The 275159-nt window shown below is 51.7% G+C and overlaps 8 protein-coding genes across 19 annotated transcripts; 5 read left to right on the top strand and 3 right to left on the bottom strand.

Moving 5' to 3' along the window:
* The first annotated feature begins 10674 nt into the window (after positions 1-10674).
* Positions 10675-25809, top strand: SFPQ (splicing factor proline and glutamine rich). Of its 4 annotated transcripts, none has more exons than XR_013926869.1 (12): positions 10675-11437; positions 11769-11957; positions 12053-12354; positions 12469-12564; positions 13949-14145; positions 14419-14503; positions 14807-14924; positions 15146-15194; positions 15274-15395; positions 18054-24457; positions 24731-24805; positions 25728-25809. XR_013926869.1 is itself a non-coding variant. In XM_080379814.1 (11 exons), the coding sequence occupies exons 1-10, from the start codon at positions 10790-10792 to the stop codon at positions 24431-24433; spliced, it is 1827 nt and encodes a 608-aa protein (XP_080235940.1). In that variant the 5' UTR covers positions 10676-10789; the 3' UTR covers positions 24434-24457; positions 24731-25809. The 4 variants fall into 4 exon arrangements, 1 of the variants encoding a protein (XP_080235940.1); XR_013926871.1 differs by having other exon boundaries at positions 10676-11437; positions 24413-24457; XR_013926870.1 differs by having other exon boundaries at positions 24731-25809.
* A 3176-nt stretch (positions 25810-28985) lies between these two features.
* On the top strand, positions 28986-30621 carry TMEM35B (transmembrane protein 35B). The gene is made up of 3 exons (XM_080379818.1): positions 28986-29134; positions 29884-30064; positions 30156-30621. The coding sequence occupies exons 1-3, from the start codon at positions 29027-29029 to the stop codon at positions 30284-30286; spliced, it is 420 nt and encodes a 139-aa protein (XP_080235944.1). The 5' UTR covers positions 28986-29026; the 3' UTR covers positions 30287-30621.
* An 88-nt stretch (positions 30622-30709) lies between these two features.
* Positions 30710-34365, top strand: LOC308060733 (platelet-activating factor receptor-like). Its single transcript, XM_080379816.1, has 2 exons — positions 30710-31737; positions 32710-34365. The coding sequence occupies exon 2, from the start codon at positions 32719-32721 to the stop codon at positions 33721-33723; it is 1005 nt and encodes a 334-aa protein (XP_080235942.1). The 5' UTR covers positions 30710-31737; positions 32710-32718; the 3' UTR covers positions 33724-34365.
* A 2610-nt stretch (positions 34366-36975) lies between these two features.
* On the top strand, positions 36976-65712 carry DLGAP3 (DLG associated protein 3). 6 transcript variants are annotated; one of them, XM_080378504.1, is made up of 11 exons: positions 36976-37712; positions 54266-54346; positions 57080-58160; positions 59207-59412; positions 59936-60414; positions 61075-61415; positions 61543-61628; positions 62305-62729; positions 63034-63125; positions 63335-63478; positions 63976-65712. In XM_080378504.1, exons 3-11 carry the CDS (start codon positions 57138-57140, stop codon positions 64192-64194), a joined length of 3015 nt encoding a protein of 1004 aa, XP_080234630.1. In that variant the 5' UTR covers positions 36976-37712; positions 54266-54346; positions 57080-57137; the 3' UTR covers positions 64195-65712. The 6 variants fall into 6 exon arrangements, with proteins under 6 accessions (XP_080234630.1, XP_080234632.1, XP_080234635.1 ...); XM_080378506.1 differs by having other exon boundaries at positions 36976-43240; XM_080378509.1 differs by lacking the exon at positions 36976-37712 and having other exon boundaries at positions 44696-54346; positions 59984-60050; positions 60180-60414.
* Positions 65713-66535: 823 nt separating this feature from the next.
* Positions 66536-67899, top strand: SMIM12 (small integral membrane protein 12). Its single transcript, XM_080378515.1, has 2 exons — positions 66536-66590; positions 66825-67899. Exon 2 carries the CDS (start codon positions 66842-66844, stop codon positions 67118-67120), a length of 279 nt encoding a protein of 92 aa, XP_080234641.1. The 5' UTR covers positions 66536-66590; positions 66825-66841; the 3' UTR covers positions 67121-67899.
* Positions 67900-73979: 6080 nt separating this feature from the next.
* On the bottom strand, positions 73980-77195 carry GJA4 (gap junction protein alpha 4). 3 transcript variants are annotated; one of them, XM_080378510.1, is made up of 2 exons: positions 77050-77195; positions 73980-76093 (listed from the first exon to the last, which is right to left on the bottom strand). In XM_080378510.1, the coding sequence occupies exon 2, from the start codon at positions 76070-76072 to the stop codon at positions 75050-75052; it is 1023 nt and encodes a 340-aa protein (XP_080234636.1). In that variant the 5' UTR covers positions 76073-76093; positions 77050-77195; the 3' UTR covers positions 73980-75049. The 3 variants fall into 3 exon arrangements, with proteins under 3 accessions (XP_080234636.1, XP_080234637.1, XP_080234638.1); XM_080378511.1 differs by lacking the exon at positions 77050-77195 and adding an exon at positions 76730-77040; XM_080378512.1 differs by lacking the exon at positions 77050-77195 and adding an exon at positions 76741-77040.
* Positions 77196-77346: 151 nt separating this feature from the next.
* Positions 77347-89683, bottom strand: GJB3 (gap junction protein beta 3). 2 transcript variants are annotated; one of them, XM_080378514.1, is made up of 2 exons: positions 80220-89683; positions 77347-79915 (listed from the first exon to the last, which is right to left on the bottom strand). In XM_080378514.1, the coding sequence occupies exons 1-2, from the start codon at positions 80972-80974 to the stop codon at positions 79900-79902; spliced, it is 771 nt and encodes a 256-aa protein (XP_080234640.1). In that variant the 5' UTR covers positions 80975-89683; the 3' UTR covers positions 77347-79899. The 2 variants fall into 2 exon arrangements, with proteins under 2 accessions (XP_080234640.1, XP_080234639.1); XM_080378513.1 differs by having other exon boundaries at positions 77347-81004; positions 83301-89683.
* Positions 89630-240979, bottom strand: LOC308061137 (gap junction beta-5 protein-like; the record flags this gene model as incomplete). Its single annotated transcript, XM_080380687.1, has 4 exons — positions 174240-240979; positions 164701-173008; positions 91889-105510; positions 89630-90535 (listed from the first exon to the last, which is right to left on the bottom strand). Exon 4 carries the CDS (start codon positions 90509-90511, stop codon positions 89630-89632), a length of 882 nt encoding a protein of 293 aa, XP_080236813.1. The 5' UTR covers positions 90512-90535; positions 91889-105510; positions 164701-173008; positions 174240-240979.
* Positions 240980-275159: the final 34180 nt, after the last annotated feature.

The raw sequence follows: 275159 nt of genomic DNA, 5'->3' as shown, positions 1-275159 counted from the left end.
AACAATGTGTTCCCCTCTCCTTACTACTTAAATAATCTTAACTGCTAATTAAAACTTTGTCTTTAAGAGAAATCTCCCCTTCCTAGGTTTATCTGATTTGCACAATTAAAGGATTTTATTAAGCAGCAGCTGCATTTCAATGGTGAATGAAGTGATCCTTACATAAACACTGTCCTTCATCTGGCCTAAAATGCTAGATACATAATACTGGGATTCATTTAGGAAATCCTGTCAAGCCTCTCTTTAGAAATTACTGCATTCCAAGGACAGTGAAATAATTAATGTAATAATTTAATAAGTTATGAATAATGCTTCTCACTTACGCAATAATCCTCATCCTCAAGTATAAAATAATTCTAGTTGATGAGTCATGCGGTGAAATTTCTTAAAGAATTTGGGATTTTTTTATGACAAAAGATGCTATATGTAAACTGCGAGCTTGATGTGAAACTTAATAATTATTCAAAAATTACTTTTATCCATAGATAGCTACAGATGAAGAGAATTAATATTTTAATCTTTTTAAATGGGCCCAAAATATAGTAACCGTAAAATATTTAAATATGACTTAATGTCTGTATTGGTATCGGTTTTTGAATAGTTAGAAATTCTAATGTAGTCTAAATATAGGGCTGCCACATGTCAAGGTTGCCTCAGACATGTCCACTCGTGCCTTGAGCAGATGGCATGACGTGTGGATGTTGTGCATAAAAGGCCACTGTGCGCACACAGATTCTCCAGAAGCATGTGTGTAACAGCACAGATGTGCTGTACATGTGCAGATCATCTGAACATTCTGAATGGGATTTTCTGGGAAGGTAGAAAATACAAAGAAAGAAAAAAAGTCAATAAAGTCAATAGCCCTCTTAGAATATAAATATTTATACATTATCTAAACAATTCATAACAATGTTGAGAAATCCAATTATTCAGAAGTCAGGAGGAAGACTGTAAAAGATGAGGCTGGTTTATGAATTAAGATCTTAAGGATAACAAAGTTGCTTTTTCTTTTTGACCTTGGGCTTCTGAGGCATTATAGTGCATTGCTTTCACATTTTCAGGCTGAAGTTTAGAAAGTGTGTGTGGGTCGAGTTGTTTGTTTTAATTAAACCTATATTTTCATGTAATCACAACTCCAAATGCTCAGACATTCAGAATAACTTAAAATGCCATGAGAATTCCAGTAGCGTCACAAGACTCGAAAAAGCTGTTATAACTTCTTGGGGCTACATTGTAAATCTCCATAGTATTTTATAAAATGAAAATTTAATATAACTTGTTCAAGCATGCTAACGGGAATGAACATCTTTATTTCATTCCATGGTTCTCATAAGTAAATTAGGGAGTTGATGGAAATATTTGAACTTTCAACATGCATGTGAAAATGCTTTTAGACCAGTAAAAAAAATATTTTGTTAGAAATAGATCCTGTCATTAAAATAGACCATAATACAACCATATGCTGTTGAAATTTATGTCTGATGGAAGGTTTGCTTGAGCTGATACTGTGGACAGATGAGAGGGTGACAGTAAGCATGGACCATTTAAAACTAGATCAACCCTGGTGTATTCTGCAGACATCTCTCAGCTCGTTCCCTGAATAGGGCATTTGAACTAGAGCAGGATGTTTTCCAGCTTGTTCAGACCTGACTTGCTTTCGACTCTGAATGAACTGTATATGTACTAATGTGGCTAAAAAAGACACTGTATAATATGTAGATAATGTGGTGATAACTAGTGCAGAACAGACCTAGATAAACGCCTGGATAAGGCAGGGAAAAGATAAGATTGTTCCACAGTATTGTTTTTGAATTGCTTTTTAATTTACCCCTGGAGTGCCTGTATTATAATCTGCTGCACAATTCTGCGTGAGACTATTCGTCTTTAAAACAGTGACATTTAAAAAAGAAACCATGAAACTCCTTTCACATGCAGGCTGCAGTTCAATGAACTGGATGAATGATCTTTCCCCATACCCACGGGCATGCACAGCTGAATATAGATCACCCAGAAAACCTGCCAGCTGTACATATTGAGATCTAAGCACTCCTTCCTCTGTTCCAGCTCAGGTTCTCTTCAGAGAATTGCGGTTGCAGGTGCTTACAGTAGTGCTGTGTACTTTCAGGCCAAACACAAATTAATAACAATGAATGATCCTGTTTTCAATGAGCTCAATGAGCGTCCAAATAGGACAGACTTTGTGAGGTGGGCTTAGAAACACGGCTATTGCGTATGTTGTACCTGCATCTGGGGTCCAAGGAGAAGCTCAGAAGAACAATGTAGGATGTCCTGTATAAAAAGATGGGACTGCAGAGTTAGCAAAGCCTTACCTCGCCGAACTCCTAGGACACTGCATTAGGAAAGGTTGAACCAGCGTAGGTCAGACCAGTATAGCTATACTGGCAAGTCACTCCTGTACAAACAAGCTTTGCACCACTTAGAACGTGCTAACGCCAATGGAGTCTTCTGAGCAAAACCCAGAGATTCTTTCAGGTTGTACTCAATCCCTCTGCAAATGCCACCTTTTGCCAGGATGGAGACAGTGTTTGGCCTCCCATGGACACTGTGACACAAGGACAAGCATCTAGTCCAGCCAACGGGCATGAGACTTGTTAAGAGCAGCATATGCACCCATTCACTTGGCACGTGATACCAGGGATGGACCCAGCACAGTGCTGTGTGGTTGTGGCATAGGATGGCCTGAGAGCAGGGACAGACTGATGAGAAAACTGAGGAAACGGAACTTGGAGAATTGAGGGAACATGAAAGATGAAGGAAAGGAAGGCTTGGAGTTAAAATGTGGTGCTTTGGGCACTTCTTTGTCCCCGTCATTGTAGGGGACTGGGACTGGATGTGACGAGAGGCCAATTCTGCATCAGGTGTGGAGAGATGCACTGGGCTCATGGCAGCAGGAGCTACAGCCTCCCTCAGTCCCGGCCCACAGCACATCTGGCTTGGGTGCGGTACACAGAGAAGACTCTGTTTAAAGCTTAGAGGAGGCTTTGTTGGGGAATGAGGTTGAGTCTGGTCTAGGCAAGACAAACTGGAGCCTGGCATCTCTATTTCCTGCTCTCTGTACTGGCCTCTTGAACCCAGAGGCACCTTCCCAGCCGAGTAGTAGTGACAATGCCGGAGATGAGCAGCCAGCAGCTTTTTTTGTCCCAGAGATGGGCAGAACTGCCAAAAGCTCTTAGTTCTTAGTGGCCCTGTACTGCAGACACTTCCAAGGCAGGGCTGGAATGACGTAAGCAAAAGCCATGAATGTTTCAGTGGAAAAACAACTGGTAGTGGAGTCTCTCCTTGGTGCCTGAGCAGGCTCGCGGGGGGGGGGGGGGGGGGGGGGGGGGCGGGGCAGGCAGTCCCAGCGAGGTAGGTTTGTCTCCCAGCTCTGGAGCTGCTCTGGCTTTGTCCCCCAGCACATGCTGGCTGGCTCGCCAGGCGGGATTTGCATTTCTCTGGCACTGGTGATGTCAGGGACCTGCCTCTGCGAGATCCCCCGGGCCTGCGAGGACAAAGGGGAGCAGGCGGCTTGGAAACCACACAGATCAAGGAAAGAGAAAAGCCAAGTTTAAAAGCAATGCATTCAGCGTGCTTAGTCATAGATACACAAATGCAGAAGGGCTGGCAGGGGCCTATTTTCATCCTGAAACACCCCCTCACGTCCCAGACTTGCCGGGCTGTGTTTGCTGTAGAGATAACGTCCCCTTCCCCCAATACTCACAGATTACTGAAGAAGCAGCCGTTGCAAAAGGGGGGAAAAAAATAGCAGTTGCCTTGCTCTGCCTGCAGGAGAAATGTCAAGAAGTGTCTGGTGGTGGGTGGGATGAAAGGAGGAAGCTGAACTCTAAAGAGAATATTCTAGCTCTGCTCGTGCTAACAAATGCCCCTCTGTATTTTGCTTGATAAGAACATCCAGGAGCAGGTCATCTTGTGTGCAGGCAGGACGAGAGCGGAGTAGTCACTTACATCTGAGGCATTTATTTGTACACGCTGCATTATCCAGAGCACTCCATGAACTGGAGGGTGAAAAGATGTAAACAGCTAGGAAGAAATACAAGCGTCATCCATAATTAATAGTGTCTTTTTGTAATGGGAGTGATCCACTATTAATTATGAAGTTAATTTCTATTTGGATAGATTTGTGGGTGTATATGAAATTTGGACCAGGATTTAAGTTCAGTGCAATCACGCTTTTATTCTAATTACAATCATTATAAATCTATTCTGCATCTTCTTTTAAAGTCTAAATCAGACAGGCTTTTGTTTCCAAACATGCCAGACATAAGTTTTCACACACCAAATATGGCAGTTCTCAGATCCCCAAAGTGAATCTGGTTATAGATACAAAGGAAATTGTTTTCATTCATTGTCACTGTGCAACCCTGTGGAAATGAGAAAATAAGCCCAGAACATAGATAATGGTAAGTACACTGGATTTCTAAAATCACAGAGTCAACAGTGATGAAGGAACTTAATTGCATACATCATGAAATATTTAAACAGACAGTGACCAATGTGTACAAATGCAGATCTATACTTTTACATCTAATTCTGTATTATAAACAGCTGATGCTACTCTGTGTCAGTGACTATCAATCTCTTTTACTCTGTAGCCTTAAAAATTGTCGTATGCCATCCACAAGTCACTGTTTCTTGTAGTGCTTTTGAAGCTTATTTTTTGGTGCTTTATTGTGAAAAGGTCTGTGGTAGAAGCCCAAAACTCAGAGGGAGAAGAGAACCAAATTTCTTATTTAACTATAGCCCATCAGCTAGATATATCCTTGAGACATCGATGCATCTAGTCCATAGCAGATTGCGGCTGGAGGTTAGCATAGAAAGCAAGCAGAAAACTCATCTTTGTTGCAGTTGATATTCTTACATGGTCATTAACTGTTTTCCAGCTATATTCATGCCTTGCTTGTGCTACAAATAGAGATTTATAGGCAAGTTTTTCTAATGGAGACGAGGCTTTTAGTAACAGAAGTTTTGTACCAGGCTCCTAGCAGATTCTTCTGTCAAGGCACAAGAGAGGAAATAGGAATTTTCTCTTTGCTTTTGTGTCTTTGCTTATTTTTTTTTTTCATCAGCTCTTCTTGCTGAAAATCTGAACTCCCACCCTGTGTAAACTTCCTTCCTGTGACATAGCCCTGTGCTTCTTTGATCAGCCCTGGAAGAGTTAGTGTTGGCAACAAGCTGTCATCACTGAGCACCCAGAGAAAAATAGGGTGAGATTAGTAAGACCTCAATGAGCCATTGTTCCAGACAGCTTGCAGGCTCTGTGAGGCTTTGTGATACCATGATGTTTAGAGAGTATTATTTGCCATAATAAGACGCCAAAGCTAATTAAAAAAAAAAAAAAGTCAGCTGAGACTTTTGCAAAATCTGAGCTCAAGTTCACAAATTTTGCCTGGGATAGGTCAGATTTATAATCCTCTGCGGAGTCTATTCAACTGTCTGATGCTACAGCAGTATTAATTTTATCTTTGTCTTCTGAGAGTTACTGAAAAATGACATGAATAATCTATGGAGTTGTTTGGCCATTTCTGTTGTTTGGAGACCTGCTCTTGGTTCTTTGTTGTAAGTTATGCAGGAGCACCCACTGACAAACTCTGGTTGCTGCTTTCTAACATGATCCTGAATTTCATGCTGTAAGTACATCACTTGTTCCAAATGCAGAATAAAACTGTTTATTTCAATATTTCTGCCATTTTCATGTTATGAAAAAAAGGTTTTCTAGTTTTCTTATGGTTAACTCCTGTATGTTTCCAATGTCTCCCCTTTTGAGTGAGTTTATGCTTTGGAAATAACAGTGGATTAAAAAAAAATACACAGAGAAGACATTGCTGGTCTTTAAATTTTTAGGAAAGTCATGGCAGTCTGATGAAATACAGCATTGTGAATATACTCACTGTTTCTGCCCCACTTACATTCTTTGCATAGCCAAACATTAACCAGAACTGCAGCTCAGAGCTGCTGGTATTTTTGCAGAGCTGATGTATCTGTTTTCTGTTGAGCTCTTGTCTCGTCTGTAAGAATGAAGAACAGGATTCTCTTTAACAGCTACCTTCCATTCTTGTCACATATTTATTGTCAGTGACAAAATTTTCAATTATTTTCATAGAAGGAATGGAAGCTGTTAACTTTAGGGCAGTAGGAAAAAATTTAGTTATGCGTATCTTGTTTCTCTCCACAGCTCAAGGAAATGTGTAGATTCATGGCTTTGTTGTACAACTGTGCTAAGTGCTTCTGCAAGCCAGTAAGCATCCTTAACTCCAATTGACTTCATTGGAAACGGAGGGCTCTTGGAGCCTCTTGGAAGACAGACTTGGCATGCTCAAGTGTGCCTTCAGCAGATACGCACACTGTATACAAGCATCATTCTGCCCACTGGCAGAACACAGCTACTGCTGAGAGAGGAGAAGACAGGTGGCCAGGGGAGGGGAAAAAACAGTTATTCCCATGCTCAAGACACCAGATTCCTCTTCTCGCCTTTCTGTGGGTTGTGTGATCTTGGACAAGTGACAGAACTTTCCAGTCTCAGAGATCTCTATTTTTAAGCCAGGTTATGAAGTTAAATATGTTAAAGGTAGTGAGGTGGTCAGATACAGTGGCAGTGGGAACTGCATGAGTATGAATGATTACTTGCACTTCTTAGATTATAACAGCGGCATATAACACTTCTCAGGTCATATAAAATAGCAGTGTAAAACATTTCCTTCTTTGGTGCAATGATTCCATGGACTTTTTTTTTCAGGCCCAGTGCTTGTCTTACCTGTCAAGTATCACCAACTATGCCCTCCCTCATGACGACTAGAGCACAAAGCAGTGTCAGAAAAACCACTGAGGGGTAGAGCAGTGTCCTTGGATCTGTGAAGTAGTGCAGAGTATTTGTAAACAGCCTAGAGTTTTCCACCTGTGGCCTTCCACACCAGCTGCATTGCCCATCACGGGAAGCGTAGAGAGAGGAGGAAAAGGGAAAGGGAAAAGAGGGGACATGACCGTGGAAGTTTGCACTTCCTCACCAGTCTGCTGAATGCTTCTTTCACAGAAAGAAGTCTCTTTTGTGACTCTGATGCTAGTTTGGATTTTGGCAGAGGACTCAAAACTACTGCTACTTAAGACATTTCAAGACCTTAATTTAGTTCAGAGAAATTATACATGAACTTTAACCCTTCCATGTTGAAAGAATGGTCTCCAGCAGAACTGTGAATGTGTGGTGTCAGTAGTGTTCAGATAGCAGACCCTCCTTGCACATCCAATATTATCTTTTTTGTAGACTCTTGAGCCTGATTTGGATCTCTTTTGTTCCACGAGGAATCAAGATTATATCCACTGAAATCAATGATGTTACTGTGCAAAGACAATCAACCCCTCCTTTCCTTCTTTCAGTCTCTATAAATTTGCTTGACGTTCACTGTAATCTCTCATATGACCCTGCTTTCACTCATCTGGGTTAAAAAATGGCCTATGGGCATATTTGTCATGGTATACAAGAAAAACCTCTTGGACAGCAGGCTTAATCCATGCTCAAGGAGGGAGTGAAAACAATGCAGGAGGGAGAGAACTCTCATCGTCAAGTGACACAGGAAAGTTGCTGAGAACTGGTGTGGCTGGGTAGCCGTTACAACAGCTACTAGCCACTCCTTCCGTCCTGCCTCTCAGCTTTATGTGCCAAATGTTGCTGCAGGCATTTTACTTCCTGCTTTATTCTATAAAAGGTGAAACTATCGTTCATGAGACTGTGTTGAGCCCTGGAATAATGAAACCATTCTGCAGAAACCCCTGCTGTTCCAGACAGGTTTATCCAAGCGCTGCACCACAGACTTGACTAGCAGAAACTGCAGCAGGGTGAGGACGCTACCTTGCACCTTCTGGGTGCCTCACTGCTCTGATCTCCATCCACTCCTCTTGTGCTTCCTGATTTTTAAAATTCCTGAGCATATCTAGTTTTGTGATATACCTGAATTTGTGCCAACAGCCATTAAACTGTTCCCTTGTTGGTCAGAAATGCCCAGGGAATCCCCAGAAAATGGGACACATTTCCTCACAACATTTAATTGCTTCTTTAGTGGTGGTACATGTTACTGTGATTCATGCAGTTTTATTGTTTGTACGTAGGACACTTACCAGAACCTCATGGGGTAATTATTCTTAATTAGGAGGTTGGACACATGCTGCTCTTTCCCCCTGCAATCTGCAATTAATAATATAGAGATAATGCAGATTTCTTCTTGTCAGTCTTTTGTTTATGTTTGTAGGAGGAGGGAACAGTTTGGGGAAAAAATTATCTAAATCAACCACCTGCTGAGATCCATGCCTTTCTTACCTGAAGATTACCCTGTGCTGGATGGCAGCTGAAACATTCATAACTGCAGACACCTCACTGTCAGCCTAATTCCTCTTTCATATATTCCTCTAAGGCCTGCTACAGGTCTTTTTCTCCTCAGTCCACTTCTTACCATGGCTTAATTAAGTTTTGTAAATCAGTTGTACAGTATGAAAAAAATCTTTAGAAATAGTAACATTGGTGTTATAAGTATTAAGATTTTGAGTGAGGGAAGGGTCTCAAGTTCTCCCTCCTTTTTCACTTCTCCCAACAGCCCCTATTAAACTAAACTAATGTATGTATGCATGAAACATCCAAATAACTAGTTTAATATGAAGCATGGAGAAATACTACAGAACCACTTCAAATGTTATCGCAGTAGTCATAAAATGCGTTTCCAGTCTCAGACGCAATGTTTATTTAGAGTGGAACATACTGGGGAGAAAATCTCAAGCTTTCTTCTGCGTGTTTGTTTTTGTATGAAAACAGCAAGCTGCCTAGTGCGAATATTTACAAAATAGGTGATTGTTACCAGAGGTCATTTTTCTTTCAAGTCCTTATAGCGACATCAATGTTTCTTTGATTTCAAACCCAGGGTAAATATCCATACTGCAGTTACAAAACATGTAATCATATCCTAGCCTCTACCAGATATGTGGAAATGTAAAGCTACTTTGCAGACTTAGGGACGTTGTGCAGATTTTTGCAGAACTGGGGAAGAATTATACTCTTTCTTTCTTTCAAAGGATGCTAAAGATTAATAGCTCCCTAAAATACAGTTCACTTATACTTAGGACACAACAAAGGCAAAACCAACCCTTTAATACTATTTTTTTTTCTTTTTTTTTTTTCTTTCTGAACAGATGTAACCAGGCATGACAACGAGGGAATGCCAGTGTTGGTGTGCGGCAAGAGCCAGTCCCGAATTTCTTCTTCCAGCTCCTTAACCTCTGAGACACCTCGTGGTGGAAACATTTACTGCTCGCTGCTCGCGGAGAGGGGCTGGCATCTCGGAGAATCCATTTTAAAACAATTTGGGGCTTCCATTCTGCTGCACTTGGAATTGGTCAAATTGTACAGCGGGTACAATAGCTAATTGGAGGACAAGATTGATCTATAGCAGATTTTTATTTAAAAAATGTGAAGCCACAGGGAAATTAATTTTGCTAAGAATGAAGTCAGCCTTTGGCTGCCCAGGACTTCACAAATACTGAGATTGATTTTATCACAACAATACAACAGTTACAGTTTCTGTGCAGGTAGAGCAAATGTGGCCTTCGCTTGGGTTTCATGTGGGGTTTGGTTCTCCAGACCCAAAACAGAATGTGAAACATCAGTGGGAGCTGGGGTGCGTGATGAATTGCAACCCTGGTGAAGTGCAAGTACAAAACCGTAACATTGTTCGAATGTTAGCATGCCTCCAGTGCAACGCCACTGAAACCAGTGACATTAAATAGACAGAAAGTACTTTTGGCCTGTTTTCTTTGTTAGGATGTGGAATATCGTGGCCATAACCACTATGAATTTTTACAGCTGCTTTATTTTTCTACTTCAAGTTTGCTCTTTTACATTTTGGGGGAAATGACATCCACTTTCTTTTCAGCCAAGGAGACAGCGCCCAGGGCTGTATCCTGCATTTCCAGGGAGTTTGTGAATTGTGGATTCTGTTCTTGGTTGGGAATTCAGTTTCGCTGCTTCCCTGTCCGTCTTTTCAAACAAAATGGAGTGAAAGTGACCTCCCACATCAGAGCTGGGTTTCCACCACCAGCTTTGAATGAATAAATAGGATTTTTCTATCAAATTTGATTGCAAAGTAGAAGTGAAGGCTGCCGACTCTGCTAAAAGCAGCCAACTATATTTATCTAAAAATGTATTTATTTGAAAATTTTCCAGCTGAAGCCAGTGGCGGCCCCGTGCCCTCTGCGGGACAGGGGATTAACCGGAGCTCGCTGCCGTGCCGTGCCGTGCTGTGCCAACGGGGCCGGGCCGTGTGCCGCGGCCTGCGCAACGCGTGGCTGCCCCGGCCCGCCTGCCGGCCCGGCGGGCTCCCGTCCGACTGACTGCCCAGGCAGCCAATCGCAAGCCGCCATCCTGTCGTGTTTTCGCCTCCCGCCGATCAAACTGTCCAATCAGCACACCGGAGGTTAACGGATCATCCCGTGCCAACGTCGGCGGTCAAATGAGCCAATGGGCAGAGGGCAGGTTCTTTGCCAATGAGATCAAAGAGTTAGCAGAATAGGGACATGCTGTTGGTGGCTGCGCCTGTCGGTCATCGCCGCTGAGGCCGGTGGTTGGCTAGCGGGGAGGAGGGGGTGGTTTCCGGGGGCGGGGAAACTATATTAGGGGCGGACAAAGGCGGCGGCGAGGCCGTTCAGCTCGCCGCCATTTTGAGCAGCGGGCTCTGAGGAGCAGCAGTCGCCGCTGGAGCACCTCTCCTTCTCCCTCTCTCCCTCCATCACCACCATGTCGCGGGATCGGTTCCGTAGCCGTGGCGGCGGTGGAGGCGGCTTCCACCGGCGTGGCGGCGGCGGTGGCCGCGGCGGCCCCAACCACGATTTCCGCTCTCCGCCGCCCGGCATGGGCATGGGCCAGAACCGCGGCCCCATGGGGGGCGGCCCGCAGGGCCCGGGCGGCCCGCCGGGCGGGGGCCCGAAGCCCGAGCCTCCGAAGCCGCCCGCGTCGACCTCCGCTCCTCCTTCTTCGTCGTCCTCAGCCGCCGCCACCACGGCGGGGCCCGCCGGCAGCCAGGCGGGCCCGGGAGCGCCTCCACCGTCCGCGCTGCCCGCGGGGCAGCCGCCGCAGCAGCAGACCCCGGTGTCGGCGCCCTCGTCGGCTCCCTCCGGCCCGGGGGGGCAGCCGCAGCCCAAGCCGAGCCCCAGCCCCACCCCGGCCGGCGGCCCTAAGAAAGGACAAGGACAGTCGCCCGGCGGCGGGCCTAAGGGGCCGGGCGGCCCCCAGCAGGGGCCCGGCGGGCCGCACAAGGGCGGGCCGGGGCACCGCGGCGGGCCGGGCGGTGAGCCGCGCGGCCGCGGGCAGCAGCACCAGGGACAGCAGAGCCTCTCCTCGCAGCAGGGCTCGGCCGGCGGCGGCGGCGAGAAGCTCTCGGACGAGGTGAGTCATGGCCCCCTCCCCCTCCCCGAGCCACAAGATGGCTGCGGCTGGGCCCGGCGGTTGAGCGCGCCCCGGCCGCCATCTTGAGGGGAGGAGCGGCGTGCGCGGGGAGGCCGCGCCGAGGGGGGCGGCGGCGGCGGTGGCGAGCGCGGCCGGGGCTGCGGGGCACCTACACGGCGTGTGCGTGTTCCGTAGGTGCCTGGGCAGCGCCGAGTGCAGCCCGGGGAGTCTGGTCTGGCCTGGCAGCGTGGGTTTGTATGCTCCTCTGGCGGGAGGAGGCCGCGGCGGGGCGGCACGCAGTGATGGCTCGAACCGGTATGCTTCTTTGTAGGGATTTAAAGCAAACCTCTCTCTGCTGAGGCGACCCGGGGAGAAGACCTATACGCAGCGTTGCCGCTTGTTCGTTGGTAATTTGCCCGCTGATATAACAGACGAAGATTTTAAAAGACTGTTCGCCAAATACGGGGAGCCAGGAGAGGTTTTTATCAATAAGGGGAAAGGCTTTGGATTCATTAAATTGGTAGGCTTTTGTACTGTACGTCCGTCCGTTTAATTCTCACCAAACGGTAATTTGCAGCTTGGTTTTTTTAAAACTGGGTCTTAACCTTTCCTCAGGAATCTAGAGCTCTTGCAGAAATTGCGAAGGCAGAACTGGATGATACCCCCATGAGGGGTCGACAGCTTCGTGTTCGGTTTGCTACACATGCTGCTGCTCTTTCAGTGCGTAATCTTTCGCCCTATGTGTCCAACGAGTTGCTGGAGGAAGCTTTTTCCCAGTTTGGTCCAGTAGAAAGAGCTGTTGTGATTGTAGATGATCGAGGTAGATCAACAGGAAAAGGCATTGTCGAATTTGCGTCAAAACCAGCTGCAAGAAAAGCATTTGAACGGTGTACTGAAGGAGTGTTTTTGTTGACAACGTAAGTATTTTGCAGTTTAGGGTTTTTAGTTTTAAGCTGAATAAAATCATCAGCTTCTAGTTTTTCAGAATGGAGATTCTTAGGGAAAAGTAAAATGAGGTTTTTTTTGTTCAGCACTCCTAGGCCAGTTATTGTGGAACCGTTGGAGCAACTGGATGATGAAGATGGTCTTCCAGAAAAGCTCGCTCAGAAGAATCCGATGTATCAAAAGTAGGCACTATCTTCTGGTATAAAGAGTATTTATTTAGATGATGTATGTCGTGTGGAATTATCCCAGACTCTGAAGGAGATGGAGTAATATTTCAGAAACAACCTTGGAGATTTGAGTAGTATTTTCAGATCTTGATTTTTTTGTAGTAGTTTGTTTTTAGGTAATATACTGATTTTTTAAATTATGTTCACTAAACATTACATAAGCGGTTTTCTACATTGTATCACAAAGAAACAGTAAAGCCTAAATAGCAGCCCAGTAGCAGATGGTTTTTGGTGTATGTAGAAACTTCTGAAAATCAGACTTAAGCTGTTTGCTCATCCTGTTGTTGAAAGCTGTCATCTTGCTTAAAGCATATATCATGTTGATGATTCCATAGGAAACCTACACACTGATGTTTATGGTACGAAATGAGAAATTAAGTAAAATCTTGACTCGTTTCATGATTAATAAAATCTAGTTGCCTGTGGGTTTGCCTTAGGAGGCTGACCACTGGGCATAAAACAGCAGATAAGAGAGTGTAGGAGTCTTAATAAATAGCAGGTTTAGGTTAGGACCTGTATTTAAAATCTGTTTGTTACAGAAATGTTGTATTTTCCCAGGTCACAAAAGGGAGTGCAGGGGGGAGATCCAGGCTGTCTTGTTTGTATGAGGAAGTGTTCAGAAGTGCTTGCTCTGACCAAAACCTGTAAACAGTTTAATAGAAGTAGTGTCTATGAAAACAGTGTAGGTTAGTATAGTGTTCCTAAAGTGTTAAAACTTGTTACATTGTGAATGTATGGAAAGCTTTAGAATTTTCCTAGTGTTGTTCTATTAATTAGTGAATCTGAGACTCCATTTTTTTTCCTGTGACAAACTGTTGGTTCTCAGGCATTTTGAAAACTATTTAACTTAAAGTGAAGATTATTACTTGCCTTTGACAGATAGTGCTTTGGGTAAGTCGGCACTGAAAAAAATCCATCTCTTCATATGCTGTTGTTTCGAGCAGCTGTACCTACTTGGTCAAAGGCCTGTCTTGTTTGAGGATTTTGCCACTGGCAGTTGCCAGCAGTGGATTTTCTAATGAAGACTTAAGAACAAGATAAACATGCAGTAAAACTGTAAGTGGGAAGATTTACTTGGATGTGATAGTCCAGGAGTCTCCGTATCTGCTACAGTAGTCGTAGAATTTATTCATATTAAATGCTGCTGGTTTAAGTGTGTGAAATGCTGTATTGCTGTCAGCATTCTGTCACAGCAGGTTTTCTGTCACATAATTGTGAGGTAGTATTTTTCAGGGCTCCTGTGATGTTCCCTGGTAATTCTGTTCTTCTGCTTGTGATCTTCTAGTGACCTTCAGTTTTCAGGTTTACCCAGTTTGAATGGGCATTTTCCTTTCTGCAGGGAAAGAGAGACTCCTCCCCGTTTTGCTCAGCCTGGCAGTTTTGAATTTGAATATTCCCAGAGGTGGAAATCTTTAGATGAAATGGAAAAACAGCAGAGAGAGCAAGTAGCAAAAAACATGAAAGATGCCAAGGACAAACTTGAAAGTGAGATGGAAGATGCTTATCACGAGCATCAGGCAAACCTCTTGCGTCAAGGTAGTTGGCTCTGAATTCTGTGTCATCTTTTTGCTTTAAATGCTGGCTTAAATGTATGGCTGTTAATGAATAAATTCATGCTTCCTATTGCTAACTTGAGAATTTAAGGCTTAAAAAAGAGCAGCTGATAGTTTTTCCATTTTTGAATGAACTGTTCTTAAGAACAGTGATACGGAAGGCAGCTGGTGCAGATGAGGTTGATCTAGTTAAAATCTTGAGTTTAAATCTGACATGAGTTTGTGAAATAGCTGCTGACAAGCTTCATTTCTGTAGACCTTATGAGGCGTCAGGAAGAATTGAGACGTATGGAAGAACTCCATAATCAAGAAATGCAGAAACGCAAGGAAATTCAGCTGAGGTTGGTTTGGCTTTCATGGGATTTTTTTTTCAGTGTTTATTTGTTTTTGGTTTTTTTTTAAAATGACTTATATGTGAAAGTTTTTATTTTTCAAGAAACACCATTGCCGCTTCAGTTTGTGTATGAGAAATTGAACTGCAGTGTAAGTTTTTCCTTGAGTATTTGAGCATCATACAGTATCTTTTTTTTGCCTAAGTGTAATCATTCAGTGCGTTTTAAATTGCTCGTGCTAGTGATATTGATGAGCTAAGTATTGAACGTGTTACACTTCTGGGGTTTAATGGTCTGCTTTGGAATGATCAGGCAGGAGGAGGAGCGTCGCAGGCGAGAAGAGGAAATGATGATACGTCAGCGGGAGATGGAAGAACAAATGAGGAGACAGAGGGAAGAGAATTATAGTAGAATGGGTTACATGGATCCAGTAAGTGAAATCATGTTGTTTCTTGGATACGTTACAGTGTTCAGGATTTTTTTTTTGGATGTGTTTTCAAGATTGATGCATTTTGCTTCCTTTAGGTTAAATAATGCAATGTCTTTGCGTAGGTGAAATGGTTGTAGTTGGCTGTACATGTGCTTTATCTCCTGAAAAGTACAGATTTCAGTAGTTGATGATCCATGTTAAAAGTTGTTTCTTCTATGCAGAGGGAGAGAGACATGAGAATGGGTGGTGCCACCACAATGAACATGGGAGGTAAAGAATTTTTAAATAATTACTTTATGTGGTTAACTTAGAAATTGTCAGAATATGATTATATATTTCTCTTTCATAGATCCTTATGCTTCTGCAGCCCAGAAATTTCCACCTCTCGGAGGTGGTGGCGGCATAGGTTATGAAGCTAATCCAGGAGTTGGCCAAGCAGCCATGAGTGGTTCTATGATGGGAAGTGACATGGTAATGTATCCTGTGGTGGCTTTAGTTTAGCACAAGGGAAATGTGGCTGGGGATTGAATTCTCTACCAGTGTTCGGATGGTTGTGTAAATTTCACTGTTAACTGCTGACTTTCTTGTCAGGTATTTAACATGAAGACTAGTGTGGCAGTATGTAGTATTAGATTAGTTCTTAACCATTATGGTAGCTTACACAGTCGGAAGTTGTTTGTAAGTGAATTCAAATGTGCTGTTAAGCATATTTGCAATTAACTCTGATTTTATTGGACTTTGGAAATTCTGCGTCACTGTTAGGCTTGGAAGGATTTTTTGTAAATTCCAGAGAATCTGCCAAATTTCATAATTAAAATACATAATGTAGTAGATTTTCAGCAATTTGACATTCTGTATTTGTGGACAAGAGATACTTTTTTGTTCTCCTTTCCAGTGTGCAACATTGCATTTATTTTGGCCCTTCCAAGCCTAGTTAGGACTGATGCATGTTGGTATGGGTATGCTGTTAATTCAGAAATCTGCGCTCATGTCTATTTAAGCAGCAGATTAACTTTTTAAGTAATCAATGGTAAACAGCATATCACTTACTCTGTATGCTGATGTTTGCTATAGAAGAGCAGAAATGCTGGTTTTTAGCTTTAGGCATGTTCCAGTGATCCTTGACTGTAGCCATTTTGTGGTTCCTATCTCACAGAGGAATGATAGCCTGTTCTTGTTTTCCCGTGTTGGGCATGACTATGTAGGTAGAGTTTGCTAAAGCTACGGCATATCTCATGTTCTGAGGTATGTTTCCAAACTGTACTATTTTTGGCACACTATATGTGTGAAATGGGCTTTGAGCCTGCTTGGTGTTACCACACTGAAGCCATATGGGTGTAGATTAAAGAAATGTTCAATGGGTAGGATGGAAGTCTATGTTGGCTTAGGTGGCGGTATTGGTGTGCTTTCACCCTCCTGAAAGGGTGTACACTTTGTAGCACAAGCTGAACTAAATGATTTTTGGGTGGGTTTAGGCCTCTGGCTTAACGTGGTGAGCTACCATAGTAGCTTGTCAGGTATCTTCCGTTTTTTTTTTGGGAACCATATCTTCGGAATGGTAACTTTGCAGAGCATCATTGATTTCAGTAGACAGTGCCGTTGGCCTTAATGTATCTGTATAATCTACTGATAATTAAGCATTTCCTAAGTTTCCCGTGAACAGTTAAGCAGTCTGTGGTGAATGCTGTGTACATTTTTCTCCTGAAAATCATGGTACAGGTGCATGCTGAACTTGTGTAATACTTGAAAACGTGCTATGGTCAAAAGGTGTGACAGTAAAATGGTTTAACTGCCTTGAGTTTCTTAGGATGGGGATCTCTGCCACACAATGCTGTCACAGTTCCTGGGCTGATAATCTTTCAAACAGAATTGGAGATAAGCTTAAGTTGCCATGAATTAGGCAGAAAGAACCTAGGTAATCTTTCTGAAATTCCTTTCTTGGAAGGATTGATACTGACTTTCAGAAGTCAAGAACTTGAAGTGTGAATTTTCAGTTCCAGATACTTTCAGTAACAACCAACCTACCATTGTTCAGTTACTCGGTAGTGGAAAACTTGCTTGAAATGAAAGTATATAACTATCTGTGACTTTATAATTTGTCAGTTCTATAGACTGAATGCTGATCACACCTACTGATACAGTAACTGAATGAAGTACATGCAACTAGAGGTACTAGTAAAAGACATACCTGAAGTCTCTGCTTTATTGCAGGGTAATTTAGCTTTTACATCTTGGTGTGAAACCACTCAATGCTGTGAAGTTGTGAATTTTCCAAGAGCTTGTGGTGAAGGTGGGGTGGGGAGGGAGGTACTGACTGGATGCACACAACCCTTTGTGCATAGTTCTAACTCTAAACACCGAATAAATTGTAGTTCTTCGAACACGTTTTGCATATTATACAGCAGCAGTTCCGGAGTACATGGGATTTTAACAAATGCAAGTCTTCTGATCGAGCAGTTGCGTTGGTTAGGTAAATCACTGGTCATTAGCTTTTTTCACTTTTTTTTTTTCTTCTTGCAATCCAGTAGTGCTCACAATCAGTTTTGGTTACTGCCTAAGGCCTCTGCAGTTTAGTCAGCAGACCGTAGTCTTAACCCCATCTTGAAAAGCACATGGTCTCTATTGCAGCACATGCCATTAACTGGTGAGTAGGCATTCTGTTTACAATGACATTTTATGAATGTCAGCTCCTACTTCAGTGAACTGAAGATACGTTCTCTGGCTAGGCTTATTTGGAAATGACAGTGATGTAATCTGAGCTTTTACTGCACTAAAGGTGAGAAGTTTGCAAGCTATTTGCATTAACTTGGTTGAAAATTGCTAGAGCTCTTTTGGAAAAGTTGTTAATTCACATCTGCACTAATGCTTACATTTCTAGCACTGCAGGGAGGATCTGTTCTTTGTAACAGATGTATGAGAATGCATCAAGTGGGAACATACCTCAAGGCATGTATTACAATAAACTAATTTTTAAATTACCCTTTTTTCCTTTCTATGTTCCCGGTACCTGTGGATCGGCTCAATGGTGATTGTATCGACGAACCTTGACTACGGAACCTTCTAAAAATATATACTTAACACACATGGACATCAACTACATATAATGAACTGTTAATTCTGTTCCAATAGCGTCCTGAACGCTTTGGGCAGGGAGGTGCGGGGCCTGTGGGTGGCCAGGGTCCTAGAGGAATGGGGCCTGGAACACCAACAGGATATGGTAGAGGGAGAGAAGAATATGAAGGCCCAAACAAAAAGCCCCGATTTTAGATGTGACCTGTAGTTTCATTCCAGTTTGTTTTTGTCTGTCTTGTTTAGACACCAACTTTTTAATTCTTGCATTTTAGTAAGAAAGCTACATTTTTATGGATGTTAGAAACTTACTGACCTAATATTTGTAAGTGGTCTGTTTGGGCGAGTACAATTTAATTATGTAATGCAGTGTTTCAAAACAAATTTAGCTGTTTTTTTGATGTATAACGTCCCTAACTTGATGGCAGTGTACCTTGTGCCACTGAATTCCCAAAGTGTACCAACTTTTTTTTACTGTGCTTCAAATAAATAGAAAACTAAATGTAGTAACTCTTCTTGCCATTCGTGGTTAAACATGAGGCTAAATACCACACCTTCCGCAGTAAACCAAGAGCCTTGAGTGGAGGCCAAACTTAGACCAGGGTGTGGAACTGTAGTGAAGAGTGAAATCTCTTCCCGTAATGCCTCTAGCTTAAGATTGAGTTAAATAGTAGCCTAACTTTCCAGCAGGTGCAGATTTTTTTTGAGCATTAATTGTGCTGCAATGAGGAAGCAAACGGAAATCTTGCAAGTGCTGCAAGATACATTAATTAAAGCTACACTGCAAGCAGTGCAGTATGTAAAGAATTTCGTAATTTAGCTATGGATAACGGGTGGTGGGATGGTAGCACTTAACCACCTTGGCAGTTACTGCTTGGAATCTTTTAAAGACTTTAAGCAGAAGACTAGCAACGGTTATTTTAAAAGAAATTCATAGAATGACTTGTATTGGCTGACTTCTAACTAAAGGATTGTTAATGTGATATTTATATGCTCTTAAGCTGTCTGAGATTACAGGATCTGGCCTTGCTCCGTATTGTATACTTGCCTGAAATTGCTTGGCAAAAAGACCAGAAGTGTACTTGAGTGATTACGGTTAACTTGCTTATGTCCTCATGCTAACTGAGTGGACTAATTTGCATAGTTCAGAATACAATCATTTGTATTATGGGGACTGCAGGAACTATTCTGAAATCATGTAGCTGGTGGGCAAATCCTAAAAACCTGTATGTAAAATACAGAAATTAGCTTGCTTGCATGATGGTTATCGCTCTTTTATTATTGATGTTTGGAGATAATGCATCAAAAGTAGTATCTGAATCTGGAGTTTAATAGCTAATACTACACAGTACAAATAAACTCCCTTTAAGGTTCTTTTGTAGAAGATTTGATGAATTCGTTAGCTTGCTGTTCATATTTTATTAAGCCCCAGAAGAATTTCAAAGCATTCTGGACTCATTGATAAGGTGGTTGCTTTGCTTATTACTACATTGTATCAGGTAAGCTGGGAACCTGACTTCCCAGTGTAAAATACCTTGGTGTTAATGCAGGATACATCAACCTGCTTGGCACAAAGTAGGTAAACTTAGTTTGGCTGTACCTTCACACGATTCCCCAACTACTGGGTATTCTGTGAGTAGCTTTAATCTTCCAAAGATCTTTCTATTCCTTGTGCTACGCATTGGCTAATTCTAAATTCTATGCTAAATTTTCTCTGCGGTTAAAACTTCAGTGTCAGATTGCAGTGTTTTTCAGAGTGCAGATGATCCCTCTTGAAGTACTCACTGTAAGTGCTGTTACTCCTTAAATGAAAAAATAGCATGTTGTGAAATGTTGATACCAGGAATATTAAGCGCACTAAATAGCGACTCAGCATGTTTGGTGAACGCTTCTTATTTTCCCAGAAAAGTTTGAGGGTTGAGAACATGCTACAAGAATGAATTCAGGAAATTCAGAATTGGCAGTTCCTAAACTGCAGACCAAGTATTTGGGAGTACTTGTATTGGATACTTTAGTTTAAAAATCAGCAGTACCGATGCAATTTGCTTTATTGAAGTAGTATTAAATAATGCCTGTGTTTTCCTGAAGAGGGTGTTCATGGGACACCCGCAAAAGGTGAAGGTGTCTGAGATGGGGAATTCTGAACGTAAACATTAAATTAATTTTTTCAGTTTATTTTTCAGATTACATGTCATTCTTTATTAAAGAGATGCTGGTGCATATCCTAAAGTATGTTCTTTTGTAGTTCTGTATCTTGGAAGAGTGAAGGATGCTGATGTCCTTGTACCTTACAGAGGTTGTCTTTTGGTACCCCTGTTTTGTACGTAAGCTACCATTGCTAGGTATTAAAAATAGCTGAGTTGCAAAACCATGACTAGTAAGTATATTGAAAGATTTGGCAGTTTTCAAAACATCTGAAAGTTTGGTTAAATGTGGCTTTGTTGTAGCTGCATAAGCAGAGTTTCTAAAACAAGTTCTGCTTTGAGTTGCATGTATTAAACAGGCATACAATTAACTAGCCAACTTCTTTTCAAGACCTTTTAAAGGTGGTGTCTTAAAAGCTGGCAAACATGTCAACTTTAAAATCTGATAAAGTTGCTAATGTGGGAGGCGAGAAAGTTATGTTCCTTTGATCTGTTCCTATGAGGTTTTGGACTTTTTTCATAAAATCAGATTTATATGATTGAATCTTTAAAACCATTTGGAAAAAGTGCTTCTGTTGGGCAGACCTGTTTTTGGATGGTCTGGTTCACATAACACATTTTTGTACTGGACTTAGAGGACATCGGCTGTTGCAATTTAGCTTGCTTTATCGAAATTGAGCCCATTTTGACACTGAGATCTCTAAAAACTGCAGCATGTAGAAACTGGTATCGCTATACATATATCTTCACACTTTCTCAGAAATGAATACAGAATAATCTTATCTTCTGGTGTAGACACATTACACTAATCATTTATACAGCTGATGAGAAACTGAAACTGCTTTTGAGATTTTGTGGCATTTTTGTGGTAGAAAAATTCTTGGCTTCTCCTTGGCAACCATTTACTGTGGCAGCAAGTTTTTGCTGGAGTTTGAGACTGCAATTTACACTTAAAACTAGTGGCCTGCTACATAACTGCACTTAGCCAGCATTTCTGCAGTTCATAACTGTGAGGAACGTAGTACCACAAATGGCAATGGACATTAGGACCCGGATGTAGTATTCCTGCTTGCTCCAAGATTCTCATTGCCGACTGCATACAGGTAGGTAACAAGCAATATAATATAACTTGGTGACTTTCTATGTAATCTTATACTGTGGGTATTCTGACATCACACTTCTGACTGTGGAATTACAGTGCAGCACTCCTCATACCTGTATGTTAAGCTTGCATCAAAGCTGCGTGGTTTTCGGTTTTAAGCTTTGTCTTGTTCAGAGTTAATAAGCAACTTACTGTGATTCTTAGATAAGTATTTTCAGACCCGATTCCTTTGTACATACGACTCGGCTTGTGTGGATTTTTCTTAGTTCCGATGTAATGAAGGTATTCTTAGATGAGCTCTGTGGGGAAGAGGGAGCGTGATCTTAACCTCACTTAACTAGTCACCTAGGTGCTGTCAGTGCCTAGAAAAGGACTGTTTAAACTTCCTGTAGTGACAAAACGTCCCATCTGCAGCGCATCCCTTCGTAGAGTCTTGGCTCAGCAGGAAATGCGTTAGTAACCACTGCTCTAGCCTTGTGTGCACTATGTGATAGTCACTTTAAACTTGCTAATGCAGTCAGCTTTGAGGCGGATTTGGAATATTTTTGAGGACATACAAATGAGTGCTTGAATGAATATCCTCGTGAGTAGTTTCATAGAGCTTACTGGACATTTCAGTTGTCTTTATTTTAATCTTTGATTGACAAGCATAATATACATTTCTCTGCCTTTAATTGACAGTGATGAGATTCTGTATTTCTGCCTCGTAGAGTCATCCTGGTAGCGTAATGCTCAATTTCATTTTTCATCAGTCTTGGGGCTGTAATTCTAAACTCTTCATTACTAGAAGTACTGAATGTAGTGTTTCAGGATTAACATGCTTACGCTTCCAGACACCCAGACATGCTGATCTCCAGCTCTTTTGCATTAGCTCTTGAACTTGAATTTCAAGGTCCCTTGTTTCAGCACATGATCTAGCTCTTTGTCTGATGCTCAGTTTATTTCAGAGGTGTTGTAATGTGTTTTCCCGCTTGTTCTGCAAAGTTCTGCTTTGCATACTTGTTTCTGGTATTATTGTCACATTTGAACCTTCTGTGTTATCTTCCAGGCAAGACTTTTGCTGGTGAACAGGGGATCTGGACAGCCTTGCCCTCTGCTGTAGCTATCTTTTCATGTTCCATTGAAAGCTTGAAGTAGCAGCTGCACCTTAAGATCATAACAACAGGTCTTTGGTTACACCGCAGCGAGTGTAGCCGAATTCTAGCTAGTCAAGCAGTGACACCACCTGTCACAAAGTCAGTTTGGCTTTTTGTGATGGCTTACTCTTACCTGTGGCTAGAATTCAGTAGCAAAAATGATGGCAGTATGCGTACTGTCATGTAGCAAAACTGAATTATTAATCTTTAAACCAGTGCTCAGATCGGACCAGTTTTTCCAGTGTGCTCTGGATACTTGACTTGACCTGCAGGAATGTCGTGGAGGGGTTATTGGCACATCTGCCTTGTTCTACGTACTTGAACTAGCAGGTTTTTGACACTATTGGAGCAAGCAATATGTGACTGAACCATGGGTCTCATACCAGCTCTGACTGTCTGCAGTAATGAAACTTGGTGTGGTAGCTAACTTAAAAGCAAATAGTCATGTCTGCTCTAAGTCAGTCTGTAATGAGTGGGTACAAGAAATGACATTACAGTGCTCGCATTGTGTTTCATCTTGGTTTTATCTGTGTGTGAAATACACTTTTTCTCAAAAGCTTACCTGAAGCTCAGAAGTGTGGTGTCAGAATACATATGCGTACCTGCTAGGCCCTCAGATCCAGATACTGGTGCTGTCAGGAGAGAGCACAGCATAGTGTGTATGGGGGCTTTACTGTAACATTAAGCATACAAAGTGTTGATTTGCTTGCAGTTTTCCCCATAGCTAAACACTGAGGCCTGTGAGTAGTTTTAGGACTCGAGCAGTAATGGGGTTGCATGTCTCTGTTAATCATTGCCAGCTGCAGTGACACGATCAGGAAGGCCAGCGTTTTGTTCCATTATGTTCAATGAGGCTAAGCATGTTGGCAAGGATGCATAAAAAGTATGCTGCTCTGGGTAATTACTTGGCTTCTTCCATTACTAGCAAGTTTGGAATCTGCTAATTAGCTTCAGATTTTTTTTTTTCTCTCCATACAAGCTAGTGGGGCTGTTAAATAGCTGCTTACTGGAAAAGGAAAAAAAAGGGAGGATTGGCCTTCTCCCACCTCTGTCATTGCTGCTAGATAATGATTGACACGTTAGGACTTGGCTGTGCAATCCCGCAGTGGTCTGTGAATACCCCATCTCTATAAATGTTGCTTCTGAACACCAGTACTGAAGAGCTAACTGGGGAGGGTTGGGAGGAGTGTGGCTATAAGTGAATCTGGAGTGTTAAAAGGATGCACAAAGATATAGTATCCCTTATGCATGGTGTTTGTTGCTATGGCATAGAAAACAGAACGTGCATACTACACTTCTGCTCCTGAGGGCCATGATAAAACCCAGGTGGTGGGTTTGAGACTAAACTTGAACTTCTCCCTGCCTGGTCAGATCACATTGTGACCATGATGTGATTTGCCTCCCAACTTGAGGTGTGCCCAGAGCCTGGTACTACATCCCTAGCTGCTGACCATTGCAGTTTGCCCTCAACTTAGCTATAGTAGAGGGGTGGGTCTTCAGAAGGGAAGAATCTGTTGCCGAGAGTAAAAGCAGTAGACTGATATTGCTAACCTCTAGTGTCTTCCTTTGGCTTTTGAAGCACTTGTAGGGCTATTATTGAACCTGAGGGCTGCTAGGAGTCCAGGGCCATTGCACTCCTTCATGAAGGGGAGGAAAGAGGGCATTACTACAGGAGACAAGCTCGGGTAAAAGAGTTGGAAGTAGCTTGACAAAATTGTTAATGCCTTCACATAAGGGATAGTATACCTCTGGCTGCAATCAAACTTCATTGTACTCAGACTGGTGATTTACGGTTTGTGCTCAGACAAGGTGCAGTTCTTCAGTCAACTACCTGCATATTCCTTCATGTCGTTACAAGTGTTTAGGCTAGCCTATTTCTGCCCCTTATTCTTCCACTTAATATTTTGGAATAATTTGTAAATTCCCCCCCTCATAACTAATCAGTCCATGTATCTTAAAACCTTATTTTTAAGTTAGTTTTGAAATGGTCAGAATTTTCTGTGTATTACTATAATAACTTCAGTTGTTATCCTTTAGGTGAAGATGAAAGCTGAGTGAAACCGGAGTGCTCATCCATGGGAAGTAAGCATAACTTATTGTTCTGAGCGGGTGAAATAATAAAGGCTTCTGGATGCTTGATGTTCAGTCACTGAATATCGAGAAATCGGTACAAGGGAATACGTTAAATGCATAGGGTAGAACTTAGTACGTGCTGTCAAGCTGTGGGGTTGAGCACCCGGACTCCCATCTGGGCTTGATATCTTGACAGCAGTGGTTAAAAATACCTTTCTAGACATGGGTTTGTACAAAAGATTTCAAAATCACTGTGGGTGTAACTTCTGAATGTTTTCCTAGTTCAGGAGCCGAGCATGAGCACATCCAGCATGATGCCCGGTGATATGTGGAGGGACCAAGATAACAAGTGAACAAGTAAGTAAGCAGTGTCCTTACACTACCCTGTGAGCTCGGTAGCCCATCACCCTGTGATCTATTATGTAGTTCCTGCCTGAAACTAGCCCTTGATTAATCTCAATTTTATATAAAACTCTTCTGACTTTCTTTTGTAGAGCGAAGATATAACCATTGTTTGAGGCTTTTCAGCCCTGCAGCATGAAATACAGACTCTGTCCTCTGAATCCTATAGGTGGTCAAACAAGAAATAACCATTTCTCCTTTCAGGCTCCAGTGAATGGAGTGGGTGATTGTCAGCAAGGAAAAAGGGGCACAATAGAGTAACTGCTTCACAAATGTTAATCCAACGAAAAGATGTTAAAAAGCTACTTTCCTGAAGTATTGCAGTGAACACTGAATGTTCACAATAACTTGGAATACAAATTAGCACATACAGAGCATAAGCAGATAGCGATTTAGGGAAATGAATTCCAGCTCTGCAAGTTAAGTTTATGATGTTTTCCCTCTTAATTTACCAATAAAACTACAAGGGGGAACTTCAGATATTTAAAATCTTGTGTGAGGAGCAACATGCAAAGTGCCTAAACTCACTCATGGGTAAGTAACAGCTTAGATATGCCGCAACTGAACCTGTAAGATGTGAAGCCAGTGCGATTCAATTGGTGAATTCCTATTGAATCGTGTGTGATTTGTCACTGCTGCTCTTGTTTCTAGGGTAGTAAAACACAAAGCTGTTTCAGATCTTTGAAATTTATGAAGCAGACAAAAATGTGAATGCTGCTCATTTAATCTCAAGGCTGACATGAGAACTTGGGATCCTAGAGAGCATTTGACAGGCGCATGGCCTGTTCTGACGCACTGATTCCTGTTTCACGTCATTATGTGTGATTTCTGTGGGCATTTTTAATGGTCTTGCTAACTCTGTGCTTTGCACTTGCAGAAGAAGATGAAGTCCAAATGCAGTGAAGAGGAGCCAGGAACATAACATTTAAAAAAAATAAAATACTTGTTTTTTTCTATAAGTGATAGCTGTTTTATTCCAGAGGGTATTCAGTGAGTGAGCAGTCTGTTCAGCAGCATGTGATAGGGATGAATTTGAGAAATTGCCACAGAATGGGGCTGTGGAAGGGGTTGCGGAATGTGGTCAGAGCACTGGAGCAAGAAGGGGTTGGGTCATTGGGTCCTGACAAGCACAGGAAAGAGAACCACTTGTGACCAATAACAAATTGACAAATGCATAATACAGGGTTTTTTTCTGCTGGGATTGTGCCAGGAAATTCCTCTTGTAGTTCAAATGCTGCAGTTTTTCAGGCTAGCTGGATTCCTGACCAGTGTGCAGCCACAGGTGCTTTTGCTAAAAGACTTAAGTCGTCTTCTTTTTTTTTTTTTTTAAAGTAAGTTCCGCTTGTACTTGAGGCACTTCAGTATTTCTGGAATTTTCACCCGTTCTTTTCCCCCATCTCAAGTCCTGTGCAACTGCTATATTTTTAGATCATAGAATTCTGAATGCTTACATGTGCTTCCTTGGTTTGTGATAGTTTTCTTGGTGATGGCTGTGGTAATTGAGACTGAGATCCCAAAGTCGGAGTTCTTTGGAAGCCAGAAGAGTGCTGGTTTTAGCTCTTGAAGCACGATTCCTGTGGTTCATATTGCTTCATTTGAATCTTTACACAGCTGTGTTGTGCACATATGTAGTTCATGCTGTCAATTATTAAATATAATCCTTTGTCTGACTATCAAGTAGTTTAACATGTTGAAATACACCAGCAGTAGGCTTTATTCATACAGCTGCATCGTAACAAGATCTTCCCCCTACAGCGGCCTGAAGTCATGAACGTTTGGCTGGGAACTGCCTTGCCAGACCAGAAAGATCAAAATAAACTGGGTTTAATGTGGGAAAGCCGTATGAAATACTTGAGACATGGGGGTCTCCAGTGGTGCAGCATTTAGTGCCTGGCTGGAACGCCACTCACCTGGGCTTGAAATCGTAGCCAGGAATATGTTGTGCTTTGTCTTAAATGCTGTTTGTTTACTTCCCTGGCAGAAAGTTTCATTAACAAAACAGTAATGTTGGTCAGAACTGCTGTAGCTGTGTTTCTGGTGTTGACTCTTGTAATTGTATAGCAGTAAGTGTAGGGGAGAGGGAAGGGACCCCAGCAGCAGCAGGGGTGCTTCACAGCTGCCGAGCAGGCTTGGAGTAGAGAAGGTTGGTGCTGGATTAAAAGCTTCTGGCTGTGGCTTTTCACTTCTTCATGCAATCAAGCGATTGGGTACAGGATAAGCCAAAGTATTTCACTCTTTGATTTGACTTCTTTATGGTATTGTCTAGATTCTGAAAAGGCTTCAGCAAGAAGGTGTTTTGTGGTTCATCAATAGCTGCACTGCAAGGAGCTGGGTTTTTAGTGTCTTTGTCTCCACAGCTACTGCAGGCTTGCATAGCCCTTTTTTTTTTTTTTTTTTTTCCTCAAATTCTGTTATTTTCCAGTAGCTTGTCCTAATTTCTTTTCCACTGTTGCAGCATTGAATGCTGGAAGCACATTCAGGCCACAAGTTTCACATAGGAAGCAGCCAATGTGCTGAATTTTGCCTCCTACAACTCCCTGTATAGTGTTCCATATGGAGAATGGGATGTGTTTTGGAAAACTGTTTTGGTTTGGCCATGCTCATCACCTGGAAGATGACTACTAGCAAGAGGTTTTCCTCTGGTGGTGGGTGATGTCTCCTGGCTGGTGAAGCTGATCACCTGGTTCTACCAAATGTTTTATTACTCTCAGTAGCTCCTGTAACTAAAAAAATACCAGGTGGAGAGTAGGTGCATGGTACCGTGTGGACGGTGTTGGTCTCCCGGCCAGACAAGAGCGTTTATCTGCCAACGTGTCTTGCTGTGAGGGGCTCTGAGCCGAGGTGCTGTGCTGGGGCTTGGGCATGGTGTGGGTGGCATGACCCCTGCCCTGTCAGCAGTGCTGGGGCAGCCCTGGGAAATGCAAACACGGTGAAATGGTTTTGCAGTGTTTGCACAAAACCAACCTCTGTCCGGGCCCTGAGCGCACTCCGCTCTGCGGCAGGGATGAAACCCTGCTACCAGAGACGGGAGCTTGGAGGAAGGTGGCTGCTGTGGGTGGGTGTCTCCCTGACTTGCTTAAACACCAAGCCTGCTTGGGGAGCACTGAAGCCATGGGTGGGAGGGTGCTGAGCTGCTGCAATCCTTTGCTCAGGGTTTGGTTGGGATTTTCCTTCCCCCTGCACTTCTAAAAGAGCTGGAGCGTCCCTGGCCTGTTGCTGTTTATCACTCCCTGGCATTCAAGCCGGAGCAGGGAGAAGCCACAAATGATCCTGAGCAGCTCCTCGGCTGCCCTCACTGCGGCTGTCCCAGCAGAGCCGGGGAGCGATGGCTGCCAGGAGTAAAAATAGCATCCCTGCAAGGCCCGGCAGCCTGCGAGGCGGCTGCCCTGGGTCAGCGCTGCTGCGTGCTGCCGCTGGTGCCTGGTGCCTGGGAAACCGTTCCTCCTCTTCATGATTTATTGGTATTAAAATATTTCCACTTGAATTACAGTAATGTCAGTGTCCCTGTGGCTCCCTTAGCCCCTGGCTCGTGGCAAGCTAGGGCTGTCTTCCCTGAGAGCCTGGGCACACGCTGCATGGCGAGCGGTGCTGGCAGCGACGCAGGCCTGGGCAGTGCGGGGAGGGCAGCAGCCACTGGCAGCAATGCCCGGCTCAGCTGCGTGGCTAACCAATCTGCTACCTGGCTACCCAGCCCTGCTGCGTGGCTAACCAATCTGCCGCCTGGCTAACAGCCCGGCTGCGTGGCTAACCAATCTGCCGCCTGGCTACCCGGCTCAGCTGCCTGGCTAACCAATCTGCCACCTGGCTAACAGCCCGGCTGCCCCGCTGTGCTGCCGGGCTACCCAGCCCGCTGTGTGGCTAACCCCAGCCGCTGGCAACCTGCCTGTGCCGCTGCCTGCACCCGGTCCCTTTGCGGGTGCTGGCCCAGGGCCCGCTGTGCCCGCACAGTCCCAATGTGGGTCTGGGGGTTTTATCCCACCCCCCCCAGCCCTATTTATTTACTGTCACCCAGCCCAGGTTCGGTGGGAGGGTGGTGCTGGCCGGGGGGATGTGGGCCTCACAGCCCGGGGGCGGTCCGTGCCCCGCGGGGGGGGGTCCGTGCCCCGCGGGGGGGGTCCGTGCCCGGGCCGGAGCCGAGCCCCGTGGCCCCGCCCGCCGCCCCCGCCCGTGCCCGCCATGGCGGCGGCGTTCCGATCGCTGCGCGTCCTGCTGGGGCTGTTCTTCCTGCTGGCGGGCGCCGGGAAGCTCTCGGCCCTGCTCTCGGCCGACCTGCACCGCTACATGGTGGGTGCGGGGGGGGGCTGCGCTGCGCCGGGGGGGGCTGCGCTGCGCGGGGAGCTGCGCGGTGTCGGGGGGGCTCCGCTGCGCAGGGGGCTGCGCGGTGCCGCGGGGCTGAGCTGCGCCGGGGGGGGCTGAGCGATGGGGGGGGGGGGGGGGGGGGCTGCGCGGTGCCAGGGGGGCTGCGCAGTGTGTGGGGGCTGCGCTGTGCCGGGGGGCTGCGCGGTGCGGGGGGCCTGAGCTGCACCGGGGGGGGCTGCGCGGTGCCGGAGGGCTGAGCTGGGGGGAGCACGCAGGGTGGGGTGCTGGGCCACAGCGCTGAGCCCCTGGGGGGGGAATGGGCAGGCTGGGGTGCAGGAACGATCCCTGGGGTGCAGGGCTGAGCCCCCTGGGGGGAATAAGCAGGTTGGCGTGCTGGAATGATCCCCTGGGGGTATGGGGCTGAGCCCCCTGGGGGGAGTGAACAGGTTGAGGTGCTGGGGTACAGGGCTGAGCCCCCTGGATGGGAATGAGCGGGCTGGGGTGTGGGGCTGAACCCCTGGGGGTTCAAGGCTGAGCCCCTCGGCAGGGGTAATGAGCAGGCTGGGGTGCGGGGCTGCTGGGCTGAGCCCCCCTGGGGGCAATGAGCAGGCTGGGGTGCTGGTGTGCAGGATTGAACCCCTTGGGGCACAGGGCTGAGCACAGCAGACCCTGCCGGAGGGGCTGTGCCCCCCACCCCAGGCTCAGGGCTGCTCTGTCCCCTCTGCCCTCCGCAGCAGTCGCAGTTCGTGCGGTACGCCGAGGTGTTCCCCCTGAAGGAGCTGGGGTTCACGCCGGAGCCGGGCTGGTACCTGGAGGTGGTGGGCTGGGTGGAGGCGGTGGCCGGGCTGCTGCTGGCGTTCGGGCCCCAGCTCCTGCAGGAGATCAGCAACTTCATCCTCAGCGTCATCATGATCGGTGAGAGCAAGCGGGAGCCCGTCACCCCATGTGGGGTCCCAGGGGACCCTCGGGCAGGGACCCCTATTCCCCTGTTCTGCTCCTCGCCCAGGTGCCATCTACACACTGCTGGTGCTGCGGGAGCCCCTGGCCATGTGTGCCCCCGCCACCCTCTGCCTCGGTCTCCTCCTGCTGCTCAACATCCGCGGGCACGCGGCCCCCGCCAAGCCCAAGTTCGAGTGACCGGTGCTGGGAAGGACGGATGGCTCGGCTGGTGGGAAGCGATGCCTTTATGATATTTTTGGGGACAGCATCACGTCCTGGGAGGTAACTTGCTGCTGAGGCGGTGTGTCCCCTCCTGCCACTGCTGGGGACCTTGGTGTCGGTTGTCCCTGTGCTGCAGGACCTGGGGCTGGTGCGGTGGGACGGTGGCCGTGGCACCACCGCCGCTCCAGGAGCTCCATCGCTGAACTCGCACAAGGTGTCCAGCTCTTCCCGGCGTTTGGCCATGTCGAGCTGGGGCTGGCTCTGCTCTCCTAGAGGCTCTCATTTTTTGGAATAAAGCTTCTTGTTTTTCATTTTGCCTCCCCTGTTGATTTCTGCCTCCCGCCACGCTGAGGGGATGTCCTGGGCCCCCCTGGAGCAGTGCCTGGAGTCAAGGGCTGGGGACAGGCAGGAGCTGGTGGCAGCTGACACGGAGACAGAGCCAGTGGGGAGAGCCCATGTGGGGCTGGGAGCCCCCCGGCTGGCCAGAGCCACCTAGCAATGTGCCAGGCTGCTTGTACATCGGGGGGGGGGGGGCAACGGCAGCAGCGTGACCCCCCCCCTTCCTCAAAACCTTGTGCCTGGGCAGGCGCGTGGGTTTTTTTGGATCTTGCACCCTGTGGGTGCAGGGCCCTCCGCCACCCCAGATGGGCACAGCCAATGTGATCCACTTGGGATGAACCCCAAGATCACATTTGTACCCGGTGCATCTCCCAGTAGGGCGGCTGTGCTGGTGGGGGGGGAGACTGGCCGTCTTGGGATGAGCAGAGGGGGTACAACACCCCCGTACCCCCAGTGGGACCTGAACCACCTTGGGGGTGGCACCTTTGGTGTCCCAAAGGAGCATCCACAATTTGCAGGGCCACGCCAGGCAGTGAGTCAGATGCTCACAGAGCTGGGGGTGGGGGGGGTGGGGGGGCTGGGGTTGTGCTCCCCCTGATTCGAGCTTTAAGCCAAGAAAAGCACTGAGAGCCGGGAGGAGCAGATTCCTGCTTTGATCCCTTTCAGGGCATCCCCCTTTCCCCCCAGCTGCTGGGTGTGGAAACTTGACCCTCTGCTGCTTTCATCCTGGCGTGGGTGGGAAAAAGGCTCTGGGAAATGGTCCTAGACAGGGCTGGGGGCACGTGGAGGGGGGGGTGGCAGGTCCCCCCCGTGTACCCCCAGCCCCGTCAGCCGGCGCAGGGGGTCTTACCATGGCTCCAGTGAGGAATCCTCCGTTACATACACACGCAGGTGCTCTCCCCGTTCCAGCTGCTGTCCCGCAGGCACTGACCCCCACAGGGGCTTGGGATGGTGGCGGGGGGTGGGGTGGCTGGGGGGATCAGGCAGCTCCTGCCTCCTCCAGCACTTAAAGCCTTCCCCAGCCTGGCTGGATCAGAGAGCGAGGAGCAGCCGGAGGGGACGCAGCCGGTCCAGCCTGACCCGGTGGGGTAAGTAACCAGCTTGGTGTGGGTGAGACGGAGCATCCCCTGGGCCAACAGGGCTGGGGGAAGGGAAGGGGAAGGGGGGGCTCTGAGGGAGCTGGGGGCTCCTTGGGGGTCTGTGCTGGCTCTGCAGAACAACTGGAGCCCACTGGGATGAGCCTTGAGTCCCCCTCATGTCTTCCATGCCTCAGCCTGGTGCTGGGTGCTGCGTGTGCCGAATCCGGCCCTGCCGTGCTGGAAAACACCCGCTGGGTGAGTCAGTGCTGTCAGTGAGGTGTGGGCAGGCAGTGATGGGAGGTGAAATAGATGCAGCCCTGGGACACAGCCATTGCGGCACAACGTGGTTTTCCATGGCCAGGACCGGCAAACCTGCCTGGTGCAGGGCTGGGGGGCATGGGGGGCTGTGGCCCCATGCTCGTACACCCCATGTCCGTGCCCTCTCCGGTGTGTGCTGAGCCGGTGGTGGGTGACATCCCCGCGGGTGGGCTCCGTGGGGGGATTTAGGGTGCTGGGAATGGGCCGGGGCTGGGTGGTCCCAGCAAGCACATGGCTGCGTGGGAGGTGTTAATCCTTGCAGCTGCCAGCTGGAGCCGGCACTGGAGCCAGCACTGGAGCCGGCACAGCACCCCCGGGTGCCTCCGGCAGCGGCTCTGCCCCTTGGCCAGGGCGCAGCTGCGCCTGCCGCTCCCCGGGGCGCCCTGGCTGGACCGCTGACGGCAGCCGCTGGGATCCCTCGCATGGGGGGGACATCGCTGGGGTTGGGCTGGGACGGGATCCCAGAGCCCCTCGCCTCTTGCCGTTGGAGGCTGAGCCCATCTGGCAGACGGTGGCATCCCCACGGGGTGGCTCTGCCTCTGGTCCCGCCAGCTACAGCAGGTGCCAGCCAGAGAGGTCGCCCCGTCCAGGTCAATGTCCCTTCCATGTCCCCCGAGGGCTGTGTCCAGGGCCATGCCACTGACCGTCCCCCCATCTTTGCAGGAGCCCAGGATGAACGGCTCGGCGTCGGGGCCGCTGCTGGCTGAGCACCCCGGCGAGTGCTTGCCCAGCGACCCGCTGCAGTTCGTGCTGGTTCCTGCTGTCTACTGCCTGGTGCTGTGCGTGGGGCTGCCGGGCAACCTGGTGGCCTTGCTGGTCTTCCTGCAGAGCGGCAAGGTGAGGAAGGCCATCCGCATCTACCTCATCAACCTCACGCTGGCCGACATCCTCTTCAACCTCACCCTGCCCCTCTGGATCCCCTACTACCTGGCCGGGGGGGACTGGCTGCTGTCAGAGGCTGCCTGCCGCCTGGCCGGGGCCGCCTACTACCTGGCGACCTACAGTGCCATCACCTTCATGGCGCTCATCAGCTTCAACCGGTACTGCGCAGTGCGGGCGGCACGGCGGGAGCTGCCGCTGACGGGGCGCCGGGGGGCCGCGCTGGCCTGTGCCCTGGCCTGGCTGCTGGGGCTGGGCTGCGCCGTGCCCACCCTGGCCACCCGGCAGACCTTCCCCACCCGCGCCGGGACCACCGCCTGCTTTGAGCAGCATGGCCGGCAGCGGGTGTACGCCTATGCCATGGTGGGCTTCTTCACTGCTGCCTTCCTGGTGGTGCTGGGCACCTATGCCTCCATCGCCCGGGCGCTCTCGGTGCCCACCGCCGCCTCACCGGGCTTCCACCGGCAGCAGGCGCGCGCCATGGTGCTGGGGATGCTGCTGGTCTTCGTGGTCTGCGTGGCCCCCTACCACCTCACGCTGGCCCCCTGGGTGGGCAGCCAGCCCCCCGTGCCACTCTGCAGGCCCCCTGCCACCCTGGACATGCTGCACACACTGAGTGTGGCCCTGCTCAGCCTCAACAGCTGCCTCGACCCCCTCATCTACTGCTTCTCCATCCGGCGCTTCCGTGCTGACCTGGGACGGACCCTGCGCAAGATTGGCCGGTGCGTCCCGCTCTCCCCACCGGCCCCCGCCGTGCCCGTGCCCAGTGCCCGCGCGTCCTCCTTTGCCTCCTCGTAGCAGGGTGGGCGCTGGGGTCCTGCCCCCTGTCTGGCCCAGCACCTCAGTCCCGGTGGGATGGGGTACCTGGCATTAGGCTAAGGATGGGGAGCAGTGTGGGAGAAGCTCTGGCTTCATGCACTCCCCCACCTCCATCTCTGCTCTCTGCGCGTCCCCACGTGCTCTCAGGCCCACGGTTTCTGCTCATGCACAGATCCTGCCCTCTGCATTCACAGGCACTGGGGGGGCTCGCGCAGTGAGGGGGGACTGAGCTGCTGCAGGTGAGGCTGAGCTGTAGTGGGATGCGGTGAGACAGGACAGGGAGGGATGCCCGGGGTTTGCTGTCCCTGCCCGGGGGGGTCTCTGTCCCTTGGAGACACTCGTGATCAAAGACACCCGTGGCATGAGCTGGGCTGCCCGGGGGGGCTGTTCGGGGCACTGCAGCCAGCCCCATCCTGCAGCATTCCCGAGCCTTGTGCCTGCATCCCTCCTGCTCTCAGCCAGGATTAAAAATGAATGAGCCAAAGGCTTCCCCAGTCTCTTTGCTGGCGGGCGCCTGTGCCGCACACCGAGCAGTGCCAGCACTCCTGTACCCTGGGGCACAGCCGGGTACAGGGCAGCCCCCAGCCCCCCAGCCCTGGCCCCCCAGCCCCAGCTCAGCCCTGCTCCAGGGCAGCTCCTGCACAGGGGGGCTGCGGGGCCCTGCTCCCCCCTGCCCCATCCCTGCCCTACCCAGGGGTGGGTGGCCATGGTGGGCACAGCACAGCCCCCAGCCCCGTGCCCGCCGCCCACCTTCCTGGCGGGCCCGGCACGTGGCGGGGGCGGCGGAGCTGGCGCAGGGCCGTGGGCGGCTGCGTGGGTGGAAGATGGTGTTTTCCCAGCTCCGACTCGTTCCTGCCGCTGCCACAGCCTCGCTCCCCGGCGCTGCACGGGTGGGAGCAGTGGGTGCTGCGCAGCCACGCTGGCTCTGGGGGACCGTGGTGGGGACTGGGATCCAGCAGCTGCTCCCCCAGCCAAGGGTCTGGCCCCCCAGCACAGGGATGTTCTCCAAGCACTCTCCAACCCACCAGTCCCTGGGAAGGAAGCATGAGGCATCGGGCAGGAGGAGACGGGCTGCCCGGGGACCACTGGCACAGCCCGGCACTGGGACGGCTGGGTGATGCTCTTCCTGGCGGTGGTGGGTTAGGAAAGGCTGCTCGGCTGCCAGTGGGGAGGCAAAGGTGTGGGGCAAGGCTGGGCCCTGGGGAGACAGGGTCTCCATGTGCCATGGGAATCATGCACCCCGTCACTCAGGCAGCCCGCTGCACGGGACACATGGCGTGGGCTCGCAGGACGCCAGGCTGCCCGTGGCACCCGGGCACTTTGCTCTGGCTCTATGCGGCTGTGCCCATGGGCCAGGCTGGGTGGAGCGGGTCTCCGTGTGCCACAGTGCCGTGTCTTGGCAAAGCCGGGACGTGGCCAAGGCTGGCTCTGCTCCACACCCAGCCCTGGCCCAGCCATCTTTGACCACCCGGTTATTCCCCTTTTGAAGTTTATATTAAATTTTAATCCTTTTATATAACTGCTCAGCGGGGTGGGCAGCCCTCCGCTCCCCCCATGCAGCAGGAGCAGCTGTGCGGGTGGCGATGTGGGGTGCTGCAGGGCCTGGCAAGGGTGGGGGCTGGGGATCCCCTCCCCTCCCAGGGGCAGCAGGATTTTCGGGGGGGGGGGGGGGGCTCTCTGCACGCCAGGGGAGGGGGCAGCCCCAGCTCCAGCTCTGGCTCTGGCTCTGGCAGTGATGGGGGCCGCGGGGCTGCTGAGCAGAGCGCCCTGAGCTGGGGGTGGCTCTGCAGAGCCGCAGCGATGGCAGCAGGGCCTGGGTCTGACCACACGCTCCCTGCAGCGTGCTGCTCTCCTGTTGCCCTGTGCCACCCCGGGAAACACGTGTGTCCTCCAGCCCTGGCCATCCCCCTGGGTGACTGATGGCATGGCCGTGGCTGGGGACAGCCTTGCCTGGTGGCACAGCCAGCTCGGCTAAGGACCGCAGCTCTGGGACGCAAAACGCCTGGACACGCAGCTGCTGAACCCCCCCGCAGGTGCTTGCCTGAGCCGTGTCCCCCCACGCATCGGGCACGGGCTCCCACGTGGCGTGGCTGGGGGCTTCAGCGCCGGCATGGTGCCAGGGCTGGGCACGTGCTGCGGTGTGGCTCCCGCCACCGCACGCAGCGAGGCGTTTAACCAGGTTATTGTTCCGCTGCACTTCTAACCTGCTCGTGCCGTAATTATTACTATTATTATTATTACTATTGCAAATTACATGGTGTGGTGCAAGGGGCTTGGCGGGCTGGCAGCCCCCGGTCTGCTGGCAGCAGGCTGGGCCCCTGGGGGGCTGTGCCTTGCCCGTGAGTGTCCCAGTACCCTGCAGCTCTCCCAGTATCCCACGGCTGTCCCGGTATCCCATGGCTGTCCCAGTACCCTACCCCATGGCTCTCCCAGTACCCCATGGGTATCCCGGTATCCTGTGGCTGTCCCAGTACCCCATGGCTGTCCCAGTACCCCATGGCTAATCTGGTGCCCTGTGGCTGTACTGGTACCCCACAGCTATCCAGGTACCCCATGGCTATCCCAGTACCCCATGGCTATCCCAGTGCCCCATAGCTATTCTGGTACCCCAGAGCTATCCTGGCGCCCCACAGCTATCTTGGTACCCCATATCTATCCCGGTGCCCCACAGCTATCCAGGTACCCCATAGCTATCCCGGTGCCCCACAGCTATCCAGGTACCCCACAGCTATCCCAGTGCCCCACAGCTGTCCAGGTACCCCATAGCTATCCCGGTGCCCCACAGCTATCCAGGTACCCCACAGCTATCCCAGTGCCCCACAGCTGTCCAGGTACCCCATAGCTATCCCAGTGCCCCACAGCTATCCAGGTACCCCATAGCTATCCCAGTGCCCCACAGCTATCTCGGTACCCCATATCTATCCCAGTGCCCCACAGCTATCCGGGTACCCCATAGCTATCCCGGTGCCCCACAGCTGTCCCGGTGCCCCACAGCTATCTCGGTACCCCATAGCTATCCCAGTGCCCCACAGCTATCCGGGTACCCCATAGCTATCCCGGTGCCCCACAGCTATCCCGGTGCCCCATGGCTATCCCAGTACCCCATAGCTATCCCGGTGCCCCACAGCTATCCCGGTACCCCACAGCTATCCCGGTGCCCCATGGCTATCCCAGTACCCCATAGCTATCCCGGTGCCCCACAGCTATCCAGGTACCCCATAGCTATCCCAGTGCCCCACAGCTATCCGGGTACCCCATAGCTATCCCGGTGCCCCATGGCTGTCCCGGTACCCCATAGCTATCCCGGTGCCCCACAGCTATCCAGGTACCCCATAGCTATCCCAGTGCCCCACAGCTCTCTCGGTACCCCATAGCTATCCCAGTGCTCCACAGCTATCCAGGTACCCCACAGCTATCCCGGTGCCCCACGGCTGTCCCGGTACCCCTCCCTGGCCGGGCAGGCAGTGTGCCCACGGGCAGGACTGGCTGGCAGGTCCCAGGGTGCCCCCCACCCCGGGGTGCCCCAGGGGATGCCCACGGGCGGGTACCTCCTGTCCCGGTGCCAGCCCACGCCGCGTGCCCCGCCGGCGGCAGGTCCCCGATGCCCCCCTCTCCCCCCCCTCCCCTTCCCCACCCCGGGGGTCCCGGGGTGCCGGGAGGCGGCGGCAGAGCCGCACCGGAGCCATCTTGCGCCGCCGCCGCCCGCTCTGACTCCCGGGGAAAATCCACCGCCGTGTCTTGGCTGCGCCGCGGCGGCGGCTCCGCACCGCTCCGCACCGCTCCGCACCGCTCCGCACCGCTCCGCGCCCAGCCGCGCTGCACTGCGGGGCCGCCGCCACTCGCATGGTGCCGCCGGCCCGGGCCGAGCCGGGAGCAGCCGGGCCGGGGCGGCGGGGCCGGGGGCGGCGGGGCCGGGCCGTCGGGGAGCCCCCCGGCAGCGGCCGGAGGATGTAGGCGGCGGGAGCGGGGTAAGAGCGGCGGGGGCGCGGGGGGGGCTGTGTCCCGGCGCTGCCCGGGCCGGTACCGCGGGGCTGCGCGCCCGGGGCTGCTGCTGCCGCGGGGGCATCGCCGGCCGGGCGGGGGTCCCGCTCCCGGGGGATCCGCGGTGCCTTTCGGGGGGGGGGGGGGGGCGGCTCTCCCCACCGGGGCCGTGCGGGACGCCCCCCCCCCCCCCCAGGAGACGGGGCGTGTGGCGCGGGGATCCATCCAGCCCTGCCGGGCGGGTGCTGGGGGGAAGCCGGCAAGATGGCTGGGGGCAGCGCAGTGCTCGGCTCAGCCAGCGCGGCGGGTCGGGACCCCGCGATGGGTGCGGAAGAAGGGGTGCGGGCCCCCCCCAGCTCCTGGGGCTGTGGGGAGGGGGCTGAAGCCCCCAGCCCCCCCAGCCTGTCTCCCTGGAAGGTGACAGCAGCCATCCTGGTGCTCTCCCGCTGCAGAGGGCTCGGGCCGGGGCCGGCCAGGCCCAGGACCCCTCCCCAGCCTGGTGGTGACCCCCCTGGGAGGGCTGGGGGGCAGGGGGACTGGGTGCTGGGGGTCCCGGATCCGGGGCTGCCGGTGGGGGCTGGGGGCTGGCAGGGAGCACGAGCCGAGCTGTGACTCTCCCCGTGCATCCAGGCTCCATGGCACAGCGCAGCCTTGGCAGCCGAGGGGAGCTTTGCGGGGGTCTCTCTCCTCTCGTCACCTGCCTTCCCCTGGACGGTTGAGTTTTGTTGGAGAAGCCGATCTGATCCCTCCGCCCTGTGCCAAACCTGCAGAGCAAGTTGGCGCTGGGACCGCTCTCCATCCCGTCTCTCTCCATCCCGTGACATCCAGCCCTGCACATCACCTCCCTCCCGGGGCTGCCCGCAGCGGGTCCCTGCCTGCCCCCCGCGCTGGCCACGAAGCCCTGAGCAGGCAGGAGGGGACAGAGCCAGGCTGTTGGGTGCTCCCAGAGTCCGAGCTGGGAGCAGGTGGCCTCCCTTGGTGTAAATCAGGGCAGGATCTGGCCACCAGCGCAGATTCCCCTTTAGGAAATGGATGTCATTTCCCGTCTATCTCGGTTCCTCGCCCCAGTGCTTCCACTGTCTGCCCGCACGTGTCCACGGCTCCCAGCCCTTGAGGACCCCATCTGCTGGGGGATGGAGAAGGGGGACAGCCACCAGGAGATGGGCACGGCCACGCTCAGGAGGCTGGAAGGCATGTCAGCCCTTTCAAAGCGCTATTCAAGTGCAGGCCAGGCCGAGAGGGAAAAAAATCACCATCAAAGTGACTGTGGAGCATCTGAGCTGGAGGGGCCCTTGGCTCTGGGGGCAGCGAGAGCACTGGCACAAGGCGGTGTGGGCATGAGCCACCTCCGGGGCCACCTTGGGGGTTGTTACCCCACCAAGCCTGGGCACCGGGACTGGCTCCAGGCATCCCTGCTGTGGGGAGTGGGTGACACAACCATGGTGTCCCCATGGGCAAGCAGGCTCCAAGCCCCTGGTGCCCAAATCTCCCTCCTGAGTGCCAGGGCTTGTGCTGTGGTGTGGGCTGGAGGAGCAGCCCCCAGCCCTCCTGCCAGCCTGGGCAAGGCACGGGGAGGGAGTGCAGGGTGGTGGGGAGCGCAGGCTGGGTGTCCCTGGGGGGGCTTCCTTCAACCTCCCCATCACCAGCTGAGAGGCAGCGTCGTGCCGGGACCTGCGGGACACAGGGCCTGGGCAGGAGCGCCGAGGCTGGTGGCTGCGCTGGTGTGAGTCTCCACAGGTCTGCCCACCCATGCAGGCAGGATCAGGCCCTGAGCTGGGGTCTCATGCCCAGGTGCTGCTGCTGCGGCTGGGGCTGGAGCTCCAGATCCAGGTTTTGCAGACACTCGTGTCTCTCTGACAAGCTGATCCAAAACCCTGGATCCCACCCAGCTAGAAATTTGGATCTGGAGCCAAAGGTGACTCTTGGCCCTTATTGCCATCACGGGCGAAGCTAAAATCTGGATCTGAGCGGCGACGCGAGGAGCCTGGATCCAGCTCAGGAGCTGAATGTGTGGCTTGTGTTCCTTCTGCCCACCAAATTGGATTTCCTGAAATAGCCTGTTGAAGACCAGAGCACGGCAGGGACTGAACGACAGGTCACCAGGGGTGTGGAAGCCCCACCAAGATCCTGGCTGCTTGCTTCAAGACGTTGGCAGCTGGCAATAATAGTAATATACGGTGCCATTGCCGGGAGAGTGCAGCGCTGGAGAGCTAAGAATAGCAGGCGAGACGTGCCGGCAGCTGGGGGACTCGCCGGGAGGGCCGGGGTGCACGGGTGGCTGTGTCCTGGCAGACATCCCGGTCATGGGGTGGATGGAGGTGGCAGCCTGTATCCCTCACATCAGGGAGGGCATCCCCGTGGTGCAGGTGGCATGGGGCATGGCCAGTGCCAGTGGAGGACAAGGGGAGGGGGACGTGCCAGCCCTGCGTAGCGCCCTTCAGCGTGGCCTCGGGGCTCTGGCACCCCTGGGTGTACAGCCTGGGCTGCCAAAGTGGCCGTGGGATGGTGGCCCTCTTGATGGCCCTGGGATGCCCAGTTCTCTTATGAGCAGCAGCATGGGGAGGCCACCCCAGGAGACAAGGAGGAGGCCAGGCTCTGAGCTCAGCACCCCTCACTCACCTCCCCCAGGCTGGGCAGGATCGAGCCCCTTCTGCTGTCCCTGCCCTGCCCAGCGGTTCATCCCAGGGCCGTACGGCGCTGGCCGTGGGGGGACACAGAGGGCATGGCTGCCATGGGCACGCGAGCCAAGCCGCGGGGGGCCCGGGCTGCTCTCTGCCAGCCGTGGCAGCGGCACGTGGCAGCAGAGCAAGTGCCCGTCAGATTAAGGAGAATTAATTTGTACTTTCCCTGTTTCCACGGGGCTGGGGGTGCTGCGGGCAGCTGGTGTCCCCCTCCTGCAGCAGCTGTGCTCCTGCAGCTCCCATGGCAGCACCTCTACAACCTGCCCTCAATCCTAATTAGATTTCCCACATTGCCCCCCCCCAGCTCACTCCTCCCCAAATGCTGGAGTGGGAAGGAGCCATGACATGGTTTCTGATCAGCTTCTGAATTCAGATTTCTCTTGGCTGTCGGTGGAGGAGGCTTCTCACAGCCTTTGTCTGGTGCTGCCGGAGCAGGGTGCTGCTCTGCGCTTCCCCTCGATGCCGTGGCGGCAGGTGATGCCGGTGCCCTGGGTAGACCCTACAGAAACACGGCGCTGGGGGTGAACTCACCAGCACCCACGGACCCCGCCGTGCACGGCTGAGTGGGAGCCCGGGCAGGCGGCATCCGTGCTGCAGCCCCGCTCCGTTGGGTGCTGGGGCTGCCGTGCTGGTGGTGCCATGCTGGCTGCTCCTGGCAAGCACCGAGCGCTGCTGCTGCTGTTTTCCTGGGGCTTGTTCTGCCTTGCTCCTGGGGGACCGGGCGGCTGGTGCGGGAGCTGGGCACCGTGCCCGTCCCGGTGCGGCTCCACTGCGGCCGGTGTATTGCTGGGTTTGGCTCCTTCCCCGACACCCAGGCCTTGTCGGCAGCGAGTTGTGGCTCTGAGTGAAGCCAGGGGATGCAAACACTTCCCAGCGCTGCCAAGCCCCAATTAATAGCCTGTGAATCATGATGCCGTTGGAAGAACAGATGTTTGCGGCGTGGTTGCCAGCACTCGGTGTTTCACTGAGGGTCTGTTTGGCCTTAAACTGGCAGCTTCGGAGGACAGGCGGTGGCAGGAGCCTCGCTGCCTGCCTGGTCCTCTCCCCTCAGCAGGGCCGAGAGCCGTTTGGGCTGGAAATTAGCTGAAGTTTTTGGTGGGCAGAGCGGAGCGGGAGAACAGCCTGTCCGTGGGCGTGTGGGGGTGCCGCTTTGGAGCGAGGACTGCGAAAGCTGAAGGTACTGAATCCCGACGTGATGCCCGGTGGGGGACCTGCTGGTGTCCTATCCCCAGTGCTGTGGCCTTGGCCCAAGGCACCCCCTCCCCATCTCCCCCAGGGGTGGAGGAGCTGTGGTCGCACTGGGGGCTCTGGGCCCAGTGGTTTGGAGATGGTGAGCTGGTTGTTAGTGGGGAGATGCTGCATGTCTTGATGTGGCTGTTCCTGCCGTGGTGGTGCAGCTCGGCTGGGTCGGTGTGCCCAGCTGGTGGGTCGGGGCGAGACCCCGTGGAGGTGGATGCGCCCTGGGTGCCTTTGGTGCACCTGAGCTGAGGGTGTCTCAGTGTTTCATGTCAGGGCATGTGTCTCTCTGGGCTCCCCCATGTCCTCTGGGTGGGGGCAGCTGGGGACATCCCCATGGTGGAGGAGCTGCAGTGGGTGCTGGTGGGTGTTGGGGGTGCGGGCACGCAGGGAGCCGGCAGAGTGAGGGCTGCACGCAGGTCCTGCGGGGTGCAGAGGTGCATGGGGATCTGTGGGGTGGGAGCAGCGGGGTGCACGTGGCTGTGGGGCCGTCCAGAAGCACAGGGATGCAGCAGTGGTATGGGGTGGCTGTGTGTCCATCCTGGCATGTGGGGCTGCGTGTCCGTGTATCCATCCCAGTGTGTGGGGCTGCGTGTCCATCCTGGCATGTGGGACTGTGTGTCTGTCCTGGCATGCAGGGCTGTGTGTCCATCCTGGCGTGTGGGGCTGTGTGTCTGTCCTGGCATGCAGGGCTGCGTGTCCATCCTGCTGTGTGGGGCTGTGTGTCTGTCCTGGCATGCAGGGCTGTGTGTCCATCCTGGCATGTGGGGCTGTGTGTCTGTCCTGGCATGCAGGGCTGCGTGTCCATCCTGGTGTGTGGGGCTGCGTGTTCCTCTGGGTGTGTGGGGCTGTGTGTCTGTCCTGGTGTGTAGGGCTGTGTGTCCATCCTGGCATGTGGGGCTGTGTGTCCCTCTGGGCGCGTGGGGCTGTGTGTCTCTCTGGGTGTGTGGGGCCGTGTGTCTGTCACGGCGTGTGGGGCTGCATTTCTGTATTGGCATGCAGGGATGTGTGTCCCTCTGGACGTGTGGGGCTGCGTGTCCGTCCTGGCATGTGGGGCTTTGTGTCTGTCCCGGCATGCAGGGCTGTGTGTCCATCCTGGCATGCATGGCTGCATGTCTGTCCCAACATGCAGGGCTGTGCGTCCATCCCGGCGTGCGTGGCTGCGTGTCCGTCCATCCCTGTGCGTGGCGATGCAGCAGGGCGGTGCGTACGGGGTGCTGCGTGGGCGTGCGGGCGCTGCTGGCGTGGGCAGCCCCTTCCCGGGGGTGCGTGGCGGTGCGCGGGGGTGGCCGGAGCGCGCCGGGGAGCGTGCGTGGGTGTGTCCCCAACGTGCGGGGCCGACGGCTCCGCCACCGCCTTGCGCTTGCTGGAAGGTGTCGGTGTCGGAGCGTGGCCACCGCCGCGCCGCCGTGGGTGGCCGTGACCCCGGGGACACCTCCCGCTGGGCTGGTGGCCGCTCGCTGCACGGCCTGGCCGCGGCATGGGCAGCCCACAGGGACTGTGGAGGAAGAGAGCGAATCCAGCCGCCGTGCCGCTTCCATCCTTCGGCTCCTGCCGAGCCCAGGCGGGCAACTTCATGGCTTAGCAGCGGTGGCAGGGTGAGTGGGGCGGTGGGCGCAGGAGAAGGGGCTGCTGGGTGGGAGGGGAGTGGGTCTGGCTCTGTGCAGGGGGGTCCATGCCTTGTAGACCCCCTCTCCCGGGGCAGCCCTGCTTTGTTCACAGAGGTACAGCCCAGTGCCCCCAGCCCCCAGCCCGGGCAGAGCGGGAGCGCCCCCCCCCCCCCCCCCCCCCCCGCCGGTAGCCTGCAGCTCCTCGGAGCCTTTCCCAACCCTTTCCTGGCCGAATCCTCCTCCCTGGCAGCCACCCCCCCGTCTCGGTGTGCAGCGTATGGCTCCCAGCCAGCCCTCGCCCAGACAAGCCCCGGCACAGCCTTGAAGCTTGCCCGGCCGGGATGGGGAGTTCCCAGCCCAGAGGTCTCTCCTGCCTTTCCCTGCAGCCCTGCGCTGGGCTGGGGGCCGTGTCTGCTGGGGTGGGGGGCTGTGCGTGTTGTGGGGGGTGTGCCGGGACTGGGGGCCAGGGGCTGTGCATATTGGGGCTGGGGGCTGTGTGCGCTGGGGCTGTGCATGCTGTGGGTGGCAGCCTGGGCTGTGCCTGAGCTTGGGGACTTGGGGACGTGGTGCGCTCAGCCCTGGGGACACGGTGGTCTCAGCGCGGGTATTTGCTCAGGATGAGGGGGGTGAGACCCCCTTGCCCCAGGCCCAGCGCTCCCCGAGCTGTGCAGCACTGGGGTCTGTGGCTGGCTGCGGGGCGAGGGGGGAGCGGGCCATGTAGGGGCGAGGCTTTGCTGCGTGCTCAGAGCTGGGGGGACATGCTGGCCTCCCCCGAGCCCCCCCCGGGGTGGGTGTTGATTTGCCTGCCCGTGGCTTTCCAGGGAGCTGAGTCCCAGGACGGCCAGACCAAGCGTGTCCTGGAGTGGGGCAGGGTCCCCTCTGTGGTGTCTGTGTGTTGGCCCGTGGATGGAGCCGGGGACCCCCGGGTCTGCCTGCCTGCCAGATGGCTCTGCTGCCGGGGAGTGGCACAGCTGGTGCCAACATCTGTGCTGTGAGCCCTGCCTGTCTTTGGTTCGCTCCTTGGCATGATCACGCTGGCAGTTCGGTCCCCCCGTACCTCTCCCTGGTTTTCCCCCACCACCTTGCCTCTCCATGAGACAAACCTGTACTCTCTGGTGGGTTTTATTAGAGGGGAAACTGAGGCAGGAGGGAGGGAAGTAGCAGAGCCCTCCTCCGATCCCCATCATCCTCAGGCTCAATCCCACGCCTCACCCTGGGTTGTTTTTTCGTGCTGAGAGATGCCAAGAGCTGGGGGGAAGCAAGGCTGTCCCGGAACACAGCTCCTGGCCATGTCTGCCCTGGGCGCTGGAGCCGCCCAGCTCCTCCTGCTGCTGCCTGGTGCGGCCCTGGCCTGGGGCTGCAAGAGGGGCTGGCGGCAGGGCTGCAGGGTGGCTGCCTGTGGTGGCAGTGGTGGCTGTGGTGCCCATAGTGGCTGTGGCAGTGGTGGCCGTAGTGGTCATGGTGGCAGTGGTGGCCATGATGGCTATGGCAGTGGTGGCCATGGTGGCCGTGGTGGTGGCAGTGGTGGCCATGGTGGCTGTGGCAGTGGTGGTCATGGTGGCCGTGGTGGTGGCTGTGGTGGCCATGGTGGCTGTGGCAGTTGTGGGCATGGTGGCCATGGCTGTGGTGGCCATGGTGGCTGTGGCAGTTGTGGGCATGGTGGCCATGGCTGTGGCAGTGGTGGCCATGGTGGCCGTGGTGGTGGCCGTGGCGGTGGCGGCCGGGCGCTGTCCGCCGTGCTGATCGCCCCACGCTGCGTGGCCAGCCGGGACCCGGCAGCGCGTCCCCCCCAGCTCCCCTGGGGATGCCAATGGGTGCGCTGGGGCTCGGGGTCCCCCCCTCCCCGGGGACATCCCGGCCCGACGCTGGCCTTTGATGTGCAGCAGCTCCAGACAGGGCTGGCAGGACGGGCAGCCACCCCCCGGCCGTGCCCGCCACCCCCCGCCCTGCCTGCCAGGCTGGGCACGGCTCATGGTCCCGCTGCACAGGTCGGACGGGGACAGGGCACCGCCAGCCGGGCCGGCGAGTGGGGCAGGGCAGAGCAGGGCACCTGGGGACATGGGCCACCAAGGCTCCGTCACGCCCTGCCAGATTTGGGGCAGGCAGAGGAGGTGCTGCCGGCTCTGCTCGCAGCACCCAGGTGGGCGCAGGGTGGCCCATGTGGCGTGCCCGGGCCAGCACCGCTGCCTGGGGACACTGTGCCCACCTCCCCCGCCCGAGCCGTGGCCCCCACCACAGCACCGGTGTCAGCGCTCCCAGAACAAAATGTCAAACCATGCAAATGAGACTGCGGGAGCGGCTGATTGAAGGGCCCTGCCCCGCCTCAGAGTTGCAATCAAATATGCAAATGGCTCCCGAGGAGGCTAGTGAAGGCTATTAATAGCGGGGGATGAGGCTGTGAGAAAGCACGGTGTTCCTTGAGAGGATGAGGCTGGGGGCTGAGCTGGTTCTGCTTGTCTCTCTGCCTGGCATGTGCCACCTGGGCAGGCACCCACCCCTCTGCCGATGCCCCGCACGGGATGTCGGGTGGTCCCTGTGGGGACCCCACGGGCACCAGGTATCGCTTTATGGTTTTGGCCACCATGACCCTTGGTGGGGCGGGTGCTGCCGGTGTGCCCGCGCTCCTGCCCGCGCTCCTGCCCACGCTCCTGCCTGGCATCCTGCGCCGCCGCGGTGTGTCTCTGTGCCGAACCACTGGGAAACCCCGCGGGAAAATTGCATTCGCTGAAAACGCCAGGCTGAGATTTCCCCCTTGGGGAGTCTAACCTCAAACAAGGAGGAATTAGGTACCCGGGGGACCTGGGCACCGCTGGGGGGGTGACAGTGGCTCAGTCTGGTGGGGGGAGCTCAGCCTGAAGCAGGCGTCACAGTTGCGGTGGAGGGAGGGAGGAGGGGGCTGGGGAGGGCTCCTCCTGGCCCCCATCCTTCACCCTGCGCTTTCATCTCCTATTCTCTTTCTTGGTTTCCTTCCTTTGCCATCAAGGCGGAGACGTCCCTCTCCTGCCAGCTCCAGGGTGAGCACGATGAGGCAGGTTCCCACCGTGCTGTCCCCAGTGTCCCCAGCTGGTGCAGGGGTCTCTGTGTGTTTGAGCCCCCGCTGCAGCCCGTCCACCCCATCTCATGGGTCTCAGGAGCTGGGAACCACCTGACCTTTTTAGAAAACTGTGGAAGTAAGGCTGGAGACAACAGTAACTAATTACTTAAAATCTGAAACTGGAATAATTAGCCCAATTAACAGTCTCAGGTGACGTCTTATTCCATCTGATAACGGCCTGAGGAAGAGGGAAATTAATTAACCCATCAGCCTGACATTTGTAGGTCACCACCGGCTCCTCCTGCCTGTCCGGGCTGGAGCAGGGATGGTTTGGGGGTGCCCATCCCTCTTGGTGCAAGAGGTCTGTGTCTTTTGGGGGTCTTGGTGCAGGGAAGGGGGTTGCAGGTGAGCCCTGATGCCAGCCAGAGGAGATGGGTTGGGGGCTGGCAGGTGTGGGGAGAGGGTGCCCTGCTCCGAGGCTGGGGTGATGAGCACTGGGATGGGGCTCGGCATCCCCCGGGAACGCTACCAGCGCAGGTTTGTTAGTAGAGATGGCAGCTGTAGGCCTTTAAGGTTGCTGTGGAAACGGTGGTGTTCGTGACCGGGAGGAGCCTCCTGCTTTCCAGGCAGGGCCCCCCCATCACTGTGGGATGGGGACCCCCACCCCAGACACCTCGGACCACACAGACTCCCACGTCTGGGGAGAGACACGGCGAGGGCATGGCTGTGCATGCGCAGGCGTTGGGTGTGCAGCTCCCTGCAGGCCAGGCCCCCTCCCTGCCTGCATGGACCCCCCCCAGCCCCAACTCATCCTTGGCATGGCCGGTGGTGCCAGGCAGGGCTGCACACGCATGCACACGCATGCACACGCATGCATCCCTGCACGGTGCAGGCTGCCAGCGTGCGCACCTCCCTGAGCAGCACAGCTGTGCCCCTCCACCCCCTGGGGACCCCGTCCTCACACCTCCGCCGGCACGCGGCCGTGCACGCTGCCAGCACTGGAACGTGCACATGTGCCTGCCTGCGCCCCAGCCTGGCACCGGGGCCGCGGTACCGTGCTGCCTGCCCTGCCTGGCGTGGCACGGGGTGCAGAACGTGCCCAGGCAGAGCCCCCGGCTGCAGCCCCGCGGGCAGCTCGGTGAGGCCTCGGTGCTGCTCTCAGCTCTTGGAGTTTTAATGAGGTAAATTGTATAAAAGGCTCAGTTTGCCCTAAATGCCCATCCCTGCGTGAAGCTGCTGCAGCACAGCCCTGACCCACCTTGGGAGCTGGGCAGGGGGCTAGGGGCTGGGCATATGCTCCCGGCCTGTGCACGTGGCAGTGCTAGGAGGAGGAGGATGATGAAGGCGTTTTAGCACATTTGCAATCATTTCCCTCCTCCCCCCCAGGTTTACAGCTTACCTCAGCGGCTTATCAGCCTCCAATCTCATTAAATCAGGCAAATTGTAACATCTGATATTTTATGGAGATTAAGGTGTGCGCCCAGACTCTATAATTATCAGCAAAGATGTATTTACAATACCTTGTTGCTAGTAAACAAAAAATAACTTCAGATCAAAGTGCTTTAACAGAGAAATAAATCTGCCCACAGAGCCCCGCTGTGGCGCACAGCATGGAGACGTCGGCGCTGCCCGCGGCGGGTGGGCATTGCTGTGGGATGCGTGGGGGGTGGTTCGGGGATGTCCCTGGTCCCACGTGGCTGCTGCGGGTCCTGTGTGCTGGGGCCATCCCCAGGCTGTGCTTGGGTCTCCCTTGCTGGCATCTCCCATGGGTGCCCGGTGGCTCTCACCTCTCCGACCACAGGTCCGCCAGGGGTTTCCACCCCGGAGACCTCCCCGTGCCCCTGCTGACACAGGGCTGGGATTTATTGGCACAAGCATGTCAGCAGCGGTGGCAGTGCCTTGCCCCTCAATTTTTCACCACGGTGGGAGCGCTGCGGATTACCGATGCGATGATGCTGGTTTATTGCTGCCTGAAGTGGATTTATCCACGTGGCGGGGCCCAGGCTCAGCGCCGGTGTAAATCACCGCAGCGTGGCCGGCACGAGCCCCAGCACCGTGGCTGCCTCCTCCCACTGGGCCAGGGCATTCCAGCCCCCCCAGGGTTTTTTGTGGCTGGGACCCCCGCGGGGCCATATGCTGCACCCCTGGGCTTGGCTGCCCAGCAGCAGGCATGGCGGTCCCTTCTCTGTCTCACTCTCCTGCCCGTTGAAATGAGAATAAAATGGTGATAATGCTGCAGATGTCCTCTGGAAAGGGCTCTGAGGCAGATGAAAAGCCCTACTTAAGAGTGAGGCCATTATTATTAATAACTCAGAGCAAGGCTGTAAATTCAGCCGACACAGCTATTACGGGAAATGAACCTGCTCCCGTGCTGGATCCAAGGCTGCCCGGGTGTGGGATGGGGATGAGGACAGGGATGGGGACAGGAGAGTGGGGCTGGATGGCCGTGTGGCTGCTGGCTGCGTGGTGTCCATAGCCACTGGGGCAGTGTGGCTGGAGGGGGCAAAACATCTTGTTAGATCCCAGCACTCTTTGGGCTTGCGCAGACTATCTGTGGGCTTTTCTGGGATGGTCGGAGGTGTGAGGGAGAGGGTGAGGAGCATGGGTCTCCCCCCCAGCAGGAAAGGAGTTGGCTGAGCTTTGCAACAAGGCTGAGACCTGGCTGAAGCTCAGGACAGTGGTGACACAGGAGCGTGGCTGGTGCCGGTGCCAGGGCTGGGTGTGTGGAGAGGGGCCGTGGTGCCGTAGCTGGCACAGGGCTAGGGCAGGACCCGCTGTGACCATCCTAGTGCAGGCTGACTGTGCCCAGCTGGGGAGTGTCCCTGGCGGTATTGCACCTTGGCAATGGTTATATTAAATAAAAATAACCCGGTGCCATTCATTGCCCGGTGCCTGCAGCCAGGTCAGCAAAAGACAGAGAGCTGCCGCGGCTTTGGCTCTGTCGAGATAACTTCATCTCTGGCACCGCCGCCCCACCAGCGGGGCAGCCCTGGGGCTGACGGCGTGTGTGTACCCAGGATGGCAGAGCTGGGTGGGGGTCGGGCAGGGGGTCCTGTGGGGGCACATGGGGTCACAGGGTGCTGTGGCCATGGCCACGGGCTGGTGGTGCTGCCTGTGCCCAGCTCGGGAGCTTCTGCGGGGGAACAAGCTTTGATATAAATATCTTTTTGCTCAGCACACGACCTACTTTCCAGACAATGCCATTAGCCTCCCGACTCCCTCATTCATCTTCTGCCATCCTCCCCCAGCCCGCCCCGTGGCAGCGCCCGCACCAGCGCTGCGTGCCGGGCCATGGTGTGGTGAGGCAGGATGGGCACGTAGCTCGGTGGCACCATGGGGACCCCCGTGCTGGGGCTTGGGGCCAGCTGGCAGCCCCATCCCCACGGCTGGTGGGGGGCTCTTGCTGCGTGGTCCCTGCCCCTGCTCTGGCCTTGGAGGGGGTGGCTAGGTCTCCTTCGGGGTTTCTGCACCCTGTCCTGGAGGGTACTCAGTTCCTGCATCCCTTCCTGCTGTCTCCATCCCCGTTCCCTGGCACAGTCCATGCCCTGTCTGGCAAACAGCCTCATCCAGGGGCATCCTCATCCAGGCACAGCCCTGTTGCAGCATGTAGGGGCCAGGGCCCCTCCTGAGCCCCCAGGAGCATCCCTGATGCTGGGGCCACACATGTGGTTCATCCAGGGATGATCCTGCAGGAGCTCCCATGTGGTGGCAGAGGCTGTTGCACACTTGGCAGCTGTTGAGCGGCTGGTGGGATTAGGGGCAGGTTGGGCAGAGGGTGCCCTGTGCCACTGGCATGGAGCTGCCTGGTCCCCCCAGCCCCTGGTGCCAGCCCTGGCATGGGTTTTCCCCTGAGAGCTGGAAGCACCACCCCAGGAGGCAGGGCAGCCCCTGAGCCCACCGCCTGCACACCTCCACGTGCTCCTGGGCTGAGCCCCCGCGCCTCCCTTGCAGCTAAAATTAAATATTCAATTTGTATTGCTGGTAAATCCTGTAAATCTCTTCTCTCTCTAAGCTCTTGTAGCAGGAATATCGGTGGTGTAATCTCCACGGGGGCCCATCCCGCTGCCCTTCACAGCTCCCCAGCTCAGACCACGCTCCCCTTTTCCCGCATCTCCCTGTGAGATGCTTTGGAGGCTGGTGGCAGAGTGGGACCCTGGTGCTCATGGTGAGCACCCTGCGGCAGAGCACCCCATGGCACCCACCCTGCCTGTGCTGCCTGCTTCAGGGCTGAGGATGCGCGCTGTCCCCACACTGTGCATGACGGGTATGCCAGTGCCTGGGTGACCAGTGTGGTCCTGCCACCATGCCCCCCATGCCTGCCATGCTCCCAGTTTGCCAGCTATATCCCTCCTTTGCTCTGTCCCTGCACCGGGCCCGCGCTAAGAGCATTGTGCAGAATTATGTATTTAAATATTTAGGTTTTCATCAGCTTTGCAAATTAAGCCCATCCATTAAAGTGGCAGTTTGGGTCCTCCGCTGGTGAGCTGGGCTGCGCTGTGCCTCAGGCTCGCTGTGCCCATCCCTGGCCTCAAGGAGCCCCACGTGTGGGATGCAGCCTGGGAATGGTACATGGTGGCCTGGAGCATCCCTGCCACCTCTGCTTCATCGCCATTCCCCGGTCCGGCTTGCTGGAAACCTTGGTCCCTGTGGCCCCGTTGCGGGAAGAGCCGTGGGATGGTATGGTGTTGCAAGGGGAAATGGTTGGGATGGGTGTTATTTGAGGGTGGAGCAGGGTGCCACGTGCTGGGGAACGTGGGGTGCAGAGAAATGGCAGTGGCAGGTGAGAGCCCTGGCACGGCCGAACGCCCGAGGGCAACGGAGCTGGGGATGGAAGGACCAGCCTGGCCAGGGGCCTGGTGGGGACGGGCAGGGGGCGGCCAGAGATCGTCGCTGCTGCCGCAGTTGGTGCTAATGCCGTGCCGCCCCGAGCTCTCCAAAGCAGCTTTGGAGTGATCCCTGGCTTAAGTCGTTACATCGTGTGGCCAGGGAGATAAGTGGCTTTTTAAGCCCAGGCAGCGTGGCCCATCCTGCCAACAAAGTGGGCTGCATGTGGGAGGAGAGGGCAAAATGGCACAGCCCAGGGGAGTGGGTGAGGAAACGGGACATCTGGCACCAGTGCTAGCCAGGGCCCCTGGCACAGCCAGCAGTGCCTGGGGGGCTGCCATGGCCCCCAGATGCCTGGAAAGGGTCCAGGGCAAGTCTAACTCCGGGGGGATGGCTGGAGCCCACCGCCCACCTGGGGCTGTGCTGGGCACTGGAACAAGGTGTCTGGCGGGGACACGGGCAGAGCACCCAGGGCGAGCGTGGCACAGGGGTTGCCCCCGCTCATCCCTTCCCTTTCCTGCAAGTGAACATCAGGTGTGTTGGTCTCGCGTCAGCTCTGTCCCACCAGGCTCCCTGGGGTCACCTGCATGTCGCCCCTTTCCACCCTGCGCTGGAGGGGCACCGGGGGATGTGCTGGCTGCTGCTGGGCCCAGGCAGCGCGGGCAGGTGTTGACTGCGTCCTTGAGAAGGAAGCTGTCTGTGGGTGTAACTGGTGATGGGTGCTCATCCATGCAGGGCGACACCCATGAACTCTGTGCCAGCTGGTGGAGGCTGGGGTCTCCAAGGCCCTGCCTGGCTGGGGGGTCCCTCCAGGATGGGCTCCTGACTCAGTTAGTTGGCTGTGGTCCTGCTGCTCTGGCCATGGGGTTCCACCTCTGACAGTCAGTTCCCCTGTGCTGTGTCCCGGCTCCCGTGGGCAGGATGAGCATCGCTGCAGCACCAAGGGGGCTGGAGGTGCCTGTGCCTCGGGGGCAGCTCGCCTCTGCAGCCCGTGCCCACTCGGGGATGCTGGTGTGGCCCCTTCCCCGTGCCACTGCTTTCCTTCCCCGCCAGCTTCTGTGTGGGCTCTGGCTGCTGCCCCAGCTGCTGTCTGCTTGTACAGGGCTTATGAAGAAGTGGTTTTTCTGCCAAGATCCAGGTTTGGGCTTTGCAGGGATGGAGCGCCAGGCTCCCATCTCCACTGGCTTTGCCCCGGCAGCTCCGGGATGCTCCGGCTCCCTCACACGCCCTGGCGCAGGAGCGTGGCTCTTGCCCCAGGGGAATCGGCTCTGGGGATCAGGGTCTCCGGGCAGGCGGTGCTGAGCGGTGTGTGCTGTGCGGGGCAGGGGGTCCCACTCCCCCCGTGGTGGCAGCGGCCAGAGGCACCTGCGTTGCGGCGGGGAGTCCCAGTGCTGGCGGCCGTGCTGGGATCCCTGGCAGCTGGGGCGCGTCATGGCTGTATTTCCTCGCTCTTCTCCAGGAGTAATTGCTCAGATGGGGACTTGGGGCAACTCCCATCCCTCTCCCGGCATGGTAATGAGTGAAGAAGACTCAAAGACAAATGGCTCATTAAGAAGCAGTGCTGCATTGCAGGATTTTTCATCCCACCAACCGCTGCATCAGCAGAGGCAGCACCTCTCGCGCTCGCTCTCCCCAGCCCTGGAGAAGGAGCTGTCAGGCAGCCGGGGCTGGTGCCAAAATTAATCATGTGCTTAATAACCTGCCCCTCCCGTTAAACGGCCTGTCCTCAGCACACGAGCGAGGTGGCAGCGCTGGGCTTGGGCTGTGGGTTGGGTGCCCGGGAAGTGCCCGTGCTGGGGGAGGAGGGACGTGCTGGGGCAGGCTGAGCCGGGGAGATGCCCCCCGGCATTGGGGTGCCAGGACCCCCCAGCCTGGCTCTGTCAGGTTGCTGGCCATCCGTGCTGGGTGCCACCAGTCCCTCTCAGTGGCCTCAGTAAATGCTTCTTGCTCTGCTCACATTTGCAATTCTTCAGCTGGTGTTTGTCCTTTGTGACTTTTTACAAATCTTGCCTCGTCCCTTATTGCCAGCAGTGCCCGGTTGGTTCCTGCCCCTCAGCCCTCTCCGGGCAGTGCCCGCCTGCAGCCTGCTCAGTTTTCTTCCATTAACACTAATTGGCTTTGATTTCCTGATTGCATCGAGCGTGTTTGCTGTGATTTTTGCATCCTGCTTGCTCCCCTTCCCGTTCTCCTTCCCTTTTCCCTTCCCTTTCCCCTGGCCAGCCCTTACCTACCGGGGTGACAAACCTCTCCCTAATGACACTCTTCCCTGCCTGACACAACTAATGGACCATCGGTGAGCTGCTTTCAGCTAATTCAACTTTTAAGAAAATAATGACTTGGCGCAGAATTACGTACTAAATTAGGTGATCTCTTACTAAGCCCCTCTTTTTTTTTGAGGCTGAGTAAATTTTACTAATACAAGCTAATAAAATAACAGAGCAATTAGTTTCCACAATCCTCGCTTACGAGTTGGGAAAAAGTAAATAGATTAAAAGCGCGGTGGAAATGACCTGGCGGTATTCCATATTTATTTTCTTCCGATGACTGTAGATCAAATTTGCTCAGCTCCTACATGGGAAGACCACTTTATTATTTTTTTTTCCCAGGCTCCAGCTTGCGCACGGTGCCGGGCGCTCACGCTGTGTGTTTGTTCTCTCCTGCTTTCATCCCCAGCCGTAAAGATCCCCAGCAGGACCCACGCTGGCAAAACCTCATGCTAATTTGCAAAGCAGAACGGGCCGAGCTTGTGCCTCTGCCGGGCTGGCAGCTGGAAAAAAAAAAATCCCTTTGCTCAAGCTGGAAAGCCAGGGTGGCGGGTGGAGGCTTTGTGAAGCATATGGCCAGATCCGGAGCAAATCAAAGTCGATGGCGAGGCGGCCACTGGGCCGGCTCTGGTGCCCGCTGGCAGGGAATTGCATAACAGGATGGGGCTGGGGATGGTTTTGGGGCTAAGCTGTGCGAAACACGTGTTGGTGGCTGTGCGGAGCCATCCCCGTCGCTGCTGGTGCGGGCAGCGCTGGTGTGGGGCAGCCTCAGGGGAGGAGAGAAGGCTGGGCTGCTGGAAAAATACCTGGCGAGTTGGGTCAGGCTGGTTTTGGGGAGGAACACCCTCTCTCTTCCTCCCTGGGCTTCATCCCTTTGTGTCGCTCCCCCAGAGCCTGCTGCCGCCGGGACACCCAGCGCCGAGGAGCTGCTGGCTGGGGCCATGAGGACAGCATCCCCCTGAGCGCTGGGCGGTAAGTGCCACCGACGGGCTTCACCGGGACCCCGGCACGCGCTGCCTGCGGTGGGGGCTGCTTGGGAAGGACAGGCCGCCGGGACCTCCTGGGTGCAGGGCCAGCAACCCCAGCTCTTGGGGTTTGACCTGGAAATGTTGGAAACCCCAGTCTTGCCCCTGTGCCTGGGCAGTTTGCTGGACCCAGGTGTTGCGGTGGGGTTTTGCTGTCCCATCACCTTCCCGCCGGTGGTCTTGGAGCTGGAGGAAATCTGGGGGTCCCTGGGTGCCACGGTGTCCCAGGGGAGTTCGGGCTTCTGCCAGCGCTGCCCCAGGGTCCCCGCAGCCCTGGGCCTCAGGAAGCAGAACCGCCTCTGCCAAGTGCCCCTGTGGGGAATTACGCAGGAGGCTGAATTTCAGCGTGACCCACAGTGTGGGGGGCTGTGAGCCCCTCTCCTCCATGTGCTGACCCTCGTGCTGGGGAGAGACAGGGTGGCAGCAGACATCAGAGGAAAGGTGGCGTTGGGGAGTTTCTCCAGGCTTTGGATGCAATAAAGGCAAGAAGTGAGTTATTTGTAATGGTAATTATGCTCTTCCAGTTTATCCTAGCACATAATTGTGTGGGCGGTAGGTTCCCACTGGTGGTAATTACCCTGGTGTTAAATGGCACAAAATTCAGCTGGGCTGGATTTTTACCCCTCTTTTTGAGTCTGCGGTTCGGTGGCACAAATCCACCATTTCCCGAGGGCTCTGCAGCGCAAGTGGCCTTCGGTGGGACACGGCTCCGGCTCTTGGCCACAGCCGGCTGCCCACGAGCCGTGCTCCAGCCCATTCCCCTGCCCTGTGTGGCAGCCGCCTGCCCGCACTGCCCACCCTGGAGAGGGAAGAATGAGCTCAGTGGCTTCTCCTGCCCTCTGCATGCGGCCATCCCTGCTGTGACATGGGGACAGGGACCCACAGGATCACTCCCAACCCCTTCCCCATCCCTAGCATGCCCCTTGGGGGGACTGACTGGTCCCTGGCCAGGGCACAGGCACCTACGTGGCTTTGGTGAGCTGGTACTGGGTGGGACCCAGCATCTTTCACCGTGGCATGTCCCCATCCTGTGCCATTGCCCTGCTCTGCCACTGCCAGTGGTGGTGGGAGGCTGCGGGTGCCTTGCCGGCGCGGTGGCGGGGCCCAGCTTTGTTTAATTGCTGCACCTGCTGAGCACAAAAGCCGGTTGGGCTTGTGGTGATGGGCTGCTCAGCTGTTTTGACTCCTTCTTCCTGCTGCAGCGGCAATATTTGGATCAGCTGCGAGCTTCCCTCCCCAAGCAGGAGGTGACAGCCCAGCCTGTGGAGGCAGAGCCGGGGCTGCGAGCCTGTCTGTCCGTCCATCTGTCCGTCTGTCCATCCTGCAGCTGCCCACTGGCTCGATCCCAGGGCCCGGGAGGCAGCCCCCTCGCGTGCTGCTGTGCCCGCTCCCCGTAGCAGCTCTCCCAGGAGGAGAGAGGCATTTCTTTTTGTAACAGGCTGCAGGATCCTTTGGTTAAAATGCAGCAATTAGGGGCCTCGTTGGAGCAGGAGCACGATTGTGAGGGCGGCAGGAGCGGCGTGGGACCCAGCCATCCAGCCTTGGAGCCAGGAGAGAAGCCAGTGGCAGAGGCTTCTTAGGGCAGACGCGTTCCCTGGGTGCTGCCATGGCTCCGTCTGCCACTTGCTGCCACCAACGCGGGCATCGCCGCCGGTCCCCACGCCCCTTGGGGGCCTCCAGCCCCTCTCCCTTCCCGGGGCTCCTCAGGGCATGTGGCCCCTCTGTCCCCACACATCCCAGACCCTCCTGGTGTCCCTTGTATCCAGTCCCCACGATGGACCCCACGTGCCGCAGGGACCATCCCATGGTCACCGTTCCCTGTGGCTGGTCTTGGAGACGGGCTGCCCACAGCACCCTGCCCAAATATGGTAACAAGAGTATTAATGATGCTTGTTAATTAGCCGAGCTACACTGGAGAATAAGTAATTTCCTCATTTATAATCATTCTGAAGGCAGAGCCTTTGAGGGCCTGTAAGTAAGACAAACCTTCCCAGGTGCATGCGGCTCCGGCGGCGGTGCAGGCTCAACGCTGCCCGTCCTGCCTCTGCTGGGGATGCCCCACGCGTGGCACGGCCACCTCCGCTCCCTGGCTTTCCATCTAGGGGGCTGGCAGGGCTGGGGGGGGCCGGGGGGGGCAGCCGATTGTGGGTCTCCATCTGCAGTTGCGTGCCGTGGCTGGGAGCACGGAGGGAGGACGGGCTGGATGGAGACATCAGAGTGCAGCCCCCCCGCGCCCCGCTGCAGCTCATTAATGGCTCTGTGAATCGCAACGGCTGAAAAACTCAGCCAGAACAGTTTTCCTAATGGAGAAACACTTCATAATATTTGGTGTTGGAGAAGAAAACAAGTTTCTGATGATGGCAGCGTGTCCTCCCTCGCCGTCTGCAGGCCTTGCGCTGCTTGCATCGCTGCCAGAAGCATCTTCTTCCCACTGCCCCCTCCAAGCAGCTGAGCTGGGGTGACCGCGGGTGCCCGGCCCCAGCACTGTGCCCCCCTTGCCCCACGGGCAGCCAGGCTTCTGGCATTCCAGCCCCACTTCACAAGGGCTCAGCCAGGGCCGGATCCTGCCCTGGGAGCTTCCCAGCCCCCTTGGTCAGTTCCCAGGGGACAGCCCCAATGTTTATACTGGTGGTGGGGCGCAGAGGGGAGCGTGACGCTGTGCCTGTCCCTGTCCCCACAGATGAGCCCGCAGGGACGACCCTGCAGGATGCCGAAGCTATGGGGCGGGTGCTGACACCATGAAGGGCTACCATGGGGAGCGTAGCCAGGCACAGCCCTCCTCCGGCCACCGCTGCCGCTGCATCCCAGAAGACTGCGAGCACCCTGCCGACTACGTCCAGCACGGCCCCGAGGGCCGGCCGCCGTACCTCCTCAGCCCCAGCGAGCCGTGTTCCCTGGAGCATCCCTACTGCCCGGCGCGGAGTCCTGGCACAGCCAGCGAGTGCCCGGGCGGGCCCCTGAGCGAGCCGCCCTCTGCCAGCGCCAGCAGCACCTTCCCGAGGATGCACCACGCGCAGCAGCCCTACGACTCCTGTGACGAATGCATGGCGACCGCCCACCCTGCCAGCAAGATCAACCGCCTGCCCCCCACGCTGCTGGACCAGTTTGAGAAGCAGCTGCCGCTGCACCACGACGGCTTCCACACGCTGCAGTACCCGCGGGCCGGCAGCGCCGAGCCCCGCAGCGAGAGCCCCAGCCGCATCCGCCACCTCGTCCACTCCGTCCAGAAGCTCTTTGCCAAGTCCCACTCCCTGGAGGCGCCGGCCAAGCGGGACTACAACGGTGCCAAGATGGACGGCCGCGGGGACGGCTACCACCACCACCACCATCACCACCACCACCATCACCACCACCAGTCCCGCCACGGCAAGCGCAGCAAGAGCAAGGACCGCAAGGTGGACTCCCGGCACCGGTCCAAGATGATGGGCTGGTGGAGCTCCGACGACAACCTGGACAGCGACAGCAGCTACATGGTGTCCGGCCGGCACGCTGCCGACCAGGGCACCCAGTACTGTGTGGACGCTCCCGAAAGTGCCTTCAGAGACTTGACCTTGAAGAGTCTAAAGGGCGGCGGGGAAGGAAAATGCCTGGCCTGTGCCGGCATGTCCATGTCTCTGGATGGCCAGACGCTCAAGAGGAGTGCCTGGCACACCATGACCGTCAGCCAGGCCCGCGAAGCCTACCCCAGCGCCAGCGGCACCGAGAAGACCTTGATGCTTCAGGAAGCAAAGCCCAAAGACCGAGCATACCAGTACCTGCAGGTGAGGGGCTGGGCAGGGCGGGGGGCTGCCACCCCAGGGACCACAGCCGGCGATACCATGGGGTGAGCCGGGGCTGGGACCCCCATCCCAGGCAGCTCAGGATGCTGTGGGGATGCTCCAGCTCTGCTCCATGTCCTCAGCGCCTGCGCCCCATCCCCCCGGGTCCCACGCTGGTCCCCACTGTCCCCTCACTGGCCATGCCATGCGGAGCCCCCTCTGCCACCTCCTGCCCCATGCCACGCTGGCTCAGGGGGGCAGCCCAGCTCTGTCGGCTCGGGGCTGCCGGCAGCCCTGCGCCCGCTTCTTCCACACAGCTTTTATCCTGCTTGTGCCTGGCTGGGTGCCACTGCCCGCCTCGTCGCTGGGCTCCCTTCTAGGTCATCCCCTTCCAATTAAAAACTAATTAACTCTTCTCTCCCTTTCCTGGGGGAAGGAGACAGGGAGCAGCAATGCTGTGCTGGCCAGGGCAGGGGGCGGCCAGGGCCCCTCTCCGCCGGCGGTGGGGGCAGCAGGGCAGGGTGCTGGCCCCACTGCCCTCCCCATGGGGCCCGGGGGACACCGTCCCCCTGCCGCAGCCTGGTAAGGACCCCGTGGTGCCAGCGTCAGCGGCGCATGGCAGGACCGGCAGCCACGACATCAGCCGGGTGGCTGCGCTGGCATGGGTGGGATTTGGCCCAGCCGCGCACACCGGGGGGGCTGCGAGGTGGGAGCAGCTGCGCTGCCCTGCGCTTTGGGAATGGCCCCGCGTGGGGCACGGGCAGCCGCGGCTGTTAGGAGGGATCAGCTCTCCAGGGTTTAGGGGCTTTCCCAGGGGGTGAGAGCACCCAGGGTCTATCCCTGCAGCTCTGGGGTGCCGTGGGGAGGGCAGGGGAACCGTGCCAGCATGTGCACCATCCTTGGGCCCGGGCACACGTGCTGGGTTTGGGCAACGCATGCATGCTGCGCTCGGGCTGGCATGTGCCATGTGGCAGGTGCAGGGCTCGGCTCTACGTCCCGACTGCGGGACCCCGGCCACCGCATCCTCCCACACTTGCCTCCTGCTCCAGGTGCCGCAGGACGAGTGGAGCGGATACCCAGCGGTGGGCAAGGACGGGGAGATCCCCTGCCGGCGGATGCGCAGTGGCAGCTACATCAAGGCCATGGGTGATGAGGACAGCGCCGACTCGGACGCCAGCGCCAAAGTATCGCCCAGGGCAGCCACGCGGCGAGACAGCTACCGCCGCTCCTCCAGCGCCGACCAGGCCAGGACCAAGTAAGGGCTGTCGCATCCCGGCCCCATCTCAGCGTCGTGGGCAGCAGCGGGGCCAGGGGATGGGGCTCCCTGGGAGGACGAGTGGCATCATCCTCACTCACGGCTGCGCTCCCCGATGCAGTGGTGCTGAGCTCTGCCCCTGCGCTGTAGCTACCCTTGGTGGGTGCCAGGGGGGACATGGCTGCGCTGGGCTTCGGAGCGGGACCCGCTGCTGCAGCCACATGCAGGTGTTGGGGAGAAGAGGCATGCTCAAAAGGAGATGACTGGGACGTGGCCCAGTCTGCTGGGTGACAGGCTGGCTCCTTGTCCCCAGCCCTGCTGCACAGCCCGGGCACGTACCCCTCTGGTGGCTCCGCACCACTGGAGGTTGGCTCCGTACCCCCAGGACAGTGTTTTGGGGCACTTAGGAGTGGGGACAGCAGTGGTGGCCGGCGGGAGCATCGCTGCAGCTGCGTTTCCAAATGCTTTGCTTGAATGTGTTGCTTTTGGTGCGATCCCTTCTATTCCCACTGTCTCTCATTAGGTTTGCAAGTAGGCACTATTCTGATTCATATATCTGTAACTGTCCCAGCTGCTGCACGCCACCGCGAATGCTCCCGCGGGGACAGGGCTACGGGCGCTCCTTCACCACCGGCCAGGTAGGGTCGCATGACACAGGTGCCGTGGGCAGGTTGGGGCGGGGGGGGGTGGCAGATGTTCCTCTGAGCATCTCCCGCCCCGCTTGGCCTTGGCTCGCCACCCTCAGCCTCACCCGCTGCTCTCCCCAGATCAACGATGAGCTCAACCACCAGTTCGAGGCCGTCTGCGAGTCGGTTTTCGGCGAGGTGGAGTCGCAGGCGGTGGAGGCGCTGGACCTGCCCGGCTGCTTCCGCATGCGGAGCCACAGCTACCTGCGGGCCATCCAGGCGGGCTGCTCCCAGGACGATGACTGCCTCTCACTCTTCTCCATGTCCGCCCCCGCCGGGCCGCCCATCACCAGCAGCATCCTGAAGCCCAGCACTTGTGAGTCCCTGGGGGTAGCAGGGGCTGGGCCACGTGAGGGACCCCTGCATCTCCCTGCCTGCTCATCTGGGCATCTGCCAAGGGCTGCTGCTGTCCCCGCTCCTGCCCCTGGCCCCGTGCAGCCCCTGGCACAGGGTGTGAGCATCCCACTCGGGGCACGAGCACCCTGCATGCAGCTCAGCCCCAGCACAGGGCATAATAATCTCACTCAGGGCACGACCATCCATCCCCCTTGCGGCTCGGCCCCGACGCAGGGCATGAGCATCCCGCTCGTGGCTCATCCCTGGCACAGGACAGGAATATCCTGCTCATGACTCAGTCCCGGTCAAGGGGCTGATCTGTGCCCCCAGCACTGATCTGCTGTTCCCTCTTTCCCTCTGCTTCTGTTCCCATCTCTGCCCCTTGCCGGGTGCTGCAGCAGCATGGCCAGTGTGGGTCTGGGGTGGTTTCCAATCCCCTTTGGGGAATAAACTGGCCGAACAGCCCCTCTGAGCGCCGGCCCAGATCTCGGCCAGCTGAGATGCAAATGCTGCGGGGTGACAAGCCCTGTGCTGTGGGAGGAGGTGGGCACCATTCACCTGGGACCCCTGTTCGTGGCGGGAAATGAGCAAGTGTCTGTGTTTTCACGTGCCTTTTCATCCTGCGCCTCTCCCACAACAGCCTTCAGTTACAGAAAAGCTCCACCTCCCATCCCTCCAGGAACCAAAGCCAAACCCCTCATCTCCGTCACGGCGCAGAGCAGCACCGAGTCCACCCACGAGAGCTACTTGCCCAGCGAGGTCACTCGCAGTTCCGCCTGGTCCAAAGATGCTGCGACCCGCTGCAACTCGGCTGAGAGCCTGGAGAGCTCCAAGGTGACATCTGTGGCCCTTGACCTGCCTCCAGTCCAGCCCCGCACTGCTCCCAAGCCCTCCACACTCATCATCAAGGCCATTCCCGGCCGGGAGGAGCTGAGGAGCTTGGCTCGGCAGCGCAAGTGGCGTCCCTCCATCGGCGTCCAGGTGGGCTTCGCTCCTCCCTGCGGGCTCCAAGCTGGTTCTGAGCCCACCCGAGTGGCGTGGGTGATGCTGAGCCACCGCGCTGCATCTCAGGGTCACCCTCCAGCGCTCTCCCTCTACCCCTCGGCAGGTCGAGGCCATCTCCGACTCGGATACGGAGAGCCGGAGCCAGAGGGAGTTCCACTCCATTGGGGTGCAGGTGGAGGAGGACAAAAGGTACCACACCACCACACCACGCTTACTGCACCGAGGAACTGGGACACCCCGAGCTCCACGTGCCACCACTGCCCTGCAGCATCTTTTCCCTCTCTCCTCTGGTTGAGACCCCAGGGCTCAGCACTGTCCCCATCCTGGGCCAGCTGCCCCCACCTGGGGCAGGATTTGGCCTTCTCTTGGCCCTGACACCTCGCTGCTGCTAGCTGCCTGCCTGGGGAAGGGGGTCCCCTGCTCCCACCCTCTGCTGGTGTCTCTGCTGGGGCTCAGCCGTGAGCCTTGGGCCCAGCTCAGGTGCAGATGAAACCTTTGGGCTTTTCTGCAGCTAAACGTAAAACGTTTTGGCTGAGGTGGGAATGCCGTGTGCCGGGACCTGAAGGGCCCGCGGGAGGGGAGCTCCGGCAACGTGCCCACGCAGCCCTGGTACACGCTCCTCTCCATCCTTGGTCCAGCGCCGGTAGCCATGGAAACGGGCTAAGAGCAGAGGAGATGAGAGACTGGCAGGCTGCAGCTGCTCAGGGCTGTCCCCATGGCCCCGCATGCTCCGGGATCCAAACCGGGGTTCCCAGCCCCATCCTGCCTGTGGGCATCCCTCACCCTGCCCACCGTGGTACCTGGTGGGGGGGTGGGGCCGTCCTCGCTGGCCGCGAGGGTCCCCACGCGCTCTCGCTCTCCGCAGGCGAGCACGCTTCAAGCGCTCCAACAGCGTGACGGCGGGCGTGCAGGCGGACCTGGAGCTGGAGGGCTTCACCGGCCTGGCCGTGGCCACCGAGGACAAAGCCCTGCAGTTCGGGCGGCCCTTCCAGCGGCACTCCTCGGAGCCCGAGTCCGGCCGGCAGTACGCGGTGTACAAGACGGTGCACACGCAGGGGCAGTGGGCGTACCGGGAGGATTACCAGCTGCAGTATGACACGGTGGAGGTGCCCCGGCAGGATGCCTGGATGGAGCGGGGCTCCCGCAGCCTCCCTGACTCCGGCCGTGCCTCCCCCTGCCACCGCGATGGGGAATGGTTCATCAAACTGCTGCAGGCGGAGGTGGAGAAGATGGAGGGCTGGTGCCAGCAGATGGAGAGGGAGGCTGAGGACTACGACCTGCCGGAGGAGAGTGAGTCAGGGGGGTTTGCACGGGTGGGAGGGACGGGGTGCTCCTGCAGAGCTGGTGGGGGCACAGCCACGGTCCTGCAGTGCCCTGACCATGGAGCATCTCCCCTGCCAAGGCTAAAGGGGTTGGGTGGGAGCAAGAAACACTGGGAAACCCTCAGGGACTAGTGAGGTCTGGAGGAGGGGGGAGATGCCACCTGGGTTGGGGGAAGGTCCAAGCTGCCCCTGAGGGGGTGCAGGTCCCCACTGTGCAGGGGAGAGGCTCCGTGTCCTGCGGGAGTGTTGACTGTCTGCTCTCCTCCTGCCAGTCCTGGAGAAGATCCGGAGTGCCGTGGGCAGCGCCCAGCTCCTCATGTCCCAGAAGGTGCAACAGTTTTACCGCCTCTGCCAGCAGAATATGGTGAGTGCCAGGCAGCGGTGCTGTGCGGTCGACCATGGTGGGTGGGGGGTCTCATACCCTTAGCCAGTGGAAAAGGGACTTTGTAACATCGTGGGGCAGAGCTGGACATAGAACCCCCCAGCAGTGTGGGGGTGGGATGGCTGCATGGCCAGCAGAACTGATGTCCCGCAGGCAGACGTGGATGACGCCGTGTCCCTCTGTCCCCACAGGATCCCAACGCGTTCCCCGTGCCCACCTTCCAAGACCTGGCCGGCTTCTGGGACCTCCTGCAGCTCTCCATTGAGGATGTCAGCATGAAGTTTGCAGAGCTCCAGCAGCTCAAGGCCAATGGGTGGAAGATCGTGGAGCCCAAGGTATGCCACTGGCATTTGTCCCCTGCGACCTCTCCCTCCCTCCTCCTCCCCAAGCACATCTGCACCCAAACCGCCGCTGCTGGGCTGTTTCCAGTGACTGGTTTTAGCAAACACTTGAAAAACAGAGCTGGGAATAAATGAAGCTAAAGAAGGGGCCGCTCCCCCGCTGCGGTCTCGCAGGGGGGTCACTGGGCGTTCCAGGGCAGTGCTGCCCGCAAGGGGCCGGGCAGGGTCTCGGCACGGGCAGAGGCAGCGTGTCCATGGGCACCTTCACACCGTGTGGATGGAGGAAGGGGCGTGCAGCCCAGCCTCACAACTCCCCACGGTGCAGGAGGGTCCACGGGGCCACCTCACCCTGGCTTTGGCACCCACGGCAGCGCCGTGCGTGGAGGCGCATGTGTCCGTCACACCTGCTGGCTGTGCCAAGCCCACCAGGACGCCCGTTCTGTGGAGGTCCCTGCTCTGCGCCTACCCTGAAGCCCCTGTTATCTGTGCAGGAGGAGAAGAAGGTGCCTCCCCCGATACCAAAGAAGCCGCCGCGCTCCAAGGTGCACCCAGTGAAGGAGCGCTCGCTGGACTCGGTGGACCGGCAGCGGCAGGAGGCCCGCAAGCGGCTCCTGGCAGCCAAGCGAGCTGCCTCCTTCCGCCAGAGCTCGGCCACCGAGAGCGCGGACAGCATCGAGATCTACATCCCCGAGGCACAGACCCGGCTGTGACCGCAGCCTCCGCTTTTCTACCCGGACTGGACGGCGTGGCCGTAGCTCACTGTGATGGGGAGCCGCGGGGACACCCTGGGGCAGCTCTTGGCCCCACTCACAGCTTCTCTCTTTTCTATCTTAGACCTTTCGTGGATCCGACGGCGGGTGATCGCAAGCCCGGTTCTGCCCCGTCCCGTTGCCCCCTGCCCGCATGCCCCTGCCAGCCTCTCCCGGGGTCCGGGGCTCTCCCTTCCTCTGCCCTCCCTGGGGCTGTGTCCCAGCTCTCCGTCCCCTTCCCACCCCACCAGCCTTTCTGCACCACTCCCCCCCCGTCTGCATCCCAACCACATGAGAGGTGATGCTCAGCCCCCGGCCCCGCTGGGCTGGAGCAGAGGGGGCTGCAGGCAGGCCCCCCCTCACCTCTCCGTACTCAGTGCAATCCCCCAGCGCGTGGTGGGGATGGGCCCTCCAGCCCCTGCCCACCTGGAGCCCCCCCAGCCCCGCTCCCCAGCCCTGCCGGCACGAGGCTTTGGGACGTGGAGGGGACAAAGGGCTCCCCAGCAGCGCTGCCCGCGCCTGCCCCCGGCTCGGGTGCCACAGGGGACCCAGGGCTCCTTCCCCTATATACATATATAAATATAACCTGAGGAATAAACCAGAAACGACACGTGACCGGCGCTGTGTTCTGGCTGGTGGGGCAGACCAGAGCAGCAGGACCCCCCCCACACCCCCGGTCACGGCTTCCCTCGCACGGAGCATCACGACGCTTCTTCCTATCCCGCTCAGCCCTCCTCCACCATCAGTCCATCCCTCCGCTTATCCATCCCACCAGCCCGGAGACTGGGAGCGCCTCTGCAGTGTGGCACTAGCTGGGGACAGGGAGTACTGTGTCCCCCTCGTGCCTCACCACCCGTGGGAGCCCTGTCCCCCATGGGTGGGCAATGCAGTGGGGGTGGCGGTGGGGACACCTGCCTGCAGCCCCTTTGTGCCCGTGGTGGCTCTGCACTGGTGCCAGCAGGTGGGACCGGAGCATGGACATGGCCAACAGCTGCCCCTTGAGTGGGGGGCTACCAGAGGTCACCCCAGGGGGGTCACCCCATCTTCCTGTGCCTCCAGGATAGGGCACCCCAGGGTGGGGCTGTCGTGTGCCTGGTGCCCCACGGCTGCTGCTCCCAGCTCCCTCGTCCCTGCACCCCGTCCTGGGAGCAGGGTGGGGGGGTCCCCAAAGGTCCCTTCCAGGGCAGAGCAGTGTGGCGGGGCAGGAGGCTGCATCTGCCTTGTCCCTGTCCCCATCCCAGGTCTCAATCGGAGCATCCTGTCCCCCCCAGTGCCCCTTTTGGGGAGGACCCCGTCCCCGTCCCTCACCCCACCGTGCCAGCAGCCCCACGCAGCATCACCAGCCGCCCCCCAGGCAGGGCCGGTGGGTGCTGGGGAGCCCCTGAAATCCGGGGCCAAACCTTGCCCAGGACCCTCGGACAGAGCGGTGGGATCAGAAGCAACTTGGGGGGGCCCAGCTTGCACACACTCCCCCCCCCCCCCCCCTCCATGCAGCAGGGGGGTGCCGAGGCCGAGCAGGGGGGCACCTCGCTGGGGGTCCCTCGCTCCAGGGGGTCCGTCGGTGCTAAACACCTCCGGGACGGCAGTGCCCGCTCAGCCACCCGAAGCCCCTTCCCCCCCTGCCGCGCCCCCCCCCCCCAGCATCCCGAAGTTAGAGATGTGCCTGGGAAGGGCCCCCAGCCCCCACCCCGGCCAGCGCCGTGCAGTGACCGTGACACGTGGCTCCCTTTTTATTGTAACGAACCGCCGCAATTAATAAAGGTGACTTTGGTTACTCCGGGCCAGTGGCCACCTCCCCGTGGGGACGCGGCTGGCACCGGGCTCGCCTTTGTCCCGACTGCCGCCCCTTCGTGTCCGTGCGGCGGGAGGGTGGGAGAGGGGTCTGTGGGGTGGGAGAGGGGTGTCCGTGGGATGGGAGAGGGGTCTATGGGATGGGAGAGGGATCCGTGGGGCGGGAGAGGGGCTCTCGCTGGGGCAGGAGCAGATGTCCCCGCAGGGTGCCCGAGAGATGTCTGCAGGAATCCCCGTGGGTGCCTCCCCGTGGGTCTCCCTATGGGCACCTGCGTGGGTCTCCCCGTGCCTCCATCCCTGTGGTTCCCTCCCCGTGGCTGTCCCCGTGGGTCTCCCCGTGGCTCCCTCCCCCAGGGCTCCCCGTGGGTCTCTCTCCCCCCGTGGGTCTCTCCCCGTGGGTCTCCCCCCGCTCCCGGGCCGCTCCTCCAGCGCCGCAGGTCCCGCGCTGTCCGCCAGGGGGCAGCCTCGCCCCGCCGCGCCGCGCCGCCGCCACTCTCGGCCGCGCTCCCGCTGCGCCGCTGACCGGAAGGGGCGGGGCTGGCGGCGGCGGCGGCGGCGGGGCCCAGGTGAGCGGGGCCGCCCGGGGCTCGCTGGGGGTCCGGCTCCGGGGGCGGGGCGGCACCCCGGGGGGCCGAGCAGGGGGCCCGGGCGGGTCCCGCGTCCCTGTGGGTCGGTGCTGCGGGAGGCCCCGGTGCGGCCTTGCCCGCCGGAGCCTCGCCCCGGCGCTGGCAGCCCGCAGGCCTCGGGCGCCGCGGGGGGCCGGGCCCGGCTTGTGACCGCCGCGTGTCGCCCCCTGCTAGGCGCAGCCCCCGGCGCCATGTGGTCCGTGCTGTGGGCGGCCGTGCGCTCCAAGGCCCCGTACGTCACCTTCCCGGTGGCCTTCGTGGTGGGGCTGGTGGGCTACCACCTGGAGTGGTTCCTCCGCGGGGACCCCCAGCCCGCGGCCGAGGAGGAGAAGAGCATCTCGGAGCAGCGGGAGGACCGCAAGCTGCAGGAGATCGCGGGCAAGGACCTGACCAAGGTGGTGAGCCTGAAGGACAAGCTGGAGTTCGCCCCTCGGGCCGTGCTGAACAGGAACCGCCCGGAAAAGAGTTAATGAAGTTGGTTGGGCAGAGGCAGTGCCCTGGAGGGACTGGCCCTGGGGCCGGGGCCGGCTGCCGGCGGGCTCTGACCTGCAGCTGGAGGGCTCTGACCTGCAGCACTGTGCTGGGGACTCTTTTATCACCTGCAGCACCTTCCACCAGCTTCCCTCCTGCACCGGGCCCTACCTGGGCAATGCACTATGTCCACTGCTGCTCTTCACCCTCCCGGGGCCTGCCAGAGGGTCGGGGTTTGCCTGCCCCACATGCACTCGAGACACAGCACCCAGACCTCCTTTGTGGCAGGGCGGGCAGAGAGCCATGCTTCACAGGCGGAGCATTTCTGAAACCCATCAGCTCCTGGCCTGGTCTAGCCCCTGAACCACGAAACCCTCTCGGCCTGGTTCCCCACATCTCTTTAGGTTTCTTCCACGATGTGATGATAGAAGAAACTTGGACCTGAGTGACAAGGAGTTGGGGTCAGGCTAACTGCCTGCGGCAGGAGGATCGGCTCTTCCGCTTACTGCTCTCCCGTGGCTCTTCATGAACCCCGACCACAGCTCCATGCTACTGCCTACCACCCAGGGGAGCCTGAACAGTGGTGGAGAACTCTGGGGAACCCCTCTCTGCATCATCCCCAGGCTTCACAGTGAGGAAGGGGGATGGGGGGAGGTGCAAGTCCTGGCCCCACTTCTGTCACAGAGCTCCAAGCGTGGTGGTGGCTTTGGGCTGGTGTGTAGAGAACAAGGAGGTGTCTGCCCTGTACAGGAACAGCCAAAATAAACTTATGTCAGTCCTTGGGTCTGTGTGTCTTCTGCATCAGCACCTGGCCCTAACCCTGGCTCAGAGTGTGTTTCTGCTCCCCATGTTTTCAAGAAGCAGCCTCTTCTACGATGGGAGAAATTCCATCGTTGTCCCTGGCTGGGCACTGACCATGGGCCTGGCAGCAGGGTGAGTAGGCAGGAAGGAGGGGGAGGCACCGAAATCCCAGCCCGTGCTGAGGTTGTGCCTCCCTCCCAGCTCCCCCCGGCCACGTCATCCGCTTCCCTTCGACCTCCTTATCTAGACAAGAAGGGCTGTGGCAGTCCTGGGTGGGGTCCCAGGGGATGGGGGGGGATCCCACTGGGCTGCTGAGCAGGGCAGCACATGGCAGGAGAGGCTGGCAGTGAGCGCGGGGGGCTGGTGGCCGATGTCCCCTCCAGCCTCTGGCATCACAGGCGCAGTGGGACCAAACTCAGGTGAGAGCTGTCTGAGCCAGGCCAGCCGGTAACTGCAGCGTGCTGGGGCCGTAGCCAGGATTATCGCTGCCTCCCAGCTTGTTTTTTCCCCTGGTGCCTGAGCAAGGTCTTGCTGCTGCCCCGGCCTGGCCTTCCCCTCCCGGGGATGATAAATCTGTCGTGTCTGGTGTGAAGCCCTGAGGTCAGCAGCCGGTTCAGCATTTCGCATTGGTCCGTCCTTCCTCGGGGCCAGCTCCTGCCCCGCTGACAGCTTTACTGCTGGTGCTGCCCGGCTGCGTTTACCTCCCAACCTGCTGCTGTCCCGGGCCGGTAGGGCTCGCAGCCTGGCACCGCCGGGGACTTCTCAGGCCTTTGCATGGCGGCGTGTGAGGGCAGCTGAGGCTGGGGTGGGAGGTGCAGGAGGAGGCTCAGGGCGATGCAAAGGCTGTCCCAGCTCTACTCCGCTGCAGCCGCCTGCACTGGGGCTCACAGCACCTCTCATGCCACTGCCCCAGTCCCCCCGGGCAGGCTGGCACTGTCCCCTGAGGTGACCCCTGCCCTTGGCTTCTTCCTTTCCCAGCCTGGCTGCCCGGTGACGCTGGGCAATGGCCGTTCCCTATTGTGCGCTGGAGTGGGAACGGTCCCGTCCCTTCCCCCAAGTGGGACCAACAGGACCCAGCTCGGAAACATCTTCTGAAATGCCTTTGTTCGCCCCGCGACGGAGCGGCTCCCTCGACTGTTTATAGCCCATTGATCTGCCTGTTCCCAGGGCTGGCTGGGCACAATCGGGCTTTGTCGGGGCCTCGCTGCCCCGTTTCCTCCCCTGGCCCACGCGGTGTCGGCCGGGGGGGCTGCTCCAGCGCAGTGCTGGAGCAATGCGCTCGGGAAGGATGGAGCCCTGCCAGCGGCTGCGTGGGCACCGGTGGCACCTGGCTGGGCAGCCCCTGCCCTGCTTCCACCACTGCTGCCTTCCTGGTCCTGCGTGTTTCCAGCTGGGTTCCGCGTGTCTGGGGACTCCCATCCGTCCCCACGGCAGACGCCGGCGTTGCTGCAGGGCCGTGGATTCCCCGCAGGCGCTGGGGCAGGGGTGAAGCTGCTTCCCAGAGACTGGTTGCCTTTCTCCTAAGCCCTCAGTACCATAAACCCACCCTTCCTCCCATTGAATCCCAACAATGTGCTGCCTGGGAAGTGCCGGCTGGACAAGAATAGGAGCCGGCGAGCACTCAGGGCTAGGGTGAGCAGCCACAGTTGCTCACGAAGAGTGAGAGGAAGCTTTAGTGAATAAACCATTATGGCAAAAAGCTGGCTTCCCCAGCCTGCACACAGCCGCTCAAGTCCTTAGTCTAGTCCAGCGTGTTTGTAATCCAGCTGTTCCCAGCACGGCACAGCTGGATGCTGCAGCGGGAGTGTGGCAAGGAGCCGTGCCAGCAGCACGTGTGGGGCCATGCGAGGGGTGAGCCTGTCCCAGGCAGGGAGTCCCAGCCTGGCCAGGAGGTTGGTGTGTTGCAGGACAGCGTCCTCCCAGGGCTTGTCCAGCTTTGGGGAAGGGGCTGGCTGCGGCCACACCGCGCCACAGGGGAGGGATCGGATCTGGCAGCTGCAGAAGTGCTGCCTGTCCCTGCCCAGCCCGCGGTGGCCGTGCCCCAGGCTGGGAGGGGGGCAAGCTGGCTGCTGCCCTCTCGGCATGGCCCTGCTGCCGTGCTGCTTCCTCCCTGCTGGCTCCGAGGGTGGCTACAGTTTCCCGGCCGACCCTCTGCCCTGCCCAGGGCCGGGTTTGCTCCCCAAACCCAGCGGTCCATTGCCAGCCGCTGGTGAGACGAGCAGGTGGCAGTTTCCAGAGGCAGGATGCAGGGAGTGAGCCAGGACCATGCTGGGGGGGACACACAAGCTGTGCCCCGGCTTGCTGGGGGTTGGCTCAGGGGCCTGGGACAGCTGCTGTGCAGGCAGGGGCAGTGAGAGCCCCCCCCCCCGGCTGCTCGGCACGGCTCGGCACACCTGGATGACCGCAGCGGATGTCCGGTTAGCTCAGAGCAGGGATGCACCAGCTGCGCAGGGCTGGGGATGCTGTCACCCTGTGCTGGCACAAGGGCTGCTCGGAGCCATCGGTCCCCTTCCCGCAAGGCTTGGAGCGACGACGCTTTGGGGAGGAGCAGAGCAATGCAGGGGGCTTCAGGGGGACGCTGGGGCCCACAGGGACTCACGCTCCTCTGTCCCATCACAGCCACGCCGGGGCACCCAGGATCTGTGCACAGCGCAGTGGCCTTGCAGCCCTGGGACACTGAGAGTGTTCATCCCAGTTGCACTGGAGAGCAAATGGCGTGTGTGTCCCCGCATCCCCTGGGGACGGCTGCTCTCTCCCCTGCTCTGGCCAGCCGAGGCTGTTTTCCCAGGCTCCAGTTTTGCCCTTTTCCTGAGCGCAGCCAGTCCTTTCCCAGCCTCCCGGTCTCACTCGCCTCTTCCTGCCCTGGCCCCACAGCGCAGACCCTCCGTGCCGGGCCCAGTGGCTCTTTCTGCAGCAGTCAAAAGCCGTGACGTGCTGTGGGAGAGGAGCAGCTCTGCTCTCCACCCAGATGCATCCCCCAAGCCCTGGCCGGGGACAGTAGGGCATGCTCCCTTCCCACCCAGCAGGCAGCACCCCCTGCCCTCCTGGAGCTGCATCAGGCCGATGCCCTGAGCCGCTGGCAGGGGTAGGACCCGTCCCGGGGTGGGCATGGGGTGCTGGGTGCTGCGGTCCCATTGCCTCCGTGCGAGGAAGCGACTGGAGGGGAGCGACAATGTCAGGATGCGGGAAGTCATCGGGGCTATTGAGCGCGTTTCCTCCCGCCCGCGGTTCTCACACGGGGCCGCATTGTCTGCCATGCCCGCGCGTGGAGGGCTAAATATAACCCCGTGCCTGGGGGAGGAAGGGAGCCATTTGGGGGTTGCTTTTCCTTCGTTCAGCACTGTTGGCAGTGGTGCTGGGAAGGGCAGGATTGTACCTGGTCTGGTGTTGCCTGGATGGTGGGTGCGGTGGGCTCAGGGGGTCTGCGCCTGGCTCAGAGGGATGCTCCTGCCTGCGCCCGGTCTCCCTGGGGGGCTGTGGGAAACGGGGCACTGGGAAGCTGCGGGCAGAGCCCTGGGCACAAACGGGGCCCCAGTGGGTGGGGGGGGCATGCTGTGGCCCTGGCTGGCGCCCCCCTGCCCAGCCCTCTGCCCTTCCTCCCCTCTCAGCTGCAGTTTTGCTCCTGCCACAGCTCTTCCTGCAAGCCGGTCGGATTTAGACACTTGCTGTTTTCTGTGCCCTGGGAAAACTTAAAAATAACCTCCTTGGTGCTTGGCCAGCGCCTTGCAGGCGGGACATGCTGCACAGCCCTCACGGCTCCTCTCCCCCAACCCACGGCAGAGCTGGGCAGGGGGAGCCCAGCACAGACTGGTCCTAACTGGGAGGAGAGCAGGAACCTCCCTGCAAACCTGTGGCCATGGGACAAAGTTACAAAGCTCCCAGGGGCCGTGGCTGGTGTTAGACCAACACCCCCACTGGGAATCGGGGTCCTGGGGAGTGTGTGGTCCAGGACTGGCAGAGCCGCCCCAAAGCCTTTCCTGACTCAGGGAGTGCTCGGGGTGGCTGCCCACCCCCAGCATCCTCCTGAACTGGTGAGTGTGCCTGTGCACCCGCAGCCTCAGGCTGCTGGAGGTCAGGTCAGGTGCCCGTCCATCTGTCCATCCACCTCTCTACCTCTTCCTTTTGCTCCTTTGGCCCTGTCGTCTCCCTCTCTTTCTTCCAGGGCTGAGGACGGGGGAGCTGCCGAGGAAGGCAGCCCAGCTCCCGCGCCATGGCACAGGGCGGGCAGGCAGCTCTTGCTTGCCAGGGCAGTTCTTGGGGGGCTGCAGCGGTGCCTTGGGAAGTACATCCAGCCATGGGTTGGGATAAACCCCACAAGGCTCTTAGGTGGCGATACGAAAGCTGCCCTCCCTGAAAATCCATGCTAAGGGCAATGCCAGCATGGGGGGGAACAGCCCCACAGTGCCCCCACCCCATTGCCATGCCCAGGGCTCTCCGCCATCCCAGTCAGGTGGCTGCAGTCGTCCTGGTGCCCACATGTCACGGCACATACTTGCTGCCCGTTACCCCAGAGCTGAGTCTCTGGGGTACCTGTGGGGACCCCATCACCGCAGCCCCCAGGCTGCCCATGCCACCGCAGGGCCCAGCATCATGGCACGGGGCCGGGGGTTGGGGCAGTGAGTGACCGGAGGGGCCTGTTTACTCAGGAGGGAGCACAGAGGTGTGAGAAAAGCCGTGCGTGTCCACTGTCTGTCCCCGAGCTGTGCCAAAGGGCTTCTCCGGGACAGCCTGCACCCTTATCAGCTGCAAACTTTTATTTGCCTAAGGGCTGCCCGCCCGCCTTCTGGGGGGCTGCTGCCAACACCGGCCCCACGGCCGCCCCCTCCCCGGTCCCACCGTGCAGGTGAGCCCCTCGCTGTTGTTGTTGGCATGTGGCGCGGGCAGGTCCCGGCGGCACGAGGTCACACCAGCTGCCCCGAGCTGCCTTGTCACAACATGGGAACAATAGCGGGACGCGGAGCTGTGTTTGCACAGCACCCGTGGCCGGGCACAGCGTCCAGGCAAGGGGGGTCTCGGCCGTCTTGTTTTCCACCTTGCAAGGCCGTTCGGAAAAGCGTGATGCTCCCCTGGTGCCAACAAAAATATCAGCCCAGGAGAGGGGAGGTGAGCGGGGGAACACTGCCGGCGGGTAAACACACGGCACGGCTGCACCGTTACCTTTCACACGGGTATTTCCTCCTGGCTGAGCACACCAGACTGGCCCCCTCCCCCAGAAAGCTGCAGCTTGGAGGGGCTTTGCAGCTCTGCTGATGCCTGGGGAGCGCTGGGCTGTGGTCCCCCATTGCACTGGGGTGCTCCGGGAGCCCCCACTGGGCAACAGGGGGAGCAGGGCAGGGTCCCTCTGGAGAGCATCTTCCCCAGCATCCTCATGGAGGGTGCAGGGGAGGGCTGAGAGCTGGTAGCGTGCACCTCAGACCCCCACCCCAGGGGATTTTACCCCCCTTGTTATTCCCAGCAGGGAGGGGAGCCAAAGGCAGGCTCGGCCACCAGCCCAGGCGCTGCACCAAGGGCAGCCTGGCCGGGTGCCTCCCTCTTCTCTTCCTCCAGCAGCCAGTGGCAGCGATATTACCCGATATCACCCATATTTTATTTTCTCCAGGGTATTTTTAGCCCGTCCCACCCTCACTGAAGAGGCCCTCGGCAGAGAGCAGGCTCTGCCCTGGGCTGGCTTGGCCAGAGAAACTAAACAACAGCCCGAGCCGCATTGTGTGCCTTTATCTGTGGCTCATTTCCACCTATTATGCAGCCACGAGCAGCTCCAGGGCCGCCTTTCGGTTTATCTGCAGCACAGCCAGGGCAGAGGCAGAGGAGCTGAGCCCTGCTTTGGGTCACGGGCGCCTGTCCCAAGGTGGCCCAGTGACAGCCTCTGGGCTGAGGCTTGGCTCAAGGGGATGGGACACTATAGCAGGGAGGGTTGTGATTTCAGTGGGTGGGTGCCCACGCCCCCCTGGACCCCAGCCCCACAGGGCAGCAGCTTCCCTCTCAGCCCCAGGCCTGCACCCACCCTCCCAGGGACAGCTGGTGGCTGCAGGAAGCACAGTCAGGCCACACTTCACCTTTTTTCATTCATCCAACTTTATTCAACAAGATGCAACACTGAGTCTGCCAGGAGGAAAGGAAACAGCACTGAGGGCAGCACCCACATCCCATGCTCGTGCCTGGGTCACGCAGGACCTTCCCCTTTCACAGCATCGGTGGGCTGGGGATGACAGGGTGACTGCTCATGTGGCGGCTGTTGATTCTTCCATACCCCCCCCAACACCCCCACCCACAGCAGGAGATGACTAGTGCAAAGTAATAAAACCAATAACCCCCCAAACCCAGCAGCTGCTAGGCGAATTCCTCCTGGAAAAATCCACAGGGCTCCAGGGCACTCGGCCAGGCTGGACACGGCTCCCCAGATCCCACACAGCGGCACCTTGAAGGCAGAAAGCCCCCTGCTCAGGCCAGCAGGTTAAAAATAACTTAGAGACACACACCAAGTGGGAAAGGGTCCAGGGCTGGGGGCTCGCAGCCCCAGGGCACCCGAGCAGTGACCTGCAGCCATGGGGATCAGTGGGTGGCTGCAGAGCCACAGCTGCGAGCTGCTGCTTAACCCCCCCATGCCCCGTGGGGAAGGGGGCAGCTCCCGCAGCAAGCCCTGGGGCAGGAGCTGCTGGCCCGCAGCCGTGGCCACAGGAACAGGATGGGGCTGGTGGCCAGGACCGGTGAGGCAGCGCTGCCCCAGCCCTCCTGGGCTCAGCCCGCTGCCTGTGGAGGCAAGTGGCTTCCCAGGGCCACAGGCCCAGCTTTCACACTAGCCGGAGCTCCAGCCTCCTGCCACAGCCCCGGGGACAGCCTGTTCCCAGCCGTGTGGCTCGAGGGATTTCTCCCTTTCCCACAGCGAGGCACACGGGACACGGCGTCCCAGGGAACTTTCTGCAGTTTCCTTCCTTGCAAGGTCTGTGGGGAAAAGAGGAGAGCGCGGAGGCTCTGCTCCAGGGCAGCATCCAGCCCCGCTCCTGAGCATCACCTCCCGGGGCAGGCAGGTCCCCCCGGGCACAGCCTCCGCAGCCCATCCAGACGGCACCTTCACAGGAACAAGGGACCAGGGAAGGTCCCCGTGGCCAGCCGGGGCCAGCCCGGCACTAGACGTACTGCTTTTTGGAGGCTGAGCTCCCGGGCCGGCTGCACAGCTTCTCCTCCGGTGTGGGGGCTTCAGCAGCCCCGGGGGTGTAGGGGTCTGAGAGGGGTCTGCTGCCACTGCCCAGCGCCAGGTTCTCCTCGTTGTGGAAGTTGGCCCAATTCTGCTCACTGGAGAGCTTGTTGTAGGCCTGGTAGGGTGGCGTGTGGCTCTCGGCCATGGGCAGGAAGGGGTAGTGCTTGGGTGGGTAGGGACCCACAACCATGTCGGGGGCAAAGCCGTCCTGGCTCGGCCCCGACACCTTCTTGATGTTGCCAAGCAGGCTCTTGCAGCAGAGGTGGAAGAGCTCCAGGAGGTTCAGGATTAAGGAGATCAAGCCCATCACCAGCATGAAGATGATGAAGATGCTCTTCTCGGTAGGACGGGAGATGAAGCAGTCCACCTGATGGGGACAGGGGTCCCTCTTGCACACGTAGCGGGGCACCATGGAAAAGCCGTACAGGTACCACTGGCCAACGAGGAAGCCAGCCTCGAAGATGCTCTTGCAGATCACACTGATGATGTACGTCCACATCAGTGCCCCTCGGATCTTGAGCCGCCCATCCTCCGTCATGTAGATCTTGGACATCTTCTTCTCCACAGCTGCCAGGGCCTGCTCGATCTTTGGGTCCTTGCTGTGGATAGCCCGAAGCTCGCTCTCCTGTTGCTTCAGCTTCTCCTCCTTCCGGGAGAGATAGACAACGTGGCCGAGGTAAATCAGCGTTGGGGTGCTGACAAAGAGGAACTGGAGCACCCAGTAGCGAATGTGGGAGATGGGGAAAGCTTTGTCATAGCAGACGTTGGTGCAGCCCGGCTGCTTGGTGTTGCACACGAAATCCGACTGCTCGTCCCCCCACACTGACTCCCCAGCCAAGCCCAGGATGAGGATGCGGAAGATGAAGAGCACGGTGAGCCAGATCTTCCCGATCACGGTCGAGTGCTCCTGGACTTGGTCCAGCAGTTTCTCCAGGAACCCCCAGTCACCCATCTTCTAGGGAGCCTCGTGCCTCTGCCAGCGGAGAGAGGAGGGGAGCCAAGTCAGTTCTCCGTTTCCACACTGGAGAGCACGGGGCAGACGGGGCCACCTAAACCCTGCGCTTTCTCAGAACGCAGCTGCTCTGCCGAGGGTCCCAGCAACCCACCAAGGAACATCCTAAGGGAGGGAGCCAGGCAGCACTGCTGAGCCCAGGAGCACTCCTCCTACACCCCAGTGCAGAAACACAGGGCTGGGGGAGAAGAGGCACCGAGGGGATCCCCCGCCCCAGCACCATCCCATGCACAGCACCCAGTCCCACTCCCAGGACACAGCCCGCAGCGAAAAGCTCGCTGCCCCGCTGGTTTGGGGGCATCCCCTGGCCACAGCACCCAGAGAGGGGGCACGGGGGGGGGCTCACAGGAGCAGCAGCCCAGATTTGCCTCTCCTGCAGCCCACTGCCCCGGTTCTGCCGAAGGGCAGAGAGCACCAGGGTCATGGAACAGGGGGAAGCGCAAACCCCTGGGGTACCGCAGCCACCCCAGTACCTCAGGGCTCACCCCAAACTGGAGGGACAGCCCCCAGCCGGGTCCCTCGCTGAGGGGTGATGGCACCCAGCCCGCTCCCCCCTCCAGGGCTTTCCCCAGCCGAGGGACCCCCCAGACCACTCACCGCACCCTGACCTGCTGTCGCTCCGGGGGTGCCTCCGCCTCACCCCCGGTGAGCCCAGCCCTCCCAGCAGAGCTCAGCCCTGCAGCCCGGCTGGGAGAGAAGGAACAGCCGCAGCCCTGGCTTCTAATTAACCCCTGCCAATTAAGCAGGCAGAGGTGCCAGCTGGGCCGTTAAAGGGACACCCAGCCGCATGGGGCCAGCGGGGTGCCCCAGGCTGACAGCGGGTGCCAGCGGTGGGGTGCCCCTACCCCAGGCACCCGTGTCCCCAGTGCCCCCCCCGGGGGTCCCGGCGCCGCGGGGTCCCGGCAGCGCGCACTCACCTCCGCCGCGCCGGGCACGTCCCGCCGGGCTGGGGCCGCGCTGGGTGTGAGCGGCCCGGGCGGCTCCGGCCCTGCGGGGCCGGGGGGGGGCCGGGGGGAGCCGGGGGAGGAGCGCGGGCAGGAAACCGGGGGCCGGGGCTTAGCGCCGAGCCTCAGGTGTGCGGGGCCGCCCCCCACCCCCCGACCGAGGGGGCGGCCCCGAGGGGGGGCGCCGGGGACAGCCGGCCCCCTCGCCACCGGGGGCGGTGGGAAGCCCCGGGTTTCCCCGCCCGTTCGCTCCCGGTTCCGGCAAAGCCGCTGAGCGGGGCAGGGACCCGCGGGGCTCACGGACCTGCCCACCGGTGGGGACCCCCGGCGAGCCACCCCACGGCGCGCCCCTACAGCCGCCGCGCTGTTGGTGCGGGGCGGCAGGGCCGGGGAGATGCCCCGGGGTGCCGGGGGGGAGGCTCGGTCCCCCGGGGATGCTCGGTCCCCGGCCCGTGCCCCCGCGGGTCCGTGCGGCGCGGCGGGCGCTGGGTGGTGCTGGAGCCACACCGGAGCCCGCCGCCGCCCGGCCCCGGGGCTGAGCTGCGCCGGGGACCCGCGGGCCGGCACCCGCCGCCCGGTTCAAACGGGGCTTTGCCGTCGGCTGCTCCGACGGGGCGTGCGGAGGCACCGCAGCGGGGAGCGGGGGCGCTGATGCTGGTGGTTTACGCACAGGCTTAAGTCCTGCTGCCTTTGGGGAGGGGGGCAGACCCGCTGTGTGTGCCCCCACCCGCTGTCCTGCCACGGCCGCAAAGGGCCGGCGCGGTTGGCGTGGGCTGTGTGGGGTCAGCCGGGGCGGTTTGCTCGGGTTTGGGCTACCGAAACCAGAAACTAGGCCAGTTCACACCAACTGGGAGCTGCCGCCTCTCCTGCACTGAGACATGGCATTTCCTTCTCACAGACAGTGCCGGGGCTGAGCGAGGGCAGAGCCGGAATAGCATCGTTATATTTAATATCAAATAATTGCCGTGCTTCAGGTGACGCCCATGTGCTGCTCCATGCCGTGGCACCAGGGTGCTGCAGAGCCCAGCCCGTCTCCCAGCCAGCCCACCATGAATCCCACTTCCCGCTCCCACCACCCCTGCGTTGTAGCTGCCCAAACGGCATGGTCCCCTCTCGGTGCCTGCCCCAAGCGATGCTCTGAGCCCCCCCAGCCCTCCACGGGTGGAAACGATCACTTCTGGGGAGGTGCTCCAAACCCGCAAGGGAACCAGAGCTGCTCTGACAGCAGACACGCCTGCTCCCACGTTGCTTTAGCCACCAGGATGGTGCCCAGCACGGGCTTCACTTGCCCCAGCCACAGACCCCCAGTGAGCCGTGTGGGTGTCCCAAAGCAGACCCCTGTGGCTTCCAGAGCCGCTTCCTGGTCAGCCACCTTCTGCTGTTCAACCTGGAGCATCTTTCCTCTGGCACTGAGGCTGGCGCCTCAGGTGACACAGGTGACATGGTGCTGGGGTGCCCATGGGAGCAGCCCGTGCTGGAAGCACTTGCTCTGTGTCCCAGCGCAGAGACATGTCACTGCCCCAGCAGCATGGGAATTGCCATCACAGCCTCCCACAGCAGCACGAGCCCTGGCTGTGGCAGTGCACACCACGGCACGCTCATGGGCTGGCCGGAGAGCCAGCAGACCCTCCGTGTAGCACCGCTTAAGGAGAGATTAAATGGAAATAATTTCTATTTATTGTAATATTTATCAAGATTTAGTAAATAATTGATGCTGCTCCTTCCGTGATTTCCTCGGGGGCCAGCGTGCGGTTCTGGTGAATTAAAGTTTAACGATGCGTGACAAGCCGGGAGGAGGCGGAGTGGTCGGACACCGGGCACACCGGCACCGGGGCTCGAGCCGCATAGCCCCAGCTGAGGCAGGAGTGGGGAGGACCCAGCTGTGGGCTTCTGGGGAACCTCTGCAGATCCATTTCTTCTGCCTTTACCAGTCCTCCCAATTTAAAGCGTGCAGAGCAGATCCCACCGTCTACAAACAACATGATGTATTTTGGATCAATGACTTATGCTATCTGTGACATCCAGAGGAGGTGAGGGGGGATGCAAAGGCTCCAAGAGAAGCAGCAGAACCAGCACGGGCAGTTGGGTGGGACACTGGCATGGCGCTTGCATGAGCGAAGGGGGAAAGGCTGCTCCTGCCCCAGTGCTGGCAAAGGGAGCAGCCAGGAGCAGCCTGCAGCCCTGCTCCTCTCTGATTACTCTGGGCGCACCAAGAGGGCTCTGGCCACGGCGCTGAGCCCAGCATTTCTTTGGTTCCTTGGTACAAAAGAAAGGAGGATGAAACTGTGCTTGGGACTGTGCCTGTACGGGCACAGCGAGCCAGGAGGACTGTCACCGCGCTAGGTGACACCATCCCTGGCTGGGCACTGATGCATTCACACCCAGCACGCGAGCAGCAGAGCTGCAGGACCCAAGAGAAGCTGCTGGGACACGGGAGTCCCCACGCTCCCTCCTGCCAGCCCCAGTCCCGTGTGCTCCCCCAGCTCGATGGCTTCACCCCTGCAGCTCCTGGCTGGGCTCGCTGCCCGGGAGGACTGAGCTGGCTGCTGCGGTGGGGCTGGCTGCTCGGTGGAGTCATGCACGGCATCTATATGTTGGCAGGATGTCCAAGCCCCGCGGCGCTGCCGCGTGCAGCTGGCAGAGCTCCAGGGCTGCCCTCGCCTCACCTGCGTCTGCTCAGGCACCCGTGGGCCTCGCTCGGGGTGACTTCATTTTTCTGGGCTTAGTCATTTTTCATGAGTTGACTCTTGAGGGTTCAGGGACTTAGCAGGCTTGAAAAGCTGCTGGGCCAAGGGGAAGGCGAGCCGGCTGGGACGGGTGAGCTCACAGCTCTTCTCCTCTGTGGGAAGAACAGACACCCTCAGGCATGCCCGGGGGCAGCTAGCACCCACCTGCCACCGAGTGTGCCCTCGCCGCTGGGACACCCAGGGACGTGCCCATGCTCCCAAGCAGGATACTTCCCATGTATGTGTCCCCCTCCCCTTTCAGCCATCGAGGTCCTGGCTGGTGGCATCACTGGTGGTCACCTCTGTGGCCAGCCAAGCCTGGCACAATCCAGGACACTTCTCCCTCCCTCTTGCCCTCCCAGCACCCATCAGACAGCAGTCAGGTTGGGAGCCAAAGCCCACAGGGCTGCCACCCACCTCATCTGGGACTTGTCCTTCTCCTCCGTCTTGAGGTGGCACCGGCAGGTGGAGGCCTTGCTGTAGCTGACGGAGCGCTTGGTGGACTTCTTCCACTTCCGTGCACTCTGGACAACCCGCTTGAAGATGAGGTAGAAGATCTCACAGACCGTAAGGATGATGCAGATGGCTGAGGCCCCGACCATAAAGTACGTGAAGACTCTTTTCTCGGTTGGCCGAGCAATGTAGCAGTCTACAATGTTGGGGCAGGGGTCCACGTTGGAGCACTTGACCAGCCGTGGCAAGTCAAAGCTGTCCCATATCTTGTGGAGGAGGTAGAGGAACAGGATCTCTATGATAAGCTTGAAGAAGAGGCTGAGCAGGTAGGTCCACCACAGCCCGCCATGCTTCTTGCCCGTGTTGCTGTAGAGCCTGGGGCAATTCTCCCCATTCTTCTCCCGGTTCTTCTTCTCACGGTCCTCCCGGTAGGCCACATGCATGATGACCAAGAGGGAAGGGCAAGTGACAAAGATGAGCTGCAGGGCCCAGAGTCGGATGTGGGAGATGGGGAAAAATTGGTCATAGCAGACGTTGGTGCAGCCCGGCTGCCGCGTGTTGCAGTCAAAGTCCTTCTGCTCATCTCCCCACACACGCTCAGCTGCCACCACGTAGACCAGCACACGGAAAACGAAGACCACAGAGAGCCAGATGCGGCCAAAAGCTGTGGAGTATTTGTTGACCCCGCTGAGCAGCGCCTGCAGTGTTTTCCAGTCCATGGTAGCTGGTGGAGACCAGAGTCACCCAACCTGGAGAAACAGCAGCAGAAGCCGTGGGTGAAGAGCAGTGGGAGATGGCCATGGGGCAGCTCACCTCTTGCTGCACTTAATCTCATTGACCTCCTGGACTGTCTCCCCAACCATGTGCCACTTATTTGGGGTGGAGGGACCATCTCACTTGCAGACAGTAAAGCCCATCCTCACATTCTCCTGTTGACAGAGGTGACTCAACCTCTCTGCACTTCCTTCTGGTGGAGCCTTTGCCGTAAGGGATGAGCCACCTGGCCAAGTCCCTGCCACCATGTCCCCGGCCTGATTGCGCATGTCGGTGTAAATTGGCAGCGCAATCCGCTGGAGCGGGCCAGGATCAACAGGAAGAGGCTGCGCCCAGGCGGGAGGCAGGGGCAGCTGTGCAGGGTGCTGGGCATGGCAGCAAAGCAAAGGTTTGTGTGGACACCAGCCCCGCAAGCTGACCGGTCCCTTGGGATGGGGGCAGGAGGGGACCCTGCAGCACAGTTCCACCCCCGACCATGCCTTCCTTCTCCCCCGCTGCCCACAGGGGCACATGCTGATGGCCACTAGGATGGACCCCCAGTGCCCTGCCAGCCCCTCCTTGGCTGCCCAGCACTGAGGCACAAGCTCATTGATTGCCTGATGTGCCCCTGATGCATCAGAGCCACGGTGGGAAGGACGGGGGCAGCGGGACCCCCACCTGTGCAATGGGACCCGGTGGGAAAGCGCCTTGGCAGGGGCAGGGCTGAGCTGGCTCCGCTCGGCTGCAGCACTGGACCAGCACAGCTCCTGGGTCGCGCTCCCCAGGCTCGTCCTCTTCCCTCCCCAGGGTTTTGTGTGGTTCAGCCACACTCCCCTGCACCAGCACGTTTTGGGGATGGATGGGAACCTTTACCACCAGGGACACCCCAGGGGATCTCAGGTGTGGTCCCAGCCTTCCCTGAGCCGCAGTTTCTACATGGGTAGAATGGGCTAAACCAGCCGCCATGCTTTGCTAACGCCAAGAGCTGAAGGGGAAGCGGCTGCTGCAGAGCCGGATGCTGGGGCATGGCAGGGATGGGTTTTCTTTCTCGCAGGTGACGCCTGAGGCAGCCCAAGCGTGGGTGAAAGCGGGGCTGCTGAAAGAGAGAGTCTGTGCATGCTGCCGGCACCTCACCCTAGCTGGCACCCCGCTCCTGGCAGCGCTGCTGGCAGCCCCAAGGGCTTGTGCTGGCCAAACCGGCTCCGCAGCTCGGCATGGGGCTGCCCCAGTGCAAGCAGGGTGGCACGCTACGCCAGACCCAGAGCTTTACTGCCTGGCACGCTACGCCAGACCCAGAGCTTTACTGCCGCCTGGGTTTGCAAACCCGGGTGACGGTTAGCCGGAGGTGAGTTGGCCACTGTTGACTCTGTGCTGTTAAGGTGTCTCCCCTGACAGAGGGCTTCACAGAATGGCAGGCTGGGTCCGTCCCTGCTTTTAAGGCGTTGCTTTGAGCAATGCACACCACCACTGATACGAGCATGGTGGGCTGTGCGGTGTAGGGGTGAAGACCAGAGTGAAGCATCACACGATCCTGTGGTAAGCAGGGAGGGCCAAGCCCTTGAAGGACAGAGCCGAGCACCAGCAATGACCAGAGGAGACTTTTTGCAGCTCCTTTGCCTTTGCAAGAATTAATCTTCTTTTGCAAGGAACTGCCAAGTTTTGCGGGTCTGTGCCTGCCAGCGAGGACACGCTGCAGAGCAGCTTCTTGCTCGCCACGGGAATGGTCTGTCTGTGCCTGCAGAGCATGGTGCATAGCAGTGGGCTGCTGGGGGTCCTCAGTGATGGGCTGCCGGGGGTCTGCAGCACTGGGCTGCTGGGGGTCCACAGTGATGGGCTGCCGGGGGTCTGCAGAGCTGGGCTGCCGGGGGTCTGCAGCGCCAGGTGCTTGTGGCTCTGGCAGGAGGAATGTGCCAAAGCCCCGCAGGAGCCCAAACTGGCCCAGCAGGTTGGGGCCGGGGCCAGGGAGGCAGCACCGCGGCTGGGTCCAGTGGGACCACATCCCAGATATCACCAGTCCCAACATTTCATTTCTGTGTTTTCTAAAAGAGGTGGTTTGTGTAAGAAAAATATGGGTTTTTTCCAGACAAATGCTTTGGTTTTGGCTGTTGAAATGCCTGCCTGGGGCGTACAGGACAGCCCAGGAGCCAGCAGGCAGCTCCAGTTCCAGGCTGGATCAAAAGTTTCCTTCAACCCCAAGCGCTAATTCTTTCCTTTCCAGCTACTCAGGTCAATCAGCACCATGCACTTGCATCCCCCCGCAGGAGCTGCTGCCCAGTGCCCCCCGAGACGTACCTGGAGGCGGCTCAGGCTCCTTCCCTGCTCAGGGCATGGCTGAGGGCGCAATGGCACACAGATGATCTGAGTCCTCTTGTCCGAGGAGAGCTGTGTGGCCTGGCGAGATGGTCCTGGGGCTGTGGGGAAGGATCAGAGCTTGGAGCACTGCCTGGAGCCCATGGGGCTGCCTGGGAGCCCGTCCCTGGCCACGGCCACCCCGCAGCAAGCCACGAACCCACCACCACGCTCCCACGCTGCTGGCCCGGGGTCACACCAAGAAGCGCAGCTGAGCCGAGCTGGGGTCCTGTGCCAGCGTGTGCCAAGTGCCAGGGCAGCACCTCTGCCCGCGCTCACACACCTGTGCTCACTGCCCCGTCCAAAACCAGATCCTCCTCCCCGGCAAACCCCCGGCAGCGAGCCAGGGTGGGGAGCAATCGCAGCGCTCCCACCCAGCCCTTCGCTTTAAAACGGGGAGGGGAGCTGCTGCTTTCCCCTCCTCAGCCAAAAGCTTGCGCTGATGGCTGCTGCCTGGAGCCCTTGCACGCCCCCAGGGCCCGTGCCCCCTCACCAGCCTGCCAAGTCTCCCATGTCTCCAGCCCCGGTGCCCTGCCGGCGATGCCACCCAGCACCCACCTGCCTCCCAGTGCCAGCTCCAGCCATGGACCCCTGGTGGGGTGGGAAGGGGACGTGAGCTCTGTGCCGAGCCGATGCCAGGCTGGCACCGTGGGAGCCCCGCAGCCCGGCTGGCGCTGGCGGGCAGCCAGGCGGAGCAGGGGCAACGCTCCAGGTGTGCTCGGCTCTGCCTGCAGTGCCGGTTTGCCTCCCGTGAAGCCCAGCACCCTCACCAGCCCCCAGCGTGCCAGCCCGCTGCGTCACCACCGGGTCCTGCCCCGCGTGGGTGCAGGGTGCTGGGCACGAAAGCGCCCGGCTCCTGCCTGGGGTAAGCGCAGCAGAGCGGGGCTGTGCGCTTTCTCGGGGAGGGCTCAGCCTCTCTCGGCACCCAGGGAGGGTGGTGGGACAGAGGAGCAGGGCCTGGGATGGCCATTCCTGCTCCTTGGGATGCCGTGCTGTGCCATCCCCCTCCATCCCTCCCCGGGGTGCGCAGCCCCATGGGCCAGGGACCCCAGCACTGCCTGTGGGGTCCTGACATAGCACTGCACGGTGTCGGGGTCCCCACCTCTGGCCACCGTAGGCACGGGCACGCCAGCCAGCGCACAGCTCTCACCTGCACCCCCTTAGCACTGTGGGGTCTGTCCCCCCACAACCTGCCGGTCCCCAACAGCCCTGTGAGCACCCTGCGCCGCTGCCTGGCGCGCTGGAGGTACCTGCCCAGCCGGTAAAGGGTCACAGAGAGGTGGCCAGATCCGGACAGCTTTCCGAGTAGGGAAGCTCTTTCCCAGCTGTGTCTCTGCAGCTCTCCTGCGTGCCCAGGTTTTTGTCTGCAGCGCTGAGTGTGTGTGTGTGGGGAGGGGAAAGGTAGTTTGTTCTGTTCCCAGTAACTGGGTGAGTCTAGCAAACAGCTCCTGTAGAGGTTCTTGTCTGCGTACATGCACACACACGCTTGGGTTGAACAATAAAGGCGGGTCAAATCCTGCAATGAGATCAACGGAGCCGGATTCCTCTGCAAGCAGCAGCAGCGGCTTCTGCCAGGTGATGCTCCGTCCCCCGCATGGGTGGCACTGCAAACCCAGCAGAAACCCCAGGCAAGACCAGGGCAGACGGGGCTCACATCAACTGTTGCTAAGAATCACCAATTACGCAATTGTAACACACTTTTAAAAATTATTTTGCCTTAGTAAGAGTTTTGCAACAGCTTATCAGTGTCCCCAACCTACAGCAACGTGCAGCCACCGCCCTGCCAGTGTCGGGGCGTCCCGAGTGAGACCTTTCCCAAAGAATGGCAGGGTCCGCACCCAGCAGGACCCTGCCCTGCTCCAGTCGCATCCCGATAGGACCTGGGATGTGTCCCTAAGAGGGACGTCCCTCTCCCCAGGGTGGCTCCCAGGAGGCTGGGTCATCCCCCCCGCCCCCGGCCTGGGCAGCGGGGTGCCCTGCTCAGCCTCCCCACGTGGAGCAGCCCCATTTCAGCGTGGCCCGGGCTGTCCCGAGGCTTTCCCAGCATCACACCGCTGTTTTCCCAGCTGCTCCCTGGCCTGTGGAGCCCCACGCGGCACCTCGCTGGGGTCACCCCTCCCACAGGGACATGTTTGAGGAGCCCCACTGGGCTCTTGATGCTCTGAGAGGTTTGTTCCCTGCACTCGGGGCACTCTAGGAGCCACTCACCCAGCAGCTTTTTGGCTGCAGGAGGTCAAATAAAGCGTGTGGGGGTTTGTCAGACTGGAGACACTGAGACCACGGGAGTGGAGCCCACGAGACCCAAAGCAAACCCTGGTGGGAGCCTGGGGGTGCGGAGCGGGGTGAGCCCGAGGAGGAGTCCCTCACCCCGGACTGAGCAAAGCTGTGGAGCAGCTGGGAGCCCCCCCTCACCCAGGAGCTGGTCCTATCGGCAGGATCAGGAATTTCAGCTATGTTGTTGCAGAGAGCCAGAGCTCTGCCAGGAATCTGGGGGCTGTGGCCTTCGAGATGACAAACCCAGGAGAGAGGGAAGATGGCAAGTCTGATTTCTTGAGACCACCGGTGGGTCTGGTTTCTTAAGAAGGCAGCAGCTCCCTGCCCCACGGTAAAACCCGGCAAGGGGCAGGTGAAGAGTGGGGTCAGATCCCCCCAGCAGCCTCTCCCCTGCAATTTTAGAATTTCAGGAGAGGCAACAAAGTTCAGAGAGGCAGAAGTTTTCCCCTAAGGCAGTTGGGTGGGGAATGGAAACACCCCCATGTTTTGCAGCACTGAGCTGGGTATTTGGGTGTCCCAGCAAGCGACAAATCCCTGTGCCCCCTCCACCATCCCTCTGATCCGGCACAGGGACAGGGACAAGGCACCAGGGTGCTTTGGTAGCTTTCAGCACTGGGGACACCTTGGAGGAGGTTTGGGTGCGTGCCTGGAGTATGTCACCCTGCTCCGACTCGGTGGGGCGATGGGTGAAAGGCTTCAGTGCCAGACGTGAACACTAAAAACACCCAGCGACTGCCAGTGCCCCGACTTTGGGTCCTCCATAAAGGAAAAATCCAAGCAGAGGAGCAGGCGGCTGCCAAACCAGGAGGAAAACCTCGAAGTCTCTTTAAAAGCATCTTAAACGGGGCATCGCAGGAGACAGCACTCAGCCACCCACCAGGGTTGGGACCCAGCCCTGACTTTTATCTCCAGCTCCCTGTCTGCCAGCAGCATCCCAGCCATCCCGCTCCAGGGCCATGTCCCTGGGGACAAGGCCTCCCCCGCAAGTGCTGGGGCGCAGGAGTCACGGGAGCCTGGGAGCCGGCAGCTGCTCACGCCGGCACGCTGGATGTAAATCAGAGAATTTCTCTTCAATTCCCAGCAAAGAGGCAGTTTTCAGGCAGGGAAGAAAGAAGCTTCCCCTGGGAAGGGCAGGCTACCCCGGACCCATGCCGCTGCACACACGAGCCCCTCCACATTCCTGGCTGGGCTGCAGTTAGTGATGCTTTTGTTTCAAATCCCTGCTCTCCAAAATTCAGGGGGGCCTTCTGGGCACCCCACAAGCAAATACAACCCCCTGTATGATGATGCAAAGTCTGAAAAATATTTAGCTTTTATGGTGACATCCCCCAGTTGATTTGTTTTATCTCCAGCACCAATCCTGCCTCTCAACCCAGCACTCTGCATCCCAGGAGGTGGCACAGCCCCCAGCCCCTGGCTTCTGCAGCACCAGCCGGGGCAACCTCAGGTCCCCTTGGTGTGGAGCACAGAAACACATCAGAAAGCAGCAGCCAAATGCTCCCATTTGTCCGGCCAGCCACCGCTGATCCCAAGCCTGGATGGTGCAAGATGCCTGGAGCTTTGCGGAGTGGCTGCAACGCTTGCTCCGAGCGAGATAAAGCAGCGCAACAGCAAACGGCATCAACAAACTGGATCGTCGGGTCTCTCGCAATGGGCAGCAGCTCCGGCTGCTGCTTTGATGTTGGGAACCGGGGCAGGCGGGCAGGGTGGTTGTTCTGGGTCTCATCCCTGCCACGATTAGGGCTTGCAGCTGGGGAACACCTCGTGATTTTGTTAATCGAGGACAGCCTTGATCAAGAGCTGCCAACCTTGGTTGAAAACAAACAGCCCAGCCCTAGGTCTTTAAATCAGAGGCAATGGCTGGCACACAAAGAACAACTTGTATCCTCTGACGTTAAAGGCTTCGGTAAAGAAAATTTTCAGGTGAATGATGCAGCAAGCAGAGCAACGAGAGCGGGCAGAAGGAAGGCAGAGATCAGCACAGATTCACTTAAAAAGCGATGGAAGAAATCTACCCGTATTTCACCACCTGCCTCTCTTACCCTAGAGATCTCCAAACTCACCGGTGCCAGTGCAAGGAGCTGCTGTAAGTCCAGAGGGTCCCGGCCAGTGGCAAGGATCCCCCCAGGGCTCCTCCACCATCTCCACCCTCGTGGGTGGCCAGTCTGGTCCCTGCCCTCCCGTCCGGCCATCCTGCAGCCCTGCCTGCCCACAGCATCCCCCCGGCTGTAGCGGTCCCTCTGCCTCCCTCTTCAGCGCATCCAGGCTGGCCCCTTGCTCCAGGGTGGGCTGTGGGAAGGGGCTCAGCTTTGCCTAACAAGGGTCTCAGGTGGGAGCTTGTGCATTGGGTCAGGCGTGCTGCAAAGCGGTGGTAGCCACCGAGAACGGCCCCGGCCCTAAAGGACACGGTGACAGCATCCCCCGCCCTGTGCCGCTTCCTTTGCAGCAGAGACAGCGAGAGCTGGGGCTGTCGACGCTCATGGAAAAAATAATAATCGCACCCTCTAAATAAAGCGAAACCAGTAACAGATCGAGCTGCATGTTCAATGCTAATGTTACTTACGAGTGCATTTGCCATGAAATTATTGTTAATTATTCATCCCAGCTAATGCTCAGTTACTGTTGATGGCCTTAGAAATTGCAGTACCGCCTGAGTCATGGCAGAGCGCGACATATTACAGCAATAAACGAGATCATATTCTGCCATTTAATGTTATTGTTTAATCAATGGTTAGGGTGTTTTTCCTCTCCTTTATTCGGCTGTTTTGCTCGGGTGTTTTTCTCCGGCCAGGCAGGAAGAGCCAGCAGCCCACAACGGGCTCTGCCTGCCCAGCTGGATCCTCACCCCTGCACTTTGCCACGGTGGCTGCCACACCAAGCACATGCTCTTGTCCCCACTCTGCTAATGAATGTCATTAATGACGAACCTATCAGTCTGAAATGGCCCTGACACCCGTGGTCTGGCTTACGCAGGGTGAGGGATAGGGAGAGGGGCTGCCCAGGGGGGTGGAGGGTGCCTGTCCTGGCTGGCCCCTTTCCCCCACCACCCCCACCACCTCTGAGCTGGTTTGAAAACTTGTGACATGTTTAAATTGCTCCCTGTCTCTGTCAGCCCACGGCCACAAAGGGCTGAGCCACCTGTGGGTCCCTGGGGATGTTGACGCCTTTGGGTGTGCCTGCCTGTGCCCAGCAGCCCATCTTAAATCAAGAATGTATTTTTTTTAAAGCCTGGGATTACAGGAAGATAATTAAGGTGTCCTCCTTGCTCGCCTGCATCCAGTACTTGGATGAATAAGAGTTTTGCCGTTGGCTTGCTGGGTGCAAGGACCAACACTTCCCCAGGCAGTGCAGCCCTCGTACAACCCCATACACCCCCAAAACCACCTGCCCAGCCTTGGTGCTCCCCCTCTCTGGCCAAAGCCATTGCTCATGTCCAGTGCCAGGGGCTGCTCCAATTTTCGGTGGCTTTTCTCCAGCAGACCTAAGCCTGCAGCCAGTGGTTTGTCACCGTGGCTGGTCCAAACCCAGCCTGGAGCAGCCGGTGGGAACGATGCCTTCCCAGGGGTGATGCAGCCCTTACTCCCCTCTTGACAGCGCTGTGCCGGAACAGCAGGAGAACAACCGCTTTGGCCATCACTTCAGAGGTACAGAATTTTTTATTCATTGCAAGGATACCCTCAGGACCAGCTAAGCCAGCCCGGCTGGGAAGGGCTCGACCTCTGGGCACCGCTGCCAGTTCACAGCCACCACAGAGCTGCTTGTCCCTGTGGGCTCTCGGGGACTACACGTGTCCTACAGCACCCAGATTCACCCCAAATTCAGCAGAACGATGTAACAAGCCTTCCTCAGAATGGGACAGGCAGAAAGCCCTGGGGCACAGCCCGACTCCGAGGTGCTGCCACCCCCAGCCTTCCTGCACCAGGGGATGGAGGAGGAGGAAGAGGAGGGGGGCGAAGGTGCAGGGCAGGTGAGTGACTCCTGCTTTCCCCTGGGCAGCTCTAGGAAAGAGCCTCCTCCTCAGGCAGCGTGCCAGGGATGGAGGCTGTGGGGGGGGTGGAGGCTGTGTGGGGGGGTGGAGGCTGTGGGGGGGTGGAGGCTGTGGGGGGGATGGAGGCTGTGGGGGGTTTGTAGTCCACCCCATGGAAAACCTGCCCCTCCGTGCCTGCAGGCTCGGTGCAGGAGAGCGGGCAGTCCTGGCTGTGCCGACAGCTCTCCGTGCTGCTGGCTCGCAAACACTCGCGGCACCGCTTGCCGATCAGGTAGGTGGCCTCGATGATGCTCAATACGACGCAGATGCAGGCGGTGACCACCATGAAAAGGGTGAAGATGTTCTTCTCGGTGGGCCGGGAGATGAAGCAGTCCACCACGTTGGGGCAGGGGGGCAGCTCACACTTCACCACCCGGGGCAGGGTGTAGTTCCTGTAGAAGCGGTAGAAGATGTAGAGGAAGACCACATCCACGCCGGCCTTGAAGACCAGGCTGAGCAGGTAGGTCCACCACAGTCCTCCCCGCTTCTTGCCAGGGTTGGGGTAGATGCGGTGGCAGTTGTCCCCGCCGGCGGCGCGGTGCCTCTGTTCCTTGGCTTCCCGGTAGGCCACGTGCATGATGACCAGGAGGGATGGACAGGTCACCAGGATGAGCTGCAGGGCCCAGAGGCGGATGTGGGAGACAGGGAAGAAGTGGTCGAAGCAGACGTTGGTGCAGCCCGGCTGCCGCGTGTTGCAGTCAAAGTCCTTGTGGTCATCGCTCCAGACCCGCTCGGCTGCCACCACGTAGACCAGCAGGCGGAAGATGAAGACGAGGGAGAGCCAGATGCGGCCGAAGGCTGTAGAGTACTTGTTGACCCCGCTGAGGAGCCCTTCGAACACCCCCCAGTTCATGGTCCCCCGATGCCCTTAGCTAGCCTGCGAGGAGAGAGAAGACACAGCGACACCAAAGAAGCAGCGAGAGGTCCCCATCAGAGCACCTGTGTGCCCCCACAGCACTGAGCCACGCTGCCCCGGTGGCCCTGGGGACAGTCTCTGGTCTTTGCTCGCATGTGGGGACACGCACTGACATGTGTCCAGCACAGACCTGGTCCGGGTGATGTGTCTCTGCAGAGCACCATCCCCCCCGGCTGGGTCATGGGGACCCAGAAAAACGTGCCCGTCCTGCTGCCGCCAAAGCATCCTTCAGCCACCGCCAGCTACGCTCCGCGGCTCAGCCCTCTGCCATCCTGCGCTGCCTGCCTCATCTCTCACCTCGTTGCCCAGGTATTTGTTATTAATTTTCCTTACGTTGCCAGGCCTGGCCCAGGAAGACAACAAATAGGAGCAGCCGGGGCATGACTCACCCAGCAGCTCTGCGGCTCTACCACCACCACGTCCTCTCCCATCGCTGGAATCTGCTGCCATCGCCTCCACTCTCCCACCCGGGCAGCGTGGGAAGAGCCCCGCACCGACCTGCACCGTGCCCGTGCACTGGGGGAGGCCACGGCAGGCATGGCACGGCATGGTGCAGCACGGCATGGTGCAGCATGGCACGGCATGGTGTGGCACGGCACGGTGCAGCACGGCACGGCATGGTGCAGCACGGCACGGCATGGTGCAGCACGGCACGGCATGGTGTGGCACGGCACGGTGCAGCACGGCACGGCATGGCACGGCATGGCGCAGCATGGCATAGCATGGCGCAGCAAGAAAGCGTGCACACCGGGGAGCAGAGGCAGTGGGCACAGTGGCAGGGCTGCACCGCCCAGGGCAAGGCTGAGGCGCTGACCCAGGGCTGGGTGGCTGCAATATTCTCATCAGCCCCTACCAGCCCCAGGACCCTGAGCAGCTGATTTGACCCTGGATTGCACCGTGCCGGATAAACGCACCCCATGCGGTGTGGGGCTGCAGCCGAGCGAGACTCCCGGGGATGTATTTGGCACCGACTCTCTTAAACATTTTACCTGTCAGCAAAACAAGAAGCTTCCCCCTCGCTGGCAGAGCTCTCGGGGATGGGTGCATCCCCCAGCTCTGCACAGCCCGGCCCATGCAACGCGCCTGCTGGCAGGGCTGGGGTGGCCGTGCGTGGTCCCCAGGCACCTCGGCGGTCGGTCCCCAGGGACACAAGCAAAGCCCACGTCTCTCCTTCCCTGTGCTCACTGCGCCCACCACCCCGGCGTTGGGTCGGGGTCTGCAGCGTGCACCCCGCACTGGGTGCACCTTCCCCAGCCCCCGCCCCACCTTACCAGGGCAGGGGGTGCAGCAGAGGAATGTTTTCACGCCGCTTACCTGCCGGGCATCCCTGTGCTGAGGCCGATGGTGCTGCCGGTCAGGATTGCGTCTCCCAGTGTGACGGGCGCCAGCACCGCGTGAGTCACCCCTGGGCTCCTGGGAGCCAGGAGAAGATTCCCAGGGGGAAGGGACGAGGTTCGAGGCAGATCCCCACGTGTCCCCGTGGGCTGCCAGATTTCCTGGGGCGAAGGGCTGTCTCACCGCGTGCGGGGGCCCGATTCTGCTGCTGTGCTGGGAAGGGCTGCAGCAGCCGCCCCACCCCGGGGGAGGGTGGGTGCTCAGAGCCGTCTGCCCTCCGCTGCTGCAGGGGTGCTGGGGTGCACAGCACCGTCTGGAGTCCTTCCATCCCCTCCTTGTGCCTGCCTGCCCTTGCTTGGACCTGCAGCAGTGACAGTGACGTGGCTGAAGCCCTGGCAGCCCTGCCTCAGGCACCGGGAGCCGCTCAGCCCAGTGCCTCCCTTTATAATCCCTTTTTACTCAAACTTTGCACCATGGCCATAAGTTAAGAGCTTTTTTCCCTCCCCACATTCTGGTGAGTGGGCGGCAGTTGATTATTTCACCAGAAATGAATTAACCACTTTGCCTGTGCTCCCCTCACCTGCAAGCCGGTACAAGCTTCTTCCCCATCACCCCCTCCCCGTCACCAGAGCCCAGGAGCCCTCCCAAGATGACCCCCCAGCTCAGAGAACCCCCTCCTTGGGCCTGGCCCCTGGCTCACAGCTCTGGGGCACAGCAGGGAGCACAGAGCAGGGGGGCAGGGGTGCGGGATCAGATGGGTGGGGGTCCATGGAGTGGGTGCTGCTGTGTGGGGTGCAAGAGCTCAGGTACAGATGGAGTCATTTGAGGAGCAAACACGTTTCATTTGCAATTCTGCTGTTTGGTTTTTTTTGGTGTTTTTTTTTTTTTTTTAAATGTAGAGAAACAAATCAAAACAGCTGTAAAGTAAATTACCACTGTTTGTGGATGGCTCCTGGGAAGAGTTCTGCAGTTTGAAATCAAACAAGACCATTTTCATTTTTTTTAATATGCCTGCGCGGTGGCTGTGCTGGGAAAGGTGCTCTGGGGGGCTGCATCCCCCCCAGGCAGGCAGGGAGGGCACAGAGCAGCACCCACCCCACCAGCACCCAGCAGTGGGTGGGGGGACGTTCTGCCTCAGGCACCCCCAAGCTTGCAGGTGGCTGAAGGGGGTCTCGTGGTGTGCTGCTTTCTGGGTTAAAATCCGCTCTTTTGGGGAGCTGTCAGGCGTGGTGGGCGGTTGATGCTGGCATTGGGCTCCAGGCAGAGCACCCGATGGCCCTCCTGGGAGGGTGGGCACGGCCACTGTGGACCCCCCCTCGCCCCCCTGCCCTGCTTTGACGGCAGGATGAGAAGGTGAGTGGCCACGCAGCTTTCCTCCACGTCCTGCTGGTCAGGACTGTCCGGCCAAGGCGAAGCGGGGATCAGCCCCCATCTGCCTGGCAAATACCTGGCTGATGCGCAAAACAAATAAACAGAGAGAAAGCCAGGGAGAGAGGTGAAGCAAGAGGCAGGAGCTGCTGCCGCCTCTCCCGAGCAGCAGGCAGGGCTGCCAGCGAGCTCCCACAGCCGGAGCCGCCATCCCACCGCTGGCATCTGCTGGAAATTCCAGTTTCCCAGAAGCAGAAAATGGGGGTGCCGAGGGCTGCACCCTCCGCCAGCCCAAACCAGCCAGCCCGTGTGAGTCCGCGGGGCTGGGGACGCAGAGGTGTATTAATGGCAGCGCTTTATCTTCCAGGAACAAGCCCCATTAGTACATTTTCACTACAACATGAAATATTAATAACGCTTTGCATTTATATAGCGTCATTCATCCAGGAGTCACCAGCCAAGCTCTTGACATGAATCAAACACCACAGCCCGCTCCGGAGGAGGCAGGTAAATAGGGTTATGCCCGTTTTCCTGCTGCACACCCCGAGGCACAGGGCTCCCTCCAGCACACCAGCTCTTTGTGCTGATGCCTGCCACGAGGGAGACCACCACCGCTCTGCCCACCGTCAGAGGATGCCACCACGCTAAAGCTCATGGGGCCACCTGCCCTGCCTGTGACATCTCCCTCCAGCCCCGAGTTTTGTTATTGTCAGACAGAAGTTGCTGTAGAAAAGCAAAACACTTCCTCGGGCCACTGGCCTGGTGCTTTTTCCTTGAAGGTTTTGGAATCGCAAGAAAAGTTTTTCCACTTTGTAAAATAGTAACAACAACAATATTCAGAGCTTTTTTTTTTTTTTTTTTTTTTTCATCTTGGCCCCTTCCTTGACAGATTTTGCAGATGTGAAGCACAGCAAACCTTGTTCCTGTCACTTCACAGCTGGAGGCTGTTCTGCTCTCCAGGAAGCCAAGGGCATTGCTGGGTGATATTTCAAAGCATCTCCTGTCCTGCTGCCAGCATCTGCCCGACCCCACAGGGTGATGCATTCCCGCTGGCTCCAGCCCATCTCCAGGCTCAGGTGCCTTTGCTGGGAATGCCAGCAACCAGGCTGGGGCACGCCGGGTGGCCAGCAGCTGTTTGGGGGTTATTGGCTTGAATTAAAAACAATAGAAATAATAGTCAAGGAAGGAAATGTGTTTTACATTTGTGCTGTGAAGAGTGAACTGTCTGGGTCCTCTCTTCAGAAGAGGACCCTACGGGCATGTGGCTGCTCTCCAGGACCATCTGCTGAGCTTCAGCAGCTCCAGGGACTTGCAGGGTCCCAGCAAACCCAGCTCCCAGGCACTGCAATGACCGGGCAGGTCCCAAGGTCTCTGCTTCACTTTCCATCAGGTGAAACCACTGGTGACAGGTTTTCTGCTGAAAAGTTTGCTTTTGTTTAAAAAAAAAAAAAAAAGTCCAACTGAGGAAGTTTTGGAGACATAGCCCAAACAGCCATGGGCTGCAGTGGCTCCCCAGCAGCACCGGCTGGTGCTGAGCTGCTGCCTCCTCCAGCTGCTGCAATATTGTGCTGGTGGTGCAGGGAGGGGAGGCGTTCGGTGCGGTTAGGAAACCTGTCAGCCCACAGACAGCTGGGCCCTGACACAACCCGTGGGCTCCTGCGGCGTGAAAGAGCAAGCAGAAAACCAGTGGGCTGTCTTCACCTTATTAAAGAGCCTTATATTTAAGCCCTCCTTCAGATCTGTACCACAGAATGACGGCAAAGGCTTTTACACACTAACTCGGCAGTAATTGCTTCTGCTGTCAGTGGTGTTGCATGCAGATGTTGGTTAGCAGGGCGGAATCCCATTATTGATGCTGGATAAATACAGAAAAATAGGTCCTGGGTGAAGTTACAGAGCGGGTGGTGAGCGGCAGGGAGTCTGCACAGACCAGCCGCCACCACTCACGCTACCCAGCACCGTTGCTATTCAAAGGAGGCACCTCGTTTGCAGGTAATTAAAAAAACCCCAAACAGATCAATGAAAACTGAACACACAGAGCAGGCTGGACATTGCCTAAACTGCTGGAAAAGTCCAGTGAGCATCCGCTGACTGCTCTGTACCTGGGTCAGCCCTGGTGTCCCCATCCCCACCGTGCTGCCAGCTGCTCTCACCCATCCTGGGGCTCACGCTGGGGGAGGTCACCACCTCCCCACGCTGCCAGCACCTTGCGGGACTTGCAAACCCCTACTTTGCTGGCCTCCAGCTCTAGCAGGGGGTGCAAAGGGTGGTGAAAGGTCCTGCTGATGCTGGTGGCTCAGGGACACGTGCCATGGGACCGACCCCCCAGCCCCCCGTCTGCATGGGAAGAGCCAGCACAGCCCCAGTGCCGCAGCCGCGGGCTCAGGAGGGAGAGGGGCACAAGGGTGCAGCCCCCATTTTTAACAGGTCCCACAGGGCCCTGGGGGGGGGTGTGTGTGTCTCACCCGAAGCGCTTCACGCAACACTGCTGGGGAAGGAGGGAGGATGCAATTACAGGAGGATGGTGAGAAGGTGGCTCTGCTAACGAGGCCGACAGCAATTAAACCACCCTGCTGGCACAGCAGTGGGTGAGGGCAGCGTGCTAATGAGGAGGGGGCTGCGGCACCCTCCTGGCGAAGGCATCTGGATCCAGCGTCACTGAAGAGATGCTGTGCAGGGGCTGCGGGGCTGCCGTGGGTACCGCCGGGCGCGGGCAGCTGCAGCTCAGAGCAGCCGCGTGCCGCACCCCACGGTGCCCACCACAGGGATGCTGAAAGGACCTTTTTGCTGCCTCATGGCAGCATCAACCCCAAGCTGCCCTAAGAGCTGCTGATATTAATGCTTCCCTTGGCACAGGCTTCTTTCACGTGGCCAGGACGGTGGTTTGCAGATATGCTGGGTCTGTTTAGAAGCTCTCCCACAGCAAACCTGCATTCAAGGACTGTCTGGATGAGAGCAGGCAAACCCCCCACAGCCCAGCCCGGCAGTGGCGATCTGACATGGCCAGAACCCATTAATCTGCTAACATTTACAAGTGAGACTGCAGGGAGTAACCTCATTTCTAGGGAGAGCTTAATTAATCATGGAATCAAATTGACTCGATGAGATGGTTTGCTAGCGAGGAGATAAAGTCACATGGGCAGTGGTGGCTGAGGATGGGGACGAGGTTAGCAGGGACCTGGCATGGCAGGTGATGGTGGGGAGCAGAGAAGGGGACAGGGGGACGGGGCATGCCTGTCCTGCAAATCCTTTCTCTCTGCCGGGAAGCAAACGAGCGGGGCATGGAGGGGAGATGCTGCTGTGGCACTTTGCCCCTAAGAGGGCAGAAAGAAGAGCGTTCCCAGTCTGCAGACCTTGCCCCTGCAGCGATGGCAAGGGGAGAATCTGGAGGACAAGCTGGAGGGGACCACGGGGAGTCACACAGTCCTAAAGCCCAGGCAGGGAGGTGTTGGGGTCCTGGGATGCTCTCAGAGTGGAAGCAGAATCCAACCCAGCCCTGGCTGACTGCCATGAAGGGGCCCGGTTCTGCCTGTATTGGGTCATTTGGCCAAATAATCATCGTGCAAATGACATCTTTGCTCTTGCTGCTGACCTTGGCGGCATTCAAATGGGCGACCCGCAGGTCAAAGTCTTTATATCCTATTACCAGTCTCCTGAGTCATGCCTGTCCCCTGGTAAGTTATATTATTTTGAAATGGCAGCTAAATGGGAAAGAGGTCATGCTCCCAATACGGCGACAATAGGACATGACAGCACTTTTCTGAGTGATTAAGCCTCAGGTGATGTCAGGGCTACAAGACAAGTGGCTGAAGGCTGAAAGAGTTTAATCACCCTGGACATGTCATTGCGGCCTGTGCTCCGTCCTGCCGGGGTAGGCTTTTAGTGTGAAATGGGAGCAACAGAAAAAATAACCCAGCCCAACCCGTGCACCCACCAGTTAGCTATCCATGCTGCAGGTACCGCTGTTAATAATCAGCCCGAGCAGCCCGTTGGCCCTCAAAGATCATTCTGCAATAAATAAGCTCTGATGTCTTAAAATAACTGTCTGGGGCCAGCAGAGCAGACACTAGATGGCATTGGGAGAACGCACCACGCGGTGCGGCCGCCTTCCCTGGAACAGTCTGGCAAAGCAGAGCAGAAAATTCAGGATGACGGAGCAGAAAATGTCTCTGCTGGGGAGAGGCTGCAGCTCGTCCTCATCCTCACACCAGCCTTGTGATGGGGCGGTTGTGTGACCTTTGGCTTCCCAGGGGTGAGTGCAGCGGTGTGGCTGAGCTCACGGAGCTTAGCCTCTTTGCTGAGCTAATAAAACAGTTTCTTAGTTTCTCCCAACATTATTTTTTTTTTCCTCCCAATGGTGAGCTGGGGCCTGGAGCCCACACGGCCGCTCGCTGTTCCTCGGAGCCCAGCTGCTCCCAGTGGCACCAGCACGGCCAGTCAGGGGTTCCGTGGGTGCCTGCCCGGATAAGGTGCATGCACCCAGCACCCCACGCAAGGGATGGTGAACGCTGCTGTCAACCCATCCCTCCCCTGCTGACACCAGGAGCCTGCCAGCCTGGAAAGGAAGGTTTTTCTCCTGCAGACTGGGCACGTGGCTTTCCCAGCTACCGGCAGGCAGCGGGATCTGTGGGGGAGCAGGGAGTGGGGACCTGGGGGCTGCAGCCCCGCAGCCAGGCACAGGCTTCAGGCACAGGAGGGTGGCTGAGGATTAACCCTGGAGCAGGCAGGGGATGGGCAGGTTTGCTCACACAGCAGCAGGGGCTGAGATGCCCCAAACTACCCCAACTCAGTGCCCTGGGAACCCCAAGAAGGCAGACTCTGCCTGTCTGCCACCCGCCAGCCCTCTGGCCCCAAATCCCTGGCCACAGGATGGTTTGCCTGGAGAGACCTGCCAGGGACCTGCTCTGCATCCCCGCGCTGCATTTCACCCCAGGGCATCACTTGCAGCTGTAGCCTCCAGCCAGCTTGGGGCTGCAACAGCAGCAGGGTCTCTGCAGGCGATGGCTCAACCTTTCAACCCCCGGTGCTGGGGGGCTGCCCCGGGCCAGCTCCCCCCAGCACTGCAGACCCCACCCATGGGATCGATCCCTGTGCCCCTCACAGCCCGGTGGGACCCAATCCTGGGGGCTGGCACATCCCTCTGCCTCCCCGGGCATAGCCTGCTGGTGGGCAAACTGGTGTCACTGGATCTGCTATGGGGGAGACACCATCCCCCAGCAGTGCCTGGACAAAGCCCCTTCATGTCCACAGCTGGGGGGAGGACCACCAGCCCTGTGGCAGCCCCCAGACTGTGCAGTTCAGCAGCGTGCTCCCCCCACCATTCCCACCAGCTATTTCTCCTGGGTCCTGGTCAACCCCTCCCTCCCGATCAGCCTGCCAGGGTCTGTCTGTCTGTCCATCCACCCTGCTGCATCTCGCTCGTCCCCTCCCGTGCTCATCAGTATCCCCACGGCTGGTGGGGACAGGCCCCTCCTGGGCACAAGCCCTTGTTGGGGTGACATATGCACCCCCAGACCTGCAACACCGAGTTGGAGCCAGAAACCGTTCGCAGCAGCCGGGATCAGTTGGGCTCTTTTCCCCTTTAGCCCACTCCCCATCACCCCCCACCCCGCAGGGTGAGCAGCTCCTTCCCCCAAATCACCTCCTGCATCCCCACTGAGCCGAGCCGACTTTTGCGCTTTGTCTCCTGAGTGCTGCGTCGTGCAGGCAGCCCAGCAGCCACAACGCAGCTCTTGATTGCAGCTCGCTCCTTCCACCCCACGCCGGCCTCGCAGCCTGCGTCCCCCCTCCGCGCTGCTGGTGGCATGGCACACGGCGTGGCACTGCCGCAGCCCACCCGCTCCTCCCCTCCCAGGGGTACCCCAAAAGCCTCCAGCCCTCTGGAAAATGGCACGGCTCGAGTTCGTGGCGCTCTGCTTCCTCCTGGCAGAGCTGCTGGGGTGATGCTACTGTTTCTGGGGTGCAGGCTGCTCTCTTGCTCCTGCCCCCCGCTCCTGTGGGGCTGAGACCCCCCCTCCCCCGTCCCCCTCCAAGCAGGGTAACACATTGCAGAGGGAAAACTCAAATGCTTTCACAGGCAGCTTGGCCAGAGAGCTCAGCTTTTTGTGGAGTTCTCTGCCTAGGCAGCCCGACAATACAGCTTTCCTCCAAAAGCTAAAAGCTTGCTCATGCCCTAAGAAAAATACTACATTAAAAACAATCCATCACCCCTCTTATTTTGCTTGTGCTGGTCCCAGGGACTCTGGGCAGCAAATGCATGAAATGAACCCTGAAAAGGGCCCAGACTTGGCTCAAAGCAAGAGATTTCACATCATCATGTCTTAAAATGTCAGCACTTTAATTAGCTGCCATCTGAAGCTGGAGTGGGTCTGTCTGGAAAACAGCTAGCAAACTGTTTTGCCCCTCTCTATTTTCAGTTCAGGTTGAGAAATTTGTTCAGGCTGACCTTTTGCCTCCCAGACCCAAAAAAAAGTTCCCAATCCATATTGGCATTTCCTAAAAATAACACAAAAAAGCACCCCACCCCACCCCCCTCAAAATACCAACCAGCTGTAGGGATGATGTTGTGCTCAGCTAAACTGCATCACGCCAGTGCAGGGAGAGCTGGGCGTCAGTGGAGTTCAGCGGTGAGATTCCTGCCCCGGGAGAGATGAGGCGATGCTCCCCTGTCACCTGCGACTGTCACATGCCTGGCGCATCCTTCTGGTACCTCTCCAGGGCTCCCACCACGTCTCATCGCCACTTCATTAATACAGAGGGCTCCGTGACATTCATTAGGGGAGGTGCAGCACAGTGGGACGCTGGAGGAGCTGGAAATTCAGTCCCCCCATCAGCCTGGCCGTGGGCTGGAGCTGTGGCTGCCTGTGCCGGAGCGGGGCCAGCTGTACCGTGCTGTCACCGTCCCCATGGGAGAGGCAGGGACAGGCAGGCATGGCAAACGGGGGGAGCAGGGTGAAGTCTGGGGGCTGCAGGGTGCTTTTGAGGGGCAGACAGTCCTTGCTGTCACTGGCAGGTGTAACCCATCCGTGGGATCCAGGCTCTGCTGGGATCCTCCTTGAAGAGCACCTGGCACCTCTCTAACCCTCGGTGAGCTGGACCTGAAGGCAGGGATGACACGGAGGCGAGCAGCACTGTCCCGCAGCCCCCCAGGAGCCCCCCAACTTGCTGCCGAAGGGGATGGAGCTGCAGGGCACTGCTCCCTGCAAGCAACCTGCAGAGGCAATGCAGCCTTCCCCACTGCTCTTCTACCCCCAGCCCCATTTGTCGTGACCACCCGTGTCAGGGTTTTCCCTTTCATCTCCTTTGGACACTGCTGCCAGGTCCCCTTCATCCAAAAGGGAACCCCCGGTTACACTTCGCTCAGATGGAGGTGTCTTTCTAGTGCATCATTTCAATCTCCATCTCACCCATACTTTTCATTTTATTTTTTGTACCTGTAAGGCTGCCAGAGTCATAACTTATGCTCCAGGATAATTTCTTGCTCTAAAGGATACAGTGAACTTCTTCACAATTTGGTGACCAGCCGAGAACTCTTCTCCAGGTGGGTTACGCTGGGTAATTATTGGATTTCAGCTGCTGGAGAGGGAGGTTCGAGTCCACTTATGCTCTGTGCACGTGTGTTAAATTAACAAAAGCAAAGCCAGAGGAAGCACCTGAAAAAACAGGAAAGTGGAAGGCCACAATGCCCCACCACAGCTGCCAGTTTTGGAAATCTTGGTGCCGAGGTGGCACAATACCTCCAAGAGCTCTGGTGCCCCAGGCAAGGCTGCCTTCAGCATGACCTCTACGAGCAGAAGCCACCAAAAGCCAGGGACTGCCACCAGGAAGGGCCACAGAAGCATCCACCATCGCTGGGTGCTGTGGAGGGCTCAGGGATGTTGGATTTGGGTCTGAACTTGGCCTGGAGCCCAGTGAGCATCTTCTGTGAGATCAGCTGGTGCTGCACCGGCCACCGGCACAGCTCGGCACCGCGGGCAGCTCTGCTGCTCGAAATGGCCGAGAAGCAGTTGGTCTCCTTTGCAGAGCAAGGGAAGGCTCAAGCTAGAGAAATACCTTCCTCAGAGGCTAATAATTCTTCAGTGTGTCAGAGGAAGAAGAGTGGGATCAAAAGCATCCACCCTGCCTCCCCGCTCATTGACGGAGAGCCTGGAGTCCTGGCCTCGCCGTGCTCTGGCTTTGGTGGAGTGCGACACTTCTCTGCGGCGTGGCGTGCAATTACGGCTCGAAGAAAGAAGGGGCAGATCGCCCTGGGCGTGGGAAGAATGAGAGCCAGCCGCCTTTCATCTGCACCCCACCGTCCGCCGCCTGCCGCTCGCTATTCTTATCCCTCCTGATCAAGGCGAAGCGTTTCTTCCTCCTGCAATTGAAGCCCGGAGCCCCGGCATCACTTGGGCAGCGTGGGGAACCGGCCGGCTGCGCCGAGCGAGGGACGGAGCCGCTGCCAGCCCCACGCTGCTGGGCATGACCCTGCAAAGATGGCTTTCAAGCTCTGAGACTGCCTCGTGGAGACAGATAGTATTCATGTATGTATCTACATCCAGCTCCGCCACTTCTCGCGGACAGAGGAAGGTCAGCCTTGGTTCACGCTCGATGTGGGAAATGCCGTAGCTCAGACGATGGCGGGAGCAGAGGGACCGCTCATGTACCTGCGTTGGTGCCAAACAGAGGTTGTGCCCTAGGAAAGAGGTGAAAAGGGGCTCTAGGAGGAAACTTTGGTCATTGGGATTTAAAAATCTCCTTGTGTTCTCATGAGAACTCCCGTTTTCTGCTTGGGCAACTTTGCCCCAAACTCTAGTCCTTGTGAGAGAAAACAAGACACCGTGAGTTACGATGGCAAGCGGTCACCTGGGGCTTACGCCCTGCTGCCCTGGAAGAAGATAAAAGTTACTTCTAGCACCTTCTGTGAGTAGAAAGCAGAGCTGCCTTGGTGGCAAGGAGAAAAGCCAAGAGCCGATGCCTGTTCAGCCCCCGCAGCAAAGGCTGCTGCCCCGGCCAGGCAGCGTAACACAAGCTCAGCAAGTGCCTGCAGAAGGTACCTGGATCCATCCGTGCTAATGTGAAGCCGAATCAGCAGAGGTATCCCAAGGACCAAGAACATTTGAGGAGCACCCAAGGAGACATCAAACTCACCTGGTGATGCTCACAGTGCCCATCTGCTACAGGATCTCCCCCATGCAGCAGCCAGGCGTTGCTGACCCTCCCAGGCTGCCTTTGCCCCTCGCCTCCAGCTTGGCTGGCTCTGGCTCTTGGTCTGCTCCGGGAATTAACCAAACCCAGGGTTTCTGGGGATGCTGGCAGAGTGCATCAGGTGTCCAAGAAGAGGCTGGGATCATGTCCAGCTCCCCATGCTCTCAGGAGCAGAGCCAAGCCAGGGCTGCAGCCCCCAACCAGCCCCAGGGCTGGGCTGGAGGGACCCCACCGGAGTCAACCTGCTCCATCCACCACCACGTCAAGCCCTCACCTCTCCCCCAGCCCCGCTGGGACCGGGGCTCTGGGCAGCCTGCCCTCCTTCTCCCACAGCTTTGCCTGAACTCCCATCACCATGAGGATCTCCTCACTGCAACCACCAGTGCCAGGGAGAAGGACAACCCGCCTGCTCTCTGCCAACCTCCCACCACCTCACGTGGAGCTGGATCCCACCTCTGGTCTCTTGCATGGCAGGCAGCCCATCTGTTATTAGTTGGCTGGGAGAGGCAGCGTTATTCCCAGGGTCCTTCCTAGCACGTTCTTCTCGTCGATACAGCTGCAGGAAATCAGCTTTGTTATCTCAAAGGATCCAGGAGCTCTTCCCAGATGTCAAAAGCAGAAGCAGCCCTGAGGGCTCTTGCAGAGGAATAAAAGTCCAGTAAAAATTCACTCCTTGCTTTACTCCCAGGGAACTTCTCAACATCGTCCCCAAGCTCGGTGGTGACTCCTGTGCTGACAGATGGAACCTTGTGTTTCAGTGCCGGGGTGCTGGGGATCACACGCTCGGTCCTCTCGCTCGCCCCTCGCAGTTCAGGGTTTATGGCGTGCTGCGCTGGGGATGCCGCAGCATCCTGGGGAGATGCTGAAGCGAAACGGCTCCGCGAGAAGGGCAGCTCGCTCCGATCTGTACAGCACGGGGTGGGGAATGGCGCAGGGCTCCTCGCTGCAGGTTCATGCCTGACTGCCATCAATATAGCCATTTAAAATTAACCTACTTTCTTTTCTCTTTTGCACATAAAAATGGTTGCTGAAATTCCTCCATTTCCATGACATTTGGGAAAAAGTTCTAAAGTTCTGCCTCAGTGGAATGCTTTCTTTACACTAGAGACTTTATTACTTTACAGGGAAATTAAAATAAAGGTGCTTTTTTTTTTGTCTTTGATATTGGGAAATAAAGATTCTTTCTCCCACCTAACCACTACACTGCTGTATGTACAAGCGACTGCCAAGCCACAAAAACAGAGCAGTCAGGACAGCTGGAGTCTGCTCCCGGTCCTCCTGCTTTGAAACCAGGGGAAAACCACTGCCAAAAGTTCACGGTTAAAGAGCTGCACCCCAGGTTGGTCACCGGAGAGCCAGGGCAGCCGCCCAGCACGGCCGTGGGCAGCCCCAGCACGAGCACAGGGAGCTTCTGCGTTTTGTTCTTTCTCCTGATTTCTAAATATCCGAGTGAAATTGGCAGCGACAGCCGTCAGGCTCTCCATCACCCGCAGCCTGGACAAGGGAGGGCTGCTGAACCCCAGCTGATGAATTGATAAGGAATGGATGACAAGCCCAATTTACACATCACTCTGCTTTTTTACTTAAAATAAAAAAAAAAATCTGAGTTTCTTCCCTGTTTCCCAAAAGCAAAGCCCAGGGTCCCTCCCGGCCCCCTCATGTGCTGGGCTGTGCCCCGGGGCTGCAGGAGGGTGGGGAGGGGGTGCCCTGTGTGTCCCGGGGGATGGCTCTGGACCGCCATGTGAAGGGACACCTTGTCAACCAGCTTGTTCCCATGGGCACATCCATAAAATAAATAACTGACTCGAGCAAGGTTTTTGCTCGTGCTGATGTGGTGGGAGATGCCTCCTTTACAAGTGAGCTTGCAGAGAAAAAAATGAACCCCCAGATACGCTGGACCTCTCTGTTACGCTTCGGGACAGCAGCCAGACCTCCAGCTGCCTTGGGGAGAGAAGGAAAAGGGTTGAGGTAGCTAATTCAGGGTCTGTGGGCGCAGAAGGGGTGCCAGCACGGCTCACCCTCCGTGCAGAAACCCTCGCGGCTGCTGGTCCACAGCCTGCTGTCCTGCAAGGTGCTCAGCATCCCTGCCCCCGACAACCCTTGCTCCCACCCAGCCACTTCTACCAGACCTACCAGGGCCACCGCGATCCCAGGTCACCTGTGCACAGATCCCTTATTTCTGCGCAGCTAACGATGCAGGTGTTTGGGCAGAGAACAGGACCCCCACGGACCACACAACCCCCCGCAGCACCGCTCCCCCGGAGGCTGGTGGCAGAGCTGGGAAGGGCAGAATGGTGCCTGGCACGGCGTTGCTGGTGCCACACACGCTCCCTGGTCCCCCGGCACATGCAGGATGGTGCCACTGCCCATGCAGCCCTCCGGCTGCCCCTCGCTCCCAACATCCCTGGCTGTGGAAGACGGGGCTGGACTGCCTGGAACAAACCCAGCAGCCTCCTCCTCCTCTTTCCCAGGCTATTTTTATCCTCCTCCCAATGACAGATTGAGGGCTTCAAAACCAGCCCTGTGAACTCTCTCCTGCTTCCCCACCATGGAAATTACTGCACAGCAGTTCAAAATGGGAGAGCAATTTGCAAAACAAATAAGTCTCCGATTAGCTAACAAGCGGCAGGCTGACCTTACAGGGACCCTTTCATTAGGAGACACTGAGCACCGATTAACTGCATTGGGATGGAGGGAGCTACTTCATACTGTTTTAATGAATTAAATATATACTCCTATTTGGCTCTTAATGTTAAAAAAATATTAAGTACAGTAATTGTCACATTCCCCGAGCCAGTCATCTTTCTACCTAGCAGTTCATCTCTACTTCCTCACCACAAAGTTTAATCTGTTCACGTGCTGCTCCCGTCACAGCGTTTTCCTCCGTTACCACCAGCCCATCGAGGTGTCCCATACTGGGAGCCCAGCAGCTCTCTCCTCCCGCTCTCCGAGGGTACCTCAGCACACAGAGGAGCACTCCAGGCCCTGCCATTAGCTCCTGCTGGGGCTTCATCTCCTCCTCCTCCTCTTCTTCCTCCTCCCAGCACCTGCAAACACAAAAGCAGGAGATGTGCCTCCACAGCCGGGGCTCGGCCAGCCCGTGCTCCTGCCCAGGGTGATGCTGATGGAGCAGCAAGGCTCCCGAGGGATACGGGGAGATTTTGTGGACAGGTTAAAGGGGCTCAAGAGGAAACGTCTTCTTCTGGGATGTTCCTCAGGTAGGCGATACTCATCTGTGACCTTCTAGAAGCACCTCCCCTCCCGGGATCTCCGAGGGGTTGGGAAAAAGAGATGGGGAAAAAATAATGACATGGAAACAGCGGAGGAAGCAAGTGACCGAGTGTCCCTGCCACGGGGCTGGCTGTCCTGAAGCTCTCCCCCACTGCCCACGGGGCTGAAAACCTCACACATTACGTTGATGTGCTCTGACTGGCATGTAATTTAATTACTGCATGCTTAAAAGATTAAATCCACGATTAAAAGAATTTATATGGATTAGCACAGGATGATTTTAAATCACTGCCAGCTCATGGCAAAGCAAACCAGCAAAAGCACCGGCGACGTGATGGGCTGGGCGGCAGCCCTGGTCCTGCTCCATGTGCCAGCCGGTCCCGCTGCTCCGTGGGGACCAGGATTGCCTGGTACGGGGACCTGGCCAAGCCCCCAGCCCCTTCCCGGAGCAGCCAGCCCCTGCTGGGGGCAACACAGGCACTGTCGCAGAGATGGGAGTGATTTCATCTCCCCAGCACGCAGCTCTCCCGATCCATCACTCCATCGCACACATCGCTGCTTGAGAGTATTGCTCTCCGAGTCCCCAGCCATGAATCTGAGGCCGTTGTTAAGCCCACCTGTTTTTTTTCTTGTCGCTTATTAGATGTCCCTTTATGGGGGAAAGAAAGAAGCTGGATGACAGGAAAAATAAAAGCATGCAAACCGGGAAGATTTACGAAATAAACTGGCTTAAATCAAATTCACAGATCTTCAGCTAAAGCTGTGCCCCAGAAAGCATTATTGTTTCCCTCTCAGGGGTGAGAAGGAGAACGCAAAATTCGTTTTCCTGTGCTGGAAGGGAGGACCAAGGGCAATGTTTTCATCAGACTGCTTCTTCCCAATCAGCCATTTACAAATCTTCATCCCTTTACCTGAGCAACCACCTTGGCTGGCTGCTGTGGTCACCCCCAGCCTGGGCAGGGATGAAGATGGAGCAGCTCCAGGGCCACCCCAGCCAAAGGGCTCCATCGGCTCAAACCAACATTTTGCAGCATCCCTGAGTAAATTCTGCTTTCCTGAACAGCGGCCAGAGCGGCCACATCGCCCCTCTCGCCCACCACCGCCAAGCACGACAGGTCCTGCGGTGCTCAGGTTTGCCCTTGCTCCTCCGGCAGCGCATGCCTTGCTCAGCTCGCAGCCTGGCCGGCAGCTGCAGCACCGTCTCCTGCAAATCCCCGACGGCTGGACGTGGGTTGAGTCGCCAGCCAAGGACACTCATCCAGCCATCTGCTAATCTCACGGCTGTGCGAGGGTGCTGAGAGCAGCTTCCCGACCTCTGGACCCCGGTATCGCTGCTGCATCGGGATAGATTCGGTGGGTTTGTTTGCCGTGGTGCAACACCGGGCCTTGTGCAATCTGTTTGATTTGAAATATTAGTGAAGAGATTAGAAACAGTGCTCATGATTTTGTGATGCATATGGTAATTAAAGCGTTACATTGCAATTATGATGTAATTAAACTGTGGGATGCTCTTCAAGATGCAATTGCCACTCATTTGCATAACTGATGGATTTGCTTATTATCACCCTTTTAATATATGTATTAAAAAGAGCATCAAGAGCATTGGCTATGGAAGCTTGCAGCAGCTCTCCCCGGCGCTCAGCCTTCCTTCAGCACACTGCAGGGCCCTGCTGGCGCTCCCCAGCTCCGACCACTGCCGATTCACCCACCCTGGCAGGGGGTCCCCCCACCAGGACTTGAGAGCGGCTCCACTGACCAGCAGCCCCCCCAAAGCCTAGCCCTTGGTGAGCACCCTGGGTGGAGCAGACATAAATTCATGCACATCCACCTTCCGGCAGGCGGCATCGGTGCAGCATCTCACAGGGTCCCCCCAGGCAGCCTCTGGGTCCCCTCCCTCCACACAAAGTGCTACGAAACCCTCCCCTGCTCCACAGCCACTGGGTTCTTCCATCAGAAGAAGAGGTTTTCTCCTGCTCCAGCCTCCCTAAGCCAGTTCTTGGTTATTCACTCTTTCAGGGATACTATCTGGGGGTCCTCATCTGGAAAACCCCAGGAAGCCACCAACCCTGACCTTTCCAAGCAATTAATGCAAATCCCTACCCCTTGCTACAGCCACCAGCTGTACACATCTGGCAGGGCGCGGCCACCAGAAGGCACGCCACGTGTGCAACCGTTATCCCCAGTCATGCAAAGACCTTTCTGGATCCGTAGATACCTTTACGTACTGAAAAAAAAAAATCGCTACGTAAAATAAGATTGATTTTCTCCTTTTTAAACCTACCAGAACTTCATCTGAGGAGCTAAAATAAAAATACCCTCAGAACTGGGCTGTCCATTGCCTTGTGGCGATCAGAGGGTTGCGAGGGGGTGTAACACGCAGCAGGGACGTGGGTACACGCTGGGGCAGCCTGGGAGTAACGGCTCAGGAAGAGAAATCTTCCCTGAAAGCCAAATCCTGTGTCTGGACTTTGCTTTTATCCTGAGAAGGCCATGCCTTAAAACATCCCTGACAGCTGGTAATGCCTCAATCTGACTCACTGAGGAGTGCACAAGAAAAGGAGAAAAGATTTTTCAAAGGGTTCCTTTTATCTGCTGTTTTAACTGGCACTGAGAAACATGAGATTCCTGAAAAACGTGATGTCTGGTATTCTGCAGAAATAGATCTGTCAGGAAAATAATGGTGCTGCTTTGAGAGGCTGAGGGGTTGGGCTCTGCGAGGTGCAGGGTGTTTCATCCCCTGCCCGGTGAGACCCTGGAGAACGCGCCCAGGTTCGATGTCTGCAGCACAGCGGGGCAGCGGCCACAGTGGTTTAGTGGCACGCGGGCAGGACACGAAGCAACTCATGCCATCGAACCTTAGAGACACGCACGGCGATAAACCAGTCATCTGCCAGGCTTGCTGCTCAAAATATTCTGCATTTTCTTAAAAATACATTTGCCTTTGCATAATTGCCTTCCCGAATGATGTCTTGCCTTTCAGTACAGATTCTGTTAGCTGCTTAGAAAAAAAAAAAATAAAAATATTGATTTAGGCAAATAAGACTCTGAACACATCCATGTGGTCCAGGATTGGGCCCCTGGCTGCAGCAGGACTAGGTGCTGCTCAGCCACCCAGTGCTGAGCTATCAGAGCTCTTCTGCTGCTGTGGGGAGGCGGCTGGCTTCCTCCTCACCTAAAAACGAAAAAAAAAAAGCATTTTGAAAAAGAAAAAAAGAAAGCATTTTGCTCTATGCACAGGTAAAATTCCATCTGCGCTGCCTGGGGGCATTTCAGCAGTCAGCAAATCTTACAAAACAGGTACAAAACCAGCACGGACGCTCCGGTTTTGAGGCATTTTTGGGAACTAGGCTGCAGAAAAAAAATCAGTTTTGCTTTTCACCCCTTTCTGAGCAGAGGCAACCTGAAAAATCGCGGGGTGAGCGGCAGGCAGGGCTCTGCGGCAGCCGCCCCTGCCTGCTGTGATGCCAGCACTGCCTCTGCTGCCCAGCGTGGGGGTCCCAGGGGTGCTGGCGCTTCGGGTGCACGTGGGGCTCTTGTTTGTCTTCAAGAGAATACGATCACTGCAGGCCTAACTCGCCAAAGATGTCATACAGCGGGAGCTTAATTTCAGTTACATAAGGACTTGTCGAAGTTAGGGATATAAGTCATCAGTGAAAAGATTTAGATGCGTGGCGCCACACTTCTCTTTTTTTGTTTTTTTCTTCCCCCCTTCCCTTAAAAAGTGGCCATCAAGAGGCAGCAGCACTGCCTGTGGGGCACCGCTTGGCTGCGGGGCCGGAGTCAGGCCAGCGGCAGGGAGCGACGATGCTGTGAGGATGCACGTTGGGAGGTTGGTACCCAGGGCCCTCCTGTGCGGGATGCAGGGGCGGTTTGTGGGCTCTGCCAAAGGCCATGACCGCAGCAAGGGAGGAGGTTGCTGTCCTGCTGTGTGATGCAGTGGGCTCGGGAAGTGGCAGGTGATGGAGGTCTCCATCAATCCGGTCAAACACCAGCTCATCAATTGCCGGCCCCCTGTGAACCATGATCTCCGAGAAAAAAAAACATTTATAGTCATTTAGGGGCAGGTAGAGGAAAAGCTTTTTCCCTTCCCTCTAAGCTACAACAGATCTATGATAGGGCTTTTCAAACTTCAGCATCCCCACGGTAGCCAGTGTGTTAGGCCTGGAGGTGTAAATAAATGACTCCTCGCCAGATTAAAAGATACATGTGACAGCCGAGAAGTGCCGTGGCTGAGCCACAGCCGAGGGAATGCTGAGCGCAAACTGGTACCAGGAGGGTGTCCATGCAGCTTGCTAGCCCCAGAAGAACCACTTAGGACCCCCGTGTCCCAGCAAGGGGCTGGGAATCTGGGCTCCCAAAACAAGCCCCGAGCAGCCTGCAGCAGCACCCTCCCTTTCCCCATTCATTCCGGTTTAGTAAGGAAACTCTCGAAGCTTGCTAATTAAAATTGATGTTGTATTCACCAGAGTCCAATTCTGCATCGAACTCCTGTTGCTTCCTTCTCCACCAGAGCAGGTCTGCCATATTTAGCCAACTTTTAAACTCATTAGCAAAAGCAGATGCTTAGATACGCAGTCCCTAATGACTGTAAATGAGAGTATTACTTTATTGATTGATGGCCTAATTGTTGCCACTGTGACCAGAAGTGATGGCTTTAAGCCCAGGTGCTCTGTGCCGGGGACACCCATGTGCTGGGGGAGAGGGAGAAGGGGGCAATGCTGCGAGGCTGGGGGCCAGCCGAGCGGGGCCGGCCACCCAGCAGCATCCGTGTGCAGATTTCCAAATCATTCCAGCACGGTAACAGTCAAGCAAAAGTTAATTAAATTACACTTTAACCAACAGAGGTCAAAGCCTTTGAGTGCGTGACCTTTTGCAGGGTGCCTTGACTTGCCCGTGCTCTGTGCATGGTAATGCAGAGACTGCTGGGGCCCGTAAATAGCAGCATATGCTGTTCTTCCTTCCCTCCCTCCTTCAGTTGTCCGTGAAAATGTAAATAAATGGAAGGAGGGGAAGGTCGAAGCTCGGTCCCTGTGCAGCCCTGCAACGGCTGGGAGATGTGCCTGGGTGACCTTCAGCCCCGCTCCTGCTCCAGCCCTGTGATGGACAGTCTGCAGAGAGCTCGCCGGTGTGATTAACTGCTTTAATGAGAGCATCTAGTAAACATTTTACTCTTTTAGTAAAAGCTTCGCTTTACTAAAAGCATCTACAGCCTGGCCCTGACCCTGATAGGCACAAACATCCCTGAGATCAAGAAGTCCTGAGCATGTGCCTGATGGCTCCTGGAGCAGGGACAGACTTAAGCCACGGAAACATCGCTGCCTTGGGATGCTGTTGGGCAGACAAGATGCATTACTAACACGAGCTGGCTTTGGCCAGTGTCTTATCAGGAACAAGAGCGAGAGGTGCCACGCAGACCTGCCGGGGCCGTGCAAGGCGCCGGTGCCCTGCCAGGTTCGGCAGGCAGCAGCCGTGGGAGCTGCTGCATCACCCACCTGAACCCCGAAACGCTGTTGTGACATCGCGTCTATCCAGCAGACTTTGGGGAAGAGGCACAGCTGTGAAGAAAGCAGTCTCTCCCTTCAGAGTTTGGTGGATGTTTCTCCAACACCCAAAAATCAACAGAAAAAAACAGATTTGCAAGAGGATTTAAGAGGCATCAAGTTGCCTGGATACCAGATCCTGTAAGTACCCAAAAAGTAATTATAAAGCAAGAAATCTGTCTCAGCTGAGCAGGTGGACGGGAAATTGGAAATCCATTTGTGAGAGACTTTCTGCTTTGTAACAGGGCAGGTTACAGCTCAGCCCTGTTCGCAGCAGCCACGCGCTCCTGCTCCCGACTCTCCCGCCTGCGCCCCAGCAGGATGATGCGGCGTGTCCCCAGCAGCCCCAGCACCGTATCACGCACACGCCGCCGCAGTGCCTGCCCGTGCCACCCTCTGCTCACACTCCAGAGCGCGAAGCCCCGGCAGCAGCAGCTTATTCCCAAACAGCTCACCCCCTCCGCCAGGCTCACAGCCTGGCTCACCAACGCAGCGCCTGCTCCCCAGCCTCGCGCGCCGCTGCTGACCCCTCCAGATGGCTGGCACACGTGTGTCCCCCGGGTCCCCAGTTAGCTCTGCGGGCTCTGCTCTCCCCTGGCAGCCGCACGGCTCCTGCGCTTGTTTAGAGCAGCCCAGCAAACCTCTCCGGCACGGCGGCGAGGCGTGGCGGGGCAGCTGGGCATCGCCACACTGATTAAAATAAAACCCGATGGAGCTGCCAATGAGAAACCCACTTTGAAACACGCAGGCCTGTTATTTTCCTTTTGGGGAAAGATTAAGAAAAAGGATAAAAAATCAAAAAAAGCCCTCTCCAATCACAAGATCCAAGTTCCTTCGCAAGGGCTTGCTCCCAGCTCAGCAAAGCGGGCTCCCATCAGCTTCTAATGAGGTCGTTGTCCAAGAGCGAGGGCTCCTTGGGGATGGTTTTGGACCAGAGTGGTCAACAACCTCATGGAACATCCAACACAAGTCCCCCGTGGCCTCTCCAAATGTTTCTGCTCTATGTCCCAGCTCCAAAGCAAATACTGTTCCCAGCAATAACTGAGAGTAGAAAACCAGTTTGTTTTGTATCGATAGGATTTCAGGCGCTTTTGAGGGATAAGCCCCAAACATTTACTTATTTAAGAGTGAATGCATTTATACATGCACACATAAACCTGAGCGCCTCAGGCACAAGGACACGTAGGTTCAAGGGAGCACTGCTTTTAGAGACCAATTTCCGCACGCTGTCACAAATACTTCCACTTTAATAATCTCTAAAGTAATAATTTTTCAAATCCCATTTTCTTCTTAACACTCATTCCCAGTTTTTACATTTCACTCAATAAAATGTAACTACTCAATTTCCCTTTGCTCTCCTGCCACTTCTCACCACTTCCAGCTTTTGGCCCTGATGCACCAGGGCACGGTGAGCCCGGCGTGGCCGCAGCATCTCTTTGAGGTTAAGTTGGTTTTCCCAGCCCAGATCCCTCTGGGTGTGCTTCCCTGCGTGCAAGCCACTTAAATTTTTTAGTAACAGGTACAGTATGCCAAAAGGCGGGTGGCAGGAGGGATCCCAGACTTGCTCAGATCACATCCCTCTGCAGGTGTAGGCTGTGGGCTGCCAGGAGAGGTAGAGAATGAGCAGCAAAAGCTCTGTCCTCGCTGGTCCCCCCCACCGGAGACATGCAGCCCCCCCGGGAGCCCGCACCGCTGCAACTGGGCCATCACCTTTACACAGGTTGAGGACCAAGGTGCAGGGCAGCTTCGAACGCTTTGAAGGAAGGCGCTGGGTGTGAACAGGCTGATCTCAGCCCCATGCTCCGCCAGCCTGAGCAGGCTGCCTGCTAAATGGGGCAAATTCCTGGGCGATGAGAGATTTAATTTAGGCACCGGGGGAAAGGAGCAGCGCACGGTGCAGCCCCTGCGCTGGCAGCAGCTCCCAGCCGGGAATCGGTCCCCGCTGCAGCCGTCGATGTTATCCTGAGCAGCGCCGTAGCTGTTATCCCACCAAACATCACCTTGGGAAACACGCAGGGTGTGATTCAGCGCTTCCCCCCGCTCCCTGCACCCAAAGCCCATCATCGGCACCCAAAGCCCATCGTCTGCAGCGCCTGGCAGCAGTGGGTGCAGCTGCCTCTCAGGGCTGGACCTTGTCAGGGGTTTCTAACCACCACCCAAACCCACCTGCCCCTCCGGAGCACAGCCTGCCGGTGCGGTGCAAGGAAGCGTAATTATGACTATAGAAGCCTTTTGCTGCTGTAATTGTTTCTGTGTGGCCTGGGAGGAGATGGGTTGTGCTGGAAGCAAGAGAGATTTTGCTGAAGCATGAAAAGAAAAGCCATTTAGCTTAGGGAACAGCTCTGGAGCTCTAGGGGTCAACAAGCTGAGAACTCCAGGAAAATACTTCTCAGGGCAGGACACACTAGAGACAGGAGAGAAAAAAGGAATTGAGAAAATGCATTTATTAAGTGGCCAATTTACCCACTCCCGGTCGGTCTGCCCCTTTTCAGCCACAAAATAGGAACCATGGAGAAGAATTAGTGATGGCACTGTGAGCAGGCGAGGTGCAGGGGCATCATCATGGGAGGAAAAATGAAGACAGGGCAGTGGAATAGCGGCAGCGCATTCCAGCTGTGAGAAGAAGGGTGGGAGCAGAGGGAAGAGCCTGGTGGCAGCGAGGTCTTGGCTTGCCAACCCTGTTCTGCTCCAAGGCACACACAGACACCCAAGTTCCTTCTCCCTCTCCTTCACTCCATTTGGGGAAACTTCCACTGGGGGATCCCTCCTTTTCAGGCCATATTTCTTCCTACAAGTCGCATGATTCTGCTTTTCTGCAGTCAGTATTTTTGATGAGACACAGGGCAGGTTGGCAACACTCCCTGTGTAAACCAGCTCACTAATGCCGTGATACAAAGGGCTTCGCTGCCTTACTCCAGCCGGGGAATGCACACAAACGTATGTGAAACATCCGTCACCGTGGAATTAAAGGCAGCGTTGTCCTGTGCAGTGAGGGCTGGCTGGGATATCAAGGAGGATGTCAGGGATGCGGTAAGTGTAGGAGAAATCCTACAGCAAGAGTTGACCTTGACCCAGAAGATTTCTTCTCCTCTTGTTTTTTCTTTTCACCTCTCTGCAGGATCGGCAACGTTTCTGGTTTTCAAAGGCAAACTCCGGCTCCAAAGAAAGGAATTGCTAAACATTTATCACACCTTGCCTGGAGGTATGTAAAATACAAGAGGAAATCTCTGCCCCTCCGCCTCCCACAGCACCCTACCCTGAATGCAAAAGAAAAAGTCATTTGAGTGATCTTAGCAGAATCAGAACAAGCATTTAGTGGTCTTTAAGGACCCATAAAACACTTCAGTAGTTTGCTGTCTTATATATGACTATCTTCCACATTAGCCATTTAAATTAAAACATTTATAATTAATTGAACAAATCATTTCCTCTCGCCCCCTTTGGGGACTGAGGCGCTTAAGTCCTCAGTAAATTTTAGTCTCTTAAGCAACAGGGGTATCCATTTCTTTTATAGGGCTTATTTTCCTGCAGGGTGGGAATCAAGGGCAGGCAGAGAGCAGTTTTAACTGGAAAATCAATTGATAGGAATGACAAATTAACGAGTATTTTTTTTTTTCAACAGGGGAAATGACAAAGAGAGCTTGGCACTAGGAGCCTGCCCTCCCCTCTGCCTGCAGGAGCCGGCTACAACGCACAGCCCGCGTGGCACGGCCGTGGGCAGGAGCTCAGCTCTGAGGAACCGCTTGGGAAAGCTGTCCCTAAATTTTGGGAGCACTGTGGTGGTGGGAAGCCTGGGGCTGCCCAGGGTACCACCTTCCAGGGGTCCTGGCTTCCCCCTGGGGTGCCAGAGCTGCACTGGGGCAGTCCTGAGAGCAGCGATGGGGAAGAGGGAGAGGATGGGCTGTGGGTGGGGATGGCCAGGAGAAGGGGGGGCTGGAGCTGAGCGTGGTCCTGCCCCAGCCTCCAGCAAGGAGAAGGGCACGCACAGCGCTGGGATGCAGGACCATGAAGAAGGCATGCTGATGTGCAGGGTTATCCCAGGTGGGAACACCGCCTGCAGCGCGCAGAAGACGCGGGTCAAGGGCTAATTCTGCCTATCGTTTCCAAAGAGCCGCTTTCAGATAAGAAGCTTAAACAGAAGGATTATCTGGGCAGCATGATCTTCCCCATCCTACAATTTCTGCCAAAGACAACATTGGCAAGACCTGGCAGCACCAGGAACCAAGACATTCCCTGGAAAAAGATGGTCCATACAACCCTGGGACAGCCCAGCAAGGGGGTCTCTGTGGCAAAGCCCCCCCGAGAAGAGGCAGGCTGGGACCCGCAGCGGAGGTAGGTGCCCCACTGGAGCTGCGTGTTGGGGCAGGGATGCGCTCACCCAAAAAGCAACGTCTGAGCCAGCAAAGGGAATCAGAGGAACGCAGTGGGACAAAAAAAGAAAGTAAAACCAGACCATGGCTCAGGAATCCCATGACGAAGAGGACCAAGAGCAGGTGGGCTCTGGCAAGGCAGGGCAGATGCTCTTGTGCTGGCTGGCAGGTGCAGAGCGGTGTCCAGGCAAGCGGTGGATGAGCAGAGGGACCAGGACTCAGGAACAAGCGGGGACAGAACTGACCCAAGACACACCATCACGGCGGTGCTCTGCGTGGGTGACAGATGGGGAACTGGGCTCAGGAGCCAGGCGCGTGTGTCCCAGGGATGGCACACCCGGGTGGCTGCTCTCAGCTGGGCTGCCTGCAGAGGCGAAGGAGCTCTGGAACAGCCCTGGTCTTCGCAGAAAATACAGTTTATTTTGATGCCCTGGAACTGCCTTTGTCAGCAGATCTATTCTTTCATTGTGAAAAAGCCTATTAGTTTCTGCTTTCTACTTCTATGGGAATTTATTCCTCCATCAGATCTTCAATATAAAAGTGCTTCCCTTACGGAGATTGATACCATGTATATGAAAAGCTCCGCGTGCCTCTGGGCGAGGCAGCCCCTTCCCTTAGGAAGGATGAAGGATGGCTTTGACAGCAAAGCACTGAACAGCTCAAGAAGATGAAATCTCAATTCCAAGGTCTGCTGTGACATCCTGGTGACCTTGGGCTGTCACCGAGGTACCCGTGCAGCACAGGACGTGCTGAGCTTGCAGCAGGAGAGCAGTCCGTGGGCATGGCTGAAACCTCACCGCACGCCCATGCCACACAGAGCCTGGGCAGGGGGATGTCTCCCAGCAAGGGGTGGGTGCACCGGTCCAGCTTTACACCCCATCCCCTGCTGCTCATCAGGCACCAAGAGCAAGGACAAATCTGGGGGTCGTATGCTGACCCTAGGGGTCCCAGCAGTGCCCTGCGCAGCGGGGGCTGGCAGAGGGGGACACGATGGGTGGCTCTGCTTGGACAAGGGCTGAGCTCAGCAACGAAGCAGAGTTCCCAGCAGGGCTCTGCACAGATGTGACGCCGGGACTTTGGTCCCAGCCAAGCAAAAATCAAGTCCCTTCTTTCTGTTCAACTGATTCAATCAGGAGGTAGTGCCGCTTGTGGCATTTGGCAGCTTTTGTCCCTTGGTTTGCAACCCAAGTAGCACCAGCAGGTGTGACACCCCTTGAAGTACCCACGAGTCCCTCTGGACCGGGTTGCCTGTGACTGCTTCGGTATCAAGGAATTAAAAACAGGAGAGAAACGTGCTCAAGCAGCTACGCGCATCTCCCGGGCCGGCAAGAGCGAGCAGCCGGCTGGAGATGAGCGCTCGTGCCGTGCACGGGGACAAACTTCTCTGCCAGCCTGGGAGCAGGTGGAGGGAGTCACACCTGCCTTCAGGAGGCTCTGGTGTCCCCCACACTGGGCAGCACTGGCACAGCACAGGGGCTGGCACGATGTCCAGGCAGCACGGTGAGGCTTCTCCTCTGGGCTGCGGTACCCCCCACCCACCCAGAGATCAGCCTGGTCCCGTCCCTGCCCACCCAGCCCTCTGCCACCACTGGTCCTCTCCGACCAAAAGGCAGCGCTGGTGAGGACATCAACCCCCTCCCTCCCAAACGGGACCCCCACTGCTCCTGCAGCCAGAGCCAGGGATCCCTCTTCCCATCTCATCTCGGTGCCCAACAGCAGACCCCATGCTCCTGGCTCCCAGCGCCCCGGCTCCTGCCGGTGGGGACCAGGGTGAGATTAAAATAATAAATAACAATAATCATCCACTCGGGCCCTTACAGAACCACATCGCCATGGCAACCGGCTGCTCACAGCAATGCTGCCTTGCTGATGGGGAGTCTTTTCTTGGGACGGATGCGAATTCCTCCACCGTGACCCCGGTGCAGCATGTCACTGCTGGGGGAAGGCTGGCAGGCAGGGAGAAGGTGACAGGGTAGGTGGTGACAGGGACAGAAGCGAGCCCTGACTGCCCATGCAGTGCCTGGCAAGGCGGCTTCCTTAAAGCCAAGTGACAGAATAAATTCTCACCAGCAAAGAGCCATCACCTTGCTTTTAATTATCAGGAAAGGTCCTGAAGCATCACAGTCTGTTTAACTTGGGCTGACAGAAACATATTTGTCATTACTCACCCTTTTTTTTTTTTTCTTCTTCTTTCTTTTTTTTAATTTCTCCTACATGTTTTTTCTCAGAGCAAACCAGCTGGAGAGACAAACCCACGCGGGGCTGGGGGCCACGGACAGGGCGAGGTGACCCTGCACAACTAACCTGCAGCTCTGCCCGCTGTGTCTGGCTGCCGAGCCAGGACTCAGGCAGGCTCCGGGCTGGGGAACATGATGAAAACACTAAGTGGGAACCTCTCCTGCCTTTGCCTGTGCCTGCACGAAACATGGGATTCACAGTCAAAATAAAATAACAAAACAAAAGTAGTATTTAAACTCAGAGGTGCCTGGGTTGAGTGTGCGCCTCTGGTGCCCTGGAGAGGAGGGTCACATCATTGCTGCCTCCCTTTATATCTGCCCAGAGCCAAATTTAATATGGTACAGCTCTCATTTTAATCATCAAAATACCCTGCAGGGGATTAATTGCCAGTTTCTTCTCTTAATCACTACTGATAACGATGAGATGACAGTCAGATTCGCAAGGAGTGGGGACACACGCACAGATTTGTCAGGAGGGCTTTTGCCACCGCGGTGGCTTGCCTTCCACTTGGCCAAGGTGGAGGCGGTTCGGACACGGAGGGGACGGCAGCAGGCTCACAGCGGCAGGTTTCCAGCCACCCTCTTGCCCGCAGCTCCGGCCAGTGCAAGGATGACTTCTCCAGCCTCCATCCCTCAAGCTGCATCAAGCTCCAGGACCTGGGAGCACCACCAGGGGCTGCGTGCCAGCCTCAGCGGCAGGGCACACGTGCGACCTGTCCCTAAGACAGCCAGACTCGTATCCTCAGAGTTGAAGCAAGAAAGGTGAGGCAGAGATGCAAAGAAGTCTCTGAAAAAAAACCTGTCCTGGGGAAAACTTCGCTCAGCTGCTGAGGTGTCTCCTGCCTGCTGGGACCGTGCCCCCCTGAGGGGACAAGGACCACAGGCACGTCCAGCTAGGGGCAGGTGGGTCATGGCCAGGGGTTTGGGACTCAGGGCTGCCTCAAATACAGGGTGTTTCTTGCCAAGGCCACCAGCAAGAAAAGTTTGCACCAAACCCCACGTGGGAGCTCCTGCTCTTTGTGGATAAAGGGAAGGAAGGGTTGAGCATCCCCCCTGCAGGGCACACAGACAGCCTGGGTAGCTCTGCCCCCCCCCCCGCTGGCACCCCCCCTGCCCAACACACAGAGAGCCCTGCTCTAACAAAAGTATTGGAGGATGCCGAGAGCCAGCCAGGAGGGCCGCCCTTCCCTTCCAGCTTCCCAAATAAAAAATAGGACATTAAAAATTTATTTGACCAAGCCGTAAATCCCTCAATAAAAGAAATGCTCAGGTGACCAGACTTAATCCTCAGATAGTTTCACCCCTTCTGTTCTGGCAGGATGATGGCTTTTGGAGAAGACTGCTTCCCGTGGGAAGGCTCCAGCTCCCCTCTGTCCTGCTGACACCCAAGCCCATGGGCATCACCCTCGATCCCAGCCCCGGGACGGCTTTTGCCATCCATCAGGGGCCAGCAAAGGCTGCAAACCTTGGTCAGCATTTGCCCCCTTCCCGCTGGTGGAAGCCAGGTGGCTGACACCAAGACAGTGGCCCTGCCTATAAATCATATTTTGCCCAGATTTAGAGGAGAACGGAGCCATTATGAGAAATAGATCAGAAGTGACACAGCTCATTATTATGAGGTGAGTCTGAGTTGCAGACAAGGGCAAAGTTAATAGAAAATGTATCCAATCCACAATGGTAGCTTTAATTGTTACCACTAATGAAGCCTATTTAGGATGGATTATGTATCTGGCACTTCAGATGCAGCCCTCAATTCATCTTCCGCGTCAGATGTCTCATCGCATCAGATCCAGAGGCGGAGGGAGGGCTTTTCCCCTTCCGCTGAACGACCGGGGTTGAAAACCAAATCCTGCATAATCCATCAGCCACGAGGACCTGCTGTCCGGCCAGGGCAGGGGCGTCTGGCCATGCTCAGCGCGGGAAACTTGCCCCTCCGGCGTGGCTGGGAGCTGCGGAAGGAGCAGCGACTGCAGCCACCTCCCATCTTTCCGCCACCTTCCCTACACCATTTCCAGCTACAACGGCCACCAAGGTGGCTGCTCAGGACCTCGGGAGGTGGCGGTCGGCTGTGGCTCTGCCATGGACCAGCCCCCTCCTCCCCAGCCTCCTCCCAGCCCATTTTCTAGGCACACTTCTGGAATTAAGGACAAATTGTAATTACTTTCCCTGGTAACAAAACCTTTGGAGGAAAGGGCCAGTGATAGATTTCAGGTTTTATCGGAGCTGACAAGGAGCATTACTCACGCTGCACAAGAACTGGCACCTCGTCAGACACAGAGGTCCGTGGTGACCATCCCCTGGGGCACCAACAGACACTGGGATTTTTTTTTTTTCCTTAATACAGGAATTAAGCACGTTGTCTTGTTCAGTTCCCTTGGCCCTGCTGAGCAGCGAGCCCAGCCCCAGCATCGTCCCTGCTCGGCACGTCGGGCTGTGCGCCACGAGCAGCCACCTCCTCCTGCCCCAGAGCAGGAGCTGTGCTGCAGGGAAGCACCCGGCTCTTCTACCGGAGGATAAAAGATACCCACTTTTATCCTCCAGCAGAGGGTAAAGCCCCAGCAAGGAGAGACCAGCGACCTCTACAAAGAGCAGACAAAGTTTTCTAACACCAAATGTAACACCACACTGGACTACGGCACCCAGGGAGGAGGCAGAGCCTGTGCCTGCAGCCTGATCCCATTCTGGGGCAAAGGCAATGAATTCCAGGATCCCCTCTCCCCCTATTTTCTATGGCCACGTCAACAAGGTTCCCCCCCCACAGCAGCTGCACCTCTCTGCCCAAACCAGTGATGCCCCATCCCTACATACGAGCCAAGGGGCAGGGATGCTGTTCCTGCTGCATCACCTGCCCAGCCACGGCGTGTTCCCACCGGCAGGGGCACGTCCCACACCCGCCACTCGGCTGCTTCGGACCGGGGCTGTGCAACTCTCGTTGATTAAGGTTATAATCAAGCAATGAACTAATTGAGCTTGTCTGATCTCTTAAGCCTAGCTTTAAAGACCATCTCCTCCCATGAGCCACCCGCACACGTTAACCTCTGCTTTTCCTGCACGGACAATATTTGTGGTCCGTCTGCTTTTCCCTCCATTTAGCTGTTACTTGAAGCCATTTACTGAAGCGGTCGATTGCTTACAGGTCTCAGGTGTATTTCAGCCCTGTGCAGCAACAGTCTCTCTAAACTACTGCTTGAAAGGTCACTGCAACCCAAACACCAGCGAGAGGAAACTGCAACGCAAGCAGAGCGAGCCAGGGTTTTGGTGTTAAACTCACCCTGGAAACGCGGCACCGCTTGGGTATGCCCAAGCCAAACCCAGCTGAAGGAGCTGCCAGCTCCCTGGGCGAGGGGGCTGCCTCTCCCTGCGAGGAGGCACAGCACCAGAGCTCGGTGGGTACCCAGGAATCGGCAGCACGATGCTCTTCGATGCGCTCAATGTCAATATAAGCTGCTCTGAAAGGTGAGAGCAAACCTTCCAGCGCTGAGCTCCTGTTTACTTCTGGGGCTGCATCAGCCCGTGCCTCAAGTGTCAGTAATTCACTCCTATTTAGTCTTGATTTAGCTGGATGTAGTCATTCATTATCACGGATTCGTCATGAATTATAATGAGTGCTGCAGCCTCCCCCAGAGCGGGAGCCGTTAGTCACCCAGCCTCAAATGGGATCATTCTCCCTTTTGTCCCCATTTTCCCTTCTCAGCAGCACCGTACAAACGGGCAGCAAATAGCTTTTCAGCGCACTCAGGATTTTCTGCAAGGCAAATCAGGGCAGAAGAATTAATTGTGACAATTATTGCTCAGCGTTCAAGTGGGTGCCACAGCCATGCCCTGAGGAATTATTCCATTGCCATTTAGCAGGGCACAACCGCCCTGGCTGGAGGGGGGAAACTGGGGCTGGCAGCCCCAAGGACACACATGTCCCCCCCCATTCCCAGCATGAGCATGGGGAAGGTGTTCCATGCCGTGTTGGAACCCGAGCATCCCCCTTTCCTCCAGCTTTGCTCACCCTGAAAACAGGAGACTGAAATCAAGTGAGTAATGGGAGCCATTGAAAGTCTGAGATGGATAGATCCATTTCATCTTCCATCCATTGTATCCATCATACTACTGTATTTTATCTCTGTGTCTCTTTAAATAACGCTGCTTGCTTTACACTGGGGAGGGAAAAGAAGGGAAAAAAAAAATTGATTAAAAAGAAGGAGGTGAAGGGGGAAAAGGATAATTACGTTCCACAAAAATTAAGGAAAAGAAAAATGATGTAAAAAAAATTACTTCTTATATAAAAGGGTGTTTTATAATGGACCTTTAAAGCATTCCATCAAGTAAAACCAACACATTTATTTGAAGTGTTAAAGAGGAACCTTCAATCAATCAGAGAACTTCATTTTTACAGTGTAATGAATTCAATTGACCTTTGTGTTGCAAAGATACAGTGGCCGAGGCCAGGGGGAGCCTGCTTGGAGGCACCGCGTTATCGCCGTGGGTGCCTGCCTGCCGAGTCCCGATGGGCAGGGGGCTGGGGGTGGGGGGAGATGCCCTTGGCAGCCACGGGAGCTGCAGCCCCACGCCGGGGCTGGGGGGTTAAGGAACCTTTAAGGAGCCTCCAGACACAGCACTTGGGGAAGGGACCAGCCACTGCGTCGAGAACTGGAAACTCGCTCAGAAAGCGATCTTCTGTACAAAGTCCTGAGATTAAACCTCCGTTCTCAAAGCAATTATTACCAGCTAATGTGAGCTGGGAAATTGCCTCTTCCTTCCCACTGATTGAAATCCCATTTTGTCCCCCCACGTTGCAAATGGAAGGGCATTCACTTGGTAACCTCATGAAAATCAGAGATGAAGCCTGTGGCTTGAGTTTCCCCATCCACAAGCACTTGGGATGTATCGTAAGCCCACACAGACATGGAGCCAGAGGAATTCTTGGATATCGCATCACTTACGGTGGAAGAACCTCAGATCTGCAAGCTTTTTGGGAACACACACCAATGCAGCAGAGCACCAGCACGAGAATGGGCTGCTCCCACGGAGCAGCCCCTGCCCCAGACCCATTTTCCATGCCAGGTCCCTACATCACCTGGTGACATTAAAGTGCCACCCCAGCACCAGCCACTGCCCGGGCCGGCCCCAGTCCCAGGGGGGCTCTCTCAGAGGTGCAGCAGCCCCCGGGCCAGCCAGACACCTTCCCCAAAACCCCTGAGCCCCTGCTGCCTGGGGGGGGGGGGGGGGGGGAACTGCAGCCCACCCCAGCCTTTTCTCGAGTCACCGCCTGGATAAAGAGCGGAGCGAGTGCCAATAAAAATGGTGGCTAAAAATACAGAAAGAGCATTTATTATTGAGGGAAGAATCCCTCAAATTGCACCCGGGCTAATTAACATTTCTACAAAGTGCACTCATCACAAACATATATTAACCTTTGAAGCATATATAAGAGCAATTGGAAAGTATATAATGAGAGCAGAGAGACACCGGAGCACTAGACTTCCCTATTGAAAATGCCACCCTTGCCTCCTCTTGGCTGAATTTTGCAGCCGTTACCCCACAATTACCCATTTTCCAGCACTCCCAAGGCAGGTCCTTGGCACCCCCCGGCTCCCCCCTCCCCGGGCAGAGCCGGGAGGCAATCGCCCCCCCTGCCCTGAGGTCCCGGCTGTGCCTGGACACTGCCCAAGGATGCTCTGCATCCCTCCCGCATGCTGCTCTGCACCCCCAGGACACGGCAGTGAGCTGTGCTGGAGAACTCAGAAGAAAAATGAAGGATTTTGTCCAAGATTTAAATTAAAATAGCAATCAATATTGTTCCTGAAAGCAGAGAGAAGAGCAGCCATGATGCTGAGATGTCCTTAATGATTCCAGTCAAAGTCATTAGCAAAGTTAGTTCCCTGGCCTTTTTTTTTTTAAAGTGTTTAGATTGGGAATGGTGTGAGAGACCCAGCACCCTCCAGGGAAGACAGAGAAACATGAAAGACATCTGGGCAGCACTCGCACTGGGGAGATAAGATGTGGTGCTGATCTCTACGCGCCAGTGGGGCTGGGAGGGCGGAAAGGCAGGAGGCGTAAGAACGTGACTTCAGGAAGAAAAATTATTTCTTCACACCACTTAACCTGCGTGGTAAGGAGATGGGTAAGCGGTCAATGCCCTTCCTCATTTAACAAGAGACTAATGACGATAAATACCCGCCCCTTAGCTGCCCCTGCTTTGTTCCTGGAGTTGGCACCTTCCCACCGATGGCAGTAACGCAAGGATACGGCAAAGCTGGATGGATGAATGGTCATTGGCTTTTGAAGATGCACCTTTAGACTGCAGAAATAATGCCATCCGGCAGGGCAAGGCGCAAAACCAGCTCCTCCCAACAGCCTGCAGGTTTTAACTTTTATATGTAGTATAGATATATATTTATACACGTATAAGTAGGCCCCCGGGGAGGGTCAGGGCTCTTTGCAAGAGGGCACCGCTCCACCACAGCTGCGCCCCGTGGCACCGGCCAGCTCTCCCTGCCACATCCCAGGCAGCTCACCCTACTCCTGGATCCAGCCAGGGGTCAGGGAAAGAGGAGGAGGAGGAGGATTCGTTTCCAGAGCCATCACCCAACGCAGGGTTTTTGTTTGCTCAGCAATCCAGAAGCGCTCCCGATTTCAGTTGTGTGCAACTCCTCGTAAATCCTCCCCGAGTCAACAAAAGCCAAAGTCATTTAACTCGGCGCTAATACAGAAGCGAGCGGGAAGGAGCTCACGCGTGGCAGCGAGCGCAAGGCTTTCCAGAGGAACAACGAGGAGCAATTATGCTTATCTGGAGCTGGGGTGGGATTCGGCACGTCTGCAGGCTGGTGCCAGTAATCACAGTTAATTTTACAAAGTCTGGATGACATATACGGAAGATTTAGATGTTCTAATTACTCCACTGAATACCAGGGGTGCTGCTGATGAGGGAGGCAGGCACACGCACATCCACACACATGCACTCAAAGCCAATTAAGAAAGAAAAACAGCAACAAGGAGCCTGCAGGCTCACAAGTTTTTTTGCAAAAATATAGGTCCAAGCTGGCTGTAAAACACGGCAACCACAACCAGGCTGGAAGGCTTTTGATGGCTGGTGCCCACCAGCGAGGACCCGAAAGCTTTGCACAGAGCAGGGGAGGATTCAAGCCATTAGCCAAGCGACCAAGCTTAGTTTTTAGCTAATAGCATCACGGTGCTCAATAGTATCACACTCTGGGCATTCCACCCAGAAAGGACCAGGAGCCGTAACCCAGGATGGCAGCGAGATACTGATGGGTAAAATCCTGCCTCTCCACCCTGGAATCTACCCAGCTCTCACAGTGTGCCTGCAACACACTCCATCTCTGATGCAAAAAAAAAAGAAAATAACCCAAACCCCAGAGGCACCAGGGCCCATCCCTTACAAGCCAGCATCATTGCAGCCTTCTGCAACCGGCACCGTTTCTGGCCAGCTCATCCAGAACCAGCCCAGGATCGCTCCAGCAAACCACTGGGCCCGGCCAAAGCTCCCGCAGAGCCGGCTCCTCTCTCCAGCACCCCGGGCACCGGCTCACCTGGCACTGGTCCCCACTGGGGCTGGCAACACCGTTCCTCCTCTGCACGGTCCCAGCAGCTCAGCAGGCTGAGTCATGCAAACACATATCTCCATACTTTCCAACTTGGGAGTCCAACAGCTCCATTAGAAACCCCGTTTGGGGTTTTGTTGCTGCTGGGTCAGTCGGACTCTCCTCTCTTCCCAACAGCATCTCCACACCCTCCTGGGTCTGTTCCCCAGCTGCACAGCCAGCATGTGAGCAGGCAGAAAAACTAACCCCTGGCAGCAGCCTCATTAAGCACCAGGTGGAAGGACTCATTTGCTTGTTATTCGAGCCTTGAACCAGATGGAGTTGCTGATCTCATCAGCAGTTAGCTTTTCTCCAGACTAGTCTGAAACCCACCCATAAGCTCAACAGAAACCCTGGAAGCTGTTAATGGGATACAGGTGCCTCTTGCCCTCTCCCTGAGCCCCTGCTGGTAGTTAGTCCCCTGCAGAGGGATGTGGAATAAAGAACTTCAGGCTACAAAACCAAAGGGGACCTTTGATCCTGGCTGGAGGTGTGGGAATTAGGAAATCCAGCAGTGGAAATTCAGAGGATTTTATTTATTCCTGAGAGCGATGAGGTGCTGCACTGAGTGTACCCCGCAAGGGGAGACCCGTTAGCGTGGGGAGCGGGATGCTGGCTGGACACAAAGTGCAAGAAGCAGAAGTTTTAAACAACCCCTGAGAAGCAACGCTGTTATCCATGTTATTTACTGCAGAAAGTGGCATTAATATTACTACACTTATTAATACATAAAGCTGTAGCATTATTACTAAAACAGCTGCAAAACACTGCACTACTATTAATGCTGACATTAATATATGAATAATACATTATTACTGGTTTGTTTTGTGGCTTATGCTTCCCTGAAACATTTTATTGCCCTAACTTTTGTTCGTGTTTGTTCACTATGTCGGGGAGTAGTTAGGTCTAATCAGTAATCAGGGCCCAATTTTCTTGGATACCAGACAAAAAGTGTTTGCCTGAAAAAGCTGGAAGCTTTCAAGGTGGCCCAGATTCAGTGCTGGGAGAGGAGCTGGCTGGCGGTGCCGCATCCCGATGCTCAGAGCTGGGCTTGTCAAAAAGGGCACATGTAAGAGGCTTACCCCATAAGAGGCTTACCCCAAAGCACAGGCTGGGGGGCTGCCCCCTCTTTTGCAAGCCTCAGCTTGCTGCTCAGCACAGCAGGGGTCCCAGTCTGCCCTGGGCATGGTGACCAAGCCTGGAGCAACGCGGGCCACCGAGATGCAGCAACCTGGTGCACAGGCTCCGCGAGAAGAGCAGCATAAATCCTGGCACGGGCTAAGTGATGTTCTGCTGGGCTTTCTCCCAAATCGCACTCATTCCTCACACTGAATTCCTCCCCTGTTTTGGCAGCAAATCTGCAAAAACGAGCAGGCACGGTTCTGTGTGCTTGTGCAGGAGGAGAGTCAGCACGACAGAGTCAATGAGGCAGCACCGGGCTTTCAAGGCGTCTCAAGATTTCTTCGCAAGCAAAGCCAGGCATGATTGAGTTCAAAGTTACCTAAGGAGGAACTGGACCCTTTGAACAGCACGAGCCGTTTGTCTTTGAAGCGGGGGAGCAGCAGCAGAGCAGCCGTGGAAAATTACCCAACCTCCTGAGATGGTCACCAGACCCTCCCCGTGCACCGTGTCCCAGCTGCAGCGCATGAGGACACCAAAAAACCCACCGTGCCGTTCAGTCCTCACCCAAGGAGTCAGAACTCAGCCGCACCACCCCAGCCTCCTGCATGTCACACCTAAAAAGCAGGATTGCTACGGCCACCTGTGCTTCCCCTCGAGCACCAGCTCCCGCAGTTGGGTGATGGTACAGAAATCTCAGTGACGCTTACGTGTGTGGATGACCTGAAAGCCTTCCCGAGCAGAAGAGAAACACAAACATCAGTATTTCCTTCTTCAGTCTCGTCCGTTATATCCCAGGGTGCTGATTTCTCTGGGGGCAGGGAGGGCTTGTAACCAGTAAGGACTGCTGGTCCTGTAAGCCCTCACTGGAGGTTACAGTGCAGACAGGGGGATGTCAGCCAAGGGAAAGGACTTTGTCCTGCAGGAAATGGCATGCTCGGAATGCTGGTTTAGCTCCTTCCTCAGAGTAGTACTGGTAACCTCTCGCTCCCCTCTCCTTGTCTTCTAGTATTTAGAAAACATCTTTTTGAAACAGATAAACACATAATGGAGAAACTTTTCATTTCCTCTGTGGTTGGGGGCAAATATTTGCATTCCCGGAGATAAGGCTTTGATGTCCTGGATAAGCGTGGACTTCTGCTGTCCAGAAAGGAGACGTTCATGCAAATTCCTGTCCATGTCTACGTTTAATAAAAGTATCACTGCTTTCATCTGGTTTCAGAAAGTCCTCCCATCAAACACCAGTGCAGCCAGCTGGAGCTGACCTTCGCCTTCTGCGTGGGTGGGGTGGATGGATGGGTGGGATGGATGGATGGGTGGGATGGATGGACGGGTGGGATGGGGGTGGTGGTGTCACCCTGCCACCAGCTCAGCCATCAGCCCAGCCGCTCCCGCTGTGAGGGTACCAAATCCAGGCTGGGCTGATCCCCATCCCAACATCGCTCTAGGTGCATTGCAAGTGGAAGCTCGCAACTCCTAAATCACTGGAGAACCACGTGCAAGTGGTGCCTCTTGCAGAATTGGGTGGGTGTGAAAAATGCAGGCTTGGCAACTTCTGAGAGGGACAGACAGGTGCCACCAAGCCCCAGTGCCAGGGCAGCACGGGCTGCACCTCCACCTCCGGCTGCTCCGTGCAACATGCTTCTGCCCGTGCCTGCTCCCCTCTGCTGTACAAAGCAAACGGCACCTGCTTAGTAAGTGCTTTAAAGATACACGGCAGCAAACTTGAGCCAATAAGAAAGCTAAATCCTCAGATCTTAAATATAAATCATCAAAACCCTCCTCAAAAAATCCTGAAGAATCAAAGAAAAATCTAAAAGTACACAGCTGGGTTTTAACCTTGATGCCATACAGCCTGCGAAGAAATCTCTGTTGCTATCGATTTACGTGGAAAACACGCTGATACGCTGTGGACGGGCAGCGGGACGGAGCGCGGGGGCAGAGGCAGAGATCGTGACCCCTCGCCCTTCCACATTTCACGAACGCCCAGCAAAAGCAAGCAGAGTGGGAGTTACTTTGAAATTCATTTTCAAATGACCCAGGGTGCTCCTTCCCCTCGCTTAGTTGATTCCGAGTTTTTTTTGCAGCTGGCGAGAGGGGAAGGGGTGGAGGGAAGGCTGTGCAGAGCTCTCCTCAGCCCCCCTGCCTGGCTCAGCTCCCAGGGACCCAGCTCCTCGCAGCTGGCCAAGTGTAGATACTGCAAGCTTCCAATAAAAACCTTACTTATCTTGCTGGGGAGAAAGCACCGGCTTTTAAATACTACATATTCAAACAGAAAATGTTCGTCTCAGCCTCTGAAGAGCTTTAGACAGAACATAGCTTCAGTTTTAATTCGTGTTTTTTTCCTCCCTCACAATATAAAGCATCTGCTATCAATATTTTTTCAGGATTTTCTTTCCTTAATGCATACATAAATTTTCTGGTTTATTTTTTCCCTTCTGTAGCCGTGCCGTTGCCAAGGGTTTGACCTTTTGGAGCCCGCTGGGGCTGGGGAAGCCCTGTGGCAGGGGTGGCCAGGCAGCGTGGCCGGAATCTGCGATCCCTGGGACACGAAAGCAAGTACAGCTTTGTTTGTACAGCCGGCTGCAGTTGTTGGCCGCCCATAACTGCTCCATGTTACCCACTGGTGCTGGTGCTCCCTGTAGTGCCAAGAATCTGTAGTGACTGGACAAACAGGGCACCGGTGAGTGCTGTAACCTTGGGCTGGTGGTAGGACGGGATCTAGTTTGCCTTCCTGGATCAGCCATTCGTTTACTGAGAACAAGTCAACCAGTTCTGCCATGCCTTTGTTCTCCTTGGACGTTAAAACCATCATTAGCATGAGGTGTAATTAAGGCTGCTGGCTGCACAGGTCCAAAATGCATCTGCTGCAGGGAGCGAGCTCGCCGGGGCAGGGCTGCCCGCGCCAACAGCCTCTCTGGAACATCGAACCCCGTCAGATCCAGCCCCAGCTCCACTCCTTGAAGCTGAGTCGCGATTTCAAAGTGCTGAAAGCTGCGAAGTGCTGGGGAATGGCTCTGTACTTCATCGCAGATCAGCAGCGGGGTTTTTTGAAGATGTAACATGTTTGAAGTAACTCAACTTGGAACTCACAGAGGGCGTGAGAGCGATGTTGGGATGGGGATCAGCCCAGCCTGGATTTGGTACCCTCACAGCGGGAGCGGCTGGGCTGATGGCTGAGCTGGCGGCAGGGTGACACCACCACCCCCATCCCACCCGTCCATCCATCCCACCCGTCCATCCATCCCACCCACCCGTCCATCCATCCCACCCATCCATCCATCCCACCCATCCATCCGTCCCACCCGTCCATCCATCCCACCCATCCATCCCATCCCACCCGTCCATCCATCCCACCCATCCATCCATCCCACCCACCTATTCATCCATCCCACCCGTCCATCTGTCCCACCCGTCCATCCATCCCACCCATCCATCCCACCCACCCGTCCATCCATCCCACCCATCCATCCATCCCACCCATCCATCCCACCCACCCGTCCATCCATCCCACCCATCCATCCATCCCACCCGTCCATCCATCCCACCCATCCATCCCACCCACCCGTCCATCCATCCCACCCGTCCATCCATCCCACCCACGCAGAAGGCGAAGGTCAGCTCCAGCTGGCTGCACTGGTGTTTGATGGGAGGACTTTCTGAAACCAGATGAAAGCAGCGATACTTTTATTAAACGTAGACATGGACAGGAATTTGCATGAACGTCTCCTTTCTGGACAGCAGAAGTCCACGCTTATCCAGGACATCAGCTCACCCTGGGAAGGGCGGTGAGGCACTGAGGGGTGCCAGGGATGTCACCTCCAGCAGGCACAGCCCCCAGCCAGCTCTGCCTCGGGGCAGGGAGCTCACCAGCTGTGAACAGAAAGTGCTTCATTTTCTTTGCATGTCTGTTTACGGGGATGTTTCATTTATTTTTGTATTCACTTGGTAATTGCTTAGTGGGGAGGAAGAGAAGGTGGTTAAACTTGTGGGTCTTTTTTCCTAGGTATTTTTTAATGCATTTTTAGCATTCCTACAGGCCCTGAACCAGCAAAGCATGAATTTTACTTTGAACACACCAAGATAACTTTTTCTACATGATGGCGAGGCTGAGGGCCCGATCCCCCCCAGACTGGTGAGACCCCAACCAGCAAAGCCCCCCCACTCCTGGCTCAACAAGTGCGTTGCAAAGGTCCTCGCAGAAGGCAGCAGCGCAGCACTGTGCCCGCACACGGGGCTGAGGGTGAAGTGCCCATCCTGGAGCGCTGCTGTCCCTGTCCCAGGCTGGCAAACACGGCTCAGCACCCCGGCTGGGACCCCCAGCAGCGCAGGCTCCTCTGGCTGCTTCTGGTGCACAGCTGGCAGCGGCTGTGGGGCACAGCAGGGCAGAGGCTGCTCTCCCCATCCAAGGGGCAGGAGCCGCCGTGCCGTGAGCGATCTGTCACTCATCTCCTTCTGCAAAGAACTGAAAAGCCTCGGTGGTATTTTCACAAAGAGTTCAGGGAAGAGAGAAATGACGCTGCTGTAAAATCATCGGGGTTAAGAAACCAGCTTCCACCCAGCTCTGAGTATGAGGAGAATCCAACCATTAAGGACTTACGAAAGTTTAGGGCAAGAATGCCCTGGATCCCCGAGGGAAGGCACCTGGACCTTGGCAAGGTCCCCACCTCCCAGGCACATCTGCAGCTGCTCTCCTCCCTGTGCATCGCCCGGCGCTTTCTATTTTTATCTTCTTTTCAGTGCACATCCCTACCTGTGCCAGTAAAGGAAGAAAGAGGAAAGAAAGTTCATCTCACATCGGGACTCGTAAGGGACGACAAACAAAGGCCCTGCTGCTCAGAGGCAGCCCTGCAGGATCTCAAATGCTGTTTTTGCTCTGGTGCTGCCAGTGCGGAGCGGCACCGGGCGCAGCCCTGCCCTCTCTCCCCTGGCCTGAAGGCAGCAATCCATCCCCGCCTTCGCGGGCACCGGCGGCCTCGTTCAAAGGTCAAGAGACAGGATTTGGTCCAGCGTGTACGCTGTGATCCCACGCTGTGATCCTCACCTTCTGCTTTCCCTTGCTGTCACTCCCTCCCTTTGGCCGCGGGCACTGGGAACGGGCTGCTCTGCGGGTCGGTGCCACGGGTCAGCACCCAACGTGTGGCCATGGAGAGGAGGAGGGAGTGGGGGAGGAAGGAAAGGTGTGCGGCAAGCACAGTCCCCATCTGGGCATGAGCGTGCCCATTCGGGAAGATGCGGTGCACTGCTGCTTCCAGTCCTTAGACAACCCATGTCACAAAGCCCAGCATCCTCCCGGTGTAACGCCTGTATACGTAGGTCATTCTCTCACTCTGGGAGGAAGATGAGGGTGCAAGAAACCACATACACGCACGTGCAGCTTCGAGATGATGATAAGGAAGACAAACTGAAAAACTATGCTTGGCACAGCCAGAGAGAGCCACTGAGGGCAGGACTGACCAGCTTTGTCCACAGCCCAGACCTTCACCCTGCCTGCACTCCTGCACTGGGCGCGCTGGGGACAAGGACTGACCCTCCTTTACTTGACTAAATTAAAGATAATATCAGAAAATGCCAAAACTTGCATCGAAATTAATGGGACTTAGATGCCAAAACACCTTTGTGTATGTGGCCCTGCAGGTCTTTATCTTGATTCAATATTCCTTGGAAGTCAGTGTAGAGTGAAGGATAGGTTTTCATCTTAGATTTTGCTGACTAAAAGTCATGGGCTGTAGGTAAATCTCACCTGGTAATATCTTACCCGTCACAGCCCTTTCAAAACTCCGGGCAGCGCAAGCATCCATCAGGGCTGACACATTAATTCAAACAGTGTTATTTTCACATCATTTAAGGCCTCTCTTCCCACTTTTGTTTTGCAATTGAAAATATTTTTAAGGCATAACACAACTGCCATCCTCACTCCGCTGTCTGGAGCCACTGCCACGGTCCACAGGGACTATTTGCATTCCACTCAGAATTAAGCATTTGAAGGGGTTCAAATTTAATCCCGTTCAAATATGCATTTTGCTTAGGATAAAAAGAAAAATAGCACTCTCTTGCCGAAACAAATCAAGCCCAGGTGATGCTGATGGTGGCAGGGGCTGGTTTACATATGCAGGGAATAAAGATAAATCACACGAGCTGGGAGCAGGATTAGGCTCTGGTTACAAGTAACGCAGCCTCGGCCAAAGCTGCCATAGCAGGATTAATGCATCCATTTAAAAGAGATCACAGCACATGTGTTGGGACAGCACCGTATCATCACGTGGGAGAGGGGACTGGGAAGAGGCAGTATCTGCTCTGCACTAGGAGATTTGCTCTGGAGACACGCTAGACCTGGAAGGAAATCAGTGGCTAACGTGGACCTGACAAGCCCCAGCCATCCTGCATGGTCACACTGGGTCCCAGCAAGGTCTGTGCTGGACCCGTGTGGGTGAGAGAGGAGCCTCTGCCTGTCTTGTCTCTCTAACGGGGGCATAAATGATGCTGGGGCTCAGGGCAGGGGGTGTGCTGAGCCGGAGAGGGGAGCACAGCGCTTCCGCAGCAGCCGCCTGCCTGGACCTGCGCCCTTCAGCTGCTGCTCCCTGGCAGACGATCCTCGGCGCTGGCTGCACGTGCCCAGGGAAGCGCTCCCCACAAAGCTGCTCCTGCCAGGACACGCAACCGCTCCCCCCGGAATCGGATCTCGAGAGAATCGGATCTCACCGCCGAGAGCCGCCCGCCAGCCGGGTGGCTTTTGGTGGCTCATCCATCCAAGCGCCCTCTGCGAGCAGCTCAGCTCCGCTGGGTTCCACAAGCAACCTGGCTCTATGGCATCCCCACCACCCAAACTCCTGCCTCCCCCATCCACACCACCGCGAGCGGCAGCTGCCTCCCCTCCAGAGCCCCGCGTGCCCAGGCTGGGAACCCGTTAACCTTCATAGCCCACCGGGAGACCTCGGAGCCTCTGAGCTCAATTAAAAATGCAAATCGGCCTCTGCCTCCAAGCCTTCCGCTGTAATGACTTTGGAGAAGGTTTCATGGGATCAGCTGGACTCCAAGGGGGTCTCTCACCAGCCACCTGCTGAGCCATCCCCCTTGCTGCAGCCAAGCCACCAGCCCCTGCGCTGAGCATCCCCCCAAGCCACCAGCCTCTGCACACGCCAGCCCAGCCTGGGGACAGGAGCCCTGGCCCGAGGGGTCCCCCTGCCCGCTCCGGCCGTTCTCAGGGTGCATGGCTGTGCCACAGGGCTCCTGCCCCCCAGCAGGTTATTAAAAGGCTTGTTCCAAACCTCCCATCACTTTCTGTGTTTGGGTCTGAGCCATATCCCTATTCTCCTGCATGGTTTAATTCAGTTTTTCAGCTTCAACCAGAATTGGAATAACCTCAAAAACAACATGCCTTTGTGAGGATCTCCTCCCCTTGCCCAGCTTCAGGCAGAGACACTAAATGGGTCTCAGATGGAAATTCAGGGGTGGGCCATGCAAAATGGGGAGAAGACATGGGGTTCCAACAGCTGTGGACTAAGATTTTCTCGTTCCCTGTCTCCTGGTGAAGCTTGGAAACATCCTGCTCTGGAGCAGCTCCATCCCTCCTGAGCACAGCGAGAGACAGAAGCACCAACACGGGCTTCCCGGCCAGAGAGACAGTCTGATACAGCTTGTTTATGACAGGCAGAAAAGTCAAATTACTGAAAATGTAATTTGGAAGTTAAAAAATGGGGACACGTTAGATGAAAAATTAAGCATTTATTTTTTGTTACATTGATTTTTTCATCAGTTTAAAAAATGTTCATTTTGAATACTGTTTTTTTTCCCACCAGGGGAAAAAGCAGCACAGTATATAATAAACATTTCCCTGTTAAAAAAGTTGATTTTGATGCAGCTCTATCTTTCATTTGTTCAGCAGTAACTGCTCTGCCATATATTGGGATGAACATTTAAGGAGAAATAGTTTGCTGAGTTCTTCTACTCCTGTGTCGGACCTGGATCACATCCGCTCGGTATTTAGGGAAGAAGCAGGGACCGATTTGCTTCCATGGGAAGTTGCTGCTCGGCACGGAGTGTTCTCCTTCGAACAGACGCAGCCCGACGTGGGCACGGCAGCATCGCTCACCGCTCGGTGACCAGGCACCGGTAACAGCTGCCCCGATCTACAGCTATAAATGACCACCCAGCCAAAACGCCTCCTCTCTCCGCTAATTATAAAATTAACTTAAACAAGCGTAAAATAAAGGCTCTCAAGCTGGACTGTTGGACAAATAGGAGGAGAGATGAAATTAAGGCAGAGCTGATGCTTCGGGGCACACATGTCTGGCTTGGGAGACGGGTGACTCTGTGCTCAACAGGCTTCTGGTGTGGGAAAATTCCCCGGTTGTGCCTCAGTTTCCCCTTGGCCATGAACCCCAGCGCCTGCCAGCCCCAGCCCTTTCCCGAGTGGAGTGAGCCTTCGCAGGAGGGACACCCAGCATTCGGCTCAGGGGTGCGTGACAGGCGTGAAGCAGTGCAGGAACGTTCTTACACGCTGACGGAGGTGGCCCCTCTCCTGCACGACGGTTGCTGCTTTCCCAGCCGCCTGTTCCTGGAAGGGCACACGCTTTGCTGCTCAACAAATACATGCCTGCAAATAGACATTTTATTAAGGGGTTTTTGCTTATACATTGTAATCTAATACAAAGCATTTTTTTTGTCCTAAGAAACAGAAAGGAACTCTCGGATCCACTCACTTTCTCATCCCTTTGTGTGATAAATCACGGCAGCATTATTCTGGCCTCAAACGTTTCCAATGAGAGGGGATATCAAAGTGGGTTTGGTTTCCTGTGTGAGCTTTTAAACACCTTGTGGTTTCTCGGCACATTTTCTTCTCTTTGTGTGGTGCATCTACCTCCCTCCTCTTCTTTTCTTCTCTCCAGGAAGGCTGAGATTTCTTTTTAAGCAAAGAAAAAGATTTTTTTCCCTCCTTCTTTGTTCTGCTGCTACTTCCTAAATGATTCCTTCTTCCTCTCCTGGGCCCCTGCTGCCCTCTCCCTGAGGCAGCATCAAGGGTGAAACTCCCGAGGCCTCCAGAGATCGTGAGACCCCTTCCCAGAGGCAGCGGCGGGCACGGGGGCACCCACGGAGACTGGCTGGGATGCAGTGGCAGGAGTCCCGCCGCCCTGCACTCCCAGCAAGAGCTGAAGCGCCCAGGTCATCCCCCACACAAACACATCTCTCCTGGTCCTGCCCGTATGTTGCTACCCAAGAGCATCCTCAGCTGTTCAGGGAGAGGGTGGCTTCTGGGGGCTGCTGGGTGCTGCCTGGGTGCTGCTGGGTGCTGCCTAGGTCCTGCCTGGGTGCTGCTGGGTGCTGCTGGGTGCTGCTGGGTCCTGCCTGGGTGCTGCTGGGTGCTGCTGGGTCCTGCCTGGGTGCTGCTGGGTGCTGCTGGGTGCTGCCTAGGTCCTGCCTGGGTGCTACTGGGTGCTGCCTAGGTCCTGCCTGGGTGCTGCTGAGTGCTGCTGGGTGCTGCCTGGGTGCTGCTGGGTGCTGCTGGGTGCTGCCTGGGTGCTGCTGGGTGCTGCCTGGGTGCTGCCTGGGTGCTGCCTGGGTCCTGCCTGGGTGCTGCCTGGGTGCTGCCTGGGTCCTGCCTGGGTGCTGCTGGGTGCTGCCTGGGTGCTGCTGGCTGCTGCTGGGTGCTGCCTGGGTACTGCTGGCTGCTGCTGGCTGCTGCTGGGTGCTGCCTGGGTATCTCTGGCTGTGCAGTTCCTCTAATGGCTCTGCCGTGCCGTGTCACCTAACACAGCAAGGCTATGATCTCTGCCAGCTACTATAAAGCAATTAAGAAATAATTTCCAAGAGCACAGTGTCATTAGCATCTTGTACTCGGTAACCCCAGCAGCAAGTCGAGGTTTAGTGCATTGTCTCAAGTCAGGCTGATTTACTCTGACAGTGATCAAATGATCTTAATGATTAGTCAGGCAGCCGTCATATCCAAATCTGTTTATGATGGGGACCAGGAAGCAAAAGCAATTCATTTAGTTTGTTTATCATCAGGATGGGCCTGGACACCCCAGAGTCATTAAAAGAAGAAAAAGCATCTCAGAAAAGCTAGAGCTATTTGATTACAACAGGCACCATGAGCAGGCTTTCTCCAGCACAGCAAAAGACTTTCAAAGGGCATAAATCAAAAACTACAGCAGCGTGAAATTTGACCAAAGCCAGCCAAATTAGGTGTCCAAAGCCCTGGGCACGAGGGTTTTTCTTTAATAGCTTTGGTGACCTTTAGGGGTGGGTAACCTCTCAGCATGAAATGAGAATTTCTCTGATTTGCATGGCTTATCTGTAGATAAGCAGCATGTGTGAAGTGGGAGGAAGGGACTGAGGGGGTGCTAGGAGTGGGAATTACGCTTGGCATCTAAACACCCCGGAGAACTGGAGCGCCGTGGACACAGGCTGAAAAAGCTGATGGCCTGCAGCCCACCCTGCAGGACCTGTGGGACCTTGGCGAGCCCAGAGTGAAGACAAGAGGCTGGGGCTGAGGAGGAAGAGGATGGCAGCAGAGCAGAGGTCCTTGAAGCCCTGTACCAAAGGTGCCAAGATCCAGCTCTTCTCCTGCCAGGAGTGCCCTGGGAATCGGTGCAATGGCACTTGCCGAAGCCTCGAGGCTTTGTGCCTGGCACCGTCACACGGACACACCAGGCACTGTGTCCAACCTCATGCAAAGGAAGTTCTGGTGTCCCGTTCCCATGAACGACACCCTTCCCAACTCGGCGCGTCCCAAAAAGCTCGGCTTTGCTGGAGCGCTCCCAGCCAGCTCTCTACGAGAGCAAAAGCAGTTTGCAAATCCACTCCTCATCTTCTATTCCATTTAAATGATCTACCATCTTTAGCAGGGCTGAGCCTCTCCAGAGCCTGTATCCAAGGCAACAAGAGCTACCAGGGAAAAAATGGATCCAAGAAGTTATTAAAATCACAATATCCTTTCTGAGCAAGGCAGAGATAATGAGCACACGTTACTCTGGTTCCCTGCACCATGGGCTGGCTACAAGCCACCTGCTGGGTGCAGCTCCTTGGCTGGCGACCAAACACCAGCTTTGTGGAGGCATTTAGGGTCCTAAAGACCCTGATCAGCACCTCCCTACCTCCAAACCTCAGCCCAAACCCATAAAAAACCCCGAGAATTTATTCACTACCTGTGGAATCAACCTTCAGTGCAGGACCGCAGCGTTCCTAGGCGTTAGGAAGGGGCCTGTATCTCAAATGTACAGGTGTTTGGGGAATTTCAAGATGTTGAGGAATCAGTTTTGCAAGAAGAAAATGTGGAATGCTGTCCTGGCTTCCACGCAGCGCTGGTGGCACCCAGGACCTGTGTACCATGGATCAGGCTGGGACCCCAGGGCTGCTCCTGGCTCCATCCCTCGGCACGTTCTTCCTTTTTCCATACAGCAAGAGAGAGCATGGAGATGTGGTGAGCTCAGACCTGGAGGTACCGACGGTCCTGAGCACCCCTCAGCAACAACCCCCCAAAGCGGTGGCTTTGCACAGGCGTCAGCGCTGGGGTGCGAGCGGTGAGGGGCCGTGGCAGGCAGCCATCGGGCGCTCTCCCTGCTTTGCATCCGAGGCTACGTGGCACTGCTGCAGTAATGAATCACTTCTGTGTGTGTCGCTAAGCGCTTTATAAATCCCAGGATTAGGAGAACATGTCAAAACGCTCACACTCTGCGTGCGCTTGGCACGAGACGAAACCTCCTGGAGTCAGGCTGAGAAAAAGATCGCGGTGTAATTTGCTTTGATGTCTCAGGACTCCAGATCCTCCAGTTCCATGGCAGGACAAACTCCCACTGATTTTACAATGAAGGACAGCTTTGCCTTGCAAGCTCAAAGTCAAAATCTGGGATTATCTTTCCCCTCCGCCTCTCCAGAGCGATGCACAACGTTAAAGATTTGATTTGCAAAGAGATTGTGCAAACATTTCTCTTTATCCGTCCCTCTGTTTGAGCGGCTCAAAGATTTTTAAGCAAAATGCTGATCTCCTCTGGGATTTATACTGAAACCAAAGGAATCGCCCGAGCATCAGTTCCATAAACTGCACCTGTATTTGCTCAAAAAAGGAGTGGATTCTCTTCAAAATAAGCCCATGAGCAGCAGGCAGCCAGAGAACTGAAGCGATCACTGGAAAGGCTGCCAGTGTCTTTAGCAAAGCCACAGCAAGTCCTGGGGAACAAGGTCTGAATTTCCAAGAATAAAGAGATTTTTGTGGATGTTGAATTTTGCCGCAAATATTTAGAGTGTCAAGGCCAGCAGGATCCAAAGAGATCCAGGTAATTAACGCCTGGCATTAATGTGCAAATGCGGGCTGACATCTAACCCACCTCCCACGTCAAAACTGCCACAGCTCCACCAAAACCAGCCCCTGGCTGGGCATCTGCCGCGGTGGTGGATGCTCAGGCCGATGGTACAGATGTGCTGACACTGGTACAGATGTGCTGACACTGGTACAGATGTGCTGACACTGGCACAGCTCCAGGTTGGGAACCGGAGCAATTTGTAGCAGCGCAGTGCACCCGTGTACCAGAACCACTGCATCTGGACAGTGTGTGTCTTGCATAATTACAGCAGCAAAACAACTGAAACATTTTATGATATTCCTCAGCTTACAAAATTATACTAGTATAGCTTTTAAAATGATGATTAACCAAAATTCACAGCCTCAATCACCGAGTCATTAATTCAGTGGTTTTTAGTGTGTTTTTCAAATGAAATGTTCAGCAAAGAGTATTTACTCATTCATTGCTTTCTAGCTGTAAAAATAATCAAATTAAATCTCACTCTCAAATTCAAACAAGACTTTAGAGGTAGAGGCAGTCAAAACAAGTGTAGGAGAATGGCAAAACCCCTCATGACACTTGCCCACCCATTCTGGATCAGAACTCAAGGCTTTGATCCCTGGTTTGGTTTGGCAGATCCTGGTTGAATGACAGGACCAAACCACCCTCGTCAGAAACATTCAGCCTTTTTCCTTGCTTTTCCCCCCCTGCAAAATTATTTTTTTGATGGAAATACTTGTCAGACAATGAATAAACTAGGTTTGGTGTTTGGCTTTTTTGGGGGTGTTTCTGTGACAAACAGCCCCTTTAGCTACGGCTACTTCAGCGCAGCACCCAGCGCTGCCTGCAGCAGGTGGGGATGCTCAGGACCGGCACCGTGGCAGGACCCCGTGCCAGCCACATCCCCGTCGCACCGCAGCTATGTTCCCCCCACTCCAGAGCCAAGCACCAGCGAAACAACCGTTTTCTCTAAAGAGATGGTCACAGCAATGCCCCAAAGGCCCAAACCTGTATTTGTTTTGTTTTGTTTTCATCCTCCCTGAGGAAAATTCTTCATGAGGTTTCTCTAAACTGCAGGCACTTACGTATGTGGGGGCAAGTGCCCACGCACCCGCTCTGAGCCAGGGTTTGGGATTTGCTTCACCTCCAGCCTGGCTGCCCGCACTGGTGGCCCCTGTGCTTTCCCCTCGGACCTCCTGCGGTCCCTGCCCGGTGCCCAGCACCCAGGGACAGGCTCTGCACTCCTCTGGTGCAGGGAGCATCACCCCAGCACCACCCTGGGGTGCCCCCGGCTGCATCTGGGCTGGTCGGTGCAGTGACGGCAGGTAAACCTGGCCAAGCGCGAGGTAAATGCAAACCTGCTGCACGCTGCAACTGCGGGCATCTTCCAAGAAGCCCCTTGTGCTGAGCTGTTCAGAGCCACGGCCAGCAGGGACGTCGCTGTGGATGGCCCATGGTGGACCCACTCCCCTGCCCCACCTCCCCTCTGGAAAGACTCAGAGATGACAGAGCCAGAAAAACGTTGGCCCAGCGTATGCCCCTGGTCTGTGCTCTGATTTCCCTGGGGTGTCTGTGCAGCTCTGGGCTTGGAAAAGACACAAAGGCAGACACCGCTTCCCACGTGAAGCAAAGGAGAGGCCACCGGTGCAGTATCACCGGGCTGCTCCTGGCTCCTGCCTGCCCATCGGCGCTCCCCGAGTCGGCAGCAGCCTCCACAGGGCCAGGCTGGCATCGGTGCCCCACGGACACGGCGCTTCCAGCACCTCTGGGTCTCTCATCTCAAAGCCTGACTTGATGGTAAATGAACTGGAAAGGGAATAAAGGCGAACGAAGTGAGGGGACACGTCCGTGAACTGCCCGCAGCCTGCCGCTGCACGGGGGAGCAGCATTTGCAGCCCAGGCTTTGCAGAGGGGATGTGTGGTTTGGGGGAGCTGAGCGACATGTCCATGATTTAAGTGATTTCCTCTGCCCTCAGATGCTGGCAAGGCTCACAAGGAATCAGGAGAGATCTCCTCTGCAAGGGGCAGGAGGGAGATTTTCATTTTCCTGTTTCTTTTCTTACAGGGATGTAAATAAGGGAAGGAGCAGCAATCAGGCTGCCATCCCCAGGACAGCATCTCTGGAGCTTATTCTCTTCACCGTGGGGGTTTGATGAAGGCAAACTTTCCCGACTCACTGCAGCACATGCAGAAAGAACCTGTTTCCAAGGAAACAGGGATCTTTTGCATGTCCAGCATGTGGTCAGAGATGGGGAAAGGTTGTGAAGACAGAGCCTGCCTCCCTACATGGCTGCTGCTGCCCTCCCTCCCTCCCAGGTAGGCACAGAGCATCCCCAACACGTACCACCGCATCCCAGTTGGGCTGCATCTGTTTGGAGAGGTGCAGCCGCGGTTTCTCACTGCCAACAGCAACCTTCTGTGCAGTATTGGGGTGCTTGTTTTAATTTGGAGAAGTAGGAGATGGCAGTTTTCATCTCTGCTACTGGCTATAGAAGTCAGGGACCACAGCATCCCCCAAAAGAGTAACACCTACAATCATAAGGAGGCCAATAAACCAAGGCAGGACTTGGCTACTCGTTCTCTTTCTTGCCTAGCCAGACCAAATTGCCCCAAAGGAGGAGCTAGCCCCCAAAGCTTGGCACCTCCTTAGCCAGGAATAGGAAGCAGGTGCCTTTTACTGGTCCAGGACTGAGATGGAGGAAGGCATCACGCTCACCACTTTGCCACGTAGAGGCTGAAGCACAAAGGAACACGCCACCTGGTACGCTGCAGCATTACCTACCACCAGCCTCCTTTTCACTGGGGAGATGTCAATAAAATGGTGTGAAAAAAGCCTGGACCCCAGCACCCGGAGGGGCACTCGCCCCAGCCGCCGTCCCACTGTGCCGGTAATGTGTTTACAGGCAGGGATGGGGGCACGGGTTGTTCCTTTAATCACCTTTCGGGGCCAGGTCCTCGCAGCTGCCAGCCCCGGCAGGTAATGCCAGAGCAAAGCAGCTCTGCCCGCAGAGGGGCTGCAGCAGATGTAATTTGTGCTCTTGCTCGCTGTGAGACTCCTGGCTAAAAGCTGTGCGTGGCATTGAAGCCCGGCGCATCTGCAGCTACACACTTGCAGACACAGTCTGTGTCTATAATTAATTAATGTTTGTACAGTGCTTTTAAGATAAAGTGGCATGTAAGTACCAACTATCATTATTATTAGACCCATCCTGATTTAAATCCATCAAAAGCCAGGAAATTGGGGGTTTAAGAGCCTGGCAGCCTGGTCACACAGCACTGCTAAAACTCTCGTCTTTACGCTCTGCATTTTACTCGGCAGGGTAAGTTAAGTCACAAACGTCAGCCGGGGATTTGCAGACTTAGCCCAGAATTTACTGGTTTTTCTATCTCGAAGAGAGAAATCTCTCATGAAAGGGACCTTCATCAGGGAGTCAGGAAAAAAAAACAACCCGATCCCCGTAATGCATCGATCCAAGGGAGCTTCATGGCCCCTCCCCAGGCTTCAGGAGGGGCACCCGGGCAGCACTGCTGTCCCCTGTCCCCACGGCACCTTCCTGCCTGCCCTCCAAGTCGGGGGGTCCCCCCCTGTGTCCCTATTGCAGCACTGCAACCCCTGCTTGCAAAAATACTCATTTTAGCCAAGTCCATTTTAAATGTTGACCTCTAAGAGTCGGGGAGGGCTAATTAGTAAGGGGGAAGGGGAACGGGGATGTCAAGAACTTTAATTTCACTCAGTGCAGCCAACCCTGGAGAGAACTCAGAGCTCGCTATTAGCTACACGCCTTTAACTCGACTCCAAACGTTAGGAACGCTAACGAATGGGAAGAACGCTTAACGAACGGGCAGGAGTTGCAGCGCAGAAAGGGTTGATGCGAGGCAGGCCCCAGCACCTCGCTGCAAGGTGCCAACTGGGGGCTTCAGTGGGGGATGCTGTGGATGAAGGCCCCCCCCCCCCAGCCAGCTTCACTGGGCTGCAGGGGGGCTGGCCGCTGAGCACCCACTGGAGCGGGGCAGGATTCGTGGGGCACAGCGAAAGGGGTGTTGGGAATGTCGTGGAACTGCTCTTGCAATCCAGCCCTTAGAGTTCTTTGCCAGGAGAAGAAAGAAAGGAGGGAAGAGAGAGAAGAAAGGGCTGAGAAAGCCAAAGCTGCCGCATCCTCCCCCTGAGCCCAGGTTGGCAGAGAGGAGCTGAGAGCCCTGCCAGGTCCCCCCCTCGTGCCTCACCTGCCGCTTTCCACCTGCCCAGCAGCAAAAGGAGAGTCATTTATGCCTTTTGCTTCCAGAACTGCTTTTTTCCTTTTTTTTTATTTTTTTTTAATTTAATTTTTTCATTTTTATTCTGCAGGACACTGACTCGGCACACGCATGAGAGCATCTCTCCTCCCTGCCTACAAACTCCACATCTGGAGCAACATTTCCTCCGACAGATGCAACAAGGTCCTGCTGATAATCCCTGCAGTCCCTTCCTCCACCTCTCCCATATCACAAGCTGTTTCCAACTTCTGGTCTATAAAACCTGTTCTCTCTCCCTAGTACCAGCATGTTTGTGGGACTGCAAATGCACCAGTGGCTTGGGCAAGGTGAGGAGCTTCCCACGCAACCCAAGAGGCACCGTCTTGTAGGGTCCTGGACATCCCTGCTGAGCAACTGCTTGTTCTCATCACCCAGCTCATGTGGCACCCCTCTGATGCTGGAGACACCAAGCTGTCAGTGGGACCAAGAAGGCAAAGCCAGGTGGTGGCGAGTGCGGGGGCTGCCTCCCTGTCTCAGCCCTAGGTTTTAATACCAACAAACACCTTCCAGAAAGAGATCCAAAAAGCTTTTGGATTTCCTGGATTTTTGGGACTCTGTGATACCTGCCTCCTGAGCGGGTCCTGAGCTCTTTTTGAGCGCTGCAATCTCGAAGGCAGCCAAAGCCCCTCACCCAAAGGCTGCCCCAGCCACCCCAGCGCTGCTGAAGAGCTTTGCTGGACTCTGGTGAGTTGAGCCATACTGGCTTCTGGCAGGAGTGGGCGGCTGTGGGATGGGCAGGGGGGACAGGATGCCGGCAGAGCCGCGAAGGACCCTCTGCCACCTCTGCCTGGGCTCGGCCCTTGTCCCCCTTTGAGCGGGGGTGCACGGTGCAGGCGTGCTCCCCCCACACCCCACAGCCTGGGTGGTGATGCCACATCTTCCCAACGCCTGCGCTCATCTCCAAAACATTCCCAGGGTGGAGGGATCAATCGCAGCACGTGCTCAAATGTCCAGTAGTTAACTGCCTTCTCTGCTTAAAAAGTCGGCATTCTGACTTTGGGCTAGATTATCTGAATTTCCCTAGTCGCTATTGTAACCTCTCTGCGATCGCGACATTTTCATACCCGGCTGCATTCCCCTGGCACAAAACATTTCTGCTGGGCTCTGGGAGAGGCTTCAGTCGCCTGTGTGATCTGCCGCCCGTGCCGACCCAGCCCAGGACCGCTCCTCTCCTCCCTCCCACGCTGAGGCAGGAGGCCGGATCCTGCTGACACATCTTCCCGTCTAACCTTTCATCTGCCAGGGGGAGGATGTGGTTTCAGATGCTGCCTGTGAAAACTGTTAGGAAATATCAATGATAGAATTTTATCTACCTGAAGAACTGACAGGCATATTTCAACAGTGGTATATTATCAATTATAAGCCTAACAGAGCATGTTCTCCCATCTGATTGTTGGAAAAATCACTTGTCAAGGGCTGGTAAAGACCACAGCTGTCTTCTCCGTGTAGACAGCCCTGCAAAGAGATGCGAAGCTTCTGTGGTACAATGCTTTTTCTTTTTCTTTCTTTTTTTTTTTTCTTTCTGTTTTTTAATCTTGGGTATAATAGAAGGGAACTGAATAAGGTGATTTCTATAGTGTCTTTACGCTGGCGATGTTTTACAAAGCGATGAGTTAGATACTGGCAGCGCAGTGACAATGTTAATCAAACAGCGATGTCGCCGTGGGCGTGGGTATGGCTCATGCACATCCGATGGGAAGAGCTGAGCAGGACCCTCCTCTCCCTTGCTGCAAGCGCTTTGTGCCTCCGGAACGGGGGCTTTGCTGTGTCCACACCAGCCAAGAAAAGCCTTTCCCAGAGCTGCTACGTAAGAGGTTGTACCCAGTGCCCCACCAGTTCCCTGTGTCACAGGGACGGGACCTGAGCTGGGGTCCCATCCCCATTTCGTCACCATCACCCCCCGCAGCGCCCACGGCTCATCTCTTGGATGTTGCCTCTCTCTCCCACTGCCTTCTCCAAACCCCAGGGTGATCCTCCTGCAACACGAGCCATGGGTCGCCCTCGGAGGTAACGAGCGCTACTGCTTCTCGTCACGGGCTCGTGCTTTGCAGGTTTTCTGCTTTGGTGCATAACCACCCGTGTGGACACAATGCCAACTAGAACTGCTTACAGACAGGATGATGCCAATTAGAACTACTTACAAACAGGACGGGGGGATTTCTAATTATTAAAAAGCTTTAGCGCTTTAAAAAAGCTACAACAAGAGAGTGAAAAAGACTTAATCAGTTTTGCTTTGGAGTTGCCTCAAATTTGTAATTCAATCAAACCTCCCATAGCAGTAAGGATGTCTCTCTGATACTCACAGGAGCTTTCCAGGGGCTATAATCTGTGAGAGATTTATTCATACTCTCTGTATTAGCTTAAGACTATTTTGGAAGAAACATCTCTCCCTCCCTCCCATCAGCAGAGCTCCAGAGAAGATATTAATATTGAAGATATTAATACTGAAACAATTCAATTACCGTGACCTGGGGAGAACATGGGTCCGGGGGAAAGGGCTGCGCCGTGCCAGCCCTCTCCTGCCCTGACAGCTCCAAGCTGTTGTTCTGCGACAGTTTACTGAAAAATTGAACAAAGCCATTGAAGACCACTAGAGGAGGGAGCCCGCCTCCCTCTCCTTAAAAAATACCAGCTCGGGGTATCGCGCTGCTATTTGTAAGACCTGAGGTCCTGGTGAGAGCCCAGGTAAGATCAGGGCTTCCCAGTGCCAGCTCCACAGCATCCTGCCCCCCAAAGAGCCCTGCCGACCCCTACTCGCTGCCCTGCCCCTTCCCCCAGCCCCTGCCCCCTCCCCGCCCAAGCTCTTCCTCCTGCTCCTGTAACCCCAAGCTCCCAACACCAAATCTAGGCAGCACCCTCATCTTTCAGGGCTGTCTGAATAGGCACATGGCTTTGAAGGTGCTTAGGAAAGCCAGTCTTGAAATCCTGCTTCCCAGCCCTGGCCTGCCGCCCCCCGTAAGGACAGCTCCAGCCCCTCAGCCATCAGCAGCACTTTGCAGAAAGCAGTTGGACCAAGGCTGGGAGGAGGAGGAGGAGGAGGAGGAGGAGCAGGAGACCACTTCAGGGAGAAGGATGGGGAGTACTTTGCACTTCAAAGGACACATCATCTCCTTGCTTCACAAGATCACAAGGAAGAAGGAATAGCAAGGCTGGAGGATAGATTAACCTTCCTTCTCCCTCCTGCTTCCTTGTTCTACCCAATCCATCCTTCACACAGCAGCTAATTAAACACGAAACAAGAAGCGAGGGTGCTGAGCCTCATCAGCTCCAGCTGTACGTGCAGTAATTCTGCTTCTCCAGCCTTGCAGCAGGAAATACTTCGGTGCCGATGGTGCTGCAGAGGGAACCACAGCCTGGTCCGCAGAGGGGCCGGCACAGACCTGCCCACGCACCCTCGCAGGCAGCGGTGTGAGCCCACCAAACCGCTCTGCCCTCCCTTCCTTCGGTGATGCCAAGCTGAGAATCCCTCCCGTTGGGTTCAGCGCTGTTATCTGTGATTGCACCAAGCATAAGAACACAGTCACGGCAATCGAATTAAAGCCCATCACCCCTGCCTGACGCTAGTGCAAGAGATGAATGTGGAGCTGCCTTCTGGATAAGAGGCTTGCTCAGGACCCGAGCTGGATCCCAGCGGGGTCTCTCACTGCTGCATGACACAGTGTAATTCCCCACTGCCAGGCAGCGTCAACATGATAAGCCCAACAAATGACCCCGCATCGCCGAGGAGAAAAGCCTCTGGCAGCGGGAGGGCAGCTCAGTCCCTAAGACACACCACGTGCTGACATCTTCTGTAATCAAGGGATGTTTGCCAGTGTTGATTTTTGCTAATGAGTTCACTGCTGCAGGCTGAGACCCGACAAGCTCATTGGAAAAGAATCCTGAAATTCTATATAGCTCCCAGCTCCACTGAAAAAGGAGTCAGAAGGGGCATGAAATCAAACTGATGGCAGAGAAAAGGGATCAGATTTTGAAATGGGAAGGAGTCAGACACCCAGCTGTCACACTCAGCTGTAGGTCTCTATCCATATATCCAGATCTCTGACATCTATAGCTCTCGATATCAACAACCGTATATGAAAGCGCGAGAGAACTTTGAAAGAAAAATAACATCGCTGTGACGAGAATGTTTTATCTGGCTCTCTGGCTCTCAGGGGCAGCAGGCTGAAAGCTGTGATATGTGCAGAGAAACTGCCAGCAGAGGGGAGGAAGGCACCAACAAGGGAGTATGTATTTTCCCTGAGGACACTTATACTTCCAGCTTGCCAGTTCCAGCGAACGCCTGCTGCATGCATGTGCATATGCACAGGTTAAAATGTACCTTCGGAACAATCCCCTCGCAGAGGGGCAAACCCACCTTGCCAACACAGCCAGGCTCAAGGTGCCCCCAGAACACAGCTCGGGGTGGGCACAGCCTGGCGAGAAAACGAGCTGGGAGCCTGCTGCAAGCTGCTGCTCTGCCCCGTGCCTGCGGTGGAACCGGTGCCTTCCTCCCACCGCGCTGCACGTCACTGAGACATGCAACGCTTCTGTTGCAAAAAGGGGCTGCTCCTTCCAGCCTCGCAGGCAGCACCAGAAGCTGCACGCTTGGGGAAGGGCCAAGACGCCATTTACTGCCAGGCAATACAGACTTTGTGACTGTCAATATCTATTTTTAACCTAATGATACATCCGTTCCGTTCATTTCACTGATGGGACCTCATCAGGGGATTATTGCAGCAAATTCAAACCCGAACGCGCACCGCTGGCTTGAGCTGGCCAGGGATGCTCTCCGCGTTCTCTGCAACACTAGCCCGGAGGGCCTGACCTCCCCTCTCACTTTGTGACTCAGAGAAAGTGGAATAAAAAGCCTTGGCAAAGTGGGACAAAAACCTTCAGAAGAGGAACAGTTCCCTTTTGAACGTGTGTGAAGCACAATGCATTGTTACTTATCAGAGAGACTCAAGAATACAACTTGCTGCTCCCCACACCGACACTTCAAGGTGTTTATTGTCAGAGGCAGCTCTGCAGAAACCAGCCGCCTCTGCCACGCCAGATTTCACTTGCTTATAAGAAAAGCAGAAGGTTTTTTTCTATTACTGCCATCCGGCCCATTTGCTCCAATTCCAAGCCTTGCTCTCCCTCCCTTCAACACCAATTCTCACACATTTATGAAACAGCAGCTCCTGGATGAGGCAGCTGCTCCTCGCCTGTTGAACCACCCCCCTCCTTGCCTAAACAGGCAGGAGAGAGGCAAAGGGTGCCGGAGCGCCTTGTCCCCAGACCACAGACAACCATTATACAAAGATGCTACAGCCCTTCCTACCCAGCCCTGGTTCCTTGATAGCCCTGCAAGTGTTAGTGTGCCGAAAGGAGTGCAGGGAATCCACCTGCACCCTCGGGAGCAAGCAGGAACGCACAGTTTCCCTGCTGGAGCTTTTCCCAGTTGTCGGCTGGGCTGCAATGGCCAGGGCTGGCTCCCGGCCGCACGCATCCCTTCCCCGTGCTGGCCCCGCTGCTGGACCCCGTGCCCCCACTCCCAGCACCCCGGGGGAGGACCAGCCTCCCGGCTTCCACCTGCACCTCGTGCTCGTTTTCTGCGCAGTTTTGCTCAGAAACCAGAAATCAGAGGCCAGGGGAGAGCAGAGCTCCAACAGCTGGAACTCACCGTGAGCCCGCATTTGGGAACCAGTGCCGTCATCTGGGAAGGGACTGAGGTGATGAGCAGCTCCTGTGAGACAGGTCAGTGTCTGCATGCATCTTAACACTGCTCTGTCACCCCCAAAAAAGACACCTGCATGGGAACAAACTTAAGCAGAAGGTGCAAAGCAATTGGTTCGCCTGTTTTGCTCTTTTAGCTACTGGCCCAGCAGTACCTGGATTTTAATTCACCCAAGAAAGCATCCCTCAGGGGCGTTCCTCTTGTTCTTTCTTTGTTAGCTTTTAATATAACACTTCCACACCTAAGTCCTAGCTTTTTATTACAGTTCCTACGTGCCATTCACAAGGAAGTATTTCCATACCTACATGTACCAAGGCGGCGGATAAATGCAGGTACAGATAGGGAGGCAGATGGACAATCTGCTCAGCTCATGCAGGTTGCAGGAAGGCTGCTGACGGGGTACCAAGGTAAGGGGAAGGATGCCAGTAGGAACTCGGAGGGTAGATGCCTCCCTCTGTTGCCAGGTTTGGAAGAAAGGGGCTAAAGCCAAAGCTGAACACCAGAAACACAAGAGACGTTCACCTCCTGGCACTGCCTAAGCTTTACGGCGTGCTGAGGTGAGCCCTCCGAACAGGTCACATCCCCTCGGAGGTCTGGCACATCTGATCACTGCCTAATGAATGTCACACCACATGATGGCTAAAAATCAAAAATTAAGAACACTACTTTTTTCCAGCCAATGTGGCATTCGTACTGACAGAGGCTTCCATAACCGATGTCAACTTTTCTAGGAAATACCTAAGTAAGAAGTTGCGACACATGAAAATCTCAAAAATGCGCTTGCTATTGCTAAGGTTTCCCAGCTTTTGTCCACTTCACAGGAATAACCAGGTTTTCTTTTTTGTATGCTAAAAACTTGTTACAACCCTGAGCGGGGCTTTCTGAGGGCTATCTAGATACGAAGAGTACATGAAGTCCGACTACACATCCATCCTGTCTGAAGCCGAGCGTGCTCGTGCTCGGAGCAGCAGGACTGGCAGCTGATCGAGGGACGGAAAAGCCCCTTGGGTCCACGCTTGCTTGGCCATGGCTCTGCAGCTCCTTAGGGAGAGCTCTTTATTCACCAGCTTTGCAAACACAGAGGTGGGGGTAATTTTAAGGCAGCAGAATGACCTCGGAAAAGACAACTGGCATGACTTGACTGGCACGGGAACGAGGGACCGAGCGGCATTAACAACAGGAAATTGCACAGAGAACAAGCCTGCAGAAACAGGCAATCCTCGTGTCCCATTGCAACGGGGGATTAAGCATGCACGTAGAAAGGGGATAAATATGCAGATCTGATCCCAAAACCAAAAATTTACTTAAAATCAGTCTCACTGTCTTCACTCCTCCTGTATGTGCATCGCTTCTCGCAGCCACCTTGAAGGCATCCGCTCCTACCTGCAAGGTGCTTGCTGCTTTCCACCCAGCACACGTGGAGAATCCCCCCCAGGAGGAAGGGCAGCACTGTCATCATCAGCCTCTCCAGCACTGCAGTGCTTTCTGTCCGCCCCACTGGAAAGGAGCACTGGCACCCTCTGGGAGCTTCCCAGGCAGGGCAAAGCTTCCTCAGGAACAAAGCGTTTTGTGTCTTACCTGCAAGTTAGAGCCCTCTCCCTGACCTTCTCCAACACGAAGCAGCGGGGCATTGCCAGCAAACACCCCAAACCATGTGGAACCGTACTCCACCGATGGTGCCCAGTTTTCCCCTGGAGAAGCCCTTGATGAACCACAGGCCCAGCCGTACTCCTGAAAGATGCCCTGACATCGCAGTGATGAAAGCGCATCCCCTGCAGGGAACAGACCTTTCTGTTTTGCAGAAAATAGCTGTTGTCAGCCTTGAACACCCACAAGGCCGGTGTCTTCAGTTCACAAAGTCCTCCCAAGGTTTTCACTAAAACTGTTTCAAAGAGAAAAATCTGATATTGTTCTCAGGTTGGTTTGATCTTGTCCTTCATGGGCCCTGAAGGTGAATTCACCCTACCTGAGTCTGTCTTTACAACGCAATTATCAGCCCATTCTAATGAAATTCACCCCAAGCCGAGAGCCAGCGTGAAGCTTCTCATCCACAGCCAGGTTGTTCAGTTCTGTGCAGGGGCTGTGAATGAAATTCAGCCTTTTCTCCACTTCACAGGTCAATTCAAGCTATGGATGTGAAATCCTTTTGTGAACATCAGTAAACATTTGCCTGCTCAATTAGACAACTCTGTAGTCATCCCCTTGTTCATAGGGGGGCAAAGTTTCCCGCGGCGACTAACAAATAGCTCGCCTTGTTTTCCCTGTGCCTCCCGGCTGTTAATGGTCCGAAGCCTCCCCAGCCAAGCAACAACCCAGAATTACGGGGAGAGAGCTGGTTTTTCTGAAAGTCCTGGCTCTGGACAGCTGTCCACTTCTGACTGTGATCAATCGCTTTACTCTCTGGTGAGGTTTCCTCTCCTTTCCAGGGGTACTGAGTAAACAAAGCTCTAACCAGCTAACACTTTGAAAACGCACCCCCCAAATTTTTAACTTCTCGCTGTTCAAAAAACTGGCTCTGGGGATGTATGTGAACTTGCCCCTCGCTGTCCTGCAATGCCTTGAAGAGGCCAAGCATTGCTTCTGAGCTGGAAGGAAATTAATTACCGAATAATTGACACTATGTGGCCGCCCTGCCGCAGCACTGGCTGTTCGGGAGGTGCTCGCAGCAGCCCGCGAGGTGTGCCGGTGGTGGACCACCCTTCCCTGCCCCTGGCTGACCACAATGGGGGGCTTCGGTGGAGGCTGGAAGAGATAACAGCAGCGAGATAAAGCTGGCACTGCCTGAGAAACAATAGCTCAAAACCAGCCCTTGATTGAGGAACAATGTACATTGCAATCCGCGTGGCAGGCAGCCACATCTCTATTTCGCTCGGCATCTCCATACAGCCCATTTCACTTGGACAGCATGGAGAAATAAGCAATTAGAGCCCTAATCAATAACATCCACAGCCCTCCCTGCTTCCAGCTACTTAATTGGCATCCCAGAGTCAAGGGGAAGGTGAAACTAGGTCTTTGAAAGCAAACGGAGGAAGAATCCCAGGGTGCTGGATTTAACAAAGCACAAACAAATCCCAGAGCAGGATGTTCTGCTTCAAACCTGAGGTCTGTTCGATACCAGCAGACGGGGGAGCGATGGGAGGGAGGTACAGCACAGTGCTTCTGGTGAGGATAAATGCTCCCCATCCAAAGCTGGCCAAGTGTGCTACACCTGAAGTACCCTCCCCTCCATGGGTGCCCACAAATACAATTTTGTAGCATTCCCTGGGGATGCTTCCAGGCCCTACAGCACCTCCTGTCAACCGGCTGCAACCTTGGCCCTTGTAAAAGCGCAGAATGCATCTGCCTGCAAGGATGCAGCTGGCTGCTGCAACCGGACGCATCTGCCAGGCCGGTCTGAGCTCTGTCATCAGCCTCCCCCTGGTGCTGTGCATCCTCTGACATCTGAGCACCTACGTACTCTCGTGCCACCATTACAGAAGGGCCGTGTCATATCCACTCTGACGTTCGCCCGGACATGCGGCACGCAGGCTCCTTCCCTCGCCTACCATCAGCAATAGCTGAAACTGGGGAAGAGTCCAGGCAGGATGGAATCCACACCCACTCACTAACCATTCCCAGCGCTGCTCTCCTCTCCTCAGTCACTGTCATCAGAGAAGGCAACTAGGGGACCCCCATGCCAAGCCACCTCACCCCCCTCCAAACGCCCCTCAGCTCCTCCCAGCCCCAGATAACCATGCTGACTCCTGACCCAAATTTTCCAAAATAGTCTGCATATGGAACCGAAAACAAGTCTGGAAGGTTTCGCCTCTGAGGTCGTTTACTAAATCGTAATAGTCCATAAATGACTGATTTAACAAGAGCTATACTGCCTTGAAACCATTACCTGTAGAGTTCAAGAGCGTATTTTTCTTCTCTTGACAGAAGGGATAGAAAAAGAAACACTGCAACCCCCCTAAAAGCTACAGTTCTCTCCAGAATTGTTGTGGATTCATACCAAGAGACCTAGGTCTTTTACCAGGATTGCATTTTTCCCATGAAGATGACAATTGGATTGAATTGGTCTTGTCTGTAGAGAAAACAGGGCGTGGAAAAATCTGGCTTGACACTCGGCTATGCAAGATGTGTGTCTGTAAAGCATTTAATGCTTCATCCTAATGTGTGCTCCAGCCTGCTCCAGCTCCACGCGTTAGGTATGCACTCACGTGGAGCATAACGGATGAGCTTGAAGACTTTAACGACCAACGGGTCAGATCCCCATCCTCCATAAACCGCCTGATTTCCATGGAAAGCCAGGCCAGCTTGTTCCAGCTGAGGATACATCCCCAGCTTTCCTAGCGAAGCATTAAATCGCAGCAGTGTCCTCAGCCACCCCGAACCAGCGCTCTTCCCAGTAGCAGCAGTGGGATGGAGATGCCACGTTGATCGGTGATGTCTTGCTTTGCCCCTTCCCTTGCCTTCAATTGTCCCATCATCGAGCGCCCAGGGCTGACGTTAAGCAACAGCATAACCCTCCCTACACCCCCCTGCTCCCCCTACCCCCCCTGCTCCCCCCGCCCCCCCCATGCTGCAGCCTCAGCTCGAGTGCGAACGGGTCAGGGTCAGATGCATCGCTCTGCTTAGCTTGTCACCGTAGACTCCACCTGGGAGATAAACAGGCAGAAAATAGAGGCAGATAGGAAAAAAATATCTTAATATATCCAGTTGCTAGAGGGAGGCAGCTTCAGAGGGCCCGTGAGACAGAACGTCAGCAGCAGCCCCTGGGTACACACTCAACCTGTGCGTGGCAGAGCCTGAGTGGGCTTAGCTCCGCTGGAGGCACCTCGACAGCTGGGTCTGACGTAGCTCCACAAGCTCCTCCAGGACGAGGGTGGACCAAAGTCCATGAAGCGGACTGAGGGTGGCAGGGGTCACTCACACCAGTGCTTTTGGAGCTGACGGCAGCACAAGGAGGTTTGCTGTTGCACAGGGAGGTTTGCTTTGCACGAGGTTTGCTTTGCATGAGGAGGTTTGCTGTTCCATGATTGCATGAGGAGGTTTGCTGTTCCATGAGGTTTTCTGTTGCACAAGGAGGTTTTCTGTTGCACGAGGAGGTTTGCTGTTGCACGAGGAGGTTTGCTTTGCACGAGGAGGTTTGCTGTTGCACAAGGAGGTTTGTTTTGCACGAGGAGGTTTGCTTTGCATGAGGGGCTTTGCTGTTCCATGAGGAGGTTTGCTTTGCACGAGGAGGTTTGCTGTTGCACAAGGAGGTTTGCTGTTGCATGAGGAGGTTTGTTTTGCACGAGGAGGTTTGCTTTGCATGAGGGGCTTTGCTGTTCCATGATTGCATGGGGTTTGCTGTCCCATGAGGAGGTTTGCTTTGCACGAGGAGGTTTGCTGTTGCACAAGGAGGTTTGCTGTTGCATGAGGAGGTTTGTTTTGCACGAGGAGGTTTGCTTTGCACGACGAGGTTTGCTGTCACTGGGCTGAACACAGAGGGTGAGAAACTGCCAGGGTGCCGAGCAGCACAGTGTGGGAAACGGGAGCCACGCTACGAGGTGCTGCTGGAGGAGGAGTTTCCTCCATCAAGGCTGCAGTGTCTGAAGCAACTAATGGGTTATTTTAACACAATATGGGAGGCAAGACGAGATTAATCCACATCCTGCCATGGTCACACAGCGAGACACTGGCAGACTGGGAAGAGAACAGTTTTCCAAATCCTTACAGCTCCCCTAAGCCTTAAACCACAATCCCAGCTTAACCAGGTACCACAAAACCTGCCCGTCCCCACCACTCTCCCTCCTGCAAAACTTCACATTTCGGAAGAAGAAATTGTTTATCGTTGCGCTTATTGTACAAACCAGTATGATTTATTTAAACATTTGCCAATAAACACCAGAATGGGAGGCTGTTTTTCCAGCTTTCCCGCAGTGGAGTACTAGAGGAAACAATAACAGGCCCTGTGATGGTTACTGCGGGACTTCTCCTGCCAATTACACTGAGTTACAAGTTTCAGTTACAGGATATAAAATAATTAATTTCATAAGGTCCAAAAAGAATTGCTTGCTCTGTATGAAGGATCTTCTTCCTCTGGCTTTCTACGCTAACATGAGCTATAATGATTGGAGTTTAAAAAAATGCTATGCAGCCTCCACGTAGCAGAGTATTTAATTGCTTTCCCTGCTTGCCACAATATTAATAACAAAGACGGGTCAGCAGGGTCATAAAAACCAGGTGAACCCTGTGGCAGGAACAGGACTTTTGTTCAGAAGAGCACTGCATGAAAACAAAGTGCATTTAACAAAAGCTTTGGGAAACTTGTCATATAAGCTTTAGCTTAATGAAAATAAAAATCAAATTAAAAATCTGCAAATTCTTCCTTGGGATTTTCCAAGTGATGAGATTTAATTAAAAGCAAACAAGGGAAAAAAAAAAAAAAGCACGTAGCATTGTATGGACTAGAAGAATAATTTTTTATTATTTTAAAATTGCATTTTATAATTTTTAATTGCATTCAGGTCAGTGTGCAGAGACTGGAAGGAAAAAAAGGAGCAGGGTGCCCTGGTGGGGTAACACAGGGTGCTCTGGTGGGGCAACTTTTCTCTCACAGCATCATCCGCAAGCCTGGCTGGAACAGTTTGAGGTATCACTTCAGACTGGAGTAGCCCCCTCCTGCCCCTCAGGTGTAACTGGGCTGGAAGGGGGGTGAGGGCTGGGACCCAGGGAGACAAGCCACTGGGAGGAACAGGGGACGTCGTCCTCCCCGCTGACACGGTTCCAGCCGGCCGCCACACCGGCCAGAGGGTTTGGGCATCACCTGATGGAGCACAGCAGCGTCCCCGTGCAGCAGGGAGGTGCTTCAGCCCCAGCACACGCTTGTGCAGTTGAAGGCTGTATCACAAAGCACAAGCACAAGCAGGAAGAAATAAAATTGCCTGATTGTTGAATGACACACCACCACCACCACCACCACCGGATGCGTACTCTTTATACATATATGCACTGCAAAAGCAACTCCTACAGAAACAAATAAAAAGAACCCCCAGAACCCCAGCTGAGTACTTTCAGCCCTCGATAAAGATCTGAACTGCATAGATGAAGGACCAGATTACATTTTGGGTCCAAGCTAGGTTGCATTTGCTTCTAAAGCCAAAAAATAAGCTCTTATTCCAAAACCACAGGATAAACAGAAGCCTTTCCATCATCATGGAGCATTCTTCAGTTTGATGTTCCTTTCAGAGCACAGTCCCTCTCATGCATAAATGCCATGGTAGGATAAGGATTCAGGAGTGGCGGGTTAATGTAATAATGTTTTGCAAAATGAGAAAAATAATCAAATAAACCCTCGAATGGAAATGCTGGCATTCATTCCCAACAGTGCAGTGTCAAATAAGGAGATTATAATTACCTCTAAGCCTCACAACAGCAAATGCACTTTCCTGGGGGAGTTTTACCTCCATAAATTAAAAATATCCTAATTTACAAGTATTGGCTCCATTAAAACCTACAGAACTACTGCCACAATCCTGCACACCGTAAAGCCCTATAATCCCACACCCAGACCCCGCAGCGCTTGCGTGTGGTCCTTCCAGCTGATGAGAAGTACGAGCTCTGTACTCAAGTGCGATTAATTCTCCCACCTCCAGCCCAGGCGGGGTACGCTAGGCAGGAATGAGAGATGACCACAGGTATTACGCAAACCCTCCAACGGAGGGTCTCCAAGCGTATTTCAGAAAACAAGATAATAACCCCCCTCGCAGCAGACACCCACAATCCACCCTGAAGACGAGACACGTTATTTTCTGCAGGGTTCTGCATCTCAGCTCAGCTGCTGGTTTTGCTCCTTAGTGAGACACAACGGAACGGTGACAATACATGTCAGTGCTATTTTTTGATCACTTCATTTCTTTTGTGCAACCAAAGGTGCAGGATCCCAGCCTGCCCCTTGTCCCCCACCGTGTGTGGTGACAGCCCGGAGCCAGCGGGGAGCTCGGCACTCTCATGGATCGCTGACCCTGTGCTTTGACTGTCGGAAAAAGCTGATGGGTCCAGAATCCTTCTGGACAGGTTGCACATGGATCTAGATACCACTTTTGGCGTTGAGGCTTTCCAGCAACAGTTCCCACCCTGCCGCTGCCCTGTAGCGCTCAGCAATCCCCCAAACAAGTGATTTCCTTTCTAAAAAATAACAAACTATATCACGTGCCTTTAAAATCGGGGCTATGGAATTAAACAACAGAACCCCAGCAAAACAGAACCATCTGCCTGTTCCTTGCTCCTTCCCCAGAAAGAAGCCACTTCTGCCGTGCTGTCCCCAAAATGGGAAGTTTAGAAGAGGCAGAACGAGGGGTGCAGCACGGACCCCTGGAGAGGTTCAGCATCCTGCCTCCGACCGCATCCTGCCGTCTGGGAGGAGCTGCTTTGGATTACCGTACCATCCACCCATCAGACCTTGGCACTAGCAGAAAGGATCTCCAGATAGCTCAGCTGATTCACACGATGGTATTTTCCTAAGAAACCATTCGATGAATATTTTATTTTGCTGGGCCCTGAGGGAAGACGCTGGGATCTACCTACAGACTCCAGAACTTCAGGAAGAACTTGCAAATAATTGAGTGGCTCCTCCTTCTCCTTTGACTCAGCCGCGCTAATATATTTGCATTTACGATGGCTTTTTGCTAATTCCATTTAAGGACAGGGCCAGAGTGTGCTTCCAGGCCCTGACACCCCTTCAGCCTCCAGAGTTTCCAAGAGGGGCTGGCTCTTTTATTTGCAAAACTGCAAACGCCCGTGAAGAGGTTTGAGTCATCTGTTAGTCAGCTCCTTGCCGCACACGCCAGGTGCAGCGCAGCACGCGAGCCAGGAGGTCAGCAGCCTGCCGAAAACGAGATGTTCTGTAGGAAAGAGAATACACTGTCATAGCAGGAAGGGCTGAGACTCAAGGCACGAAGAGCCCTTGCAGAGGTTACTTCGTTTAAAGGCAGAGCGCATCAGCCATCAGCAACCTGCGCGGGGAGGCAAGGCTCGCTACCTCGGCTGGCAACGGGCTTGCACAGCCCCGAGGAAGGGGCTCAGCGTTGTGCCCCCACCTCCAGAAGCCCCAGTGGGAAGCCCTGATGGTGTTGGGCAGCTGATGGTGCGGCAGGACCCCACGGGATCCCTCCTCTTGCTGCTGCGCCAGAAACCCGTTGCAGCTGCCTCGCTGCGCTTACGGATGCTAGGAGACGGGAAAGGCTAAAACGGGGGAGCGGGAAAGATCCACAAGTTTTCAGGCTCAAAATGAGTACTTTTTACAAAAGCCTATGGGAAGGTGCTCCAGGTGGAAGAAGCGGCAGAGCAGAAAGGTCTTGCAACCGGGAACAAGTGGAAACCAGCCTTAGAGAGACAGCGTGGAGATAAGAGCCCAGCACAGGCTTCGTTACTGGCATTGATTTTACATGGAAAGTGTTTAGCTATGATTGCAGCAGGTGTCGGAACAAACCCCTTCAATTAGATCAAGGCCTTGAGAGACTTTACAGAGGGGATGATAAAATCAAGAGAGCCATTTCATGCCAGACCCGTTTGAATCTGGCTCTGCTGGGCCCCGAGCCCTCACAGATCTCGGCTCATCCAACCTGTGTTGTGTTTTATTCAAGGTCAATGTGCTCGTTCCTACTGCGTTTCTCCTTTGCCGCAGAATTTCCACCATTTAGAAAATAATCAGCTGTAGCAACACTTCTATTGCCTCAGCTTTCTTCCTTATTACTGCTTCTTCATTTTTTTAAGTCTTCAGGCATCTGACAAATAAAAATACTGCCTTTTTCCACAGATCTCTGTGTCCTACACCCACCAACAAGCTAAAATAACCATTTTTTTAAATATTAAAACAAAAGTTTAAGCAAATAGCATTTTTCTAGATGCCTGTTCACACTCCACAGTATGAAATTAATTCCAGAGAGAGTCTTGCTGAACTCCAAGGCCTGACAAACTTTTCATTCTGTAATCATTTTTCAGAGGAAGGCAAAACAAAATACATAAAACAGACAAATGGAAATATCACTAATCCCATCATGGCCGCAGAGGAAAGGGTAATAAAGAGAAATATGACAGAGTGGAATTTTTCGGCAATGACTCTGCTCAAGTTCTTTATCTCCTGAGCTTTCCAGATTACTTCCAGACCCTGGGGGAAGGCCAGGCAGCCCCCCCGACGGCAGGGGAAGATCCGGTTGGGCTTTTTTTTCCCCCCACCCATTACACTTTGCATTTCAGAAGCCGAGCAACGAAAGCATGGAGCAGTGGCAGGAGCTGTCAACACCACCAACACGTGCAGGTTTTTTTAATTGCAGGAAGGTTTTTGTTAATATAGGCGAAGGATGGTCAGCTTCAATGGGCAAGGAAAATTTGACGAGCATCAAAAGCCACCACGCTGAGTATCCGGGCTTGCTCGGCAGGGCAGGTCTGTGTGACACTGACCTGCCACCAAACTGCGCACCGTACTACTGGACGTAAACATATGCTTAACTGTAAGCAAAATGCTGAAACGCTTTGACAAATTGAGGTTCTGCAGAAAGAATATAATCTATCCTTTCCTAACACAGACTCATTAAACATTATCGATTCAACAACCATGAACCACCAATAAATCAGTCCTGCAATTATGCCGTGCCCATCTCTACAGTGAAGCGACCGGATTTCCTCGCTCAAGTCTGTGGCCAGCAGATGCACTAAGTTGCAAAACACCGACAGGCCCCAGCACCCCCCAGAAAACCAAACCCCAACCCCACAAGCTAGTTTTATGAGTCCCAACCCTGCCAGCAAACCTCCCATATCCATCAGTTAGAGCGAGGGGGGGAAAAAAAGGAAAAACGTTCTTCTCTATGCCCCCCACCCCGCCACCCAGGCATCACCTACAAGATCAACCAGACCTTTATCTGAGTGTTTGGTATCTTTCTTCGGGGAAGAACTCAAGGGATCCAGCAAAGAAAAGCCATTTTTAATTTTATTTATTTGTTTTAAGTCATGTTTATTTAAAAATATTTGTCTCAGTGGTTAAAAACCAACCGTTTCACCTGTTGCAAAGGAGAAAAAGTAGTAACACTTGCTCTGGAAAGTAGCTAAAAACCTCCCATGAGTCCAAATGATTTATTCTCTCTGTGGTCCCTCAGATTCCTCTTCTATTAAAAAATGGGTGAAGTTTAGCCCTCTGAAAATTAATTGCTGACAACTTTCTCCTATGATGTATATCTCCAGAGGTTTTGTTGGCAACTGATAGTTGCTGCTCCGCACATCTGTACTAAATACTGTCTGCTGGCCATAAATCCCGCCTGCTCCCTTGAGTCATGTATGCCTCTCGTCCCATATATATTCCGAATGGAAATGAAAGCCAGCTGGAGAGACGGGGGGAGAGGGGAATTAACCAGGCAGGCAGCCATCTCACAGCCAGCTACAGAAACCCAGCGCTCTGCCGTGCCTTCAGCTAACAAGCAAGGCTAAGCAGAGAGACAGCAAGAGCTTATTGATGATGTGGGATGACCGTCAGAAAGCCCAAACAATAAAATCACTTCAATTACTGCTTCATGCACGCAGGTTAAACCTCCCCCAGCTTTCACCACCACCGTTTCAGTTCTTCCCCTCTTCTCCCCTCCCCTTCATGCTAATAGGTAAAAGGAAAAGCTATTTTTGATGCAGAAGGGAAGGAAAAAATCAGCAATGCCATCACCAAGCAAAAGCTCTTAAATTCCAAGCTCAGAAAGCTCAAAACTCCTTTTGTTCTTTTGAACAAGACAGGAAAAGGAGTCATGCATGAAAAATGGAACAAGGAATCTGTATTTATATCCACAAAGCCAAGGCAAAGGCGCAGCTACTTGATAATGGCTTTCCTGCCACCAGCCATGGAGATCGCAAAGGGAAGGATAAAAGCAGGGCATGACCTAACCAGCTCAGCTCATGCAGAGTAAGCATCTTGCACCTCTCATCTGAGATGTGTTATTTGGCAAGCACAGTCCTTGTTGGCTTGATGGGAATCTCATGAGCTTGAAAGAAACCTAGGGTCTAAAGATCTTTGGCATCTGGGAGTGGGAACAGCATCCATCACACCTATAGATTTTTAGCTAGCCCACAACTATCTTTCCAATTTTCTTTCTTGTTAACAGTCGATACTTCTGCAAGTAAGGAGGAACCAGCAAGGTGCACATCAGAATGCCTGGCTATGCTTCAGATTGTCATTTTTGACACGGCTAGTCTGAGTTGTTAGTTTTGATCTTCTCGTCCCACCTCCGGGAGAGCTGGCAGCTTCACTGCAGTCACCCATTTCAGAAGGGAAGTGCTGCTCTCATTTCGCTGCCGAGCAGTCAGCACTAACTTGCACGTCCACCGTGTTATAATTCCTCCTCCATCACCCATCCTGCAGATGCAAACCAGGACTAAACAGTTTTCATCGCTGAGTTTATTTTAAGGATAATATTTTGCTCTCAAGTAGGATTCTTCTTCCAGAAAGCAGACGCAATGAGGACATGAAACAGCAGGGAAGAAGGGTTGCTTAGTGTATGAACAGGAATAATAATATTAAAATGAGTAATGGAAAATTTAAGCAGAATATTAGGGTAAATATCTACCATGGAGCATCACTGTGCTCTGCCAGTTTCTGATGCGGAAAAACCTCCTCGGCATGGCAAAAGCATCAGTCCTGTGCTGCTCTGGAGAGCGTCAAGTCCCACCCGAAGCCAGTGGGTTTGGTCAATCCAACAGCCATGACCAGTAGCTATGGATGACTTGCAGCCACTCCACCATCTCCCCAGCCCACGGGTCAACCCATGACGTCCCTGTTTTCAGGGCTGAGGGGACAGAGGGAGTCCAAGTCTCATTTTCCCGTTCCCTTTCCACGGACAATCAGTGGCCCTGGTTTGTAAGGTGAACAGCTCCTTGCTTTCTCACCCACAAACTCCACAATGTTTTTTCCAGTAACGGTTGCCCCGGGAATAGAAACCAGACACATTTGTGCAGAAAGAATGACAAGGATTAAGTTTTGTTTTATGTTTCCTTCCTCTCAGGTAATCTTTATGCCAGGAAGAGATGCAGATCCATAAGGAGCGGAATACGACTCCACAATAAAACAACAATAGGTAGGATCAAGCCGTTTTAGAAGCAATAGCAATTTTACAAAGAAAAAAAACAACTTAAGATATAAATAGTTATAGCAGGAGCACATACCAAGGAAGCATATGGTACAGTCTATTTTACTAATTAGTTTTCAGACCCAGTTGTGGAAATTAGAGGTGATAAACAGCACTTCTCTTTTAGGACCTAAAAATGTTTGAAAAACTATAAGAGAGTTGAGTAATTGCAGGAGAATATTCATAAAGAGATGTAACGTCACTAACTATTTCAGTACGGTATACTTTTTACTCCTTTAAGGAGTAAGAAGCAATAGCCTACATTCCTTCACATATGAACGATTATAATTCATCTCATCCTGATTTTAAAATAGCAATTTTAGCGGTTTGGTTTTTTTTTAATAAAATATTTATTGTCTTCTCTTGTCCCCACATGCTGCCCAGCGATGTTCTCTGACGTATGCTCTCACACTGGCCAGGCATGAGCTTGGGAGGTTCACAGCCATCCCATCCCCCCCCAGACAAGACACCCAATTCCCAATCATCCGTATCTGGAGGCACACAGCACATTTCATCCCGTCTCTGATCGCCTCACAAGTATTAATCAATCCCCAGCTCCCGTTTTGGTAGAGCAGATAAAACAAGACGTTAGTCTTCCCATTTGTATCTAGGATCACAGATGGGATGTGACCGAGCAGTAGAGCTCACAACCCAACCCGGTCTCCCGACCATCCATTACTCGGCGAGGGTAAGCGATAGGCGGTGTCAAAGCTCTCTCCCCCAAATTCATTGCTGTGCCTGGTAGCTTAACTCTGCAAAAAGGCAAGAGGGAACAGAATTGCTCAGAACGCTCCTTTTCCAGCCGGAATGCGCACAGCTCTTCGTGGGTTTAGTGCCCACCGACAGAACTTCCTGCAACCTGCCCAAAATTATCAAAACAGCATTTTCAGGGCAAAAGTCTGCAGCTGTGCATGGAGAGAATTCATTTCCTTTTATATTGGAATAGGCAGCATAAAAAGAACTGGTTTGGCATTAGCAAAGAAAGGCATTTAGAGTAACTCCGAAACAAAGAATGGGTTTCTTCCCTGGTGGATCACGAAACACTACAGGGAAAATAGGACTGCCACGAGGAACAAAGCTAAATCTAAAGACTCTTCATAAAAATGGCAGCTCCGTCCCCCCCCGCAGTGCTAGCATTAAGCCATCTCCAGCCCCTCTGGCTGCAAACCGCCCAGCAAAGCTCTGCAGCACATGTCACAGCAGCCTTGGCGCTTGGGGCACGAGAGGGGAATGGCCCTGGATCCCTTCAGGCAATTTGTTGCATTTCAAAGAGAAGAAACTGTACAAAAAATAAATAAATAAAAAATAATCAATGATTCTAACTTGAAAAATGGTCACAAGTCACGAATCCCACCTTGCACCACAGAAGCCGGGCTCAGACTCCCCTCCCTCTCCCCACTGACAGGGGTGCTGAGCTCCCTTGATCCAAACCTGTTTTGAAGAAACCCAGAGTAAACCCGGCTGGCTTCAGCACGCAGCACCCTGCTTTTGCCGTGCTTAAGACTAGGAAAACACAGACGGACCAGGACTGCCATCTCCTCTCTCTGGAGCCCTGGGCAGAGCATCCACACCAGGATGCCCACGGGGCAGCAGCACAGGGGATGCTCTTTGCCCAGCTGAGTCACTACACCAGAGACTTAAGAAACAGGCTGTCCCTCTGCTACCCAAAGCGGCTGCAGCTCTCAGCCCGTATTACTCTGCATTACCCTGTGCAGAGACACTCCTTCCCTGCAGCAATATTCCCTAGACCAAGAGGAACATCTGCCAAAATATTTCCACAGCCCTTCCAACAAGCATTCATGAGCCATTCTGGCACAAACGTGCACCTGGATTCGTTTCTGTGAAACCATTTCTTTTTAAACCCAGCAGGACTGAACAGCTGTATTTTATAGGGTTTAAGCTTTATTGGTAGTAGTGGATTTATTTAATTGCACCGTGGCAAGAGCACAGTTATGTTTCTCACCTCACGCTAAGAAAGGGCCGGAACTGTCCTGGTGTCACTGGGCATATGCCCCAGTCCATAGGCAGAGCCGGTGACCTTACACACGTGCTCTCCGTTATTAATTACCCACAGTAAGTAGGGGATTAACCCCAGCTGCTTCTCCCACTCTCTTCCCCGGGGTGCTCCTGCAGATTAAGGAGAAAGATACAGCTGGTTTATGGCCACCCAGCCAGGGTGCTGTGCCTGCACCAGCACCGAGGGACCCGGCAGGACCACAGCGGGTCACAGGGAGAGACGCCACCTCTCTAGTTAGAAGTTAAACATTGCAACTATGGAGCAAAAGTAATAAAATACCAGATGGAAGCGAGAGATTAAAGGGGCAATATTGCAGACAGCTGTTTCCAGCAAGCACAGCAGCAGGAGAAGTTACTCAGCACCTTTGGTCTGGGTCAGGAGGGACCTGTAATTTCACTGGAAGCCCAGTGCCCCCCCTGCCGCAGTCCTGCGATGAAGGTACCTAGGCAACACCCACGTGTTAGCAGAGCAGCCCAGCTTCACTCCTTCGGATGCTCCTGGGAAGCCCACCTGGCCCACCAAACACAGCACAGCCCTCTGAACTGCCGGGCCTCCAGCTGAGAGAGAGACGGCACGTGAAAGCAAAGCGTCTTACTGTGGCAGAAGTGCTGCAGCCCCAAGGACAGCACCGGCCAGGAGGCTCCAGCTGGGTGGCAGTGCCAGGGATTTGAGGTGGTGGTGGGCAGTCACCCCGTGGGCTTCAGTCTCAGCCCCTGCCCGTGTTCCCCTTACCTTCAGTCTTGCTGCAGACTCTGGTCCACCACACAGGCAGCTCTTCCAGCCTCACCGACCCCTCCGCTACCTGGTGGCAAGAGCCCAAACCAGCCTCTTGCCCCATCCGTGGAGAGGACAGCAGGTCTATTTACAGAATAACTGATTGCATCTGTCTTCATACCCCCCTTTCCTATTACATCATGTCTAGGGCTTGATTTCAATCACAGACCTATTTTCACACACAGCTCTGGCTATTTTTAGGGCTAAGTAAGTAAATGGCTCATAAATAGCTTCTTGATTCATAACAGTTGATATTGCTATTACATGCCCCACTTCTCTGAAACTTTTCTACTCCCCTGGTGTCGGTGTCACACCACAGTTTGCCCCGAAGTGGTTTATAACGAGGGAAGTCTAGTTCTAGTGAAAGGGATAAAGAAGAACCAGGTTTCTGCAAATTGCCTCAGCAAACAGTCTAACATGCACTTAGACATGCACATTAGGGGTACTGGGTGACAACTTAATTTCACACTGGTCATGATTAGACCCGGTAGGAAAATTGATTTCTCTCACTCCATTGCCCATATTCCAGTTCAGAGCAAACCACCAAAACTTTTCACAAGAGCAAAATTTTAGAGAGAAATTAAATTCAATTGACACAGCTTCCCCCCCCCCCCCTTCTTTCTTTTTCTTTAGCTAATCAAAAACATCCTCCTAATTATAAGAGTATGCAAATAGGAGAGTGAAAATACAACTGCTGCCTTCTCTTTATGCTTCCCACCTGGACAGCTTTACAGCACCGCTCAGCCCAGGAGAGGATGTTCTGCTCGATAAAGGGGTGTGGAATAATCTCCTGCAGGGTTATGAACTGAGAGCAGCATGAAACAGGGGTGGGGGAAGGAAGGAGCTGTGGGCAGCCCTCACAAATATTAATAAAAATCACAAACAAACGCTTCGTGCAAGGCAAGCAGCACGAGGGCTGGCTGGGAGCCAGCACGCTTAACGCTGGCTCGTGCTGCACGAGTTCCCACCTGGGAAACAGGGATAACCAGCCTGACCCCCAAAACAGGGTGAGATCTGCCTCCTGTAACCCCAAGACTTTCAGGGGACTTTAAAAAAGCTTTAAACACTAAAAAAGACAACAAGCAGCGGCCAGGCCGGGAAAAGAAACTTATTAATAATGGGGACAGAAAGAATCCTGCAGCATGATTTTGCTGCTACGCGCCACACATTTGTTTTGAGTTAATCTTATTTGCTTTCTGAGGGTTTCTTCAGGCATTCAATAAACGGAACATAAAAGCGGTGACAGGTTCATCAGGTGCCTTGTACCAGCAGGAAAATCCTGGTCTGTCAATAAAACGATCAAACGCTCCCACCGCAAGAATATTCTGTGCAAACTCCCCAGTGCAAGCCGCTTCCACCTTTCAGGGTGCTTTCCATCCCATCGCTAGCAGAGGGGGTCCCCTGGGTGCCCCCCCCCCCCCCAGGCTGGGTACACTTTGTGGGGGGCTGAGTCCTCCCCACCTGCGGGGGTCTGCTGGCGTGGGGTGCTGCAGCAGAGCAAAGCTCAGGACCCCTCAGCTGCCCCATGATTTTTCATAATTCACCAGATTAGACTGACATTGTGTCACAAGTCGCGCTTAATGTGGGACAGTGCACCACAGAGAAAAAAAAAATAAAAAAATGTCAAGGACACGAAGTTTCTAGCAACATTTTCGGGACTGCATGAAGTACACAGACAACTGCTATTATGTCTCACCTAAGCTCCCTGTCCCAGAAAAAGAAGTTATCGACAACTTCCCAGATGACAACTTTATTTGTGTGTTTATTATTAAATACAGAGAGCTCTCCCAGAGAGGTGGCAAGTGGCACTTTATTTGGCATCCTTCTTAAGCTGAGAAGGATTGCTCTATAGTTTGCAACTTACTGTAGATGTTTGCTTGTCAGTGAGGGCTACAGACCCATTTCAATTAGAAGTGGAGCGAGGCGCTGACAGCTGAAGCGAGCTGCTTTAAAAAGAAGTGCTGAGAAGAGCCTGGAATGGGGTTTAAGTTTCTAAAATAGTCCCATGTTTTATATCAAAGGGAAATAGGAACATCCTTCAATAGCATTTTACACAGTTACCAAAGGACAATGGACTAAAAGCCAGAAGGTTTAGAATAACTCCACTTTGTATTAACTCTCCTCCAGGATGTTTGTTTTATCAGCGAGACGCCTAAGGCTCCTCACACTCACGTCTTCAAGGAGCACAAATCCCCGTCCTCCCCTCCAACTTCCAGAACCACAGCGCAGGGAAAGGGGAGAAGAAAATTCTTTTGATTTAATACACTTAAAACCAAATTTAGCATTTGGAGGAACAGCTGCTCTTTTGAGTGGACAAGAAGGTAAAAATTGAGCCCTGGGCTTCCCTGCCCAGCATCCTAAGTGGAACGGGAGGAATGTCATCTAGTGCTCTCATTGCTGCACAATCCACTGACCACAAGCAAGGTCAGCACCCCAGCAGCAGATCCCGGGCTGTGGACCACAGCTGAGTTTGTGCCTGCCAGTTTGGTCACAGCTGCTTCTGCAAAAGCATCTTGCCACAGCTCTCCAAGTACAATCTAATTGAAACATAAAACCATACTTCCTTTTTTTTTTTTTTTTTTTTTTTTTAGCATATACAAATATTGTTTCTCCTACTGGAACATTTGAGCATTCAGTGGATCAATAATTCTTCTATCAGATAATTGAAACATGCCTCTTGATTTACACTAATGCACTTGTTAAGCAATAAGTAATCAGGCTGCGGGCAGGTCTGCATTGCTGAAGCACGGATTTGATTAATGATCTTGCAAGAAGGTGAGGGGCAGCTGGGTCCAGTTCAGCCCTGCTGGGCTCTGCTGGGATGGCTGTACCTACCTGACAGCTGCCCATGCATCAGGGCTCGTCGGGGCAACAAGGTAAAGTGGGTTTAAAGGGTTATTTATTTAAAAGGTTACTCTCTCAAACACTTCAGGCATCCCCCAGTGACCCAAGCACCCCAAAGGAGTGTCCTTCAGGCAGGGGTCCTGCTGAGCCCCCCTTGGTGGTGGCGGCTGCTGAGGAGCGACTCTGGGGACAGAGATGGGGCAGGTCCCGTGCCGGGCGTGTCAGTGGGCACCCGCAGCCTGTGAGCCCCTGCCCCAGCTGGGGGTCCTCGCCCAGAGCCACAGCGCGAAGGCAGCCCAGGCACAGCAGCAAGGACAGCCCGGGGGAGGCGTTTTACAGGCACGAACCGCGCGTGCTGCCAAGTCCCAGCGCTAAGCCAAACTATTTGGTTCATCAAAGAGAAATACTTTGGCATTGATTTGAGGTAAATTAGGCTGTGAATGCCAGGCTCCCTGAGTCTCCGTGCTACCGCACACATCTCCAGCGTTGCATCGGGGGTGTGTGGGGGTGTGTGTGCTCTGCAGCACAAATGCTGTTCCAGGTGTAGCAGCTTAGCTCTAGCTCAGTTCTTGTGCAAGGGAGGGATCTTGGTGCAGTTCTCATCGACCGATACGTCATTCCTGGCTCAAACTTTATTGAAAAGTTCAGCTCGATTGTACTTTCTTGAAACGTAAGCCCCAATCAATGCATGAGAAGTCAGCCAGCCTTCAGCCTAGTTTTGTTCCAGCACAAGCGGGATTAATTCCCATCGGATGGGAAGCAGCAGGATCTGTCTGGCACTCATTAGTGCATTACTCAGCTCCTCGAGGAGCAAACCTCATGTGCCGTTTTTGGTCAGAACTGCCTGACAAGTCATCCCAAGTTCCTCCGGGGAAGTCATAAAGGTAGGATTTTTGCTCACTAGAAGAGGTGGTTGGGAACCCGATGCTCCGAGGAGTGCCCGATTTGCCGCAACAGGAAACCAAACCTGCCAGATAAGTTCAGGAAAGGGAGCTGGCTGGCTGAGTCACTTGCAGCGTGAGCAAGAGACTTCAAAGGCTGTGCCTGGGAGGCTCTGGCAAGCACATCTACATAAACAAGGTTGCTAAGATCAGCTCTAAAGAGCCACTCGGGCTGTGCGGTTTCATACAAGCCTTCCCTTTCCCTTGTTTTACCCAGCAGCTCGCCTGTAATCAAATTGGATAATGGAGTAAATCCCTTCAATGATGCTTGTTAGGGCAGAGGACTGGTGACCTGCAGCGCGCAGCTCACCCCTATGCCTGCGAGCACTGCCTCTCCTCCAGCAGAACACACACAGCCTCGCCAACGCCGCCACGCAACCCCGTGTGGAGCACAGGCTGGCAGCGGGGGGAGAAAGGGAGGACAGGGACATCATTTTCCTGCCCTCTGACTAATGATGCGCTAACGCGCCGAAGCGTTCAGGTGAAGCTGCCGAGCGGTCATGGGAAGCGTAATTAATCCCTTGCTTATTAAAGCCTGTGGCATCTTAAAGAACTGCTGACAACATTCTGTAAGCAGCGCTGGCGAGTCGTGCCCCCAGCCCCTCATCACAGCTTACCCCATGGAGAAGGCAGCAAAGAGCCTGACCCGCGAGCCGTGTTTTTTTTTAATAAAAACAGCGCGGGTTTGAGAGAGGCGGCAGAGATGGCGAGTAACACCAGCCGAGGGGCCAGCCACCCCACCTGAGGGAGAGAACCGAAAAACGCATCCCTCAGATACCATTTGGGCCAGCTTAGTTTAAAGGCTTTTCAGTACTTCATACTCCCCTCCCCTCCTTTTCTTTCTAAGCGAGGAAAGGAAGGGGATTCACCTTTTTGCTTTCTGGTCAGCTCTGCCAGAAGCCCAGTGCTCCCTTCTCCCCCGTCCCCGCAGGGACCTCAGCCCGGTGCAGCAGCAGGTCGCAGACCCCCGGGGGTCGTTGTCAGAGCAGCACAGATCTCCTCCGCTCATCCACTTGTCTGGAAGCCCTTGAAGAAGCATCTGTGCGCTCACAACTCGGTATAAGAAGGTGGGAGAAAACACCCCAAGCAAAGCTGGATAAATAGAGCCGGGGGAGAGTCAGAGCAAGCCACATGGCAAGCCCCGCGTGCAGCCACCAGCATCGTGCAGGCAGCCTCCATACACCCACAGCACGAAAAGCCCACCCCAGCATCCACCTCACCTCCAGGCATTTCTCTCTCTTTTCTGTTTAACAAACTCAAAGTGCCTTTTTATTTTTTCTTAAACCCTGCTCAAGCCACATTAAGTCCTCTGTACCATTTCCAGAGCACATGGAACAGGAGCCTTACCCCCCGCCTGCCCAGCTCCACAGCTCTCCCTCAAAGACAGGGCTGCCCACCCATCCCAGGGTGCCCCAGCATCAGCCCCCCTGGGCACAGAGAGCCCCAGCTCTGCTGGGCATCCCTGGAAGAACCCAGATCTTCCCAGCACAGCAGGGACTGAGCAACTGCACCAGCTTAGAGAGTTTTCACCTGATGCTAAAGCTCAGCTGGACACATTTATTTCAGTCTAGGTCAACCGATTTAGAATATTCTTAAGCCTAATTGTGCAAAAAAAAATAATATCTAAAAAGAGAAAGTTTGCTTGTGCTTCAGTGACCTGCTACTGTGAGTAGACAGGGCCAGGGGATCCCCTTACGTTACTTGCTTCACATCAACTGCAAGTAAATGCATCGACATTTTCTCAAGAGTAGACCAGAAGTCAGGAAAACCCCCACAGCCACAGAAAAAGGTGGGAAGATCCTGGCTAGGGGCGCAGGCTTTATGGCTCAGCAAGGAATGAGGGAGGGTATCGTGACAATTAAAAATGGAGAGAGCTGGAAAGGCCACACTAGGGCACAGATCCCGGAGTTAACCACACATCTTTTAACGCAGAAATCTGCATGCATAAGTGAGCTACTCTGGGCAGTAGCGAAGCGACTGGTGACAGGAACCGTTCCACCAGGAATCACTGGGAGTGTGGCATGGCCAGCCACAGCCTTCCCGGGAGCATCCTTCGGTGCTCTGCCAGCGGGGAGAGGTGGCTGCTGGAGAGGGGAGGAGACAGCAAAGTCCCTCCCCCTTAATGAAGAACCATCAATATTAATTGATGCTAATCTCAGTCGAGACCTGCAAGTGGATCAGCTGAGCTGGAACATGCTGACTTGAAACGATCCCACACTGATGCACCCTCTCACAGGGTGGCCCCAAACCAGTGGTGACACTGTGGTGGCAAAGGCACCCACTGCACGTGCCACCTGGGCAGCCACCCACAGCCGGGACCGATCCGGCAGGCACAGGGGGATCAAACGAAGCAGATGGGCTGTACTGGGCTGGGAAGCAGCCCACGTGCCACCAGTTCCTGCCATGACTGTTGTTTTTTTAAAACCAGCTGCCCTCAGGCATGTCCTTGACTCATTAAAACGCCTCTCCAGTGAGCAAACACCAGGCAGTGATTAACACCCTCCAGCTGCAGCAGGGGCCGCACCTTGCCCTCCAGGACCCTCAGTGATTTTCCTTTGGGGTCTCTAAACATGGCCACTTCTCTTGGCATTCGTCCCTGGTGATGGCATGGGTGAGCTTCCTCCTGCCCGTCTTCCAGATGCTCCACACTGATCCGAAGGCTCCGAATGTCAGGGCCGGTCTCTGGCAGAGCTCGAGAGGAGGCAGATTGTGCTTCAGCTGCTCAAATCTTGCAGAAGGCTAAATGAACTCCAGTTACATCTCACCTTAATGGCTCCTGCAGAGCTTTGCAGGGATGCAGAACAGCTGGAAATGAAGAACGTGCTGCTACTGCCCTGCTTCCACATCTCTGTGCTGTAACAAGTCACAGAGAGAACAAAAGAAGCTGCAAAAGTGGTTCTGCGCCAGGCACAGGGCTCCAGTGCCGGCTCCACAATCCCTAAGCACCAGCCCACCTGGATGAGTTTACAAAAATACCCCCAGGCATCCAACTTGCAGATAGAACTTGGTGTCCCTTTTTTTCTGGATGTTCTGTGTCTGTCCCTTCCTCTTTACTTCGCTGACTAAGTTTCTGAAGCGATACTTACAGGAGTTACTCATAAAATGAACAAGGGGTTTCAGAGTATAACACAAAATTGCTTTTATCTACTGCACGCAATGATAAATCAGGCAGCTGCGCTGCTGACTCTCTGGGAAAATCCACCTCCAGAAAGTCTCCACTAAGTTTCCTAACGCATTCAGAGAAAGCTGCTGGGAGGGAGGGAGATGAGAGCGGGGTCAGGAAGAGCTGCCTGATTTCAAATATGTCCCAGAGCAACTGTTCTCAGCTTGTTGCTAATCTCTTGTGACCAATCGTTGAACCAAATCTTGTTTCCTGGACAGAGAAGCAAGAAATAGAGAAGGCAAAAAAGAAAAGGGCAACACTTCACCAATAAATAGGACATCAATTAAACAAAAGAGCATTCACCTGCACAAACAGCTCAGGGAAGAGCCATCGATTCTTCCACCTGACAGTCTGGACTTGGTTAGCACATGCCCGGTTTTACTGTGATCCCCTGGGAGATAAAAGTGTCTGAAATCCTCAGCAAGAAAAGGACAGGTTTCCTGATGTGGTCACAGTGTGTCGCCTTTTAATTTTATCTATTTATTTATTTATTTAGATAAAGAGAAAACAACTGTCACTGAGGCTTGAAAATGTATTTGATGAGAAAAATCTAAGGGACGACTGCAGCAGCTAGCAGACCAGATCCCAAGTCTCCGTTCCTGCCTCATCTTGTCTGGCTTTGAGAAGCTAGCACAGATCACCTGGAAATTTAGCAACTTCCAGGATTTCAAAGCACTTAGTGCTTGTGGGAGAACTATTACTCCTCCGATTTTTATTGAAAAAGAGAAATTGTGACTTTCTTAAAGGAGATGACTTGCCCAAGAACAAGTGGAGAGCCTGTCCCCTCCGCCCTCCCGCTGTCCGACAGCTAACGCCCCAGCATGCTGGTGCGATGCTCGGCAGCTCTTGCCAGCTTTGCCCGTCCGCATTGCCGAGATGGGTGCTGGGAGTGCCAAGCAGGAGCAGCTCCCTGCTCCAGAGCTCCCGCTCCTACCTGCTCCAGCTAAGCAAAAATTCATCCATCTTTGAGCGTAGGCTTTCGGAGCTTTCACAGGAGAGAGTGACACAGTTTAAATGAAGAGTAAGTGCCTGGCTGCAGACAGACCCTTGCTGAAACTGGCTGTAGCTGCTGATGGCGGGCTCTGATCCCAGCTGCTGCGCGACCTTCATTCTGGACCATAAACCACTCTGGGGCAAGCCTGTCTCTCTCTACGTGCCTACAGCAACACTCACAGCGCATGTCATCCCATTCCCAGCATGCGACGATACGAATAGCAAATTGACAGATAGGCGCATAATCAGTACGCACGGATTTAAATTGTATTCCTGGGCCAGTTCCAAAACACAGGTGGTGATTTCTGGATACTGGATACATTATCTGCAGAAAAGCAAAAATTACAGTGATCAGGAAGAAAGGAGTATTATCATCCTTCCATCATTCCCACTCCGAAAAAACTCAACAGGTCAGCTGCTTCTAAGCCCGCCCTGATCAATCACTGCAAATGCTAAAAGCATTTAGAAGATGTCCTCCTTTGAGCCATTTGTCAAGTGGAATCTGGCAGGTTTTAGTCCTTTTATTAGTTCTGCTTGTGAAAGAAATTCACTCGAAGCCAATGCTTAATGCAGTGAGAAAGCAGTACATATTTCTACGGGAGGGAGAGCCATTACTCAGCCGAGTGCGGAGATACCAAGGGGCTTTAGCAAAGTACTGGGCTGGAAAAGAGAGGGTCCCCCACGCCTCGCCGTGCTGTCCTGAGCGCACATTCAGTCTCAGCCTGAAACATATGGGAAGTGGAAAGAAATAAAAAGCCTGGGTGTGTGGTGGAAGGGAGCCCAGAGCGAGCCCAGCACACCCGCCTGCGAGCTGGACCGGCTGGGGAATCCAACAGGCAGGAGCAAACCTGGATGGAGAGGGGTGACACGGGGGCACTGCCCAGCGCCCAGCTCTGTGCGATGGGGTAGCGCAGCACAGAGACGGCGTCTCGTCGTGCTGAACGCTGCACGCAAGGATGGAAGAGTCTCAGGCATCTCACGGGCTTTTTAGCGGGGTATGAGCCCCCGCAGACTGCCTGCCCCGCTGGTGTGGCTGCTCCCACCGAGTGCTGTGCCCAGCCGCAGCCCCCTAGTGCAGGATCAGCCGTACCTAAACCACCTCTAATGTGCTTTTAGCCTGGAGAACTAAGGCACGAAAGGATTAAGAGAACTGTCCAGAGACCACACAGAGGAGTGCATGTTAAATTTGGGAACTGAACTTTCATCTCCTAAAAATCTTTCTGGATCAGCGCTCGGTGCCTTGCGTTGAGCCTTTGCCAGTTGCGCAGCAGCTGCTTTAGGGCCGGTGCTTTCTACTCCCAGGTATTTATACAGTGCCTGGCTCAGAGGAGCACTAGTGCTCCTGCAAAACTAGCTTCTTATAACCTCCAAAATTAATATCACCAGACAAACAGTGGGAGAGGAGGAATACAAATTGGACACAACCCGCCCGGGACTGTTCTCTGCTCCCTCCCTCCTTGCAGCGCTCTCATTATTTTCCAGCAAGGGCAGTCGTCTTTTTCTCTCTCTCGCTTGTCAGGATCAGATGACATTTGAGTTGTGCTGATGAGACCTACCAGGGTGAGACACATGTTTGTGGTCGCTTTGGGCAGCCAGCTGCCAAGGCCTTTAACCGTTCCCTTTTGATTTTCCTCCGGAGTCAGCCTCTCTGCCTCCCTGGCAATTTGAGTCACGCTACCCGGTGCTGTGCCTTTCAGGATCCGTGTGAGAGCGTAGGCTGCTCTCCCCTCAGCCGGTCTCTCTTCCTTGAAGGAAAGGGGCTGATGTTTTTTTCTGGGGAACAGAGCTGCCGGGTAAGGGATGGCTGTGGGTGGCATTGCTTCGAGGAGAGCTGCTCTGCCGGGTTCCTGCTGTCCTGCCGCACAGTGCATCTCTTTGGAAGACAGCCATCCTCAGCTGGCTCTGTCCCATCGGTTCCATTTCCAGCTGTGGAGCTCTCCTGATTAACGCCAGCCAGGGATGTGGCCCACAATATCTCTTTCTGACCTAACGTACATGAGAACATTGTTGAGATGAGCTTCAGGCACAGAAGCCGTGACTCGCGGTGTCACCCTTGCGAAGCGCCGCTCGCCCCGGTAGCGCTTTCTGCGGTGATTAACTGGGCAGGTCCCGTGGGGCTGAGCGAGCACGGCGAAGGACACTGCACAGGAGCAAGGCTGCAAAAATCAGCTCCCTGGCTCTGGTCCAGCAAAGCACTTGGAACACTGCTTAAAATCAAATGCCTTCCGAGCTGCCATCAATCACCAAATTCACAGTTCTTAAGTGAGCCGCTTGCTCACGCATCCCGGATCACTGCGACATCCCAGTGGTGCTTCTGTAACGTGGGAATCCGCAGCCACAAACGCTTTGGGCCTGGTTTTGTTCTGCTTTGTGTGTTCCCCAACAATTTATATCAGTGCATAAATCAGAAATAAACTCTCAAGAAAAAATTCTCATTTAACTTTGACAGAAACGGTTCATATTCATTTTGCAGGAGCATAAATGACGACACAAGATGTAGGATGGAGGAAGTTTGATGAGCATCCTTAGGGGAGAGATCCTAGATTGCTTAATCAAATGGATCTGGATACACTGTCTTTGCTGGAAGTGTGACCAGGTCACATACCCTGTGACCCAAGAGAGAGGTGAACATTAAAATAAAAAAGATAAACTCACAACATTTGGGCACAGCGAGCAGGCAGACCTAGCAGGCAGGCACACACACACCATAGAGGGCAGGCAGCATCTTGCAGTGACCACAGACGCGTCAGCACCTGAAGAGTTTTGAAAGGAAAGCCCCTCTAGGCAGCACAGAGGATGCAGCAGGCTCCCAGCTCAACCCTCTCCCAGGGCTGGCTCCGACACCCAGCACTGACCACCTCTGCCACCCCTCTCCCAGCTCATCCCTTCCCAGAGCTGAGAACAGAGCGCAGTTAACCCCTTGCTATGACCCCACAACATTTTCCTTATGTCCACCCAGCTCTGTACTTCCCAGAAAATGCAAGGAAATTTAACGATAAAATAAAATCCACTCTTGGACATTGCTATGTCAACACTGATGTGTGTCACAGACTGAGGCCAGCTTGTTTTTTCCAATATAAAGCACCGCTCCCAGCCTGCGAATGATTTCTGAACTGTAGTTGTTCTCATTAGTAAGAAACATTTAGGTCAATTACAACAGCATGCTGGTTACTACAGTTACTATTATTAATCGTATTCGATTACACATTTGCAGCTATTAAATACAGTATCTCCAGAGTGCCGGTGTAGCCTTTTAACTCAGCAGAAACAATGAAAAATATTTAATGCAGAGAAATGGCCAGGTGATGCAAGGCTAAAATCCATGCTAGCCCCATGCATCATTTATCTTCTCTCTGCATGTGCCTGGCTGATCCAGCACACAAGAGACACAAAGGATTTGTTTTCCTTCATCATCTTTTCTCTCTGGACCAAAGTCCTCTTTCCTCAGTGGTCCTGTGCCCGCCGTGGCTGCTCGACTCCCCATGTTCACCATTATCACAAGCACGTGGTCAACATCTCAGGAGGGCAGGACAGGTGATTATCTTGGTCAGAGCTGTCCAGAGAAGGAAAATGCTGCTTTGTGGATGCTTCTGGCATTCTGCAGCATGGCTCCATCCCCATTAGGAATGAAAACTCAGACTTTCAAAATGGTCTGAGAAAAATAAAGCCCAGGGATAGCTTGTTTAGGGAAGGCTCCAGTGCCTGCTTTCCCATGGCTGCAAGGGCTCTTGCATTCACTCCCACAGAGCCAGGGCATTACAAAAAAAAAAAAAAAAATTCAATTTGAAGAAGTATTTCTGTGTCCTACAATGTTGAATTGCTATTGGCAAAGGAAATGTATTCATGATTCAACGTGTAAAAGTAGCCTTGGAGGAATGCAGATTGTCTTTTCCCTCTGCAAACGTTTGATCATCCCAATAAACCAGCAGCCCCACCTTTTCCACCAGCTCTGTAAATCACAGAGAATGGAAACAACAGGTTTATAGTTGTCATGATGATCGTTACTGAAGGATTTTATAGTGTACTGGAGAGACGGGGGTGCTTGTTTATTGGCACGAGGTGCCTTCTGAAGGACTGTGGGACTCTGTAAAACTCAACTTGCTGCTTAAGTTTCTGGTTTAAAAAGGAAATTACTCCTCTGATTCAGCCTCCACCTCGGTGATGATTACGTTCGCTGATGCTCCAGCCTTCCCAGGCAGCTCTGCTCAGCGAGAGGCTGAGCCAGCGGCTCTCGGGACGAGCACAGTGGTCACGGCAGGCACTGCTTTGCAGTCCTCATGCTAATAACTGCACGAGTATTGCACGGGCTGGCACTCCTAAAGCACCCCAAGCCCCTGTGGGTCACATCCCCGTAAGGCTCTGATCTTTGCTTCTGCATTTGGTACTGCTAATTATTGCTACTGATCAGGATTTGAGCTTACAGCAAAGATCCAGGCTATGTTATACAAGTCCTGGATCATACTCAGACTAGGAGGGACCTTTTGGCCAGAAGCATTTATCTACCACGTACCACTCCTGGGAGAGCCAGACAGTCATCTGCCACGTGCTCTATGTCCCCAGGACCACCTGAGACACCAGTGACCCTTGGCAAGATGATGACCCCTTCCCAGGCTGGTACCCCTGGCAGTGGCCGCCCCCCTCATGTTTGCATCACCTTATGTATGCTGCAATATCATGTACCTACGGTTTACGTTCAGCTTTAAAACCTCCAAGGAGATGCTGTCTGCTGCCCTGTATTATAAATAAGGCCAGGGAACGTTGGGCCAGAACGCATGGCAGTAATTTTGAGTCTAAATGCTCTTTCAAAAGCCTCTTTTCTCCCAGACCGATGCTGACACAACCCACTGGAGTCCGTGTTCACGGGACAGCAACGAGCGAGCGGAGCCGGAGCAGCAAGCAGGGGACATTTCATGGGTGCATCTCTTTGAGCTAACGCTGTTCCCACCACCATTTCTCACCCTTCTGGGCATAGGAGCTCTGTATTCCTCTACCGTAACATCTAAGGGGTTGATGACTAATTAGCATTTCACCCTCTGGAATGACTCTGTACAGTGAAGTATCCATATCTTAACGCTTGGACATGAGTTTCCTTTTATTGGAAATCTCCTGTTCTGTTTTATGGCCAGCTCTGCAGGCTAACTGACAATAAAGCAAGAGGAGGAGGAATGTTTCGAGAGGTGCTGAGCAGCTCTGACTTCTGCCAACTCAGCACTACACAAGAAAGCACTCAGCATCTGGCAGGATTGAGCTTCTGCGTATTTTTTTCAAAACTCTCCCCCTGTTGTTTTTTTTTTTTTACAGTATAAATTAAGTTTAATACCAGAGCAAGTGTGGAACGCTGCTCAAGGCAGAGCGAGCTAATGAGCTGAGCACTGTACTGCAAGAGCAACTTCCCTGTCCACCTCGTCTCTTTCCTTTCTTGCATTTTAATACTTGATCTTTTCCAAAAATAGCCACAATTCTTAGCCCTTTTAATATGGTCTTCATAAGAAGAAGTTCTTAAAAGATCTTTGAAAGCTTTGCTTTGGATTTAATAGGCTGGACAAAATGGTCATCCCAGCAACTAGGCTGGGAACAGAAACAGCCAGCTCCTGGTACAGGACCGATTGCACAGCACTGGGCTGAATACAAACATGTCCCAACTGCCTAGAGGATAATACCAAACACAGCTGCTTCAGTAAAATAATGAAGATAATAAATCAGGTGCCTATTTAGCACCTTTTTCACAGTAGCTGTTCTCCATCTTCCACCAGAAAGGAAAGAAATAGGGGAGGAAAAACAAACAAACAAAAAAAGATAGATTGAAGTTGAACTGAGACGTAGGAACAGTGCAAAAGCATTTCAAACCGAGACTTATGAGAAGCGCTCTGGCTGGTTTCCCCCTGATTCATTAATAACAGCTTTGCATTAGGAAGGTGTCGCTGCAAATGTGATTTGGTTTCACACATTACAGGTTCTCCTCCCAGTAGCCAGATGCAGGCAGTTGGGTTCTCTGACTGGTTTCGCACTGGTGTGATGTCCCAGGCTTGTGGCTGGGCTGCCTGGGGGAACCAGCACGGTACTTGAACCAACACCCTGGGCTAGTTCTGAGCTCGGTTTAACAGCATTACACCTATTTGCAGTATCCGTGTATTGTTGCGAGACAGAAATCCGGAGATAGGGTGCTGAGAAGGCATACAAGTGACTCAGGCTCATGGAAACAAATGCCTTAGAAAGAAGACTGCGAAAAGATTAATCTCTCTAAGTTATCAGGAGGAAATTCAAAAGATAATTTGATTATAGTGCACAAGCACTTTCTCAGGAAGAAACCAGCAGATACCGAGGGCTCTTTAATCTAGCAGAAATGAGTGTAGAGAGAATCTCTTCGTGGAAATTAAAGGCAGCCAAATTTGCATTCAAAATAATGCTTGTGTTTTTTTAAATGGGGTAATGAATCACTGGAACAACCTGGGAGTGGTAGACTCTCCATCAGCTGGTGCCTCTCAGCCTAGACTTGGGTCTCTTTGAAAGATATTTTTTTGCAGGGAAAAACAATTTTCACAGCTTTGCCTGTGAGAGAAACCAGATAAGAGATCTCCAATCCACTGCCAACAGCAAGGATTACTTTAACCTAGGTGTCGGGGTGCTCTGGACCCACCTGGCTGTATCTGGAGCAGAGGAGGAGACGTTCACACAGTTCTTTCTGTCCGCAGAGCTGTGGGAAACTACTCACAGCTGGGGAGCAAAGAAAAAAACATAAAAATCACTGCTGCTCCCTCCAGATGAGGAGAGCTCATGGAAAGTAGTTCCCATTTTTGTGGGTATTGTTTTGGTGCATTGTTAAAAGCGGTCCTGTTCATGATGCTCGTACTTGGTGTGGTATTGCTCAGGAATGGAGGCAGCTTTCCAACAGATTATTGCTCTCCGCAGCAAATTAGCAGCTTGAGTTTGGATATTCACTGACAGGAATATCTTTGCATCCTTTATGTACTCCCTGAGTGGCTTCCCCCTGAATCCAGATATCACATCATTTGTTTAACTTACTGAATGAAGTAATTAATACTAGGGAGTTCTGACTGCTTGGCAGAATATACTGTTACAGCTAACAAATTTTACGTCTTTAGGCTTCACAGCAGAATTTGATTTAATTTGTCCCAAGGTTAAGAAAGACAGAGGAAATGTGATGGCTCCAGATCACAAATTCACTGCAATTTATCATCTTCGCCATGTGGCATGGACAGACACCACTTCCAGGTTAAGATGGTAGAAGTTTACTCAATCGTTTTTGCTTTAAACTTGCTTTCATCCATTATCAGACACTGTACGTCCAAAACACACTGTGTCTCCCTGCCACTGGCAAGGGGAGCAAACACTGCATGCAATTATCCCCAGAACTGGCACGTCTTCCCTGCCTTTTGGATGACGGTTCCCAAAATTTTGGGATTAACTGGTTAAGCCATACACAATCACAAGGAAAAGTAGGGGAACATCTTAACCAGCCTCTTCCCCTAAAGAGTTCTGTTTAAACTGCATTTTAAAAAGTTAGGAAATTCAATAAAATGTTTTGATTTTTTTTTTCTTCTGCTGCTGAAAGCTAAGATAGGGAACGCGTAGCACAGTGGCTGTTTCTTAATCACACCCAGGTTGTTGGTGTGGATAACACATTTCTGTGGTCAGAGTTCCTTTCTTAAATAACAAAACCAATGGAATAATTTCTCCACTTCACTATAAGCTGATGTTTGCAATGGAGAAAATACAGCTACACAGAGGAGCTTCCCCCGATTCCCAGTGTCACAGCCTTGCAGAGCACGACACGTTTGGTCTCACCACAGAATTATCTTTAGGACTTAAACAGTGCCCTTCCCTCAGCAATGGATTTGGGAGCAACGAGGCTTTTAGAGCCTGAAAAAACTAGCACAGCAGCGGCCTGGACCAGATCTCATGGAGCAAAGAGAAGGAACCAAGAGGTTTCTACCTGGTGAGCTGAATCCCTGCGCAATGGGTCGCGCTCCGTTCCCGAAGCATGGACTACGGCAGTGGAACAACAGCTTCCACGAGGACACGTATGAGGCTGCAGCTCGTGAATGGCATTATGCAGCAATTATGTCCCCAAAGAGCTCCCAGATGTGCTGTGAATGTGGTAACAAAATGTCCCAGTTTATGGCATTTTCTCCCTTTCTCTCTCTTTCTTCTGTCATTGTCCTTTAGGAAGTGAACATGAAGAATAAAGCTTTATTTTTAGAAACAAGTCTAGGCCCTAAAAAGAGAGAAAATTAAGTGCAGAGATTTCCTAGCCATCAGGAAATTGCATACTGCGGGCCAGCTCAAGCATCCCTGCTGGCACAGACCCACTGCCCCCGTCTCGGGGAAGCCGGGGCTGTCCCCATCGGAGCAGCAGTGTGAAATCCAGGGAAGTGGACACGACGGGAGGGCAGCCCTTCCGCAGGTTTACCCTCCTCTCCGCTCATATGACTGAGAGCTGAATGTGACTCTTCCTTATCTATATGACAAACGCTTAAATTAGCCTAGTTGTCTTGTCAGTGATGCACAGAATACCTCGAAGGGTACCAACCACTGACGAGATCTTCCTAAAGGTTAATTCCATTTTGAGGGCTGATTTCTGTTTCGGGTTTCCACTGTGGTTTCCCCAAATGGTTCCGTACATGAATCTCTGAATCAGACAGAGGCATTTGTTGTTATTCTAGATCAGCAAGAAGGCGGGGGAGAAAACGAGAGGAAAGTATTATTATATGTATGACAAAGTCATGTGAAGTTGTTTAAGAAGCTGGGAGAACTTGGATTATGGAGATCACAGATTCTAATGCAAAATCTAGGCTAATGTCACTGGTCTTGAAAACATTCTAAGACATGGGGCTGGACTCTTCACTTTCTCTTCTCTCTCCTGGTCAAGTTGTCTGGGACTCACTTTGATCTTGCCTGGATGCCCTCAGTGAGGTACCAAAGCACCATGTTTATGTCGCCGTTAGTGGTCCCCCAACCTGGCCACTCCGGATTTTGCAACAAAAGAACAGGCATATTTCATCAGGAATAGCAGCTCTGTAATTCATAAGTCGTACTGGAGCCAGCGAGGGCATGTGTCCAGGATTCTGACTCTAATTACTTATGCTGTCCTGGTCAGGCAGTTCCTAACACGATTTATGTTAAAGATGACAAAAATTGATTATTGTTGATCACTTAAAATAACTGTCTTTGTAAGCCCCTAACAGTTTAAATCTAAGAGCATACAAGGGAGGGTCCAAGTCTTCAGCAGAAACATGAGCCCTTTGGTCGAGTTGGGGACACAGCAGACCATTTACTGCATCTTTGTATCGATGTGGTATTTTATTTTAAACTGTGTAAAAAAAAAATAAAAATAAAGAAACCCAACAGGGCAGGAACCTAAATTCTGAAACCCAATGTACAAGTCAGATTCGGTGGTTCTCAGGGTGACGCTGAGGGGTTTTGTGGGGAGGGGAAGGGTGGTCAGAGATGGGTTCTCTCGCTGGCCTTTGTGTCTCACTGGTTTTCATCTTCCACATCCTGCAGCGCTTCTTTAGTCTGTCCTTCACCATCACCCTGCATGTCTGAAGTCCATAGTGTCAGATTATCACCTAACAACTGGATGGGAAGTATAGAGTCCTTATAGCTTTCCTCACTCAGTGTATCCAGTTCTGCAACAGCATCATCGCCAGCTGCTTTTGCCACCCTGCAGGCACGATGTCGTAATGCCAACACTCCGTAATGCCTACGGGTAAGGCTCTTCCCCATCGTGGCTGAGGCTGATGCTCACGGTGGCTGTGCGTGCTGTTCCCCATCACGTCTTGCACAAATTGCCTCCCTGCTTCTTGATCTTTTTATCTTACTTAGTTCTTGTGTCTCATAATATTTAGAGGCTCTTTGGGATACAAATAGTTTTGAATTGTGGGTACAACCACCTAGAACAAGGAGGGCTTGGGTCCTCAGTCCAAATAATAAAGGATAGTTAATATAGTCCAGGCATGACTAGCCAGTTTCTACCTAAAAATGTCAATAAAGCAGGGCCATATTGATGCAAAGAAACATAAAATGTGAACTCCTTCAACACATGCACTTATTTGTCTCAGTTTGTGAGGCTAGGAAGGAAAGAGCTGTTAGCAGTGAACAGTATTTTATTAGCATCATAAACCCCAAGAGCAAAGTTTGTGTCACACAGAACTGCACATGCATTTGAAGGCTTAATTTATGTTCCTGACTCCTCTTTTTTTTTTCTTTCCTCCTTCTCGTTTTTCAAAGAGGGGCATAACATAATTTAAAATAAAGACTAAAAGACTCTGAAGACACTTTTGGGTGAAAAGGATGTTTATGCAAAAGGTAAACCTACATCCTACTGAAATCCTGTCAGTTAGAAAGGGTTCGGTAGCAACAGTATATTAATCTATACTGCAGAGGTACATGGAAGCTTCAGAAAAAATACAGTTTCGCATACACCAAGTTCTGAGCAAACAGCATCCTGAAATGCCAGCAACCTTGAAAGGCAAAGCCCAGAAGGAAGAGACAGATGGAGGTGAAGTGACTCGCTGAGGAACTCCAACAAATTAGCAGCAGAAAACGAGTGAGAATAGAGAAGAAAGCATGGCTTTTGTCGGCTTTCCCCGACGGTGGGTTTCAGCGATAAAGAAGCAGATCTGCAGCTGGGGCAAAGCCGAACTGGCAGGAGACACACACTGACCTTCAGCAGCTCCGGCCAGAGCCCGCTCGCAGCGCTGCAAAGACCCATCTCCACTGAAAAGAACCCAACATTAATGGTCAAAAGTCCTTTGTTCTTACAGTCCCACAGTGTTTCCCTTCCATTTGGCCCTTTCAGAGATGGGTCAGGTTTCTGGTGATGCTAGGAAAGAGTTACTGCAAGACAATTGCAATCAACTATTGTTAATCAGCAAGTTACAGCTTTCCACACATTACAAAGCTTTTAACTACCAGCTGCTTATTCTGGTATATTTATGTGGTAACAATTCTACAGAGCAAGTTCTATGCTTATTACAGAGCTGTTAAGTCCCTGTAAATATGGCTTTAATGACCAACAGGCGTTTATTTAAGATTCTGTAGCCTGCCTGTTAAGGTGAAGTGAAATTAGACATGTAGGTGAGTGCTGTAGGCACAGCACTAGAAGTTTTATGACAAAAGAAATAGGCTGCACAAGTAGCTGTGAAAAAGCTGTTCTGCAGGGTACAGGATAAAACCAAGCAGCATGGTGCAAGTTTTGCAGCAGACTGTGACTTGCTACCTATTGAGCAGTAAAAGTATTTGTGGCTCTGAACAGTGAGGTGAGGTGAGGTAAATCTCGTATGTCACAGCATAAACACAAAGGCTTTGGGAGCCCAGGAACAGCCTTTGCTGGTAAAAATACTCCCCTGCTCTGGAGGAAGGTCTGTGTAAGCACACACAGCTGGAGCTCTGCGTTGGTGTGGAGCAAGGGGGGAAGGTGTGGAACAAGGTTTGGGGAGCAGACCCAACGCAGCGTGACTCTTTGGGGTTCCCTAAGCAGAGCCAAGTGATGGCTGACTGCAGGGCAAAACCACCCCGAAGAACAGGCTGAAGCCCCCATTAAGGCTTCACGATGCTCTTAATTACTGGCTTCGTGTTGGTGCCTAGGGAATCCCCTGCCCTTTCCACCGAGCTCTTGAAGCCCCCGTGCTGTGCCGTTGGCACTTGACAGTTGCGGCCACAGAGATTTTACTTTTGAGGGCAGCACGGCAAAGACGGTTTTAAGATGTGATGTGCGGAACGCCACAGGTGGCTTCCCGAAAGTTAATGGTAGACACCTTCAAGGCACAGTGAGTCGCACAGCATTTGCATGGCCACCAAACTGGGCAGAAATAAAACTAGTGGATTCACCAGTTCATAGACTGGCTTGGGTTGGGGGGGATCTTAAAGCCCACCCAGTTCCAGCCCCCTGCCACGGGCAGGGACACCTTCCACTGGACCAGGCTGCTCCAAGTCCCGTCCAACCTGGCCTTGGACACTGCCAGGGATGGGGCACCCACAGCAGCTCCTGTCTCTCCTTCTGAAGGAGAAAATTGCAATTTACTTGTCCTGGAAGGGTTGCAGGAAAAGGAAATGAAAAAGGATTATTCTACTTTTCTTCCACCTTGAAACTGCAACTATTGCTCCATATAAATACCGCGCTGTAGGAAAGGATCACCTCTTTCATTGCCCCCCATCTTGGCAATTTCAACTTTTTATTTTTTCCTCTCTTTTACTTCACAGCTTTTAACCTTGCCCAATTGTCCCTTTAAATAATAATTAACTCCCTTGTTCAGCCAGGGAAGTGTTTTAAAGCTCTAGCAATTTTATTTTCTTTATGACGGCACAGGAGATGATGGGAGGGAAAAATTAAATCAGAAGGTTGCTCAAGAGTTGCCCCTCTAGAAAATCCATTCGCTGCCTCTCCCTGGTGAGAGTGCCGCTGCCAGATCCATAGGGCAATCCTGCAGTAACCAGCAGTGTTTACACAATAATTAACTGAAAGAGAGGAGAAAGAAGAAAATAAACAAGTAGGCAAGGCTGTTAGGCTGCACACTCCAAGAACACTTTCTCCCAACAGACCCACGTCTTGAGTCGTGAAAGTACACGGTGCTTCAGCGCAACAAAACGACACCCGTCACTGGGTGACCCAGAAAAAATGACAAATAATGAAGTTGTCTCCCCAGCGCATCGGGGCTGAATTGAACGCAGAGTGCTCTGCAGCCTCAAATGCAGGACAAGGGTGGAAAAACCCAAGAGCCACGTAGAACAATAAGTGAAAGAGTACTTATTTTAATTATAAATTGGACCAAATAAATCGGAAATTCAATTACAGTGCCATTCACCAACAAGAAATTCAAAATGCTTAGGGTATTAGTTGCACAAATTAAGTGTAGGAGATAACAGGATTTGTGGGGAGCAATCCTGTACCCTACTTGTAATGAAAACATTGAGGTCTGAAGTGAGGCAGAGTGCATTGGGTACGGTCTGAGATATTCTCTTGGTCATTGAGCTTGTGAGAAACAGAAGTAGCAAAATATTCTTGCAGAGCGTTTTTCTCATTAAAAATTGCTCACTAAAATATCTGAATTCTGGAAAAGGCAGACCTGCTCTACTATAAAAGTACTTCTGTGGTTGACAATTAGTATTGACAGAAAACAAAATAGCCTCATCCTCAACGGCCAAGGGACCGCAGCTTGTTTTAGGCACTCCTGTCCCTAGGGAACGTAGATTCTGCCCACCTACATTACATGGATGGAAACCCCTGGGCTAGGAAAGGATGTCTCGGGTTTGGCATGACTGAAACTAAGAGTAAGATCTAAACTCCTGAGCTCCTGCTGGTTCATAGCTCACTGCCTCCAGATAACCCCATGAGCCACAGGTTATTAAATCACATCCCTTCACGCTTCTCCTAAAGGGTCAATATCCTGAGTCTCATCTTTCTGACCTAACCTCATATGAATAATGCACAAGCTACCGGTGGGTCAGTTGCTTACTGGACTGTGGTCAGCCAGAGGGCTCTTTCTGCAGATCAAAAGCCAATCAAGTTCATTTCAATATTTATTTTTAATCCTCCATTCTGAAATTATAAATATGTAATGCTACGCCCCTACCAGAAAAGCAAAGCAAAGCAAAACCAGAGCAGGGACTGGACCAGACAGACTGACTCTTTCGTACTAATTTGTGCCCAGGCGTACGCAGCTCCTTCACGCTCATTAATATGCGTCAATGAACACAGCTTATTTATTCGAGTCCTCCCAGAGCCTGCAAGGACAGAGGTCAGCACCCAGGAGCACAAAGCAGACACAAAGGCAGGTTTCATTCCCGAAGGCTTTTCACTGAGGTTAAATCTTCTGGCCATATACAAATATTCAGTAGTAACATCATGGCTCTGACGATGCCCAATTACCGTGAGGCCTCTCCAGCTCAGACCTGGCCTTCCCCACACCCCGCGATCCTGACCTGCAGGACCACGTACACCCCCGACGTACCCATCAAATGCTGGAGGATTCCCAGCAGCTCCATCCTACCGAAGATTTTGGTGGTTTAATACCCATTTACCGCAGCAAAGCCTCTCAGCCTTCTTTGCAGTGAACCCCCACCCACCTGCCCATTTTCCACACGCCTGAAGATGGGAGATGGGAACAAAGCCAAATGGGGATGCTCACGGATGCAGCACCGTAGGGCTGCACGGCCCCGGAGGTTTGCTGGCAATCAGATCCTGCCTACCTGGGAAGGAGCGAGGAGGAGAGCAATGGATTAAAGAGATATAAATGATTTAAAGACGTGTAAGATTGAGCTGAATGGTAACTTAAGAGTTTTCCTAAAACCCACCTGCTGGCTTCCCTAATCATGATTTAAAGACAGGCACCCGATTCCTAACGAACAATGTGAGGAAGAAAGGCTTTTTGATGGAGATTCTGTTTTCCAGGGAGAACCATTTAATAAGTTTCACTCAGGAAGTCTCTGTTCCCAATAAAGACTTAACAAAGTTAATTAGACTAAACAGTAATTATCGTGTCTCTTCATTGTTCAATTATCTTGCTGAACTGGTGTTTCCTGATTAATTTTCTGATTAAAATGTATTAAACTGAAAAGCACTCGCAAACACGAGATGACAGGTTCTCTGCCGCGCGGCAGGATCTCCGGAGGTCAGGAAGGCAGGACCAGCCAGCACCCACCCCATGCAGCACACCGGCTCCGTGCGCCAAGGGGCCCCATCCAGCATGCTCCTCACGTGCCACGTGCTCCCTCCTCCGCTTTGGGATCCACCAGCGCTTTGCTGCTGCGTTCCTCCTTGACGTGTCTCCCAGTTGCCGTCCTACCCCTCCACCACTTTACCTTTCCCCGAGGTTTCCCCGGCACGAGCAAGGCACGGTGGTTTCACGAGCTACCATGCGCACGCAGAACCATGGCGCAGCCCAGCACCGCTCTAGATCTGTGCGGCTTCTTGGCAGCAGCTGCAAGGCAGTGCCACGCAGCCTGGGCTGCAGCACGGGATGGAGGTCTTGTAGCCACGCAAATGGTTTCAAAGTCCAATTCCTCCCTTCCATCAGCTCCTGGAGTTTGGGTTCCCTGAGCTGCCTCGTCGCTGGCCGGCTCAGGCGGCTGCCTTTGCTCTGCAGAAGGCGCCAGGGGCACGCGCCGCGCTCTCCTCTCGAGCCAAGTCTTTGGGTCTGGTACTGCATCCCCTCCTCCTTCAACCATCGCTCTGCACTTCTCTGGAGGAGCTCAGCTCGCCTCTTACCCACCACATTCAGCATCCCAGTCTGCCTAAACTGTCCTAAGCAAGGTCACACCCTGCATCCCTCCATCAAATTCTCCTGATGGGACCAACTTCCAACAATGACCTCAAAGATAATTCCAACCCACCGCATTTTACCAACAGCAGAAGACATCTTCACAACTGGCACTTATAAGCCACAACAGCACTGTCGTCCAGAGGGACTGCTTTAGTATTCACTCTCAGCAATCCAGTAATCACTGGCATTTTCAGCCCCTAATACTATTTGCATATCTTTCATAAGACAAATCAGAAAGGGGGATTAATTTTTCTTTCTTCACTTTAATATCACCTGTGGCTGGGAGGAAACAAATTCATTGCCTCCTTCCCCAAATCCTTGTGATTAGGTTATTAGAGCCCAAGACTTATTATAAATTATTGAAAGGACACAGCTGAGCCCAAATCCCACAGAGGGCTCTTTTTGTCTTCCATAATGCCGGCAATTCTTGATTAACTCCCATCTAGCACGAGGCAGGAAGGATGAGAGACATCTCAGAAGCTCTGAGTAGTTCAGCTCTGAATGACATAGGCGCTGCGATGCACAGTTGTGCACGGGAATTGGTGGGCTCCCAGCAGACGATCCAGGAGGCACAAAGGAAGTTTTTTCCCTTCCTGCTTGTCCTTTTGGAACCGGAACACAAGGCTCGTCGCTGCTGCTGGGACCGACTCGGCTGCTGACGGAGGATGCGCAGGGCCAGCAGCCATCCCTGCTCCCCTCGTCCTGAAAGGCTTTCACTTCTGGACGTTCATTCTTAGTCCTAAGAAAGCCATTTATACGGATATGGAACAACAGCACTGGTGTTTCACGTTTTCCCCTGCACGATGCCTTGATTTGGTCTATTTTAAGTCATACTGATAAAGACTAAAGATGAGATTCTGATCAGGAGTTAACTTTGTTTATGATGTACTAAGCCTCTGAAAAGAGCTGCAGCTCCGCTAAGAATAAGTATCTATCTGAGAGCTAACAGCTTACACCCCCAGATAAAACCCAGTCAGAAAAAGCATTTACAACAGCTTCATCAAACACAATTATGCTGAAGCTGTTTTTACAAACATCTGACATCCGCCACTGGTTTAGATTCATTCCAAAGGCCAAGACAAAAAAATTGAACTCTAATAGCCCAAGTAGTTTTGTTAGTTTGTTTGTTGTTGTTTTGTTTGGTGGTTGTTTTTTTTTCCCCCAAAAAATAATCGTATAATCACAGGTAATGAATCAAAGTGCTCCCTGGCTCCTAAGCTATGATTTGGCAAACAACTACAATTATAAACCCCAAACCTAATGACTGCATTTTAACGTAGCCCTGCGCTTAGTAGCTTACAGTAACATTTATCCTGTATCAGGCTGAAAGGAGATGTCCACAGGGAGTTAGCTGTGAAATGTTTGATTTCAAAAGCCTGCAGCAAGTTGATTCATGTCTATTTAATTTTTCCTGGCAGTTTCACTGGAATATTGTATATAAATCAAATAAAAGGCTAGCAGCAGAGACATACCAAGTTGTGGAAATACTGTATGATTTTAATTAAACTACATACACAAATCAGGCAGTAGTGAAGGTGGAAGAGGGAAGAGAGAGAATTGTATCATCTTGGATAAACCAATATTTTTGTGCAGAAAAACAAATAAGCATTTACTGTGAAAAGTCTGATTTCAAAAGCAGCATTTTGTCATTGTGCTGGTATTCATAATCAGTTTAAATCTGGAAGAAACCACGCTTGAGCACAGAAAAAAATGCAGCCTGGAACCGAAGTTAATTAGACTGTATGAGCTCTGCCTTGCTCGCCCTTTACTTACTGTTCAACTTTATGGGCTCTATCGGGCAGAGTTCGCTCTCTGACGGTCCTGCTTTAAAGCCGTTAGCAGTAACCAGCATCCTGCCGATGGTCACAAGGCCACCTTCTGCACTGTCCTTCACAGCCATCAGCCATCTAGGGGAGAACCTGCAGATCCCCCTGTGCAAAGAACTGATCCACCCATGGCCATCTTCTGCACCCGTGGTGGGTCACGCTGACATCGGTGGCATCCAACAGCACGGCTGGACGCAGCCGCAAAGCAGACAGCCTAGGGACAATAATATGGAAGGCATATTATTTCTGCTAAAGGGCAGGATTTCTGGAAGAAAGCCCTAGTAAAACTATTTTTGCTCTTCGCAGCCATGGGACTTGCACCTGAAGATTCAGTGGCAGCACTGAAGCTTTAGTGATTTCCATACAGATGGAGGATGATCCATTAACCAGAGGGCTCTAGAAAATGCAGGAGTGTTGCTCCACCTTAAGTTCCTAATTGCAGAAGCCATTAAGCAGTCGACATTTACTTTCCCTTCTCTCCACACCCTGCAAAGCGGAGAAACAGCTACGCCTAATAAACAACAGGCAGTGCAAGGATAAACACATGCCATATCAGGCACTGAGATAATGGAGTCTATAAATACCTTGGATAGATAGGCATCTCCTTCCCATCTAAAGACCAGGGAAATACAAAAGTTGTCTGCTTTGACAAATGAAGTAACGCAGCAAATAGCATTGAACAATTAAATCATTGCCTTGAATTGATAAGTTGCGCTCAGGCTTAAAATATGTCGGTGCTAAACCAGGTTACAATAATTCCTTTGTGTTTCCACCTAAGTATTGCGGCAACCGCTGACATCAGAGGCGAGCTGTGCCAGGCCCTGCAGGAGGCAGTGGGTAGGAAAGCTGCCGTCCCACCTTCTCTAGCCTCAACAGACAAGACAGAACAAGCATCGGCTGATGCTGAGGCCGCGGGAGCAGAGCCGTGTGTCACCGCATAGGTCACAGCGGTAGCTCCCTCCTGGGGCTTCCCTGGTGACTCACGCCGTCTCCTTCGGAGACCTGCACCCAGCCCCTTGGATCCTGACCCACTCCAGGCAGGGATCCGCAGCCCTTCCGCACATCCACTCAAAGACATCTCTCGTGGAACAGGGGCCCATTAGCTCCAATTAAAGCTACAATCTCCCAAATCCCAGGAGGTTCTGCGGTGTTGAAGCTGTAATGAATTTTGCAGAGTTTTTTCTTCTTTTCCCCACCTCAATCACTCTCAACTCCAGGGCATGAATAAAACAACGGCGTGTTGCCTGGTGATCGCTGTTGTGTTTTCCTTTAACAAATGCAGTTGGGGAAGGAATCGGTTGTTTAAAGAAGACTACCAAGGGGCTGAGGTTCTGCAAATGCAAGACGCTCCAGAGGCTGCGTGCAGCCCGTCCTAGGAACGTGTCTGTGAGGGTCCTCGGAGCCCACCAGCTCCATCCCACGGCACAGCACACTTTGCAACCCCCGTGCACGTCTCCCCATGTACTGTGGCACGGGAAGGGAGCAGAGGCCATGGCTGAACCTGGTGTGTGTAACTAATGCTGGCTGTGCAAGGTGCTTCACCACCTTTTACAGCAAAAACAAATAGGGCTGTAAAAAAGGAAAAGGCTCTTAATAAAAAGCATGCTGTTTGGAGCTGAGAAGGTTTTTTTCTTACTCTAAGTGAAGCAAGCCCATCCCCCAGAACGCTTCTAGTTGGTGATATGAAGTGGAGTCAAGGTTATCTTCCAGGATAGGTTTGCTTCTATCAGAAAGAGAAACTCTTCCAGCTTTTCCTTCTCTGCAGCACTATGGATACAGGCAGGCATTTTTAAAAGAATGCAGAAGCTCCTGCCCTGCCTTTGAAAGCCCACTCGAGTCTTCTCCTGTGGAAGCACGCAGGCCCAGAAGGAATGCATGAAAGTATTCAAAGACACAGTCCATTCAGAACCCAACGCAGCATGGGTTTCTGGAGCGGCTGAGCACCTCTCACATTCTCTTCTTGGGCCAATTACATGCTGGTCTGAAAGTAGCAACTCCAGCACCGCTACTCCAGACGTAGAGCGAAGGCGATAAGCAAGAAATTGGACTTGGGTTCTATTCCTTGTGCCTTCTGAAGTGAGTCATGCTGTGAACTGCCTTGAATGAAAGGGTCTCGCTTTCTGACCCGCGTTTGGGCTATGCCCTGCCACTTCTCTTAATTGCCTACTTAGTTTGCAAACTGCACTTTGGGAGGCTGTCTCTGCCTTCGCACGATGCAAAGAGCAGTCTCGGCTCTAGCCTTTAGATAATGCAGCAATACAGAAAAATAGCAGAACTAAATACTCTCAGAAGGTATTTACTCTGCCAGTCTAATGACGCTGCTTTGTATAGGGACGATGTACTTAAATACAGATACTGGGACACTGTACTGTTGTGCTTTGGTGAGGAAGGGAAAAACCAGGACAAGTTGCAATACTCCAGGTCCAACCTGATCCCAGCCAGAGGAGCCATTAACAACTGGAATACTTCAGTAAGAAACAAAACCTCAAGGAATAAATGTTCTTGGTGTATTTAACGATGCACCAGCCTCCGGTGTATGTAAAGAGCAAGGCAATTAATAAGGTATATTTAGCATGCTAAGCCGAGGTGTGCTGCTCCCACAGCTGCTGAAATACAGCAATTTAAATAACATTTATTTTAAAGATCAGCCTGGCTGTGACTACAGCTGGTGAGTTCTGTTTGCCGCTCTGCAAATACCAGGGGCACTTGCTGGGTGCTGCATGGGTCCCGCAGACAGCTGCGGCTCTGGGCTGGGGGGCGGCTGCAGCACAGAGAGGAGGGTTGGGATGCTGTTGAACCAGCCCGTGCCTTGGGAGAGACCGTTGAGACCTCAGGGGCTGTTACCTGGTTTGTGCAGCCTGAAAACATGAAGGTAGCAAATGGTGCCCACTGCTCAGTTCCCATCCTGATTCAAAACCAAGAAAAGGAGATGCCTTTTCAAAAGAAAAAAAAAAAATTAAACTGAGGTTCTCCAAGCCATAGGATGCCATGGATGCTAAAGTTTTCATGGTTTCATAAAACAACTTGTTAAACTTTGTGGAACAGAAAGCCTACCAAGAACACAGACTTGCAAAGCAATATTGTAACTCAGATGTTCAATGCCAGATACCTGAATAAAGAATAAAAAAACCCCAACAACCAAAGCACTTAAAGACCTGTGAAACTCTCTGATTAAATCCTTCTATTGCCACACCAATTGTGTCACAGCATCCCAGAAAGCATTAGACACCCTGTGCAGAGACTGCTCTGTAATGCAAAGCCCTGACTTCTAGTATGAGTATGACCTTTCCAAGCATAAATAATTTAAATGGTGGGGAATATTGATACAGAGAACAAGAATAGCCAGAATTATAATTAAGCAACAATAAAAGTTTGGGACAGGATAGCAAACTTTATATTTTAGCATTGAAAAGATGCTCTAATTACGAAGGCTTAAAGCAAAACCTCCTTGAGTGAGATACTCCACTAGCCCCGACTCCCACACCCCCGGCAAGTAGCCGAGTTGGGGCCAAGAGACGAGCATGCTTCTGCCTGAAAAGTCCCACTTTTTACCTCTGAAACAACGATACCACTTGGCCCACGGAGAAAGCAAACACCCTGACCGCTGCTCTGAGTCAGTGCAGAAATACCACATCCATAACGTTTTCCAGTATGTACCGCTAGGGAGGGACCACAGAGACATTTACCTCTTCAGCAGCTTGAGCCAAACCTCTTCAGATGCTGTTTATAAAAGAGTTATTTTTTAACTTTTATTAATTAAGTATTATTAGGTTTTATGAGAACCACTAAAAAAATCAGTAGTTGGGACTATGGCTGTCTTTGAACAGATGAAATGTTTTTACTGCCTTTGAACTCACTCCCTGACTATTCCCAGCCTGTGGCCACCCAGTTTGCCCCAAGGTGCCTGGCATTCAAGTCTCAGGGATAAAAGAAGCTGGTTAAAAACCAAAATTAACATCCTGCATAGAAGGCTGGATTGCAAACTGAATCAAAGGAGAAAATAAAGACCTGAGCTAAGCAAAATCTGTATGCAGATTAGTTAAACTTCCAAGACCTGACATTAAGGTTTTGGAAGGAAAACATTTGGGAATCACGTAGAGAGCCTGACTCCAAAGCCACAGAAAGGTTTGGAAAATGCATCTCGTGTGGGGTTTTTATTGCAATTTTAGAAGTGTCGGTTTACTGCAGGACCTCGGGTGTAACTGAGGGGCGACCTGTCCTTCAGTTAGTCCTAAAAGCAAAGGAGGGGGACCCACTCTTGATGGAAATGGTGAATGCTCATTTTTTTCCTGTTGGCACTCACACAGCCCAGCGCCTGCAGCCGGCGGGGATGGGGTTTGACGAGCCTGGCTCCCAGTGACACCCTCCAAAACGCGATCCCCAGCGACCCAGAGGAAGCCGTGGTCCCACCATCCCTGCTCTGCCAAGGGCAAGTGGATCTCTTTCTAAGAAACTTCTGGAAACCAACATTTGTTGCTCTCAGGCTTCACGGGCAGTTGACAACAGGGAGGTACAGACCCAGCCAAGCGTGTGCACGGCTTTCACAGCAAGCCAACACTCACAAATACTTCCCCCCCTTCCCCTGGAAATATTTTTCCCAACTGTCCCCTGCGCTAATAAACAGTTATTTTTCTCGTGATAAAATCAGCCCTGCAGCACCGGCTATGGCAACTCGCTGCTGACCTCAGCCCTCTGCTCCCTAAGATCTAACAAAACTATCAGAGGGCCTTAGAAATGGTAACAAAACATCTGTTTCCTTTATAGCAGCTGCCACCTGGGTAACGCAGCCGAAGCCAAAGCTCCCCTGACCCGAACGCTACCTGCCTGCGGGAACCGCAGCCCTTCTAACGGCAGCTCGAAGGACTTGGCACTTCTACAGATTCCAAAGTGCTCTGCAACCCCACAGCGGCCCCACAACCCCGGCACGTAGAGATGTTCCTTTTGGAGGAAGGGATGCTGTGGGGATGGCTTCTCCTGGCCTGGGGAGGGCCCGCAGGCGCCCCGGCCCCGCCGCAGCCTTCCTCCCGCTGCCACGGCCTCCAGGGCTGATGGGTTCCTGGGCGCCTTCCTCGTGCTGCCAGCCCTGTGGCAACTCACAAGATGGCTTCACCTAGCCATGCCCCTTCGCTCTGCCATCCCTCACACCCCCAGACCCTTACACCCGGCAGGATGCAGCCCTCTCCCCAGAGGGGAGACACCAGGCCCGATCCTGCCCACGGGCACAGAGCCAGGCTGCAGCCAGCCGAAAGACAGACAGACAGTGACTCAGGGCTGAATCACACCTGAAGGTCTTTATTCACTGACTCAGGCGACAGCGAGTCCAGCTCACTCCCTGTGAGCACAATCTCTGTTCAGGGCTGAGGAAGAGCCAGGATGAGCCCGGGCACCAAGCGACGGCGGTGACACACTTTGCCTCCCAGCCCCGGCTGACTGCTGCTGCTGTCACCAGCTCTGCTGCTGCTGGGCACTTGCTGCTGCCCTTCCATCTGAGATAATTTAATCTCTGGTGGATAACTGATCAGCAGCAAGGAGAGAAAAGAGACCATTTGGATTATAGGAATTAAAGCTTTAGAAAGGGGTAAGATAAGAAAAAGGAAAAAAAAAGGAAAGAGACGCACCATTCTGAGGCAAACAAAAGACATGAGATTAAACAAACAATGCATCCCAAAACTTTTCTTTGCAGTGCTCTGACAGATACAGACAGCAGACTCAATTAATTAATTGTGTCCTGGTACAGCCGCATGAGTCACCATATGCGAGTGTTGACAAAACAATCTTTTTTTGTTGTTGTTTTTTTTTTTTTTGTTGTGTGGCAAGTTGCAAACTGCACAAATCATCAGCTCTGTCCAAAGCTGAAACCCAACATGTTTTACTTCCTTCTCCTGCTCCTGTAATAGAGCGGACAAACGTGCGAGGTGTAGGGCTATTGGGGGGAGCAGATCTGATAGCAGCTTAGGTCTGGAGCCACTGGAAATCACTCTTTGCAGAATTTAGGGTTTGACGTAGGTGAGAATGCACACCATCAAAGAGGCATTTGAGAGGAAGCTGCTGTGGGAAGCTCATGAGATATGGTCACCTCCCTCTTCCTCATTCAGCATGAGGCTGTAGCCGTGGCTTTGTCACCCTCACAGCCAAGGAGAGGCTGGCAGAATGGCCACAGGCTTGAGGACCACAGCAAAGCATCCTTGGGACTGGACTCCGCAGGGCTGGTGGCCTGGCACAAACCTGGCAGAGCAGGAGCTGCACTCAGGAGAGAGGGAATGCCAGCCCAGCTGCACCGGGGAATGCACGAGAGTCCTTCCTTGTGTTGGCTTTCTGATTTTCCACAAACACTGAATTTACTCATCGTATTTTCTATATTGACATCCATTAACAATTGCACTTGAAATGGATGAAAAAAAAAATAATTCTACAGCAAAGCCAAGGAAGCCTCTTGGAGATAGTCCAGACCGGCAGAGCTGAGTTAAAAATGCAAATGCAGAGTGACTCTTCTGGGGTTAGGCCAGACATAAATCCATGATAGCTCTATTAAAGTTGCTCCCAGTTCCCACTACAGACAAGGAGACCTGCTTCATTTCTGGGGCTGATCCAGAATTTACTCCAGCTGAATAGAAAACCGTCCCCTCCAGACCAAAGTCCTCTGAAGTCTTTGCACACCGTCTCTGTGCATCACGTGCGCAGCTCTCCCCCTTCCTTTGTATTTTTTGTTTCAAATGAAAGAAACGGTCAATTTGACACCCAGTCAAGCCATTAGCCTCACCTGTCAGGGACCACAGAAGCCAGCTCGAACACCCGTCAGGACCACACAAACACCTTTAACTGCAATTAGACGGGTGGTGGCAGGAGAAGTGCTGGAGCTGTAAATACTCATCTTGCCTCCAGAGCCTCCTTTACTAAAGGTCATTTGAGATTAGATAAACAGGCTGTCACTGACACCGCATGATCCCGCCTGCGTTTTGAGGGTATTGTAAGACACGGGTTTAATGGACCCAGACTGTACAGGTGATTCACCGGCACAGTCAGTCTCTCCGTAATGAATTCCCTTCCAACTCCTGGCCTCTTCCCTCCAGGAATCCCCCGAACATCTTTAATTTAAAACTGCCATAATCTATTCCCCTTCTGCTACCTCTTGAAGTTGATTTCCTCCTTGGCACTTTGCAGTCATGACATCTTCACTGCACTAGCTGCTTCTTTTGTTTAGCTGGCTTTCGGATGAGGAGCCGCAGGCCTCCGTTACTGCTCTGTTCCTCCCTCCTGTCAAGGTACTTACCGGGATTGCTTTGGAATTTTCTGCCTCTTCCCTAACTCAATGACACAGAAACTGCTGCTAGAGACCAGCATGTTCCCATCTAGCCCAAGCATTGCTGAGTGAAGGGTCTCGTCGTACAACAGGAAATTAAGCAATAATAAAAAATACCCGCCAAAAATACCCAGCTACAAGAAAAATCACTCCTGTCCTATGGGATATTTTAGTGCCTAATTATGGTATCCAGACTTCACAGTGTTGGCTTCAATGACGGGCACATAGACCTTAAACAGACCGGTGGAGACTCTCCCTTACAGGCACCAGGCCCATGAATCCCAGTCTCACCACCGACTTCCAGTCCCGCTTCCACACCATGCTAAGCAGCCCTTCCTTCTGCAAAGGTGTTTCCCATCCCACAGGAACTTCCAAAATCAGGAAAATAAAATGTTTTCTTTGGTCTTTCTTTTGACAGGGTCAGGGAGAGGATGACAGAAGACAGTCGTGAATCCAGTGCAACTGGAAATGTTTAAACACGATTTGGGAAGAGAAATGGATGGCTTCCAGGTCACGGAGGAGGACTTGGGACTAACGCTGAATTTTAGCCCTTACATTGTTAGTCCTTCCATTCAGGTCAGTCACTGCCATGCCAAATTGCAGCTCTTTTTTGGCACAGTCCACTTTTCCTTCCTCGTGTCTTTAATGACAACATACTCACAGGACTCTTGAACTTCAGCTCTCCAGCAGATGAGCAGCACGCCAGAACTGCAGCTCCCCATCCATGTCCCAGCAGGGGCCCAGGGCTCTTGTTTTGCTCCGATAATCCAAGGTGCCTACTCCAGCTCTATACCTAATGTGGCGTGTGTCTTCAGGAGATTATTTGAAGTGGTTATTTTTATGCCTAGAACCTTCAAAGGCAGACTTATTAAGTGTATTTAAAAGGAAGAACGGGTCCAGATAAAGCTGGGATGTAATTAGTTACAAGCTACTGTACTTTGATGACAAAGCAGCATTTAGCATGTGGACTGTTCGGCAGCAGGCTCTGTAGGGTGTGCTAATTACTGATAGCAGCCACAGCGAGGGGAAGCCTGACACTTCTCTGATAAAGCAGAGCCTTCTATAGCTCGACGGCTTGGGTTTAGCTCGTGGTGTTTAACTCTCAGCCAAAGCCTGGACTTTGGCACGCGGCTCTCTACAATTAACCGTGTTCTTGAAAGCGCGGAGAGAGGGAACAAAACCCGAAACTTATCAAGTAGGTCGAGGGAGGTCAGCTTACACCCTGGGATCCTGGCTGGTAGCAGCAGCACGGTGGGGAAAAGAAATTCATTTTGTTCTCCCAAGGAACCTGCTCTCTTTCTTGATGTAGCATCTTTCTGGCTCAGAGCATTCACCTAGCTAAGCACTCGCAAGGGCTGGAGATTCGTCACCAGCCTGTGAAGTTACATTAGATTTGTCTCAGCCTCACTGACATCAGGAGGAGACTTTCAGAGGCTTGAAATGGGTTTGGCTCTGGCCATAAACAAGACGATGTTCCCTGGCCCAAGGGAAGATAGATCACAAATTGCAGACAAGTGGGAAGGAGAAGAGGGATGGATCTGCAAGGCAGAGAGATGGGCTTCTGGTAGGAAGCACAGAAGGCTTTTGGGGTGGGGGAGGATTCAAAAGCAAGTAACTGGAGTCACTGTAAAAGTGGTCTGATAAAGACTGCAGAAGTGCTGAACAGCTGGGGGACACCGAGCTGTCTGGAGAGGGAGACAGCGCGAGCTGAGAGCCACAAACCCAAAGGCAGTAACCACGCAGAAGTGTCTCAGTGCTGCTCCTCAACCTCTCAGAAACACTGCAAAGGAGCGTGGCAACAGCAAAACTAGTGTGTCTGTCACCACGTCAGCTGCCAGCCTGCTCCTGACAGATGGGCAGCTCACAGCAAATGAGCCCTCACCATCCTCTGCACCTCCTCAACCCAGCATCCGTGTCAGCGCCGCCACCGCCACCAGCCACCTCCCTCCCTGCCGCAGGCTCCAGCCTGCCCTGGTCCTGCCTCGCTGATCTGCAGGTAAGGCAGCAGGAGCCAGAGCCCCCAGCAGGAGATGCAAGGTGACCTGGAAAGGGAAGAGAAGAGCACAACCTCCTGAAACCCCTTCACTTTCAGAAGGACCCCGCAAACATCATGCAATCATGTGGAAATGGATCCACCGTTCACCTTACAAAATGCAGGTGTGTATTAAATGGGAGGAAAACTATGTCAGGTAGACAAAAGAGCATTTCATGAACCAAGAAATCAAAATCCCCCAAGCTCCGCTAAAAACAAAAAAATTAAGGTACCCCTGTCAGGATCGATGGGACTGCAGTGAGTTCCCAGGCAGGGCAAATGGCATCCCAAGCTCAGAGCTCTGCTCTCCAGGCTAATGACAGCGGGGTGATAAAACAAAATTATATTTCTATTCTGATGCTAGGGTGATTTTTTTTCCATTTATCAAAGTGATGGGCTTTCATTACATTTTTGATAGTTTTGAGCTTGTTTGGTCCCCCTGGGAGGACCTGAGGGTCTAAGGCATCTCTTATTACTCAGCTTTATGTCTTCAGAGCGTGCCTTCTCCCTGTCTCTCTCAAAGTTGCTATCTCTTAAATCCAACTTTCCATACCAGCAGGTAGCACCTGGACAGACTGCCTTGCAGACACTGACGTGCCAGCTTTTCATCCAAGAGACAAGGCCAAAACCATGAGCTGAAAGAACACAGGATAGATCCAGGGACCCCAGTGTCACTGTGCTGGTTTAGACTGGGCAAGGAACTGAATCGTGCAGGGGGCAGGTGTATCGTGCAGGGGGCGGATGTCCACGTGCAGACAGGAGAATCCATAAACCACAATTCTCCTCTATCACATCCACCTTGTGGCAACACAAGGGCAGGGTAACACTATTTACACACAGTGGCCCTTCAGAAGAGAAGCTCAAGAGTGGGGCTGAGAGACCAGCAGGGCTGGAATGGGAACTTTCTGACTAAGCAGCAGAACACGGAATTTCACCTGAGGCTCATTTTTCATAGGAGCACTTGTGTGGACCAACGCCTGGTGTTTCTGTGTTGCTTACTCCATCACTCGCACATTTCTAAGAAGATACGTTGTCCATAATGTCTTTTTGAGTTCCTTAAATCCAATTACCTTCTTTCAGACTCTGTTCCTAAAGAATCTGTATTGTTGCTATCACTGATGAATGTACAATTAACTCACTGACCTAAAGCTGGGACAACAGATCGCTCAACACCGGGAGCCTGTTAGCCACAGACAGGGCAGGAGCCGGTAATTTCTCTTGCCACGCTAGGGATGTGGTACCAGAACGACCAATCTCAGCAGCACAGGGTGGAAGAGGTAAATGAAAACCATTTCCATATTTATTGACAAATTTAATTTACAATCTGAGTTTCCACTTTGGAGAGAATATATGTTTTCTCTGCAAACGTATCAGTCTTTAGCAGTCAGCCCAGCAATAATGATCTCTGCGCCTGCTGACACTTTGACACGGGTACAGCAAATTTATATGTAACACTTCTGAAAGAAAATGGTATTAAAATTCACCATTTAGGAGTAAGCTGTAAATTAACTGTTACTGAGCAGACATATGTGTGCATATGTATGTTTTTTTCCATCAGTGTTTGGTTAAACGCCTGTCTGGCTGAGCCCTGCATTCTCCCTTGGAGTCTGACAGGCATTTGACTCGCTCACTCTCCTGGTGTTGAAGTGAGTGAGAAAAAAAAAAGGGGGGGGGGAAGAAGAACGTTCTAGCAGGTTTCATCTGACAATATTAAAGCACTTGAAAAGTAACAATTAATTCTAAGACAAAAGCCCCTTGGTGAAAGGCGGGAGAATTATTGCTTCCACCTCACAACTGCCCAAGGGTTGGAGCCCAGAGGCAATTATTAGTGAGATGGAAGGTCCCGCAGGAACAAAACGCTCCGAGAAAGAAGCAGCCTGGGAAAACACAATCCCAGCAGTTGTGTTAAACCCTATGCTGTTCTAGATGACTCTGCCATGCCATCACATTACATCCTTATGATGCACCCTAGAAAAACAAAGCAACGCCCTTCTGAACCAACCTACAACCGTCCCAGCACACCCAGGCACAGGGCAGCAAGTGAACTGTCACCGCCAGTAAGTCATTTTAAATGACCCACGGCCAGAAATTCTCTTAACACTGTAAGGCAAAATATTTGTGAGCAACCTTGTGAACACGCCGGTGCCTGGTGTCAGCTATCCCACACCAACAAAACGCCAGGAGCACAAGTCTGTGGTCAGGATGCGACAGACTGGGGGGAAGCGGGAGAAAGGGCTGCCAGGCAAGTTCTGCTCCTGCCTCATTCCCTGTGAAAACAGCATTCCCGATCTCACAATGCGATGCTTTTTTTTTCAGAAAGCCTTTCCTCTCCACCTACTTTTGGACTCCTGCAGTAAAAAACCACTTTCACCCTTGTGCTTACAAAGAAAACACGGGAACAGAACTCTTCAAGGCAAAAGAAAAAAAAAAAAACACAAAAAGAAAACAAAGAATCCCTTTTGTTCAGTTTAACTGTCTTGATGTATGCTTGCTTCACGATTGCAGGACTGGTCCGTTATGTTTTCATTTTTTTTAATAGTTGAATTGTGATGCCAACAAGGACACAGGATAAATGAGGTTTGTTTTTTCTTAATATCATAGATGGGTCTTCAGCTGTATAAACTGGCACTGTTCCTCTGAAGTTGTCAGAGCCAAATGACGCTTACTCAGGGTCTGGCTTTGTGACAAAAATATCTTTTTAATTTCCATCTTACTTCAGGAAGAGCCTTAAAAATGCCCCTTTCTACCCATATGCTGCAGTCCCAGCAGAACGTTTACAGCTTTGCTTGCAGCCCTGGCTAATAGCCATCACATTTCTAGGAGATGAATACAATACTCCAGGTTGTAACGATAGCTGGAAAAGCTGGGGCTACGTGGGGCAAACCCCCGTGGGTCTGTTCTCCAGGCACACAGCCCACTGCACCCTCCTGACACGCAGGGGGACCGTAACTGCTCCTCTCCAAGCTCTGTACTCTGATGGGGCTGGAGGGACCTACCCACACGCTCAATCTATTACTTTCCTTAACTGAGAAAAAGATGCATCATATGTATTTTAGCAAGAAAACAATTATCAGGTAACCCTGGAACCTATTATTTGTTTTGTATCAGTATTCGTTTAGTTGTCTCTTTGATGACTGACCATGCAGCAAATGTAAGAGGCAAAACTTAAACCTATCAGGAGATTAATGACAGGCTCCAGTGGAACAGATGTATATGAATAGCAAATTAGGCCACTGAAAGCTTCCTATAAAAGTAATGACAAGGGGCTTTGCAGCAGCAGAATATACTAGCAGAGAGGGAAAGGCTGCGAGTTACACGGCTGAGGCCCTCATCTCCCTTTGGCTGGCGCTGCCCTGCCGTATCTGAGGCAGCAAGATTTTACAGGTGATCAGTTCCAAAATCTGCTAAAACGGTCACAAGAAACTGCTGTTTGGGGAGGGGGAGAGGAGGGTGCACCCTAGGGGAAGCCAGGAGCACCCAGGGGCCCATAAGCCGGTCGCTCCTGCTTACCAGCAGCCCCCCCCCCCCTTTCAAAGCAGGGAGCTCCTGGCAGCAGGGAGCACATCCCAGCTGAGCTCAGCCTTGCTCTTCCCTCAGCTGAGGCACAGAAGTTGCCTCCCCACGGACTGGAAGCGTTGTACTCATCTGTTGCAGTGGAAAAAGTGGTTTTCCCTACAACCGACGCAGCACATGGATAGAAATCTGATTTTGATGGGTTTTGCTGTGCAAAAGTCCTGAAATGAAGCATATTGATCACAGACGCCTTTTGGAACGAGAAGTTTCTTCTCCACCTCATCCCCATTAAAAAGTAAAGTTATTTGGTATTTTTTTTATCTCCACAGAGGATCTAAAATTGCAAAAAAAAAAAAAAAAAATATCTGTGCTCTAGTAAGAGGAAGGAGACCACAGCAAGCTCTTGGTCTGGGGAGGGATGGAGGGAGGCACACATTCCATAAATAAAGAGGAAAGGGAAAAAGCACTTCAGGTGAGCAAAGAGGTACAAGCAGCTTCCAGCTTGTAGAATACACTCAGCCTGCAATAGCTACAAGATAAGCTATCCGGAGTGTCAGAAGGCAACTTTAAATGTATTTCAGGGAACTCATGGGAAATGCACTGTGGGTAATCACACTGTCCAGAGGAGATGAAATTGGTAGGAGCAGGGATGTCCAAATCTCTGCCTTTTCAGCTCATTGCTAGAGGCATTGACTGCATGAAACCAAGCAGATGAATTTTAACAGCCTCCCTAAATCCACACGCACACTATGTCCATCTCTGAGCGCTGCCTACAGAAAGTACAAACCTTCCTGGGAGATGAACTAGCCAATATTCTGTACCTCGGTCTAGACAAGTTAATATTTCCCCTCGGAGGATATGGTTTAGAAAGGCATGAACCAAAATGGCAGGACTAAACAAAATTGTTGCTGTCTGGTAGACTATCACAGTTAAGTGATTTGATCTCCACAAAGGCAGCAAATCAAAGCACAAAATACCAGAAATCACTTCCGAGAGCCCTCCCTCAAGTCTTTTTGTGTCTCAGAAAGGATAAGACTCTTCCCTTTTCTTCTGGAGCATTGCCTGTAGGGTAAGCGCTCCCACAGACTTGTACCATCGCAATTTCCTTTGTGTGTAAACATTCACAAGCATGTGCAACGCTTCAAAGCCCTGGTACACCCACTGAGCACAGCTTGAGATTCAAATCCACAGACCTTATATATAAGGGTTTTAATATAGATGTGTGTACACATATGTATATGGCTCAGAGGTGCAAAAACAGGCAAACGCCCTCTTTTGCCCTGTATCTCTCAGGCAGGGGTGTGAATTTATCGCACGAGTCAGACGTTATCACACCCCACTGCCACTAGCCAGCACCTCCAAGGGCGCTGGGGCAGCCTGCCATACGAGCAGAGTTTTTTTCTTTCCTTTCTCCTTCTTAGACTGAGTCTTCAGAAACTGAATGTTGACAGCGTGGAAAGTGAGTGAGCATGGGAAGAAGAAAATAGCGAGTCCTTGCTTCACCCGTAAATATGACATCAGAGGCTTTATTTGCAGGCCCAGTAACTTCAGCCCCACGTGTCCCAAACGCACACAGAATGCGACAGCATCAATACCCTCACAGCCCGAGCATCTCTGCAGCAAAGGCAGAGGCACAGGACAGATGTTTGTACATCCTTCCATTCCCTCTCTGCTTAATTCACACATTAAGAGAACGGGTTTACATCTCCCTTCTTGTGCTAGGAATGAGAGGAGAAAAAGAGACTTCTCAGTCTGGCAACACAGCTCTCAGAGAGATGAGCTGTCAGGATGGGAAATGTCACCAGGTGCTAGGCTGCCTTTACCAAGCCATGACATGGGGGAGAAGGGACATCTCTGCTCTCTGATCTGCATTCGTAAATCTGGAGCGACTCTTCTGAAGCCACAGCGGCGCAGGGCATGGCCAGTCCTGGCAGTCGCAGCACAAATCCCTGCTGACTTGCAGAGCCATTGAAGAGTTTTCACCCTTAGCCCCCCGGGATTAGGGAGGGAGGAGAGTCCATGGGCACTTCTACTTTTGCTACAAACAAAGCCACAACCTTTTTAGCCCCAGCGGATGAAAACAAAGGCTACAGACATCTTCATCGCTGCTGTGCTTCCTCAGTCCTTTATAACCCAGAAAACAAAAAAGCAAATCTAAAGTTTTTACTGACAGTTTAAAACCAGAAGTGTTATCTCCTCCGTTCGACCTCGCAGGTCTCTGCTAACAGCCTGAACCCACCTACCGTGCAGCCACCAGTGGCTGATAACGCTGCAACTGGAAGAGCTGAAACCAGAGCCGGGGAGAGGGAGACGCCCCAGGGAAGGCATCACGCCTCCATCACACCTCCAGCCAGAGTGGGACAAGCACCGGCATGTGCAGGATGGGCAGCACCAGGCCTGGAGATGACCAGTTCCCCTCCTCCACGTCTTCTCATCCAGCTAGAGCCCAGCCCCTGGCCTTGCTGCCCGCACCCCCAGCCCCACGATGCGCTGGGGTCTGTGCACCGGAGCTGCACCGGGCCATGCTCCAGGAGGAGGGTGTATATGCTCCAGCACCATCTGCTGGTTTTTTTTCTATTAACAAGTAAATGACACATAGATGACATCCTTGCACCAGCCAGCCCACTCTGAGGGATGTACACGTGCCTGCCTGTCCCGGAACCGGGCAGGTATTTTCCTGCGAAAAACAAGGGGGTTTGCTAAATAAGGTATTTTACATAGGCAAATGTCACTGCTCATCTGTATTTTTCAGCGTGGGGTACTCCCAAGTGAAAAGCAACTGTTCATTCTGAATTGCATTTTTACTTTGCTGCTGCTTGAGAAATATAAAATGAAATATTTTGATTATCTGGAAAAGCAATAAAGGGAGAGTGTTTGGCAGGAAGCGTTTACTGAATCTGACCCAAATTCACAAACAGCTTTGCCTCCTCCCAGTCAGAAACTGCATTTCTCAGTGAGTAAACTCTTTGTTACACAAATTACCCAGGTTTGCTGGTGACACTGCAGAAACACATGCTCCGAGCAAGAGTTCAGCCTGCTGGCTCTTGCTAGGCAAAACAAAGGTTTTCATTTGGGATTAATTCTCCTGGAGCTAAAGAGGGGGAGGGGAGGAAGGAAACATTTTTCAGTCATTTCTTGTTTGGCATCAGGAGGTCTGTCTGCAGCTAAACATGTAGGTTTGTGCTTGTTCTCCTTCCCTGAGGGTCACCGACCGTGGCTAAGCCAATGCATCACACCAAACCACATTCTTTTCCCTCAATCCTTCTTAGTGGATGAATTAAAAAAAAAAAAAAAAAGATCCAGAACGCAGATGTTGAAACTGAAGAGAAAGTTCAATTTACATTTCAGTGCATCTCCTGAATGCTGCCACAGGCTGAACCTGTGTACGATACCGCAGTCTCCAGTTGGGAGATTTATGGTTAGACTGGAGGTAAAACTTTGCAACTCTCAGGATACTCGAGCACAGAAACAAATCACTGAGGGACAGCCCAGCCCAGAGGCTGAGAATCATTCAGGTAACAAAGTCTACCTGCTTCCCTCTGGGGCAACATCATATGAACCCTTTTCTCTTCAAGCATGCCCATATTTTATTTACCATTTCACCTTTACACAGGGAGGTCCTACATTTTCCACAACAGGAGATTTTTAAGAATACGTTAGACGAGGAACCATCCAAAATGACCTGTGATCCCTGGAGCTTCACTGGTTTACACTGACTGAAGGTCCAATTCTGAACCTCCGTTCTCCGCTACTCCGCGCAGTGTTCATTATACCCAGCTGGAGAAACTAGAATAGCAGTGTTTTCACACGCTTAGATGTCAGTGACCACAGGAGATACTGTGGAGTAGAAAATCAGGTCAAGAGCCAGGACTCTGGATAAATAAAGTCACTCCGTAGGAGGATACCTCAAAAGAAAACCTAGTGTGCTGTCACCGCAGGGACCAACCATTCTATACGTGGTACCCATTCCTTCTTCCCTTTATTCGCTGGTAGGAAACACTGCCCATAGAGAAGTCTTGCCTTTCATCTGAGGCGAAACTGAGATCTTCACACATCACAGGAGACTTCACATGCAAGAGGGATGAATGAGATAAGAAAAAAAGTAGATGGACCTAAACAGATAGATTCTATATTGGCATTAAAAGTCACACCTCGTTTTTCATCCAGTCCTACCTGTAAAGTACTTCTGACGAAATCTGTTAAATGCAAGTTGTTCCTATGTTAACCCATGTTAGTAAAATTTTCTTTTGTAGACAAGACTGTAGATAGCAATCAGTAACCTCTCTGCTCAATTCTTCCTTCACAGCCCTTCTTTTTAGAATGAATAAAGAAGAGCTAGTAGGAACAGGAAAAAAATGGGTTGATATATTTTGCCATTAAACCGGAGCCAGGCTTCAGGTTATCGTAAAAGATGTTACCCGGTGAAAAGCGCATCTCACTACTACACATTTATAGTGCTGCTGCTGCTGTATATAAAATCCACTAGGTTTAAAAGTCAAAACTAGATTACTCTGTCCTAATAAATATTGATCACCTTACAAGTCCTTGTTTTAAAGTCCTTAATTAAACACAATACCCAACTTTGCCTGTTTCCCAGTAGATTAGAATCGATAGTTTATCATTAATGCAGTCCAGCAAAAAGAGCCCGGTCCTCAGCTGCTGTAAATTGTCCACACTGGGCTGTCACCCTGTTACATCTGCATGACGGGGGATCTAACAAGCCCAGGTGAGATCAAGACCCCGCTGTGCCCGGCACCGAGCAGTGCCATAGAGCTGTGTCTGCCCCAACAAGCAGAGGGAGGAGGAGGAGGAAAACACCAAGGGCTGTTCAAGAAGGCAGTTGCAGAACCAGACCTTTGGGTACCCGACCAGGGCACTTGCCACTACGCAGATGAATCCTTGGCAGCTGGCTTGGTAAGCTCCCAAGGACAGAGGCAGGACAGCAAGCAGGGAGGGAGATTTTTCCACAGCCCCCATCCCACTGCTCCTTTGTCACTAGGAACAGGTCCAGGCACTTGTTTCACCCGCATTTGTATCTCTTTAGCCTTTTGTCTGAGTGGAAGGAATCAGTGCTTCGGCGCTGTTTGACAGTATATATTACAGGTGTTGTCATGGCAATGATTTATGCAAGAATTAGTCACTGCAGCACTTCTACAATAGACTGAAGAACAATAGGAAAACCTGTACATTTCAAAGTTCCTGTAGCACGCAGGTTGAGGGTTGGGGAAAAGAGATTAGATTCCTTGCACCCCTCTGATTCCAGCAATGACATTTAAACAGCTCAGGGAAAAGTCAGGGCCTAATCACAGGTGTTATTAATAGCAATCTGACAATAACCCAAACTTCATATTAAACTCTGCTAGGCGTTGCAATTGTATATTCACTGCTGGCCCATTTCTGAATTAATCGGGGATTGAGTAACAACTGGAGCAGAGAAGAAATTATTACATTTGCATTGTTACATAATGAGGAAAGAATCGCAGTTTACTGACAGCGGGGCGGTTTATCCCACGGGCCCCGCTGCTGTCAAAAGTTCTGCCGACTGTTACAAGCCATGGATCCATTGCTAGGTTACTAAGCTCTAGCAAAACCAAAATAAACCCCACCAAAACCCAACCACTCAAAACTGTAAGAAAGGAAAAGGTTCCAAAAAATGAGCACTCGGAAGCTAGGAAACTCCAGTGCTGAAACTGAACCTGAATTCCCACTTTGTTATCAATTATTAGAATATGATTGTTTAATTGAAGGATCGTGTATTGGCTCATATATCTAAGTTTTGGCAAAGGCATGGAGGAAGTTCAAGCAGGGCTGTCACTCAACTTTAATAAGAAGCAGGGCTTCTGCTTCTCACTGCAATAAAGAGAGTCATTCCTCTCTCTCCTGCGCTAATATACCTCCATCCCCACCAAGGCTCCCTGAATTAAGGGCAATTATCCTCATTGTTCCCATCTCTTCAGAATCAGCTCTGAGATTTACAGTTGCCCGGGTCAGACCAGAAGTAAGCTTGACTGAAGAAATGAAAAGGTTGTTTGGAGCAGAGTTGGAACATCTGCATCTCTCAGTCTTTCTGCTCTGGTCTCAGGGACTTAAGGTCGTCTTGTCCTCTTAATACCTGGAGCCTCAAATGCAATTTTCCTGTTTTCCTTACAGGTTTTGAATGGAGCCTCGTCGCCCTGTCAACAGTGTTACTTTCAAGCTCACTTTACTGATTAACAACCGCTTTGGCCAAAAGGGAGAGTAAGCCCAAGAGGTCCAACTGTCATTTTCCTGCCCACCGTCACCCACACTTCTACCTATCACTGTCACTTCACAAGACCACGTAATGCAATTACTTCCATGCTTTTCCTTCTTCAATTTCATGTGCTGGCTGGCAGTAAATCTTCACTAATTTCTTATTCGTTTTTAACATATGCATCGTCACATGGTTTTACCGTCAAACTCAGCAGTTAAGCCCAGTGAAAGCATCAGAGTCACAGAATGGATCTGTCCAAATTATATCCGTTTGTGTGGATGGGTTTAGAGGATAAGAGATCCATACTGCCCACTACTGCTTCAGTAAAAGGTATTTTTCTCTGGTTGCTTTTAACTTGTTTCCCTTGGATCTTTCTGAAATAAAAGTGCAATTGCTAGCATGAGGAACCAGGCAGGGAGTGGCCAAGCTTTGCCAACTTAAAGCTCTGAGCAAGGGAAAGCGAACAGGGTCTGTCCTTATTCTCCTTCACTCTTCAAGCCTTCCGTACCATTCCGCATTTACAGGAGTGCTTCATGGCCTCCCAATTTAACTCCAGACAGGAGGAAAAAAAATAATAGGAACAGCAAAGCAGCTGCTGGGACTTCAGGGATCTTCATGTTTCATGGTAAACACGACAAGCATTGAAGATGGGTGGGAATGCCCTTTCTCTAGGAAGTCCCCAGCTCCAGGCATTTCACACTTGCAAGAAGAAAAAACCCACAAGGATTTTGGAAGAAATATTTTGATATGTGGCACATGGAGATCTAAGCTTGGAAGAATTTAAACCAGCACTTAGCATCCCTGCATTCTGACAGGCTTCCCAGTTCTGGTCATTTAGTTCAACTTTACTATCTAACACATCTCTCGAGCATGTAAATACTTGAGCTGCACCGAATGCTGCTGTGCTGGAGCTGTACAATAACCAGCAGTAAGAACCCTATGCAGCACGAAGGAATTCACATTAGAGCTGGATGGAGAACGACTATTGCATTTAGCAGAGAAAATGTTTTTACTTCTGCGTGAAATGGAGGCAGGCATTGCCATCCTGAGGAGCACCATATGGGACACGAGAGCTGGAAGCCAGAACTCACGCGCTTCCAGGCTTTCAGCAAGTTGAGTTGCTGGGCAGGCGCTCCAGCTCTAAAGCAGATCTAGGTAGGATAAAACCGCCAAGCAGGCTGCATTCGATAACTGCCTTAATTCCTCCAGAATCAAAATCACACTGTTTCTGCAAACAAATTTGACGAATTGGCAAATTCTGAGGGAAAACAGAACAGCATCACTTTGTAGAAAAGTTACTGCTGAGCTCTACTCACAGCCTAGAATCCAGCTCCAGTAAAAAACCAAACATATCAGCGCCACTTCAACTCCAAAGTCAAATCAGCTGTAAAAAACACTGCAAAAAAAAAAATAGCAGGCAAGATTTTATTCAGTGGAAGGTATAATACCACCCATGTCAAAAAATGCTATGCTAATTTGTGTCAGCTGAGATCTAGCTCCCTATATTTTCCATTTTTTACACATTTTATTTTGCCTTTCTAACCCCAGCTGTCCTGCCAGCAGTGACTGTAAGCAGCACGGACCGGGCAGCCAGAACTGCCAGCCTGACCTGTGGCAAACCTGCCTGAACGAGCCTGGCAGCAAACCTGGTGGGCCATGCTAATTGCAGCTAATTGTTAAGACTGGATGTTCCCAGGTTTTCCCCCTGACTAACTGTTTAACATCTTGTATTTGCTCAGGATGGATTTGAATTTGGAAAGTAGATACTTATGGAATCCTCCGCTTCCCTGCAGCTGTCACGCTTGCAGTCACCTGCCTCAGAATTTGTCCTCTTCCACTCGGAGGGAATGGCATTTTTCCAGAAAACTAGTCCCATTCCTGCCAAACAAATTGAAATTTTAGCCTTCTGGACCACAAATTCCTTTCTCAGCCTTATTCCGCCCCAGTGGGGAGCACGGAAACCTCCCACCCTGCTCCACAGCTTAGCAGTCATCATTTTCCCCACCTGCAGCAATGCAGCACCTGCCAGCGAGCCCCTCTCCGGCACCCGGGAAGGGACTCGTACTCCAGAGTGGATGCAGCAGCTGCTGCCCAGCAGGCTGGGCTAGCGATGCCCTGGCAGCACCTGATCACTTGGCTAAGCACAGCGCTCCGAGCTCCCTCCCTGCAAAGCTTTTCTCTTCCATGGCTGCTATGGAAGAGGCTGGACATGGCTCCGAGGTCTCTACCAGGCTCACTCAGCCAAATGTAACTGCTCCCAGCTCAGTTGTGCCCGTAGCTGTCGATGCATTGCTAACCAACAGCTGATCTCAGGAGGCAATGCTTCAGAGATTTCCCTGCATTCCACCTGCACAGCTGGCACGTAACAGCTTTTTACTTGCCTGGGCTCACCGCAAAAAAACCCTGACAGCCCATGGAATAGCACCAGTACAGCTCTGTGCACCAGTACAGTCTTTACTCAGCCCTTCCTGCACTGCACTGCCAGCTCTTTTCCGCAGAAAGAAGAAAGCAGTTGCTTGCTCTTGCATGTTCAGACCTAAAACCTGGGACAGCCCTGTCCTGTGTGGCTGTATCCTTCCTCTTGTAATCTGCTCGAGAGTTATGTCCTGCAATGCTCAATTAACGGCTTTGCTCTTCCTCCTTTCTGCTGCATGACTACTCATCTGAAACACTGCTAACCTTTAATTTATTGGAGTGGATGCTTCCAGACCTGCAGTTCAAGGACTTGTGTCAAGGTACTCAACTTTTTAACTGATAACGCAGTTTTGCTCATACAAATATCTCGGCTGGGCGAATGAAGGGTAAGCACCCAAGGAGAAAAGCATTCCCCAGATACCGGCCCAGATCTGAGGAACATACTTGCTTCAAAGTTAACATGTGCGCCTGGGCTATGGATGTATAACAGCTTTTCTAACAGTACTGCTCTGAATTACCTCAGCAACTCCTTCCCACATGCCTCTTCCAAAAAACCCAGCCTCCTTCTGCAGCTACACCCCGAGAAATGCACCCTTTCCCCCTGCACACACGCTCACTGACACAAAACAGCAATCAGTTGATTAGCTCCAACACAGCCTGGACTCGATGATCTAAACGATTCTGTGTTTCTCAGGAGGGAATAAAGAGAGCACTTGATATCACAGCCCAGTTCCTGACCTTCGCAAAGCTACATCAGGCTGAAGAGCTGGCTCTGCAACCCCGAGCACACCAACTGCTGCAGAGCAGGGACACAAACACCATCTGACAAACACAGCTGTGCTCAGCTGCAGAAAGGAAGGAACTTCAGCATCAGCCTCTTCCGTAACTGTCTCTTTCCTACCAATAGCCCCTGCAACCAGCTGGGTAGACATTTGTTCATCTACGCAAACAACAAGTAGCCAAGCAGTCGGGAAGCAGCCACTGGAAAGCAGAAGAAAGGCAGGTTTGGCTGAAAAGTCTGGAGGCTGGTGGAGTTTCATCTCGTGCCTGGAAACCTGCAGCCCTGGACATGCCTAAGCACACAGACGCGGCACAGCTGCAAGCAGCACAGCTGGGGGAGAAGATTTAACATGCACAAATAAGAAGCTCTATTATTTTTTTTTTTCTCCTGGGCAGCTTTGAGAGAAGGCTTGTGGCAACACCTCGATGTGATAATTGTGATGAAAGAAACAAAAGGAACTTAGTATAGAAACAAGACAAACTTAAATCCCTTCATACAAGGACTAGGAAGCTGCTTCCAGGGAGCTTGAGTCCCCCTTGTTCTCTCATTTTGACACTGTCGCATCCACATTACGTGACAAAGCGACAGCTTTGAAAAAAGGCTGGCAAAAAGAGAGCCCTCATGCAGCAATTTCCTGATGAAAACGCTGTGTCTCTAGATCACTGATTAACTCAAGCCAAAGGCTGTAGAGACAAATATCAAAGGGCAGAAATGGTGAAAAGTTCTCTCCAGAGCTCACGAGAGCTGCTGCCGTGGGTACCTGCCTCTGGGCACGGGCGGCTCGGAGCCAGCCGGCACACAGCAGTGCTGCTGAGCTCGTATACTCTGCTTGCAGAAGGGCTTATTCCATAAAGCCTCGCCTTGCACTAACACAGCTACATGCGGCTGGTTCAGAGCTGGTTCACGGCATCCAGGTCGCTGCATAAGAGGGTTCACCACTGTGTGACACACGGGTCGCTCCCCTGTCTTGGAGTGAGAAAGACAGCTGTCGGCATGAAAAAAGCAGGGCTACTTGCAGGGGGAAAATGTATTTACCTTTCCTTCTCCAAGAAGTCTGTCTAATGTAATCTGCATAGAGGATTCAAAATTACACATGCAATAGAGAGATAATTAAATTCATCCTAATGGCTTCAACTGGTCTGGCAACACATGCTGGCATAAGACCAGAAAGTTACAGCAGCAAGGTGATTAGGGACAGGTAACAGCTAAAAATATAGCGTGAGATTAATTAATAATTGATGGTGTAGGTAGAACACTGCAGAAAGTATAATTAATGCTGAACAAACTTGATATAACTCTGTCTTGTTAAAAGGCTAATAAAATGTTTCAGTGCTCTCCAGAATCTGTGCTTTAAAAACTCATGGGATCAGACCATCCAATAATGTACATCTGGATAGCTCTGCTGACTTCAGCAGAGAGACGCCAGTTTGTCACCTCAGGTTTGACACCTAAGTCACGCTGTGGCAGTTCCTGACCACATTTCACATGGAAGCCTGTATGTATGTTTGCACACAGGTATGCGCACACGCTCACAGTGTACCTACGGGTGGCCCTCCATTCTCAGAGTACGGTTTCATCCAGGTAGTCTTTTGCAAACCTTCCAAACTGCAACATACTGTGGAAATACACGTATTAAAGTCATGAAACTTACTACTTAATGACTGGAGCTGCTGATAAGTGATCCGAGTTGGCCAAAAATAGCCATTGTAACAAGTTATAGAACCTGAGCCCTGAATCCCCAGGTGAGCAAGAAGCAACTCACTGACTGTAATTGCTGGATGCTGGATATTCAGAACCAGTGTTCACAGCTGCCTGTAGCAGGATCTCCAAAGTTCACAAGAACCATCAGGCAGAAAACTACTCCATTTGCCTGTGAACTTTTTTCAGTGCCAGGAATCCTCTTATCCCCACATCATTTGCAGCGTTGGTCATGCTGGCTAATATCCCCAAGCTGCAACAAATACCTGAACAGCAGTAAAATCTAAGTCCCAAGAATCAACATCATCCCATTGAGATCAAAGAGACTGAGCTGTTTTGTTCAGATCACACAATGGAAGAAAAAAGACCATCTATGACTAATGTTCAATATGAAGCTCTTATTCAAATACTAGACCAGCATAAAACCGCTGAAGAGCTGCCATGATCCAGAAAACGGCTGTGAAGCACTCACCTTTACGTGTGAATGCACTTACGTAGGTGCGGTGCATAGAGCTTGTCTTTCAAGAAGGTGACACACACAGAAGAATCACAAGGAGAGAGAACCAGGCCCCCACCCTCAGCATCAATACCAGGAGCTCTTCCCTCTCGGTGTTAATCCCGAGACTAATAATAACCAGGTTGATTGCCTGCGCCTGCCCTGGCTCCTGCCTGTGCCATCACTCAGGAATCAGAACTGCCATGATCACTCCCCAACTCCAAATCTTGTTAAAAATTATTCCAGACCCCAAGTCTGGGCTTTTAAGAATCTTCAAAGAGTGAGCCTGATAGGGCTAGGAACAGGCTTTAGAAAATTAAACTAACAAGTTCAACAGAAGCCCAGCTTAGTCCTGAACTCTCTCCCTGCCTTGGCTTTAAAGGGAGCCCAGAGCCACCAGATGACACATTGCCCAGCTACACGGGCTGCCCAAAGCCAGCTGCAATTAATATTAACTAATTTAATGCGGTAGCTCAAGACAACTGGCACACAGGACTCCTTAGTCCTTCCCACCAGTGACTTTGCTCTGCCCTTGAAGGGACCAACACACACCTCACAAGGCCAGCGTGAGGATTAATTAGGTAGTATTTGCAAAGTGCTTTGAACATGAAAAACTCAAGCTCCTGTGTCTCTGTTTACACATCTGTAAAGTAAGTATCATAATACCTACCCTAGAGGGTTGACAGTAAGCTTATTTATTTTGTTTGCAAAGCACTCTGAGATCCCAGATGAAAAATACTGCTGCAACATCGAGTGTTATTGTGATTAGACAGGCACACACTAGAAACTTCTTGGCCAGCTCTAGATTCCAGGAATAAAAGCGGGGAAAATCAAGGGCCAGCTCTCAATCCAAGGCTGGCTTCTTTTGGCTCTCTGTATTTTTTCCATGAATCAGTGAAGGAAGAAGTGATGAAGTAGATTTGTTTTAACCGTGGTGGCGGAGGAGGGTTCCAGCCAGGACCGGTGACGGGTTACTTGTACCGCTGTAGCACCAAGGCTGATTAAACTGGCACCCACACGTGTGTTTTGGAGGACTCCTAGCAAAGCAGCAAGGAAAGCATTTTCAACCCCCATTTGCAGTTACTTCCTGGGAACAGTGCAGCATGTGAACCACAAGGCTTTATTTTAATCACCATAAACTAATGGATGTTTGAAGGTGTTTGCTTTCATCACAGGCATTGCCATGCGCCTTCAAGCTCCCAAGGCAATCAGTGATAAAGCTAACCGCGGGAGGGCAATGGCTGCCTCTTGTTCTTGCTTACAAGTGAAATGCATCTTCTTTCTGGAGACATCTCGCCCCACCAAATTCTCCTCTGCTCGGCATAATGAGGGCATCACTCTTTGCAGGTAGTTTTTGAAGTAGCTAATTATGCTGTGCTGTGGGAAGCTGCTGCACATTCCTCATGTTCTGGGTGATCCAAGAGAGTTTAACTAGGAATAATGGGACAAAACTGTGCACAGAATATATTAGGCTGAGCATCAGGCAAAACCTTCTAGCTGGGATGCATACGTATTAGGTGGCATCTGATGAGAAACAGGAAAGGGATCATTTTAAACTGGACGGGGGACAGCAGCAGTAAGTGAACAATCCCCCATGGGTGTAATAGCTCTTACTAATCTCTTATGGGACCTAATACTGGGACATATCTCTCTCTGAAGAGAGAGGAGAGAAAACAAAGAAATAAGGAGCCCTTCTTTACCAAACTGAAAATGTGCAAGCAGTACAGCTAGTTGCTAGGAGTAAGTGGCAAACTAATCATGAAATGACAGCCTGGAATGGAAGAGTTTAACCACGCTTGGAAATAGAAGACAACGAACACACCACGAGTTAACTAGCTAGGGCAGAGGACCAAGAAATGGCCTTGCCTCATCTTACTCCAAAAGCCCCAGGGGCAGAGAAGGAGCAGGTACATGGAAGAATTGACCTGAACTCCCCACCTCCTGCTCCACAGGGAGGAACCTTGCTGCGCCCTCACAGGAGGACTCCTTTTCACATCACTGTAAGGTCTTGTAACCTAGGGCTTGGAAAAGGCACTAGGAGCAATCCAGTTAAATTAAGAGAAAGTGAGACACGCTGTCTTTCAAGTCCTAACAAGTGTAGATAGCAAAGCATGCAGAAGAGTTCATGAGTTTGTGTCCAAGCTTCATGCTGCACCCCTTTCCCAAGGCAGACACACTTGCAGAACAAGGCCAGTGAGGAAGGAACATCCATCTACCTGTTGATATCTTTTCCACATTCTCCTGATTATGTATGGAAGAAAACCTTTTTTTTTTCCGCCCTGAACTTTTTTTTCCTTCAGGTCGTAACACTTTTTTATTCCAAGCTAAACACTAAAAACTGCCAGGAATTCATCACTGTTTTAACTGCTAATAAGCAGAAAATATATTCTAGCATATGTGCTCTTCTTCTCCCCTGCACTAATACCCTCGACAGTCTCTTTTACAGCCTTTTAACACTTAACAGAGCCAAGTCATGCCTCAGACAACTTGACCTGTGCTTGTTTTTTGCAGGTCGTTCTGATCTGCACTTGAATGCAACTGTTTTTCAAGTCAGTCCTTCAAGTCTCAAAATAATGCAGTTCTCCAGGGCAGCCCACCAGATGCAGTCAGATGAATTTTACGATGAGATTCCAGCAGGGCTGGGTCTAATCAGCAAATCAGGACTTTGCTTCCTAAGGCTTTTCGGTTGTCTGTTTGTTTAACATGAAAGACAAGAACAACCCACTTGAATAACACAGGGTTAGGAAGGATAAACCTGACCAGCGCATTTTAACAATCTCAGAGCCATAAACCAGTATCAAGAACATCAGTGGGCTCCAGGCAAGTACCGCACCATCAAAGCCTGGGGATCCCTGCTCACAGGCTGAGGATGCAGCAGGAAGGGAGCCCGAGGTGCCCTGCCTTCCTGCATCCCTGGGAGGCCCACCAAGAAATGGGGAGCCGTGGGTTCAGTGCTGTACACAGCTACACAAAAAGCTCTGCCACAAAGAAATACCACCGTTCAGGGTCTCCCTCCTCTGACTGAGCTGCCTGACAGTGTGACGCTTACGTATTCCCCGGGACTTTTAATACCTGTTCTCGTTCTCTATCATATATGATGGTTCACAAGTGAAAGACACACGTAATAGAGCAGGATCACATCAGCTTTGCTCCCTTTTGAGGCCAAGCTAAAAACACGAAGGCACGAACAGGCTGAACCATGCTCTGTGCAGTGGGTCACTTCCCCACAGCAGGGCCTACAAGGCTCCTTAATGAGTAACCACAGCAGGAATAAAAAAAGATACATCCCCACGCTGAATCCCAGTACCCTGCAGCATATGACCACCCCTACCTACTTGATCTGAGCTTCACCTATCACTCCCCACCCCAGGGAGGAAGAAGGGTATGAGTCTGTGAGCGAACAGAATAGGTTATTTTCATGTTGCATGCGTTTCAGGCTTTGCCTGAGGCACTCAAAGACAGTCTGCAAAGCTGTCTGGAATCCCTTGGTGTTTGTTAGCAGCTGTCGGTCCCAGCAAGTGGCAGTGATAATGAAGAATTTAAGTGGAAGAGCAAATTTAAAAAAAACCCCAAAACACAAAAAACCACGCACACACACACACAAAAACCAAACCTGGCAGGAAGTTTCCCAGCAGTAGAGCTAGCTCCACAAAACTTCAGGTAGCACTGGGTTTTGAATCCCCATCCTCCAGGGTCGTGGTCGCAGCACAGAATAGAGCTGCATCCAGATCCTCGGCTCTAGCAGCTCCCAGCTTTGCAGGAAGGTAGAAGCATCAGTTTTCAGCAAAGGAAGGCTGAAGGTGCCTGACCTCAACCCCAGAGCCTCTTGCCCCAGCTGGACCCAGCTGGGAGAGGTCCCCTCTTAGATTAAGAACTGCTGCAAGAGCAGCATGACTTGTCTCTATAGAAAAAGAGCTGTGTTTAAAGGCTAGAGGGGAATAAAAAAAAAATAAAAATCAAAAGACAGTGACATTGTTCTTCCCCTATTACATCTCACCAGTCTATTGGTCATTCTTGGTATTTCTTGGTCATGTATGGTATTTCTTCTCACAACACCCTCAGCGAGAGGAGATGACAATAGGAAACTGACACTCAGAACGTCTTGTATTACCTAACAGCAATATTCAGGCAGCCTAAATCCCCACATGCTCATGCCACGTCTTCTGTCAGCTGACCCCAGTTTTCATGAGCACCTTCCCCAGAGGAACCCGAACCTGGAGCTCTGGCTTGAGCCCAGGGCACACCAGCGACCAGGGGCAGGGCATGGCACATCAGCCACTAGCCTCTCCTTCCCCACGAGCCTCTCAGTGCATTTTCAAGATACCACTTTGGATAAACTTCCTTGGACAGGATCATAAATTCTGTCCAAATAAAAATTAATGATACTAATAATGAAAAGAACCCACAAATCTTCAGTGAAACCAATGAGTATTTTGGGAGACAAATGACTCTATTACCAAGGCTATCGGAGAAGCCCTGAACCATAGCCACAGCAAGTACAAAGCAGTGGTGCTCCCTGAAGCTAAGGGAACAGTGCCAGTTTGCTTCCCCAGAAGACCTAGCCCCTTTTGAGTTTTTTTAAAAAGAAGCCTTCGGTGCCTGTACATGGTCTTTGCTTGTCCCCGAGTCATTATAAACGACAATAAGTAATCACTGCTGTTACAGACAAGGCAACCAAGGTTATATGATTTGCTTCATATTGTACAATCAACAGGAGATAAACAGAATCCGAATCTGCCTTGCAAGGCAGCGCTAGGGCCAGTTGCCCTAATGTGTACTCTCCAGTCTTCACTGTGCAGGGACCAGGACCACCACACAGCAACAACTTTTATTGCAGAACACGACATCTGGCTGCAGCTGCATCTCCATCGCAGCACACACTGTAGCTCCAAAAGCTTCCTCTGAAGTGGGGGGAAGGCAGGGGAGAGAGCCAGAGAAATCACCATCCCTTTCTCCTCATTGCCCTTTCTCCAAATAAAGTCACTAGAGTGACACGTGAGACACAAAAGCAATTTCTATCGTTACAAATAAAATCTTCCCTATGTGCAACGTCCCAGTAACTTAATACATCAACGGCCTCACCTGTTTGCTTGAAGTCTGCCATGGAAATAGGGCTCTGGATCCAACCTCCCCGCTCTGCTCCCTGGTGCACAGAATTATGTAAAACGGCCTCTTTGAGATACCTGTAGCTGCCACTTTTGGCTACTCTGAAGTGACCCCCTTGATTGTACAGAAATTGACAGGCAGGCTGAGTGACAGGTGATTGGCAGAGTAATTGAAGCAACGTCCCTTCGGTGATGAAGGGATCGTGTAGCATCTGTATTATCTTGAAGGTCTCTGCTATCCAATCTTCTCTCTTGTTCGCTGGCTGGATACAGCTCTTCAGCGCCCAAACAACCCAAATAGGAAGACAAGTGACGAGCAAAACCCTAAAGCCCCATCACACAGCAGGGGTGCGAGCAGCTCTCCCAGCATGGCAGACCCGGGCAGCGCTGCAGCGTGATGTAAAAATACGTATGTTAAAGTATGGTCTCAAAAATAACCTGTTGAGCACACGCTTATAAATCTAAGTAAACCAAGAGAGATAAAATCTGTACATATTTGCACATATACTTACGCACAGCATACGTGGCTGTGCAGAGCTCAGCATCCCGATGCAGCAGAGCTGTGCATTCCTATGGCAGATATGATTCCTATGAACGGATAGCCTTTAATCCGGTGAGGATCCAGCTCTCCCCAGGAGAAGAGTCAGCCCTTGTTTCTAACGGTGAGGTCTCTCGTCTGAGAAGCCCCAAAGGCTTCCTCACGCCAGACCACACACACTTTGCAGGAGCCCACAGGCTCATGCTGTATGCCGTGGTGGATTCAGAGGCACTAAGGGGTTTTTGAGTGCAGCCCCCTGCCAAGCCAGCAGCAGAAGACGAAAGCCACGTCCCCTCCCCAGCGGAGCTTTCAAAGCCTTCCTCCATCTACCCCAGCTGGAGGGAGGGCTGCAGGACTGAGGGCTTCTGTGACACTATTAAAAATATAAATGAAAATAGCCCCTGAGCTCATCCATTTTCAGACTAGCTAATTTGTCCCCAGGGACTGGCTGGAGGGGAAGGGGGGAAGGAATCAGCACTCTCTCTTCTGTTATAAAAATAACAAAAAGTGATGAATGACCCTCACTGCTCAGGATGGGAAGAAGCAGCTTTTTTCAGCCTGAGATAAATTACTCCTGTCACAGCAGGTAGCGTAGCGATTTACCCACAATATACCCAGGCCAGCTCCTCGACGACCTGGCTTTACCAGCCTCGCTTATCTCATCTCCAAAGATTTTGTCTTGTTTAAAATCAAAATGAGACCAATTGGGGAACAAGAGGCGAGGCTGCATCTGCTCACAGTGGCAGGCAGGCCGGCCAGGGATGCGTTTACATCATCAGCCTGTGCTTTCCGTTAAGAGTAGACGTAGGGAGCTTGTAAAGGAACTTATTCGCAGCGCACAAAGACAACAGACTCCATCACTCCCACCAAACCTTCGCCCCTCCACACATTCCTAAGCGCCATCTATTGGCATTTCTTCCTGTTAACTTTCTGCTAACCCGTACGCAGACAGAAGCGTTCTCTTTACAGGCAGTAACTAGAAAATTGTGACTCAGATGGAAAACCTAACAGCACACAGGAGACACACAAGCCCAACAGCACTCAGTGCTGGGTTTGAAAAGGGCTGGCTGTTGTTTTTTTATTATTATTATTTAATTTTGTATTTCTGATTGCACGTGGAACGCCCGTTACCTGCCAGGCATCTAACCCCACACAGAAGTTAATAGATTCATTTATTCAGGACAGGGAATTGATAGATTTAGTTTGATTTTCTTTTCATAAGCCTTCCTCCCTGAGCTCCATTTCTCTTTTCATTAATGTGCTGATGGAGGAATAAACTTTTGACTCTGAGGATCAGACCTGTCAAACAGAATCTCCTCTGCTCCCCAGGAAGGGAAGGTAGCTGGGGTGGAGGGGGGCTCCTACTTAAGGAAGCAGGCTCGGCTGGTAATTTTAAGGAAAATTGCTGCAGCCAATCCTAAGCATGCTGAGTATCATTTCCTTAGTTCTCCAGCCACTTCTTCCATGGGAGGTTTAGTTGTTCATCTGCAGCGTCTAATGCAACACCCCGCAAAATCCCTCTCAGGAACAGAAACGTGCCCTAAGGGAGTGAGAGGACAGACACAGAGTGGGGGAAAAAAGGCATGAAAAAAAATAGAGATTCAGGCAAATATATATGCGAGAAGGGGAAGCCAAGCCTTATAGGAAGAAAAATTGCAAGCAAATGTAACTAAAGAATTGAAAGTATCTTGTGATACGGTTAGTAACACCCTAAAAGAGACTAACCTGGACCCGAGTCCACCCTCGGTCACTCCTTTGTGATTGTGCTTGCTGGGCATGGGTGAGTTTTCCTTGGGCCTTAATATGTGAGCAACAAAAAGCACAGTCTAATTCTTCCATTTTGTATAAAAGCATAGCGTTTCCCCATACTTACGCCTGCACACAGCCCCTGCTTCTGCGCACATTCATAGATCCATTCAACACAAAGCTGTTTTCTTTGCATACACATATGCATGTTACGTCGACACAAACACAAAACACACGTACGTTATATCTCTAGATCTTCCTTACCCACAAATACACCGTGCAGGTGAGGCATATATCTAAGGGAGATTATTCATACACATGAAGTCATTCCCATCCCCCCTCTACCCATCTTCCACCATGCCTCATCACAGAGCTGGAAGACCCCCAGCAGAAAACCCACTCAGCTCACCCTTAAGAAACCAGCTCTTTCCCCTTGGTCCACTTTCTTGTTCCAGTTTAACAACTTTAAGGCCAGATGATGAACACGATGCAAGCAGAGGCCAAGCTCTGATCCGTAGCATTTGCCAATGGAGTAACCTGCCCTTTTTCACTCTTCAATTTAACTTTGGGTCTTCCCATCGCTGTGCTGTAAAGGGAAAGGATTCAAAGCACCCCCCCGAAGGGTACAGGCTGGATAGCACCTGGCACTGTAGTCCTGCAAATGAGAGCAGCACTGGGTTTATCCACACAAATAAGAAAAATCCCTAGAAAGTTTGGAGTTCAGTCCTGAGTCACTGCCGTAAATCTAGGCAACTAATGCAAGGCTGAACCAAATCACTAACAAAATATTAATTTGGGGGATGGAGACTATTCCTGCACAGGAGCTGCAAGACCCAAGCAGGGAGGACAACAGAACCCCACAGACGCACCAAGGAGCTCGTGGAAGGATGCGCATGTGATTTGAAATCACATTTCTAGTGAAGACAAATCCTTCTGACCAGAGCGAAATGTAATGCCCCAAGCATGACAGGGAAGGTGTTAAATCCTGTGTAAATATGGTGTGTGAAATGCCACAACATCAGATGGGGTTTCAATCACTTTGCTAATTACGTTCTCTGCCAGTTTGCTCTTTGTCATATTCCACGTTGGTGCAGACTAGGACAGAGCTGTGCTTCAGAAAGCAATGCAGAATTTTTAGACTTGAGTGGAAAATTTGCCAGAAGCTGTACTGTCAGAAGGAGGGGGGAATAGCATATTATATACCACCATTACTATAAGTAGTTATTTTTCATAGTGATAAATCATAAATCCTAGTTGGGGCTTATGGAGATGGACAAGCAGCAGAAAGCAAAGAACAAGTTTATTGTGTCAATGAGCTGTTAAGTAACAAGGGATGGAGCACACTGACATTTTACTGACAAAACCTTGCAGTATTTCCCCCAGCGCTAAATTTTTTTGTGTAAATTTGACTTCTTAGCTGGCCCTGCTTTATGAGCACACCAGTGCAGCTGCTTCATCTTGGAGCTCGCTTGTGTGTAAGGGGGTTACGGTCCCAGTGCACACTTTGCAAGCCTCAGGGAGCTGCGTTGGTTTGATGCCAGTTTTAGCTGTACTTGGAATGGGCAACACTGAAAGTAGCTCAGATCCAACTGCACCACGATGAAGCTACTTGCATGAAGCGTTATATGCAGGAGTGGCAGGCGTGAATTAATCCCTTGATTTCCCACACCAACTTTTCCCTCTGAGCAAGACCATGGCTACAGCGATCACAGGAACCAAGAGAGACGTGATAATCATTTCACAGCCCATCTACTACCTCCTTGGTTCACCACAAGGAGACTTGTCTGGAACTTTAAAAATAGAGGTGTGCTTCTGACTTTCCCAGGGTCTTCCAGGGTTTGCATGCAAGGAGTAAATATGCTCATATAGCGTGATACTCTATCACATACCAGAGACCTTCCTCCATACTAACGCCTGTTTGAACAAGAGCAGTCTCTCCAAAAATTATTTGAACTTGACAGAAAAAGTCTGTACCCACAGAGTCCATTACGGTCCTTGGTCAGTTGTTCTAGTAGTTAATTATCCTCAGAAGCAAAAATATGTACTTTCTTGGTTTCAATTTCTCTCAGCTGAGCTCCTTACCGCTGGACTTACTCTTGTTTTATCCCAGGAAAGTAGAAAGAAAATTAGCTTTATTGACTTACAGCAAGTTACTCTTCATTTATTCCAGGTATACACAAAGAGAATCAGCCCCACTGGAGTTACTGCTGATTTACAATAGGTAAGTAGGTACACAATTACTTCTGGTGATTTACAGCCGAGTTACCTGTTATTTATTCTAGGTATTTAAGGGTATATCCACATGGGGGCCCTAAGGAAAATTAAACCAAATTAATTTTAAAGTAGATTAGTTAAACTGTGTTAGACCATGACACAAACTCTCCTCTTCAGAATTAAAGAGGCCTTAATTCATTTTAGTTCATCTTAACTCTTTCCCCAGCGAGAAGGAACTCAGCCCAAGTGGTGGTACTGGGGAATTACAATGACCGAGGAGGAGGAAAATTAGCGCCATGCATCTGAGAAGCGATCACTGCTGCTTTACACCAGGAATGTGAGAGTAAGTCTCACTGACCTCAGCGGTACAAAACCTCTGACTTGCACCAGAGAGTCCGTACGCACGGAGCAGGTTGAAAGAGCACAGAAAGTAATCGCGATCTTTATTAATTCTACTCGGTTCATTCCCAGTGCCCCTTGCCAGCCCTTCTGCTGCCCCAGCCTGCTCCAAAGTGGCTATTCCAGAGACGGGAAAAGATGGGACACTTTAAATAAAGTTTGTTTAAAAAGTTCTCTGATTTAGCTGCTTGTTCTCTCTTCCCACAGCTTCAGCTTTTATCAGAGGGAGCACAAAGCCCAAGAAGAGACCCTGCACAAGCATTTTGGTACAGTGCGGGCTAGAGGAGCAGCTGCGGGGCTGGGGGCTCCAGGAGAGGCAGCTACGAGCCTCCCACACCCGCACAGACTCCCAGCCATGGACCAGTCCTTAACTCTGGTGGCCCTGGGAAAGGACGCGATGTCTCAGGCAGGCCCCTTGCAGAAGGGACTAGGTGGGCTACAAGGGCTCTCCAGCGACGCCCCAGTGGAGAACAAGCCTGTCTGATGTGCCCAGGTTTCCTCGCAGAGGCTTGCTCTCCATAGCAAAGGCTCGTCTCCCAGCCCTTTGCAGGAAGGCAGTGCCACCCTAGGGATGAAGGCAGAGATGGGACATCCAGGAGAGACAGCCTTAGCTTCCAGCCGAGTCAGAAGCAGCACAGAATTGACCATGGAAAACCTCTGTTCTCTTTGATCTTTCCCTCTCCCACACCCTCTTTACTCCTTTAATCTTCCTTGCTCCCTGTCCTCCTCTGTCCTTCCTTTTCACTCCCATACAATGCTCCTCTTCAAGCTCTCTGCCACCTCAGCTCACACATGTTCTCCCTTGCCCAAGACAGCAACATCTCTCCCTTTCTCCTTCACTTACTCTGCTTTTCTCTTACATCCCATCTTTTCTCTGTGACCTTTTCCCTCTCACTGGTGCTCTCCCAAGCATGCCCAGGAAGACAGCTAGCAGTGCAAAAAGCTGGAGGAGGTGCCCACAGTTTTCAAGCAAAAATACTTAGGCTGGTTCCCAGCCACAGGACCAGCCTGCCTAGATGAAAGATGAAGGGAGACAGAGAAGCACACACGAATGCATCCCCAATAAAGCCACAGTTACTGCCAAACAGGGAAGCAACCTTTTCCAGAATAAAAAGAGCAAAGCATCCAGCTGTCATTAGCTATAGGCATTTAAAGCATTTATGAACTTCTCTATCAATCACCAGGCTGGAATGTGACTTTTGGAAAGGGACTATTTACAGGTGACAATAAGCTTTCTCACGGCCTTTTCTTCCCTTTGTTTGATGAGCAGTCACCTCGTGGCTGAAGGGGCTCTGTTTCCTACACCAATTATGTTTGCAAGCTTGTAACCAGCGTGCTCGGCTGGGCTACGCTGGGGCTACAGCGATGACCCGTGTGGGTGCTACAAGACAAGACATCAGAGCTCCTCATCAGAGCTGATCAGTTATGGCTTTATGGGAGCCTCATTAATGGCTTGTGGGTTTCACAGACTCACTATAATTGTTCAATCACTGTAAAGTTATGAATTCCAAATGATCAGGTATTAATTAAAGTTTCTCTTTTGATTTCAGGGCAAGAATCCATCTGGGAGCTTGGCAGGTCTGATGAGGGAACACTGACATGCCAAAGCAAGGGCAGACTACCTACGGCTACGCAGAAGATGGGCACCCAGGGATGCTCAGCACAGCTGTTTGCATAAGACTTCAGTTTGGTACATACTCATACAGTCCACCTGGGACGGTACTCTGAAAAAAAAGAGGAGGTTTAAAGACTGCAAGAAGGTTTGGGTTGTTTTTTGGTTTTTTTTTTGCCTTTTACAATAACCTGCAAGTGTACATTGCTCACACAAAGTCAAGCAAAGCAAAGCTCTCAAGTGTGTGCAATTCTAAGGACACAGCAGTGCAATCAGTGCTATAGATAAAAATCAAACAAAGGTATTCCCAAATCTAAGACTATCGCAACTTTGATGATACACGTTAATTTTTTGCTTTCAGATACTGGTATAACATTATTTTATGAGAAACTCAGCCCTCAAAAGAACAAAAATTCAGCTTCCCATCCTTTGGCCTTTGAAGAAAATCTTGTAAATGTGACTCTAGTGTAAATGTTCAAAATTCAGTAGTTGAAAGAGGAGAGGTCACTGTTGGAGGCAGGATGACCTGCATTTTAAAGGGTGCTGTCTAGCTGGGACAAACTTTGAATGTAAGGACTAGTCCAGTCACACTGCGTATAAGACCTGAATTTAAATTCAGCTCAAGCGCTTGGAGTTCAAGGAACTTGTCAACTTCATATTAAGTCTAGACTGCAGTTCAGGACATTTGGATACAAAGGGTAACCATGCAGTGCTGTCATACCCTCTATCTGCACAGCAGCTACACAAGGCATCCACAGCTCTTCCCGATGCTTCCAGCAGTATAAATAATAACACAAAACTCCATTGCCCTCAAACACAAGAGGTCTGGCTGAAATGCAGCCTCTGTAGTCAAAACCTGGTGTTCCAAGTGCTTGCCTTGAGACAAGTGGAGGCCAAGCAGACTAAAGGAGAGTGTCAATATTACAAAGACCATGAAAAAAATAGGGAGAAAAATTCAACAATACATAGGTCTTGGTCTGCGCTGTTGAACAGGGGTGAATTTCACCTTCAGTGAATTACAGCACAGCTGAACTGTGTTGGTTTTGGTTTTTTTTTTTTTTAATATACAGCTTAATTGCAATCTAAATGCAGTAGAGCCCAGCAGAAACAGAGCAGCCCGGCAGTATCTCTTCACATTAGCTACTGGGTTATGAGCAAGGGAGACATTTATTGCCCCATACATTCCCAGGATAATCACTTAACTGACTCAGCCCATGCACCATACTTCCTAGATAATGTGCTACAGCATCACTTATTAGCCCAGCTGTACCTTGGGAGCAGCTTTGAAACTGCAGAGGCAAGTAGCACATGGAGTCCTAGGTGCTGCAGCCTGCTCAGCGCAGGCCATCCAGAGGAGGAGGAGGAGCAAAAACTCCTTAAACAGAAAGAATATAAAGTTTGGGGTTTTTTTCGAAGGCGCAAATGAGATTGGCAAGGCCCAATTCCTGCTACATTTTAATGAGACTTAAGTACTTAAGCTGCTCAGGAAATTGCTACTGACAATAGATGCACCATAGGTTTCATGTGTACCCAGTGGCATGGATGTTTGCAAACCAGAAAAAGCAGCAGGCTGCCCTGGCTCAATAAATACTCTTTTCTTTCCCACCCCACCATGGACTGCATGCCTCCAAGGATTCTCGGGACTTGTTGGATGCAAATCTCTGAAGTACCCACCAAAACTCTTAGATTTACCTTCTGCTCTGCTGCCAGCTCACTAGAGACCTGGGTGAACTGTACTCACCACGCTCAACCAGTTTTCCCCCTGAGGACAACAGTCTAGGCTCTGGAAGCACCGTTCTGCTGTTATAGGTGGCTGCAGATCATTGTCAATCTCTAAAGAGCTGATAACCTAAATACTGTTAGCTTCCACAGGAGGAACACACAGGCCTAACCCTTAGCTGAATTAGTACAGCTTGGATGAGACTACATCTTAACCAGGTCCCAGAGAGCACCATAGATGGTCATCAGCAAGTAGAAATAAGACAGTCAACAGTGGACACAACTAAAGCGGCCAAACAGGCATCAACACGAGCGTCCTGGAAGCGTTCACCACTGATACTCCATGGCACTACTCAGGTGCACAACAAAACCGAGCCCTTGCTTGGGGGGCATCAGTCTGCGTAGACCTGAGAGCCAAAAGGAGAAGAGACAAAACCAATCACCCAACATCATAAAGGTCAGACAGATGCAAGAGGGCAGGTATCTTCCCCGCTGGTCCAGGCTCCTCTGATCAGAGTAAAAACAAAGCATTCCAAACATGACACGCACCAACATGACATGGTACTTACATCATGCAGAGGATTGATTATATTCTTCCCCCTCATCCTAAAAGCATTTGGCATCCTCCCTCCAGGACACTTTCCTCCAAGCTCCAGAAACCTGTTCCTCATTCAGTACTTCTGGAAATCGATCATCCCACTGTCCCATGCTCCACTCATCACGCGTTGGTTGTGACCAGCTTCCTCGTCTCCGTCTGGTGTCTCTCCCCAGCATGAAGAGGATGCTCTTTGTCTGGCATTAGGAGGTATCCATTCAGCCATACTCAGACATAATTAATCCGGGTGAATATCAAGAGAAAAGGCAGACATAATTACACAGCCATGCTTGAGAGTTAACCCTGTGTTAATTGATTACACAAAGCTTCCTCTGTGAAGAGCATGGCTGCAGAGTTTGCTGCCACCTCCACCTTTTACAGAGCTGCTGTTGTGATTCCTTTCACCTTGAGAGGGGATTACGACAAGGATTGTCTTTGGCACAAGTCTTGTTAAGAAATAGGAAATAAATGGGGGGAAATTAATCTCAAAAGCCTAATGAATATTATCAGCATGATTCCCTAGTAAGGGTCAACAGAAAAGCTGGATACACTTACCCTGCTACCCCTGTTAGAAGGCGACAGTGCTGGGAGAGCCTGGATTCTGCGGCGCTGGGGGCTGCACAGCCTGGGACCGCATGGCAGCCCCTGCCCTCGGCTGCCTGTTGTGATGCACTGGCTCAGCGCCTGAAGTCCTGGGTACCACTGGCTGCGGGCAGCGCTGAGCACCAGCACGTAACCAGCCCTGTAAGGCACCCGGGCGTGTAAGTGGAGCTGGGGAGCAGAGAAGGTCACAGGCTACTGGCTGAATAGCTCAGAGCACAAGGCTGGACCCAGGTTGTATCGGGGAAGGACAAGCCACCCTGCCACCTGCTTAACAGAAAGGCTGAGGGGTACCAGGGGATTCAAACTGTGTTTCTTATGGGGCAGACACATCACAGGCAGGTGCCACTCGCACTCGTGCCCCCCGCCGTCCCAAGCAGTCGCAGGGATGTGATGCAGGAGCTCACGCAAGGTGGGTCTGGTCCCACCTGCAGCCCTGCAGGGTCTGTCCAAGCAGAACACCGTGCACCGAGGGGTCAGTCCCAAGGCCTGGGCAACCCCCATGGGCTATGTGAGCCCTCCAAAGGAGACTTCTGTTCAGGGTAGCTGGTCGTTATTTTCTTTCGATTTTTAGGAGAGGGAAGGCTGCCATACCAGTGGAAAACAACCCCATCTTTTCCTCCTGAGTTTGCTGCAGTAAGGAGCTCTCCAGGAGAGGCAGTGTGTGCTGCTGTTTCACCTGGCAGCTCTCCATCCTGGCCCGACCTACCCCCCTAGGGCTATCTCCCAGGCCCGTTAATGTCCTGGCAAATCTGATGGCTCTTCAATGAGGAAACCTTTGTTCTGCCACCAGAATTGTTTATTTTCTCCAGAAGCTGTGTGATAAATCAACCTGACGTCCCAGCCACCACAAAGCCTCCTCAGCTATAAGTAGTTTTGCGCAAAGTTTTGTCTGCACTGCTTGGTACATTCTCAACATTTAACTTCTATTTACAATAGTGACTTGAGCAAGATGAGATTGAGGAGGGTGACAACACTAACATCTCCCACCTTCTCCCCATTCACTTAAAGCCGGGAAATCCATCCTGTCTGTAACATCACAGCCCTTCACAGTACCTTCCAGGATCACACCAGAAGCACAGCCAACACAAGATGCATGTTTGAACTCCGAGATCCTAATTACAAATCTCAGCCACCCCAGTGCCCCCAGGGAACTCCGAGCAACATTCCCAACTGACACAGGTCGATGCAGGACTGCAAGGAAAGCACTCTGACTGAAGCTGGAGAGAAATCCAGACCACTAACCACAGCTTCTTGGTTCCCACTTTGGACAAGAGCTGTAAGGTAACTGCTCGTGTCCCGTGTGGAGGTAAACATCAGAGAATTTCTAAAGAGGATCACACTAGAACATAAAGGCTGTCCAAGCTCTGCACGCTGCAAACACCACAAGCTACAGCTAGAAATGCTTATATATTTTATTCCTTGTTGGATTTTCTTCCATTATAACACGGAGAGCAAGCTAAATTATACCAGCAACCTGAATTTAAACCACCCTAAATATATCCCAAGAACACAAAGAGCCCAATCCATGCTTCAGGGCCCCAGACACTGTCCTGGTACAAATAGCCATAACCAAAAGGTTGTTGCATCACCATCCCTTGCTCAGAGATGCTAAGCTCTCAATGTTCTAAGAGACACTTGTGCAAATTTTCAAATCTAGGCTAGGCACAAGATGGAAGTGTCTTGGTATAGGTGTTAGTACTTACATGGTTCCACCTGCAATTTCAAAAAAGTACATATTTTCTCAGTAAATCAGCAGCTCTGAGTTCGCACAATCCCTTAATCCCTGGGTGGAAGATCCCCATTATCTGTCCAGTACAAGGCACATTATTAACGGATTATGTTTGCAGCAGGTAAAGGTCATTTTTAATGCTTTTAATGATTTTAAAATGGATTTTCCTTTCAGATTTACTATTTTCAAGAAGCTTGGCTGTGAAAACGCTACCCAGTAAGTAATATGCATTAAAAGGGAGAGATTCAACTTGTTCCGTTCTCCAAAACAGAGCTCAGAAGGGATAAATTGTAATGTATGGTTGCCCGGTGGAGATTTAGAAGCCAGTCTGGGCAGAAAATACAGGCCAGATATTCTAAGAACCTCCAAAATTAAAAACTTACCTTTAAAGAGCAAGATTATATACTTTAACTGTCCTCTGAGTATGTAACAACTGGCTTTGGATGGACAAATACCATCTTTGGCTACACAAATATCACAGGGCATCATTTATTTGGTCTCTTTGCATAAATTTCGCTGGAAAGTACAAACACCTTCCTGCCCAGCCGTGTGATTCAATTACATGGTGTTTGTTCATGCCGTGGACAGGAAAATACTTCTTAAACCTCCCTACACCTAGATATTCTCAAAGCATGATCCATGCACAAAGTTTTCTGATAGGGTCTCTTTTGAAACGTGGCTCCGCTCTGCCAACGCAAGAGTTGACACTGACCAAAGAGATACAGGAATTCTTCGCCAGCTTCTTCCCATTTTTACCTCCTTTGTTCTCCTCTATTTTTGGACCACTGCATGGCACAGCCTTCTCTCAGCAACCCAGAACGCTGGCAGGACAGGAAAATCAACAGGAATCTAGGCTGCAAAGGAAGCTAGGGTTGCAAAGATCTGCTACTGTCACTGCTGATTCTGAACTTGCCACCTTGAGAGGTGACACCCTGTGGGTCCACTGCAATCGGTGAAAGAAGCCTGGAAGGCACAAGAGCTCCACGAGGCAGTGCCAGGTGCTTTACGATATGTTTGGTCAGATAATTTCTGGGCACCAAACAGGGCTGGCTGGCCACGGGTCCCTCTCCCTTTCTGGACACACATCACAGCAGCACGCTGTGGAACATCAGGTGTCCCAGGTCCGATCTGAAATCCCTACAAGCACACAGGTAGCTCCAGTGCTGACCTTGGGGGAATCTGGTCTGCCCCTCCTAGGAGCTGTCCCCAGCTACCGACTGCTCTGGCTTTGAAGATTCCCTCAAGAGCAGAAGTGACAAACAGCAGCTCTCCATCAACAGTCACTGAGATGAAATGTCTCATTATCAAATATGATCCTTTTCAGGTTCTCACACGAGCCGTTAAATTGGAAGCACTGAAGCACTTTGCTTCATATGATATTTGATTTCTGTTTTCGTTCTTTAATATTATTATTTAAACTTTAAGCCCAGCAATGGCACTTCTAAATAAAAGAGAGACAATCACAGCTTTATTATCAGGCTCCACACAGCTCCCCCAAATTGCATTTGTTCTTTCAAGTGTCCCCAGTCTTTTTCCCTGTATTGTATAGCATCCCTGCCTCTCCAACGTGATAATAGGAACTGCATCGTTGATGAGGAACCCTTCGGCTCCTCATTAATGCTGAGAAGCCAGAGAGGCATTAGATGTGCAGCCAGAGTGACCCAGCTCTCGATGACAAGGAACAGCCAGGTACTTGTTTAGACTCATAACGTTGCACTTCAGCTCATCTCCTGTCACACCCACACAGCAAAAATCTCAGCAGGGACTTTATACCCAAGAGCCAGCATTTCCCTCCTCCTAAAGAGTCTAAGCTTGACAGGCCAGGCCATCGCAGCCAGTCACGGCAGGCACACCGCAAACATCTTTCAAGAAACATCACATTCTGTCCCGAGACCTCAGCTAAGGTCAGAGCAAGCTCAGCCGCCCCGAATGCACAGGCTGTAAAAATACTGCTTACCATATGGTCACACACACAGACCTTCATGCAAATACAAATACTTGTCATTTTAAGAAGTCACACTAATGCAACACACTGTCTAAGAAAAAAACCTCAGGGAAGTAACAGGTGTCTCCACTAAACCCAAAATCAAGTGTCAGTTCCTCAGTGGGACGGTGCTGTCATTCTCCCCACAGCTTTACCTTCCAGGTAGATCACAGCAGCCACCGCACCGCATTGCCTTCCCACTCGGTGGGGAAAATGGCAGGTTGCCGCAGTCCATAGCTATTCTGCAAGGTCTTGTCTGTCCTAGAGAATCAACTTGTCTGATCTGACCAAAGGCAAAACTCTTTGGCCAGAAGCCAGTCTCCAGTGCAAAGCCAGAATAATCCACTGAAAGAAGTGGAAATACACCGGAGGAGCTGACATCAGCATCTGGCCCAGGCCACTCAGCAGTTACTCGGCACATGATGATTTTATGAACGTGGCATTTTATCTTAGCAATCACGTTTGCCCGGCACTCAGATGTTTCAGTTGCAAGCCATAGTTTCCAGCAGCACAGCATCGTGGGACATGTTACAGGGTTGATATATGAACAGTTGGAAGATTTTCACTCCAAAACAAATGCAGCTGTTTAGGGCTCCTCAGCAGATGATGCTCGAAGTTGTCTGTGTCACCTAGCATCTTTCTTTGCAAATCACCTATTGCACAGACGTATGTGTGCAAACATGCGCGCACACATCACATGCAAGCCCGCAGAGCACAGAGCGGATGTTCTAAGAGCTTGTCAAGATCTGAGAATTTTTTGTAACCACTTAGGTGTAGTGGTGTAAGCAGCTAGCACATGACAGCTGTCATTGTGATCAACACCAAGAACAGGAGACAGACCTCCACAGCCAGCGGCATGAGTCGGTACTCATCATGCACAGCCACGTGCATAAAATCAGATTCAGAGGAGATCAGGCCAGAAAGCTGCTGAGGCAAGCTACACCGGTGTTAAAACGTGCACTGCGTTAGCATGGGATTTTCTACAGCTTCTGCAGTGAAGGCCTGCACTAGCACAGCAAATAGAGGTGCAATTCCAGGTCTGCCCTGAAGCTCACAGCGGGCCAAAGCGAAGCATCCCAACAGCAGAGCTCTTACACAGACTGCCCTGCGAGGCCATCACGAAACCAGTTCCAGGTTTTTTGACCTTGGGCCCAGCTCTTTGCAAGACTCTGCTGCCAATCTTCCAAACACAAGGTTTACATCAAGAGAGCAATGTGGTTCCATTGATTCCACCCAACCTCCCGCAGCCTGAGCAGGTATTCTGCACGGGGGGTGTGCTTTCTGTGGTTCTACATGCAATTAGTGACTTGTACAAAAGGCTGAAGCTGGCTTTGCTATGATTAGTCTAATGAGGAGCTGCAGGTGAAGGACTAGACCATCATGCAGCATGAGCTTATGTGCCTTAAACTTGTGACTGACTAATATTAATTCCTGGGGACCTGGCCAAGCACAGTGCTAAAGATCCAAGTTTTGCAGAACTCAGGACAGTTTAGATTGCATTTTTCCCAAGCTCACACCAAGCCACACTCTCAGATCATGAGAAAACCACACCATTGCTAAGTTGTGAGACTTCCTTATCGCCCAGAAAAGAAGCTTCCCAATTTCATGGTCTTTAAAGGAAAGAGAAAGTAACCTTGGAATGGCAGGGAATGAATTAGAACACCAGCATCCACAGCCTGAGCACAGGATCATTAGTCATTGTTTTTCCTTCTGATTTTCCCCAAGCTATTTTGTTTGTATATATCAAAACATGACTGATTACACTCTGGAAAAGCAAAGATTCTATTCAACTTTCCCAACACAAATTACAATTAATAGCCAGTTTTACTTTAAGGCAGTTGTTTCTAAAGATTCTTTCAAATACTATTTGAATGCTGTGCAATAAGGAAGCGGCTGACCCTGCAGCAACGTTGTCTGCCCTTGGCTCTCACAGATGGCCAGCAGGAAACCAAAGTAGTCAGCACCTTGCAGAAAAAGCCCAGAAAAACATCAGTGGACTTCATCGAGCAGCATGGTAACCTCCCTTCTGCTGCTTGACTGATTCACTTTGTCCCAGGCATACAACACCATATGCTGCTGAGCTCCACAAGCACCTTCGCAGGGTTTCGCCAGCGTATTTTATACCAGCACTTGCGTTTCAGCTGATCCCTCTCTTACTTCAGGGCAAGATGGACAAATCAGCCCAGGATGAGGCCCATAGCATTCAACTGGGTGGTTAACATAATCGCTGCATTACCACTATCATTTAATCATTAATTCAAAATACTTCATAATAGCTTTGATAAGTGCTTTGAAATAGGGGAACTTCAAAATGTGGAGAAGTCGCATCCTACTATTCACTTATTTTCTATTATTCATAACTAAATCATCCAGTATCAGGGGTAGCTGTACGCCTTTTAAGTGGCAAGTGTTTTAAAGCAAGTAACCCCTTCCATTTGTTTTGATTATTATTTTTTTTCAAACAGTACATAAAAATACCATAATGCATCAAGTCTCCACAACTGTTCTATGGACTATTACACACTTTAAACTACCCCTGAGATGAGGCATAATTTGAACAAAAAGAGCTTTCTAAAATAAAATCATTCTGCGTCTAGATAGCATCTTCTTGCTCTCCCTGTGCTTCACAAACTCAAATAACTTTCTGTAATATTCCTTTTGATTGCAAAGTAAACGAAGAACAGCCGTTAATGACCACCAGACGCTGAAGCACTGGGACTGCCTGACTAGTACGGTGCAGCCAGTCAGGAAAAGATTCTTTAAAGTTCTTCATCTCCCCCGTGGTGACATCCACCTCCCACAGGACAGTCACACGCAGAGACCTGGACATTTGGAAACCTGGACAAGGCTCTTTTGTAAGGCTGGTCCCTGCATGCGCTGAAGAAAAATTCAGTGTCCATGGTGCCTGTAACTAGAAATCCAGCCACAGGATGCAGAATTAAAAAAGGCCACTAATGCTGCTGCTCAGAACCATTATCTGTTGTTAATGAACATGTTGGGGTGGTAGGTTTCTCAGATAGGTCCTAAAGGACGTTTGTGAATAATGCATGGTGGCTTCTCTCTGTCCTAGCCAGATAGCTTGGGGCATTACACATAGCAATTATTAAGCAGTTTGCTGTAACAATTTAAGTTATAATGGTAAATAAACATTAGCAATGTTACAGGCCAGATCAGAGAGTCACAGTTATTTACCCCTAACTGCAGATTTTGGCCTTTTAAGTTTATTTACAATGTCAACTGTGTCCTGAAACAAATGACAGCCACTCAGTTCTGCAGGCACCCTCTCTATCCTGAATCCATTACTCAAGTCAGACAGCAGGAGTCAAAAATCATCACATTTCCTGGCAATTGAAAAGTTACATAACAAATTTGTTTATCTCCAACTCCTATATTTGGCAAACAACCCCTGCTTCGTAGATGCCAGGCAGTAAGGTTAGAGCAGAGAGAGAGGCACCCTTGTGCAGCGAGTGACAGGCGACGTTACGACACTGAGAACAGGACCGATCCTGCTGCCTCATAACCAGGCTTCACCCCGCTGCGGGTACGTCACCGCTGCACATATATTATTTCTTTACTTGGAAGCTGTAAGATAGGGATGTCTGGGTGGGCAAGGGGCTGACTCCTTCAGCAAGGTTGCTGGGAATGACACACTGGACACAGCGAGCGCAGACCCCCAAGTCAGCTTTCTCATGTTTCCTTTCCAAAACCTGAGGATTTTCAGCAGGCTGGGAACAGCTGTGGACTCACTGCCTGCGTTCACCTGACCTGATTACTTTTTTGTTTTTCCCCTCTTGTTTTTTGGTTTTTTTTCTTTCCCCCAGATTGCTGTTGCAGCAAAGCATAAGGGGAAAAAATAAAGCTATTAGGGTTCTGGTTTCTCAGCAGCCCCCTCCCGACTGGAGATACCTGTTCCTATGCCAGCTGGGTTTACTGGATAGAAGAATCTTCCCTGTAGAAAAGGAGATCTCCCATCTCCAATTGTGACCTCCTGAAACAGCATGATCGCCCTTTTCACCAACAATCACAGACACCCCTGAAGTCTGAACCTCAGATCTAGCTGTAGAAGGCATCACGGTGAGATAAAGGACATTAAAGGCAGGTGAACATCCTCTTGCTTCCCTGAGCAGCACAGCCCGAGAGAGGCAGGAGTCAGACTGGTGGTCACTGCTGGTCAGCAAAAGGCTTGGCGGCACATAAAAACATAGGGGAAAACAGGAGGAGTCTCAACAATATTTCACTTGGAGACACAAAGTACTCCCAGCAGCCCTGCCTTCATCCCATCCGTGCCATAGGAAGAGAAATAAAGCAGGATGCATCTCCATTCATCCAAGGCAGGCAGACACAGGCACAGTGCAGAGAGGTCTCTCAAAATGATCCCTTCTGTTTGGAGAGCAGCCTTAAAGAGATTTTTCTAACCCAGGGATAGTGAACAAATCTGTATTTGTACATTGCAGAGCCAAAGAACCAACCCTAGACGCTATCTATAACAAACACTGCCAAACAACATTCAAAGCCTATCAGTTGCTGCAGCCAAGATGTGCTGGCTGGGTCCACCGTGTCACACTCAGGCCCATCTGAATTGGCTTGAATAACCCTCTTGATAGACAAGAGCAGGAGAAGGAAAAGGAGAAACTGCCTCACAGTTTGGCCTGAAACAGCAATGGATCTACAGCCTTATTATGCAAAACACAAGCAGAGAAAAAAATTAAGTCAAAAGGGGAAGAAAATTGTTTTTGTTGGTGCCAGCATCATTCAATAAAAGCAGCTTTTTCCTTCCCTGCAGCAGTCATTTTGCTGTTGAGCTGTGTTTTGTCTCTTCCCCTGACCAGTTGCCCCCCTCTGCATTTTGCTTTGGATAAAAACTTAGAAAAGAAAGTTCAGCCAGCAAGCACCAGCACAGTCCATCACCTCGCAGCATCCCATTCACACATCTCGCTGCTCACTGGGGCAGCTCATGGACTACCTAATGAGAACGAAGCCTTGCTCTGCTGTGCGCTCGACCAAAGTCTTCTTCCCCAGGCTTTTTTCCCCCTACTGGTTTTCAGGGGCTGGAAAGTTTGTTGTGCTGATGCTGCTGTTTAAAGGACAAGGAACACAAGAAACTGAAGGGGAATATCATTTGCTGCCGAGTCGTATTTAACGCTCGACTAACAGTCCACGCTGCCTTTGCAGAGCTGGATCTGACCTGCTCAGAATATTCTTTCAGGGGTTCAGAAAGAAGGAAGCAAGCTCCCCGTTTTTCCCCAGCAGCTTTCCCTAATTGCTTAAACACTCAGCCTGAATCATTTGCTCTTCTTTTGCATCTCCAAACCATCCAAAGAACCCGGATGCTTCACAAGAGATTTTATCACCACCATACCTGAACAGAACATCAGGCTGCGTGAGAAATCCTTTGGAGTATTTTAGGTTAGTGAAGACCAGAATGAATTGAACTGTAGAGATCTATACTTAGATTAGGTATATATGGACTAGGTCCATAACCTGTGCAGGTTTAGTGAACATATCCCACCTGTGAAGTTAGCTTTGTACCTCCAGTGGGAGGCTTTTTGGATCCTATGTTACATTTTGGCCAGCATTTTCCTGCCCTTCAGGCAAAGCTGTTAAGGTCTGGGCACTCAAAGGACTGTCAACAAGCATTACCATCAGTGTTACGTAGGTGAGAATTGAAATATCTTTTCCCTATACCTTAGAGTTTATCAACTTCTTTTTTTGCAAGACTTTTGCAAGTTTCTCTTCCTATTTATCATTTCAACCTCACAGACCCTTCAGCCCTGTTTCCCCTACATATTTACTTTGAAATAAACAATACTGAGCAATAATGCAACATCTCAAGCTCAATGTTTCATGACCAACCATCACATGGCATGCACATATTTGGTGGCAGTAAGAGATGCTCATGTAATGCTGTCGCTTTCCCGACAGCTCTGTATTTAAAAATGGTTTTATGCCTAGGCAGATGTAAATTTGGCAGAAGTCAGTTCTCCATCATATGTTGATGAAACTGAAAGAGATGTTTCACATATAAACACAGCACAGCTTACTATGAACTTTTGTTTCCTACAAAAACATAGGGTAGCTATTTGTCTGTGTAGTCTTCCTTTCTTTACTCACCTGGTAACTTTGCTTGACACAAACTGACTTAAACCAGAGCTATTTTTGGAGGATGTTATAATAAGTACTGGTTTCTGAAGCACCAGCTCATTTGCTGTTTCACTAATTGTATCTGTTTAGACCTCTGGTTCAGAAAGCCTGGCCAGTCTATGCAGTACTAATACTTTTCCTCATGCCCAACACCAGTAGTCCCTGCAGTTTGAGGAATTTATCAACAACCCAGTATTGTCTTTTTGTTCCCCTGCTGCTTGCTGTGCTCTCTTCTTTATGGCCACTTTCATCCCATTTCTCTGCCAGCTGTGATCCTCTCCCCAGATGAAAAAACGGGGAATGAATTTGCTGTCCATAGGACTGTTGTGACTTCCCATTAGATATCTTTGAATGCGACTTCCATTCACGCATTTAACGCCCACCGTAAGTAAAGCTTAATGACTTGCTGCAGTCGCAGTAATAAACTTCCCGGGTTGGTGCGTGTCAACTTTTCAGAATAATGCATGGGATTGGCATAGGAGGTATAATCCTAGCACAGCATGTGATTAACAACTGTTATCACTGCTACAAAAACAGGAACTTTGGTGAGTAATTATCGAGCTAATAGAGACACTGGGTGTCTCAGCAGGAGAAGATAAAGTGCTACACTGGCACTTTGAAAGTAGAAGCCTATCTAAAAGCAGCACATGCTGGAGCCCTGCACCCACAGGGAGCACGTAGAGACCCACTTCACCACCACAGCGGACCATCTAACGCCTGTGCACGCAGCTAGGATTCAGCTATCTAGTGCTGGTTAGTGGTGTGCCCACTGATAGCTCGGTACCAGCAGTCATAGAGTCTAGTTCTCAGCCCGAAGGTCATCTGCAGTCTTAATTATGCTTAGCGGTTCCTGGCTGATCCTCCACAGCCCCAGCCTTCCCAGTCTCCATTCCCAAGAGCCATTCTAGCCTTTCACATCCTGCTCTGAGTTGTTATTCCAAACCCTTCTGGTTCCAGCCCATTGAAGTAAAGATTTAGTGATTTATAACAGTTAAAGTCTAGCCCCCAAGGCTCAGGCCACTGTTAATTACAAATCTCTTCCTGGGATTAGCCATGTCTATACAAACAGACACACTTTTACTGATGATCCCCGAGCCACATTCCCCAGGTGCTGCAGGTAAGGCTGCAGTTTGGGAAAGAGCATCCCTTGGGTGCAGGGGGCTCATTTACAGGGCTGCAGCATGAAACCTTCCAGACACCTTCAGTCATTCTACAATTTTATGATTTACCACTTAAAAATGGTGATACCTTTTCTTTTTTGAAGCACAAGGAGAAGGGAAAGCTAGAATAACACATGCACCAACACATGGGAAAAGAGAGCCTCTAGGTTAGGGAAAAAATAATTTAAAAAAAATAATCAATAATTGCCATGTCAGTATGACCCCTTCTCTAAGAATGAATGTTCAGTGACCTTAATGTCATTTAAAAACGTATGTGTACTGTCTCTGCCACTGATTCAATGTTCAAAAGCTTGAAATCTTGTTTTCCTTGTGTGTTCAAGTCCTAAGAGAGGAAGGACAGATTGAGCTACTCCTTACCCTGACCACAGTACATAATTTATCAAGAATAATTACTCCTTTTTCCTTACAACTGCTTTGAAGGTTCTCTACATCATGTCACAATGAGCACAAAAGAGACCATTTTTAAACACAACCTTGATGAGAGTTGCACCAAGATGCGAGAAATCAAAGCCTAAATCAAACCGAAATGCTCCCATTATGTAACTTTTGGTTGGCAGCAGCGGCAGGGAGGCAGTTTTGGTTGATTTTTGTTTCGTTTGGGTCGGGGGTGGGGAGTGGGGGTTGAGTTTGAGGGCTCGTGGTTATTTTGCATGTGATTTGGATTAGTTACTACCTTGCTCAGGTCCATTTATTTTCTTGGGTTTTGTCGTATGCCAGCCTCCAAGAGCCATTTTGATTATTGTTTGTTTGGGAGGGGAGGGGTAAAGCTGGATGATTACATTTGCATTTCTTGCACTGCAAGGAAGTGTCTCATTGCAAAGAAAAACCTCTATCTGCATCTGCTGGATTCATACCAGCTTAACAAAGATCACATCCTACCCAGATTTTTCAGAGGTAATAAAGATGCCTGCCAAAAATCTAGAGATCAGACTGTGTTATTCCCTGCAACACTGACCACTAAAACCATTCCAGCAGCAAAATTCTAGTTTTTACCATAAAGCTGGAGGGAAAATTTTCAATCTCTGCTTGTGCTTTTGTGAAAATGAAAGTGTCAAAAGAGAAATCTCCTAAAATCCAAGCACTCCATTGTAAGTTTTGACATAAAACTTTGCTGGCACCTACCTCTGCCTCCTGTGATCAGCTGGTGTAGGAAGCAACAAATAATAAACACTATTTCTGCCGTTTTCATGCTTGACCTAACTACCCTTCTCTCTACTGCTGCAATCATACTAATAAAGAACAAAAAGGGTTATGCAATCAAGGCATCTTTTACCTTCTCCAGACTTGCAGGACAATTAAATTAGAGCAAAAACAAACAAGGAGAAGCTGCTCTCCTCACTTGCACGATTTCCTGCACCTTGGTCCCATGAGAGCAGCACATCCAGCCATTCCTTCTCAGGCACAAGGCTTCTGCTTTCCTTGCACTCACAAAACGCACAACCTGTTCAATAAACTCCAACTCAGGCTGCAGATGCCAGCTGTATATTAACCACCATCAGCCTGCAGTATCGCTAACACCGCCATAGATTTGCTTCCCCTTAACCAGCCACTTTATCACCCAGCTTGAACAGCGCTATTCAAACTGCGCTGATAGCATTACTGGACTGGTAATACACAACTGGACAATTTCAACCTGTTCTTTGATGTGTAATGCTATGATACTTCCTGAACTTTGCAGAATGCACGGGGAGTATAACGTATTGCTCTCCAATTGTATGATAATAATATAAAACATCCTATTTTTACATTTATTTCAAACAGCTGCTGAATTGTAGAGGCAACAATATTTATGAAAGCAACCCAAGGAGATGAAATAATTTTATCATCTGTCTTTTGAAGAGCAGATTTTTTTGGTGGGTTTTTCCCCCCCTCAAATATCCAGACAGTTCCTGCAGACTGCAAAATACTCTGTGTTTCTGTCAAGTTTTCGACAAACCTCTTGATTACACCCTCCCCCCTGCCAAAAGCCATTCTCCCTCCTTTATTTTCTCCCCCCTTTTATAGCGTTTGCTGAAGTAAAAGCACATTATCAGTAATAGGGATTGCACATGATGGAATCTGATTGATAGGCTGTAATAAACAATATTATAATTCAACCAGTGGCTCCGATAAGGTAATCTGATATATCAGAAGTGCAAGAAAGAAGAGGAAATATCTGCAGTAAATGATTGTAGCTTTTGGCTATATTGCTTTTTTCTTCCACGCATCTAGCATAGAGATTGTGGCAGAGAACCGAGGTACAAAGCTACTTACATTTGAAGGGTATACACATCCATCACACATACATTTTGAAGAAGCTACAGTAATATTTTTAATACGTCCATCACCATTAAAGTGCATCACGAATGGAGGCTGGAGTGCTTCTAAAGTTTGGTAAGGGACAGCGATGATGGTCAGCGTTAGGATGGCACATGGTGGCTCCGCTGCGGGGACCGCCAAGGCTACAGGAGATGGGGCTGTGCCACTGTCACCCCCTCCGGAGCGCAGCCCCAGAAGGACCCAACCAGCACCCCCCCTCAAAGGGTCCCCTTCCAGCAGGATGATAGGAATAATAAACTGCTTTCACTTGAAGCCTTTTCATGTTTCTCAAAAATATTCAAGCCAGACATGACTTTTCAGTGGTGAAGTAATTTCTTAATGGAAAAAAGCAGGTAATTAGCGCAGCTGGAGCCTTTCTATCCTGTAGACAGTACAGTGGTAACAGAACCTCCATTTTGAACTTCAGGGAAAGCAGTCAGCTCAGCTCTCCACTGAGTCACGCCTTCTCATTCTGCCGTTCCTCTTCAGGTGAAATAAATACAAAGCTCTCACTATCAAATCCTGTTGGATGTTATAAAAATAAACCTTCTCCCTACTCCGTTCTGACTGAAATCAGCAGTGGCACATAACACTCAATTTTTGCAAAGCAACATTAGCTTCAAATATGTTAGTGAATATTAAAACAAAAAAATACACCTAATTTGAGCAAGGACAGGACACACTATTCCCCTTGTCACAAAGAACAGTAAAGATGCTTTCTCCCTCCTTCTTACGTGTCTACTGTTTCCGCTTGACTTGTCCCTTTTCTGTAGTCACTCAAGATATCTGCACAGTTCATTCTTCCCTCAAGCACAAGTGCTTTTTGACTTCAGGCATCCTGAGTGCGGTAGGCAAACACCTTTGCCTTCACAAATACAGAGCAAGCCTCTGTTCCGAGGCTACGGTCCCAACAAATACCCAGCAGGGCAGAAGACCTGTTCTTGACCCTCAGAGGGGCATTGAAAAGACTAACTTCAAAGCCTTGTTCGAGTCCATGCTCACCCAGAAATTTCACTAGCCGAATCCTCCGTCTCTTCTCTCTCTGTTTACTGTTCTCCCATTCCAGTTCTTCCTGAGGTTCAGGACCTGACACAGTTGTGAGCAGGGGAAGAAGCCAGTGGTGCTACACAGCTGCACGATCTGGCAGATGTGGGAAGAAAACATCTTTTGCCCAGGCTTGACTGCACTGCAGGTCAAATGTATGTACAGTTGGTGTAATTTAAAGACCGACCCTGAATCCAAGCTTCTTGCTCGCTGCTGCCTCACACTGCAGCTGTAGCCCAAATCTCACGATGCTTTTTTTGAGAGCAAAACAATAACGTTTCATCAAATTATACCACTTATCAAACTGCCTTGGTAAATGCTCCTTACCACCCAGAGGTGTTGAGATGATCATCCAAAGTTACTGGAGAAGCTCAAACCCCACAGCTGTAGAACGCAGCGTTCTCCTCTTTTAGGGAATGGGTTCCTTCAGCATGTAACTCTGCACAGAACAGTTTGCCTGCAACCCCCCCTCCATGCATTGGCATGTATTTTATTTACTACACAGACACATTTCGATCTGCTTGCTTATTATAAATTCTAAAACCATCAGACCCAGCTGGACATCCTAGTGTCTTCTGCCAAGACAGTAATATGCTGGCCTCCCATGTTCCCTAATTGGGGAGGCACAGCTATCCTTATTAACCTCATTATTTCGCTCAGGAGGGATTTCATCCATGTTCTTTTCTTCAGAGACTACAGTGTAGCACATTGTGTTCCTTGTTCCCAATTCAGCTGCTGAAAACGAACCTAGGGTTTCTGGTAATAAAGAAGTCTCTTTTCATTGCTCCTCCATTTTCACTACTTGCTTGATTTATATTGGATTCCTCTGGAAATTCAGTTTACTGTCCTGTCTGCACTCCCACTCCTGCTGTACTGGGCTGTAGGGATTTTTCCATTCTACTTTGGAAGTCAAATGGCAGAATCAGTTTCATGGGGGAGCCCCATAAATACATGCCCTGTGCTTGAAAATCAGTTCAAAGCGCATGGAAAAAGAACTGGACAGGAAGGGCGGGACGAAGAAGCAGAAGGTGGGAAGAGCATTGTGGCTCACAGCTGCACAATGGCAACGGCAGAGCCAGGGTCCCACACTGGTTGACTGCACGACTGGAAACCCCTCGCACCAAACCTGCTCATGGTAAAGGGAAAGCAGGGAAACCAAAATGACTTCTTTGTCAAACCTACTCCATTAGTCAAATCAGTACTTTGCTTCTCTCGTGTTTTCCTAAACCATTCATCACAGCACCTTTATACTGTGGCTGCTGGGTTACTGACTGCCCTCAGCTGCCAAACTTGAAGAAACTTCATTATGAACGAAGCAGAGCTCGCAAAACAAGATAGCACACAAATACAAAAAACAAGGTGGAAGGAAAGCAGATCCTAAAAATCACCGATTCTTCTCATCTAATATCTTCCTTTATTTCTTTTGGAAGACATTTTCTGCCAAAAAGTAATAATGAAAGCAAATATATACTCCAGACCAGATGCATCCATTCTATTTCTCTGGGAGATTTCTTGGGTGAATCTCAAAAATAAATAACCATATATACATTGTTCTGCTATAATGACTCTGTAGAACACAACTTCCCTTTTAATTCATCGGCTTTTCTTATGCTTTGATATTCTGCAGTCTGATCAAGCAGTTAAAGGCAAAGCTACATAGTGTCTGCTACTTCAATACTCATAGTTACCTCTTTTCACTGCAGCACCAAGATAATTTCAGAAACAAAACCGTACTGATCTGGATACTTTGCAGGACCTGCGAGCTTCATTAGGAGCTGCCATTTGGGAACAGAACAGTATTATCCTCATTTTACAGATGGAAAACAGAAGCAAAGGGATACTTGTCACATGCATATTTTAAGTTCAAAAGTAGATTAGAATTTAACCTGCTTCTGAGCTAGACAAGCACATGTCAGCTAGATATATTTTAGCTGAACATGGGGAGGAAGATGAGGGTGGACCTCTCTGAAGCATTCTGCTTCACGCTAAGTCCATCTTTACAAGAAAGATGCCCATGAATGCTTTTGTGTACCTTAAGTCTGGGAAGGCAGAAACACCGTGAGACTTTCAAAGATGGAGCCGTCCAGTTCCAAACGTTGGGGGCAGGGGGACACGCTGCCTGAGTGACCACTTTCAGGCTCAGGCTGTCTTTCCACAGTGCAGACTCCCACAGTCTGGGCCACAGCGTGTGGCAGTGGCAACGAGCACACAGGGCCAGCTGAGGAGCCACTTGGATCTTTAGTGATACTTCTTCTGCCCTAAACCTGCGCATCTCTAGAAAACAAAAGGCAAAAGACTGTGGTCCAGATGCAACATCTTAAAGAGAAAATAGCTACAGTTGTGTGGAATAGGATGGCTGTTTGAAAGACATCTGTTTTTTGAATATAAACCCGATCTTTATTTCTGCTTTAAAGTGCCCATAAAACCTTAAGGATCCATGAAAGGCTAGAATAAATGCAACAGACCCTTCTATAGCGTATGCAGAAGGATTTTTTTAAAGTGCATTTTTAATTATTAAAGTCATGAAAGTAGCGTATTTATCACTGCAGCAACATCCTCTCACCACAAGGATGTTTTGGGGTATGTAGCAAAAGGCCATTTTAGGTGCAACCTAATTTTCCTCCTTGAGGGAGGCAAGCCCTTTCACTGAAAGGAAAGAAATTCCACCAGTGAATCAGCTCATTATGTCGTGCAATTTAAAAAGGTTTCCTAAAGGGTGAACCAGGGCAGTAAAGGACTCATGATAGCAACAACAAAAAAACCCACAAAACAGACTTTTCCAGAAAGCAGCAGCAGCCTTAAGGAAAGGCTTGCGTCCCTGAAAACGATTAAGCATCACAGAGGACAGCTAGCACTCACCAAATTACTCAGCTGCACATCTGGGGCTGGCAGGAGACTTGCACTCAGAGCAAGCTGTTCCCATAAGCAGAGGAAAAACACAACCTGGTTTCTTACAGGTCCGTCTCATTTCCCCTAATCTTCCCACTGCAGCAATCACAACTTAATGACACCTAATCAAGCAAAAGCCAGTGTCCTGGTTAGACTGGAGCAGCCTTGCAGATCTGGACACCACTGGTCTGTCATCCCACAGTAGCTCAGCCAGCTCAGCAGCAGAGAATGCAATGTAGCAACCACAAAAAAAGGCAACCTATAATAATTTAAGAATCAGTAGCAAGTCTAACCTCTTATTCAATAAATTTAGACCAAACAACACCCGGCAGAGCCTTATCACCTGTGTCAGCAAGACTGAAGCCGGCACAGGAACCTTCACCTTTGCGGTACGGGTACTTCCACAGCCTTGTGTAGGTGGGCCCTTAAGCCTCTTGGTTCCTCTAACTATAAAATAAGAACAACAATAGTTTTCATCTACAGGAGGTAGAGTGAGTATAATTTAATTGAACTCTAGAAGATGTTCACATCTGCTGATAATGAAATTCAGCTGAGTTTCAGTAAGCAGTTAGATGTGCCCAAGGAAGCCCAGGGATTCCACAGCAAAGGAGCCAGAAATTCAAAGCCTGACTGCCCAGTTCAAGACTTTAAATGGAATATTAGTTTTCCTCTCTTTTATTAAGAGAGGAAAAAAATACATTTACCAGACTGAAAAAACACATAGAAAACTAAAGCCAAAATGACACAGACTTCCCAAACAGGCAAGAAATAAAAAATTTAAACACCATTCCCTGAAATGCAACTTGTTCCTGGACAGACAGAATAAGGAAGGGGGTGCATACTCAACCCCCAGAACACCAAACATAGCAAAGCACTTCCCTGCTCAAAAGTAAAATGCTTTTTGAAAAGGGTTCATTGAACTCATTTATGCATAATGCAAGTTACAGCTTCCAAATGAATTTGGTATAAATATTTCACATGACACTACAACAAGCTTTGTGCAGAGAGCCTAGAAGATGTGGGGGTTTGTTTGCCATGGTTTTGGGAGAATCAATTTGAATTGATCAGTTTCCACAGTCGAAGTGGCCGTGCTGTTTGTGTGCACCTGTTGTTGATAGAGTCACTGCTGTTGCTTTAGTTGAGCTGTTAAACTGTGGAAATGGAAATGGCTTGTTTTTCGCCTGCACAAGTCACAGAGAACAGTCACTTTCTTCACATCATCTAAAGGAACATGCATACAATTTTGTAGAACGTTAAGCGCTGGAGAAGCTTCTGAAGTAACTGAGGACTTGATCTGAAACACTGCTGAGAAATCTCAGGACCATAAGGAATGAGACCACGAGTGCTTTTATTTATTTCCTAGGATGTTCTTTACCCACGAGGCCCTGAAAGCCCCTGCCAAGATCTGACTCTCCCCTACAGCTGTGTACTAGTGGTCTCCCTCAGATGGTGCCAGACCCCCTCCCATTACGTGTATTACAGTAATGACTAGAAACTGCAACAGAAATCAGGTCCTGCTACACTTCGTACAGGCTTCCAGTGACAATCCCGGTCCTCTGGACGTTACAGTCTTAGTGATACAGTTGAGAGCAGGATGAAGAGACCTTCAGTTACCCAGCTACAGCAGCTAGAGGACCAAAGCATTCAGACCTGCTGCTGCCACTTGATCCATCCAAGCACAACCTGTTAAAATTAAAAGCTGTTGTCTCTGCAACTTACACAGAACTTAATAAACCACCTATTTCTAAACTAACAGTTCAGCTCTCTTTGCTACGTGCTCAGAGTCTGGGAGTGTCACTGGAGATACCAACTGATCTTCAGGGTCTTCATTGGGCTGGAAGGGCTCACACACAGAGCATAGGTGCACACACAAGTACAGACCAGTGACAAATTCCTTGCTTCTGCCATTGAGCCAGAGCCAAGCAACAAATCAGCAACAAAGCCAGGACAAAATTCACAAGAGTCCTTCAGTTCTCATCCTCTTGTATTTCCTAGAACACACTTCCCTCCAAGCCTTATTAAATATAATTGCTTAAACAAGGACAGCTATTTTTACATTTCAATTTGTCTTGGCAAGAGTCTAAGCAAAGAAACACGAACAAAAGGAACCTGTCTTCAGCTGATCATAATGCTATCAAATTAAAAGTTTATGTTCTTTAAACACGGCAATGCCTGTCTTTGATGACTCCAAAAAAACGTGGTTTGACAAGGGAAAACGCAGAGTGTGTTAGCAGGAGTGGAGGTGGAAGCCAGGTGCATCAAAAGTAGTGAAACAAGCAGGAAGCTAATGAATATGAAGGCTTTGACTTTGTTGAGTGGGATGTGATTTGTCATACTCAAAAGCATTGTTTCCATATGGGAACAACAGAATCTTTCAAGGGTGATGAAAAGATGAGATTCACCACAGACTATCATCCTGAACCAGGAGTTGCAACTAAACTCATCATACGGCTATTATTTCAAATAATAAGTTTCCTCTGGATTTCTTGTCACTTTTCTACCTGTCCATTACACAGCAAAAACTACTACAATTTGTTCCCAACAGATAACTGCGTCCCAAAGCCTTTGGAAAAGAGCGAGGAGTGGTTAACTACCGGAAACAACTCAGCTAGGAGCGCGGCTGACTTGCCCTCACATGAATTCTCTCAATCACTGCCTGCATCAACGAGAGATTTACTGGATGGGGCAGCAGACACCATCCTGATGCAGTAATTGCTGAATGCTGCATTATGCTAGCTGTCAGATGAGACGATCTTGTAGTTCATTCTGGCCCTAAAATTCTCAGACTCCTACACACTCTGTGGCATCATTTCCCAAGATGCATGTGCTAAAATTAGGAAAAAAAGGTGTTCCGATATGAATACACCCTCAAGGCAGGCTAATTTCAGAAACCGTAGCTACTTACTATGAAAACATTTTGGTCCGGAAATTTTATGAGATTCCAAACATCTTACACATTTGTAACTGTATGGGCAAGAAATACAGACTTGTCCTTTGAGTTTCATCAGCTGATGCTACAAATGGTAGAGAACGGTGAGAGCTGTAGCAGGGAGGCAGCTCAAACCTTGCTACAATTTTGGAAGTACTGGGGTTCTTGTCGTGCCCCTACTAGAGGTTTAGGTCTACTCATATTCCAGGTGAACCACCTTTACCAAGCTATACTTCATGCATTCCACAGTTCATTTGAATTGTCTCCCCCTAACAGCCAAAGAAATAAATAAAACCAAGACTGACAAAATAGAAACCACCTCAAAAGACAAGCACCCTTCCCTGGAAACAACCTCATTTCCTTCTCTCATTTATTACAAACTTTTTTTTTATTGCAGCACCACACTTAGAAGAGAAAAGAAAAGGCTTTCTTTATGTTGCTGCCGAGTTCCTCTGCTGCCCACAGGCTCTCTCCGTATGCAGATAATTGAGAAAGAGCCTACAGACATCGTAATTAATGGCGCTAAGGACTCCTTCCAGTATACACGTAGTCACACCAGTTCTTGCAGCAGCTCTCAGGGCTCCAGCAGGCTTCATAAAACCAAACCACACATGGATTATACCAATGAATCATAAGCCTGGCTTGCGCTCTACACTGCTGTGATGCAACATCTCCAGCAGCAACGCGTGGAGAATACTTCGACAGGGCATGCATCATCTCCCAGAGGTCTTGGGTTTGCCAGGGCATCTCCCTTAAGCTCCTCTCAGGGAAAGAGACACCCCACTGCATCCCAGGAGGGAGAACAACAGCTCAAGAACATCACGATACCCACACAGACTGCCTGACCAGTTCAGGCACACAACAGAAGGAGGACAGCTTGTCTCTAGGATGTCTGTTTGAAACTAGTCTCTCAATTAAACCAATTTTGGTTTCTGCCTGTAAAGTGAACAAAATTGCTAAGATGAAATCAAAGAAGAATTAACATGAAGCACACAGAAGAAATTTCCATCCATAACATACCTCTTTCATTCTCTGTATCTGCCTCATTAAGGAAGCGTCAACGAAATCTTTTCAAAAAACACACAGCACAAAAACAATGAAGTGATTTCAGTTTGTAAGGAAGTGGGATGCAATTAGCATATGAACATCAAAATGTTTCTGCAATCTCCATTAGCTATGTGTTGTCTATATCTGCTTAGATTCCTACTTTTTTTTTTTCCCTTCTCTTTTTTTCCAATTCTATTTATTTCCTACCCTTCAACTAAAGGCCAATGTTCAAATAATCAACAGCAGGAAAACTGTTCAAGGGGGTACTCCCAAGCAGCACAAAACCATACTGGATGGTACATGAGAGTTACTGGCCACTGCCTCAGTGTCACCAAAGACAGATGCACTTTCATCAGGTCCGTTTTCAACATAATCCTCCTCTCGCTGTCTCAGGTCTGACTTCAGCCTTTGCAGCCACAATTCACGTGAGGACAAACCACCGATGATGAGTGTTTAGAACTGCAGTGCTCTGGTTAAAGGGACAGAACATGAACATCACACAGACATATGACTGTACCCCTGGTAACGCAACCCTAGTCATAGCAATAACGAGGCCATTTCAACAACCTCAGCTCTACAGTCTACTCTCTTCATGTCTCTAGGATTTCTGAAGCAATATTACTCCCAAGCTCCCGCTTATGCACCACATTAGCGGGCAATGTGGGAGATGTTCTGAAGATAGAACTGGGGCCCCATGATTTAGCGCCATTGAAACTGGTGCGCAGAAACCCTGGAGCACAGAGTACGGTTCAGGTAACAGCCAGAACAGGGAGAGGCGAATGAATATGTCGCTATAAAGCCCTAGAAATACTGTCAACAGAAACAGACCCAGAGTTCAACGTAGGGTTGAGAAATGGCTATTTCTACTGAAACCTGTTAAAGACAACAGCTCAACGGGGTTTTGGTTTTCATGCCCTGGGACGGGTGACCTTCTGATGCAGCGTGACAGATACGAAGGGGCTCTCCTGGGAACGGCCTCCGGCTGGGTGACTGGGGGTTGCACACAACCCGTTCGCTCAGCCTGTGGCTGCAGTCCTGTGCCTGCTTTGAGAAAGAGTGGCCGGCTCAGGCCGAAGAAGCTCAAATGTGCAATTATGCTGTAGCCTGTTATTTATCAGCTCATTAAATAATCAATAGTTACCTTGTGAGGCAGCTTCCTGTTTCCTCTCTATCTCATTCTGCACGATCTTTGCTACTCTAAAGCAAAGGAGGACACTTCTTTTAGTTTAATTTGGCACATGTGCCCCCCCAGGCCCTGATGTTTTAACTCGGGACACGCCAGATGGAAGGATGCTGACTGCTATGCTGAGAAGTTAATAAACATTTCCCTCCAGACACCTGGGTTAATTTCTCTTTTCTCTACAAATTAAGAACATTTCTTCTGCCCTGTCCACCACATCCCCTGGTCAATTCACTGACTCATTCAGATCCTCTCAGGTCACGTTTAAACAGTTCCTTTGTGCAGCTAGACTCCCTTGCCGCCTCCTACATGCCTCAGTGCCAGTGGCCAGGACATCATTTCTCATGCACGTGCTTTGCATGGTGCCTGGACCACCCAGTCTTGATAGCCCACGTGCCCCCACATCTGCCCAACTTACATTTTAACGTCAATAACTGCTTACTTCAGACAAAGGAAATAATGCTGCGCAGCCGTCCAGGAGGTTTAAAAAAAAAGGTCTTTTAGTGTTAAAACGATGTACCTGAAACTAAAGAAACAACTCCATTAGTACCAGCAGCTGGCTAATACAATTCTTATAAAGGTGAAGTGAATAGAGTTTCTCCCGCTCTCTAAAGGCTGCAAAGACAATCCACCTTAATGAAGAGGCACTGGAAAGCAATTCAAAGCCCACGCAGCCCTGAAGTGGCAGAACTCTGCAAGTGAGTTTCAGCCTGGGTGTGCTGCCATCTGAGCTCAGAACTATTCCTGCTCTCAGCAACCCCTCATCTCTCATTTTCTGACCCTTGCTGTTTCCTCTAGCTCTCTTCTGCTCCACAGCATGTTGCTAAAGTGTCAGGGGCTGTGAATCTGTGCCTTTACAGCTCTTTCATGGAAGGGGTTTCCCCTCTTCCCCAGTCATAGCCATAGGGAAGGTCATTTCTGCCTTAGCTGTGGAACATGTCTGAAAGAAGGTTAATAAATATTTATAGGCCTAAATGCTCAGAGGTGCAAACAATCAAGTCTTTTGCAAATGTCACAGAATGTGGTAGAGTCTATGCAGATCTCTGAATGCTACCCAACAGCGTGGGCAGATTCTGCTTTTGCCAATGCAAAGAAAGAACATTAACTGCGCTGACTTGCACGGGCTCCTTACCTGCTTCATAGGAAAGTATCTTGCATAGACCAAGCTCCTACTCTAAACATCAAAGGAACAGTCTTTTACAAGCCCTTTGGCCAATTCAGCTACCACTGTTACTTGTAACAGAGCAACTCCAAAGGAATATGAACAACTCCAGGACGCCACTGCGCACTGCGTGCACGTAACCAGGCAAGTCTCAGTCCCAACCAGCTTGCAAACTACAGAAGCAAAAAGGCTGGAGCTGCTTCATTTTGCTAACAAGGCAAGCAACTCGCCCAAAGTCACACAGGGCGTTGTACCTGGGTTGTATATCAATCACAATATTTCACACACATATTCACATTTAAGCAGATTTGATAACACACCAACTACCACATCTATTGCTTAAGTTTTGGCTACTGAAATATCGTTCTGTATCTCCTGTTAAGCATCGCACTGTGCAATCCATGCGTGCTCAAAAGCACTTTGTACTGCTGGAGAAGGTACTGTGGAATCAAGAAGGCACTGTTCCTTCCATCTATCAGAGAACTGAAACAGCACATCCCCAAAATTGCAGGGTGTGGCATTAACTTTATTTGAACTTGTCATTTGGGGAATGGAGGTCTCAATTCAAATATGGAAAATCATAGACACTGCAAAGGACAATGGTGGCTGTACAAACAGAAATAAATAATAATAAAAAAAAGACAGAGAAATTGCAGTTATTCAGTGAACAAGCCAAAAAGAAAAATCTGTGACCTGACAAGTGACCTCTTTCAGGCTATTGTGTTCTCCGAGAGCTTCAAGTGTTTGCGCTAAGGCTTAAATAGTTACTAGATTCATGGTCCACTTTGCACAGAAAAAAAATACAATAATTTCTTGTTTTGTGCATTAATGAAAAAGGGAGAAATCAATCCGATCAGCTTTGGGAAGGAATTTTTAATGCAACATACAATAATGTGCTGTCACTGTGTGAAGACGAGCCATAAATAACATGGGAAAATATGCAAAATCCTTTTCGCACTTGTTTGCATCTTAGTCCATGTGCAGAACCATTGTTGACATTAAGAGATTCATTGTTTCCAATCTGTATGTCCTGGGGCTTTTGAAATGGAGGACTTCTAAATTACTGCCAATTAATTGCACTATTTGCATTCCTGGTAGATCTGAAATGAGATTTAGTTACTGTGCTTTTAAATGAAGAGAACAAGTGTTGCAGCCTCTTTTTGTCCACCATCCCCCCCCAACTTATAGCATGCCATTTATTTTAATTATTTAAACTCATTTGAAGCTCACACTAAACAACATACTTCTCAATAAATGACATAAGTGCTCAGAAACTGCTTACAGTGTTGGCCTCCCGTGCCAAATGGTGCTGTCCTGACTGCAGTCCAAGAAGCCCTACTAGTAAAATATAATTTCAGCAAGCATATTAAGTTTTTTCTGTGCATTTCCAGGAGCTGTCCCCAGTGCCAGAAGGGGCTAAAAGGGGTGGGGAGTGGGTGAGAGTGCCATTTACATGAAACAGAGTTGCCTCAATTACTGGTGCTAAGCATTAGTCAATAAACCACTTGTGATGACTCCCTGACATTTGAGAGGTACCCTCAGATCTGAGCATGTGCCACAGAGCCTGCAACAATCCCTGTCGGCAGCGCATGGTACAGCCACACCAGGTCTGCGTGGCAGGCAGCTCAGGGGGGTGGGTGGGGGGTGTCTGCCCCGAAACATGCAGATGTAAACTTGATCTACAACCACAAATATAGGAGATCCGCATGCTGCACTGGGCTCTATCGATTTGGGTGTGACATCTGTGGGAACTGATCACTGAAATGGTACCCAGGGAAGATTTGGCATCCTGGATCCTGATCATCAGCCACATTCACCATCCTGCCTCTTGATCACTGCCAATACTTAGAGGCCAACCTCCCTCATGTAATTCCCATGTCCCAGAGAACAGGCCCCATGCTAAAAACTAGCATCCCATGCAGCAGCCTGACCCAGGGGAAGTGGATGCAGAACATTAAGAGACACAAAAGTGGTGATGGACACAGGGATGCATCTGACATTTGGACTATGGTCCAGAGCTCCATGAAGCCCAACAAAGAGTTCCTGTTGCACTGAGGAGCTAGAGAGAGCCCAGGCAACATAATCCCAAAAGCCATAATCCTCTATAAAAACCAGACAGAAACATTCAGAATTCCATTAGGTCATTACCCCCCTCCTCAAAGTCGATTCCAGAATTTGCCGTAGAAGTTCCTTCCGAACACACAGGTCCTACACTCCCTACCTTTGGCACGGCATTCGGAGCAGTGGCAGACCAGGGGTCCTTGCTGTAGTACTACAGTGGTGTTGCTTGTTTTGAGGCTTCTTTTGTTGTTCTTTCTAAGCTCACTTTTGGAAAAAAGCCAGCAGGATTTGCTTCTTGGGCAGAGAATATAGAATTACCGTAAATTATATTGAAAAATTAGATTCATTCACCGCTGTGATAATTGATCTCCCAATCTGTCTCGGAGAGTTAGCAGCTGGTAAGAAAATAAAATGCAATTTAAATTTTTATTTATTTTAAAAAACCCACTTTAATCCCAAGTGGGATGACAAATAAGGGGAAGAGGAGAGAGCAAGTTTTTTATTTGCCAGTCCTAATATTAAATACTGATGTTAAGAAAAAGCCAGAGATGATTGTACAGGTATTTGAGAAATTCAGAGTACATTGGCATTAAGCACCACATGCACTGCAGGTGGGTTTTATACCCTCACAAATAATTATGTGCAATTGTACCTCAGCACTACAAAAAAGGGATTATGGACAAGGACTTGCATTGTGTAGAAGCTATCGGGCTGTCACACTGTTAGAATAACTGGTGTTGATGTTGCCAAACAAGTATCCCACGAATGGCTCCAGGAATTCAACTCCTCTATAACTGGGCCCATCAAATTACTGGCAAGTTTTGACTGTTCCATTCAGGCCCCCCTAAAGAGAAGAATCAGACCCAAAACCTGGCATTCACGGATGTTGTTCTCATTAGCCTCTACTATGTCAGTGCGTGTTTAGATCACATCACACATCACAGATGGAGACAGGATTTGATTTCTACATTAAGATTAGCTTCAAGGAAATGCATTTTTATCTGCTGGGAGTAGAAGGAAAGAACTCCATAATTCACAATAACCCAATAACTTACAAAGTGATCAGCCAAACAGCGTTTTCAGGTGGTTGAAAAATGTCATGCTGTCATCAGTAATAAAATAAGAATGATAATCCTCTTCCCTGGCTAAAGTGGACCATCAGGAGCGAAGGAATGGACATGTCATTAGAAATCCAAGATAATGGTGTAAGGATGATGGGAAGATCATGGCTGGAGCCAGCTCAGTCTGGCAGCCCCATTTGAAAACAACAGATAAGCACAATAAGCTCTTAATAGTTGTCAGCCCTTGAACATACAATATGGAGCATCTTTTACATTATTCCCCTCAGTCCCTCATGGGGATAAGTAGCAGTAACATGTGGAAGAATCTGGCACTTAAAGGAAGGTTTTGGAGAGACACAGCTCTCCACTCAGCACATCAGCGGAGAAAACAGAAGGCCTGACCCTGACATTCAGTTCAGTAAGTTAGACTGAAATGATTTCACCCATAATTCATGACTATTAGAGGAGTATAATTCATCCCTGCTGTACTAGAGGCTTTGATACACCATGAAGCAAATTATTAGCTAGAAAGCTTATCTTTTCCTTATTACAAGTGTAAATAACATCATAGAAATCAAAAAGGGCACACAGACCCCCAACTTAATCAGCAGTATCATTAAAATTAAACCTTTCCAGCAGCAGTTAGGTTTAATCAGTTTCAGAATTTTCGTTTTTTCTTTTTTTTTTTTTTTTCCACAGTTGTCCCAGTGCTGAGGCATTTGCACAGACTATCAGTGGAGTAGAGCAACAAGAAGCATTCACATAGCTTGTAAAACACCCACAGCACACCAAGGCAAGCCAAGTGTATTTCTCCGTTCTCTACCAATCTTCATCTCCAGAACGAAACTGCCACCTTACTTGCATGATCATCCCTTTCTGGTTACAGTATTGTTACTGTAGTTCGGTAGGTGAAGATAATTTTTATTATTATTCCCATTATTTCTGATTTGCATACTAATAGTGTCTAGGAGTTTAAGTCTCAATTAGGAACCCACACAGCCAAGAGATACACAATTCATTCAGAGGTTGTAAATGTGTTGAAGTACTTAAGACTCACAATGAAGGGCAACTCATCATACGACAATATATTTTCTTCTTATTAGTTTTATGTCATTGAAAGGCTCCATAGCGGTTGGTTAAGTTGATGCACATTACTTGATAGGTTGACTGCTTTTTATTGTTACGGGTTTTATACTTCAATCATACAAAGTTGCCCAGGGCCTTATGGCAAGCCCTTTTTCTTCTATAAAAATCAAGTAAAATTAAATAATAAAGGTTGGTCCATCAACACCTCTCCAACAAGCTGTTCTTCACCATCACTTTGGATGGAACGAGCCCTGCAAAACTGCTACAATAACACTGAATTAATCAAGCCAGTCCTGAGCAAGAGCAGCAATGAGTGGGCTAAACAGGGGAATTAATTACTGCCTGAAAAAACTCACATCGCTTGAAACCACGCCATCACCATCGCACATCCTGAGTTCTTATCCTAAAGTTCCCAGTTCTGCTCTGCACCTTCTCTGTACCTTTGGAAAAATCCTGTTGCGCCTCCAACCCACAGTTTTCCCTTTGCCTGTGAGGCTTCTCAGAACGTAAGGCTGTGACTGCCAGTGCAAATGTGGCCATGAAAACAGGACCCTCATATCCAAGGACAACACTAAGGTCTTAACAACAGACACTACAAATACTAACAGTAAAGAGGAGCTCTGCCTGGGTAAGGACAGAGATCTTGTTCTGCTTATTTATGAGGTTTTATTAATGGTGTCACCAGGTTATTCAGACATGATTTCAGTGCTCATGCTTTGTCTCCCAGTACAGTGACACTCACCACCTAAGCAGCATCTGACATGCACGAGGTTTTCTCCTCTCCTTTACTGTACTCAAGGTGGCTGCAGCAACAGCCTGAGGGTAATTATCCAGCAAGGTCACTGCACCATGGAGTGCAGGAAAAAAAGTAGTAATTTCTCACTCTACTATTGCTATAAGGCCACAAGGTTAAACAATTGATGAAAAGCCTCTGTGAGCTGTTTCCCCCTTTCCCCTTGCAGACCCTCATGCATTTATGAATTCTGTATCCTTCACAAGCTGGAGAGCGTTTGGATAATGTGTATTACATCTTGGGGAGGTAATAAATTGGCAGCATAATACAAGATGCATCAGCATGACTACAGCTCACCATCATATGACAGATGTGAAGAAGGGAGAAACAGAGTAAGAAAGCTTCTGAAAATTTATGTGTAATGGCCACTAAGCAAAGAAACCAGGCTTCAGGTGAAATCATACTGCAATTTATCTCTAACTAGCATTACAGCACAAGGAGGCTCCGATACCAGAAAGCATTTAAGTACCACCTTCACTGTACACAACCACTGCTTCCAAAGGCATCGGAGTGAGTCACATCCCTGGGACCAGGGGCTCCACTTTATTTGCAGATAGAAGAGCTGTTGCTATCTTCTGAAGCACTTTAAAAATCCTGACAAACAGCACACCTCCGGCTAAGCAAGAAGTAGGTATGGCTGGCCTGGAGCAGCACAGACATGTCATAACAGCAGCTCCTCTGAGGTTTCTAGTTGGATTTTGGCACCCTACATGCTGTGGGCAAAGAAAATGATCCAAGCATTGGTGTGCTTACCCACACCCCTCTGATCATTAGCTCTGAACAGAATTCAAAGAAGGTTTCTTAATCATTACTTATTACTATGGTAACATCAGGCAGTCAAACAGGATTATGCAAAGTCCTACATATGGGTGAGGGAGAGACACCTCCTGTCACTGAACCCCTCAAGGCTGAACAGGTAAGTCAGGAAGTCAGGGAAGGGGAGGAGAAAGAAAATCTAGCCCAGGCTTTTTCCCGGTAATTAGCAACTCAACAATTAATATTGCAGAACCACCTAGAAGCCAAAAAAAATCTTTCAGTGAACTCCTGGGCTTGGTGCTGTAAAAAACACAGGGGAGGAAGACAGCTTTGATGAATAAATTTAATTGCAAATAAACCACAGAGCAAGAAAGTTCAAAGTCATCTATTTAAGGTACGCGTAAGTAGCACAAACTACCATAACCAAAGCAGGATGTGTGAGCACGTGGAATGTGAGTGGTGCCACAGTAACCACTCACACTTAAGACCTCATCTTAAAATAAATGTTCGTTTACTCATTCCTGAAATAAAAGAGAAGGAAGTTACCCCAAATCACACATCACACCAGCTGACACCACTGATTTCGCCACATGGGCGAGCCCTTAAAACCTAACCTCAGGGAGGGTACTCTCCCTGGGGTGTACATTTATGTAAGCACAAAAGTCAATCTACTACTGTTATTTCTGGGCCCTGTTTTACACCACAGCCTCCAGGCAGCACTTACTTGTTGCACTTGGGGGGGGGGGGGGGGGGGGGGGGGGGGGGGCAGGGAAGGGGAAATAAAAATCCTTTTATATCATTACAAGAAAATGAGATAATTACTCAGCAGGTAAAACAGAACATATAGGAAAGGACTGTTCTCATCATCACTCCTTGAAGCATCTTGTCTATATTAGTAGGAAATGATGTATTTGTGCCAGGCTAATTCACACGGACTGTAATTTCAGGACATAAATTACCCCATCACATGTACTCAGTACAGAGGAACAGCAGCAGAGGTGTTAAATGTTTAAATAAATTCTGTTAACATTGTTGGAAGCACACCCCAGCAGCAGGGAGACAGCGGCTTGTGAAGGGAGACAGCCTGGGCACAGAAAGTGGGAAGCGCAGGGCTTTGAGGTGGAACACCCAGCTGAGAATTGCTCATTTGCAAAGCACCTGTAAAAACACAAGGGCTCGGAGACCAGAGCCCCTTTGTCAAATTCAGCCACAATCATTCACAGGTTTCAAAGCAATTGGGAACGCAGCAGAGCTGCTCCTACAAACACATTCTGCCTTTGGACAAACCTCTTGTTACACAGCGATAATGAGCCCATAAGTCTCATTAATTTCCACGAGTCATACTGACCCACAAACCAGGGCCAAGGGGTTCTAAGCAACACGTGCCCCCACCCTACCGTGAAGGCAGGCTCTGGCAAAGCAAGACTGTTAGGTATAGGCACCCCTTTATTACCACTAATTTATAAGTCTACATTTATTTACCGGGTTGCATACTAAGGAGTTGCCAAGTGCAGATATACATATCTATTTATTACAGAAAGCTATACCCTAAAACATTCCAGGTTACCTCTTGGAACTTATTCATAGGTCCTGTCATAGGGAGACTAGTTTAATGGTGCAAGAAATACGTATATAAAAAGCTGTATACATTCTGCTTTCCTGGTGACAGAGATATTATGGTCCATCAAGTAAGAAAATTAATTTAGTGTATGTGAAGGAGGAAAGAAGCAAAGGAGAATTCCCCTTGTGAAACTCAGTATCCAAGCACCAAGCCCCTCTTATCTACTACCATTGTACAGCTTCCAAGAGTTTTCTAGAGTGGCCAAAACATCTACACAAAGTGTGTAAAAGGCCCTGGGAAGGATGGGACAGCATCTCTTCTCCCTCAGGGTGGAACAGTCAAATAGGTTTTTTTTCCCTTGCATACCTGCTACCCACCCCAACATAATTAAGTGCAGGGACTTCATTTTCATCTGCCTAAAAAAAAATAATAATAAAAAAAAGAGACAACAAATGTTGCATTCCTCCCTGCTACTTCACCATCAGAACACAGGCTTTGTTCTCATGCTCTAAACACACAGGGATTATCTCCATCTGCCTTGGATCTTTATTTTGAAGATGGTTCACTTCCTTCAGCTATTTCTCACTATCACCTTCAAAGCACATTTGGATGCCACGAACCCTTATCAAACAGCTCTGTCACTAGTGGTGCTTTAACAGTCCCAAGCCAGAAAGAACATCTGTAGACTGCAATCTAAATCATAGATGGCACGAAGACTAAGGGGGTGGGTCTGCATTCTCCCTTGCCTCAGACATCATCTCCTAGGACCCTCTCAGATTACCCATGTGGGCATGCCACAGTATTCCTGTACTCAGGATCACCCGTTCCTAAATTCTGAGGCACAGCATCAGTATAAGAATCCTCTGGATCCAATATCAAAAGCCCTTTGCCATTGGGTACAGTGATACCTGGCTTTGTTCAGCAGCGGAATAGCACAAAGAGGGGGTACTGCTGCATTTCAAGTGTCCCATTCACCATGGCAAGGGTCATCATCAGAGAAATTCAGAGGCACCAAAGAGGACGGCTCTGTCAGCAGCTCCTTTAAGCAGCCTTCCTGGCCTTCGTGCATAGCTTTGGAACAAGATATAATTTCAAGCAGCGCCGAGGGTGAACAGCAGCAATTTTTAAACAAACCCTCAGTTGCCCCTACGTTGCCTTTAGCATTTCTTAGACCCATTCTAACTCTGTTCAAACATCAGTACTTTGAGCAGGGAGCATAAAAGGCGATGACAATCTGTGGCTTTGCATAACAAAAACATCACTTACTTGAGCAGTGGGGGAGGGAATCTCTTTAGGAAACCAGATAATCCAGAAACTAGTGCTAATAAGTTATTGACTTTCCTACAGTTCTTCCAGTACCAGCTGATGGCTTCCAGTAATCACTTTGCTTCCATATTCACAGAGTCCAGCTGTGTCTCTTCGAGGAGCTCATTTATGGCAGCTTACGATAATGTGATATTTTAGCAGTGTCAGCTTTTGCGCAAGATATAAAAATCCTTCGATTTATTGCCCCTTACTCCCAGCGCACACAAAAAAGGGAAAGAAACCCATAAAAGTGTGTCTCATTCACATTTAGGTTGAACACGGCTCCTCTTTCCTGTTCTCCCTGCGTCTGTATCAAGTTCCCTGCCAAGCACAGAGGAACCACATGCCCTTTCTGCTCTGTTAGAACCGTTTAGCTTTTGTAATGCTCTGCCAGGAAGCATAGCTGAAGTACGGATGCAGCAGGCAGGATGCTAGCCTAAGAGCTGTGAAGCGTTACTTCTGCTCCTGTCTCTGACACCAACCTGCTCTCTGTCCTGGTCAAGTCACATCCCTGAATTTATGATTCTGAGCACAACTGGTCAGATCTACATGGCACTACACAACACAACTGCAGCTGGAGCTGACATACCACAGAGGCTTTAAATTAGCTAGCTTGAGCACAGCTAGCACATTAGTGTTTGGAAGCATCGGTTCTAAGATTTACCTGGGTGATATTCAGGGCAATTATCCAAGCTGCACTCCACTTTAGCATAACAACTGTTAGCAGGTGAGATTCAAGCAGCAGTCGCCTAATTGCACTGCAGACTGCAAATTTTTCAGGACCTGAAGTCTCTCTTACACTGCGTTTCCAAAGCACCTGGCATAACAACATGTTGATCCAAAAAGGATTTTCAGGCAAATATCTGATACTAATTAAAAAGATGAGCAAGACAGACCTTCAGCTCTATAAATCAACATCCCCTGCCACTACCATACAGTCAACTTACACCAGCTGAGTATCTATTCCTTACTAGTGACACTTCTAACACCAGACAGACCTGCTCACAGGTAAAAAAAAAACCCACATGCACTCCTTGCACCAGCTAAAACAAGTTTTGTAAGCATGGCTAGTGGAGAACACACTGAGCACTCTTTGGGCTAGTGACACTCGTGCCACATGCACTAGTGGCACTTGGAAAGCACCTGTGTAACTTCAGAAAATCAAGAAAGATTTTATAAGCACCAAAGAGGTTCAGAGAGCATGACATCTGCCCTGCTAACTTCGGCACATTCATCTCCACCCAGTTAAGTCCAATGTTTTTCTGCCTTTGGCACTGCTGATTTAGGAAAACAGAAAGACTTGTACATCAGTGCTTTCCATAAATCCTGCCTAAACAATCAAAGCTAGGCCCTTTTGCTCTTAAAAGCCCAAGTTTTCTGAAGTAGTGAAGAAAGTTTCTTGATACAATGGTAATAGAGAAAAGGGGGACAGGGAAGATTTTCTGGAGTTGGGAGGGGAAGAAGAGAATATTTTTTTCCCCCTTAACTGAAGCAGCTTTGATTGCTAAGCTAAAACACTGCAGGGACTCAAGGAGGATCAGATCCTGTCAAAGGTTCGTATTTCATGGCTGATCTTTCAAAGGTTAGGGCAGCACATTTACTAAGAGATAGAACGATAACTTTGTCCTTCAGACTAAAATAACAGAGCTGAACATATTTTCATTCAAACAAGAGAAGAATTTATACGATAAAGGGTAAGTGGCTGTGGATGTATGCATTGGAGGAGAAGCAGAATACAAAATCCACAAAACATCCCTACAAGGATCACAGAAGATATTCTGCACCCCAGAGTATGTACTCAGGAGCTGGGCACTGTTTAACCTACTGGGATAAGGGATACAAAAAGCTAGAGCAAGGAGAGCTGTACCCGGTTCTGAGACGTGGCAACTACTACACTGCAGTTCGGGGGAAGGGGCTTCAAAGTACGGTGTATGCAGGACAAGCTGGAGGAGGAAGAACTGATCTACCCAAAACCTCAAATCATTCCATCTCAGTGAGAACAGCAGGGGAGAAATCAATAACCCGAGCAAGAAACTGTAATAACAACTGACATTTATACAGCATCAGATACCCAGGTGTCCCCAAACACTTGACAGATATTACAAGCTGAACTGATTTACAAGCAGGGGATCTGGCTCCTTGCAGAACATCGATTGCCACACCAAAGTGAAGGAACTCCTGTGGATTTTGTGGCAAGCTTCACCCATCACTCCATTACAGGGCATATATGGAAGGTCAGAGCATCCAGACATCTCACGCAATTTAGCATGGAAATTCCCATCACCATAGATAAGGCATCTCACATTCAGGGGAGGCAAATGTTTGTTTAGTATGGTTGGACAGAAAGCATCCAAATATTGCGAGGATAAGACTCATAAGCATCTTTGCGGTGTTCTACTCACCTTGTAATCTCCTCAGTCCTTCACATCAGGAGTCCACGTTACACATCACTCTGCTTTATATTAGACAGGAAACTATTTCAAGCGGCCCCTAGCCATGGATTTGTCTTTGGCACAGATGCTCAGCAGAGGCAAGAATGACATTTTGAACAGGGAGTTTCCTTGTCTTTGCCTCAGCTTTGCTTTTTTTTTTTTTTCTTTTTTTTACACAAAGAGGAAAAATCTAAGTGGGAGAGGACGTGAGAGTGCGATTCAAAGGCCCAGTCTACAAAAAACCTCAACACTTTTTGTAGCTAAAAAGGAAAGCAAAGGTCCAATGGCACTAACAGCTCTAGGGTCCCGAATGCCTGTTAGGCTTGAGGCACTCTGACTTTTCACAGCTTCTGCAAATTCACATGACATTGTCTGCCTGCAGCAGGCAATGACTTGCTTACACTGGAGTCCAAACGGGTCCAGCAATAACAAGGAACTGTTAGAAACCTTTATAATGCAGAAAGATCTGATGAGCGAGACATGAATCAGGCTCAATATTAAGAGGAAAGGGCTGCTACTAAGGATACTCAGCCTGCTTCACATCTCACTTCCTCAAGGGTTAATTCACTTCAGAGCAGAAGGTTTATTACAGGAGCTCACAGAAGACAGAGCCGCTGTGCCAGGTGCTGTAATTTACACATAGGGAGAGGCTCATACCCAACGTATGGAGTCCCACGCCTCTAAGACATTGCACCACTCCCTTCTTTCCCCTTGCACTGCACAGGCACTGCTTTACAGAGGGACTTCAATTTAATATCTAACATACAAACACTACATTTCCACCTTTTCTTCAAACCCAAGCTGATGCAACTATTCAGTTCTAATAACAATGTAAACATATGGGGATTTTTCTATTATTATTATTAAAAAATTCCTTGAATTTTTCATGTGTTTTCCATCTTGTGTTTTCCTCCTCAAGGCATCCTACCGTACTGCACAATGAGCATAGGAGGAAGAAAATGAAGCCAGTGCAATGAGCGAGCTGGGCTGTGAATACCAGCAGAATCACTCTCTGCACTCAGAAGCAGCACAACTGCCTTATGCAACACAGAGCCCCAGGAAAGACAGCGGTGTCTGCAACTTTTCACTACTTTTCCCTTCCCTGAATGGATACTCTTTTTGAATCCCCAAGTTTATCTTCCTCCCTGACCCTTAAGACATCGCATATTGTAGCTTAAGTTAGCACAGCACCAATTTCAGCTGACACCAGCTGTAGAATCAGTTCTTTCGACAGTTACCTGTCAACTTCTTTCTGCAGAGGCAACTGCTCCTTCTATAGATTGCTGATTTTCGAATTAAATATGCAGAAAGGTGGGAAGTATTGTGTGGGGAGGCCAAAAGAAAAGCAAACTCAACAGACATCCAAACTTTTTAAAGGACTTCCTGAATTCCCACTTCACATTTCTTCCTCTGAACATCAGCGGTGATGATCATTTCTGCCACTCTGGAATGCGTGACAATTCCTCTGCTATTTCGATAAGCCCCAGGAGAAGAGCGGAGGATGGATTTGCATGCAACCGCTGCAAAGTTTCTCCTTTCACTACAGCTTGCAAATCACAAAAAAGCAGCTCAATGGGAGGTTGTTGAGACTGATACGACAGAAAACACTCCTCCTTTCAGGCAATGGATATGCTTTCAGGCCTTGGGTAGTTTCAAATAAAGAGAAAAATTGTTCTAAAGTCTACAGTAATACTTCTTTCAGAGTCAGTTTCAATCCATTAAAGTAATCACTTTGGGTTTCCAACTGCAACTAAGAGTTTGCAGCAAATGAAAACACTGGGAACAACCCTGAGGAAATCGGAATGGGAAAATACTGTGCAAAGAATGTAATCTACCAGGGGCTTGCAGCTAGCCCCTGCAAAGTCTGAAGGATATCAGAGTGGAACTTTCTCGGCTATACCTGCTGTTGTTTTTCCGATTACTGTTTATGTTCTTGCCATACTTGAGCTCCCTGGATATAAACAAACCTGGATTAAGTTTTCTAGTATCATATACAAGTAATTGTGGGAGGAAATTAAAATCTCACTGGTATATGTTCAGCATTGCGGAAGTGACTTTGCCAGGCCTAACAAGTATAATTAGTTCCACTGAGAAGCTTCTCAGTTCTACATGGGAACACTAGAGCTTGGTTAAACACCTATCACGACATTGTTTCCGTACCCAGATTTTTTGGTTGCACAGCCTGGGTCACTCAACAGGCTTTTTCCAACTTGCCAGTCACACAGTAGCAGCCCCTAAACCGCGAAGAGCACACAGAACCATTTTTGCCTGCTCCCAGTACCCAGAACAGGGTCGGGGTGATGGCACATGCTCTCATATTAAAAGCTCTGAACACAAGAGACATTATAAAGAAAATGCAGCGTGGAACCTGATGAAGAGCCACATAAAGGCACATAGATGGCAAGCATTATGCAGTCTTGTCCCACGTGCTAACTTTACACAGCATTAACTGCAGGACTTAGGGGCGAGGTGGTGGCAGTGACCGTATGCACTCTCCATCTGTTCCAGATAGCCTGAATTCTGGGTTATTTGCTCCTCAGTAGTGTGGTCTCTCCAGTTGCTACATGAGACCAAGAGACCTGCTATCACTCACACTCCCCAAAGCCCTGGCAGTAAACACTGCCACTCTGAGAGGATTTACTAGAAACACACCAGTCCCCAAATCCCACTTGTTAAAGTTTATTGATATGGCAAATCTCTTGTGCAAAGGTAACTTGTTGTAGCAACAGTTTGTCAAGCTTTTATCTTCACAAGTTTTATATTCTCCTACCCCCAGACCTGTCATCTCCCATAATGGAGCTGCTTAGCGAGATGTCAGAGGCAAGCGGCCTCCGCCAAGGTTATCTACAGAGCTCCAATAACACACCAACCTCCTTCTCCTGTTCTCGCCAAGCACCTAGCCTGCTTCCCTCCAACGTTGTGCATACATTGCAGATAGTTTTGTATCTTATTTTAAAATGAACTGAAAACATGTTACAAACAAACCTACTGCCAAACAAACTCCATAGTCTGTGGCACAGACTGCGCGTGACATATCTATCCTTGGCAGAAAGTTAGGACGCAATCTTCAACAGTTTTGATCAAGCCTTCTTTTTCTTACATGTTATGAATTTAGTTTCAGAAGAAGACAGTTCATGGACACTTGCCTAAATCCAAGTGTATTTTGACTGTACCGCATTTACGACAATTGTTCAGCTTCTGGTACCCAAAGACAGCACTGCAGCGGGCAGTGGCATCCACTTATGAGCAACTGGTACAAAGAGATTATGAACCAAATAACCCATGCAAACACCCCAGGAACATAACCCATCCAGATGATGATGAGTTCCTGTGAAGCCCCATTAGCACCAGTTACTCATGCTAAAAGGGCAAAGCCACACACCTTCCTGTGCACTTTATTCACCTTGCCATGCAAAAAAGACATTAGAAACATCTTACCTTTGGTGCACCTGCTTTGTCCCCATCCACTGAGCCTGGAGTAGTATTATAGCAACATTGCACCAAGCACTGAAAAATCTGAAGCACTCAAACCTTTTCAAGGCTCAAAACCTTTTCAAAGCTTCAACAGAGAGTTTAATAGCCCAGAGTAACACTTTAAGCCAAGGCTGCTGTGTGAACTGCAGGAACCAGAGCAATTCTTAAAATTCTGAAGTGCTACTGACAACACTGCAGTTCTAACAGCACAAGTGACCTTGTCACAGCACACACCCTCTCATCTCACAATGGTGGAACCAAGTAGAAGACAAAGGAGATGCATTACTTGCTGAACATGTGCTCCAACAATCCTTTCTCCAAAGTTTTTCTACTTATCACAGAATAAGAAAACCATTCATATAAACCAAGGTCCTTCTCAAGCAGTAACATTAAAATGACCTATTCTGAATAAGCCCAAGCAAGATCTAAATTTAGATTCAAATTTGGGCTTCTCCAGTAACTTCAGGCACTTCAGTGCCAGTTCTGTCTTGCCCTCATATTATTTTTTCATCTGAGAGGCAGCTCCTCTGCAGTATTTCCTGACTTGTACTCAGTGAAAGGCATTAGTTTTATTGCCTCTAGAAACACATTACTACATTGCTAAGTTAAAAGCATCCAGCATTAAACCAAAAATCCCAATCAAAAAGTGCACATACAAGGCACCTTGTAATCCACTGTCCCATACCTTGCATCTCCGCTTCTTTACCTCAATAAAAGCCTGAAGACAGCAGAGCATCTGTCAGAACTCCAGCATTTAAGTCCCTTTTCCCCCAGCTTTCCTTATACAGTTCAGCATCAATCCACAAAGGCAAAACAGAAATCATTACCTTATCCTTCAACATATCTGTTTCCTAGACTTCTACAACTGCCTTCACTTACAGAGAGCTGCAAATTTTGTATGGAGTCTCTCTCCATCCTCTTTCCTAGTGAAACAACTCCATAGTTCTCAATCCCAGATAAGCTGCTTCATTACTTTCACAAGGAACAGGTGGTCTTCACCCTGTCACCTGGCCCTACTTCTCACAGCCTCTTATTTCAGCAGAAGCACCTTGGGTTAATTACAAACAGAGTGACAGTAAAGACAGAGAAATAATCTAAGCCCAAGGTCAAAAAGGCTTTTTGTGCTACAGACCTTGTTGATAACACAGTAATACTATCCTGCTTTGCTAGTAATTCACACAAGTATGAACTATGGGAGGTTTTAGGCCAAGAAAGAAGCCAATGCTAAGTTTCCTAATACTGCAAACTGTTTAGGAAGTGTAATCGTGCCAAACCTAGAAGCTCAGGAAGCATGAGATTCACTGCAACCTAACACTAGTGTTTTTCTGAACACAGTATGCATTTTCAATCTGGCTTCTGATGTTCCAACTCCTTGCCCTGCCCAGGGCACAACAAAGCCCTGCTTACCCACCTTGGCAGAGAGGCTAAGAAGCCCAGTGATGGCTGAACTAGCATAAAATTATCCTATAGTCCTTCCTAAAGCTTTAGCTTTGCTATCACTTTTCTGTGGAATTGCATCAGGAAAAAAATAATTCCCCATTCCACAGTTCAGCTATTTACTGTGTATTCAACCAACTTTTAATCAGAATATCATACAGCTTGCAGCTAAACACCTGAAAACAGCTGAAGCTTTTTATAGCTCTGCTGTTACCATTGTCAACCAAATTTGTAACCTCAAACAACTAAACCAGGTCACTTTGACAAGAACTATTTCCCATGAAACTACATGGACTGTCATTTGCTATATTCAATACATGTGAAAGGTACAAAGTCTCAGTCCTGTTTTAGAGAGAAGAAAGCTGGGCACAGACATTAAACAATACAGAATAATGTTTCCCAGGAAAGAGGCAGCAGATCTGGAAATTGAATCTTGGTTCTGTTCTGCCCAGCTTTGTGCTTAAGCAGCAATATCTCTGGCCTTCCAATGCACTCGTCACTATGTATTTTAAAGCAACCACATTTAAGACCATATGTATGGCAAAAGACCAATCTTTGTTTTCTTGTGTGTTGTAATAATAATGTAACAGACACATGATACAGTGAAATGGTTGCTCTGTTGTAAATCAGTCTACTGTAACTGTGAGCCAGTCAATATTTATCTGCTACTTTATTCTACACCAGTCCACAACTCAAAATTCCCCAACACAAAAGCAGACAGAGTGGTTAATACCAAACACCAAGAAAACAGAAATGGTTATATGCAAAACACCTCCCATGAAGTTTGATACTGCTGGAGTGGCAACAGGAGCAGTTCGCTGTGTAAAGCGCAGGGAAATTAGAAACAGAGCTGCCTAGTTACAAAAATCTGATTAAACTACCATCCGTCTTAATGCTATGCTCCTTAAGGTAGGAAATTTTATTTGCTATGGAACTATGCAATGTATTCAGACAGTGCAGCTGTTTAGTACTGCTTAAAGCCATGAAGAGAACAACAGAGGACTTGAGTGGGTCTCCCAGAGGTTTCTCTTGGATGGTCAAGGCCTGAGGAAGCTTACAGTAGAGCTGGTAACTACCATTTTAACCAGAGCTTCTACATGAAGAAAGCGCTAGTGCCTCCCACATAGCTTGTTACGGACATACCGATTTTGCATCGCACCTGTATGTACACCCCCCTCCCAGAGGGGAAATGCATTCCCTGCTCACCGTAACAGCCTGTAGCTTTGACATAAACCTCCCAGCTGCTGGACGCAAGCTCTTAGGAAAAGCAAGACATTCTTGTAAGCAGGAGAACCAGTAAGATCTGTACCTACATCTCATGGCTGACTACTCCTTTTGCCCGTGGCAGGCGTGTCCACGAGGTCTTTCTCCCACGAGGGATCCCCCCCAAAAGGGGGAGCTCCATATCAGGGGATACAGACGCCTGCTCTCTTCTACCACACCTGTTTCCAGGGTCCTGTTAGCAAGAGGATTCTCTTCAGTACTTCCACTCTTCAGAGGAATTTCAACAGGAGTAGCCATACAAGCACACAGGCACCTTTTGTTTCACAAACGTATTTACACCTAATTCAATTGTAACCTCCAACAGGTGTGTGTTCCTGGCACAAGAGATCAGAACTAGAATCTTAACACAGGGTCTAACTTAATACCTTTCCTTCCTTTTCTTTCTCTCTGTTTTTTTAATCTTTTCTAGCTCCACACTAGATTTCTTTCCTGCAAACACCCAATTTAGACCACATCAGGAGGAGCTAACAAAAAGGGCTTCACAGTCTTGTCAGCAAATTACAGAAAACCTTCTCATTCAAGTTTATCCAGTTGGAAACGGAAGTAATTGATGTGAACTTGAAAAACATATGATGTGGAGGGGGGAGGGGGGGCCAGGGAAGCTTCTCACCAGCATTGTTGTTCCACCCAGCTTGCACCTCAGCCAGCTACACAGGGCTCATTAATCAGTAGCTCTATTATCACCTTCCTTTCCTGCGTTTACTTCAGGCACAAAAGCCACCAAGAGGGTAGCTGAAACGAGAACAAGGTGTAAATATGCACGTGCTGCCATCTCTTGTTTGCACTGGTACCTGAAATGAAGCTGCAGCGAAGGGAAAACAAAATATTCAATTAGGACAGTGGATGGTGACTCTGCTTGCCCGAGCATGGCTGCTGTCTGGGGAGGACTGGAATGAGGTACGTGTTCCCCCTCTCTAGTTCACAGCCTTCTCTTTTGACAGCCAGAGCTTCATTTTGAAAGGCAGGAGCAGCAGGGAAGACAGATGTGCAAGGGGGCACCTCTGTTTAGGAGTGGCAGCTCTTGAGGGCTGAGATGTACTACTACATGTTCATCATCAGAGCTTGAAGCACGAAACGTGTCTAAGTAAGGGTATCCAGCCTGTAGCTGCATCGTTAACATCTGCTACGTTGCAGTCAGGAGATGCTAGCAAGAAGTCACAGCACAGGAGTCTTGACATTCCCTCCAGATCTCCCAGGTCAAAACCTGATTCTGAGCCATAGTAGCAAATCTGAGCCCATTTGCTCAAGATGTACAAAAGCCTGAACACGTGGGATAACGTTCTGACATTTCCTTCATGCAGTTTTCTGCTATCTTATTAAAACCGGAATTAACCTGCACAATTGCCATTTTTTGTACCCGAAAAACAACCTATATACAGCCCTGATCAATTACACAGTGTTACAGATGTGTAAAGCAAATTATTAAAAAATATAGTTGGATGCTATTATTTATGTTGTGGCAGAGACCCCAGGTGAGTTCAGAGTCCAAACGTAACTGGTGTTGCACGTGTTCCATTTCAATTAAATACTGTAATAGGGAGACCAGCCTAAAGCTAGAGGGAGCCAAATTAAGAAACTGCAAGAAAAATACAAACAAAATGCATCACACATTCATTTAAGTGAGGTTCAGAGGAACTTGGCTGGCTGGTCCTCTGGGCAGTGCTCTCTGTTATCAAGGAATGAGGCAATCTATCCTCACCAGAGAAAGACCCTCTGAAATTGACATTTTCTCCTGACACCATGATCAGCCACGACTTTTGCTGAGGGGGAGGGAACAAATCCTGGAGCTCTACCACCACCATCTCCAACGAACCCTCACAGGTTTGTCTGAAACTGTATAGAAGAGCTGAGAACTGAACTCAAGCAACTGCTTTTCAACCCAAAGAATGTACAACTTGTCTGCAACAGCAAGGTGACGGGTCACATGAAGCCATCAGTAGAAACTCTTTGGCAAGGACATTTTCCAGGTAGATTTTTAATTTCGGAAAGGAAAAAAAAAATATGGAAGGCACTAGAAGCTCTCTGTTGCCTGGCCAATGCAATTACTGGACATCACTTTCTAAAGGCAGCTCATTTAAGAGTCCAAGAAACCAGTCTCTCAGACTTGGAAATAATTGCTTTTCCTCCCCAGCTCTGGATTATGGAGTCCTGCATCAAATCAGATAAATAAAACAACACAGTTCAAACTCCACACCCACCGTGCCGATAAAGCTGCAATGTTTTGCCTTGGGATCGAGCCATTCAGGATGGGAAGCTATATCTACAAAAGATGACATTGATTTGGGGAGAAATATATTTGGAACAGTGGAAACATGACACTATAATATCCGCCTCTCCTTTTCTTTTAAATTAAAAAAAAAACCAAAAACCCACAACCCTTTCCTTAGATTCCTCTCCCTGCCAAAAGATGAGACAAGTTGAAGCCAATTTTATAGCATCCCAGTGAATATTTCAAAGATGAGTGTCTCCATAAGCTAATTGGTGCCCCTTATCATGGAATTAAAAGGCAAATGGATTAAAGGCAATTGAGCATCATCACTTTCATTATTACCCTTTCCCTAAAGATATCTCAGACTTCTAACTCCTTTGACACTTAGGCTTTTAGACAGGTTGCCTGCTGGCCCTGACACATTTTCGTCACAGGAAGAGACCTCAAAGAAAGGTCCAAAGAATGGAAGAGGGCAGAAGGGACAGCTGGAAAGGCAGCACCTGTGACGAATGGGTCCAGAGGTAGTCAGCAATGCAGCATTAAAGCACCCTTGGAGCATGCTCCCACCAGCCTGCACCCAGCCTCCATCCCCTGCCTCCCCCCATCTTTGTAACCCAGAACATGGGTCTATTGAGCCCGCAGCCTCGGTCCACTTGTACTTGCCACACACTTCACCGCTGCTTTCTGGCTGGTTCCTTGCTAAATCCCATGCTACGATTTCTGTTAGCTTCCAAGCCAACATACTGGATGCTGAACAGACCAGCATCTCTGCTACCCAAAAAAACATGACTGGCTGAACATTGTTTAAGTAGGACAGACACAATCATCTGACACAAACTACGTAAGCTTCACTTTGCAATAATCTCCAAAATATAGCTGAAGGATCCCTGGGGTTTTTTTCATTTAAAACCTGAAAAGTTTCAGTTTAAAAACTGAAGAGACTGACATATGCAGAAGATGAAAAATTAAATCTGCCCTTTCCTTTTGTCACAGCTATTCCACCTATCCAGAGTCACCAAGATTTTTTTTCCTTCAGGTCCCCCCTGCCCCCATTTGTATTCTGCCTTTTTTCTGTGGCTGACTTTTCATTCCAAGCAAGACCAAAGCCACCCAAGATACCAGCACTGAACAGCTGCTTGCTTGCTAACTTAACAGCCCAAGTGTGGATTGGCACCTCTTACAAACACTGCCAAAGAGAACAATTTGTTACTCATCTGTAAGGTTCCCAAGGAAGCCTTCCTGACCGACATGTAACTTTCCCCCTTTACCTTCCACAGAGGAAAAAAACAAGACAAAACAACTACTGCAGACACCTTCCCATTTATTGTCACTTCCTCTAGCAGTGTGCAGGGCGCACTGGGGACTGCTGTGAATAATTACGTGCATTGGAAAGAATTTTCTCCCTTTGCTACCCAGACTCAGGCACCAGCCACTGCACAACAAACTAAATGGGATTGTTGGTCTGTTCTGGTAATGGCATCTCCTTTGGGAAGGCTGTCAGTGCTAATAAGAGTCCATAATGAACACACAAGTCTTTGAAGCAGGCTTGACTAGTGATCGCAAGGAATGGCAGTCGTCCTGAGCTCAGGTTTAATTCCCTCCCACACATGGCTTTTGTTAGCTTGCTGTTTACAGCTTAACATTATTGACATCATAAATGTTGAATCATGAGGCTGAAATGAAAAGAAAGGATTTCTGCTTTGCTTGTGGTTCCCTCCTTTGCTGCATACCTCTCTCCTCCCCTGCTTTGGTTGCATACCTCATTCAGCTTATGTGACACGTTTAAGTCTCAGAGGGATGAAAGCTATGGCAACAGGAGTTGTGCATCTAATCCCTGATGCAGAGTGCTAAAAACATAACATGCAGCATCACATTTCCTATTCACAAGATCGTTCATGTTTTCATTCACGTTAAACTTGGGAGAGAAGTTACAGAAATTCTGTATAAGGGGAAAAACTCAGGCCAGCAGGTCCCTCATGGGATCAGGGAACTTGGTTTGTAATGCTGAAGCAGGTTCATGGGGGCAGGTGGAAACGGGGCTCATGCCTGGAAGCACGGTAGCAGCCTGGAAGCATAACAAGAAACGGCATAGCCAATAGAAGTGTCTGGAAGTTGCTAAGGTCTTGCTTATTGTATTTTTGTTCTAAATCACTATTTCTGCTCATGTGTAGAGGTTGCCAATTCAGTATGACACACCTGGCCAACACTCTCTAAAATGTTATTTGCTTCAGCTGCTCTCACATGCTAGCCATCACCTGAAGCAACACCCTCAGGTGACAATGCCACCAGCTGCCACAGCTGGGACAGACGCCCTCACCCACAGCTAAGAAACAGCTGCTCCACCAAGGACCAGACCCAAAGAGCTTGCTGGACACAGAGCACTGGCCACCGAGCCCCAGCTCAGTACCGCTACCACCACCAGGAGCCGGGCAGGAACTCCACAGAACACTTACAGTTTCTGGAGAGCCCCTCTGTTCTCTTTCCACTTGGCAGAAGCGGTGTGGGCCCACCTCTCCTGTCTTCAGTAACCAGGATGGTTCCACCTGCCCCACGTGAGCACTCGCTTCGTGTGCCCGGTGAAAGCACAGCAGAGGCTGCCAGCTAGTTGTGGAACACCAGAAGCCCACTGGCCAGACCAGAAGAATCCTGCCAACAAAAAATTATGAATTAGACAAGCAGTTTGAAATACCTGAACACTACAAGCATTTAAAAAAAAAAACAAACCACCACCACCAACAAAAAATAACAACAAAAAACCCAAACCTTGAGTGTGCTCACCATTCAGCTCTATACTGGGAATTAATAGATTCACAGTTTCCAATCTGTGGGCTGAAAAGCTGCTACTGATGAATGAATTTTTGCAGCCTAAAGGAAGAGCAGGGCCTGCTCTGGGAGCACATCCAGGCCAGGACCCCCCCCAGCCTGCAGCACAGCCATAATGGCGATGCACAGGCCCAACCTCAGCACCCACCTGAGGGGACTTCTCCCCGAGGGAGGCTCAGCTGCCCCAGGAGGGCAGAGCCAGGACGCCGGGCCTACAGGATGAGTGATAACATGGAGGCCTTGCGGGGCTGCCAGCTCTAAAAGGCCCCCTGCCCTTCCCCCCGGCCTCCCTTCCCGGCCACAGATGGAGGCCTGGGTGCCAGCCAGGTGCCGGCAGGCCGCGGGGGCGGGATTAAAGCACAAGCCTTTTGTAATTAGAGACAGGTTTGAGTAGAGGGCAGCTAAGGAGGAAACTATCAGAACAGATGTGCTAATAAATAATTTTTAAAAAGTTTTCCTGTTTAAGGAAAGAAGTAAAGCTTTGAGGCGCCGGCGTCAGGGG

The sequence above is a fragment of the Falco punctatus genome, assembly GCF_963210335.1.
Source record: "Falco punctatus genome assembly, chromosome: 3".
NCBI classification, from domain to species: Eukaryota; Metazoa; Chordata; class Aves; order Falconiformes; family Falconidae; genus Falco; species Falco punctatus.
This window is presented reverse-complemented; position numbering and strand designations above follow the sequence as displayed.

Bases quoted from the DNA above. Each gene is read 5' to 3' on its own strand.
- DLGAP3 (XM_080378504.1), top strand. From the start codon at position 57,138: ATGAAGGGCTACCATGGGGAGCGTAGCCAGGCACAGCCCTCCTCCGGC. The intron at 59,413-59,935 runs GTAAGGGCTGTC...GTCTCTCATTAG, and splicing joins GCCGACCAGGCCAGGACCAA to GTTTGCAAGTAGGCACTATT. The intron at 61,629-62,304 runs GTACCACACCAC...CGCTCTCCGCAG, and splicing joins CAGGTGGAGGAGGACAAAAG to GCGAGCACGCTTCAAGCGCT.
- TMEM35B (XM_080379818.1), top strand. From the start codon at position 29,027: ATGGCGGCGGCGTTCCGATCGCTGCGCGTCCTGCTGGGGCTGTTCTTC. The intron at 29,135-29,883 runs GTGGGTGCGGGG...TGCCCTCCGCAG, and splicing joins CCGACCTGCACCGCTACATG to CAGTCGCAGTTCGTGCGGTA. The intron at 30,065-30,155 runs GTGAGAGCAAGC...CTCCTCGCCCAG, and splicing joins CCTCAGCGTCATCATGATCG to GTGCCATCTACACACTGCTG.
- GJB3 (XM_080378513.1), bottom strand. From the start codon at position 80,974: ATGGACTGGAAAACACTGCAGGCGCTGCTCAGCGGGGTCAACAAATAC.
- SMIM12 (XM_080378515.1), top strand. From the start codon at position 66,842: ATGTGGTCCGTGCTGTGGGCGGCCGTGCGCTCCAAGGCCCCGTACGTC.
- GJA4 (XM_080378510.1), bottom strand. From the start codon at position 76,072: ATGGGTGACTGGGGGTTCCTGGAGAAACTGCTGGACCAAGTCCAGGAG.
- SFPQ (XM_080379814.1), top strand. From the start codon at position 10,790: ATGTCGCGGGATCGGTTCCGTAGCCGTGGCGGCGGTGGAGGCGGCTTC. The intron at 12,355-12,468 runs GTAAGTATTTTG...TTTTTTGTTCAG, and splicing joins GGAGTGTTTTTGTTGACAAC to CACTCCTAGGCCAGTTATTG. The intron at 12,565-13,948 runs GTAGGCACTATC...TCCTTTCTGCAG, and splicing joins AAGAATCCGATGTATCAAAA to GGAAAGAGAGACTCCTCCCC.
- LOC308060733 (XM_080379816.1), top strand. From the start codon at position 32,719: ATGAACGGCTCGGCGTCGGGGCCGCTGCTGGCTGAGCACCCCGGCGAG.